This window comes from Camelus dromedarius, chromosome 19, assembly GCF_036321535.1.
Source record: "Camelus dromedarius isolate mCamDro1 chromosome 19, mCamDro1.pat, whole genome shotgun sequence".
In the NCBI taxonomy this organism is placed as follows: Eukaryota; Metazoa; Chordata; class Mammalia; order Artiodactyla; family Camelidae; genus Camelus; species Camelus dromedarius.
In genome coordinates, this window is record NC_087454.1 from 4,547,840 (window position 1) to 4,784,746 (window position 236,907).

General features: G+C 47.6%; 2 protein-coding genes and 1 long non-coding RNA gene across 4 annotated transcripts; 1 reads left to right on the forward strand and 2 right to left on the reverse strand.

Moving 5' to 3' along the window:
- Nucleotides 1–7,147: 7,147 nt before the first annotated feature.
- LOC105100453 (uncharacterized) lies at nt 7,148–13,239 on the reverse strand. The gene is made up of 2 exons (XR_838186.3): nt 12,684–13,239; nt 7,148–7,302 (listed from the first exon to the last, which is right to left on the reverse strand). It is a non-coding gene; the product is annotated as an uncharacterized LOC105100453 (long non-coding RNA).
- Nucleotides 13,240–52,491: 39,252 nt separating this feature from the next.
- Nucleotides 52,492–184,596, forward strand: BMP6 (bone morphogenetic protein 6). Its single transcript, XM_031435223.2, has 7 exons — nt 52,492–54,020; nt 158,235–158,427; nt 172,137–172,285; nt 173,298–173,495; nt 182,023–182,099; nt 182,906–183,016; nt 183,105–184,596. The coding sequence occupies exons 1-7, from the start codon at nt 53,399–53,401 to the stop codon at nt 183,252–183,254; spliced, it is 1,500 nt and encodes a 499-aa protein (XP_031291083.2). The 5' UTR covers nt 52,492–53,398; the 3' UTR covers nt 183,255–184,596.
- A 1,048-nt stretch (nt 184,597–185,644) lies between these two features.
- Nucleotides 185,645–208,117, reverse strand: TXNDC5 (thioredoxin domain containing 5). Of its 2 annotated transcripts, XM_031435224.2 has the most exons (10): nt 207,819–208,112; nt 204,102–204,251; nt 199,846–199,951; nt 195,990–196,098; nt 193,501–193,616; nt 191,967–192,053; nt 191,209–191,352; nt 188,792–188,874; nt 187,215–187,344; nt 185,645–186,059 (listed from the first exon to the last, which is right to left on the reverse strand). In XM_031435224.2, the coding sequence occupies exons 1-10, from the start codon at nt 208,076–208,078 to the stop codon at nt 185,937–185,939; spliced, it is 1,308 nt and encodes a 435-aa protein (XP_031291084.2). In that variant the 5' UTR covers nt 208,079–208,112; the 3' UTR covers nt 185,645–185,936. The 2 variants fall into 2 exon arrangements, with proteins under 2 accessions (XP_031291084.2, XP_064332245.1); XM_064476175.1 differs by lacking the exons at nt 185,645–186,059; nt 187,215–187,344 and adding an exon at nt 187,351–187,918 and having other exon boundaries at nt 207,819–208,117.
- Between the last annotated feature and the right edge of the window lie 28,790 nt (nt 208,118–236,907).

Below are 236,907 nucleotides of genomic sequence, written 5' to 3' on the forward strand. Positions count from 1 at the left end.
GACAGATTCAGAGAAGGTGAGTGTGCAGGATGTTTATTAGGGGTGCTCTTAGGATCAGTAACCTGGAAGGCAGGGAATCAGGGCTGGGCACAGGGAGAAGCTGAGCCGTGATGCAGTCTCCGTGGGGCCTCAGACGGCTCTGCCGGTTGCTCTGGAGTTGAGGTGAGCCTTCAGGATTGCTCCACGGTGGGGTGAGGCTGCCAGGCCTTTTTGCGCCCACAACAGCCAGGCACTGGGTCCCGGCCACCCTGTGAAGTGGGTGTGGTCTCGAGTGAGGCACCCCTCTTCAGCCAAGGGAATCCCTGCCGGGGCCAAGGGGGATCTGGGCAGCACATCGCAGCATCCATCGCAGTCCACCCCTGCGCTGCTTAAATCCACTTCCTCGTATAAGGCCTGGGAGCAGTTCCTACAGGATTCCAAAGGCCTTTTTTCCCAGGGACATTCAGAAGAGGAAAATGAGTGGGATAAATCACAGCTCTTGCCACTGGAGCTGGTCTGATGTTCAGCACCACCCTCCTCTATTATCCATACTCAGTTCTTTTCACCCTCCTCTGGCACATTTGCTAGTTTCGGTGGCTTAGTTGGGGCCACAACCCAGATCCTGAGGACCAGAACTTCTGGTCACCATGCCTCCTCGGGCCATGGCTGCTGCGTGTGTTCATTTACTTTCAGACAAGACAAGGGAGGACCCAGGTGCTCAAGCGGATCACCCAAATGCCAAATATACCACCTCCTGATCCTGCTGAACTGCGGCTGCACCTCCTTCCAAATCAGGGTCAATTTCCCTGCCAGGATGGTGACTCCGCCCTGCGCCTGGCGGTCTTTTGGCAAGAGGAGTCTGAAGTGCCCGGTGGCAGTCCTAACCGAAACTTCAGTGGGACTCTTGCTGCGTCCCCTGACAGAAGGTTCCCCTTCCGAAGCCTCTAATCTTGCAGAGCCCGGTGGTGCAGGGAGAGGAAGACAAATTCTCCAGGTGGGTTTTGGAAGTGATGGTAAGTAGGGACACTCCTGCTTCTGTGCTTTGCGTCCTGGACCCGTGTTATCTTTCAAGTGGATGCCACATAAAAGCCATTTATGCCCCATGAAAGTCATTTATTCAAAGGGTGCACTGCAACCCGGAGGGTGCCACCCATTCACATAAGATATTGTGTCTGAGCTGGCACTTCAGTTTTGCCTTCCATCACTCTCTCAGGCCAGCAGCTTCCAGGTTGGGCAGTTTGTGATGTGGCCACTGGATCCCATGGCCATGACCTCACTCTCACACCTCCTCTGCTAGAAAATGGGCCTCCTTTTCTGATGTGGTGTTATGTGGACTCCTGTGCTGGTGGGTCCATCCGTCAGCTCTTGGAGAGTGGTGATGGTTGAGGGCTTATGAGTAGAAAAAAATCATCTCATATCCATCGTATGTGTCTATTCCTGTCAGAAGGAATCCCTGCCCCTTCTTAGGTGGAGGAGATCCAATGGAGTCAACTACCCACCAAGAAGCTAGTTGGTGTCCGCAGGGGACAGTGCCTCACCAGAGGCTCAGCGTTGGTCTCTGTTGCTGGCAGATCTGACGTTCAGCAGTTGTGGTAGCTCAGTCTCCCTTGGTATGTGGAAGCCTATGCCTTTGGGTGCATTTTAGCCTCCATTGCTGCCATTTTGGGTTCTCTGTTCACATGTGCCTTTTCACCAGCCCTGGGTGGCTGATAATAGAGGCTACCAGGTGCTAACTGGCTGGATCATCTTCTATGTGGTTTTTTAGCCTCTTCCATGGTAGCTGCTCTCTGGTGATCATTCACGTGTGATGCAAAAACTTCATACTTCTGCTCATTCCCATGTATCTTTCTGGTGATCGTTCACGTGTGATGCAAAAACTTCATACTTCTGCTCATTCCCATGTATCTTTCTGGTGATCGTTCACGTGTGATGCAAAAACTTCATACTTCTGCTCATTCCCATGTATCTTTCTGGTGATCGTTCACGTGTGATGCAAAAACTTCATACTTCTGCTCATTCCCATGTATCTTTCTGGTGATCGTTCACGTGTGATGCAAAAACTTCATACTTCTGCTCATTCCCATGTACCCTTCCACATGCCTCTTCTTCCCAGACCTCCTTGTCTCTGATCTTCCAATTTTGCTCCATCTAGGCAACTGGCAAACCATTGGCATCATTTAGGAAAGACACCACATCAGGCACAGTGGCTGCACTTGGGCTGCTCCTTGGGTCTACAGTTATCTTCCAGGATCTGTCTGGTATTTGCAGGGGCCAGACTGAAGTTATGACGGGGATCACCACCCTTTCCCCCTTTAGGGCTTGAAGATTGGCCATAATCTCAGCCATTTTCCCTGAGATACAATATTGTTGGCCAGGGTGGGGGGGACAGATTCAGAAGCTTCTAAGAAACTGATGGAAGGGACTGCCAAGCACATCTATTGCACTTGTACAGTCAGAGACTGGGGAAGTGACCACTGGGTGGGTCTGTGGAACCGGTAGAGCTACAGTGACCTGGACCATGGCCAGGACTCCTGTCCCCCATTTGCGTCCCCTTCTAGTAGGGGGCAAGGCATGATGCCACTTTGAGTCATCAGGTATCAATGCCAACTTGGACCCTGTAGCCAAGAGCCTTGAAATGTTTGAACATTTCCCTTTCTCTAGTGTCCAGTTACCAGAGTTAATGGCTGTGGTTCCTTCTAGGGAAGAGCTGAGCGACTCATGACCATGAACACTGCCTGTGGTATTTCCAGGCTCTTCTTCCTGGGGCCCAGGCTCCCCTTTAATCAGTGAGTTCTGGGTCTAAACATTGCTTTAGGTCTAGAAACAAAGAACAGCGTGGTGATGAGTGTTTACTGGGGCAGCTGCTCGCAGCCTCCAGCTCACCATCCTTGGCTTTTTGGTTGCACAGCTGGGATGCTCTCCTTACTGTCTGTCCATCTCTTTTGCTCCTAGGGGCTCTGTGTTCTATTGACTATTTCCCTAACTCCCTGTGGGTCAGGTCCCCTGGCTGCCCCTCTGACCTAGACTCTCACATGATCATTGCCTCCACCTGGCTTCTGACAGTGAGGTGCCACCACATGGCCTCTATCCCTTTTGAGTTAATTTTTGTGTATGATGTGGGGTAGGAGTTCAGTTTCATTCTTTTGCATGTAGATTTTCGGTTGTTCTAGGACCAATTTTTTTTTTTTTAAGAAATTGGGGTAATTGTTTCTAGAGTTTCCCTTCCACTTGAGCCTAGCTGAATGACCGCTTCTACACATGTTCCATTCTGGGATCCGAATGTCTGTGGAAGCAGTCCTTCATCTACCTGGTTGGGAACACAGAACTTCTTTGTTTGGGAGGCAGTCCTACCTAGAGATACAGGGAGGCCTTCGCCCCAACTCGGTTTTACAAGGCAGATTGATTTTACCTTGAAACCGGCTCTATGAAACAGCCTGAGAAGTGGGGTAAGTGTTTCTAGAAATTCCCTTTTACTTGAGCCTAGCTGAATGACCGCTTCTACACATGTTCCACTCTGGGATCCGAATGTGTGTAGAAGCTGGCCTTTATCTACCTTGTTAGGAAGAGTGAATTTCTGTGTTTGGGAAACAATCCTACCTAGACATACTGAGAGGCCTTCACGCAAACTCGCTTTTTTTTTTTTTTTTTAACATTTTTTTATTGAGTTATAGTCATTTTACAATGTTGTGTCAGTTTCCAGTGTAGAGCACAATTTTTCAGTTATACATGAACATGCATATATTCATTGTCACATTTTTTTCCCACTGTGAGCTACCACAAGATCTTGTATATATTTCCCTGTGCTATACAGTATAATCTTGTTTATCTATTCTGCATATGCCTGTCAGTATCTACAAATTTTGAAATCCCAGTCTGTCCCTTCCCACTCCCCTTCCCCTTGGCAACAAGTTTGTCTTCTGTGTCTATGAGTCTGTTTCTGTTTTGTATTTATTTATTTATTTATTGTTTTAGATTCCACATATGAGCGATCTCATATGGTATTTTTCTTTCTCTTCCTGGCTTACTTCACTTAGAATGACATTCTCCAGGAACATCCATTTTACTGCAAATGGTGTTATGTTGTCATTTTTATGGCTGAATAGTATTCCATTGTATAAATATACCACCTCTTCTTTATCCAGTCATCTGTTGATGGACATTTAGGCCGTTTCGATGTCTTGGCTATTGTAAATAGTGCTGCTGTGAACATTGGGGTGCAGGTGTCATTTTGAAGTAGGGTTCCTTCTGGATATATGCCCAGGAGCAGGGATTCCTGGGTCATATGGTAAGTCTATTCCTAGTCTTTTGAGGAATCTCCACACTGTTTTCCACAGTGGCTGCACCAAACTGCATTCCCACCAGCAGTGTAGGAGGGTTCCCCTTTCTCCACAGCCTCTCCAGCGTTTGTCACTTGTGGACTTTTGAGTGAGGGCCTAGAACCAATTGTTGAAAAGACTGTTCTTTCCCCACTCATTTGTCCTGGTCACACTTAGCTTTTGTCAGTTTTAATCCTTCTCAGCTTTTAACTTTTTCCCCTAGAGGTCAGTTAAACTTGGCAATAATCATCCAACTTCATTGTCCCTCTAGTCACTGTTTTCTCTACATTTCACAAACAATGTCAATGCAAAAATCTAAAATATTACCAAAAGGAAACCAGTGGCATATTAAAGTGAATATATTATAATCAATTTGTCATACAGAATTAAATTTTTTGTGTTTTTTTAAAAAAGAAATCTGATATTTTTTCCAAAATTGTAGTAAATTTATAGATTAATTTGGGGAGAATTTATATTTAATACTATTGAAGTTTCCCATCTAAAAACAGCATATATTTTATCATTTATTTAAATAATACTTTATACAAAAGTTTTTATAAAGAAGTTTTACATTTACAATTCAGATATAAAACTACAAATCTCTTAGAAGAAAAGAAAATGGTAAATCTTTGAGAACTTGAGTTAGGCGATGATGTTTTCTGTATGTCATGTTACTTTTATAAATATACTTTTTCATCTTTTTCTGGCTGGCTGCTGTTTATATGTATCTAGTCACATTATACTGCATTTCTTGTTGTATAATACTTTTCAGGCGATCTGCTCACGTTTTGCAGTGATAGCATGTGTGATTTATGTTACTGGATTTCCCAGTGTCCATCTTTTCTCTGACATTCCTAAGGGTGATGATCTGGTGTTCTCTTCAGTTATTATCTTCGGCACGCTTTGGTATGAAGGCGTGGAAGCTTCATAAAAAGAATGGGATATTTTCTTTTTCATCTGAGCTCCAGAAAAGTTTAAACAGATTTGGGGGTCATTTAGCCCTTAAGGACTAAGCTTTCTCGGTGTGAGCGTGTGTGTACGTGTGTGTGTGTGTGCGTGCGTGTGCGTGGCGGAGGCTGTTAATTCCTTCTATGATAGTTAGACTGTTACCCTTCCACACCCCCTTTTGGGGTTGGTTTTGCAGTGTATGTTATCCTAGAAAAAGCATCTGTTTAAAATATGCGTCCATAGGGCTGAGCACACACCTGATACGTCCTGAGAGCTGATGCGTTTGGCTTCACTGGTGCCCCATCAAGTCCGCCTCAGATGGGAGTCCCAGTCGTTCAGCTGCTCCCTCGTCCCAGGGGCAATCTGGGCGCCACACCCCGCCCATGATGAGATCCCCATTGGCAGCTGGGCAGCAGGTCATCTCGCTCCAAATTCCCCTCCCCGCTTCAATGTCTTTGCTTACCAGACTCTCCTCAGGAATCATGGAAATCTTAAGAACAATGCTGGCTGGTGCCCTCCCCCGCAGTCGGCCCCTTCAGGGTTTGCAGCCCGGGAGGGAGAGGCTTAAGGGCAGGAACCAGCCCCCTGGGTCAGCACAGCTGGGAGCCGTCACAGGCTCTCCTCGGGTTTGGATCCGGGTGGTGGTGGTGGGGTGGGGCCGGGCTGATGCCTTCTCCACTCTGGACACACTCAGGAGGTGCAAATCCTGGTCAGACTAAACTACTCACAGCAGGCACACCCTCCTTCCCGCCAGCTGGTGTAAGGGAGGAAGTGCAGCCCGAGTCTGGTCCGTGGGGCTTGGCAGGCTGTCCCGGGGGGCGCTTGTGTGAAGAGCTTTGCCGCCTCCGCCTGGGCCCTGGGCGACGTCCGTGCTCACCGCTGTCCTGCTACCTGCCAGTCTGAGGGTGAAGCCAGCACGTGGAGGAGGGCAGAGCCACGGGAACCACAGAGAAGCGAGCTGGCGTCCTGATGGGCCTGGACACCCCTCTTATGTGGAAAACTCAGGCCCTTATCATCGACAGCCACGTGCACTAGTTTTCCGTCACTCGCAGCTGAAGACCTCCCGGCCCGAATGCAGGCCTAAGAGGGCGCTGACGTGGAGCTCTGCTTGTTGCACGGTCAGCGAAGGCGCCACGGCCATCCATGCCAGCTACCCCCACCAGCCAAAGCCGGATCGCTTAGGCAGGGCTTGGAAAAGAGATGCCAAAAATCAATTTTGCAACCTTTGGCCACTTGTATGTCCAAGAGTATTAAAAAAAAAAACTGCAGCAAGTATGCAGGAGGCTTGAGAGTCCAGAAGGTTTCTGGGGAGAGTGGTTAGTGTTCTGATTTCTGCTCTCGCCCCATGAGGAGGTGGGGTTTGCCTTTCTCACTTTCCTTCACTTCCAGCCCAAGGAAAGGGGGCTTTAATGGGCTCCCTCAAGGAGCTCAATATTTAATTCCTGGAGCTTAAGGGACCTGGTGGATGTGTGACTCATGCCTAAAAAATCTAGAGGACGTGAGCCCGTGGCTGGGAGCGGCCTGGACTCTCCGGGGTAAAGGGTGCCGTGGAGCAGATGTGCACCTTCCCTCGTGCTAGTTCCTGTGGGTTACCTTTAGTATTGCCTGTTGGGGGCTGAATTGTGTCCCCCCAAATCCATATGCTGACGTACTAACCCCTAGAACCTCAGAATCGGACTGCAATTGGAGATGGTTTTTAAAGAGGTAATTAAGTTAAAATGATGTCATTAGGGTGGGCCCTAACCTGATCTAACTGGTGTCCTTTTAAGAGGAGGGGCTGGCGCGCAGATCTGTGTCCGCAGAGGGAAGGCCACGTGAAGTCCCACGGCGAAGATGGCCGCCTGCAGGCAAGCGTGTGTTAGTCTGTGTGGGATGCTGTGATAAATACAACACTGCGGACCGGGTGGCTTAAACAGCAGACCTTTATTTCGGCACAATCCTGGAGACTAGAAGCCCACGATTAGGGTGCCAGCAGTGCTGGCTTCTGGTAAGAGCTCGCTTCGTGGCTTGCAGGGTCTGCCTTTTCTCTGAGTCCTCGCGTGGACTTCCCATCATGTGCCTGCAGAGAGAGAGAGAGAGAGAGAGAGAACGTGGGCACACTGATGTCCCTTTCTCTTCTTACAAAGACACCAGTCCTATGAGATAAGGGCCCCACTCTTATAACCTCATTTAACGTTTACCTCCCCAAAGGCCCCATCTCCAAACACAGTCGCCTTGGAGGCTGAGGCTTCAGCCTGTGGATTTTAATGGGGACCCTCCTTAGTCCATAACACAAGAAAAGAATCCTCAGAAGAACCCAGCTCTGCTGGCGTCGTGGGCTGGGACTTCCAGCCTTCAGAATCATGACAATAAACGTCTACTGTTTCAGCCTCCTCCCCGTCCATGGCACTTGGTACCACAGCCCGGGGCCACTAACACGCCGCCTGGCCGTGCAGATGCACTTCTGGGCTGCTCCCGGGGCAGGCGTTCTCGACCCCGGCGCTGTTGGTACTTGGGGCCGGATCACCCGCTGGGGTGGGAGCTGCCCTGTGCACTGCAGGGCGGGTGGCAGCATCCCTGGCGCCTGCCCACCAAGGGCCAGCAGTGTGTCCACTGCCCTCCCGCCCCAGTTCTGAGACCCCACAATATCGCCAGACTTTGATGTCCCCTGGGAATAAACTCGCCCCTGACTGAGCGCCGCTGTTTTAAGGAGGCTGAGGCTGCCATGTAGGGGTGGGTCTTTACTTTGAACCCCGTATGCTTTGTAGGGTATACAGTTTTCACAGAAAGCAAGTATTCCTTCTGTTAAAAAAATTAAGGGGAGAAGTTGGGGGGTGATGATAATGTCAACCGCTACAGTGACAAAGATGGTCATTGGGGAAGCACTTAGCAGCGGCCTGGAGGTGCTGCTGGTGACCTGTGGGCACGTTCAGTGGTGCGGTTGGGGGATGAAGCCAAGTGAGCGAGGATTCAAAAGGACCTGGGAGAGAGGTGTTTGATAATGAACGGAGTGAGGAGAATAGAAATAGATTAGGGACTGTGGTGGTACACACTTCTCAGAGGCTACTACTTTTCCTAATTTTAAAATCCCAAAGAAGGCGGGGAGGGGATAGCTCAGTGGTAGCGTGCATGCCTAGCATGCATGAGGTCCTGGGTTCAATTCCTGGTACCTCTATTAAATTAAATCAAACAACAAAAACCCCTGAAAACCTAATTACCTTCCCCCTATTAAAAAAAAAAAAAAAGCAATACAAAAAAAAATCCTGAAGAAAGGCTTTTCGGAATTTGCCTAATTGGAGAAACTTTTGGGACCCTGTGAAGTTTAGCAGCAATTCCAGAATAACTTGACCTTGCCCGTCCGAGGAGATGGCTGTGCTTGTTTGCTAGGGCTGCTGTCCTCTCTGGAACACGGTACCAGGCTGTGGGCGTCAGCTGCAGGCACGGGTTGTCTCAGCTCTGGGGGCTGGAGGTCCACGCTGGAGCTGGGAGCAGGGTTGGCTCTTTCTGGGGGCTGTGAGGGAGGGGTCTGGTCCAGCCTCTCTCCTTGGCTGGTCGATGACCATCTCCTCCCTGTGTCCTCACATGGCCTCTCCTCTGCCCTTGCCTGTGTCCTAGTCTCTTTTTATAAGGACACCTATCAGATTAGATTGGGGCCCACCCCAGTGACCTCATTTTACCTTAATTACCTCTTTAAAGTCCCACCTCCAAACACAGCCCCATTCTAAATTAATGGGTGTTAAAACTTCAATATATGAATTTTTTTGTGGGGGCAGGAAGGGACAGAGTTCAGGTTGTAACCAGTGACCATCTCGGAGGGACTGTGGTGCCAGATGGTTCCGTGCCAGCAGTGTTCCCCACCTCCATCGCAAGAGCAGTCAGAGTGGCCACCACTGACCACGGCCTGCAGCCGCTCCCCCTCCCTCCTCAGGCCCAACGTCATCCCCATAGTGACACACACATTACGTTCCTGGATCCTGAATGAGAACTGGCCGCTGCTCATTCATCCTGGGGGTACCCCACCTATTTGAATCATCTCAGGGCCCCTCCTGTTTCTTTCCTTACTCGTTGGTCACTTGAACTTAAAGACTTTAAATAAACTGAGAGTTCAAAGCCACAGTGTACATAATCATGTTTGGGGTTTAGGAGGTAGACAGGGAACCTCCCTAAAGTGTCACCATCTTCTTGGCCCTTTGGGGGAACTGAGGCAGGCCTGCGATGGAAAATGCAGGCCAGAGGAAGCTTTCCCCTGGGAGAGCCGCGCTCCTAGAGAGACATCCTGTTTACTCTGAGTCATTTCTGAGCGAGTGTGTCAGCTCCTGTTTTGGGGTAATTTGCTAATGACACGGTATCTCTATTAAAGATGTCTATAGAAAGGTAAAAACAGGTCGAGCATTTTCTAAATAGCTCTGGCGCACGGCGGAGTGGTGAAAGGGACGTCAGTTCGTTTTAAGGCAAAATAAAGCTACCCTTTGTCACCCCCAACCACCCTTTACTTCATCCCATGGCAAACAAGACAGCCCTCAACGAAAGAAAATGAAAACGCTGTTCTTGACTGGATTGCTTCAGAAATATGCTTGGATCGGAGAGTTCCAGCTTTTCCGGGATTCATTCTTACAGCGTCTAACCCTTGTGGTTTTTTGGTAGGAGGTAATTTCTGTGCTGGTTATGATTTGAAGGAGCTGGCTCCCAGCTCAACCTTGCTTAAATTGGAACAAGATGTCACCAGTGGTCTTACTTCCATGGTAGACACTTGAAAATAGACTCTTGTCAGACAGACGGGGTCAGGCCATTCCCGGGACTCGTGTGAGTTTCCACGGCTAGAAATGACACCGGCCTCCCGTCACTGCATCTCAAGTGCCTCGTACCATGTAGGAAGTGTGAGCTGTTGTGGGCGGGTTTTCCTTTTTTTCTTTTTTTTTAACGCAATGAAGGCAAGGGCAAAGAATTTTTCATAAAAACAAGTGACAAATTTCACTCAAGTTACTGACACATACAAGGAAAAAATTAGTTTCTGCTTTGAAGTTAAGCAGACACAAATGGGACTGGTTCTCCAAAGGAAAAGTTGGAGTTTAGTTATGATACATCCCCTCCCAGAAATCTAGGAAATTATACATACTGTACCCTCTGTTTATAAGAATATGAATAACATGATTGTGTGCACAGGGTCAGCTGCAGTTCAGATGGGAATTTACCGCTGTGAGTAGCAACGGCAGGAAGGCAGAGAGCCGCTGTTAACCCCTTGTTCACATCGTCCACATCTTCCTTCTAAGCAACACTTAGATCGGAAGCTCCTTGAAGCCAGGAACTATGTCTTTGAGGTCTTTAGATGCCTCCCCCATCTAGTGTGGGGCACACAGTAGGTCTTCCAGGGGATGAGTGAATCCCATTTGATCAAGGAGAGAAGCAGTGTTTACTTCTCACATGGAGAAATGCGAGGGGTTGTATTTTAGCTGCACTGTTCAGAGTCCCCCATGGGCTGAGCACCTGAGTGCTACCGTGGACTTGTTCCAAGTCCAGCCACTTCCTTCCACCTCTCCCAGTAGGACAGTGCCATTGGCAGCCACCACAATGCCCCCACAACTGCACCTGCTGTGAGCCAGGCTCTGCGCTCAGTGTTTCCCATGCCTCCATCCCAGGTGTCCTCCCCACCACCCAACGGTGGGCTCTCTCTTCATTTTGGGAATGAGGAAAGGCTGGCCCAGACAGCTTAAAAGTAGCTTGCTTGAAATCATGTAGTAAGAAACATGACCAAGACTCACACTCGGGCTGGTCTCAGTCCCAAGGCCACCTTACCACGCTGCCCTCCATGATTTTCCCAAAGGGATCATGCGTTGTTCGCAAAGCCAAGCATTTTGAAACAACGTGTATTCAGGGTGGGAGAGCTTGGGAGTAGAATCAGGCCACTTGTGGGATGTTGAGGATTTCACGTAAATCCCAGCCTATGACCCAGTCCCTCACATTACCATCACTGGAGGGTTCTATTTTAAACAAGATTATCCAGGGCGATCCTCAGCAGTAGAGCCACCAAGAATACCAGCCGTAGGAAAAGACGTGGGAGGAAGGAAGAAGCTGATGGGTAGGGGAGGCCGGCTGGGGCCAGAGCAGCCCCAGGGGCTGGAGGACAGGGTGGGGGAGGAGGGAGGTGGTGTTTTGAACTGCAGCCTCCGTCCAGCCCTCACTGCCCAGCCTCTGCGGGAGGAGGGTGGGGCCAGTTCAGGGAGGACTGTTTATCAGCATCTCGGGACTTTTTTCAGCACCAGCTTATGGCACCGCATCTTTCCCTTCCAGTTTAAGGCCCCTCTGAGTCACCAGGCCATTCCGGCCACCTGCGGTCCCCACACTGGGGCTGGGGAGGAAACTCAGGCAGCACAACAAGCCTGCATTTGGAGTCGGACAGATCCACTTGTGATCCGCACCAGTTGTGGGCAGACTGCTTACCAGCCCTGTATCCTCCTTGGGGGTAAAATGTCCACCTTCCAGAACTCCAGTCAAAATGAGTCCTAGCATGAGATGTTCAGAGCAATGTCTGTTACCTAAGAAAGGTTCAGGGACTGTTACGTCCTATTCTAAACTCACCCATCCTCAGTCCCCCAGGTAGGGGGCAGCTCCACATTGTGACCCTCTTGGGGCAGCCCAGCATGGGGTACACCTGCCTTTGGGCCGGAGCGCTAGAGAGAAGAGAGCTTCCACTGCTCTTCTCCTGCGTTTCTAACCATGCTCCTAGTTTGCATACAGTACATGTGGTATATATTTTATATATATAAAATGGAATCTTACTCAGCCATAAAAAGAAAGAAATAATGCCATCTGCAGCAACATGGGTGGACCTAGATTATCATACTAAGTGAGGTGAATCAGACAGAGAAAGACAAATATTACATGATATCACTTATATGTGGAATCTAAAAAATAGTACAAATGAACTTACTTACAAAACAGAATCAATCACAGACACAGAAAGTAAACTTATGATTACTAAAAGGGAAAGGGGGCAGGTGGGAGGAATAAATTAGGAGTATGGGATTAACAGATACACACTACTGTATATAAAAGAAATAAACAACAAGGATCTACTGCACAGCATAGGCAATTATATTCAGTATCTTGTCATAACCTATAATGGAAAAGAATCTGAAAAAAAATGTGTGTGTGTGTATAGTATAACTGAATCGCTTTGCTGTACACCTGAAACTAACACAATGTTGTAAATCAACTATATTTCAATTTAAAAAAAAGAATAGAAGTTTGCCCACATGGTGAATTCAGACTGGTCAACTTGACCAAGCTGAAGCTACATTCCCCAGAATCCCCTTTTCTGTGCGGCTCTGGGTTAGCACAGGCCATGCGGGACACTGGTATGAGGCCCGGGAGACGGAGGAGAGGCAGCAGCCCTGTGTGTCTCCAGGACGTCAGTGCAGGACTGGCTGTGGCCCCCCTGCGGTTGCAGATCTGTAGACTTACCTTGTTGGGATGAGGCAGCAACCAGGCCTGCAAGGACGTCCATTCCCGCTGGACTTTCTCGTTCAACTTCTTAGACTCCTGGGCCAGGGTGTGTTCAGCTCTGTGGTGACAGATGCCCGCCTCCCCAGCAGCATCACCGAAGGTAGGGGTGTGAGAGGCCGCCCTGGGCTCCGCTCAGTCTTCCGGGCTCCCAGCGGCTTCTGGGCTGCCTTTCACGAGCACCTTCCTTCCCTGCTGCCTGCCCTGTGGGCTTTTTCAGCTTCAGCACCAGATGCAGAAGCAACAGCCATGCACCCACCATTTAACCAGCTCCCACTGGTTGTTTGGGGAGCAGACCCCTCGTTCTGTGTCACGCCAGTGGTTCCACTTCTCTGGTGGAAACGTGCCCGGTGGACCAGTTAAAGATGGCTGGGAAGCGTGGTCCTGGCAAGAGGCAAAGAAAGAGCAGAGTCGTGAAATGGCAGCGTATCTGCAGGGAACCACGGGCGGCTGGCTTGGTATTTCCAGAAATCAGATAAGAAGCAAGGAGAAGAAGATGACGCTAGCGAGACAGGAAATGGCCAGGCCGTGGAGGGAATCAAACGCCAGGCCGGAAGCTTGGCCGATACGGGAAGTAGCTGAACGAAGGAGCCTTCTACATGTGAGATAAACAGGCTTCGAGCAGTTTATACAATCCTTCATGTTACTTTTTGTTCTCTGAGTCATGTTCCATATGACAAATCTCCTTTAGTCTACACTACTTGCTTTAAGAAATGTTTTCTAGTGTCAGATAACAAGACTTAGGGAACATCCTATCGGGACCGGATAGGTCATGCTGTCTAGTAAATAAACCGCAGATTTCAGTGGCTTTAACACCACAAAGGGTTTTTTCCTGCTCATGTTGTGCTGGTCAGATGGCTTTCTTTGGTGGCTCCTTATCAAGCAATGTCTCAGGGGCTCAGGATCCTTTTATCTTGTGACACTGCTACCTTGAATGTGTGGTGTGTGAGATTGTCAAAAGAGGGGCTGAGACTGTGGACAGTCCTGCCAGTGGGGGCAGGGGGGTCATTGGCCGAGCATGACTTTCCGACAGCTCAGCCTGGTCCCTAACTGCTGGGAGGCCAGGAAACGTGGGCCAGGAGGAGGAGGAGGAAATTAACATGGGAGCCGTTCAATGCATAGCATTGTATCTGCCGCCCTTATCGGCTTGGGAGCTTTTATTTACACCTCAATCCCACTAACAGAGTAACTGAAATGTTAGCACATCACTGGGATTTGTGAGCTGCTTTTTTTAATACACAATTTAGATTCTCTATTCTTATTTCCATGCCTTTGTATATTCACGGACAAAAAAAAAGTTAACTCCAGTTTTCATATCCCAACTGAATGCTGTCATTCTAGCACTTAAAACAACTCCTCTGCTTTTATCTAAATAGGTGGGACCTGTCTTAATAAATAACCTTTTTATGGAAACAGGTATAAAAGGGAATCTCTCAAGACCACATTTTCTTTGTTCTCTGGAATAAACACCTGGGTACCAGGGATTGTTTGGGTTAGAGAAACTCAGCAAGTAAAAATATAGAGTGATGGCTTTTTATGATTATGCAAATGTAGAGAAAAAAATAAGTTCCTGGTAGCCAAGAACGTAACTTCTCTTCTGGTTTCTGCTCATCAGCACAAGCAGGATACCATGGGTGTTTTGACTGATGGGTTTGAATGTATTTCCCCATCAACACGGTGTTACAAATGGTGATGAGGTGTACCCAAAAGAGAACCACCAGTCTTACACTTTTCAGGCATAGGATGGATTAAGTAGGTCCCTCTTCAGACTTCCCCTATTTTCTGTAAATCCTTTATGATGAGTCCCACTTTGACATTCCCTGTTTGAAGTCAGAGTGGCCAAAACACTCTTAGGCAGGAGAACCCATAATCCAGTGATAAATCCAAGACTGTTCACTCTTAAGTCTGCAGAGAAGATTGTTCATACTTCCTGCAAACTCTTCTTTCAATTCTGATAAGGGATTAAATTCATGTTGGGTACACATCGGATACGTTCCCAGAAGGAAAGGAAATTGGCACTAACTACTGTTAAATAGCATTTAGGGCACAAGCCAATGGAAGAAATGAAAATTTAAAATATGACTGAGTCTGCCTCTGACCTACCCCTCCTCCGCCCAGGCTTGGCTGGAGTTCTGACGCTCTGTGCAATGCTCCATGCTTGGAAAATGGTTGGGTATTTGAACAAGAAGTCCCATGCAAAGGATAAAATGTCAGCTTTCTGAAGGTGATTTGTATTGCGTGAGGTATTAGCTCCTAAATAATGCGCACAGAAGGAACGCGGTCCCATAAAGCAGTAAGGCTGCTCAGGGAGCAGTCCCTGTGACATGTCCCAAAGCATTCATGTCTGTTGGCAGAATTAAAAAGAAACAGAAGTGAGAAGCCATGAAGAAGTTCACATAACAGAGGCTGATTTACAGATGTCTCATCTAGGATATGTCTTAAGAATCACCTCATTCTTTTCCATATTCTGTTAGATAACAGTTTGAAAAAATTAAAAAGGAAAGGGAAGATTAAAAGGGGAGGGGGAGGACAAGGGCCAAGTTAGGAATTAAAATCGTTCGAACTGTTCAATGTATCCTCTTTTCCTTTCCTTCTTTTGGAAGCTGGGGAGGTGGTGTGTATCTCCTAGGTTAAACCTCACAATCTCAGAAATTTGAGTCTCATCCGTCACCTGTCTTAAAGACAGAAGCGACAGCGTATACAGCTGCTGCCAGGAGTGATTATAGAGGAGCTAAAAGTGAAAGCAGACAGCAGTACGGGCATGGATTTAAAACTAAGGCTTTTCTTTTGGAGGGCACAGCTGAGAACAAACGAGAAGACAGAAGTGAAATTTGCATGTACTGAGGCAACATGGTGAGTTAAAAACACTGCGGGATTTGAGGTCTCCCTGGTTCCACGCGGCCATGCTGTGTGCAGTCTGGGTGGAATGACAGTCTACTTTCTGCCTTTCTAAAAACAATAATAACTATTTTATTATTATTTTAAATTTATTTTTTATTAAAGTGTAGTTGATTTTCAATGTTTCAGATGTATGGCAAAGTGATTCAGTTATATGTGTATATGTCTATTCTTTTTCAGGTTCTTTTCCATTGTAGGTTATTGCAAGATATCAAGTATAGTTCCCTGTGCTCTGCAGTCTGTCTGTGTTGCTTATCTCTTTTATATACAGTAGTGTGTATCTGTTAATCCCAAATTCCTAATTTATCCCTCCTCATAATCATAACTATTTTCATTTACACATTTGTAAGGTTGTGGTCCCCTCCCCTAAACATTTTAGCTCAGTGCCTGGGATACTGCAGGCTCTCTGCAGGTGGCTAAGAAATCAGACACTTTTCTCAAGAGATGTTTTAAAATTAACATGTCAATATTGTGCCTTACTTTGCCACATGATTGTCAGAATTAAGTCCAGGGGAGCTTGTTCTCTGTCTCAGATTTTGTTTCTGACTGAGTATCCTTGGGCAAATGAAAAATTTCCCAAGGTTTCAGTTGCCCCATCTGTAGGGGGAAACTAGATGGTCTTTAAGTTCTTTCTGGTACTAAAATTCTATGACTCTATGAAACTAGCTTCAGGGCATCGCAAGTTAAACCACATAAACCTCATTATACAATTCAATCCAGTTCAACCACAAATATTCAAACGAATTTTTTTTTAATTGAAGTATAGTCAGTTTACAGTGTTGCATTATTTTCTGGTGTATAGCACAGATTCGTTATTTATATAGCTGCATATTATTCCTTTTCATATACTTTTTCATTATAGGCTATTACAAGGTATAGAATATTGTTCCCTGTGCTATACCGTAGGACCTTGCTGTTTATCTGTTTTATATATAGTAATTAGTACCTGCAAATCCCAAACTCCCTTCCCCACCCTCTTTCCTTCCTGGTAACCATAAGTTTGTTTTCTATGTCTGTGAGTCTGTTTCTGTTTTGTAAATAAGTTAATTTGTGTCAAATTTTTAGATTCCACATGTAAGTGATATCGTGCGGCATTTTTCTTTCTCTTTCTGACTTACTTCATTTACTCTGACGATCTCCAGGCCCAACCATGTTGCTGCAAATGGCAATGCTTCATTCTGTTTTATGGTGGAATTATATTCCGCTGCATATCCGCACCACAGCTTCTTCATCCAGTCACCTGTTGATGGACGTTTAGGCTGCTTCCATGTCTTGCCTGTTGTGAAAAGTGCTGCTGTGAACATTGGGGTGCAGGTGTCTTTTTGAATTAGAGTTCCCTCTGGATATATGCGCAGGGGCGGGATTGCTGGATTATAGGGTAAATCCACTTTTAGTTATTTTAAGGAATCTCCACACTGTTCTCCGCAGTGGCTGCACCAAACTGCATTCCCACCAGCAGTGTAGGAGGGTTCCGTTTTCTTTACACCCTCTCCAGCATTTACTGTTTGTGGACTTTTTAACGAGGGCCAATCTGACTGGTGTGAGGTGATACCTTATGGTAGTTTTGATTTGTATTCCTCTGATAGTTAGTGATACTGAGCATTTTTTCACGTGCCTATTGGCCAAATATTTATTAAGTATCCCGTACGGGCAAGACGTCACATTAGCTGCTGGAGGCATGTGAGTCTGGGAATGTGAAGGCCTGCCTTTGACGTCAGGAGCAGACCCTCAGAAAGTGTGGAAGTAAGTACCAGAAAGTTCCAGAACTTTTGAGGGGAAGCCTTACACCCTTCTTCTCGGGACAGTGACATTTTAGAACTAGGGGAGCAGTGGTGTGTTGAAAGGAGGAAAGTGGGATGGAGGCTCAAAGAGTAGTGAATTCACCCACCACCAGAGATGGAGGAGAGCTTCACCAGGGAGGGAAGCTCAGAGAGTGTTCGAGAAAGAGCAAGCAAGCATTCCTCTTGAGCAGGATTGCAGGGTGTGCACGGAGAGACGGGGCAGCCAGATGAAATGGCAAGTGGAGGCGATTTGCAGAGGGCCTCGCATGCAGAACTCAGAGACGGTACTGAAGTGACGCTAAACATTTCTGAGGAAGGATGGGAGAGGATGTTATGTGACAGATAAAGCAGAAACCAGAGCAGAGAGGTGGAGGGACGCAGACACTCGGGGGGAAGACGGTGGGGAGAGCGGTGGTAACATAGCTTCCTTCCTCTTGACCCTAAGTCGTCAGGACGTGCTGTGAAAACGGCTAACGGAGAATCAGTGTGGCTGCAGGACGTCTGTGGTACCCAGACGCGGTGTTTCTGAAGCCGCTTGCTTGTCTTGCTGGGGTCTCCCCTGGAAGTAGCTTTCCAGGCCTGCTCTTGGCGCAGCCCACGGTGGGGGAGCTCAGCTATCCTCCTGGCTGACTTCCCGGTGCCGTTTTTTGGGGACGGTTCAGCCGTGGTTTGGTTCGTGTCCGGATGAAATGGCTCTGAAGGGAGGGGCTGTGGATGCACCACATCACAGGGCGATGCTGGAAATGGGAGATCCAGGAGTCTCTCTGGCTTCCATTGTTGACTTAATTGCTTTCTGGCAAAAAAAATGAGGGCGAAATATACATCTTTAGCTATTCATCCTAATCATAATAATGAAATGATCATTGTTACAGCAGGAAGATGACCCTACAAGGCACGCCAGCTCTTGTTTTCCTTACTTCTTCTCGCCATGTTTCTTTGGGAGTGGCTCTGCTGGGGCACTGGGGGAGGACCATGTCCCTCTTGCGAGCACCCCTCCTTCCCGCCGCAGCCACGAAACTGGCCCCTCCTCCTTTCCAGTTTTATTTCAGGCCCCTGAGCCCCTGAACCGCCTTCTCTCACTTTGCTTCTTTCTTCCCTCAGGATCTTTGTTCTCTTGTCCGTCTTTGGCAAAGTTTCTGTGCACGCGTTTGCGTTTTTATTAGAAGGTTTCTATTGGAATCTTTCTTTTTAGTACCTTTTTTTCCAATGGTATCTTCACTTACACAGTCTTACCCTTTTGCAGACTAAACAATGGACCATTCACACTCTAATTTTAGATGTTTGGATCTCTTGACACACATGTGAGAACAGCTGTTTTCATGCAAGTATGACTGTCAAAGGTAATTCAGTTTGTTGGCAACTGTTACGTTAATGAAATTTGGATTTTTTTTTTTTTTTTCAGCTCTCTCTCTTTCCCACTTGCGGCCTTTGTCTTATTTGGAAATAGCACAATCCCTTACACGTCCCCCGTCGTGGCTGGTATCCGTGCCTCTGCAGCCGGCTGTCTGAGGTTTCCGCGTGCTCGAATGTGACGCGTCTACAGTGGGCAGGCGAGCTCGGGCTATGGTGTTTCCCCTCTTCTAATTGGTCACCCTAGACGTGAGAAACCCGGAGTTTTCAGTCAGGTTAACACCGTGCTTTATCTGATGGACAACTCAAATACGCACACACACCACAACACAAATCTTGTGCTCAACAAAGAAAACATTACGGGCACAAGGGGTAAAAAAAACCCAAAACAAAGATAAAGGGCAGAGCAAAAACCTCCTCAAAGCAGGGCATTTGTTTAAAGTTGCTAAATTACACATTTTGGGCCCTAAAAACGTTTGTGAAAAGTGCTCTGAAACTTAGACCGCAGTCCTCCTTTTGCATCTGAAAAAGCATTCTGAGATTCTGTGACCTGGAGTGCAGAGCCTGGGCTGGTGGAGGAAGGCAGCACGGGGTAGCGGGGAGCGCTGGTGACAGGCTGGGCGACAAGGGAGGGACAGAGAGCTGTGTCTCCCTGGGTGGGGTGGAAGCAGGGGGGTGACAGAACTAACAAGACGGAGCTTCGGTCGGAGAACTATGTTGGCGGTTTCACGCCTCAAAGGAATTCCGAGGTTCTGCCCGGGACATGTGGGGGAGCAGCGTGAAGGCGGCTGGAGCTGAGGTGGGCGGGCACCCAAGGGAGGCGTGGGCGGCCAGGTGGTCTCCACGGATGTGAATGTCACCCAGCGAGCCAGCACCTCAGGATAAAGGGCTAAACCGTGAGCCAGAAAAAGACGGTGCCTCTTCTCATGACCTTCGATAGTGAAATGTCAATGCGTTCAACTCATTCAAAAATTCATGTGCTTTAAGTAGCAATCATAGCCTAGACCCTGGTCTGGGGCTTCAAAAATACATCAGGCATGGACCTGGAGCGTGGGGAGCACGTAGCAGTTAGGAACCCAGGGGCTCAAAGCTCACCTAAAGGAGGCAGCATGATTCTGTGTTAGCAAATCTGATCTGTTTTTTTAAGTCAGAAATGCAGGCTTATGGGGTAATATTTCCTGACTTAAAAAACTTAGCAAACAATTAAAAAGTTAAAAGCACAGTACAGGCCAATGATTTGTGGTCTCTGATTTAAAGAATTGGAGCTGCAGGCAACTTTGGGTTCTTCTGGTTCTGCCTCAAACTTGCTAGTGATCGTCAACAAAACACCTCACTTCCCTGGACCCCGTGGCCGCATCGATAACGGGGCAGTAAGCTGTGCTGGATGAGCTCTGGGATCTTTCCCAATTCTACAATTCTATGATTTCAATGTCTAGGTAGACTTCTTAAGTTTAAGTCTTTGATCCATTTTGAGTTTATTTTTGTGTATGGTGTAAGGGAGTGTACTAGCTTCATTGATTTACATGCTGCTGTCCAGTTTTCCCAACACCATTTGCTGAAGAGACTGTCTTTATTCCATTGTATATTCTTGCCTCCTTTGTCAAAGATTAGTTGACCAAAGGTTTGTGGGTTCATTTCTGGGCTCTCTATTCTGTTCCATTGGTCCTTATGTCTGTTTTTGTACCAATACCATGCTGTCTTGATGACTGTAGCTCTGTAGTACTGTCTGAAGTCTGGGAGAGTTAGATAGATTTCTAATTAATTTCCACCTGCAAAGAAGAGTGGGAAACACAGGGGCCACATCTTTTATGCTCCTTCCTCTGAAGTGTGTGGTGTCAACAGAGGGCTGCCTCTCTAGGGGAATTCATTATGGCGACTGAAGTTGGTTAACTGGACTCTGAGAAGGAGCCAGGTTTGGAAGCTACCATGATGACCTTTTGCTTTCTCTCCTCTCCCGTGCTGTGGTCAACAAGGGAGGCACTGTGGTGTAATGGAGTTGTTTAGATGGACATATGTGGGGATCTCAGATCTGTTTCTTAACAATCCCTGGGGCTTGGAGAATCATTTCCCCTGAGTCCCAGACGTCACCAGCTGTAGAACCAGAAGAGAGAATGTCCTCCCAATGAGAACTTGTTGTCTTCCCTCTGCCCAAGGAGGACGTATCATTTCCTGTATGTATGTCAGTTTGTTTTTCCATTTTGTCTAGAGGGCCACAAAGTTTACCAGAAAGCAAAATACTTGGACCAGACTAGTTTAATTCTCTAAAGAAGTGCTTCAACAAAATTATAATGTCACCGCCTCAGCTTTAAAAACTTTTTTTGGTCTCCAAAATTGCTGTTAAAGGCATTATTCAAAATGGTGGTTCAGTATTTCCTTCGAGGCAAGATAAAGGGAAATATCCCGGAAGCAGGCTGGAGGCATTTCCATGGGGCACCATTTGGGTCCTCCCTGAGCTTTTGCTTTGCTGAGTGAGGTGGGCATGGAAAGGCATGAGCTGAATTGCTTGGGCCAATAAAGAGAATTTTTAGAGGCTGGTGAGGAGTTGGTGAATGGGGGAAGAGGCGGAAAAGAAAACTTAGCTGAAGGGGGACTGGAGAAGAGTCCTCGGGAACAAGGACAGAGAGAGCTAAGGCAAAACTGGATAAGGGTTGGCCACATGCTGGCTGATATAATTCTTTCCTCCATCTCTTTGAAAAACCTTCAGGAAAATCGACGCCACTTACTAAGGATTTTTGCTACATTTTTGATGTGATGAGTCAACTGCAAGGTGTGTGGGGTGAGCAGAGGCCACCTAAATAGTCCAGCCACTGATATAAGGTTCCCCATAATATTTTGTCTCCAAATATTATTGCCAGGAAATAGGAACTCTTGCCAAATAAAAGTATATGTTTCCTTCTGCCTAATGAGAACTATATGATTCATGGAATGTTTTGTTTCTTTGTTCAACTTTGGCTAAACAAGGCTAGAAGGTTTAGTACCCAATTGTATAATATCACCTGTTCCTAGGACATTTCTTTTTCTCTCTCTGTAATCTCTGACCTCTATTTCCTATGTTTATCTTAACTGTATATCTTGGCTATTTTAAAGACAACCCAGATTAGTGTTTTAAGATATTCCAGATCATTTGTGGAAGCCAAGGAGGGTCTGTCTCAACCAGAGCCGACCAGCAGAACATTCTGTGATGATGAGAATGTTCTGTATCTGTGCTGAGCACCTGGGGGTGGCCACCAGCCACATGTGGCACTTGAGCCTTTGAAATGTGGCTAGTGCACCTGAGGAACTGAATTTTAAAATTTTTATTTAATTTTAATTAACTTTAAATAGCTATCTCTGGCTGGTAGCTGCCACGTTGGACAGTGTAGACCTAACTGTTTATAAATTAACGAATGCTTCTGAACATCTGAAAAGGGGTCGAGGTTAAATGTTCTTCTTTACAAGATTGATTTACTTAGAGAAATCTTTTTATGCAATAAGGAAAAAATCTTGTGTTGTACAATATGGAATTATAAGGTGGTTCAAACTCCATTTATTTATAAAAAATACCAAAATTAACCAAGTGCTTTTTATTTACTGGAGCTTTGGGAGTTCCACAATCAATTTACATCCAAATTTTTACTCAATGACTGAAATGTGATTGCCCAACCATCAGAACTAGCTGATAATTTTTGTTTTAAATAGGAACTTTGTGGGAGGCAATGTGAAAAAACAAATTTTAGTCCTGATTCTTGACCTGGGGGGTGTTTACCAGGTGTTCCCTTTATAACTATTTATTTAAATGCTTTTATATATTTTATGCATTTTTCTGTATCTGTTGATTTTCACAATAAAATACAAACAGATGCAGGTCAGTCTCTTTCATGTTTAGAGACATAACGTGATGAAACTGTGAAAGTGTCCATTTCATAGACTGACTGAGAAAAAATCATGGAGGATCGAGAAACAAACCCAAGAACAAATGGGAATTTATTATATAATAGAAGTGGCACCTCAAGTCAGTGGAGGGGAAATACGAATTGCTTAACAGATATTAAATAGGGAATATTCTCACCTATTTAGGATAACACGATACATTTGAATTTACATTTACTGGGATCAAACTATTGCCATTTGAATTTACATTTTTCCCAATGGAGTTTTTTAAAATAAATGGTGTTAGGTGGGGAGGGTATAGCTCAAGTGGTAGACCGCATGCTTAGCGTGCATGAGGTCCCGGGTTTCAATCTCCAGCACCTCCTCTAAAAATAAATAATAAAACCTAATTACCTCCCCTCTGCCAAAAAAATAATTAAAATAATTTAAAAATAAAATAAATGGTGTTGGGTACCTTGTTTAGCTACTCAAGATCAAGTTATGTCATTTAAATTTACATTTACATTCTGAATATTTCAGTTAAGAGCAGACCTTGATACCACATTTCCCCAAGAAGTCTCTATTGCATTCAGTTTTAATTAAAGCTGAAAAAGAGTAAAAGTCTCAAAAGGTTATAACGCTGGAGCGTAGCATCAAACAACAGTGACTAAAGAAACAAATTAAAATAAAAAAAGACTTCTGGATAGAAGCTTATTAATCTTAAGAAAATTTTTTTCCATCTTTTACCTGCAGATTTAATTTCTTTTACTTAGTTGACATCCTTTCCTTAGTTGTCACCCTCAAATTAATTCTAGGTAGATCAGTGTTTACACAGAAGAAAAAATGAAGTTAAAAAACAATAGAAAACATTGGTGAGGATTTTAAAATAATCTTTGGGTGGAAGAGAGCCTTCTATAAATTTGACTCTAAACTGAAGAAAATCTCTTTGTGGCAACAAACTTCATAAACAAAGTAAAAGTGCAAACTTATTTACAAAATAATGACAGTGACAGTCTGATTTCCATAAAATACAGAGTTCTCAGATTAGCTTTTAAACTACTAATACAAAAGTGAGCACATTGTCTCAACAGGCAGTTCACGTGAAAGAAATACAAATAGCCAGTAAATATAAGATACTCTATATCAAATAGTAAAGAAATTCAGATTGAAAAGGTGGTTCATTATTTTTAAGGGAGGAGAGCCTCAGAATTGTATTAATGTATGCTATCTTTTTCTTTACTTTAAACTTACTATGTGTACTATTAGCACAATCTTGGGCAAATATTTTCTTTGAAAATGGCCTTGTCACCCATTAGAATAACTTTCAAAAGAAAGACAATGTTAAATGCTTGAAGGATGCAGAATCATTGGAATTCTCATTCATTGCTGGTGGGAATGTGAATGGTACAGCCACTTTGGAAAAAAATTGGGCAGCTTTTAAAATAAAATTAAACATACATTTATCATATAATCCAGTAATCCCACTCCTGGGTATCTATCCAAGAGAACTGGAAACTTTTGTTGATGTAAAAACTTGGACATGAATGCCCCAAACTGGAAACAACCCAAGTGTCCTTTGACTGGTGAATGGATAAAGGATGGTATATCCAAATACTGGAATACTATTCAGAATAGAGCAATAAGGAGCAAATTACTGGTTCACGTGGGTGAATGTCAAGTGCCTGTTGCTAAGTGAAAGAAGCCAGACTCAAAAGACTACATTTCCTGTGGTTCTAATTCTATGACCTGCTGGGAAATGCAAAATCGTAGGAACAGATCAGTGGTTGCCAGGGGTTGAAAGTGGGGGGAGGGGTCCACTACAAAGGGGCAGCTTGAGGCATTCTTTGGGGATGAGGGAACTGTTCCATATCTTGATAAAGGGGGTCTGACTTCGTGCATTTGTCCCAGTCATAGAAGTGTACACCAAAACAGTGAATTGGACTGTGCATAAATTTAAAAAGGGAGCAAAAAGCTAATGTGTTTCTAAATTAAATGTTGGATCAAAATGAAAATGACATCTTTCTGTTTGTTTGCTTCTTGACTTAGATTTGATTACCCAGATCCTTTTTTTAGAAATAAACTCCTTCTAGGTTGATGCATAACATACAGGTAAAAATACACAAATTGGGGGAGGTTATAGCTCAGTGGTGGAGTGCATGCCTAGCACGCATGAGGTCCTGGGTTCTATCCCCTTCTACCTCCATTAGATAAACAGATAAACCTAATTACCTCCCCACCACCGCTAAACAGATTTTTTTAAATGCACAAATTATAAACATACAGCTTGATTATACATGTCATAACTCTCATGTGCTTAACTAACCACCATCCAGATCAAGAGAAGGAACATCACCAGAGCCCCCTGCCACCACCTGCTTTCCTCTTCCCAGAAGGAACCAATATTCCAACCTCTAACACCATAGATTAGTCTTGCCTGGTTTTGAGCTTCACGTAAACAAAATCATCCTTTATTGAATATTGCACCCTTAATAGGCTTAGTCATATTTCAAACTAGTTTTCTATATAAGTATAGATGTGGAGACTGGATGGGTAATCACTATAATTTCTTATAGTCCTCAAATTTGGAGACTGTGAGTTGAGAAAGTTGTGAAATATTTTTGGCCAACCAAACTGACCATCTTTTTTTACCTTTCTTTTTTTTAAGCTAATCTAAAGGCACTTGGGAAATGCACGCTGTACTATTTTTTAATGCTCTCTAGAATTATATTTTCCTGCAGTATTATTTTCCCTCGTGTGAGTAGACATCGGTCTGAAAATTGGCCTGATAGACTGAGCCTGTCATACGATACCTCCCTGGTACTTTACCAAATGGTGATCTGTGAACTCTTCTTGCTTTGTTCTTTTGAGATCATGCTTGACTTTTGCTCAGCTATACTTAAAGTTGTGGGGAGAAGGAACTTCTTGAAAAATACAGTACCAAAGTCTGCTCTAAAATTGAATATTTGGACGCCTCCAGGAAAAGTAAATCCATATGGCAGGTCTGTGATTCCTGCACAATTGGGTCCAAGATTCTTTATGAATTTGTGTGTGTGTGTGTGTGTGTGTGTGTGTACATGTGCAATCTTGCATGTGCCCTTTGTGGTGGAAGGCAATTATGCTGGTTTTGTTTTTGTTATTCTTTCCAGTGAGAGAAACTGGAGTATCAGTTCTGAGTTTCTGGGTTGGGGCAGGTTTTATTTTCTTAGCAGTAACCACGCCACGAAAGGGAAAAACAAAACAATCTCTGACAAAAAACGTCTTGAAAAATAATATCGGTAACCAATACTAACTTTTAGGAGTTCAGTGTGTTCTCCAACTAGTTCAAAGCCTAAATTAAATATTATGCCTTTAGATCTTTCTTACAAAGCCTGATGGGCCAGCTGCTCTTTCCATTGTTGGCGTCGCCCACAACCACACAGCTCAAGTGAAGGATGTCACTCGGCTGGGTGTGACCAGCAGGCCCACCCAACCCTGGATTCCTTGGTTATTATAACTCAGAAATGCCCCGAGGACTGGCCTTTGTGAACAGAGCTCAGCCGGAAGACTCTTCAATTGTATTTGCTCCTTTCCTCTCTCTACCTCTCCATGTTAGAATTCGAACCCTGGGTTTCTTGCCTTGTGGTGAGAGTTTTAATGCAAATCAGACGTTTTGCTGTTGTTGTTAGTTCCTGAGTTTGAGAGCATAGGCCAGTTCACATATGTAATGATAAACTACCCCGTAGGACTCAATTAAATTTGGAGCTAAGGGTCTACAATTCAAATCACAGAACGTTAGCAAATGAGTTACTGGGCTCAAAGAAGGTCCATGACTTGCCTAAGGTTCCATTGGTAATTAGTGACAGAAAAGGGACAGTATCTTGGAAACCTCTGATTTGTCAGTCAAGCACTCTTTTCTTATTTTCCTTTTTATTCTCCCAGAATACATTGAGGTAGTTTGGGGTTACTGCAGTGGAAGCCGGTACATTTGAGGAGTGTCTCGGGCATTTCGGTTAAGCTGCTTAGTTAAAGGGGTCTATTGGACCATGTCAGTGGATAGCCTGAGAGAGGGTGGGTGCTGGGAATGGTTTGATTTGGCAGCCCAGTGATGTCTTCTGAAACAAGGCTTCTTTTCCATCTTTCCACTTAGCCTCCTGTGGTGTCCTCTTTGTGGTTATAACACAGATGTCAGCAACTCCCTGGTCTGCCCACATCTTATCAGGACCACTGAAGTGAGTGAGGGGTCATTCTGGAAGCCCCCAGAAGACCACTCTTCACATCTCCTTGGCCTCCACGGCTGATGGATTGATTCACTTAAGCCTGAGTCATACGCATTGTTCCAAAATCACATTCCCTTACAGCACGTATGTGGCACTGAGGAAATGCGGGTAACAGGAAGAAAATCCAGGTAGTCGCCAAGAAATGGGAAGTGCCTTGTAAGGAGGCAACTCTGATGTCTACTGTAGTTGCAAATATCAGAAATCAACCTGAACAAGCTGAGATAAAGTGTGGGAGTTAATTACACAGATACAGGTGTGGAATCTGAGGACAGGGAAGCTGATGGGTATGGGGGCCGGGGGTAGGGGCAGGAGTCAGGAATCAGGAGCCATCAGACATCCAGACTGGCCTTTCTCCCCTACCCCCCCTCCCCTCCCATCCTCTCTCTCTCTTTCTTTCTCTCTCTCTCTCTCTCTCTCTGGCTCATCTCCCAGGGCTCTGTTATCTGTCTGTGGACCGTCAGGTCTTGTGCGTCGGTGCAGACGGCAGAAGATGGCTCTCTCTCAACTCCTGTACATTCATAGTCCCCCACCTTCAGTCAGTTTCAGCCTGACTTCTGTTCAGTCATAAACAGAAACTGACTAGCAGTCTCCGATTTCCAATTCCTCGTTCTGGGGAGCATCTACCTTGGCGAGCGAGGAACGCGCCTCTGCCCTGAGGTAAGCATAGTGTTCTAGTCCAGGTAAGGCCCCTGGGCCCACTTGTGTGGTGTGAGGTGAGGTGGGGCACCCAGCAGGGCTGATGGTTCTTAGAGAAGCCAGGCCAAGGGGGCAACCCCGAAGGGCCCCCTCGAGGAGGGATTTTAAGCTCTGGGTGACGTCTGTCCTCTAGACAATGACACGTCTGGCATGGGGGTAGAGTTGATGCGGAAATGCTCATACGAAGGAGCGTTAACCCACTTCCACTCAGGTCTGGAGTGCCAGGGAAGAGGTGTCGGGAGGGGAAGATGCAGATGGCACGGGGAAGAAAGGAGAATCCTTCCAAGTAACTTCAGAAATTTGAGGAAATTACACTTTATGGCCGTACAATCAAAAGGAGACATTTGCTGAATCACAGGCGGACTTTTCTAGCGTTTCAGCTCAAAGTTGGCGCTGTTATGGAGAGCTGGTCCTCAGTGATCTCCAGCAAGCCCAAATCTCCATCCTAATGATCCGTGGGGCCGGGCGGCTTCCTCCCCAGAGAGTTTCCCAAGGTTCTCAGACTTAGGTGTCCTGCTCACTGTTTACTCTCAGCAGCCCCACCCTTTCCTCTGGGAGGGTGAGTCACTGGCTGGGGTGGTAATGCCTGAGGTCTGAGAGCAAAGTCAGGCCTGACTCTTTTGGGGGCTTAATGCAAGGCAGTGAGGGTCATTTTGACCTTACCTTTGAGGATAAACCTATCAGAGAGCTTTTTTTTTTCTTTCTATTTTATTGTTTTACAACTTCCTCCTAAACCTAGAACAATAGCCTTATAATCGGGCAGGAAATCCTCCTGTGTCTGTTGGGGGTTGGGGCGGAGGAGGGAAGGGAATAGAGTAGCTGGTGACTTTGATGTTCTCTCATTCAACACAGACCAGGGTGGTTCCATTTGAGAAGTAAGATATTTCCAGAGGGTTTCTTTCACCTCAAGTGATTTTCAACTTTCCACAGGAACGAATCATTTGAGGGACCTTGAAGTAGCAATGGGTATTAGCCAAAGTTTAATGGGTTGAGAACATGCATAAACTCCAAGGCCCATCTCATCAGGGAAACAACGTGAAAACCCAAAGGAATCTGAAAGCAGAGGAGGGGGAAAGAAGGGAGACTGGAAAGAATTAAGAGGAACGAGGCTGAGAGCAGTGATGGCCACTGTTGAAAGAATTAAGAGGAGCGAGGCTAAGAGCAGTGATGGCCACTGTTGAACCTAAACTGTAGGTTTGCTGGTTTGAATACTTGTCATGAGAGGTTGGCAGGAACTTTTTTTAATAGCACCGTGGACTTTACAAAGCTTTTTATCTTTCACATTCTTGGTATCATTTTATCTCCAACGCCACATTCTGAGGTAGGCATTACCCCCATTTTGTGGGTGAATAAAGTAAGGTGCTGTAACGGAAACACTTTGCTGAAGGCCTTGTAGGAGTTGGAGCTGCAATACAGATTCCGGTCTCTGCGTGCTTTCTGCTGTCTTAATACCTTCTCACTGCGATGCAAGTAAGAAAGCCCTCCAGCCTTTCTTATGTCACTTCATTTTCACAGTGCCCCTGGAACACAGATGTATTGATTTCTGTTTTGCAGATGAAGAGATTCAGGCTAAATGACAATTTTTAACGTGCACTGGTTCTTTTTATTTATTTAATTATATTTGTTTATTTTTATTGATGTGTAGTTGATTTACAATATTGTGTTAGTTTCGGGTGTACAGCAAAGTGATTCAGTTATACATACACATATATGTGTATCTATTCTTTTTCAGATTCTTTTCCATTATAGGTTATTACAAGATGTTGACTATAGTCCTCTGTGCTATACAGTGAGATCTTGTTGTTTATCTATTTTATATATAGTAGTTTGTGTGTGTTAATCCCAAACTCCTAATTTATCCCTCCCCATCACTCCCCTTTGGTAAGCATAGTTTATTTTCTGAGTCTGTGAGTCTATCTCTGTTTTGTAAATAAGTTCATTTGTGTCACTTTTTTTAGATTCCACATGTAAGTGATATCATATGATATTTGTCTTTTCTGTCTGACTTATTCACTTAATACAGTAATCTCTAGGTCCATCCATGTTGCTGCAAATGGCATTATTTCATTGGCTGAGTAGTATTCCAGTGTGTGTGTTTGTGTGTGTGTGTGTGTGTACCACCTTTATCCATTTATCTGTTGATGGACATTTAGGTTGCTTCCAGTGGCTATTGTAAATAGGGCTGCTAAAAACATTGGGGAGCGTGTGTCTTTTTGAATTAGAGTTTTCTCCAGATTATGCCCAGGAGTGGGGCTGCTGGATCATATGGTAACTCAATATTTTAATTTTGTATGGAACCTCCATACCGTTCTCCACAGTGGCTGCACCATTTAACACGGACTGGTTCTTCCTAAGGTCAGGCTCTGTGCTGAGTTCCCCACACCATTATCTCCTAATTCCATGATCCTCCAGTTTAATGGTGGAGAAATGGAGTCTTGGAGATGCTTGGCAACGTGCCCTAAGCTGCCGGGCTGTGAAGTTTCAGCCTGAGCTCGCACTCAGAGGTCTAACCCGGAGCCTGCGTTCTCCAGCAATCCGCCAAACGGGTCATCGCAGGGCCTTGAGACCAGGCTCACCCGTCTTCCAACCACAAGCAGACATGACTGGGTTTATCTTCTCAGCCAAGCCTCAACCAACTCCTGCTCAATACATTTACTCACTTAACAGGTGTTCATCTGGTCGCTACGAAATGCTGGGCACTTTGCTAAGTGAGAAGGAAGGCTCGCACAGGGTACATTTCTGCCCTCAAAGAGCTCCAGGACTCACGGGGATGTGAGAGCGATCATCACACTGTTAGGGTGAGGGCTGTGACAGAGGAGCGTGGAGGAGGGTTCTGTGTGCCCGGGGCCACCTGCACACTGAGCACTGGAAGCATCAGGGTGTGTAAATGGGTCTCCGCGGGGCAGTTATCACAGTCAGGGCCAGCCTGGCCCTTGGACACAGGGGACTCAGAGCTGAGCCCCCACCATATTTGTAGGGATCCAAGAATAATTTCTCATTTCCTCTAAAGGCAGAAGAAAAAAGATTCACTTTGGAAGAATCTGTCTTAATATGTAGTATTAATATATTTGTCTTTATACCAAGGGACCAGGAAGGCCAAAACGCCTAAGGCTCACAGGAGTCCCGGGGTCCCTCATCATACTAGTCTGCTGTGAGGTGGAGCCCTTGCTGGAGCCTCCGACCTGGTTCCCCCACCGATGTGTGGCCTGCGCTCCTTCAGCCCACCTCCAGCGCTGCCAGTCACCGTCCCTGTCGGTCGAGGGTCTGCTCCATCCCCTGTGTTTGCATCGTTTCCCCGGCTGCACTGGGCTGCTCTGCAGGGACAGCTCGTGCAGGGAGGCTGCGGGGAGAGCGGGCCTTGCCTCCCCGTCATCATCTCCCCCTCCTCGTTCTTGGAAACATTCTTAAAAAAAAAATCTTCAAAAACACTTTTTCCCTGGGGAGAACTTTGCATACGTTTTTGGTTTTTTTCCCCTCGATGTTGATGTCTTGAGGCTGTGACTCTGGGCGGGCCTTAGCCAGTTGGAAACAGGCCGCGACTTCCAAGGGGTGGACTCACCTTCTTCGTCCCCCAGCAGCAGGTAGATTCTTTATGTTCAAGACGGCAAATTCAGATACAAAAGCCCACCGCCATCATGCCTCCTGCCCCCTCTGTCTGGGGCTGGGCTGAGGGGGACAGATAGAGCAGGGGCGGGAGATGGGGTGTTGACAGACTCATGTATCCCGTGCGGAGGTAACGGACTCCCCAGTGAGGGGGCTCCCCTAGGGGCAAGGGGGTGGCAGAGGGGGAGGGTATTATTGCGTTTGCTGAGGGCGGACACCCTGCTTCTGTATCCCCTGCATCAGGAAACTAGGGAGGTGACGCACGACCTGTACACCCAACCCGAGGTGCCAGGAAGACAGAGGGACCAGTTTGGCAGCTGATGTGGAATGTGTTGGGGGCGGGGGTGGCCGCCCGATCTGGCTGGTGCCTCCCTGCACCTGACCCAGCTGAGGCAGGTGGGGAATAGGGCTGGGGGCGGGGTTGCCTGGGGACCCCAGCCAGGCTGGGAACTGGCGAGGGGCTGGTAGCCACTGGAGTAGGGCAGGATAATGGGACCCCCAGTGGGCTGGATGTGGAGCATCCTGCACATCTCTGCTTAGGGAGGCAGAACCCGGAAGTTTAGCGTGGCAGGGCGGTGTCAGGGAGTCTGAGGGCACTTTCACACAAAACACACCCAGACACCAGAGTGCCTTCTGGCAGGATAGCTCCATTTAGACTCTCCCATCCTGACAGGCAGTCGCTGCTCCGGCTCTTGGGATTTGCCTCTGGCCCTTGCCTTTTCCTCCCCATGTCCGTCTGGAGATGCCCCAGGATTGAGGCTACCTGGATTGACTGGCCTGTTGAGGGCATCGGACCTGTCTTGCCCGAGCACCTCCCCGATGTTTTGGAACTAGGTGAGTTGGGATTGGCCAAAACGGACATGACGAATGGCAAAGGTTACTGGAGTTTGGGTCAACTTTCTATGACGGTGAAGAGAAGAATCATTGTCTGTCATTGCTAGGAATTGGCATGGACCAAGTTTATTCTTAATATTGTGTTGCTAGGGATGTTCCTAGCAATAATTAATAATTAAGGCAATGATTCATTTTTGGATTGCTTGGAGTTTTTTTTTTAAGTCAATTATTCATTTGTACGACAAACACAAAACTGAAATCTGTTTAAGTCACCCACTGCTTACTCGTTATTATACCTTAATGGCTTCCTACTGTTCTTAGGAGAAAGACTGAAATGTTTATTAGTGGCTCCTAGTCCCGGCGTGGTCCCTGCCCTCAGCAGCTCTCCAGCCCCATCCCCTGATCCCCACCCTCTCTGGGGCTCTGCTCAGCACCCCCCCCCCCCCGGCCACCCAGCCCTGCTTCCAGTTCCCCAGATGCACCACGGGCTCTCCCGCAGGGACTTTGCTCCGGGAAGCAGCGGTCCTCAGCTGGACCTGGACCGCTCTTTGCTCCCTCCACTCCCAGTGAGCTGCCCCACCCTTTCCGTCTCTGCTCCACTAGTGCTGAGCTGAGCGATGCCTTTCTTGACTTCCTTGATTAGGTTCAACTCGCGTGCTCTGAAGTGCGACGTTCTCCCATAGCGCCCTGTTCGCAGTCGTTCTGCCAGACTTATTTTGTGATCCTCTGATTCTGATCGGTCTTTCCCACTAGATTGATTGCCTGATGCCCCTCACCTCAGTGTCTCAGAGCCTGGAGGATGCTGGGTGTTTCATAAATATGTGTTGTGTGAATAATGCAATGAGTGAGAGGAAATTCAGGGCAAAGCAACCCCTTGTTGAGAGATTACGAGTCATGCCTTGAATATACCAGTCGTTTCTTAGAGCCAGATAGTCTTATCACCCTCAGACCTAAATTATTTACATAACACAGTTGTTTTTTGAGAATCCTGTAACTAAGCCCCACATACAAAATGATAGATGGCTATTATGTATTTTTCCCTTCTCTGTATTTTTCTTAATGGAAGCAAATGGAACTTTCCAAATATCACTGTATGATTGGAAAAACTGAAGCAGTGCCATTTTGGGGGGAGGAAGGGAAGGAAGGGGAAAGATTCTGAAAAGGGTTTATGTTTTCTAATCAAAGTCAGATGTCGAACTGATTTTGTGTTGCTTAAGGAACGTGTGAAGTTTTCTCCATCAGGGGTCTTGTCCAGCCTTGGAGGTTCAGAGAAGGTCCCTCGAAGATAACTGTGTCCTTTAAATTCTGTGTTTAGCTGCCTGCTTTCAGCAGAGCAGAAACAACCCTCTGGGCAGACCTGAGACAAGTTTGAATAAGAACCTGCTTGAGAAAGATTTCCCTTACAAGCTACATGTTACATTTCCACTCCACAGAAAGGCGCTGCTGTGTGGCCATAAAAAGCTGGCCCCAACCACGTAACCTTTGCAGCTCGTCGTGTTATTTTTGGTTCTTGCCAACACGGATCACCGCTGTGACTCAACAGAGCCGCTGAAGCAAGAATTCAAAGAGTTTAAAGAACAGCGAACCCAGAAGTGACTTTTTTTCCCTTATGGTGTCATTATGCAACATTTCTCGTAGTTTACCTTTGCAAATTTACCAACTGCATACAGATGAGCTCAGCTGTTGTTTGGCACCTGAACCTCCGAGCTGCGTCAGCGCGCCTCCCCAGACCCCACTGCAGCCTGGGGACGGCGGACTTTCCTTTCTGGGGTGTTTGCTTTACGTCAGTCGTGACTTACTTTTCAGAGGTAAAAAAAAATATCTGTGTTGATATATCTCTCACTCAAACAAACCAAAAATAGGATTGGGGTTGGATTTAAATGTTTGTAATTTCCCACTCGGAGGTGTCAGAGAGCCCGTATCATTTGGTTCTGTTTTGGGTTTTGCTTTTTCCTCCGTCTGCTCATGACATGAGGCCATCGGCCTTCGGGCTGACCGGCTGGAAAGCAGGCATGGACTTCAGTGGACAATCTATTAGTCTATTGATCAACATTCTTTAGATGTTTGGCTCCAAGTTATTAATCACCACTGAAAATTGAAGAACATCCCAGTTCTGCCCTCTGGGGACGCAGTAGACACGGTGGAACTTGTCCCTTATCTCCTCAGTTACTGTGTTTTTAAGCTTTGTTGTTAGACTAGTTCTAAGGACTAACATGTTTGGGTGTTTTTCGTGAGATACCTCATTAAGCAAATGTTTCACAGAACCACGGGAGAAGGCCACACATCTGATGACTTTTCTCTTTGGGAAGTAGATCCAGATTTTATGTTCTGTTGTTGCCATCGCTCAGGCTTGAGGATGCTCCCTGGCAAGAGCTGGGCTATCCAATGCACGCCGCCACTGGGGCCAGACTCAGTGCTGTATTTTGGGTATTGGAAGTTCAGTTTAAAATGTGGAAATATAATTTTGGAGCTTTTCTTCCAGGAGCAAGTGTGTTAGCCAAAAAAACAATTCTATTTCTATAATACTCCTTGGGTGTGGTCAGGAACTCTCTATCCAAGGCAAGTAGATGATCCTTCTTTATGCACTGTGTTCAGGCATCTACTCTACAGAAAATGGGGGACACTACTGAGCCAGTGGGCCATCTGAGATTGGTCTATAGAACACAGAGGCACCGACTCCTTTTTAATTTAAAGAGATGGAGCTTTTGCTTTCTGTAGCCGGCTTCCCTTACTAGTTTTGTGTGTGCTTACACATACTTGAAAACTAGGAAAATTAAAGTGATTTGAAAATAGTTTTGCGCTAGGAGGTTTATTGTATCATTGTAATGGAAGAAAGAGCAGGAAACTCTTTTTAAAGCTGAGATATAATTTGTTTTTGTTTTTGTTTTTTAGATTCCACATATGAGTGATCTCACATGGTATTTTTCTTTCTCTTTCTGGCTTACTTCACTTAGAATGACATTCTCCAGGAGCATCCATGTTGCTGCAAATGGCATTATGTTGTCGGTTTTTATGGCTGAGTAGTATTCCATTGTATAAATATACCACATCTTCTTTATCCAGTCACCTGTTGATGGACATTTAGGCCGTTTCCATGTTTTGGCTATTGTAAATAGTGCTGCTATGAACATTGGGGTGCAGGTGTCATCCTGAAGTAGATTTCCTTCTGGATACAAGCCCAGGAGTGGGATTCCTGGGTCATATGGTAAGTCTATTCCTAGTCTTTTGAGGAATCTCCACACTGTTTTCCATAGTGGCTGCACCAAACTGCATTCCCACCAGCAGTGTAGGAGGGTTCCCCTTTCTCCACAGCCTCTCCAGCATTTGTCATTTGTGGATTTTTGAATGACAGAAATAGACTCACAGACAGAGAATACAGACTTGTGGTTACCAGGGGGGTGGAGGGTGGGAAGGGATAGACTGGGATTTCAAAATTGTAGAATAGACTACACTGTATAGCACAGGGAAATATACACAAAATGTTATGATAACTCACAGAGAAAAAAATGTGACAATGAGTGTGTATATGTCCATGAATAACTGAAAAATTGTGCTGAACACTGGAATTTGACACAACATTGTAAAATGATTATAAATCAATAAAAAATGTTAAAAAAAAGCTGAGATATAATTGACGTATAACATTGTATTAGTTTTAGGTGTACAATATAATGATTTGATACGTTATATACTGCAAAATGATCACTACAATAAGATTATTTAACATCCATCATCACACAGAGTTACAAAGTTCTTTTCTTGTGGTGAGGCCTCTTAAGATCTTCTCTCTTAACAATACTGTGTTGTATATGTGAAAGTTAACTACAGGCACCATGCTGTACCTCACACCCCCAGGACTTATCTGATAACTGAACGTTTGTACCTTTTGACCCCCTTCATCCATTTCCCGCCGTCCCCACCCTGCCTCTGGCAACCACCAGTGTGTTCTCTGTATTCTGTATCTGAGTTTGTTTTTTTGTTTGTTTGTTTGTTTTAGATTCTATGTATACATGAGATCCATATACTCACTTGTCAAAGAGCATTGTCTTTCTCAGTCTGACATTTCACTTTGCAAAATGTCTTCAGGGTCCATCCGTGTTGTCGCAAATGGCAGGATTTCCTTCTTTTCTTGTGGCTAAATAATACAGCACTGTATAATTAGTTCTTATTTTAAGAAAGACTAATGGAATTTTTGAACTTGGAGATTCTGTAGAGATCATGTAGGTTTATCATTTTATTTGTAGATGCAGAAAGTAGCTCAGAGAGGTTGAAGAACTTGCCTAAAGTTACACAGCTAATTTGTGGTAAGATTGGGATTCACAGCTAGGTTCAGTATGTCCCTGGACTCACACCACCTGCTTTGGAACAAAGTGTCCCAAAGAACTAACTGCTCCCAAGAATTCAGATTCACAAATCTTAAAAAAAAAATTGTTTTGATCACAAAATGTCATGAGAGAAAACACAGGATACTGAGTAAACACTGAGAATGTGAATAGAAATGGAAGTTGTGCCTATTGAAAGAAAAACAAAATGTTGCCTGTATCCTTATGTGTATCATGATTTTGCGATTATTTTTTAAGTTGTTGAAATTCAATTTGGCAAAGCAATCCGCTTTGAAAGACGCGTTCAGAAACTAGTTTTCTGTACTGACTTTCTGTCAACAGGGGGGCACTGAAATGTCATCTATAGGAACGAAGATTCACTCGCTCCTGGCACACACGGGGAGCTTGACAAACAGCTGTTGAATGGCTGACTGAGAACTACAGTGCTGTAGAGGCTCACCTTCGACTACAGACACATTAAAAAGGCGTTGAAACTGCAGCGTGGAGCCGAGTAAGCCAGACACAAGTCGGCATCCTGCGTGACTCCGTTTACATGGAGTCCCAAACCGGGCACAGTGACTTTGATGATTTGAAGTCAGGACTGTGGTTTCTCTGGGATGAGCAGTTGCTGGAAGCGGGTCTGAAGGCTGGTCATGTTGTTTCTTGATCTGGATACTGGTTATACATGTGGGCCCAGTGTGGGAAAACTCACCGAATCGTGCATGAAGACATACATGCACTTTCTTGAAAGTATATTATACTTCAGTAAAAAGTAAAAAAAAATATGTATAGCATTTCATCTTAGGAACAGAGCAACTTGATAAATGCTTAGCACTTGGAAAGAAATCCCCCATAGCATAAAATAAAAGAAAATAAAAAGGAAGTTGGGGTGAGGGTTTTACTTTCCATATGCTGTAAAAGTCGCAAGTCTTACACTGTCATAGAGTAAACAGAGCTTTGACTTTGGGTTCAAGATTCAACCAGCTGCCTCCACAGACTTTTGACAGTTTTATCATATATTTGGCAGTTACAAAGGATGTTTTAGACACCAGGATGATACACACAGGTGTTGGCAGGTCTTATCTGTCTGCAGTCTTATAAAACTGAAAAAAGAAACTTAGCAAAAATAAACCATCAGGCTTGTCTATTGAATTATTTTTCTAGTTTTATGAAAAGCCCTTTCAGTGGAACTGGCTAGATATATAGTGGTGAAGAACAATTTTTCTAAATTAGAAAACTGATTTTGGTTTTGAAAAGTCAGATCTAAGTAAACACCCTTTTAAAGAAAGAATATGTTAGTATTAATGTGTATAGAACGTACTTGTAAATTTTTTTATTTTAAAAACTTATTTATTTTTATTTTTTAATATATCTCCTTTTCTAAATTTTATTTTTCACTTTTTATTTTGGGAGGAGGCAATTAGGCTTATTTATTTATTTTAGTGGAGATACTGGGGGTTGAACCCAGGACCTTGTGCCTGCTAGGCACACACTCTACCACTGAGCTATCCCCTCTCGCTAGAGTGTATTTTTTTTTAAAGAGGCAGTTGATGCCCTTTAAAGTTGACATGAGAATAGAAATCACAGTCTGACTTCTTTTTCTTTTCTTTTCTTTTCTTTTTATTTTACTTTGAAGTATAGGTGGAGAGAAGGCTCGATAGGCAGGGTCCTCGGGAAACTGATGGGTATGATTTGATGTCAGTTTCCGCACGGGCAGTGTTTGGGGTTCATCTAGGCTTGGGGGGCATACTGGAAGAGTTACTGGTTGATTCAGATGATTAATAATTTACAGTTAGGCGTGCTTTCGAAGATACTTATAGACTTTATCAAAATGCTAGATGTGGCTATTATGCTGCAAGAGGAACTGATTGAATTCACGGGTGTTCAGTGGAGCCCACACGGGACTCCTGGCTTCTTTATTTCCTTTCTTGGGATTAAGAGCAGAGATTTAGGCAAAGAATTAGAAGTTGGAAATTTAAGTTTCTGGCTCCTAAATCCTACTGGAGTATCACATACTTCATGAGGCTGGTAAATAGAGGTTAGTAAGTTCCATGCTTAGTTTAGAAGCGTGCGTCTCTGTGACTGGGACAGTGTGCTGTACACAAGAAATCGACACATTGTAACTGACTGTACTGCAATTATAAATAAATAAATATGATTTTAAAAAAAAGAAGTGCGCATCTCTAGAATCCACGGTCATCTCAGAGGGCAGAACTGCAGTCCGCCCTCAAAGGCTTTCTCTCCCCCCTTCTCTGCTTTGCAGTAGACCCATCAGCAAGCACACTCTCTTGCCCCCACACACATCCTTTCTTGACCTGCAGCCCCTCCAGCTTTTCCTGTCTTGTCTTTCCTTCACAGGAGACCTTCTTCTCCTCCTGTCCTGTCGACTTCTTCACTTTCCATTGACTTGCCTTCTGCACCAGCTGCTGCTCTCTCTGCAGTTCACTCTCTTGAGGTCTCAGATGCTGTTCTGATGCTTATGTCCAGGGGAAATTCTTCTGACGTGTCTTACTTGGCACGTCCTGTAGCATTTTCACCGTGGAATCTCCTCTTTAACCCACAGCATGGCACTAGTCTCTCCTCGTTTCCCACCTACCTCAGTGGTAAATTCTTAGTGTCTCTTCCTCTTCCTACTGCTAAACTGTCAGTGGTCCCTAGAACTCTGTCTTGAGTGCTCTTACCCCTCTCTGCTTACCCCACTCCCCACTCATGCTTCCAACGTCCAAATCAGCATCTTCAGCCAGGTGATGCTGAGGGATACTCCTGGGTGTCCAAGCAGGTAGATGTCCACGTAGATGTCCTCTGAGGGCCTCAGACTCAGTCCGCCCAGAGCGGAACCCATCATCCTCTTCTGCTGAACGCTGTCTTTGCAAATATCACTGCTAGCCACATGGTTCCTCAAGTCAGAAACCAGCGGATTAACCACAGGGACCTGTCTGGTCCACGCCCTACATCCCTTCACCTCTGTTCCCTTCTCACTTCACAGCTGCCCTCACTATCGTTCGAGTCCTTCTCCTCTCTCGCCTGAATGGCAACAGCCTGCCTTCCTTTCCTCCTGTTTCTAGACGCATGGACATAATTTGCCTGCCAGCTGCCAGCGCTCACCCTTCTAACGTGCAAACTCGGTCTTGTCACTCCTTTGCAAAGAATTCCCCAGTGACTGTGCATCACCTGTTGTGTTTGATTTTTACTCCTTAGAAGGGCGTGTAGGGCTTTCCACAGCTAGGTCTCTTTTTGTGCCTTTAGCCCCAGCTTTTGACTCAGATTTCAGAGCCGTTGAAAATCAAGCATATGGATCACCTGGTCAGGAATCAAGGTCTTTCTTGCTCCTTGGCCTTTGCATATGCCATCCCCTCTCCCTGGAGTGTCCTCCAGTGACTCTTCGTCACACAAAATGAGACATTTACCGTTTTCCTGGCTGAGAAACTGGGGGTCCAAAATAAAGGACAGAGAAGTGATAAGTCCCAGCAACTGCCCACGTTTAGGGGCAGACACGCTACCAAGGGTTATTAAAGAGGCCGCAGGGGGTTCCCTGCGGCCCTCCGCCGTGACTCCCGCCTTTCCCCCGTTCTCCCAGGGAGAGCAGACGGGGGGTCCGACAGAGTCAGGAGTCAGCAGCCTGGTGGGGGCATGCATGGCCTTTTCACTCCCTCACCAGGGAGGCGGGGGCCTCTCTCCCCCAAAGCCAAGTGCACATGGGGAGCATCGAGAGAATCGCTTGTAGAGATGAGCGAATCCCAAGAAGGGAAGGCTGGGCTCTCACTTCTTGGCTTCGTGGTCATGAAGCTGGAAACCTGTTATCTGCTCTGGTGTTGCCACAGGAGGAGGGTGCTGCAGGGGTTGGGGGGGGGGGCTTGACATGTGCCCCCTGGTGTTTAGGAGCCCATGTAGCCATAGAAACTGGTGCCTCCTCTGTCTGAAATTTCTAATGGGATAGGCTTTCTGACTCTTGCCAGCAGGGTGAGTGAGGTCCGTGGTTTAACATGATTTGGATGAAGAAGGTAGACGTTGGGGGCTTCACTGTAGTTCTCTTTGGCCTTCAGGGAACATGGAAAAGGACTTCAGTTGTTTCCGTGGCTCAAAATTAAGGAGCATGGATATTAGATGAGAGGCCGGAAGGAGGGCTTCCCAGGAGGCATCTGAGCAAGTCAGGGGATGCCGAACTTGGGGAGATGATTGAGGGCATGGACCACTGTCGGTGCCAAAGAGATACGTGGTACCCTTTCTGGGGGGATTCTCAGCCATGGAGAAGGCAGGAGTAAACCTGAACACCAACGCTAACCTCCCCCCCAAAAAAACACACGTGTACTGGGTATACAGAAGCCACCATATCAGCAGAGGGCAGCAGCATCTGATGAACCAGAGTGAATCAAATGTGGTCCCCAGCACCACCACCAGGAGGACATCCGTTGTTTAGGATAACCTCTGCTTCCTTGTTTGTTTCTTCTAGTCCTTGTATCTGGAGGAAGTAGGCCCAGGAGAGAGAGGGGAAGAGGTGTCTCTGAACCAGAGTACATGGTCAGCCATTTCCCCTTCTTTCCCCTTGTCGCGGACAGTCCCTCCTCATCCTGCCCTCCTGTGTCTCCAACAAAATGACCGCTAGGCTGCTTGTCCTCTGCAGGTGACCACCGCCTTCCTCCACTCTCCTTTGCAAAGGACTTCTGAACAAGTTGGCTTCCCACAGTCCCTCCACGCCTCGGTTCCCATTCACGCATGGGCTCCCATCCATCAGCCTCCTGCCCATCTCACTCCATTGAAATTATCTGAGTCAAAGTCACCAGTGATGTCCACATTGCCACATCCAGGGGGCGTTCTCTGTCCTTGATCACCTGTGACATGGTGGCTCGCCTCCCTCCTCCTTTCCTGATTTCCGTGACACTCCTGTTCACAGTGACGTGTTTTCTCTAACCCCTCTGGTCGCTCCCCTTTGGCCTCCTTGTTGGCTTGTCTTCTGTTTGTGCTCCAACCTCGGTGTTTCCCAGGCTGCCTCTGTCTTCCTTCCCTCCCTCTTTCCATAAGTGACCCCACCCATTTCCAGGGTTTTAAATACCACGTATATACAGATGAACCGGAAATTCATTTATTCGGCCAGTGCCTCCTCTGAATGATGGAGTGTTTTCTCTAACCGTGTGCTTGGTAACTCCTTTCGGAAATCTTGAAGGGACTTCAAACATAATGCCTGTAATAGAACTTATCTTTTCCAACTGCTCTCTCCCTAACTTATTTTTTTCCCCCAAATTCCCATTTCAATAATGGGCCATGAGCCACTTTGTTTGCTCAAGTGTAAATCCTGGATCTCTTTTCTTCCCTAATTCCCCATGCCAATCTATCACCAAGTTCTATAATTTTCCCACCTCCACGTATATGTCCAATCCATCCACTGTCTCCACCGTCATCTAAGCCACCGTCTTCTGTCACCTGGCGTACTACAATGTTGCCCTCCTGGCCTTCTGGCTTTTATGCTCTGCAAAGCAGCCAGTTAAATAGTTTCAGGTACTTTATCAGACTGTTTCTCTTGGTTAAAACCCTTTGGTGCTGTCCTTTTATCCTTTGAAAGTCTAAATATCTCAAGATCCTGTCTGATATGTCTCTTGCTTAATTTTCAACCTCATGTCACTTTAAAAGTCGGCTTTATTGAAGTATAATTGATATCCAGAAAGCTGTATGTATTTAGTGAAGCAATCTGATGAGCTTGGACGTACGCAGACACCTGTGGAACCATCACCACAATCAAGGTCAAAGACAATTCCATTACCTCCAGAAGTTTCCTTATGTTTCCTCCACCTTCTTTTCTTTTTTCTTTTGGTAAGAACACTTAACATGAGATCTCCCTTCAACAAAATTTGAAGTGCACGATATGGTCCAGTTAACTAGAGGCAGTCTAGAACTTTCATAACTAGAACATAGAAGTCTCAGAAAGGATGTTCCTTGAGTTCTTCTGCTAAAAAGTAAGAGAAAATGACATCCAACAAGGGTAATTATGGTAAAACGCTTAACTTGAAACACACACTTTTGTAAACCTGTAAGTGATGATAATATCATTTTATTAATTTAACCTAAGTGGCATTTCAATCATCCCCCTTTTAGCTCACTTCTCATGGCGGGGGCAGGTCCCTTTCTGTCCTTAGCAGGAGCCCCCAGCTTGCTGATGCTGCCTGGAAGAGCTTGTTTTTACGGGTTCTGGGGAGTCTGAATTTAAAACAGGTGTATGTATGCATTTGAAAGAATCTGTTCCAGATGCCAGAAGATTCAGTTCTGGTGAGGGACATGAAGGAAAATTAGGAGAACAAGTGTCCTATTCACATGCTTGGAAAATAAATGTTTTACTAATCCTTAAATAACATTTTACTCTGAGGTGTATTGGCAAATTTTAGTTTTATTTCTGTATGAAAGTCTCGTTTTTAGGAGTGTGATTTATACACATTTAAGGAGTAGAGGGGAGTGCTAAAATTGGTTTCTGTGATCCCAGGCTGATGTCTGTTTAGGAAGAGAATAATGTAGTTTTAGGGCCCTGCCATTTTGGTTATATTTAGTGAATAAGTTAGTATTTCTTATCATCGGCTACAGTTTAGTTTAACTGTTACGAAGGCACCTAGTCTTCTGTGTGTTGGCATCTTCTCCTGGTAAAGTATGCGATAGGGGAAGGTCCTGTGCGTTCTCTGTCTCCACCCAAGCCCTTAACCAATAGAATTCTGTTATTCAACAAATGTTTGTTTAGCACCTTCGCATGTGCCAGTTGCTGTGCTAAGTACTGGGATACAAAAGAGCTTACAGTCTAGATTTCTGGCTGGGGAAAAGCGAGGTCTGCTGGATTGTTACCTGCACTCATCAGACTGCCAATCTGGAGCGTGACTTAAAATTAGCTTTTTGCTACCTGCTCTGCCCTCCGCCCTAGTTTGCTCGTTAACAGGGTAAATTCGCTTGCCTCCACATGAAATCTGGGAAAAGAATGCCACACGAAAGCCCAAACTGCAGTGTCTACTTATTTCTGGAATATACTGTATGAATTTTATTGGCATGGATTTGACTTATTTGGTGAAAGGAAAAATAAACATGTAGTCATTAACAGGGAGAAGGAGTTATTTATCAAAGAAAAGACATTAGAAGCTTCTCCTAAGATTCAAGGCAAGAAAAATTTCTCCAGGAGGGTAGGGTGGAGGGAGGGATAAATTGGGAGTTTGCAATTAGCAGATTCAAACTACTATATACAGAATATACCACTATGTACAAAATAGATAAACAACCAGATCCTACTGTACAGCACAGGGAACTCTATTCAATAGCCTGTAAAAACCCATAATAAAAAAGAATATGAAAAAGAATATATATACATATAACTGAATCACTATGCTGTACACCAGAAACTAACACAACATTGTAAATCAACTATACTTCAATTAAAAAAATTTCTCCAGATAAAATTGCATTCTTCATAGTAAACTATGAGAACTGTATAATCCACTATTTCCATTTTTGTCTGTCCTCTCAGGAATCTCAGAGCTAAATACAGTGCTTAATTTGCTGTGATTTTAGGTACCAACACAATTATTTGGTTCCAACCTAATAATTTCTGATTTCTCTATTTATCTTTAATGGGGTTTTGATACCAGAAGTCACCTCTATTTGTGTTCGTGACACCGTGGAATTTAAGTTAAAATCAGTTAAATCATGGACTCCATATCGTAACAACAACAAATGACTCTTATGCAGTCACTGGAGGAAGCCATCCTGGAACCAGCGTTTTACTGTAGATCATTAATACGTGAGTGCTGAAAAGCTGACTCCAAGGGAGCCTCCTTACCCTGAAGGACCCCTGCTCCTGGGAGGGACAGCTGGTGGTCTGTATGGGGAAGACCCTCCTGGCAGCCCTAGCAGAGATGATGCGAACCCCAGCAGTACCCGATAAATCACACAGACCAGAGTAACACCACGGAGCCTCAGAAAGTTAAGTTGCCGTTGAAACCGCAGCCTACGGAAGGAGGCCAGGACCTCTGCCAGACCTAGGGGACTGCCTGGTAGAAGATTTAAGTGGGACCCAGAGACTCCTAACATAATAGAGAGAATGCCAGGATGCAAACAAACAGAACAAAACAAAAAACCAAAAACAAAACCCACAAGAAACTAAAAAGCCAAACCCAAACCAAACCCCAAACCACCTGTCATACCAAGAACCACGAAAATCCCAACTTGAGTGAGAGAAGACAATCAACTGACACGGCCACAGAGATCTATCAGATGTCACGTTTTCCCATCTCATCCAAATCATCAAGGATGTAAAAGCAGCTGTCATAAAAATGCTTCGTCAGTCAGTTACGGTGGGGGAGGGGATAGCTCAGCATGCGTGAGGTCCCGGGTTTAGCCCCCAGTCCCTCCATTAAAAATAAATAGAGAAAAACCTAATTCCCTCCCCCTCAAAACAAAATAGAAAAAAAAAAAAAGTGAAATTGTTTAAAAAAAAAAAGCTCAGAAAAAAACCAAGAAGAAAAACCTAGTCAATTACAAATTTTCTCTGGAAACAAACGAAAAAGCAGAAACTCTCAGCACAGAAACGGTAGGTATCTTTAAAAAAAGAATCGAATGGAAAGAATACAATTACAGAAATAAAAAAACTCGCCAGATGGCCTCTAGTAGATTGGAGATGACCAAAGACAGTCAGTGAGCTTCACCCTCTCTGAAAAACCGAGAAAAGAGATGGATCAAAGTGAATAGAACCATCGCCATTATAAATCTATTTGGAGTCAAGACACGTGGTGGTACTTTCTTCCACAGAGGAGGTGGCCAGGCTTTAATTATTAAGTTTTAAGATTAAAGCTGTAAGAATATTATTCTTTCAGATAAACCTTTCATTTTAGCATAATCTAAAGTTGACAGAAAGTTGCAAGGATAGCACAAAGAGTTCCTGTATATCCCATACACAGTGTCTCCAGTTATTAACATCTTGCATTATTACGGTACATTTGTCTCAATTAGTGAACCAACATTGATACTGTTATTCACTAAATTCTACCTTTTGATCAGATTCCATTATCTTTTCCTTAAAAGCCTTTTTTCCCGCTCCAATATTCCATCCAGGATACCGCATGTATAGAAATCCTTTTAAAATTAATTCTTAATGGTCAAACTTCATACCTTGGAAGAGGCTGGTATTCAGAGAGAGCTGCTTTATTACTACCTGGAATGGTCAGTGGAGCAGATGGAGCTATGATAATACATTCGACCTACCTGTATTCCTGCCTACTGCCTACCAGTCTTGTTGGAATAGCTGTCAGGACCCTTGTCTTACAGCTCTCCCTGTGTAGCAAGCGTGCTTTTTTCTTTGATTGATTTTTGTGGCATGGGTGCTGATGGAGATTACGGGTTGGCTAAAAACCCTCGGGCCACCCCTTGTCACTGTAATCACATTAACCCACAATTTCGAGGGCATGAGCCCTGTTTTCCTCAGGCCACAGCTGCTGCCCCAGGCCTTGCGCAGTGGTGGGCGGAGGAGGGGGGGACTGTGCTTCGCTGGCTCTGTAACAGGGGGAGAAGTTGTGGGCATGGTTGTTTTTAACGTGTGGTTAGTGCATCGTCTTGGCATTGGGGTCTGCCTTCAAAACGTGTCCAGAATCCAACCAGTTCCCTCTCCACTGCTTCCATCTGAGGTTCCCCATGAGCCATTGTCATCTCCCACCTGAGTGTTAGCAAGAGGTTCTCACCTGATCTCCCTGATTCTGCCCTGGCAACGCTCTAGTCTGTTCTCAACATGGAGGCCTGAGGGAATCTGTTAAAATTGAAGTCAGCTCCTGTCACTCTGCTCAAAACCATCCAATGACCCTCCCATCTCACACTTTTTGTAGTTGTTGCTGGCAGTGTTTCATGTAATTGTTTTTGTAATCAAATTTTTTATTGTAATGTAACATACATGAAAAAAGTACAAATGATATGTGTACCACTCAATGAATTACTCAAACTGACCGCTTCTGTGTAACCACCGCCCAAGTAATGGGGAAGACCAACTCTGAGCAACACGCCTCTTGGTTTCATCCGATCAATTAGTCCTACTCTTCTCTCCAAAGGTAACCACTAACCTGACGTCTAGAGTAGTCTGTTTTTCAATTTTATATAAATGGAGTTACAACATGTGCTCTTTTTTTATTGGAGTACGGTCAATTTACGATGTTGTGTTGAGTTCTGGTGTACAGCGTAGTGGTTCATGTATACTTACATATATTCTTTTTCATTATAGGCCATTCTGAGGTATTGAATATAGTTCCCCGTGCTATACGATAGGACCTTGTTTATCTATTTTACACATAGTAGTTAGTATCTACAAATCCTGAACCCCCAATTTGTCCCTCCCCTATCCCTTTCCCACCCCTCATAACTGGTAACCATAAGTTTGTATTCTATGTCTGTGAGTTTGTCTCTGTTCTGTAATTAAGTTCATTTGTGTCTTTTTTTTTTTTTGATTCCACATATAAGTGATATCTTATGGTATTTTTCTTTCTCTTTCTGGCTTACTTCACAGAGTCTGATGATCTCCAGTCCATCCATGTTGCTGCAAATGGCATTATTTTATTCTTTTTATGGCTGAGTGGTTTTCCATTGTATGGATACATACCTGATATATGTTCTGTGTCTGGTGTCTTTTCTTCAACATTGTGTTTGTGAGATTATCCATGTTATTGTGCCATCTTATGCTTTTTAAAAGCCGAATTCCTGACAAGAACACTCAGGGTCCTTGCTTGGCCCCAGTTCCCACCCTCCTTGGGGTTCTGATGTGATTTTTCTCCTGTTATCCCCTCTCGCCTCGGTCTCATTGGCTTCCCTGCTCTTCCTCAAACTCACCAGGCATGCATCTGCCTCAGGGCCTTTACACTTACTCTTTTCCACTGCCCAGAAATCTCTTTCCCCAGCTAACCTTGTGGCTGGTTCGCTTTCCTCTGTTGGGTCTGGATTCAAATGTTGCGTTCTCAGTGAGCCTTTGCCGATCATCCACACACTCCATGCCCCTCTTCCTTGTTTGATTTTTCTCCACGGCCCTTATTACCATACTATACACATACTAGTTTCCTGTTCTTATGAAACAAAATTCCACACATTTAGTGGCTTAAAACAACACCAGCTTATTATCTCACAGTTCCGGAGGTGGGAAGCTGGTAGGCATGTCTTCTCTGCCTCTGGCCCCACCAGGCTGAAATGCAGGAGTCAGCTGCGCAGGGCTCCTACCTGGAGTTTATGGATGAGAATTGCTCCCAGGCTTATTCAGGTTGTGGACAGAACTCAGAATTAAGACTGTTTCCTTTCTGGCTGATGGCTGAGGTTTGCTGGCATCTGCATCTAGATGGAGCTATTCCCCTTCCCCACCCTACAACCCCCACTGGCTCATGGCCCCTTCACCTTCGAAGCCAGCAAAGGCAGGTCCAGTTCCTCCTGCGTCTCAACCACCTCCCACTTCTGCATTTAAGGACCCCCATGGTTACAGCGGGCTCACTTGGTTATTCCAGGATAGTCTTCATATTAATTTATTTATTTTTCCATTTTTTAAAAACTGAAATATAGTCAGTTTACAATGTTGTGTTGAATTCTGGTGCACAGCATAATGTTTCAGTCACCCATATACATACATATATTCCTTTTCATATTCTTTTTCATTCTTGGTTACTGTAAGATACTGAATATAGTTCCCTGTGCTCTACACCTGTTTAGCAAACTGAATTCCATCTGTAAGTCCCCTTTGTAACGTGCAGTAACATATTCATAGGTGGAACAAGAGGAGGAGGGAGGGGCAAAAATCATGGGGACCACATCCCACCTACCACAATATATTTTTCTTAGTTCTTTTGTTCTCTGTCAATCTTCCCCCTCTAAAATCTGACTCGGTGGTATCCCCATGCCTAGAACAGTGCCTGGCACACTGTAGGAATTCAAATATTTGTTGAATGAATGAATGCAGGTGGGATAATTAGCATGGACACCTGCCTTCCTCCTGGCACACATCAGAACTTTCTCATCCTCATTAACAGATGGCCTTGGTTTTCTCTTTAACCTGAATTTATCCAGCCAGTGTGGTTTTCCCTGGCTCTCACACACCGCTGGTTACAGCTCTGCTCATGAAGGGGGATGGCAGCACAATGACGGCAGATTTTCACGGGACCTCCTAGTTGACACACAAGAGACACATCCTGGACATGGGGCGCTGAGGTAACCACAGGCTGGGGCAGAGCTTGGAGGCCAGCACAAGCCATGGCGCCTCTGTGGAGCTCTACCCCGTGGAGCTAAATATCCAATGATTTCTTGGAACAGAACTCTTCTGGGACAGTAGAGCTAGTCATGGGAATGCGTTAAGCATTGTTTTGCTCAGAAAAAAAAAATTAATGCTTAATCTGCACATGTCAGCTATCCAGTGACAGTTTCCGAAAACGAATCATCTGGATGTTTCTAAAGATTCCATTGCTCAGTGTTATGCAGCCAGCCTAAATCCCCAAGTGACAAAGATCCGAGCTGGTGCGCAAAGTCTGAAGCATACACAAGTAACAGATTTGCCATTTGGGTTACAGTGTGGAAAAAAAGTCTCTGGAAACAGATTTATGTATTAGTTTTTCACTTTGCCACCAGATGTCCTTCATGGGTAGGAAAATATGATGGCTCGAATGATATTTTGAAGTGTGAATGCCCTGCATTTTTGAATAGTTGACAGTAAAAGGAAAGTGTGAGTGAATGTAAGTGTTACCACAGACTTTTGGATGAGACATGTATTTTGAAGGCTGTCTTACAGGTGTAGCATTCAGAAGCAATATTTATTTAACTCTCGAATGTTCATTTCTCATACTCTGCAGACATTTACTTACCATATTTCCTTTTCACTCAACTCCAAATGGATATTTTTCAAGTTTGAGCAAATTATTCTATTTAGAAATGAGTATTAAGAAATACTCAAGTCCTTACATTAATGTCGAAGATAAAAATGCAGTATGTGAAGTGGAGTTTCCCAAGGATTCTGGGTGATCAGACCTCAGGCTTTTTCACACAAAAGCCGCATAGCTTAGAACACTTTTACGTTACATGAATTCTAAAAGCAGCTACTTACATCTCGAGGAAAGTCAGTAGAAAGGGGCCAAGGTATGATTTAGCATAAAAACCAAAGACAGCAATGGCAGTGCCTTGCTTTTAGTACAATTCAAAGGAAAGCACAGAGTATAGAATATTTAACATATCAAATTAATATACCACCTCTTTTAAACGTAGAAACTATTTGGTCATGTGTGTTATAAATGTATCATAGAAACCCTCGTAATATGAAAGGAAAACGGGTAGAACGGCTCTTTTAAAGACTTTGTTGCGTAAATTTCCCTGCATGTTAACACACACCTGGGTACAGGCTGCTCACCCCATCCCGGTAGCACCAAAGGCACAGGGTAGACCTTCTCTTTAAGGGGAGGGCTCCTCACTCCCTTCAGTAGGCGGGAGTGGGATGGGCAACCCATTTCCAGAAAACTGAAGGCCATCTGCATGACACGTTAGCCAAGCAAGCAGATGTTTGATACGGATTGCCGTCCACATCCGGCTTCTTGACCGAATTCCTCCTCTTTCCACCCAGATGTTCTGGAGACAAGTACAGAGAACTTGGTGGAGCTGGTTCAGGCACACAGAGGAAGGGGCGGGTGATGTTTTGGTGTCCTGCAGGGGGCGTAGTTACCTCTGCTTTTTCTCTGATCACACATCCCAGCCGACTCCAGAGCCAGACCGCTTCCTCACCCTCACTCTCTCCCTCCTGAATCATCTGGACTGTGCCCAGCCTCCTGTTCTTCGACTTCTGGGGGCATGTTGGGGACGGTGATGGGGAGGGGCCAGAGAAGCAGCGGGTAGGGGCTGTGGTGGTCAGGGGCCTCTTACCCACCTGGAGTTCCGATTGGCTTGGAGAAGCGGTGGTCCCCATTTTGAGGTTATTAAAATTTCTCTTTATGTGCTTTGCCCTTAATGGATCTTAGGTCGTGTCCAAGTGCTTTCTGACACACATGTGCACACGCTGGGAGTGGTGGGGACGGGAGGAGAGCACACCCTCTTCTGGGTCCTCGGATGAATGTCACTGTCTTTATGGTTGTTGTCATAACTCACGCCACGTTTTCCCCTCCAGCTCTTAGGAGAGTCGTGTGCTCTTGTGTTTGTCATCTGGAGACCCCTCGTTTTCTAACACTAAATAACAGGACCCGAGAGGCCATCTTGGAGGAGACGGGAGTCAGGGTGGCTGCCCAGATGTTAATGGATAATGAATCACTAAGTGACATTTTAGACCCCTGTCATGAGTCCATCTGTCTCTCACCAAGTATCTAAGGAAAGGGGAAGGGGGGGGGGTGTTGGTGTGTGTTCTCTGCTGGGTCACACATGCATATGTAATACGTACATATACAGTAGATGGGTCATAACCTTCTCTGTGTTTTAAAGGGCACCGCCCTCCCAGGTGCCCTATGCTCAGGGTTTCACAGTCTTCCAGAGTTTCACCCACGGCCCTGACGGGTTGGAGCTACCTTTCCTCTGCTTGTGTCTCACTAGAAGTCTCAAGAAGGTGTGACTAGGCTTGAGAGAGGAGGAGGCCCTCGGCAGGAGGCCTGTCTCCACTTGTGATTTCACATCTTCTGATCAGAGCTCCTGCCTGCTGTGATTTTACGGACTGCAGTGATTTCATGCTTGTAACAAGTCCCAGACAGAAGAAAGAAGTGATGGAGGCTCTTGAAATCTAAGGGGCCTGGCATCCCAGGCCACGGAGGGATGTATCTCCTCCTCAGATGAGAGGAATCCCTGCAGACCGTCAGAGAAGGGCTTTCAGTGCCACTGATGTCGCCCTGCCTGAGCTCAACGGCTATGGGGCACTTGGAGAGTGAAAGTCTGTCCTAAAGACTACTGTGCCTGGACCAAGACAGAACAACAGCTGGGAGCAATCCAGAGGATGGTGGGATGGTGGGACCCTTACTCATTTGAAAAAGATTCTTTGAAATAAGATAAAAATGCTGATAAGCTCTGGATTAGCAGAAACCTCATGATCTTATAATCTCACAAACCCCATAGTCTTTATGTATTTGGTTGGTCTGGCTCCCAAATGCCTCGTACTATGTGAGGCAAGGCTGCCAGGTCAGCATTGCAGTTTTTTATTTCTATTGTGCACGCTTTCACCAGGTAAAAGATCAGAACGTTTTAAGAGAACTTCCTTCTAGGATCCATCGCTTGCGGGACATTCTTGGATGGGGTGAGGGCCAATGAATCTGCATCTTGAATGGCAGATAGTGGTAGTGTCGTTGGGGTGGAGGGGGCAGTGCCTAACTGAGAAGTGAGCCTGCCATGAAATTATAACATGTTTTATTTTACATGCTTGATCTTGTCTAATGTTCCCAGCAACCCGAGTTTCAGTGCCCTGTCTATGACCCTGAATGGGAGCATGCCAAGCCCCTACCCTTACAGAAATCACCTTTACCACCTCTCCTCAAGTTTTATTGATCTCACGTCATGTAAATTCTATTGCAGTTTTGATACATTATAATGCAACATTAACCAACAAACTGGACAAGCACTGAAACATTTCTAAAAAGCTGGAGTGAGGGTGGGGCTCTTCTATTATACTGTCTGATTACACCCTTCTTCTTTTGGGTGCTGGTTTAAGAAGCCAAGCCGAAGCCCAAATGAGGAGATAAATCAAAGCTCTCTGTCCTCGCGATGCCAGGTCTGGCTTATATTTGGCCCTGTCTGTGGAGTATGGGGTCAACTTCTCCAAGGGTATTGTCTCAACTTCCAGCAGCTGCCTTTGGAAGCCACGTGCCCGCTAAATGCCTATATTACATCAGTTAGAGAAACTAAGGAAGGAATGGGAAAACCGTCACTTTTCTGTTTTTCCTCATTTGATTCAGGTGCCATTGATTTAACAGCTGATTTTGCTTTTATTTAGTTAAAGCATCAATTTAGGCCTTTTATGTGATCATAAAAGAGGAAGGTTCCAACTGGGGTGTTGATCAGATCACTCTTCCTAGCGATGACCCCTTTGCCTTTGCTGCCTCGCCGCACCTTGGGTGCCTCCAAGAATTCTCAGTGCTTGAAACCTACGCGCGACAGAGGCGACGCCTCCGGGAGAGGGAGGGTGAAAGAAGGGGGCGGGTCTATTTAAATACAGACGAGACGCGCCTCTCCATTGGCCATCAGCCTGTCTGTTAACCAGAGGGGCGGGGAGTCCCGAGGGCTGGAGTGCGGTACCTGAGTGAGACTCGCACTAGAAAGCCCACGTTGGCCGCTGCGGGGAGCGCGGCGCGGAGAGTGGCGCGGAGAGGCGGGAGACTGCGAATTCCGGCGCCGACGCCGCTGCCGCTGTTCGGCGCACGGGTCTCCTTTCTTCCCATCCCTTCTGCGAGCGGGTGTGCAGGGCAGCTGGGCGAGCACTCAACGGAAAGCAGGATCCTCACCGCCTCTGCTTGGGGAGTCGAGCGGCGCGCGGAGATTTTGAGGGGGAGCGACAGTGCCCGAGGGCGGAGGGGCGCGGAGTTTGTGAGCAAGAAGGAAGTTTAAGCCTCGCGGAGAGGGTTGGCATCTTGAGACGCCTTGCCGCCACGGCCTGGGCCCTACGGCGGGGTAAACTTCACAGCGGCCGTGCGAGCCAGGGAGAGGCGTGCGCGGGGGTGATGCCGGGCATCCCACCAAGCTGGTGAGCGGCCCCGCTCCCCCGCCGCCCCGAGTCCCACCCAGCCGCTCCCGAGGGCGCAAGGCAGCGCACGTGCGCAGGCAGCCAGACCCGAGAGTGACCGGGTCGTGACCCGCCCAGGGGCGAGGGCGCTGGCTGCGGCTCAGCCTCGGCTTGGACGCACCTGGCTTGGACCTTGTGCCTCTCGAGACCTGAGCCGGAGTGTGGTTCTCCCGGGAAGCGCCCCCTTCACCTCCCCGCCAGCCTGGGCAACTGGGGGCGCCTCAGAAGACCATGAGAGATAAGGACTGAGGGCCAGGAAGGGGAAGCGCGCCCGCCGAGAGGTGGCGGGGGCTGTTCACACCAAGGGCCACAGCGGCCGCGCTCCGGCCTCGCTCCGCCGCTCCACGCCTCCCGGGGCCCGCGGGGCCAGCCCGGCCGGGTGGGGATGCCGGGGCTGGGGCGGAGGGCGCAGTGGCTGTGCTGGTGGTGGGGGCTGCTGTGCAGCTGTTGCGGGCCCCCGCCCCTGCCCGCCGCCGCCGCCGCCGCCGGGGGGGCGCTGCTGGGGGACGGTGGGAGCCTGGGCCACGCGGAGCCGCCGCCGCCGCCACAGACCTCCTCCTCAGGCTTCCTCTACCGGCGGCTCAAGACGCACGAGAAGCGGGAGATGCAGAAGGAGATCCTGTCCGTGTTGGGGCTCCCGCACCGGCCCCGGCCCCTGCACGGCCTCCAGCAGCCGCAGCCCCCTGCGCTCCCGCAACAGCAGCAGCCGCGCGGGGAGCCTCCGCCCGGGACGCTGAAGTCTGCTCCCCTCTTCATGCTGGACCTTTACAACGCCCTGTCCGCCGCCGACGACGAGGACCCGGCGTCGGACGAGAAGCGGCAGCCCGGGCCGCGCGGAGGGGCCGGCTCGTCCCAGCTCCGGCAGCCGCCCCCCGGCGCCGCGCATCCCCTGGGCAGTAGGAGCCTCCTGGCCGCCGGACCTGGCGGTGGCGCGTCCCCACTGACCAGCGCACAGGACAGCGCCTTCCTCAACGACGCTGATATGGTCATGAGCTTTGTAAACCTGGGTAAGGATCTGGGGTAGCGTAACAACCAGAACATTCCTCCCTTTCCAGTCTCCAGGGCCGGGTGAGAGGGTGGAGGAGCCCCTGGAACCCGGGTCCGGGCTGGCGCAGAGGGGATTCGAGGACAGGCCGGCTGCCCTCCCGCTACCTGCGCGGCCGGGGGCGGCACGTGCGCTCCCCGCGCCCGGCCCCGGACAAGGCTGCGCACCGCGGCGGCGGGCGGGCTGGGGCGCGGGTTCCCGGAGTGCTGTGTCCGCGGGCGCGTCTCCATGAGCGGCCGGAGCACAGCCGCGCTTTTCCCTTTGGTGCCCGGCTCAGGCCACGTTAACTCGACTGTGGCAGGAAGGTCCAGCCCGAGCGGAGCCAGCTGGGAAGGAGAAGGTTCTTCAGTACTTTCCCCTCCCTATTTTGTTCTGCATCCTTAATGCTCCGAGTGCGTTTTCCCACCGGGACTTCTAGGGACTCCGACAGCAGCTGAGAACTTTGGAAACTTGACATGATTGTGTTAAGTGGTATCCACGGAACTGGGGGAGGAGGGTTGCTGAAGGAGGTCCCGAAAGGATCGCGGAAGGCGCGCCAGTCCCGGCGAGGCGGGGCTTTCGCGGGTTTGGGGCGGGATCCCGAGCCCAGTTGGGGTTACCCACCCTGTACCCTCGCTCCCATGCCTTTGGCAGTGACCCCAAAAGCTGGACTTTTGATCAGTGTTGCTGAAGCTGCAAGAGCAGAGAAAGGGTGCGAGTTGGGGGCCGGGGTTGGGCCCTGAGCTGGTCTGAACCGGTTGCCAGGCAACGGAATGGAAATTCAAGGGCGGCTAAATTGGGCTCAGCCACAAATGTTCTGTGGCAAACCCGAACGGAGTCACAGAGCCTTTTCCCCCTTGAGTTTTCTCATCTGTAAATGAGAACGGTGTAAGGAAGACTTTTTTCCAGAATCAGTGCCTCTGATTTGTGCTACTCTTGATTCAGAAGTTGGTTCAGCTTAGCGTAGACAAAGCTATGTTGGGGACGCATTCTGGGAGGGGAGAAGTGCGGGTGCGGTAGCCACGCCCGGGGTGGGGTGCAGCAGCGCCGTGGGCTGAGTCTCTGCGGACTGCCTTTCCCGTTCGAGGCGCGTGGCTCTGCCCAGGCCCCAAAGTGGGTTAGCAGACATTTGCCACAGTAGCACCCACGTCTCCAAGCCACGTCGAAGACTTCTGTCTTCTAAGGACATGATTTCCTTGAATGAATCCCATGTGAAATACTCCGGCGAGTTCTTTACAAGTCTGAGAGATGATTCTGAACTCCTCTGAGCTTTGGGGGAAGAGAGGAGGGGTGAGGGCCGAGGTTGGTGGGGGGGGGAGGTCCAGGAGGATGTGGAGCAGGACGAATGGCATCCAAGTGGTGCAGAAATCCTCCTGGGAAACTCATGAAACAGAATCTTACCGGGAGTGGAGGCTCCAGGCCTGCCGGTGCACTGCCAGGGGTTCTGATTGGACACGAGTTTTCACCATTTATTGGGACCAAATCCAAGGTTGAGCCACCTCCAGGAAGCATTCTAAGGAAATTCTCATGCCACTCAGTAAAGTGTGTGTGGGAGGGTGGGGGAAGAGAGGGAGGGACCAGTGCTTCTTCTTATTCTACCTTTTGTGCTGCTTCTGGTTTAGTAAATTCCACCCCTTTCCCTCTCCCCCACTGCCCCTCTCCCCCTCTGCCCTCCTCCCCCACTGCCCCCTCTCACCCTCTATCAGTTTCCTGACAGCCTTAGGGGAATGTTTCGTTGCCTCTTGGGGGTGGTCCCAACCTGAAAAAAAGTGGGGAGAATGACACATTCGGCTCCTTCAGAGACAGCCATATTACAGTGTCTAGAAAACAGTTCCCAGTCTTCGGACCGTGGTTCGCAGCCTTGGCTGTCCATTAGCGTCTCCCAGGGCCCGGGAAGAAGAGATGCTGGGTTGAGCTGCTTCCCAGAGCAGTTAAGGTGGATTCTTAGTAGATATGTTCTGCCTTTTTTTTTTTTTTTTTTGAGTGCCTTAGGTTTCCCTAAGGTGCTGCCATGGTCCAGAAGCACTGGCACAGGACACCATGCCATCTGAAGGAAGTCACATCATCCTAGAAAGCACTTAAGAGCAATGCTTCCTTATGTTAGTGGCTCTCAAACACTGCTGCCCATGAGAATCACCTGGGGGCTTTTAAAGCCTAAATGCCCAGGTGATACTCAGTATCAGTGAAGTCAGTGTATGGGCTGGAAGCCAGGCATCAGTGTGTTTAAGGATCCCCAGGTGATTCCAGTGTTTTGGAACCACTGCCTTAGAAGGTATTTGAAATGGTGAGAGTTGGCTTGAGGCAAGTTTGTCAAGTACAGTGACATTTCCTGTGTTGAGTGACCTCCCAGTTCTCCCTGCTCCTTGCTTTTCTGACCTTCCCTGGTCTGCAGGTCCACACTGCTTCTGAGTCACTGCTTGAAGCCAGTTGTCATCTAATTCTGCTACAGTGATGATTTAACATAGTATCTCCCCAGGGCTATTTTCATTTTCCATAAAGGATCTTTAAAGATGCAATAAATAGCACGGAAAAATTCCAAAAGCACTCAACAATAGTGTAATTTCAGGCCCAGGACAGGCTGATGTGGAACGGAAAGAGACTGCTGTGTAGGGAGCTGTGTCCCAGGCTCCTCCTGTCCTAACTGCTGGGCTCTGACTGCAAGTTGTAACTATCTGTTGGTCCAATCCTGGACTCCACATGGGTGTTTAGAAAAGAAAACCTTTTCCAGGTAAGTAGAATCTGAGTCGCAAGCCATGCCACCTGCCAGTCAAGCAATTCTGATTAATCTTAACTCAATTCAGGAGGAGAAGAAGATTGCATGACAGGCTAAAATGTGATAAAATCTAATGATCATAGTTCTGAGCATAAGGACAGTTCACCCGAAGACAGGAATTGCTCTCTAAGGATGTTGGGAGAATTCCACAGGCTTCTTAATCGGTGTTGATGGCATGTTAGTTACTGCCTTACATGACTAAACCTACAGAAAGATACACCTTATAGCATGGATTTTAAAGTGCTCTCATACGACTGAATTGGACAAATTACAGAGTATAAGGGAATGTGTGAACTAGTTGTAAACATCCTTCTTCCCTGGAACAGCGAGTAACTTGCTCATGAAATACATTTGAAACACTATGAGCCTTTCAGCGTGGCTATCAGGAGGTATGAATCAACAGGATAAGCTTTTCTTGTGTATCCCAAAGGCTGGTCATTTGACTGGCCCACTGTTGTTGATGTTGACGGTTTTAAACTCTCTCTGGGTGAGAAGCCTGGGGATGTGTAGCCTCCGTAGTGCTAACCAGCTGGTGTGCAGTGTGCCCGGCCAACCTGGGTGCGCTCGTGGACCTGCATTCAATCAGGGCCACAGATGGCAGTTTCTGCTTGTTTTCTAATGCTAAAAATGTCTTGGCAGCCGAATAAGCAAGCCTGCCAATCTGGTGACCTTGGAGAAGTACCCTGAAATATCTCAGGTCTTAGCTTAAAATTTCCCTTAGAGAAGAAGCCTTTTCTAACCACTCCATAGAAGCTGGTGCCGCCTCCACCCCCACCTGCGTTTTATCATCACAGCACCCTGTTTATTTCCTTGGTTGCACTTTTTACAAAGAGTGTTTTTTTTTTTTCTTTTAAAATTTGCTTACTCATTTGTTTGTCATCCCTCTAGGATATCAGCCTCCCAAAGCAACTAGGCTTATACACCGCTGTAACCTAAGTTCCTAACATGACACTGAGCACATAAGAAGGTGCTTAAACAAGGTTGAATTCATGAAGATAGACAATTTCCTCATTTAAAATTCTCATTTCACTAATCGAGAAGGGTACACCTGATTTTATTTAGATCATTTAGAAATGGTATATCTGCTTTTTACTAAGTAAAACATTTGAAGTAAGTGAAGATAGGACATTGAGATTCATGGTTTCTGATGTAGATCATAATGTTTTAATATACCTCCTTTTTATTAGTTACATCTCTATATTAATTTGTAATATGCATTACATTTGATAAGATTTCTTTATCTCTGAGTTTCAGACTTCATTTATTTGAATTAGCGAGGTGTTGATCTACAGATGCTAGGATAAAATGAAATAAAAAAACTCAAATTATGGTCAGAAAAGGGAATCAGTATATATTAGTGCAAGTAACAAGAAACTTAATTGTGCTAAAAATACTGACAGTCTTCTGAACAAAACTACTCTTGGGAAACAAATTAGAAGAAAAAATGGAATACTCCCTACTTGGATTTGTCACCAGATACACTGTACTGTCTTTTTCTCACAGGTCAGTGGGCCTATTTTTTATGTAAGCTGTCTATACTTATGAAGATTTTTTGTTAGCAGAAAATAAATCCATGCCCCAAGCTATTCACAGCAAAAAGAGTCAGGAGAATTTGACTGCAAGAGTAGGGTTCAAAGAAAGCAGTAGATGGTCTCCTAAAGAGATTTCAAATAGTGAATGTGAAATTCAATGGTGTTTCAACTAGAATGTTGTACAAAGTGTTCTCAAACTCGGATCAAAGGGCAAGCAGATACCATTGTTTAGATCTCAAATGGTGTTTCCTCTGGTTGTCCTTCTAAGAATGGGTATAAATCCTTTCTAAATGTGCTGACTCATGCCTTGTTCCTCCACTGAAGGGCTTGCCTCTGATTAGCATGGAGGAAGGATTCCTAGTGATATAAACACCCGTGTAAGTGAAACCCCACGTTCAGCACTTCCTTCAGAGCGTAACGATTGTGTTTCATCACTCAGGGTCTTCAGAGTTTAGCTACTCAAAATGTGGGGTTTCACATCAATATTTTCCTTGGATCTGGGGGTGGGAAGGGGAACACTGAACATTGAAGGTAGGACAGCACACTCTCAGATCATCAGCCACTGTTATCTCTGCCTCTTGTTCATTTGTGTCTGAAGCTGAGTTAGGAAAGGGAAGAGGACAATTTCTTGAGTAATTAACCAGTGTTTGGTCAATTTTTCACAAGTCAGTTTTCCCACTGTGTCCATCCTATATTTAAAAATGAATTCTTCTGTGGAATGCTCTTTGTTGTTGTTTTTTCCTCAGTATAAAGCCATTGCAACTTTTTTCTTAATTTTTCCATTTGGAGCCTTACTCTGTTTTCTCACCCTCTTGTCTTGAATTTATCACATCCCCACCTTTGGTGCCTCCAGCTGTGGGAAGGAAAATAGGCAATATTTAATCAGATTGTTGTGTTCCTGACTAGAAGCTTCCAGAAGTGTCTTGAGTAAAAAGGGTAGAAATCGATACGGAAACTCCCTAAGATAGCAACACTTGTCAGAGTCCCCAAGTAGGTAACAGCGGTTATATATTAACCGCCGCCCCGCCCTCCCCAGTAGCAGGCAACAGAGCTGCCCTGGCCGCAGGGTGTCACCCGGGGGGCTGGGCTGGGGGACAGCTGGCCTGTTCTCCCTGTTGGTGGTCCCCGCAGAGAGCTGGTGTGTCCCATTATCTTTGCTTCTGTTTCCCTCGTGACAGTTGAGTTGCTTTTATTTTCAGCACATTTTCTCACAGTACCCCTCCCTCCTCTTCGACACCCTGGCCCCCTCCTCTTTCATCGCTTGCCCTCCAGAAACTGGTGACCAAAACACGGTCCCAGTCTTACCTGGAATAATATGACAGTTGTGACAGTTGTGTCAAAGAGAGGGAAAGCCATTCCTGTGTTGATGAAGAAGAGAGTTACTAAAGAATCAGGCCGTGTCAACCTGCGGTTTTTGTGCGTGCCGGAAATTCTCAGCCTCTTGAGTTACACCTGCTCATCTTCCCCCACAAGCTTTGGAAATAAGACACAGTAGTTCACTGAAGTTAGATTTTTCCCCCTCTCAATTACAAGTGTTCTGAGGGTAGAGCTCAGTGGTAGAGCGCATGCTCAGCATGTGTGAATGAGGTCCTGGGTTTAATCCCCAGCACCTCCATTTAAATAAATTAAAGAGATAAACCTAATTCCACCTGTCTGCCAAAAAGTATTTTGAAAATGTTCTCTGCAATTATTTTTTTCCTCTGTAAATAGCATTTCAGCCCCCTTATGCATAAAGTTAGACTCCGGAGCTGGCTGGGGACTTAGCTGCCTTCCATAACATTGTTTTTCTGCAGAAACAGGCACAGCAGCAGATAGCTTGTTTGTTGTGTTTGTTTTTAATTTTAGAATTGAAGTGTAGTTGATTTTCAGTGTCGTGTTAGTTTCAGGTGTACAGCAAAGCAAATCAGCTATGCATACTTTTTCAGATTCTTTTCTATTATAGGTTGTTACAAGATATTGAATATAGTGCTATCCAGTGGGCCCTTGTTGGTTATCTGTTTTGTATACAGTAGTGTGTATCTGCTAATCCCGAAGTCCTAATTTATCCCTGCCCCCCTTTTCCCCTCTGGTAACCATAAGTTTGTTTTCTATGTCTATGAGTCTATTTCTGTTTCAGACAACCTGTTTTTAAACTGGGTTTTCTCTATCCATAGGAAGTTTGGGAGTTTTTGGTCAAATTGTGTTATTCACACATCCTAGAAGTTACAGCTTGAAAAGGTCCTTGCACATCATGTCCTCTCTTCTGTTTGCAGTTACATTTGTTCGATTTACTCAGGACCTTCTCCTCCTCACTGCTGTTACGTCTTACAGCTGAGGGACGACCCACAGAACCGCAGAGAGATCCTAGTGTATCAGAGGAATGGGGTTGTGGGTCAGGTGTGAGTGGATAATTCAGGAGAAATGATAAAAACACACAAGAGCACAGCCCTGGGCAAGAGGTCGGGAGCCCCAATCTGGAATTGTGGGTTTTCTTTTAGTGGAGAGCATTCTCTCCTAGAACACTTGCTTTTAGAAGAGAAAAAAAGTCTGTAAATGCACATCTATAAATATCCTCCTGTTTGGTATGTTGAAGGACTGTTGAGCTGAAAGGATTGTTTTCTGCTCCAAAAGTGAGTTGAAAACCAGGTTGTCCTGGGCGGCATTGTTCCCCATGTCTGCAGGCACCCGTCCTCTTCCTGCCCTTCCCGCGTCCATTATTAAGGAGATTGAGTCCATAATAGAGATGCTATCTAAATTGCATCAGGTAATTCCCTGATGGGTCCCCACGGTCTTGTTATCTCTAACCCAGCCCCAGATGACTGGGTTGAAGACTCCGCTTCAAACATTTTTGCAGAGTGAGGTTCTGGTTCCGAGTGGGAGAGCTTCCTGACTCTCCGGTTCATGGGCACACGCCCTTGATTACTGGTCCTGCCAGAGAGGTTGGGATTGTCCTCTGCCTGAAGAGTGCTCGCTGTGTAGTGCTGATCATGTGTTCAGATTGTTTTCTCATCATCCGGAGCTCCGAGGGGGGGAGGAGCGGGGTGGCTTCACGTCAGGCAGAAGGCACTGCCTGGTGGGCGGCCCTCTGCACGCTGAACTTTGACATCCACCCAGAGCCTTTCTTTGACTCTCCAGCCACTTACCCTTTTCACCTTGTCCAGAATGTGACCTCCAGCCTTCAACATCTGCGTTTGTTGATTATTGTTCCTGTGTTTACCGTCTTGTTGGTTTCCTGTCCATGAACATGGGCTGGCAGAGAACTCTGACTTGCATCTCAGCGGAGCATGAACTAACCCTGTCATCAGTGTGAGCTGTTTTATGCGCTGATGATTGGGCTGGGAGATTTTTAGAATTGGCCTTTCTTAATCTCTGAGACCACTTACTTTTCTCTTCCCCCTTTTAAATCTGTGAATTACACTGGAATATTCTAAAGACACAGCTTTGTAAAGTACACAGTTTAGGACTGAAAGTTTTATTTTGTTTTTTTCCAGGCTTTATTGAACAGTCCTATGTCAGAATAAATTAACAGAGAAGCTGTGCATTTAAAGAAAATGCACCTTTTAGAGCAGTTTTAAGTCTACAGCAAAATTGAGGGGAAGGTGCAGATTTCCCATAGGCTCCTGCCCCTGTATGACTAGCCTCCCTCACCGTCACCACCCACCACCTGACTGGTAAATTTGTGACAACTGATGAACCTGTCTGGATGCATCATTATCTCCCAAAGTCCATAGTTTACATTACAGTTTACTCTTGGGGATGTGGGTTTGGATGAATGTCTAATGACATAAATCCATCATTATGGTATCATACAGTAGTTTCACTGCCCTAAAAATCTTCTGTGGAGAAGCTGTACATTTAGCCAGAAAAACAAATCAATAAGAATCCAAAAATTCAAAACAGGCAGAGTTGGAGGTGAGGAGAAATCAAATACCTTTGTTGAACAATATTTTGTCTCTGGTGCTCTACCTCATTGGTGTATATAAGTAAGTTTGATAGACTATGTGGATTTTATTTTGTGGTTCTGTGTGTTGACACCAAATCCTTTGGAAGTCTTTTTTTTTTTTTTTTTTTTTTTGTCTAGGAGTTTAAAAATCTTTCTTCCTCCACATACTTGCAGTGAGGTGTCTGTCACCATAGTACCTAGACAATCCCTCAGGCAGAGATATGAGCGATTAAATTTCTCGTGGGCTTGTGCCCTGTTTAATCCGTGCTCGGCAGGATTTGGGGGAGTCAAATAAGCCTGAAGAAAGAACAGTTACAGGAATTCTGTGCTTGTAAATTTATTGAAATTTGGGGGGGTGTTTAAGGGAGGGGTTAAAACGTTTTCAGAAAGGAAGGAAAAATGTTAAAACTTAGTGTGACTTTTGGGTGAAGAAACTCACAAACAGCTTTTACTGGCCTTTGTGGCAGGATGGAGGGGGCTTTAAAAGATTTTCTCAGGAAAGACTGTTGAGATTAAAATTAAATTGAGACTCCATAAATCCAGAGGCCTTTGTCAGTTAGGCCTGTTTGCTTTGAGCTGGTTTCTATGGGAAAGGACTGCACAGATTCATGGTAAATGAGAAAATGCAATGATACAAACAAGTAACATGGAAACCCTCAGGAGTGCTTTGAACAAACAGTTGGCAACTCATTTGAGATAGTTTGGGAATTTGTGAGCATTTCTTTACAAATACTGTACAGGTGAGACGTTTCTTGAACTCCCCCCCATTCTCCTTGTATCAGCTGTCCATGTTATGGGGGCATTTTTCTCCCTGAATTGTAGCTAAATTACTCATCATCTCCCCACAACATCCCTGCAGGGATGAAGCCTCTCAGGAAAGAAGAGCTTGGGGCCAGAGTGGTCTCAGTGGCTTTTGAGAAATTCAGCTTTGTTCTGTCTAACACCTGACTTGGTATGTGCTGTGGTTGAACCACCTCTTTGTCTGGTGGAATAGACGTTTCATTGAGCCCAAAGTGAAATGGTGCCAAAGGGCAGGACCAAGATGATGGAGGGTGATAGTGAGGGGGATATAGGTGTCTTCAGCTGAAGGTATTCAGAGAGTTGACTTTCTCCTGAGGGCCGTGGAACAGCCTGGCATTTTAATGGGGTCTGTTTAGGGCAAAGTCCCTTAATACCAGTATGGGAAACTCCTCCCACAAGCCTGGCACCTTGCTTCTTTCATGTATTTAATTGATGTGGTTTGACCCTGTTATACATGCACAGATATGCCATCACTGTGAGATGCAGAAACCAACATAGCAGCAGGGATGCAGGTGGTACCCAGTGGAGGCGAGTTCCCCCGTCTCCTCTGGCTTGCCCCTTTCTTCTCTTCCTCCCATTAGTACATTTGGCAACTGCACTGCATTTATTTCCTTTTTTATGTCTGTTCTTCTGCTGTAGTGTGGTGGCCTTTGGTGGTCACTGACCTAACAGAGCAGACAGTGCACATGTCCACGGAGTCTGGTAGTTTAATACCTCGAAAATGCCGCCTCGCTCACTGGAACAGCTAAGTAGCTGGCTTTCTTGATGGCGCTAGAAGGTGCTTAAGGCCTCTTCAGTATACAGTTAAGGAGCAAGCACTTGATTCAGGAAGCTTGAGCTTCTACTCTTAGTGTTACTCCTTTTTGCAGTATCATGTTCAAGTCACTTAACCCGATCTCTGGGTCTTTCCTTGCCTGTAAACGTGACTGCTGGGCGAGATCAGCATTTTCCAAATAGCATTGTCACGGAGCACCACTTCTCCCAAATGTTCTGCAGGGGAAGCTCACGGACGCCCTGCATGTCCTAGTCCTCTCTCTGAGGTTTCCTTGTCTGTGAGCATATTAAAGCCCTGACAAGCCCAGCAGTAACGAAGTCTGCTAACTTGCTTTAATAGAGGTTTTTGCACTGACTTTTGCTCTGTGGCCCACTTTTTCCTGAAACTTGTCAGACCCGGGCCTCTCTGCCCCAAGAGCCACTCCTGACCTTCCCTTGGTCTTCTCTGTAGAGCGGGGTGGGACCCAAGGAAGCTGCCTTTCTGGTGGTTCTAGCTCTCTCTGGAAGGGCCACTTTGTGTCACCTTTGACTGGTGGCCCTGACTCTACTTTTTCCTGCAGGTGGAAGTGGCTTCTGGCTGTCATTGGTGGGTGTGTCACCACAACTTGCTTGTCCCATGGTGATGCCTTCAGCCCCCTGTGTTCAATTCCCTCTGTTGTAAACACTTGAAAGGGTTTCTCTTTCCCTGGCTGGGCCCTGATTGCTGCAGCCTGTTAATTCTCTGGAACACAGCAGAGAAACCCCAGGCTGGACAAGGCTCAGAAATGAATTCTAGGAGTGTTCCCTATTGTGTTCCTATTGTGTATCTCTGAGTGCTTATTTTTTAAAACAGCTTTCTTGAGATATAATTGACAGACAATGAGCTGCATTTAAAGTGTACCATTTGATAAGCTTTGACAAGTACAAGCACCTCTGAAACCATCAGTGCCATCAAGATAGTGAGCACATCCAGAGATATTCTTATAAACAGTTGCCTATGCTGGGAAACGCAGTATCAGAACACACAGAAAGTGTAGTGAAAATTCTTACCTTTCATTGATGCCGTTGCTGTTCATGCTTTTAGTTTACACGCTTTGAACATCCTTAAGAATGGAACTTGCTGAAGATGTTTGTGAATGGTTTTCTCGGATGGGAGAACTCTGGAGTCAAGCCTGCTCTTTGCAGTGGTGGCCGCCTTCATCCTTTGTCTCACCTCCTGTATTTATTTTAGGAAATCATAATACAAGTGAGCAGATCTCTTCTGACTTTGAGATCAAGCATCTGGGGGCACTTTGGGGGTGGTTAGTGATCCTGTTGGCATCCCGTTTCTCAATACTCAAGTTGAAAAGATTGGCTCCTTCTGGAAAACATCACCAAGATGCTTCGCTGTGTTTCTGTTTTAAATTCTGGCAGTTTAGGTAGGGCACAAGTCCAAGAAATTGAGGAAAGTAGACCCCAATTTACTCCTAACATCCTCCCACCCCCGCTCCGCACTCATCCTTTCCCAATATTCTGTAATCTTAAATAGAAACTGCATTTTTGGGAGGTAAGAAAAGTATTTTTTATGGCCTTTTGCCCTAAAGAATGTCTGATGTCACTTATCCTATTCGCTCAGCAAGGCAAAAAGAGACTTTTGCAGCTGCAAATTTACGTTAACCATTAGTAGATAGATGGGGAGAACTTGGAGATTTTTGAAGGAAATTACTATCTAGAGTAGCATTAATGTTCCACGTAGCGCCCAGTCCCGTGATAGAGCAGTTTTGTGAAGTTACTTAACTCCCTCCCGTGCCTCCCTGCCATTCGGGGAAGCTGTTCCTTCTGGTCTGCCCACCTTCTCCTGTCCCCTGACCGCCTGGTTTCTGTCCCCATCACTTGGCGGACTTTCTTCTATCGGCCGCAACTCACCACTCTGCCCAGCACCTTCACCCTCCTCTCTTGTAAGCCTTTATCCCGCTGACACTCCTTACCCTGCTGCTATACGGTCCTAAGAAAGTCTCTCCTTAGCTTCTCTGATGCTGCTTGCTCACTCTTGGTTCTTTTTCCTTCCCACAGATTGCTCCTGAAACGTAGTAAAAGACACAGAAGGGTTGGCATATGGCACCAGACCTATACAGAGGGCTGAGACGGCCGTGGGTTTGGGGTGGGGTACCACCTGCATCCCTGCAGCGATGTTGGCTTCCACATCTTACAGTGATGACGTATGTGGACTGTAGGAGTTAGGAGATGACATGCACCCAAGTGCCAGCTTTCGGGTGACCCGTGTGGAGGCTGAGCGGACTGTGGTGATGGGGAACCCAGCAGCTGGTGGATTCAGGCGGCCAGATGTCAGACACAGGGAGACCTCTCAGCCCTGAGCACCTCCTCACATGCCCCCCTCTTACCCAGGCATCTGTTCAGAGTGTGGTCCTGCCCTGGAGTTAACCTAGTGCAGTACTTCTCGAACTGTCTTTGTGCAAGACTCAATTTGGTTTTTTAAAGTTTTTTTAATTTCTGGGGACCCATACTTTTGTAAAATTAATTAAAAATGAATTATTAGGTGAAATGGATAAAAACAAATATGTATAGAATCGAGCCTCAATTTTTAATTATTCAGTTCCACTGACATAAAATGATCAGCCAGGATGCTCTCAAACTGTCTGGACAGCCTCGGTTTCTGTGCCGATCTCACTGCAGGACAGGAACACAGAGGTGGTGGGTCTGCACAGATCTCTCGTTTTTCTTGACATGCGGTAAAAGCCTTCTTGGACCTGGCCTAGACTCGGGGGATTTGCTCTGGGAATAGATATTTTAACAAGTATGTTTGGATGTGAGGTGGTGACTAAGGGTCGAGAAACAGGGTGCTAGTTACTCGGGCTCAGCCCTCACTCCCACACCCGAGCAGGGGCCAGACCTACTGTTTCTGCTTCTGAAATCTCTCACTCCCATCTTCCCATCTTTTCCCTCCACTCTCTCCCCATGTTCCTCAGATGAGGTCTTTATGAGCTTGGCCTTGACTTCTGTGCCAGCCTCCTCTGTTGCTAACCCACCCTTGCCTCCACGCCAGCTCGGTGTTTCTGTGGCACAGATGTGATCTGCCGTTATTCCTCCTCCAGCACCTTCACTGGATCCTTACGGCCGCCAGAGGAAAGCTGGCCTGCCATCCGGACGCCCTGCCCTTTCCATTTCAGCCCCTCCCCTCCTCTTGTATCCTCTCTCCTTCAGCCTGTGAACTCCGTGCTGAGATTTCCTTCCCCTGGCCTTTCCTCCTGATTTCTTGCATAACTGCCCGTTTGATGTTCTCAGCTCTACGTGTTCTTTAAACCCCAGCTCAAATGCCATCTTAGCAAGGAAGCCTTTCTGAAATTTGCTTACCATGTGTCATGACTCTTGGGAGGAACATCTGGGACTGAGTGACCTTCCCCGGTGCAGAACAGCTCGCATTCGATGTTCAGATGTGCATTTGCAGACGAGCTCTGTGTGGCTTAGAGGAAAGGGTAGACAGCCTTGGGTTCCAGTCTGGGCACTGCCACCCACCTGTTGGGTGGATGTGGGCAAATCACCTTCAACCCTGACTTCTCTGATTCTTTTTCTGTTTTTTTTGTTTTTGTCTTTTTTTAAATTGAAGTTTATTTAGTCAGTTACAATGCATCAGTCTCTGGTGTACAGCACAATGTCCCAGTCATGCATATACATACATAGATTCATTTTCATATTTTTTTCTGGTTCTTGATCCTACAATGTGTTATTCATCTTCCTACCCCTTCTCCCGCCAAATACTGAGCACGATGCCTCACTTGAGATGGTACTCGAGAGGCTCATGACACGGATGAGGGTCGGTTTCTCCAAAACAAAATTAGTGTGTATGGTCTTCTTTCTCCCTCTCATTGCTGATAACATCAGACCTTTGAATGAGAGGATTCTAAACTGAAATGCTGTGCAGATGTGAGGGATGCTTATTAACCTCCACTCGCACCCGTGGTTCTAAGGAGAGAGGCGTTGCCGCCTTCTCCTTTTACGTTCTGTGACTTTCTGGATGGTGGTAGAGGGAAAAAAAGACCTCAGGAAGAAGAAATGTCATTTTCCCTTTATCTGATGTCATTGTGACTTTAATAAGTATTACTAGGAGTCAGAAAGAAATGCTGCCGAATCTAAATTTAAGTTTCCTGCTTGCGCCACGACCCCGCCTGCAGGTGCCGACGCCAAACGCTTATCTTGTCAGCTTCCACTGGAGGCGGCTGGCTTGGCTTCCATGTGAAGGTGTTAGACGTTCTGTTTACACAAGGGCTGAGGGGTGACATAATGTCTATTGAAGCAAAATCACTTAACTCCCCACTAGGCAACAGGGAGCGTTTAAAAACCAAACCCAGATCAAAGTCGTGGGCAGGGTTGAGATACCCCTACCCAGGGGCCTCAAGGTCTGGCCAGGGAGAGGGTGGTCTCTTGGTTGGGTGCCCGGAACAGACCTTCATTATTGCCTCGGTGTATTTCCAGACCATTGGTGAAATGGATCAGGCAGAACTCAACTCTGAGCAGCCAATCCAGAGAGACTGCATAAGTGAGCACAAATGCTTCCAAATAGGTTGGAAAGCATGTCAAATCAGAGTAAGCACATACAAGATGTGATGTCTCTCGTTTTATAGGCTGTTATAAAAGTTGTTTAAGATTAAACAGCTCTTCAGGACTTAAATTATGTTTAATGAGGCAGGTAGGTCCTGTGACAGAAGTTGGTCTTTTTCCTTCGTTATCCCACTTAACATCTTGCCGTCCCCACCACAGCATGCCAGACGTGAACACCTTCATTTCTGGGATGAATATTAGCCTTAGTGTGGAGGAAGGGGGCAGAGATGGAGTTGCTAGAGGCCACAGAAGTAGTAAACCTGGTCCTGTTTCACCTTTTACTTGATGAACCACAAGGATGTTGCCATGGGAACTATGAAAATAATTGGACTCATATTGTAAGTCCCATCAAGTGATAACCTTACGTATTTTATACCTTACATATAGATGTAGAGGAGAGTGTATTACACAGTATACACTCCCTTAACAGCCTCCCCCCAGGCCCAAGTAAGTCGCTCATTGATAGACTTCCCAGCTTTGTGGCAGTGTAACTGACAAATAGCAATTGTCTATATTTAAGGCGTGTACCTATTGTGAAATATGACAGTCAAGCGAATTAACATGTCCACTGCACATAATTACCATTTTCTTTCCTTTTTTTGTGGTGAGAATACTTAAGATCTACCCTTTTAGCAAATTTCAAGCATACAACACAGTATTGTTAATGGTATCCATGTTGCTGTGCAGATCTCCGGAACCCATTGGTCTTACATAACTGAAACTTTGTCCCCTTTGATGAACATTTTCCCATTTCTTCTCCCCAAGCCTCTTGCAACCACCGTCCTCCTCTTTGCTTCTACGAGTTTGACTGTTTTCGGGTCTAGAGACAAGCAAGATCACGCAGCACTGACTGGCTTTTTTTCACTTAGGACACGTCCTCCGGCGTCATCCGCATTGTGGAAAACGGCAGGGTTTCCTTCCTTTTTAAGGCTGAATACTATTCCCTCGTGCGTGTGTATAGCCCACATTTTCTTTTTCCATCCATCAGCAGATGCTTAGGTTGTCTCCACACCTCGGCCAGTGCACTGCTGTTTATGTTTTGGCCGTCTTTAGGAACCAGTAATTAATTGTGTGTAATGTTGCATTATTCCGGACTTACAAGGTAAGGGTGTCTTGGCTGTTGTAATGCCTCATTTGTTGCCTGTTTGGCTCTAGCAAGGAGTACAGTTTATCTTACACCTGGAGAGCATCCTCCAGCCACGTCAGGTCCACTGTCCCCTCGGGGCTGGATACACGAGACCCTCTTTTCTGAAGGCAGCATGTCTTCCCTTTGGCTTCTCTTTACCTAGAAGCATTTGTTTTCAGGACAGGAGAAGCGCTCGCTCATTCCCGTTTCCTGATCTCCCTCTGTGTCCCTTGTTTCCGTGGCTCTTCTGGTGCTCGGGGCCCTGGCTCACGGGAAGCTGAACTCTGAATCAAGACTTCCCCTGCGGCGCCACCTTGCATCACCGAAACCCCAAGGACGGCCAGGAGAGCCCCGTTCCACACTATGAAAATAAAATGTGTCACCAGAACGTTTCACCAGACTGAGGAATTTATTTCCGTGACTCTAAGGTCAACGACAGCACGTGCTTTTTCCGCCTGGGCCGCAAGCAGGTTTCACCAACCTCTTAGCTAAGTGCTTTTTGTTTACAGTCCCACAAAGAATTCCTGGCTTCCTCCAGGCTGATTCCTGCAAGTTGTGATCAACCACACCCTTCTGAGGAAGCAAATTCCAAGTTGCCATCCATCGTTTAATTCTTGCCAACATTTTATTGTGAACATTTTCAAACATGCCGGGAAATGGGAAGATGGCTGGGTACCTCCACAGAACGCACAAAATAACCTTTATGAAAGGGTTACAATGCAGCACATGAAGACAAGAGGATGTAGCTTCCACCATCGTCCTGTTTTACTTCCTGGAAGACACAGTGGTCGATAGCATGCCTCTAACCAGGTGGCATCTGAGCATCCTGGGTGATGCACGCCCTTAAACCCAGGGACTGTCTTCAGTGTTGGAAGTGACATGTTATTTGGTGCTATGGTGCTGATGGAGTCCCTCTGAGGCACTGGGCTCAGTGCTGGCTGCAGTAGAGATGGGGAGAGGTGGAATTGCTAAGTCAAGAGAAGGAGACAGTTGCTTGGACCCCTGACCCTGACCCCAAACGTTGTACGGTGGTGCCTGAGGTAGAGGGAGAAACAGGATAGTGTAGGGGTGCCCATGAAGGTGGATTCATTCACGGAGGGACATGACCTTCAGGCTGAGTGTAGACAGAAGTGGCTGTCTGCTGGTGGATGTGGAAGGCACAGGTGTCCTGACTGAGGACCACAGGAGGGAACTGAGGAGGGGGCTTTGGGCGAGGCCAGAGGTCTGAGGAGCTGGACCCCAGGGTGAGTGGAGCCTGGTGGGACTCAGGTAGGGAGAAGTCTAGAAAGGGAGGCCGAGGCCAGCTTGTGAGGGATGGGGGAGCATTTCTCTGGAGCTTACTTGTTACTGGTTTTGTAGGTGGCGAGGACCTATTTACAACTTCTCAGTGAGGCTGTGGAGTGACTGGTGTGTGCTTTACGAAGATATTTCTGGTCTCTGTGTGGAGCAGCCCAGTGTGGGGAGACCCGGTAGGAGGCTTTCCATCGTGGTAGCTGTCTAGGTAAAACCCCCACGTACCCTGGACTTGCAGCCTTTGAGGGTCTTTCTGAAATCTTTAAAGTATTTTGCATTTTCTTCTTTTCCTTCAGTTAAGTTCAGAATGCTTAATCAAGAGGGGGTGACAAATGCGTGAATAGCGCCTACAGGATGGTAATTGTGGAAAACGTACTCCTTCTAGTAACTGAAATCTGAAAGGTTAGGATTTAAATAGACATTTGACTAGACTGAACCTGGTCTCCCTGGAACTCTTTCCCTCATTTCTCCTTACAGCTAAAGACACCCATTTGTGAGCTTAGAATTGTGGTCGAGGGGCAGAGAACGCCTTTGAAACTTAATTGGCTCGAGAGGAGACTTAGCAGTGACCCGAGCCTGGCTCACAGGCTGCTCGGCCCAGCAGAACTGACCAGGTGGAAATTCGCCTTCGTTTGCCACCTGGTTTGTCTCCACTCTGTTGGCCGACCCACACCTGTGACAGGTGGCGTGGGAGAGAGAGGGGCCGGCTCCTGGGGCTGGGGATTAGCCAGTCCCGACTCAAGCAGGTGACATACTCTTCTTTCTACCTCCCCAATTCATCACACGAGGAAAGTTTTGTTTACAGCGTACAGTTTGCATAATGTCACTACTTCCATGCACACAAACCAGGACAACCCTGTGTGTGCGATCTGGCTCAGACCCGACAGTCAGTGGTGGGAGCATTTGCGGCGGCAGGATTCTGGCCCTCCTGGGGCCCGCCCCCTGCGGTTAGCCTGTGAATATGTTACCTTAAGTGGCAAAGGGGAGCTGAGATTGCTAGACAGTGGACCCTCAAATAGGGAGACTTTCCTGCATGCTGAACCACGTGGGCCCTTAAAAGCAGAAGTGGAGGTGGAGGAGGAGAGATTCCGAGGGCGAGAGGGACTGTCTCTGAAGACGGAGGAAGAAGCCTCTAGCCCAGGACTGTGGTGGCCTCTAGAAGCCGGGACCGGCCCTCGGCTCACAGGCAGCAAGGAAACGGGGACGCCAGTCCTTCAACCACCAGGAGCTGAAATCGACTAACAGCTGGAACGAGCAAAGAACCAGACCCTCCCTTCCAGCCCCAGAAAGCAGAGCAGCTCGACTGGCAACTTGACTTGAGCCGGGCGAGGCGGGAGTCAGACCTCTGACCTGCAGAACTGGGAGAGAATAGAAGTGAGTCGTTTTAAGCTGCTGGGTTTGTGGTGCTGTGTTACAGCAGCAGTGAAAAATGGATACAGTGGTATTTACACAGAGCCTTGGTCCTCTTCTCGGTCCGTTGTTTGGATGTGAAGGCCAACTCTGTAGGCCTTCCCCTCTAGTCATCGGTGCTTCAGTTTTACCACCTCTAGAAACAGGAACCAGCAAATCCACGTAGTTCTCAGGTGCTTGTGAGGACTGGCGGAGGTACGCCCTGTGGCAGCTTAGCACCGTGCCGGCGACATCTTCAGTGCTCGGAAGCTAGACGCTACTGTGGGATGTGCTTGCAGCTCGAGGCCCTCTGAAAAAGAACTTTACATTCCTTTCCTGTCATACAATTTAACACATCGTCTGCTGCCGCTGAGGGGTCGGAAGCCGTCAAAAAAGAAGACTGGAAAACATCGGACAGTTCACATTTAGTCTCAACTCCTTCTGGGAAGCACTGAGGCATCATGCATGCTCTGGAACTCGAAGAGATGATGTTTACGAGAGAAATTATAAAGCCGAAGCACTATGTCACCGCAAGGTAAAATAAAGTTCGGGGACCACAGACGCCCTGTGACTAAGATCGTTGCCCACGGGCAGCTCCTGCCTGGGTGGAGAAGCGGGCCCTTACTGAGCCTGCCCAAGCAGGAGGATCCAAGCTTCACTGGCGATGTCTGAGCAGTCGTCATGTCCTGAGACACATTCCAACTCTGTAGGCCTATAATTTTGGAATTCCAGAGTCCCCAGATTTCCATAGGCCTGTAATTTTCTCGCATCCCATGACGGCCTTGGTCTCTAGGATTGCAAGTGCGCTGCTGTGTTATGATGTCCTATTCCTGGAATCAATAGAGGATGAACCTGTGGAAAAAACTGGAAATCTCTACCTCATTTAGCCAAATCAGTTATCCTCGTGAAGCAGGAAGAATCTCTAGGACTGCCATTTTGAACTCCCACATTGATGCCACTGGTGTTCCACCCTTCAGTATAAGTGCTTAGAACTTTCCAGCAGATAGGCGTTGTCTAATGTGTGTTGCATCCACAAAGGGCAGCCACTGATGAACCACCGCACCTCCACTGGGGAGGGGGAGGGATCGGCATTCCACGCTGTTGACATGCTTTTTGGGATACGAAGCTCCGCTTGGCTCAAATTGCCAATATTAGGGAAACGCAGGATTTTTTTCTAACCAACTTTGGTTTTGTGCAGTGCCTGTTGGGAATGTTGTAAACGGGCCCGTTTCCGTTTTTGCTGGTCACTAGGAAACTCGGAACCACTTCTACTTCCTGGATGGTATTTATTTTTCTATATTAACCTGTCTTACTTTGCTGCCCTATTTTCCTTTTGTTCCTATTTCCACCTCTATTTAATGTCTGTTTTCTAAAATTGTATTTCCATAAGTTGTCTCAGCTTTACTTTCAGGATGAGGCGAGGGAGAAAGAAATTACTGCTCCAGATCAACAATAAATTGTCAAAGAAACCATTGCCTTTTTCATGGGAGCCAGTAGGGCCACACCTGTCTCCACGGCCGTGCCAGTGGGACAGTTCTTTATAGAAACAGCCTACACCCCCTGCTACATCACCACACATGTCTGGCTGGAGTCTTTTGCCAAATGGTTATGTGTCAGACTCAGTCCCCAGTGCAGAAGGGACCGTGTGACATCGCCTGCTTGATTAACAGTGAAGGCAGGTTTTTGTTTTTTTTTAAGTATTTTTATTTTAGAGTTCTTTTTTAAAAAGTCTTTTTCTTTTAAAACAAAATTGTTGGAGGGGGAATTAGATGGTTTTATTTATTTACTGATTATTTTTAGTGGCAGTACTGGTGACTGAACCCAGGACCTCGTGCATGCTAAGCACACACTCTACCACTGAGCTATACCCTCCCTTCCTGAGGCAGGTTTGATTTGACATTAAATGTGCTTTGTTTGTGGATAATGGATGTCAGAATAATTGGAAGAGCTTGTTAAAAATGTACAATCTTGGGCTTCTGTTCCATTGGCGTTGCACCAATATGTCTGCTATGGAACCAAGGATTCTGCATTTTAGGAAGCATCCAGAATGGTTTTTAATCCAGGAGTTCATGGGAGCAGACTGAGAAACACTGCCTGGAAGGGTGGGTGGATGGGATGTGAAGAGGCAGGTGGGGTGCACACCAGACGGTTAAACTCTCAGAAGAAAAGGCACAAATGGTGATAATGGGCAAGAAGGGGTCCCCGACCCGGGGGCTAAAGTGGGGACACCGTGTGTGTTGAGGGCACTTATCCTACTGTCAATACCGTTGGTAAATCCATCCACTTAAACACTGGAGGTGCCTATTGGCTGCCAGCTACTTGGCCAGGCACCAAGGATGCTAAAATACATGGACCACCTACTTCCAGCAGCAGGGTTTTCAGAGGGGGGAGGCTGAAGTGTAGGTACACAGGATTTGTGCAATGTAGCAGGCTCTGTGATGGAAATACATTCAGGAATGGTTAAGGGCAGGACGAGGAAGCGGAAGGGTTCCGAAACTGGCCGCTGAGCAGGCATTTTCCTTCTTCTGAGGTTCTGAACTTGCACCATGGCCGTGATTTAGCTTGAGATGCCCCGGAGTGACTTTCACAATAACTTTTTGTTTTTGTTGGCTGCATTTCACGTGCTTTACCTGTCTTTTTGCTACCTCATTAAATGAGCTCCGTAAATATAGGGACCTCCGCTGGGTATATCTTGAGATTTTTTTCCAGCTGGTTCTGGAATTTGAAATTTAAAAAGAAAAATCAAAGTCCCTTTGATTTTTTTTTTAAATTCCCTATTCTTTAAACACAAAGTGAACATTCTTTATTTGAAAGAGAGACTTAATAAGTGGTAAGATTTTTAATAACTTGGCTACTACTTACTTCTTTTTAAGTCTGGTTTCCATGGTCCTCAAAAGCTTTGAGGTTAAACATCAGGTAACCTCCTCACTCCACTCGGTGTCTGCCCAGCTTCTGCGACGTTGGGGCTCTAATCCCGTCCTCCCTGTGTCTCTCTCTGAACCGTGCTGGCTGTGGTGGTGGATGGCCCATCTCAACATGCTGCATAGGCTACTCTTATTCCAGAGCCAGAACTCAAAATTCTCAACCTACTTGTCCTTGGCTACAACCCAAAGCTTCGCATGTTGTTGGATTAGTCTGTACTCAGCCACATTAAGCTCAGTGCCTTTGATGTAGCTCGAAGGCCGACTTGACCAAGTGGTATTGCCCCCCGCTGATATTTAGCTGAAAGCCAACACCATAAAAATGAACGTTTTACTGAGAGCGCTCCCCTCTCACTGCTACCTGCCAGCCCAGCCAATTGCACTGCCAAATTGGTCAAAGAAAGAGTTGGCTTGAGGAGTGCAAAGTGTGTTCCCCTGGCAGAGAGCCAGAGCCCGGCTCAGTCTCACGGGGCTCCCTAACGAAAATGGAGTCAGCATGTCAAACTCTTTAATTGGAAACGTCAACCCCCACCCCCCAAAACCCACTCTCTGAATTTGCTGCATTATAAAAGCAATTTGGTGAAGAAATGGAAAACAGCGATGAATCTTTTGACTTGTTAGGCCTAACTTCTCCACGAGCCCACCCACCTGGATTTCTAGAAGACAGTGCTTACTCTTGTCATGAGAGATCCTAACAGCGTGGCAGATGTTTCGGAGGATGTAGCTGGGTTGACACGTATGTTCTCTGCCCGAGAGCGAGCCTGCGGGAAGATTTGGCGACCTGGATTACACAGAGGCATCATTACATTATATTTACAAACCTCTGCGGAGCAGTCACAGCGCGTTAAGAGCTCTAATGGCCACGGAGTTAGGCACGGCCCCTGGCCAGCGGAGTCACCGCTGTGGGCCAGCTGCAGACGGACTGGCCACCAGAAGATACCAGGGCGCCCCTTTCCAAGGTGCGTGTTTTCTTGTTTTCTTTAGCTTCTCTTAGCTGTAGCGCCAGATGTTTTTCTTTGTGAGTCAAGTGAGACAGTTTTTGAAGACATCTGATGCGGACCTCTGTGCTGTTGATGGCCTGAAATGACGCAGAATGCACAGGTGTGCCTCGGGAAACCCTTCCAGTGGTGACTTCACGCCCCTTAACCACCGTTCTAAGACGGTGCTCATTCAGGAGCTGCTTCAGCCTTTCGTGTGACGGGAAACTCACTACTGCACAAAGATGCTTCATTTAATTTGAAAATTTTTTATTTTTTTAAATTAAATTAATGTTTTTAAGAGGGGAAGTAATTAGGTTTACTTATTTTTGGAGGAGGTACTGGGGATTGAACCCAGGACTGTGTGCATGCTAAGCGTGCGTTCTGCCCCTTGAGCGCTGCCCTCCCCCCTAGTTTTCTCTTTTTTAAATTGAAGGATAGGCGTTTTACAGTGTTGTGTCTATTGCTGACGTACAGCATAGTGTTTCAGTCATGTATACATACACATTGCAAATGTGTCTTGTGATACTCCATGGCTTTCCGCTCAGTGTAATGATTTCCCACCTCCTTAAAACCTCCTGGTCCTTGCTTGTTCTTCTAGAGCAGGGCTGGCACCTTTTTTCTTAAAGGGCCAGATGGCAGATCTTTCTGGCTTTGCAGGCACAGGCTTTATCACGGCTACCCAGCTCTGCTGCGGTCATGCAGAAGCAGTCCTTCTGAAAGGGGGAGTGGCTGGATTCCAGTTAAACCTTATTTATAAAACTGGGTGGCTGGCTCATGGGCTGCAGTTCTCTGGCTTCTGTTCTGAAGCTGTATAATCGAGGTCCTGAATATGAATTATTCAAACTTTTCACTCCAGGCTGGTTCCATGATGTATTGTGGGGCCCTTACTCTCCACTGGTTCTTGATGAATTAAGAAAGTCTATCTAAAGTCATTCAGTCCATCTTACGAGAGCCTTGAAGTCCTCATAGAAATGAATTTATAACTGGAATTAAAATTTTCTCTGTTTTTAAAAAAGGGGGACAATTTTAATACTGCATAGTTTTTTATGCCAGGAAGCTGTAACTTCAAGAAGGAGCTTTTAGTGTTCCATCATTGAGCTCTCTTGACTGGGAGTTGGCAAACTGGAGATGAGGAAGGTGCAGGTGAACAAAAATGTTTGCCTGTGAAGAGCAGAATATTTTTATGGCTCTGAACACAACCATCCTTTCAGTGCCTAGACTGTAATTTAGAGGGATGCAGAGAATAAGCCACATGACACGCCACTCACGTAGCTTTCCCCCTTCCCTCTTGCCCTACGTATTTCCCTCTTTACTGATCAGCCCCGCGTACAGGGCCGTGGTGTGCCAGAGGACTATCTCGTGGGCGTAATAAACACCTACCCCTAGCGCGGGGAATCAAGGCACAGGTTCAGCCAAGAGTCAGGGTCTGTCATGCTGCAGAAGCAGGTAACGTTAAGCACAGAACCAGCCTCATTTTTAAGATTTCTCATTATATGTGGTAAGAGCACTGCTGTTGTTAAAAAGAAAAAAATACTGGCCTGAGTCCAAAGTAATTTAAGGCATCCAAAAAGCTTTCAGAACATTTCAAGTAAGGGTTATGAAAGCCAGTCCTGATCTCAGTCAAGTACCTGCTACTTAAACTTATCAACTGGTCACTGGCCAGCCCTGTCTCTTCCATCTTTAGTAACTTTTCTCCAATCACTCACCTTTTCTGGGCATTTTCTCCAGAGAAGGGAGAGGACACAGGAAAAGTGAAGAACTAGACTGGGAGGGAGAAATTGTTCCTGGTTAAAAATGAGGCTTGTGTGTCGTTTGGAGGAGAGGGTTCTTGGTCTACCCACTGAAAGCGTGGTCTGCCCTACTAGGGAGCTGGTTAGAAATGCATCAGGTCAGGCCTAACCCCATGTCTGTGGATTCAGAATCTCATTTTCACAAGACCTCATGGTGATTGATAGGCACAGTAAAGTTTGAGGGGCACTGAGCTAGTTCAACACCTGCCACCTTCACAGAGGTGATGTGAGAAAGCTATCTTTGTTTCAGAAATGCCCACATTTAAAAAGAGCTTGAGTTGTTTTCTTGGGAGATAATTGGAGGGGAGAAGTCAGACTTCCCATGGCATTGGGATTTTGCCCGGATATCTACAAAATAAAATTATTCTAAGGGCCCAATTATAAGTATTCTAGTCACTCTGGTGCAGGGACCTTTCCTTTTTCCGAAATAAGCATTAAATGGTAGAGATTTCCCTCTAACCATCAGTTTTTCCTCTTGTGTTTTCATTTGCATTCAATTCAAAATATTTTAAAAATTTCCCTGGTGATTTCTTCTTTGAACGGTTCATTATTTAGAAGTATGTTGTTTAATTTTGAAGTATTTGGGGTTTACTGATTTCTCCTTGAATTCCACTGTAATCAGAACACTATGTGATTTCATTCATTTTGAATTTGAGTCTTTTTTTGGAGCCATATCTTGGTGAATGTTTGTTGTGCACTTAAAAAGAAGATGTAGTCTGCTGCTGTTGGGCAGAGGGCTCAATAAATGGCAATTAGATTAAGTTGATTGATTGTGTTGTTCAAGTCTTCTATATCTTTACTGGATTTCTGACTACTTGTTCGACTGATTACTGAATGTTGAAATCTCCAACTATAATTAAGGATTTGCCCACTTCTTCCAGTTCTATTTTTTTCTTTATTATGTTTTGAGACTTGGTTATAGGGGAATGCTCACTTAGGATTGTTATGTGTCTTGATGAACTGGACTCTTTTAGCATTATGAACAGTATCCCTTATATCCCTGGTAATATTCTTTGTTTTGAAGCCATCTTCTCTCTGAAATTAATATGGCCACTCCAGCTTTCTTTTGCGCACAGCATAATTTTCCAGCCTTTTACTTTTAGTGTATCTGTGTCTTTAGTCTTTATATATAAAGTGGATTTCTTGTAGATAACATGTAATTAGATCTTGTTTGGTTTTTTAAATGATCTAGTGGTCTCTGCCTTTTAACTGGAGTATTTAGACCATTTACATTTAATGTAATTATTAACATGGTTGAGTTTAAAAATACCATCTTGCTATTTGTTTTCTATTTGCCCTGTCTGTTCTTTGTTCCTTTTCCCCCTCTTTCTTTGCCTTCTTTTGGATTAATTATGTATTTTTTATGATTTTATTTTATCTCCATTACTATGAATTTATCATAGTCTACCTTTAAATGTTTTACCATTTCACATATAAAGTAAGAACTTTACAAAGCTTGTTTCAATTTCCCTCTCTTGTCTTTTGTAAAATTGTCATATATTTTACTTCTACATACATTACATACCCTTATACTGTTATTTTTAAAAGCAGTCAATTATGTTTTAAAGAAATTAAAAATGAGTAAAGTCTTTTATATTTATCTACATATTTACCATTTCTTGTGCTCTTTATTCTTTTGTGTAGATCTAAATTTTCATCTTCCTTTTGCTTGAAGAACTTTTTTTAACTTTTCATGTAATACAGGTCTACTGGTGATAAATTCTCTCAACTTTCATTTGTCTGAAAAAGTCTCTTTCTCCATTTTTGAAAGATTTTCACTTTCAACTTCTAATTCTTTCAAATTATGATTTTAGGTTGACAGTATCTTTTTTCTTTCTTCACTTTAAAGATATCATTCTATTGACTTCTACTCTGAATGGCTTGATGAGAAGTCTGCTATCATGTTTATCTTTGTTCCTCTCTTTGTAATGTGTCTTCTATTATCTGGCTGATTTTTAAGATTTTTAAACTTTTATCAAAACTTTTTTTTAAATCATTTTTAAATCGTGTGCCTTAGTGTTATTTTATGTTTCTTCTATTTGGAGATCTGTGAGTTTATAGTTGTTTTCAAATTTGGCCATTACTTCTTGAAATCACTTTTCAGTTTTCCCCTCTTTCTGGGACTGAAATTACTGAAATGCTAGACTGCTTTTTATTATTCCACAGTTCACCAAACCCTGTTCATTTATTTTCAGCTTTTGGGTTTTTTGTTTTGTTTTGTTTTGGTTTTTTGTCTCTGTGCTATATTATTTTGTTATGATTTCAACTTCACTAATATTTCCTTCTTCATTATCTAAACTGCTGTTAATCTCATACAGTGTATTTTTCACTTGACTTCTGGAAATTTTATTTGCATATTTTATATATTCCATTTATTTCCTCCATGTACTAATATTTTCCTTTGCATTCTTGAACACGTTTATAATAGCTACTTAAGACAAGTCTTCACAGGTGGAAGGGAGATTCCCATTGTGTGGTATAAAGAAGGTAAAGACTGTACTAGTTATATTATTTGCAAAATGCATAGTATGGTGTATTAATTTCCTGGGGCTTCCATAACAAAGTACCACAAATTGGGTGGCTTTAACTAGCAGGAATTTATTCTTGCACAGTTCTGGAGGCTGAAAGTCTGAAATCCGGGTGTTGGCAGAGCTGTGCTCTTTCTCAAGGCTCTAGGAGAGAATCTGTTCCATGCCTTTCTCTTTGCTTCTGGTGTTACTGGCTGTCCTTGATGTTCCTTGACTTGCAGAAGCATCACTCCATTCTCTGCCTCTGTCTTCACATGGCATTCTTTCTCTCTCTGCTGATTTTGTGTCTCTTCACATCTTATAAGGACATTAGTCTTATTGGATTAAGGGTGCACCCTATTCCAGTTATGACCTCATCTTAAATAATTATATCTGCAAGGACCCTATTTCCAAATAAAGTCACATTCTGAGATTCAGGGAAGGAGATGAATTTGGGGGGGAATACTGTCCAATCCAATCCATATGGCAACTGTGATCCCCAAAGTTCCTTTGATCCCTTGAAGCTATGATTTCTTCAGTCTCTAATTTCTTCATTCTCTCTCAGAAAAAAAGGAACATCAGCCATTTCTCTTTTTTTTTTTAACAGAATTTTAAAATAATATCACTTTTATTTTTTTATTTTTGGTGGGAGGGGATTAAGTCTATTTATTTATTAGTTTTTTAATGGCAGTACCAGGACCTTGTGCATGCTAGGCACACACTCTTCCACAGAGCTATACCCTCCGCCTCAACTATTACTCTTGTCAGGGAAATTTTTTATACTGAAATAAGACTAGTTTCAGAGATGCTGTCAGTTTCATTTCCAGACCTCTGCCCTTAAGTCTCCCCACCCTACCAGCAAACCACTGGTGTTCTCTTATGGTTATACCCAGGGCTTCATTTTCATAGATTTTCCTGCATTCTCTCCCTTTGAAGACTCACTGCGCTGCAGAGCAGGGTTGAAGCCCCATCTAGTATTCCTCTTCATTCTTTCCACAGTCCTCAGTCATAACTGCTGGTCACTATTCCTTAACCTGCTAAAATGGCCCGTCTTTAAAAGTTCAGATGTTTTGGAATCCTGCCTCAAATTATCCTCACAGGTTCTCTAGCAGTGGCTCCTTTTCTAGGTCAGAGCTCTGTAGATGAGAAACAGAATCGCCACAAACTAGTCTTTGTGGTTAGAGCAGAATGCTCATGCATGGGAACAACAGTAAGTAAACGTATAATGTTTTTTGCAAACATTTCACACACAACCCTACAAAGTGATAGCTCAGCTTCGTTCTGGAAAGATGGCGATCTGTGCAGATCCCGGCATCTCTGAGCTCACTTTGAGACTGTGAATGCAGGTTGAGTAGCCGCACGCTTACATAGGTGACATCCCTGCTTTCCAGGCAAGGAGCTGCGTAAAGGAACAAAGATTCTCACTCAAGGCTAGACATTATGGGCGGGATCAGGAATGGATTTAGAAAATGTTGGCCGAACACTCACCACCAGGCTTTTTTTTTTTTTTAAGACCAAGAAATTCATCTGGATTTCTATTAGGTCCTTGTGAGACCTTACCAGGTTTGTGTTTTGGAAAATGGCCATACTGACAGCTATGGTTTGCTACAAAGCCTATTTAAAACAGGATCAACAAAACCCCTGTCTTCCCTTCAGTGCTTTGTGGTCTTCATGTGTTAATTTTGACTTCTTTTGAATAGCTGTGGTGCTAGTGGCTAAAAGGTGAAGCTTTGGGATGCTTCAGAGGGGCTGGTCACAGGAGGCCAGCTGCAAATCTGACACATTAGGGAAGTGCAGCCTTTGGGTCTGGCTGTGCCTAGTAATTTTGGTGTCCAGTCCTTGACCCAACCACAAACCACCCCCACTCTCCACCCTCCTTCCACATGCTCACATGCACCACAGGAGGTGGGGCCGGCTTTCCCTTCTCTGTTTGCTCACCTTGTCCACAGGTGCATCTGTGGTTTGAGGAGAGGCTGTGGGCAGTGGTGGAGCAGACGTGTCTTGGGTCAGACCAGTGTGATGGTCTGTTTACTTATCAGCACTTCCCGCTAGACCAAGAGCTTCTAAGAGCAGAGCCTGGCTCATCCCTGTGTATCTTTGAGCGCAGAGCCTGGCACATGTTAGCTATGGAATTATCTTCCGAATGGTAACGTGGTACAAGGAAGGCTTGCCTTTGCGAAAGATCATCCTCACTAATGATATGGGGATTCAGTGATTCAGGAGATGCTCTTACACATTCTTTAAGTCCCTTGTGACCATGTAAGTATCCTCAATGGTAGTAATAGCTTTGGTCTTACCAAAAACTTGTGTCCCTAGGAAGGTCATATGGCACCACTGAAGAATTCCAGCAGATGTGAATTTCGCCAGACGGTTTCTTGGGCAGCTCAAGGTAGAAGACACCTTGAAGAGAGCATGGGTGAAAAAAGTGCAAGCCATGTGCCATAGGCAGCTGGAAATCAGCTTTTTCAGAGGTCCTCAGCCACCAACTCCACATGCGGAAATCCAGGACGCTCTGGTCCTGGTCCTGGCCCTGGTCCTGGTCTGCCACTAACTGGCTGGCGACCTTAGAGTCACGTAACCTTTGTAGATCCTGGTTGCCTCGTGCGTGAAACACGTGCTTTTGAAGGCTTTTGGCTTGGACTTGCTTTGACTTTTAGATGAGGGACACGTTATGTGGGATCGGGGAAGTCAGATTTTAAAAGCTCCAGCTGGCGTGAGAGAGCAACGTAAGCACTTGCTGATCCCGTTCTTGTTTTGCCGACGTGAGACCTTCAGACTTTCAGCTTTTTGAGCTGCTGTGATCACCTGAGTAGTGAAGTTAAAACTGACAGCGCAGAATTATAACATATTTGGCCCTTTCCCGGAGTGTCTTTGTCCGTCTGCGTGTGGATTAAAGGGCATGAGTCATCCTCCCACCCTGACTTTACTCCTGGGCTACACTGGGCAAGTCACTTAACTCTCCTGGGCCATTGTGAGTTTTTAAAATTTATCTTTTAGTTTTTAGTTGAGGTATAGTTGATTTACAATGTTGTGATAGTTTCTGGTGTACAGCACAGTGATTCAGTTATACACACACACACACACATATATTTACACACATATATACATTTTTTCCCCGTAATAGGTTATTATAGGCTATTCAGTACAGTTCCCTGTACCGTACAGTAGGGCCCTGTTCTTCATTTATTCTGGACCACAGTGGGGTTTTTTTTTGTTGTTGTTTTTTTAATGATGATTTTTTTTTTATTGAAGTATAGTTTACAATGTTGGGTCAATGTCTGGTGTACAGCATGTTTCAGTCATACATATACAGACATATATTCGTTTTCATATTCTTTTTCATCATAGGTTACTACAAGAGACTGAATGTAGTTCCCGGTGCTAGACAGTAGAACCTTGTTGTTTAGGACCATAATGTTTTAGCACATGAAAAACAGATGCCTGGAGAATGAAATGTAACAATCACAGTAAAAGTCTTGAATGGATCAAAAAGTTCTCTGTGAAATAAGCATTATCTTATGAGACCTCCCAAGCGAGTTTTCTTTGCCTAGTGCTGTAATTAGCGGGTGGAAAGTCTCCAGTTAATTTTCTAAAATAATATAAGCCTATCTGTGTGTTCTTTTCTCCTGGATCGGCAGTGCGTGGCTTTGACACACTTTGTTCGCACGGTCGACTTGGCCCTCGCCTTGGCCTGAGCGTTAAAGTTGCACTGCAAACTGATACCCTCTTCAAGATTCAGACTTTCTCCTCTTATTTTCTGCTTTTCTCTGTAACATTTCTCAGGGACCATCTTTGGATTACTTACACACACAGCTGTTTTATGAGACGACGTTGGAGCTTATGAGTCAGATTACTGTTAGCAAAATGTTTGTGAAATCACTTCTTAAGTCATATATTTGCATCATGTACAACCTGTCTGACAATCCAAACATTATGCCCTGCAGCACTTGGCTGGTCATTATCGTGAGTTTTCCAGCAGAGTGTTCCAACACAGTATAATTGGGCAGTAGACAGGAGGAACACAGTGTATTATTTGAACATAGAATTCCAAGAGCATTTCTCTCTTTGTAAGATGGAGAAGGACCTGGGATATTCTGTCATGGACTCGGTGCAGTCAGTTAACAGCAGAGAAAATTCCAGTCCTGCTGAAGGATGGCCCAGCCCAGCAGCCATGGTCGGTTTTTAGCGGAGGCAACAGGAGAGGAAGGATGGAGTGGGCCAGGGCGCAGGACCCAGACACAGCCAGAGTGGGCGCTGTCTCTCATCCTTCAGCATCTTCCACTCCCCTTTACTTGCTCTTAGCCAACCTTCAGGGCCCACCCCTCCTTAAGTCTTTACTGACCTCTTTGGCATAGACGCAAACTCCCTTTCCTTGAAGTCTTCACTGCATCTTGTTTGCTTTTCCCGGATGGCTCAGTTGTCACCTGTTGACTTTTTACTGCCCCCACCTGTTTCGTCCTCCTTGAGGACACAGGTGGAGTCTTACCTTGCAGTCGGTGTAGGGAAAAGGTTGTGTCTTCAGTAAGACAGGATTATCCACGTTTGGCTTATTATTTTTCTCCCGTTCTTTTTAAAATTGAAGTATAGTCAGTTTACAACGTGGAGTCACTTTTTGGTGCACAGCATCCTGTTTCAGTCGTATGTGTACTTATATACATGTTCCTTTTCATATTCCTTTTCATTGTAGGTTACGCAAGGTCCTGAATATAGTTCCCCGGGCTATTCAGTATACACTCGTTGTTTTTCGTCCTGCTGTGGTTCCCTCTTTGTTTCCAGTTGAAGATCTTTTTCTTGCTAGGTTCCAGTCTTTATCTTTCCGATGGAGCTTTAGCAGTCAGCTGTGGTTTTGTTGTAATCGTGAGAGTAGGCGAGCTCGTGGTCCTACTACTGCACCATCTGGACCAGAGCTTCCCTGTTTTATTTATTTATTTGAATGGCGGTACTGGGGCTTGAACCCAGGACCTCATGCATGCTAAGCACACACTCCAGCACTGAGCTGTGCCCTTTGCCTCAAGGGAGTAGCACCGTTTTAATGAAATGCCATGTCTTATTTTTCAAAGACTATGTCTGGGCCTAGCCAGTGACTTCCTGGGCTGACATTTTATTTGGACTTTGAGGTTTGCTTGAATATTTCTCTGTACTGCTGGGCACCTCCTATTGCTAGGGTCCTGTGTGTAGGATTCAGAGCCTGATGCAGTAGTGCTTGGCCCCTTGGAGCTTGCAGCCTATCGGGAGATAAGAGGAAAGTATGACATGCATATCTCCTGAAAGCCAGCTGAATAAAGCGTCACTATGTCTGATTAGAAACGTGAGCCTGATCTCAATCCGTGATGAATGGAATGTGCTTTCCGGTTCTAAACATGACAGCATCTATCACAATACTTATGTTCCGATTTAATAAAAAGGTGCAACTTGCTGTGTGTGTCCTGCGTGTGCATCCACACATTTTAAGTGCTTTTCCGGCGGCCACAGTGTCCTACCAGGACACTGTGCACTCGGAGTCTCACGTTTATCCTTGAGGGGATCAGCTGTAAGATGCCAGGGACGCTTGATGGTTGGCTTGATGTTGGAGCTGCTGGGTGACACCCGTGTGCAGCCAGCAGAAGTCTGTTTTGCAGTCACGGTGTCCTGGGAGTCTACAGGGGGCCTTCGAACACCTAGGATGTAGCCCTTAAAACGTGACTGTGAACCTCAGGCCCAGCTTCCCACCAGCGCTCTGCTCTGCAGATACTCCTGTGGGTTCCATGACTCTTAGATAAATAGGTGAGCTTTTAGGAGCCTGTGTTTTGAAGTACAAATTGATTTGAGAACTTGGAAGAAGTTCCGCAGTATCTTCAGCCTCCGCTCGGCAGCCAACTCCAGGGGGAGGAATAATCCAAAAAAGATCACAGAGAAATGCAAGCACAGGCATCCCTTTCCTTTGAAACAAGAGGATGGGAAGGATTCATTTCAAAAAAAGAAAAAATGTAATGATAAAGTTTGGTATTTTTACAGAGGATAAGGATTCTCTTCTAGATTATTTTAAAAAGTTTGGTGGTAGGGGAGCCCTCTTATGGGAATTTAAAAAAACCCACCAAAAACAAAAAGTTTCTTTCTGGACAGAAAGAGTTTCAAGAAAACATCTGCCTTTTCTTTTATGTCGGAGACCTTTACCCTCGTCGTGTTAAGACACCATGAAGGAGGCTTGTGAGTTTCATGCAGCGAGCTCCTTGCTCCAGGGGACAGGCTGCCAGATATGGAAGTGTGGTTTGTGGCCTGTGACAGTCAGGCTGGCTCTCATGTGCCTAGGCAGGACCTCTGATGCACTCACAGAGCTGTCCATTCCCTTGTGTCCAAAAAGTGGGGACCCCGTCCATCTGCTGTAAGGAAATGTTAGGTTCAGATGGACACGCAGGTGTGGCCTGTTGGCCCTGCTTAGAGGAAAAATCTATGTCTATAGAGCAAGTGATTCAAGGTTCCCCTCCGCGGCGACGTTCTCTCCGCCCACCCTCTTGGCTTACGACGGTGGCCAATTATAACTGGACTACGAGGTCGAATATATTGTGTAGTCTGGAGAAGGAGATGCCAGAAGAAAAGCTCTGCTTGGATCGAGCGTGTGTGTCCTGCGTTCATTTCAAGTCCTGTAAACAAACACAGCTGTGGAGTGGAGGCTCTGTCCTCAGAAATGGTGCAAAAACACGGCGGTGCCCTGCCAGAGGGACCGCTGCGGGGGAGAGGAGTTCCATGACCCGGCTCCACAGGAGCACGCTGGGCCCTGGCGTCTGCTGCGCGCGCGGGAGGCGCGGGCGGGCGCAGGGGCCAGGCTGTGTTTGCAGCTGAGGCCGTTGGAGCGTTTAGAAGGACTAGTGTGGGGAGGCTGTCGGGGGACGGGAGTCTGACAGTTCATCTGCTTTCCTTGAATTAAGCCTCCGTTTAATGTTCAGGCCATGGTCTGTGCTTCTCTGGAGGCGATGAAAGGGAATCTTCCTCTTTCTCCACTTCCTCTTGTTTTAAAACAACCTGCAACTTGGAGAAAAAGGCCCTAGAAATTCGTGGGCCCAGGGGCCTATCTTTTATACATATGGCCTCAGGACTAGTGTTCTTGTTTGTTAATTTTATTTTTTATTGAAGTGTGGTTGGTTTACAATATTAGTTTCAGACATACAGCAAAGCAATTCAGTTATACATATACACACACATATATATTTTTCAGATTCTTTTCCATTGTAGCATATTATAAGAAATTGAACATAGTTCCCTGTGCTCTACAGTAGGTCCTTGTTGTTTACCTATTTTATATATAATAGTTTGTATCTGCTAATCCCTAATTTGTCCCTTCTCCCTCCCCCCTTTGGAAACCATAGTTTGTTTTCTATGTCCATGAGTCTATCTTTGGTTTGTAAGTAAAATTTGTATCATTTTTAGATTCCACATATATGTGGTATCACATGATATTTGTCTTTCTCTGTCTGACTTACCTCACTTAGTATGATAATCTCTAGGTCCATCCATGTTGCTGCAGATGGCATTATTTCATTCTTTTTTATGGCCGAGTAGTATTCCACTGTGTATACATATACCACAACTTCTTTATTCACTCATCTCTTGATGGACATTTAGGTTGCTTCCATGTCTTGGCTATTGTAAATAGTGCTGCTATGAACATTGGGGTGCATGTATCTTTTTGAATTATAGTTTTCTCTGGATATATGCCCAGGTGTGGGACTGGTGGATCATATGATAACTTTATTTTTAGTTTTTTAAGGAACCTCCATACTGTCCTCCATATTGGCTGCACCAAACTACATTCCCACCAACAGTGTAGGAAGGCTCCTTTTTTCATGGAACCTATCTGTTAAAGCTGTTCCCACTAAGACTAAATCTTGGACCACACTCCTGTTTTTCCCCTTTACTGCATACACTTAGGTTTATGGTATGACAGGTGAGATACTGTAACACAGACCAGGCTGTCATGAGTCTCGTTATGATCTGAACCGATGACATTACATGGAGGTCAGATTTCTGTGGTCTGGTTGCCACCACATTCTTATTGCTGGAATTGGAGGGCCCCCAGCTCTAGGGAGGCCCAAGGCAGACTAGGAGAGTGAAGCCAAGAAGGGATTTATTTTGTGCCTGGAGGTCTTGTCACCTTGGCCATTGACAGCCGAGGGGTTCTATTCCTGCCTTCGTTGAAGAGACTTGTGTTAAATACTTCCTGTGTGCAGGTGAGAAGTTGACTTTGAGACCAGATCTTCTCTCCACAGCGGGAGACTTGTAACACATTTGGATTTCGTCTCATCCCCAGTCGCCTTCCTCTCCTCTTCCTCCTTGCAATATCATTCTCAGTGAGTCACTGTCCTTGGCTCCTGGTTCCTTTAAAAAGGGATCATAGCTTGAACTGTTAAAATGGTTTGACTTGGATAATTGGCGTCCCTCCAGAGTCCAAATCCAGCCTTATTCCTTAGCGGTTCCTTGGGGTTAAGACCGATCACCCACTGTTTTGTGGATGGTTTTGCAGAGACCAGTGTTGGGCACACCCTGCAGTGGTCAGCTGGACAAGCAGAAAGGAAATGCTCCAAGTGTTAGGGATGACTGTCACCTGGAGCTCCAGCTGCAGGATGAAGTTTTGGTCAAAGCCACACAGTGTCCTGTTTCAGTCTCCCTGGGATGCGTCTCACTCCCTTTTGTTATAAGGCTGTGTTCCCCTGACAGATGGCGCCCTGCAGGATGTCCCTGGAGCAGGCCCGTCTTGAGACCTGAAACCCTGGAATTTCCCAGTGATTAGTCTCTGCCCCTCCCTCCTGGTTGGGTGAGTTAGCTGCTTGGCACAGGGATGCCTGGGGTTGTGGGTTTATTTCTCGTAGAGGCCAAGCTAGTTTCTCAGAAGGGGGAAACCTGAATTCATTCCAACGTGGTCATTTTACCTGCGTCTCAGGCTTATAGGAAGGACGGGGGTAATGACATCAACTGCAACTCTTCCAGGTTGAGAGAAGAATCACCCCCTCCCCTCCCCAAAACAAACAATGTGGGTGGTCAGTCCTTGCTTGGTTCTGTTGGTTCAAGTAGGTTAGCTATTCCACGGTCCCACCTCACGTCAGCAAGAACACGTGAGTTCATCGGAAGCACCCTTTAACCCAAGTCCATTCCTCACTTTGTCAGCATCAGCACCTCCCAAGGCGAGGGACCCAGGTTCCCGTTCTCACGTGAGCTCGCCGGCCTGACCCCCTTCAGCACGTGCCGGTGGGTGGCAGGTGCGCTTCCCGTTGCTGCTGTGACAAACCACCAGCAGATGAGGGACTGAACGCCTGCTTGTCCCCCGCCAGTCCTGCCCACCAGCGCCCTGGCCAGGGGCTGGTTCATCCTGGGTGTCGGCCAGGAGGCTCTTGGGGATGTATATTTCCTTGCTTTGTCCGGCAAAGGGGCCCCTTGTGGCCCCTCCCTCCATCTTCATCTCTCTCTCTCTCTCTCACCCCTCCTCATCACCTCTCCTCCACTCCTTGGTGACTTTAGAGCCTGTCCCATAGTGGTAAAGGCCCCAGCCCGTGCTCTCAGTGATGGATGTATTGATCGATGATGAGACCCACGCAGGGGACCAAACAAACGTAGTCAGAGAGCGGAACTTTCTCTCCCTGTGGGCGGGGGCGTGGCAAGCCAAGGCCCAGACGTGCCGCGGTTTATTGATTGACAGCGAGGATGATAACTGCCAACCGGACCAAGCCCTGGTGTCCCCCCGCTGGTCTGTGTTCTCCTGGGGGGCTGCTGCCCCGGGAGTCACGCTATAACCCAGTGGCCAGGCAGACCCGGAGCTAGAATGCAGGAGCCAATTAGATTTCTTAAATCGAGGTTCTGCCGGCAATCCCCGGGGCCAGAGCTCCTCTAACTCTGGGCATGCCTGGGTAGAACCTGTCTGTCTGGCTCTCTGGGCCCCTCCTTTTAAGATCGCGTGGCCAACAGGTGACAGGCGCCCCCTCAGCTTGCTGCTGATTAGCTCATTCTTAATTTTTTCTCTAGGTGTTTTATAGAACATTGATCTGATTACTCTCATGCCTTGCAAGCCTGGGAGCCAAACTTTCTCTTAACTGGATTCATTATGGGCTGATTTAAAAATTTCATTTTCCAAGGGCAATGTTCTCTTATTTCAGATTCCCAGAGGGGTTTCTCACTGTAGCCCTGGTGTGCTGGTCACAGTGAGGAAAATGACAAAAGAAAGATACTTGGAAGAACCTAGATTCTTAGTTTGCGTCGAATTTTGCTCAACGGATGCTGTTTCTGTAGTTCCCACGTGTGCACCGCCTTTCACACTTGCACAGTTTCCTGTTTCTGGGGGTGGGGGAGGGGAGCTGAGATGGTGGTGGTCCTGGGGCCAGTGTGGGGCGGTGGCTTCCTGACTGCCCTGCTGACAGCTCGGCAGGCAGGTGGTCCTGGGGTGTGGTTCCTTCCAGAGCCTGCATCTCCAGCTCTTCTGCTAAGTTTACAAGCATCTCATTGCCTGAATTCAGATCCTTTTTGCTTCAAGTTGCTCAGTCGGCTCTGTTATCTGCAGTCGCACCCTGACTTTGCAGAGGAGTCCCTGCCTGGTGGTACCTGAACACCCTCCCTGCCTGGATTGCAGAGGAAGCAAGCTTTGTGCTCATGTGACTATTTCCACTTTCCCTTCTCCTTTTCTCCCTCCTTTCTTCCTGCCTTCTTCCATTTTTTTTTTAATTTTAAATTTTTTTTTGGGGGGGGATTTATTGATTAATTGATTGGAAGAACTGGGGATTGAATCCAGGACTTCATGTGTGCTAAACACCAGCTCTATCACTGAGCTATATTCTCACCCCCCATTCCATTCTTTTTTTTTTTTTTTTCTTTTTTTGATTAAACTTTTTACTTTGAAGTAAGTTGAGGCTTTTCGGAAAGCTGTGATGCCATGTCTGTTAAATGGTTTGAACGAATTGGATGAAAAAATTTATAGCCGTGTGCATGTTTTGCAAGAGCAAAACCTGAAACCTACATCTTCCTCTCCAGAAGAAAAGCATTTCCAAAATCCTGGGGAGAGAAAGGAAATCTGCTGAAGGAGCCCCAGATCGGGGTGCTGCTCAGTTTACGGACACGCTGTGTGAGGAGCACACGGCCTGGGTAGCGAGGATGTGCTCCCGGGGTGGGGCTCCTGCTGCCCGGCTCCCCTGGGCCCCGGTACTGAGACTGCACTTTGAACAGCATGTTTTTGTCATAGTTTTCTGTGTGGGTGCTGATGGCATCATTTAGCTCCGTGGATCCGACGTCCTGACGGAGATGAGTAATTACAGCGGGGCGTGAAAACAGTCAGTAACCTTGCGCGTCATGGTCCAGTGGACTGCACGTGGGTGCTGCTGTGGTTCTGTTCTGGAGACGCTGACTACTTGAAAGGATGTCAGCAGATGTTTCCAAGAATGTGAATGTCTTCAAACAATTTCAAAACATTTGTGTTAAAAGCTTCCGTGGCAGGTTTAAGGCCTGGGCCAGGCCTGGGTGGAGGGGTGTTGTAGGAAACAGACTGGACTTGGAGCCAGGAGTGTTGGGTGTAAATCCTGAAATCTTAAGCTTCAGCTGAGTTATTTAGCAACTCTTGACCTCCGTTTTCTCTCTTGAGGGATGATAGGGGTTGAATAGATCCCTGTGGTGTCCTTTCTGGCTTTAAATGTCTCCATCTGTAAGTTATTCCTGGTCCCTGTGGCTGCCACCCTAATAGTGTTGGTTGCCTAATTTATCCTTGGGTGGCTCCACTGCACACAGTAGGTGGGCTGTGCCCCGTGGCTGCTGAGTTCGGAGTGTTCTGATGTCTACCCACCCTGATGAGTCTGAGCTCAAGCAGTAGCTTACAGGTGTTTAAATTGGCCCCGATCCACTGTGTTGCCCTCACAGAATACGGCGCAGTATATCCTCCATGCATTCCCCAGATCCTGGGAGGCTGTTTCTTCCTTGTTATTGTCGTGAACCAAGAGCCTGAGGCCCACGGAGAGGAGTACTCTGTAGTGGGCTCTCACCGTCATTGCCAGAAGGCTGTCAGCATTAGGTTCAGACTGTGGAAAGTTCCAGTGTTTTAGGTGCCACGTTGCACTTTTATTCATTCACTTATGTATTCGACAGATATTTATCAGGTGCTTTTTAGGTACCGGACAGGATGCCAGGGGATACAGGATGGACAGAGCTCTTGGTTCCTGGGCCAGAGGACAAAGATGGAAGATAAATATCAGCCTTGACCAGAAGGCACATCCTTGGGGGTGGGGTGGGGCCAAGGATAAATTATCCTGGATCCTACAGGTGAACACAGACTCAACTTGAAACCAAAGACAGCTGGAGGGCATTGAAGTAAGACGGGTAATTCCACTGCTGTCACTGCCTCGGTAGGTACCAGGGGTAAATATAAGATGGGAAGTCCACAACACCCTTCTCAGTGAGAGTCAGCCACCAGGGTGAATCACCACTCCATTCCCTGGTGTCCCTGTCACTAGGGGGCAGGTGGGGAGGAAGAGGCCCTTGTGTGGGGCCTGAGCAGTGATTCTGTTTTGCCCGTTTTCGAAACACGTGCTGAACCTCTGTGGTCGCGGCGTTAACACACATTGTATTTTCTTTTTTTAAGAAAGGATTCCAAACACTTTAAAAGATTTATTTCCGCAAGACTTAAAGTCTTTTCACATTAAGCGACATTGTGAAATTCTAAGAAATGTTGTTGTATTTTTCTTGAAAAGAAATGGGAGTTCTTCCCGCCCCCGCTGACCCCAGTAATACTAGCTCAAGTGCTATAAAAACTACGAGAAGGAAGGAGCAAAGGGTGTCCGGTGAGTAAGTGCCAACGATTATTAGAATCGGGGTGGCGGAGCCGGGCAGGGAAAAGCATTGAGTGTGCAATTCCAATGATAATACTTCGGAGGTGGTGGAGATTGAGAGCATGTATTAGTCAGTGTTCCTCAGAGAGACAGAACCAATCGACTGTGTGTATGTGCGTGTATATAGAGAGAGAGCGAGAAAGAGATTTGTTGTAAGAAGTTGGTTCACGTGAATATGGAGGCCGGCCTTTCCAGAATCTGCCGACACGATGTTCCAATTCAAGACCGAAGACTGGAAGCTGCTGTAGAACCAGGAGGAGCCAATGTCCCAGCTCATCAGGCAGGAAGAGCTGGTGTTCTCGTTGCTAGACATCAGGCAGGGTTGGGGGTCTAGGGGAGAGTTGGCCTTTTGTTCCATTCACATCTTCAACTGGTTGGACATGGCCCACCCACATTAGGGAGGACAGTCTGCTTTACTCATGCTACTGATTTAAGTATTAAGCTCATCTCCAAACACCCAGAACCTCACAGAAACCCAGAATGTTTGACTAAAATCTCGGGACCCCAGAGTCCAGTCAAGTTGATATATCAAATTCATCATCAAAGAGCTTATCTAGTTCAAAGAGGTGGTGCATGGCCTAGGGTCCCACTGCTGTCAAGTGTCAGGAACTGGAATAGAATCCAGATCTCCTATCTAGGGTTCTTTCTACCTCCTGCTTCCACAGGAGAATGTATCTGAAGGATTCCAAAGGTACAGAGGATCCCACAGCACATCTTCCCAGACCCTCAGTTTTCCTCAGTGACAAAGACCTTAAGACATTTCTTTATTAAACCAAGCATGGATAGATTGTGAAACACATTGGAAATTCCAATGAATGTTTAAGATAAGGCATGAAATGTTCATTTCTGGACCTCTAGCTAAGCTGGAGATATCTGGGTCATAAAACTTCTTTTTTCTCTACTCCAAGGAACACTGTGGTGGAAAATTTTGAGAGTCACTGGCCTGCTGAAGTGACCTAGTGGCTGTGGAGAGCCAGTTTGTATTCTGGAAAGGCATGGAGCATCCACAGCCGCCACCAAAGGCCTAAGATTTTTTTTTCCCCAAATGTCTTGGATTTTCTCAAAAAATCATGCAACTTTTGCTTTTTGTCCAGAATATACCTTGTTTATTTGTAATGTAAGGTAATGTTTTAAGTTATCTCTTAATGAGTAAAATGGACTCCCGAGGAAGTAGATGCACCTTTAGCCTATAAAGCTGACGACTCATTGGCAGAGAGTCTAGGGCTCATGTCCCACCGTGGGAGGAATGTGGGAGGTCAGCTCTGCTATTGTCACCTTCCCATTACCTTGCTTCCCCAATCAAAAATGATCTTTGCCTGGCATTCCAGACCAGATTAGCTCTTCTTCATTATTGGAAATGAACTTGATAATGTTCCACATCAACTCTAATGACTTAGTACAGTATAATCTCTCCTCCATACTTCTAAATTTGAGGTAAATGTTTGGGGCAACAAAAAAGGCATCACCATTCATCATCTCTTAAGAAGAACTTATATGCATCTTAGTAACTTTCAAACCCATTCTCCTCACATTAGGATGAAATAGCACTTCAAATAGAAGACTTTTATGTTTTCCTTTAATTTAAAAGATAGCAGTTAAAACATTAGACAATGCCCTAATTTGTTACATTAGCCAAGGGGGGAAACCAAAGTCAAGTTTTACAGTGCTTGGAAATGAAATGGCTTCCTTTTGAGGGGTGGTTACCCAAGTTGGTTAAGCAAAATTCAGAGCTGAAATAAGCAGTTGAGTCATTGTGATAGTTGCCTAAGTTATACATGAAGATGTTGACATAACTTCTCACACTGCCTCCTCCGTCTTTTCACTTCAGTCCAGAGCTTTAGCTAGTTGGGACTTGACTGGGGTATTTTAAAAATTGAAATAAAGTTGATTTACAATGTGTTAATTTCTGTGTACAGCATAGTGATTCATTTATACATATATATTCCTTTTCATATTCTTTTTTGTTACAGGCTATTATAAGGTATTGAATATAGATCCTTGTGCTATACAGAAGGACCTTGTTGTTTGTCTGTTTTATATATAACACTTAGTATGTGCAAATCCCAAACTCTCAATTTATCCCTCCCCTCACCCACCCCCCACCCCAGTAACCATAAGTTTGTTTTCTATGTCTGTGAGTCTGTCTCTGGTAAATAAGTTCATTTGTGTCATTTTCTCTAAATTCCACATATAAGTTATATTGTATGGTATTTTTCTTTCTCTTCCTGGCTTCGCTTAGTATGATAAGCTCCAGGTTTATCTGTTGCTGCAAATGGTATTGTTTCATTCTTTTTTATGGCTGAGTAGTATTCCATTGTGTGTGGTGTATGTGTGTATATATATACACACTCATATACATACATCCATACATACACACACACACACAAAACAACTTCCTTATCCATGGACTGGAACATTTAAGAGACTCTCATAGAGACATTGATATAATAGAAGATATATTAACAGAAAGTAACATAACACTAGATTTTCTTCTTTACATATATGCCTTGTTTTCTTGGGTCCCCAGAAAAAAGGATGGTGCCCAAGGAACGCCTCCTTTTTATTTCATCAACAAGTCCCCTGCCCACTTCCAGTCTTTCTGGAGGAAGAACCTCACAGCGTCGGGTTAGTCACTAGGGCTGTTTCTTCAGAGTGATTTTCTCCTCCAGATTTGTTCTTATGACTCATTCCCCAACTCTACAATTGATTCTTGTCAAATTAAAAGAGTGCTAAGTGCAGTATGTTTAGATGCTGTGCTTCACGTTAACGTGTTTATTGATACGGGCGGCTGCTTAGGCCTGTACTCTGATTTCCTTATGATAGTGGAAGTGGAGAGAAAGGGAGAAGGCAGATGGACAGACAGACAGACAGTAGGGTGAGAATCAAGTCCTCATGGATAGTATGGTCACAGCTCAAAACAGTCCCAGACCTTTTCTTAGAAGGTCAGGCTCCCCCGGGACCACAAGCTGGGAGGTCATAATCAGAAACTGTGGACGCTGCATAGCTCGGGACGGCCCCTCAGCTCTCTGAGTGACAGCCTGGCCCGTGTGTTCAGCAGGATGTGGGGCATTTCCAGTGCCCCATCAAGGAAGGGTATCTTCCAGCTGAGGAGGTCATCCTCGGAACTGACGGGTGTCTCCTAGGTCAGGGTACACGGCGAGGTGAAGGCGGGCGGAGTGCTGGCAGGTGGCCCCCGAGTGCACCTCAGCCGTCAGACCATTAGTGCTTACCCTGTGTGTGCACCGCACATGCACGCACACACACACACACGCACACATACTTCACACAGGCAGACATCAGGCTAAGAGAGAGTGGACTGTATACGTTTTTACACATCGTGGTCTTAAAAAATGACACAAGTGATCTGTGAATGCCTGCCTTTATCAGGGCACGCTCTTCAGAGCCTTCTCCAGCGCCCCTCTCGCTCGGGTCCCTGCCCTGGAACACGGGAGTGCAGGCAGCTCCCTGAGGTCACTTCAGACACAGCGAGAGCCTTGTTTCTTCGAAGACCTCTGGCATCTGCCGGCTTGGGCAGGGAGGCGGAGGGAGGAGCCGGGCTTAGAAGGAGGAACTCGGGCCAGTATTAAAATATAACAAAACAAACACATGGACCTAATGAAGACCTGTATCGTTCTGCCATCATTATGTTTTGAATAAACAGGGGAGAAAAAGCTGAAAGTAAAGCGTCAAACCCGAGCAAACACATCAGAACTACCGAATTAGTGCCCTGTGCAAACACGCCTTTCTATTTAGAGCTGGACCAGCTCGGGTGACCGTCCTCGGAGGTGGATCGCCCAGGCAGCAGTGACTTCCAGCCCCGCATCCCTCCCGGGGCCCCCTCCCATCTGGGATGTGCCTGTATACGTTGGTGTTTTCTTTGGCTTCTAGGACGTTAAGGAGCGATGACTTTGCACTTCTGTTTTTCCTCCTTTCCCAAAATGAGTGCTAATAACTTCTATATAAGGAACATTACCTGTTCGTTCAGAAGTCTGGTTACCTGCTCACATGCAGAGGGGCAGCTCCTCAGCCAACAGTGCTGTTTGGAAAGTACTTTAAATAACAGTTTGCTGACGGCAGCCGACCTTCAGAGAATGAGACTGTGGGGAGAGGTGTGTCATACAAGACGTGACCTACATTTCAGGGACCCTTATCTCAAAGCAGTGGGAGTTCACGGAGGATAAAAGTACATTGTAGGGAGACAGACGTGTGTGTGTGTGTAACTTTCAAACACAAGCATTATTAACAGCTAACATGTATTGAATACAGTGCAGTGAACATTGTACTGAGTTCTTTTTTTCTCGTCTTTTATGTTTTAATTATTTATCTCCTTTTTTTATTGAAGTATAATCGATTTACAGTGTTGTGTTAGTTTCTGGTATACAGTGTAGTGATTCAGTTTTACGTATATATTCCTTTTCATGTTCTTTTTTGTTGTAAATTATTACAAGATATTGAATATAGTTCCCAGTGCTCTACAGTAGGAACTTGTTGTTTATCTATTCTGTATGTAGTAGTTTGTATCTGCTAATCCCACACTCCCAATTTATCTCCCAGCTCTTCCCCTTTGGTAATCACAAGTTTGTTTTCTATGTCTGTGAGTCTGTTTCTATTTTGTAAATAAGTTAATTTGTATCATTTTTTTTTAGATTCCACATATAAGTGGTATCATATGATATTTGTCTTTCTCTGACTTACTTAGTATGATTATTTCTAGGTCCATCCATGTTGCTGCAAATGGTATTACTTCTTTTTTATGGCTGAGTAGTATTCCAGTATGTGTGTGTGTTTACGTGTGTATATATATGTATGTGTATATATACCACAACTACTCTATCCAGTCATCTGTCAATGGACATTTAGGTTGCTCTGTGTAAAATAAACAAGGTCCTTCTGTACAACACAGGGAACTACATTCAGTATCTTGTAATAACCTATAATGAAAAAGAATATGAAAAGAATGTATGTATAACTGAATCCCTACGCTGTACACCAGAAACTGACACGACATTGTAAATAAACGGTACTTCAATTTAAAAAAAAAAACCACATTATTAACAGCTAGCCTTGTGCTGAGTACGATGCAGTGAACATTGTACTCCATTCTTTAAATGTGCAGTCTGACTTTACTTCCATGACAACCCTGGAGATGTTGGTCACCCCCATTTTAGAGATATGGAGCCTGAGGCCTTGGAGAAGCTCAGGGCCTTGTCCGAGTCTCACAGCAACAGCGGAGTCCAGGCGTGTCTGACTCCAAATCCCCTCCCTTGACCACGAGCGGATTCTGTCCCTCTGTGAACGAGTAAACAGGGAGCTGTTTCCTAGACTTCGCTGCCGTGGCTGCATGTTTGTAGGTTTCTCAAAACGACGGACAGGAAAAACTTGAAAGAAGGAGAGAAATTGGAACTGATGTTAGTGCCAGGATTTTGGACCTAGAAGAGAGTTTGAGATCATCTTGTTCTCACCCTGCTCTGTTTTACTGGTTCTGTGAAGTGCCTTCCTAGATTCCATGAGTGAGTCAGGGCCAGACCTAGTCTTGAGTCTGGGATGCCAGACTCTTGCCTCTGATCTGTTATTTCTGTCCTTCACTTGGTATTTGTCACCTTCTTGCCTTGCTGATGATCCTCTCTATTCATGTCTTATGTCTTCAACGGGATTAGAAAGGTTCTGACAGCAGGTCCTGCCCAACTTCTCCCCAGGCTCATGGTTCAGCACCTCAAACATGTAGGTATTCAGATACTTGTGGCTTTAATGTAACATTACGCACGCCGGACCACTTGGGGAGTATTTCCTGGCTCTGGTGCTGGTGGGTGGATTATCTTGGAGATTTCTGGATCCCTGTGGGTCTCCCTAAGGAACTGAGCAAGAGGAACCCGAGTGCTTGCTTTACCAGGCAGGTTACAGCCCAGCAGGTGACTGATGGGCGCGAAGTGGCAGACACTGCTTTCCAGTGCCATGTCCGAAGCACCAAGTTACTGGGGCGCCTCCTGGGGGAGGCTCAGCTCATCACCTCCACTCCTCACCTGAGTGGATTTCATCGCTAATGAGATTTTTTTTTAAATTGAAGTTTAGTCAGTAACGATGTGTCAGTTTCCAGTGCACAGCGTGATGTTCCAGTCATGCATATACACACATATGTTCATTTTCATATTCTTTTTCATTAAAGGTTATTACAAGATATTGAATATAGTTCCCTGTGTATACAGAAGAAACTTGTTTTTTAAAATCTATTTTTGTATATAGTGGCTAACATTTGCAAATCTCAAACTCCTAAATTTATCCCTTCCCACCCCCTTTCCCCCTGTTAACGTGCAAATAGTATACTTCTTAAGAGTGGTAATAAGACATTGTTAGCCTTCCATAGAGCTCTGTTTTGTCCAGCGTGTTCTCAGGTGCATGACTTCACTTCACCTGCAGTGTGTCTTGGTGAGGGCGTCAGCCCCATTTGAGAGATGGGGACGCCGAAGCGGAGAGGAACCTTTAAATGGCAGAGATGCCGTCTGAGGTCAGGAAGGGATTGATGAGAAACAGCCTTTTCCTGGTGCCGCCTCGGTGCTCACTGTGTCGTCTTGTGGTGTCTGGGGAGAGTGTTTGGGCCCTCTGGTCTTTCCTCCCTGAAACCACAGGCTGCCTTTGGGAACCCACTTGCAGCCGTGGTTCACCTCAGCCTACCTCCCTTCACGGGCTGTGTGCGGCTGGGTGAGTGTTTGAGTTAGGCGGAGTCTAGATAGCGCACACACCCAGGCGTTTATTTCTGTGCTGTTTCTACTTGAGTGGGGATGAGTAGTCATGACCTATTCCAGGGGAACCGAGACGCCCCTGCCTTTGTGATGTGTCTCTGTGACCAGTTTAATTCCGCGTCTCCTGGTGTGTGTGTTGCTGGTACCAGGCTGTCCACCCACCACAACAGCACTTTTGATTCTTTTTGAAGAACTAAGGAAGACCCTTCAGACTCTTTTATTAGTGTTCCTGAATCCTTGAATTAATCGGAATCCGCCTTCTATGTCCCGAACAGCACTTAGTCGGGAGTCAGTAAGTATTTGTTACATGTGAGTGAGACGTTTGTATTTTTAACCTGTACCCTTAGCAGCTTTCTTATCCAAAGAGTACACAGCAGTCCCCTCTTATCCATGAGTTCGCTTTTGAAGGGTTCAGTTGCCAAGGTCAGCTGCCATTAGAAAATTATAGATGGAACATTCCATAAGTAAACAGTCCACAGGTTTCCTGTTGTGCTCCGTGCTCAGCAGTGTGGTGACACCTTGTTCCATCGCACCCGAGATGTGAATCTTCGCGTTGTGTTCCGTGTGTTCTGCCTGACGGTGGAGTATCAGGTTGACGGTGGCGTCATCTTGGTGCTTGAGTTCAAGCCATCCTCCTTTTACTTAAGAACGGCCTCAACGTGCACAAGGAGGGACGCTGGCCGTTTGGATGTTCTCTTGCGGTGCCTCACGTGTAAACTGAGCTTCATCGTAGGTGTGTCTGTGCAGGAAAGAGCGTAGTATATGTAGGGTTCCGTACTCGCCATGTTTTAGGCGTCCACGGGGGAGCTTGGAACGTAACCACCACAGATGGGGGGTGGGGCTGACTATGACACATTAGGTGACTGTCTTATTTGCCGCAAAGTTGTCATTAAAGCTACTTCCACTGCTGTTTCAGCCCCTTCTCTTGAATGCTTAGTACTCAATAGTCAGGAGACAGTTTGCATTCTATTTAATCCTCACCAGATTTCTATAACATGAGTACAGTCCCCCTGCGGGATCCATGGGGGCTTGGTCCCAGGATCCCCCAGGGGTATCAGCATCCATGGATGCTCAAGTCCCTTTTATAAAATGACAGCATTAGCGTGTAACCTCCCTAGGGGACTTATAACACCCAATACGATGTAAATACTATGTAAAGAGTTGTAAACAGAATGGAAATGCTACGTAAACAGTTGCCAGTGTGCAGCAAATACAAGCTTTGCTGTTTGGAACTTCCTGGAGCTTCCCCCCACCCCAGTATTTTCTATCCGTGGTTGGTTAGGTCTGTGGATGTGGAACCTGCAGATGTGGAGGGGCCGGCTGTACTGTTGTTACTCTCATTCCCACTCTGCCGTGAAGGAACCGAGGCTCAGAAAGATTAAGTCACGTGGCCAGTACGTGGTGAGCCCCTCGCTCCTTTGTCAGCACCACGCCGCGCTGTCTGCCGGCCACCAGGCCTGCGTGGTGTGGGCTGAGACTGTGAGCTGGTCCACTGTTACACTGTATTTGTACAGATTCAGACTTGGTGAGCACACGCGTGGCGCGTCGGCGGGGGTCGGGGTGGGGTTGGGGGCGTGCGTACAGCGGACAAAGCACAGTCTTGTCATCTCACAGGCCTGGCTCAGAATCCTAGTTCTGTCACCTACGGATGTAGCACGTTATTTCCCCCAGTCGCATCTCATTGATTCATTTGTTCATTTAGCAAATGCTTACTGAGTGCCTGTCAAGTGCTAGGGACTGTGTGGGAGGATGCAGTTAAATAAAAAACAGGCATGGTGTCAGCCAAGGAGCTTCAGTGCTGACAATGATGGGCCGAGGTAAGTGACTGGAAGGAGAGAAGCTGTGAACCGGAACCAGGAGTTAATTCTGGGACAACCAGTGTCTGATCAAAGGCATGGCGGCGGCAAGTGAGGAACTTTTGAAGAACTGAAGGATGGGGCGTAGATGCAAAGTCTTAAGCAGCATTTGGGATTTTAACCTTCATCCCAGGAGCAGTGGGAGGCCCCTGAAAGGTTGAAAGTGACTGGTGGCGGGGGTGGGGGGAGGGCAGCTGACGTGATCAAGTACATATTTGAAAAAAAACGCACCATGGGACTGGACAGAAGGGAGCGGGTGGAGTGGATGGGGAGCTGGTTCAGGGAGTGACTGTGGCAGGTGAGAAATGGTGGCTTGAATGGCTGAGAGGAGATGGAGAGAAGGGTGAACTTGAGAGCGATTTCAGAGGTGCACCGACAGGACCTGGTGATGGAGGAGACACGAGGGAGGTGGGGGGGGGGGCGTGTAGATGAGGACGCACTGGTTTCCAGCTTGCAGACCTGACAGAGGGAGAGTCACTCATTGAGGTAGAGAACGCTGGAAGCCCAAGACACTGGGTGGGTGGGAGATAGATTATTGTTTGGGTTGTGATCGTGTTGAGTTTGTGGTGTCTTGGAGCCATGCAGGGGAAATTGCTGAGCACGCCTTGGTGCTGGAGTTCTGGAGTGTGAAGGAGAGAGGTGGGGTAGGGACAGAACCTGGTGCCAGCAGTGTGTGCAGGTAACCGAAGCAGTGGGTGTCCATGAGCGTGCCCAGGGGATGAGTCCAGAGAGAGGGAGAGAAGGCGACAGAGCATGGAGGCTGCAGAAGAAACCGAGGAGCAGCCTGGAGGTCAGGGGAAAACCAAGGGCACTGAGAAGAGGGTGTGCCGAGAAGGAGGCAGTGGTGAATGGCTTCAAATGCTGCTGAGAGATCACAGGACGAGAACTTAAAATTGTCCATTGAGGTTTGCCACGTGGAGGTCCTTGATTCCTGAGATTCATTTGATGGATGGATGCGGGCAAAAGTCAAACTGGGGTGAGTGAGCGTGAAAAGAAGAATCAAGAAAATGTAGACATGGTCCAGACAACTTTCATGAAATCTGGGTTGAAGTGGAGGAGAGGGGTAGGTCTGCACAGGAGAGGGGGGAACGCAGAGGGGAGTTTGTGTGGTTGCACTGTGGAGAGAGGCGTGTGTTTAAGTTGTCCCTGGGGAGGACCTAGGTGAGGGGGAGTGGCTGACTCTACAAGGGAAAGATTAGGTGATGGAGAGGATACAGTGGAAATGTCTCTCTCGTAAGATAACTATGAAAATTAAATGGGATCGCATGTTAGTTCTCAAAACAATTGTTGTTCTCACCCCTTGTGCTGTTACACATTTTTATTGGGTTCTAAGCTTCCATCTTTCTGGTCTGAAAAGTTCTATTTTTATTTGATTCCTCTTTGCCACTTACTTCCTTTAGGTAGAAAAATGGTTTCTTTCAATGTTCATTCTTTCTAATCTTTTTTCTTCCTCCTAAATTCAGAATTTTTTATTGTCCAGTAAGTGGATATAAACATTATTTAGCAAGGTGGGTAAGCCATCTAGTATGTCATATGAAATTTTTAGTTGCCTTTATTTCTAACCTTCACACGCAGCAATGCATGTCACGTGATAAAATGTTCTTTCCTCCGTCCCAACTTCCTTTTGTGATTGTTGACATTTTTTGCGTTTCATCACTAGATGTGTGACTCATCTTCCTGTATCTCCTCCTGTTTATTATCTAAGTCAGTCTCTTTTTTAAAAAGGAAATATGAGCGTTAGTAATCTTCAGTGCCAATTTCTTTTAAAATGAATTGGCCATCTTCAAGTATAGCGCTGTGGGTCTGGTGTATGTGTCTGGAGTGTGTGTTCGGATCATGTGCTAGTAACATGTTTAAACTGTTGTCACAAGGATTTATTGCATAATAGAGCTTTTCTGTGCCAGGATACATTTTTTAAAATTTATGCCTCAACGCAGATATTTTCCCCAGGGTTCTTGTTCCCCCTTCTCATGGACACATTTGGTGAAATTCGCTTTTTCTGGGAAGGTCCTTTGAACTTTAGATGACAGCGTTTGCTGCGGGCGTGGGGGAAGATCAAACAGAAGAGAAGGAAGCGGAGTGAGTTGATCTTGGAAGAAGTGGGAGAAATCTTCTTACTGCACAGTAGGACGCTAGCCCTGAGCTTACAGGAACAGCAGAGGGAAGGAGGGACCCGCTGTCCCCACAGGGACGGGTGGCTTCCTACCTCGGATCTCCAGTCCCATGGCCACTTCCTCCTTCCCGGGCTCCAAAATGTGCTGAGGAAGTGGAGGAGGGTTTCGTTTTTTATTACGGTTGGAGCTGGACTTTTCAGCGTAGGAAGGGGAGGCCCCTAGTACCATCTACCACCTACTCAGCGAAGGAATCACTGATACTTTCCTGCCAAACCAAGAGAGGTAGTCATGGAGACGAGAGAGTTTAGGTGAATTCTGGAGGAAACAGATTTCCCCCCTGGACACCTGTTCCGGGCAGCTGGAGGAGGGCCGTTGAGGGTTAAGACCGTGGTGGTATACCAGATAGCCTTCTGTGATGATCTGTTTTCCGTATTTTCTGTTTAATGTTTTTGAAAACATTTTATTTATTTAAAAAATTGTTTATTTTGTTTGGGGGAGGAGGTAATTAGGTTTATTCAATTGCTTACTTATTTTAATGGAGGAGCTGGGATTTGAACTCAGGACCTTGTAGGTGCTAAGCACACACTCTACCACTGAGCTATGCTCCCCCTCCTTCAGTATTTATATAAAAACAGTGCTTGTCTCCTACCCCTGATGCTGCAGAGGGAGAGAGGCTAACAGGCTTACTGGGCTTGGCACCCTTCAAATAAATGTTTAAACAAATGCAAGGCATTATTGCTGTAGTTGACACAACAATGGCGCTTCAAGAGTGATGCTCAATTGGCTTGTCTCTCTTCATTTCTCTTCATGGGTCGCAGCCCTGAGTCCTTGTTAGGAGCCTCCTTGGTAAATGAGAGAAGGGGTCTTTGTGTCTGAAATTCAGAATTGCCACTTCGTAAAATTGGTGTGTTTATTATGATTTTATAGCGCGATTGTCTCTTTGAGAGGCGGTGAGTGGGGAAAGTCCTCTGTAGCTGATGGGGGCGGGGTGGAGGTGGGACGAGGGCGCCTCTTTTGCGTTCAACCCCAGTTGCATCTCAAGCTATGAAAGGAATAAACAGGGGGTGCAACGCAGCAATCTTCTTCGACTCCTCCCCTGCCTGCTGCTGGCAGAGGCGTGAGGAACAGCCTCATACTTTGCTGTGTCTTGCAGGCTGCTCTTGCCTGAAAACATAGTCTGTTTGTGGAGGGGAAGGACGTGGCTGAAGAAACACTTGTACATAAAACAGCTGTTAAATGAATCTCCACACACTGAGATCAAGAGAACGTGAAGAACTATGTCCTTCCAAGGACCCTTTTGCCAACTTGGAGCCTCCTTCAGAAAATAAATACAGCCACGCTACAAGTTTCTGGTAACTTAGTTACTGAAAAATAAATCAAGCTACTCAGACCCCGAACCTTGATTTAAAAAAAAAAAAATCTCTGCAATTGAAGCCAAGGGAACTATGCAGAAAGCTTCTTTACCCTGTTGTTCGTGAAGGGGCCCCAAGGAGTCCCGGAAGGGCACAGAGCAGAAGCCCCGGCTTCCCAGCGGAGGGAGAGCAGGTCCACGTGGGTCTGGCTCTTTAAACTCCACCCACGATGAGATGGTGTTACCAGGTTGTCAAGTGTTCTCTGCATTTTTCCTTCTCTGGGGCTTGATGCTCGGTGGCTGCCGGGAAAACTGGACGGTCCCCCTGTCTTAGCACCTCTGGGCACGCCTTTCCTCTGCCTGGCTGGGAACATCGCAGAGGGCTGATTGCCTTGGGTGCCGGCAACGCAGTCGGAGTGCTGTTTCTGAAAGACGAGGTCCCTTTAAAACTTCAGGCTCAGGCTTAGAGAATTCTGGTCGTGTGCTACAGATGTTTTACAGTTTATTTCCAAACAGCTGCTTTTCCCTTCTTTAGTCTGTTTTTCTCTTTTTTTTTCCCCTCAAATAAAATCCCTCCGGAAACCTTTCAGCTCACATCCTTGGCAACGCTTCCTTAGAAAAGGCCCTCTCGCTGCGCGGGGCGGCACGCACCTGAGCAGCACCTGCTGCTGCAGGCCGGCCGTCGGCTCAGCAGGTCGCCATTCCCTGAGTGAGGGGTGAATGTGTGCCTGTCTCACAAACCTCTGGGGATTCAATCAGCCTGGGACACACAGTCCCCCCAGGGACAAGGGAGCCCTCCAGTGCACTTCAGGAGGCAATCCCCAGAGGAAAAGGAAAAGCAGTGATTTATAATGCATAACACTCACGCAGAGCGTCAGGCAGAAGAGCCCTGTGCAGGCGACCCAGTTCAGGGGTCAAAGGAAGGATTTCCTTGAGGGGCCACCAATTTGACAGGCTGTCCCTCTTCGAAGTCTACCAGCTGTTAAGCATCCCCAACCCTTCCAGGTAGGAAGAACAGGAATAATTAAGAACCACAGACAATTCCCAAATCTTGGTGATGGCTCTCACAGCCGCCTTTCCTGGTCCCTTTCCCCGGAGCTGCCACATGGAGCTTTAGTGGGCTAATCTGAGTTTGCCTCCTTCCGTTCCCTTTTCACTGATCCCCTGAGGATAATGAGAGAAGGAAAAGTCCAGTGGAAGAGGGAGGCGCTGGGGAGTCAGGAGTCAGGAGTTTGGGAAATCGGTCCTTGAATAGCTCGCGAAGTGTGGATCAGCTCTTAGTCCAAGGGAGTTGTGTTGCCTTGTCCTCTTGCCAGCTGTGCATATGCAGAGACACCATCTGTGTTGAAAACCGTGCATGGATCTCTGAAAAGAGTCCACACTGAGTCCATGTCTGAGATGGAGTTACACCTCAAAAACAGTTATCAAGTGTTTAAGGATGAGGTGCTGCAAAGCCAAGAGAGTAAAAACAATCCATGAAGGCGTGTTTGGCCAGCTCTCAAAAATCTTAGACACTTGCAACACAGTCCTTGGCTCGGATGCTGAATTTTTCCCATTCATGCGCTTTTTTGACAGATGAATTGTTGCAGGCTGCGAAAAAGCTCTGAGAGGAATCTGCCAGACTCCTCACTCACTCAGAGCCGGGGATCTCTTTCCTCGCAGCCCCGTGGACAAAGCAAGGGCCTGTCTGCCTTGTGCAGTGAGCCGTGTGGCCACTTTCTGGCTCTGTCTGAAAGGGTCAAGGCCTCATTCAACTCTGGCATATTTGTGTGTTGGGTTGGAATGAAGACTCTCAATTTAGTAAATATTCGACACTGATAGAACTTTTCTGGAATTCGTGTTTCTTAACTCCTATGGAATGTTTATTACTTTCATTATGGTAATAATGAGATGGCTTACCCACCATCCCATTAATCACTTGAGCTTGGCATTTCCCTTCTAGAGTTTGCCTTGCTTTTCTCCGACGGGTGGGCTCACGTTTCTGTCTGGCGTGTTTTATCCACCTTCTGGGTTGCTGACTATGATGGACTGATTCTTTTTCTTCAAAAAAGTCATTTTGATAAAACTACATTGAGCTGTTTCACACGTAGCTTCCTTCACCCCACATGCAGTAAGTGTGACATGGTGGCAATAATAGAAACGGATGCTTCATGTTCAGCCACAAGAGTGGGCAGCCCCTCATGCATGGGGAGTTCTTGCCCAAGCCTAGAGTACGTTTCTGGGATCAGTGGAGAAGGATTCAATCAGTTGAATTTAGACCTTCAGGTATTCTTGGCTGGAGCAGCTCAGAGGCAGTAAGTTGAGGGCATGGGAAAAAGAAGAGTCATCATTTGCACCTAATATAGAAAGGACTGGGGGTCACGTGTAGTCCTCCCAGCTGGACCCTACATATACTAGGAGTGACTTCAACTTCAAAGAAGAAACATGGCATATCCTACTGTATGTACATATTGTACATGGTACAAAATGGGGGAATGATTAGTCACATGCTCCAGATACTGGCCTCCGTGTATACGTAAAGAAACTATAAACCCCTTCCCACATTTTTAAGCCAACAATGAAAATTCCTAATCAATTTGAACAGTTTTAAAGGTCCATTGTGACAATGTATATCTGCTTTAAATATATTTTCATCACAACGTGGAAGTTGGGGATTTTCACACTGGGAAACCGTCCACCATTATAAAACAAACAGTGGCAAAACCAGTCCTCATGATAAAACAGATCCAGCGAATCAGAAGTGGTCACTGTGGTTTGGTTTTTTTTTCCCCAATTTAAGTCAACATATGTCTTCAAACCACTATCTGACTTCTGAATTTAAAGTCTAAAATATATAGATCAGAAAGGCAGGGACCTTGCAATGAATCTGTCACCTAGGGAAATAAGATCCCCCCACCATTATTATATCCTCTCTCTCTGTTTTATTTTTTAAAAAAATGTTTTTTATTGAGTTATAGTCAGTTTACAATGTTATGTCAATTTCTGGTGTACAGTACAGTTTTTCATTCATACGTGAATATACATACCTCTCTTGGTTTTAAAGGGAAGTTTTCTGTACTTTTCTCTCCAGGTCTCTCCCTCAGGAGTACATTCTTGAATGACTCTTGTTCGTTGGCACCCCAGACGTTTCTACACCCTTGTCAATGTGCTTCAAGATTCTGGAGGGGAGAGAAGGCAGGGGAGGTAGGAAAGGAGAACCAGCATAATCTCAGGCTCATTGGGTTTAGAAAAGAATTCATATGGAAACTTGAGGTTCTGGAAATGTAATCTACTTTTAAAAACCATCCATGCTTATGCCCTCTCCAGAAAATCTCTGTCACACCCCCTCCACCCAGGGGTTTGCGGACCCCAGTTGGGAGATGACCGATTTAGAGCACGTGACTCTTAGTAGCCATCTGTGTAGAGAGAAAGGTCAAGGAAAAGGGCCTTCATGAACACTGTGGAAAATAAAGTAACCGGAGCATAGATGGAAGTTTAAAAATAGGTAGTAAAGTGCAAAGAAGATGAGATACACGAGGTTGTAGTTCACACGGTCCCTTGAATGGAAAATGCAGGGATATGAAGTTACGGGGGAGATGGACGGACAGACAGGCTGGCAGATACTCCTGTCTCAGAGGGTAGCTTGCTCCTTGGCGGCCAGTTCCAAAGTGTCTTAACAGCTTCCCTTCTGGAAGTGCTCTGGGCTGGTCATCACTTCCCAGCTTGTAGGATTTCTTCAGAGACTCTCCCTGCTGGACTTTTGACAATGACCCTCTATCTTTTCAAGTTACAGGAGGTTCTTGAGGGCCTCTTCTAACCCTGGCCAGTCTTCAGGGGCCTCACCGGACCTGGGGGTGTTGCTCTCACACCCTCCGACTGGCCCGGGTGGGGGCTGCCGGGCTGGCCTGTGTCCTGTATCCTTTGCTTTCTCAGTGTCGCCAGTGCTGGAGGCTTTGCTCCGTGTTTGTCAGCTTGTCACGTGGGGTCATTCCTTCTGTCTGTGCTTCTGAGCAATGCTCTGAGTTCCAGAGGCTGCAAGTATTTTACCAGTCGCCTCACTCAGCCGGGGTTCTGAACCTGGCCCACTTGCGGTGACGCTGGCTGAGGACCACGCAGGCACAGCTGTTCCTACTGGGGTGTGCGCATGTGTTGATGTGTGTGTGTGTGTGTGTCTGTTCACGTTTGTTTTCAAGCGTTTTCTTCCCATGGTCCCCTCCTCCTGCCCCTTCGATGTTGGGGGAACTTTCCTAGCATCTGGCAGCGAGCATCAAGTCGATGCTGTTTGCATCGGTCAGTGTTCATCATGGTCCTTGAGGCCTTTGCTGTAAAAACAGAACAAAAGCCACCCAGTTCCTTTCTCAATGCCTGTAAGATGCCACTGCTTCTCCAAATACTTCTTCCTGCAGGTTTTCCTGCCTCCACATGTTTAAGCTTCTCTGAGGAACGGCTCTTCCTTTTTACCTTCTGTCACATGGAAAAGCTCTAATGCCTTCTGTGCCCCGTTCCAGCTCTACCCGGATCCTCAGATTCATTGATCTTCCTCCCTCTTCCCAGGTTCAGATCCACTTTTCTGCAGGCTCCTTCCCTGGGGCTTGAAACATGCCTATGGGCATCTGCCCTTCCCAGAAAACCTCCTGGCCTGCCCTCCCCTCCACCAGCGCACCGTCTCCTCTCACCTTCCCATCCCTCCCTCCCTCCACTGACACCCCTGTCTGGCTGCTTCCCATCAGAGGAGGGGGGCCTTAGACACATCACCCCTCTGTGTGCACAGCCACTCCCGCCACCCAGCGAGGCTGCTCCGCCGCGTCCTCTTGGCTGTCACTCCTCCCCTCTGGGAGGCATCGGCTTCCCCTGGCTTCTGTGCTGCGTGCTCTTGGTCGTTCCTCTGCTCTTTCTGCCTCCCCGCCTCCCTCTGTCCATCCTTACAGACGGCTTACATATTAGTTCTTTGGGCCCCGCCCTTGGCCCTCTTCACCACTTCTCGCTCTTTGTGGCAACTTCACCTTCTCCCAGGGCTTCACGTTGTCACTGAGCTGATGTCTGTTAAGTCTGCATTTCTAACCCAGAGCTAACTCACTCACTCTCTCTCCAGACCCTCCTAACTGCCCTCCAAAGATCACCCCTTGAAAGTCCCAGGAGCCCCTCAAATTCGACATGCCAGTTCCGTTCTTAAGCACATGGGGGAAATATCACCATTGTCTCCCTCTGGGACTTCCAGGAAATTCTCCTTGTTTCTTCCAGCCACCCATGGGACCATATCCGCTCTGCTACGCACACCACCAGGGGGCGCTCCGTGGGGGTTGTTGCCTCCTAGGGCTCCAGAGGGAAACAAACGCCTGGATCTCCAGGCCCAGCTGCAAGCCCTAGCATCCTCAGCCCCGCGCTCTGCCCCAGGCAAAGGCCTGTCCTCGGAGGCTCATGTCAGAGTCCATCCTTTGGCTCTTTTCTCTCGCTCTTTGTGTCCCATGACTTGGAAATTTCCTTTCGGGCATCCAGGAGAGAGCAGAGGGAGCCTGGCTCAGCCCCTGTTCATTCTATCAAAACTCTTTACAGAAGGATTTTGACTTTTGAAATTGAAAGACCAAGAGGTGGGCTGTCTTGTCCTCATGCTCTGCTATAATGATTTTTCTGAAATACTGGACTGACTTATGTCAACAGTGGCTCTAGTGTCCCAGGTGGAAAAAGGTCACAGGGCAAAAAGAAGTCTGGGAAGGGGCATGGGGGGCAGGAACACTTTAGCTGAAACCTCACAGTGAATTCCGCCACGTCAGCCTGCAGTCCCAGGCTGACGGCGTGGAAATGAGAGCAGAGTCAAGGACCTGTCCTCTGCTCATGGCCCTGAGCCGTAGGGCAGGGGCGTGGACACAGGTTGCTCTCGCTGTGCCTGCCGTTCATAAGAGGAGACCAGGAGGAAGCATGCTTTTCCAGGGACACCTGCCACAGGGTGAAAGGGCCATTTGCAGGAGGCTCTCCTTCCTCACAGAGAACAGCTTCTAGCCTCAGATGCCAGCACTGTCTGGGGAAACAGAGTCCTTTTCAGGGAGCAGTTATGTCTTCTCAGTGTGTATTAAACTGCAAAATAGCTTAACAACGGCCCAGTTAAAGAAAAGAACCCACCGTGTTGAACATCTCTTTGCTGGGTGCTCCTGGCGAGCTGCCCCTCGGTGCGGGGGTGGTGGGCACGGTGGGGGTGAGCACGGCTGCTGGGCCAGAGCCTCTCACGGGCAGAAACAGGCGGGAGACTCACGTGCACGCAGCCTGGGATGTTGAAAGAGGTTGGCTCCAGGGGCAGCAGAAACCCCACGGAAGGGCCCTGGAGCAGTCCGATGTGGTTGGTGCAGGTTCCCTGAGGACAGAGTCAGGTCCGAAGGAAGGAGGAGTTGGCCCAGGAGACGGGCTGGGGGATGTGACGGGCGGCGAGGGGGATTCCGGATGGAGGAGGTGGAGGAGCGGGGCTGCGGTTGGGGGTGAGGTAGCCCAGCTGTCTCAGGAATCTCCAACACGTGGCTCAACAGGGAGGCAGGGTCCTGGCCACTAAGGGCCAATTGGTCCTGAAGCCACTTAGATCCAGTCCTATAGGGGATGACAAGCCACTGAGAGAATTTAATCAGGAGTGATGTGACCAGGTGCACCGCGGGGCGGCAGTGAGGAGGATGCATGGGAGAGAACTTCACGATGAGAAGCAGAGGCGAGGTGTGACAGGGTGGAGAACAGGAGACAAATGCAGAGGACACCAGGGGAGTCACACTGGTGGGACTTGGCACTGACTGGGAGGGGGAGGGGGAGGGGAGCAAGCAGGGTGTTGACGCTGACCCCAGAAGCCTGTCTTGGGTGTGTGGATGGAGGTGGTGCCTCTGAATGAGGCAGGCGATGAGGACTGCCGTCCAGGTTCTCCAGAGAAACAGAACCAACAGGATATATCCTGGGTTTGTATGTTTATATAAATTCATATATTATATATTTACTTATTAACATTATGAGTCATAAATACATTTTAAACTTAGACAATTTGTTATGAGGAATTGGCTTGAGCAATTATGAGATGGAAAAGTCCCAGGGTCTATAAGCTGGAGACCCAGGCAAGCTGATGGAATAACTCAGTCTGAGTCTGAAGGTCTGAGAACCAGAGGAACCAATGGTGTAAACCCCAGCTGAGGGTAGAGGAAGATGAGATATCCCAGCTCAAGCAATGACGCAGGGAAAAAAGGGGCGGATTCCTCCTTCCTCCTCCTTTTGTCTGTTCAGACCCTCAGCAGGCTGGTGTCGCCCGCTCACACCGGCAGGACCATCTCCCTCACTGAGTCTGCTGGGTTCAGGTGCTGTCTCATCCAGAAACAGCTTCATAGATAAAGCCAGAAACAGTGTTGAATCTGGAGACTCCGTGGCTCGTCAAGTTGACACACAAAATTAGCCACCACAAGGAGGAACAGGGGGTTGAGGCAGGGGAAGATGGTGAGGTCATTTGGAAACAGATTGAGTTGGGAGTACCCTTGGGATGTACTGAGCAGGCAGTGGGAATCAAGTCAGTCACTTGTCTGAAAGGGCAAGTCTCGAAGCGCAGGACGCGGAGCCTGCGGCACAGAGTGATGGCTGACACCACAGAATGGAAGTGATTGCCCAGGGAGAGGGCGGAGGGTGAAGACAGAGCGCTTCCTGGGGGAGATGGAGATGCAGATGGGAGAGGAGGGTCCTGGGAAGGAGGCGAAAAGAATCGGGAGTGCATGGGATCTAAAAGCCAAGGAGACCTTATTCAGGAAGGAGAGCAGGCAGGGTCTGCAGAGAGGCCTTGAAGGAGGAAGACAGAAGAGGGCCATCTGGGTGGCCAGTAGGGAGCTGAGTGGTGACCAGAGGGAGGAATACTTGGCCGACTTACCACGGATGCAGCCAGACCACAGCCATCGTGGTGGCCTTGGTTCTGCGGCAGGAAGGTTCCTTCTGCCTTGGTGGAAAAATAATGTTATTTTCACCCTGTTCCCCGCATTGTTGCTTTAGGGCATGTTAAGTAACATCTCTCCCTCCCTTATATGTAGGAAGATTAGTTCTGGGCTTTGTCTTGATGCCAGAGCATCTTAACTAATTTTTCCTAAATTCACTTCAGTTATATTGCAGACAATCCGTTTAGAGAAAAAAAAATTACCCGTATGTGTCAAATGTCTTCACTTTTATGGGGCCTAGAAGTCATAGTGAGAAAGTCATACGTACAGAACAGTGTTTCCTCTTTCATTGCTTTACTCTTAGTTTAATCAATACCTAATGGAATTTTAGTTCCGTTTCATACAATATTTACTCCATAAGGAAATGAATAGCAAAGGTTTTTTTTTTTTTAAACAAAAGAAGGTTGCTAGATTCTCAGTTGAATCAAAACTTGAAATTTTGTAAATGAGTGAAATAATTCAGTGACATAATCTTCTGATTCTCAGTTCATAGCCACCCACGCCTTTCTGGATAACTGGTTCTGCTTCCCACGTATCAGCACGGTCTGAGGTGCGTGAGCAGAACTCTGGGCGGTGGTTTATCATGTGGGGCTGGGGTTTATTTTTTTACTGTTTGTCAGTTTAAGTTATCAGATTCGGAGCCTAGATGTCTTCTTCCAGGACTGCGTCATTAAGTACTACCTGTTCCTAATAAGGTTCAGCGTGGGCTAGCAAATCCAATAATGAGGCGAATTTGGTAAAGCAGTAGGAAATTTCGCAGTAACTACAACAAATATACATCATCATACTCTTTGTGGAGATGACACACTGGAAATTTCAGGTGGTGCTTATTTTTAAATGTATGCTCTATTTAATGTGTCCCTAAGTTCTCAGTCTCCAAAATAAATCTAGCACAGACAGTACCCCCCCCTCCTTCATCTACCACACAAAACATGGGCTGTTACTTGTCCCGGGCCGTGCAGTGTATAGTGGCCTCGGCTTTCTCTTGGCATCTAAAGCCAAGGAACTAATATTCTGCGAGGTGATGTATTTTAATCCCAATAAGCACCTAGGAATTCATCGAGTGAAAAGTCAAGGTTAGCAATCGACCTTGGCAAATCGATGCTTGTAAATTATTTCAATGTGAAATTGTGTTTCAGGTGAGAGACACGCGTGGGTGTTGAGAGGAAGCAATAAACCATCCAACTTCAAACGGCGACCTGTCATCGCACCACTGTTCTCACTGGCCATTATTCACAAGCGTCCCTTTGATTTATTTTTCTCCCTGGGTCTGTAAATCTCTTTCTTGGAGTACACATTGCATGAGTAGTAAGTTCCACGGGCCAGGAGATCGCCAGGTTCATCTCTTAGACTTCAGCTTTATTAGTAACAGCAACAAAAAAGCGGATTGACGCAAGCTTTCCAGAGCCCCAGGTGAAAACGCAATGATTTTAGACTCCACTTTTTTGTTTCATGTGTATTTGTGGTTTTTTTTTTTTTCTTTTCACTAAATGAACTTCTCTGTGATGGTTTGTTCCATGATGCTTTGAGAAGTGCAGAAACCAGCAGCTGAAGAGATGAGACGTGTCAGCTGGTCCCTCCGTCTCCCGGGATAGGGTGGCTTTACCTGGAATTACGTCGTGGACCCTGTTTCTCTGTCGTTCTCTCACTTTTCCAGCTGAAACTCCCCAGCAGGCTGATGTTCGTCTCTTAATTAGTTGCCTTGTTCAGTTGAGTCAAGTGCTAAGGAGATCAAGTCTTGCATTTAAGAATGACAGTCACCCTGCAATTGACACAGGGACGTAACTGTTCAGAGTACATTGATCTCTGTGGAGTCCATCAGCCTTCTTATAATTTTAGGCCAAATCAGCTAAGTTCTTGCCATGAGTCATTAGGTAGACCTGGATGCAAGACCAGAGGGCTGTGGACTCTGGGCTCACAAGGAGCCGCAGAGATTGTCTTGGTTGGTAGGTCTGCTTGAACAGGATACCACTTTGGGGTGGCTTATAGACAGCAGAAGTTCGCTTCTCACAGTTCTGGAGGCTGGGAAGTCCATGATCCAGGCACTGGCAGATTTGGTGTCGGGTGAGCGCCTGCCTCCTGGCTGGGCTTGGACAGCCGTCTGTCCTCACGCGGTGGAAGGAGTGAGGAAGTTCTCCCGGGTCTCTGTTCTCAGGGCACTGACCCCACTCAAGAGGGCCCCACCCTCCTGACCTGAGCACCTCCCAAAGGCCCACCTCCTAATCCCACTGGGGGTTAGGAATTCAACATAGGAACTTTGGCGGGGGAGACACAGACATTCAGTCTGTAGCAGAGATGGTCCTGGTCATCATCCTACAGGTGCAGACCTGAGACAGAGGAAGTCAGAGCCTGTTCACAGTCACACAGGCCCTTGGAGCTGGTACTGGCCGACCACTGCCCAGTCCAGCTCTCTCCTGGTGTCTCCTCAGATGGCCCAGATCACTGTTGGAAGCAGGCAAACGCACCGATGCAGTGTTCATGTCCCACGTTTTCCCAGGTGTTTCCTCCTCCCCGAGGCAGTGACAAATGGCAGTCTTGTTCATCTCGAGGGTGAGGACTCAGACATCCCTTCCACCCCCTTGCGGGGAAGTCTGCTCTGTGCCGCACCCTGGGCTGAGGGTAGGGGTACGAGGACCCCTCGTGCACCTGCTAATGTGAGAGACTTCTACATCGTCCTTGAGATCTGCACCACGTGGAGCTGAAGGGAGACAATCTGCAAAGTAACCCCCCTGGATTCAGGCTTTATAACGACCAGCCTCAGCTCAGGGACCAGAGGAACCCCTGCAAGGATTAGCGGGGCTTGATTTCACAGATTCCACAGTCCGATGCCAGTGATACAGGCAGAGCAGCATCATGGGCACCGACGGGCCTCCTGGCCAGCCTGGGGAGATTGGATCATCTCATTACATCATTTTTAATTATTACCTCTTGACCTCACTCGCTGACTTTCTCTCACCACATCAGGCCCTGATTTTAATTGGTCAGTAGCCCGAGACTAACAAGCTTACTCGAACTTTCCAACACAGAGCGAGAAAACGCCGCTGCTGCGAATTCCAAGGTTCGGACGGTAAAATCTGTCCAGGGCTCCAAGGGAGGCGGAGAGGAGAGAGCCCCTTGCTCAACAGAATAGCCTCATTTCGGGGCCTGCGTGCCAAGCTTAATTTGTTAAAATGACCACACTTAGTTCTCAATTATCCGTTTCAAGGGTTATTTACGCTGTGGATTTGCAATGGTCACCAGGTCGCAGCCAATCGAAGCCGGTGGGGCAGGGTCGGACGCTGCACCAGGGATTGCGGATCAAGTCAGAAAACGACCAGAAACGTGGATTAGCTCGGGGACGGCCTGTGGAGATTAGTGATGAGATTAGCGTTGTAATTTTTTCCTCCCGCAAAGAAAGGCGGTTTGATGCCAGCTGAAGGTCATTGTGCAAGTTACTTAGCTCTTCTGGGCCTCGGGTTTTCCCTGTGAATAAAGAGTAAGTTCTCTTTTCCCTTCCAGTGCCAACACCCCATAAGCACAGGACCGTGACTGCAAACACCTGCAGGAGCTGATAGCGAGCTAGCCCAGCGTCCTGACCCGCCAGCTCGCTTCAGTAAATAAACAGTGAGGATTTATAGCTGACAACAGCAGCGGCCGAAACCTGCTTTCCCTGGCTTACGGTGTTTGTAAAAAATAAAATAAAATAATGTCTACAAGGCTTAAGAGCATATCATCTTAGACTCCTTGAAACTTTAGCAGCTTTGATTTTAACCCCCACCCTCCTTAGTAGTTGCCCCTTTGTCAGCGTCATTTCCGTGTGCTTCGAGAGCCCGTTGCTGATGGCTACGTGTGAAAGCAGACATTCCAAAGTGACGACGTCTTGAATTGATGGGCTTCTGGTGATGCTTTTTGAGTCTCCTGCTGTTTATAGTATCTTTATCAGCATCTCCTCTCGCATTCAAAAGAGGCAAACGCTATTGCGGGAAAGGGAGGCGCGTGAGTGTGTGTGTGTGTGTGTGTGTGTGAGAGTGTGTGATCTAACAGCCGCCTCCCGTCCACGCGAGGTCCGCCCTCCTCTCACGACCGCCCCCAAACACGTCACGGCTCCCCCTCATCTCAGGTAAAGGCCGTGAAGTGGGAGGCAAATGAGATAATAAATGCAAAAAGCCCTGAAACTCTTAAGGAGCTTTTAAACGTAGGCTTACAGAGTTGTCTCGTGGAGTCCGGTAATCCCAGTGGGAAACATAAATGTCCGTAAAATGTCCCATCGAAGCCCTCGTTTTCCCGCATACTGGCCTTTGCCCCGTCGCCCCAGTGTCTCACAGCATCTCTGTCTACATTTATGCCCTGAAGTCGCTCTTCCTTTGCCTCTCTCCCTGGCCCCGCAGTCCTGGGAAGCCAGGTCTTGGAACCGTATCTGAGTGGTGGGAGCCCTTGGCTCTGTCCTCACTTAGCTCAGGGGTTGCAGGGGTAGCTCTCCTAACTAAAGTTTTCTTTTCCTTGGTGGGAGGGTGAGTTTATATATTTAGTGATTCTGGGGTTCCTTTTACTGTCCGTTTTATGTCCAGGTTCAGGAACACAGTGGAAGTATTTATTGGAATGGCTCTATTTTTCAAACCAACTGATTCAATCAATTCAATAATATTTCATTACTTTAAAAAATTACATTCAACGCCTGTTTCCTAGTGCCCCCTCAACCTTCGCCTGAATTGGTCAAGGGGAGGTATTCAGGCTTCTGCTACAAAATAAAGCAGAGCAAAAGGGGGCCGCACATCCTTGCCTGTGGCCGGGGCTCCAGTCAGTCGAGCTGGTCCGTCCACCATGTCCGTCTCAGTTTTAGGGGAAAGCGCCCGCTCGCTGCCTGTCGCGGGGAGCTGTTAGGTTTCAGAACTGAGACTGCTCTCCAAGGGCCACTTAATGGGGAAGAAGAAGAAGTATGTCTCCCTTCCAGAACGTAGTAATGAAGGCGAAGATGACGAAGCAAAGTATTTCTACATGGACGATCCCTCCTGTGGAAATGAACAGAGTCCCTTCATTCCGGCGGCTTGGCATCCACTTCTTAATAGAGCCTTCATTAACTCAAGCCGTATCCTCTGAAGAACTTTCTTGCCGAATCCCCAGGCTGCTTTGTTTCTTGTTTGCTGAAAGACCAGTCCTCTTCTTTTTGGCCCTGCCTGATGCCACTGGACTTCAACCCAGCTCTTCATCGTGGGGCGGTGACGCACCGAGAAATCCGAGAGAGAGGCACCTGCGGCGCCTGACGTTCGGGCCGGGCTCTGCCAGGCCGGGTCTGAATGCGTCCTTGAGAGCAAACCCAGGTGAACAGGAAATCATTTCCTTCTGGCCGACATGGAGCTCTGAGGTCCACTGCGATCAGCTGCCGCGGCCGGGACAATGGGACCCTGCCAAGTCATGCTTCGCCCCCAGGCTTGGCATCCCCGTGATCTCAGGTGGTTTCACGAAATAGCTCCGGGACTAAAAAGGTCTGTGCAGATAATAGAGCAGTGTCGGAGGAAATATTTTCCCTCCATGCTTGCCTCCCAGTTTGGGAGAGGTGTGCCAAACTGGGGTGGGTGGGAAGCCCAGTGTTCCCAGAATGCAGCGCGAGGACAGATGCCTTCTGTGTCTCCACGGGGCTGATGCAGAGTTTGGCCTGGGGGCGCCTCTCGTGAGAGTGGTTCTCGGTTGGCGGAAGCAGCAGCCTGCCTGACGTTTAGCAAGGTGGGGTGCATGGTTGGATGGCAGGACTGATGTGCAAGGTCAGCTTGATCCAGGGCGGGGAGACACGTGCACCCCCTGAAGTCTGTAGGAAGCCCTTTCTGTCCAGGAGAGACAGGGTTCCCTGAACCAGACAGATCCAGAGGGCAAATTCCAAAATCAGCTTCCTGAACACACAGAACTTGGCCAGCTGGCCATTTAGAGAGCTCTGCTCGAGAGGTCTTCAGCTCGAATGAGAGCCTTATGCAAGCCAGCTAATTTAATACCGGCCCCATTGTTTAATGATGTTTTGGGTTTAAAAGAAGAGTATGACTAAGTCCCGTGGGAAGAGGGTCTGAAGGTTTTCATTCACTCGGTCACCCCCGAGGACCTCTCTGTTCCTGCCGCCAGCTGTGCAAAGGGGCTTTAAACGGGTGTGTCCCTGTCCTCTGCACCTATGGTGTCATACAGTGGAGTGTCATTCAGAGACTAAGGGTAGCCCTGAGAGTTGATCTTTCTCGAACCCTGGTTTCCAGAGGGCTTTTCACGTGGCAGTCAGAACTCAGATGGCTCGGTCGCCATGTTCAGCGTGAGCCTGGATTTTGAAGCACAGCTGAGGGAGGTTGCTGGCATCTGATAAGCAGGTGTTAGACCTCCCATCAGGGAGGAGGAAGGGCAGGTGGTCAGCGGACCTGCAGAGAAGGTGCGGCCCTCCCCTCCGTGCGCTGCTTCTGAGCAGGTTGCCCACAAGGAGAGGGCGGCAGCGGTGCCCTCGAATGGACTGACACGTCTCCTCTGGATTCTCAGTGGACCGTGGAGCATCACCATGGTTCCTTCATCCCAGGGAGATGCTCTTAGGCAATGCCCGCTTGCCAGATGCTGGAAGTGAGGAGATCTGGGTCCCACGCGGCAGTCTGGCTCAGGGTGCACACGCTGGAGCAGGGACTGGGTTGGGCACTCGGTGAGCAGGTCCTTGCTGGCTGCCTGCTTCATGCTGGACACTGCCGGAGGCTGGGATACGACAGGAGAGAAGAGAGACAGGGTCCCTCCACTGATGACCCTCTCATTCTAAGGAGGGAAACATGAACCTGAGTAAACAGAACGTAAATAGCATCACCTCAGGCTTTGACGGCTGCTAGGAAAGAAGCACAGAAAGGGCTGAGTGGATGGGGTTGGCCGGGGTTGGCCAGGGCTGGTCCCTCCATCTGAGGAGGGGAGGAAGGAACTGAAGCATGGGAAGGACCTGCTTTGTGAGGAGTCAAGGGACAGCATCACAGGCAGAGGGAGCAACAGGTACAAACGCCCCGAGGCAGGTGACCTGGGCTGGTGCCAGTGTGGCCGGAGGAGTGGGAGAGGTGGGTCAGGCCGAGGAGGGAGACAGCGGCCACATCACTGAGGGCTTTGGATTCCTTGAAAAAGAGCTGGATTTGTTCTAACTGGACTCCACTGAAGCGTTTGAATGCAGTTGTGACGTAATCCAAGAAGCTGCTACGAGATGAGGGTCTGTGTTGGGTGTCTCCATCACACGAAAGCCTCAGGGACTCCCCAGTGCTTCCAACTGGCTTTCAGTGTCCTTCAGCCTGGCTTTCATTGCTTCCCTTCATGCAAACTAAGCTCCAGCTACTGTCCACCTCTCCTCCCTGCACTTTCCTGCCTCGAGGCCTTGGCCACACCATGGTCTCCATCTCCAGAGAACTCGCCCCATCAAGGCTCTGTCCCATGGCGCCCCCTTCACCTCACCTTTCTTTCAGAGTTTTCCCAGCTCAGCTGTGATCTTCTTTCTCCACCAACCATTGAATACCACTACGTTTCACCAATTTCAAGACACACATCTTTTTGCCACATTTAACTTCTGAGGCTAAGTTGTACCTGACACTTGATAGCGTACCACAGCTTAGTCGGTAGTGCTTCCAATGTTCTTAGCAGATGTATAAAGGGATGCTGTGTTTTACAGTGAGTGGCGTCTTAGATTGGATAAAATATGGTTATCAGTCTACCGTGTACTACTGTAATCCATGTAATTGCATTTATCCTCCTGAAATGAGAGTTCTGTGCTCAAGGAGAACGTGGTACCCCCTTTTTGTATCCCAAGGTGGGCACACTTGCTGACGTGCAAAGGTGGTGCTCTGCAGTGAATCTAAAATGCTAAATAAGAGGAAAATGTGCAGGAAACAATAAGGGGCTTACTCCGGCTAGATCTGATGGACCTACTTGGAGGACTATGTGAGGTGGAAATGTCTAGGATGGGGTGGGTGACCGGTTTAGCGGAGAGCCCCAATGCTAATCCAGTAATCACTAGGATTATCTGAGACTACAAGTTAGATGCAAAGTCATGGCTACAGACCAAAAGCTTGGGTCCCCCGCCAAATCCATGCAATGAAATGTTACCCCCAAATACATTGGGGGTGGGGTCTTGGGAGGTGGAGTTGAATGAGGTCATATGGGTGGGGCCCTCATGAGTGAGATTAGTGCCCTTGTGAAAGTCATGAGAGTGTTGACTTCTCCTGCTACGTGAGGACACGGTGTAAAGGTGGCCTCTGTGAACCAGGAAGCAGGCTCGCACCAGACTCCAGGTTGCGGGCATCTTGACCTTGGATTTCCCAGCCCCCAGAACCATGAGAAATAAGTTTCTGTTGTCCATAAGCCATTGAATCTATGGTATTTTTGTTACAGCATCCAGAACTAAGACAGCCATGGAGGTAGGAAATTAAAGCAGAGGTTTAAGTAAGAAGTGATTAATGTCCTTTTGGTTTTACCCCTCACTTCTGATCATTCTTCTTTTCCTGATTCTCCTCACTTCAAACATTGTAGATTTTCTTTTTTTTTTAAGACTACCTTCTTTTGCCTCCAGGCATCCTGCCATGTAAACTGGTTTTCCACACTCCTTTTTTCCCTTTGCTTTTCTCTCTGTCGTTCAGTAGAGATCATGGTCGTATACACAGTGAATGTCAGGGCAGAGTTTTCAGGCAGCTTGATGACTATCAGGACCAGTCAGCCAAGGCCTTTATTTAAACTGCTAGTTTCACATTCAACTTGAACTTCAGTGAGGATAAAGATTTTAGATCCCAAAGACACATGGGCAGTGCTAGACATCTCCTCTTTTCCCATTCCTGGAAAATTCACTCATTCGTTTATTCATTCAGCAAACATCTAGTGTTTTCTGCATGCCCATTACTCTACTGGGTTCAGAAAATACACAAATAAAGATGTTCCCCTCCTTCAAGCAGCTTCTATTTTAAACACAAAGGGAGCTGGGCAGCGGATTTAATATAGTGTCAGAGAGCATACTGAGGACTCCTGTTAGACATGCAGAAACAACCTTCTGTACTGGGGTGATTTAAATTAAGGGACTGACATTTCACTAAGGGGAGTGAGTGATTTGAAAAACAACTTCCATCTTTTTCTGTGACTGATTTTTGGTATATAAAAACCAGCCATTACCCAGAAATACCATCCCTCTTCTCCACCAACCTGCTGCTTGTAAACATACTTACGGGTCACACCAGAGTGACAAAATCTTCCGTAGAAAACAAAGTATTATTTCGAAGCACTTTTGGTGTTCAAAATGTAACCCTGTTTACATAATAACGCTGTTGATCTGCCGTAAATCTTCCTTGCCTGTTTCAATTTTTCGTCCCTAGTCTGGAGAGTCGATTAGATCTAGTAGACGGAGTGACACAGAGGCTCAGAGAGTCCCGGCCTGAGTCTTTCCCATGTCAAAGAGCTGCACTGGTCATTTCATCTGTCACCCTCTCCGTGGAGCCAGAGTAGGCCCCGAGCTCAGTGCCCACACTGCGTGTGATGTGAAGTTCATAAAAATGTTATCTTTTTTGGCTTACAAAACCACACACTGACATACAGGTATGTGAAGGGGCCTCCATCTACTCAACACACGCACACTTTTCATCTTGGCTGTAGTCCTCTTCAGAAGCGGCATGAGATTTGTATCTTTTCAGCTCGAGACACTGAGATGCTCCTTTTCTTCCTGCTTCTCTGCTCGGGTCATTTAAAGAACCGAGTCTGTCCTGCTGTCTTATTTTAATGGTTTAGGAGGGATGGGATTTTAACTGTATAGATGCATCAGATCCTCTGGAAGGAAACCAGATCTAACCCCACGAGAGGTCTGTGGAGGTTTCAAGTAACAGGAATGAATGTGAACCAATGAGCACATATTTCATTACGACCGGGGAAAACAAACAGTGTCAATATTTGGTTCAAGGGCTTTTCAGTTTTACAAGAGCTCTCGGAGGACCATGTAAGGCAAAATAAAACCCCACAAAGAGCATTTTGAGGGTCAGTAGAGATCATAAAATATTCTAGCACAGAAGTCACAAGGCCATTAAAATCTTAAATGCTCCGCGATGTGAAAAATGTCCCAGTGAGACTTCCCACACTGAGCGGGGTCATCACGGACAGCACATTTGGGTCTGTTTATCTCTGGTTGGAATGACACGTGACTGCAGCCGCATTTAGTCTCATTACTGCTCAAGTGTGAAGTGTGCACTTGGAAAGAATGCAGTCTCCCCCACGTAAGGATTGCTGCATTCTGAGATGTGGGGTCAGCAGTGTGGTTGGAAGCTTTTTAGGAGATTAACATCCAACACATTTTCTGCAAAGCCTGCTCAACACATCCAGTTAACCGCTTGGTGCCAGCCTCCCAGGGGCCCTGGGACCCAGAGGCAGGTGCCGCGCTCTGAATTCCCAGCCCCTCCCCCCACCTGGGGGAGCAGGATCTTCAAATGACGGTGACATGTGCATTGTTATCCAACCCAGCTGGATAACACCGATTTCTTTTACAGTGATCACTTCTAAGCAAGAGTAGGCAACCTGTAAGTTATACTCCTGACATCCCATTTCTAAGATTGCCCACCAGCTGACTTCCTTGTGTACAAACATCTTTATAATCCTTTACATCCTCATCCTGAAGTGTACATATCTCTTCTCATATGTAAATTGCAACTTCTTCCCCCGGGTTTTTTTTTAATTCTTATTTTTTATTGAAGTGTAGTTGATTTACAACAGGTGTACAGCAAAGCAATTCAGTTATTCTTGTATGTATATACATACATATGTATTTTCAGATTCTTTTCCATTACAGCTCATTATAAGAAATTGAATATAGTTCCCTGTGCTATACAGTGGGTCCTTGTTTATTTTATATATAGTAATGTGTATCTGTTAATCCCAAACTCCTAATCTATCCCTTCCCCCACCCTGCCCCGGTAACAAGTTTGTTTTCTGTCTGTGAGTCTATTTCTCATTCGTAAATAAGATTTGTATCTTTTTTGTTTTGAGATTCCACATGTAAGTGACATCATATGCTATTTGTCTCTGTCTGACTTACTTCACTTAGTGTGATAATCTCTGGGTTCATCCATGTTGCTGCAAATGGCATTATGTCATTCTTTTTAATGGCTGAGTAATATTCCATTGTATAAATATACCACATCTTCTTTATCCAGTCATTTGTTGAGGGACAGTTAGGTTGTTAACCATGTCTTGGCTGTTGTAAATAGCCCACCCAGATTTTTGACTCAAAACTGTATAGCTTTCGGTGTTGTACAAATGTATCCCATTGGCTCTTAATAGCTGTATTCTCTGGTTGTTTTCTCTCTGGTTCCAAGGAACCCATACTTCTACTGAGCCTGACAAGTGAAAAAGAAAGTGATTTAAATAAAGGGAGTATATTGAAGCAGTTGATAAAGCATTTTTAGTACAGTCAGCCCTCTGTATCCTCTGGTTTCACATCCATGGAGTCAGCCAACCATGGCTTGAAAATATTCAGGGAAAAAAATTCCAGAAAGTTCCATAAAGCAAAACTTGAATTTGCCATGCCAGCAACTATTTAGATAGCATTTTCATTGTATTTACAACTCTTACATACCATTTACATTGCATTAGGTATAAGTAATCTAGAGATGACTTAAAGTATCCGGGAGGGTGTGTGTAGGTTATATGCAAATACTACACTATTTTATGTGAAGGACTTGGGCGTCAGAGAACTTCGGTGCTCAAGCTGGGTCCTGGAACCAGTATCCTCGGGAGGGCTGTATGTATGGCTTTTCCTTAGGTATCTTTTTCTTTCTTTGAGTTGGACAACTCTCAATATTTCACATCCTAATGAAATTACTTTCCACTTAGTAGTCCGCGTGTGATTGGGTTACTCAGTACTTTCTCAAGACAAAAATGTAGTTTAGAATTGGCGTTTCATGCTTTATCAAGAGGCCATGAATCTAGGTAGCTAGGCAGGTAGGAAGGAAAAGCTTCAAGAACTATTATGAGCTGGGAATGGATCGGTTAACACCCCCGTCTCCAGTTTCAAGCATAGCATTGAACCAAAAATTGCCCCTAAGTGGAATAACTTCCTGACAAGAGGGTCCCGCTGTTTCCCTGCCCTGCCATTTCAACATTAAGAAGTCTATAAATGTCTAATTACAACATCTCGTGCTGCAGATTGTCAAGTCTCCTTTTACTCTTATGAGTGGAAAGCAGTGGGTCGTCCTCTTACATGATGCTGTCCTTAGCTGAGGGAGAGAGCAGTGCCCCACAGCAGCCTTCTCTCCTGTCCCATCTCCACCCTTCGCATACACATAGAGCAGAGGTTCTCAAAGTGTGTTCAGCAAGCCAGCAACATTGACATCTTCTAGGGGATGATTAGATGTGCATTTTGGGGGGTCGCTCCGCAGACCTACTAAACCAGAAACTCTAGAGAGGAGCCCATCAACTTGCGTTTTAACTGCCCGCTCCAGGCAATTCTGATGCGTGTTCAGTTTGAGAACCCCAGCTAGAGAGGACGTTGCGGGGAGGCAGTCCCAAAGGGGAGAGGGCCACGCAGACCATCTAAGAAGGGCAGACTGCCCTGTCTCTCCATCACACTTCAAGTGCATCTTAAAGACAAGCATGGAGCGTAGCCAGACTGTACGCCCATGTCTGCGAATGATCCCAGTTCTTTTTCATGTTACTAAAGTATTTAGATGTTCAAAGAAAGTCAAGTAGGCGTATAAAGGATTGCATTCATAATTAAAGTCAGCTCATGCTCCTGGTTGGTAGAAGACAAACTTTTGTAAAATCTGAACATTTATTGATCGGTGGATGGAGAAGTATTTTGCAAGTAGACCAATGAACCATGCACATTTCATTGACCAGAAACTGCTCAGCACTCTTGGGGGAAGTGGGGGACCATCGCAAACATGCTCAAATCAATTGCCTGGAATTTCTGTGCTGCAGTTAACATCTCCAGACTGCAAGGTCTGAGTTGTCTGTTTGAGACTTTGCATGTATTCTTAGGACACAGGAGGTCAAAAGAAGATTTGGCTGGTCTCTGAATCCCCTTCCCTCTTCCTTCCAACAGGCACCAAACTTGTCAGATTCTGTTTACCCTGAAAGAGTGAACTGGGCAAATGTTCCACTGCTGTGATCAGAAGCATCCACTCGCCGTGAGCACTTCTGTGCCTCGAGACTCCAGAGCACTTGTGATCACAGGAAAATTTAGAACTAATTTTTTAAAATACAGAATTAAAAATTGCTTTGGCAAGGGCCCTGTTTCTTGTTGTGGGGGTGTAGGACAGAAAGCTACCCCCTTTTAATATCTACAGTGATAAAGACATAACGATTTTAAAGCAATGGCTTCAACATTCATCCTTGAAAAACTTCTGGCTTGAGTTTATTTAAAAGGGAGCCCTCTGGTAGCTTTTTTGCAACCTGTAATAAACTCATTGGAATGAGTGGGAAATAGATATCGTATGTTTCCTGAACCTTCCTGGGTCCGTGGCCAGGAGAGAACTGCTTGTTGTTCATGGGGTTAATGGTGTCCGAACCTTACTTGCGTGTGTGATTAAGGATGTGCCTCTTGCATTCAGTCCAGGTTTGGGGAAGATTAGCTGTTCTAAACAGAAGTGGAAGAACAGCCCAGAAGAATTGGGAAAAGAATGCGTAGCAGGAGCAACAGGATTCTTTTTTCCTGTGTGTGGCTCTGTCGGGGCGGAAAGGGATGAAACGCCGTTTAAAAATTAAACGCAGACTAACTGCTGTCATCCTCTGAGAGATGCCAGGAAACATTTAATCCAGGAGATACCCCCGACCGTTGACCACATCCCACCCACCCCCATTCAGGGGAAATCTTCAGACTCTGTCACTTAGACGGACACGGTGATTGCTGCAAATGCTGGTGGTTGTTTTTTAGGGTTTACAGCGCAATGGGCAAAGAGTGTGTGACCGTGTTTGAGTTTATACTACATTCAGCTCCGGAAAAAGACTGTGTCCAAACTGGCCAAACTGGTTTCAATGCTTAAGAAGTCTTCTAGGGAATAAAACATGGTCAGAGACAGCAAAAGGAAGGGAAATTGAATCTGATCATGAAAATGGATCACTCCTGCCAAATCTCTTACGTGGTGAGATCACTTATTTGCACGTTTGTTCACTGAACAGATGTTGGGTGGCTGCTTATGATGTACAAAGCTAGAAATTGTTAGCCCAGTTTTTTAAAATTTATTTTTATTTTATTAAAATTTTTGTATGGGGGGAAGTTAGGTTTATTTATTTATTTTTTATGGAGGGACTGGGGATTGAACCCAGCACCTCATGCATGCTAGGCACGCGCTCTACCACTGAGCTACACCCTTCCAGCCCACAGTTTTTAAAACATTAAAAAAAAAAAAAGACATATTTACATCTCCTACTCTACAGATTCTCAGTTGGATCGAAATTTCTTGGTTAATTGTATGTATTGATAGAAAAAAATATAAATATGAAAGTATACATCTCCTTGACTCACTGAAGAGGAAGAAACATTTCCTCCATGTAAAGTTGCCCATCTTATCCAGAAAATCCACAGATGAAAACAGCCCCAGAGCGTCCTGGGGTTCTGAAAGCTCCAAGGGGCGTCCGAGAGCCCCCACGCTGGTGTCCTAGACATGCAGATGCGAACACTGAGCCGAGCCGAGCGCGCGGTGGTCCCGGGGCTGCGGAGGCGGCTGGGGGACTCGCCGAGCACAGGGGCTGGCTGCCTCCTTCGGGGCAGATGCTCGACACGCACTAACGCTTCTTGGGGCACTTGACTGGGTTCCAGCTGCTCTGCTGAATTCAGTGACTAAAACGAGAACTAGAAGTGGAAAGTCGCCACCCTGCAGTAGCTCACAGTGCTTCTGTCTTAGATCTTCTTCCTCCAAAGCTGCCAAGTAGCAGCTTGCAAAGTGAGGGAATTAAGCAGAGGATCGCTTAGGAAGGATTCATTCTATAGGATAGTGGCACTTGGTAGATTTCACTCCAAGTGTTGAAACCCATGTATTCTTTTTTTTTTTAAAGGTTTTTTGGGGGGTAGATAATTAGGTTTATTATTACTGTTATTTTTAATGGAGGGACTGGGGCTTGAACCCAGGACCTCGTGCATGCTAAGCACGGGTTCTACCACTGAGTCACACCCTCCTCCTAAAACCCATGTATTCTTGAGAGAAGAGAAATCTCAGTGTGTCTGAGAGGCCACTCCTGGGCCAGCACTGACTCTCGGGGACAGGGGACGGGGCGTTTGAGATGAAACAGGCTTCCGATGTGTTCCTGTGGGGGTAACAACAGTGTGGAGTCTGACTGTGGGGCTGGGGGATTGTCACCCAGCTGTGGCCATCTTTTGAAACCTTGGGTCTGAAGCAGAGCCCCCCCCACCCCACTTCCCGCAACTAACCATGTATCTTTCCCCCCGATTGGGAATTGTGACATCGAGGGTCTGAAAAATGCCCTGTCAGTTCAGTTCAGCTCACATTGGTGACGAGCGAGTCCCGCTAGTAAGTTATGAAGCTCGTGCTAAATGATGTCAAAGGGCAGGGGGTCAACGTGACGGCTGTCCTCTTGCAAAGGCTCCCACCTCTCCTTGCATCACGGGCCCGTCTCACCCCCCACCAGGCCGCCGTCCTCAGTGACTGCACAGTGATTCCTGGGTGGACAGATCTACCCCCCCAACTCCCACCCCACTGGCTCCTGAACCCAGAAATCCAAGACACCCCCTTCCAGATGCCCCGCATTCCTGGCTCCTCTGGGGCCATGACCTGGGGCTCTTGGGGGGAGGTCCTAGAGCAAGAGTCAGACGGGTGTGAAGGCCCACGGGTCCAAAGTTCAGGGAATGTGGCAGGTTGTGGGGTGGGGAATGCTTGCTTGAGAGACAAGACGGCAGGAGGGAGAAACCGATGGCGGAAGAGGAAATGGGAGAAGAATATTTGGAAGACGGTTCTGCTTTGTTGGGATGACTCCTGCTGGCCTGGTCACTGTTGCTACGGGGATGGGCTCCCTGTTGAGGCAAATGTCCATCTCCTAAGAGAAGCTTTTTAGGGATCCTTTCTGATCCACTGTCTACCTGAGAAAACTTGATTTAGGAGACACTGTTTATAAAGTGCTCAGTGTTTTGGAATAGGGTTGAAGTTCAGGGTCATTCTTTTCAGCTCCTCCACTTGATGCTAACACAGGGTGTCATTTGACCTCATTGATTCCAGGCTTCATCATTGTCTCGCCCACACGCTCCCACCCCACCCCCTTTATTAAATTCACGTGGGTGGTCTCTGCCCTCAGTTAAACTTTTCCAGTTAAACTCTCGCAGAGGTGAGAACTCCTTTACAGATAACTTCTATCGTGGAAGCATCCAGTTTTCTCTTGGGCTGTAAAAGCCTCTGATGATGAAAATGCTTAGGTTTTTGCTTTTAAATTGGGATTCTGAACTAAGTGGGGAAAATGTGTGTATGAACATTTCTGCCCTGCAAATGGTTATAAGAGAACAGGGTAGTGGCTCTGCTTAGAGCTTTGAGTAAACATGGGCAGGTGTTCGGTGGGGGGGTGGGGGGGAGCATACTGAGGCCTGAGGTTCCAAATTCAGCATCGATTTGGTTGCTTGGGGTTCGGGTGGAGTTTGATCGAGGCTCGGTACATTTCCTATACTTTTGATAGAGCTGTGTTATAATTGGATCGAGAAAGTGGAAGGACTTTGGGGAGAAGAAATAAGGGAAGCTCTGGGCTCGTTCTGAGGACTGATGGTGCATGAAGTCCAGATAACAAGGGTCTAAACTTTCAATCTTAGGAAAAGATTCTGCTTAAGGACCACTGTCCATTCTGTTCTTATGAACATTGGCTTGAATCTCAGACGCATTTTGAAATTCAGTGGTAGTCTTTGGGCAATAGAAATTTTAAAAATGAAGCCATTACAAACTGCAAGAAAATAAAGGTCATTATTATTAACTGGACTCTAGACAGGAAGATGCATTCCAGCTATAAAGTAGTAGAAGATTGTAGAATCTGTATGTATGTTATGTATACATATTCCTTACACATGTATGTGAGGAAACATATACCTATATATTAGGCTACATAAAAATTTAAACTTACTTGTGTCAAAATATAAACAAAAATAAATACATTTGTGATATTAACTCTGGTGTATTTGTGGCAAATGTAGACGACAAATATGACAAAAAGCTGTCCTTACTGTATAACAAACTCATGCACGTCATGAAGAAAATACTAAAACTGAACTTAAAATATGCAAAATACACACAAACAAAACATCAAGAAAGAAAGAGAAATGTCTCCGGTGCATTTTGAACAACTCTTCCCCGATGCGATGAGGCGGTGTCCTGTCTGTAAGGCCCCACGCGAGGGCTCTCTCCCAGCTCTGCACTTTCCCTGAGCACTTTCCTCTGTGAGTGGCGTAACTGCCCTTGCATCCTTGTTTTTGGTGATTACTGGGAAGGTCAAAACACCATCCTTAGCATGGGTGAGTAATCTTCATACCGTCAGTTGGTATATGCCTGGTTTTCTTTACTTTCCCCCAATTTTCTCACTAATTGTCACCTTGATGTCTGATTTTATTTTGTAAGCTACCTTGAATATATTTGGAATGCCACAGGTTTTAAGTAAATCATTACATATTGTACAACTTCTGCAGACATTCCATAGCATCTCTCTGCAATTTACCTTGGGAATCCCATTGGTTCTGTGCACTGAGTGGTACACAGCCCTGGGGATAAAGAGCTGGTCAGATGTTCAAAACGCGTCTCTCCCATTGTCCTGTCCAATGTTCCCCACTCCGTGTCCAGCCAGGGATTCAGGGATTCAGTGATTCGGAATGAAAACCCAGCTGTTCTTGTTTGGTGGCGCCACCTGGTGGCCAGCTTGGGGACTCGGCTCTTCCGGTTCTTCCTCCAGCCCCGCCACCACCTTTCTGGGCTTTGCATCATCTTCTCCAGTTACAGATGGGGAAACAGAGAGAGAGGGTAACTTGTCCAAGATCACAAATGGAAGAAAGGACAGAGCTAAGGTGTGGATCCAAGTTAGCCAGTGTATGGGTTTTCTACTGCTGCATAACAGGTTATCACAAATGTAGGAGCTTAAAGCAACATCCACTTGTTAGCTCGCCATCCTGGAGACTGTAAATCTGGGGCTGGGGGCATTGACTGAGTGCTCCGCTTAGGGTCTCACAAGGTGGGAATCAAGATATCAGCCAAGCTGGTCTCAAAAACTCTTGGAAAGGCATCTGCCTTGAAGCTTGTCCATGTTTCTGGAAGAAGTCATTTCCTTGTGGTCGTAGCAGTCGACTGAGGTCCCCATTTTCTTGGTTACTCTCAGCCAGGGCTGCCCTCGGGTTTGAGAAGCTGTCCGTATTCCTCAACAGACCGTCAGCCCCTCTGCCTTTTGAGCCGGCGATGGCATCATCCCAGGAACTCCTCTGATGTCCTCGTCCCTGCTGGTCGGAGAAAACTCTGCTTTTAAAGGGCCCCTGGGATTAGATTAGGTGCACGTGAATAACCTCTCCCCTGGTTAACTTTAAATCAGTTGGTTAGTAGCCTTAATTACCCCTGCAAATCCCCTTTGCCAATCGGGGTGTGATTTCTCATCGTATTTACAGTTCTGGGGATTAGGGCAAGAAGTCTTAGGGGTTCATTTTAGGAACTGACCAGCCACAGCCAAATGCCAAAAACTCTTAACTTTTTCTTCATCCTTAAGATGGTATTTATTGTGTTTCCCATTTCTATTGTTCTGTTGTTCAACACCTCCTGCTGTTTTTTTATTTTATTTTTTATGGAGGGACTGGGGATCGAACCCAGGACCTTGTGCATGCTAATCATGTGCTCTACCACTGAGCTGGTTCCCTCCCTGCAACCTTCTGCTGTTCAGTTTTATTTCAGGATTTCTTTTACTCTTCCACATAAAGCACCCGTATTCTCTTAACCTTCTCCTTTCCCATCATCTCTGAATTCTTCACTAGCATTCACAAGGAGCAGCTCTCTGCCCCTGTCTCTTTTCTCTCATTACATCTCACTCCCCAGGCCAGTGGGTGGAGTGGTCTGCGAGTCAGGAGGTCCAGTCTGTCCCTAAAGCAAGGATGTGGCTTGTTCCCTTAGTTCCTTAGTGTCCTCAGCTGGCGGGAGCGAACGTGACTCTGTTAACTCGTTTGGGCTATAAAATGAGCTCATGTAAATGTTGCTTAAAATATTCAAATGATGTGATGCCACGCTTGCTCCTAAGTTACCTGTTGTGAGACCTTTATTCTTCTCTTTCTGGGGCCTTTTCTTTCATGGCAAGACCAAGAATTCCTGGGTTTTCATCAATGGATCAGCCTTGGGTTCTCTCACCAAGCTGTGAGAGCCTTTACTTGAAGTGCTTCCGAGCGGCTGTGATGCCAAAACATTGATGAGCGGATGGAGGTGGAGATGATGTTGGACGTGGGCCAACTACCTCTGTGCACGCAGAGTAGCAGAGTGGCCAAGAGCACAGACTGTGCAAAAAAAAAAAAAAAAAAAATCTGGACCGAAGTCCTGGCTTTGACACTGATAAGCTTTGGGAGTTTGGGCAAGTGTCTCATCAGTAAATTAGAATAATATTGGAGTTGCAAAAAAAATGAATTAGATGTTTGTAGAGAGCCCATCACTGCTTGGCACATGAAAAGTGTTCAGTAAATAGTTGCAATGGTTACTTTCGCTGCTGAGACTTAATAGCATAGCCTTGGTTGAAATTACATTATAATGAAGCATCTCAAAGGGTCACATGATCATTGATGGATCATGAAGTTGAAGCATAAATTGATATTAAATTTTAAAAAATAATAAATACCATAATGAGGTCTTTAAGAGTAGAGGGAAATGGTTAAATTCATCCCCATTATAATTACTAATGAGCACCCCCCATATAATTACTAATGTGCTCACGGTTAACATTTTCCTTTGTCCCAGTGGCTGGACTTTCTAATACAACCCATTTATCCAAAGATAGAACAAGAGGACATAGGACATAGTAGTGTAGAAATAGTCGTTCTGGTTGGAAACCAAACGGTTGGCAGGGCATTTACCGATCACTTGTGTTCTGATGGGGGTTACCCCGTGCTCGCTGGCCCAGGGGCTGCATTTGGAATCTGTGACGCAGGGGGCAGGAGGATGGAACATTTCCCACAGTGAGGACCTATGGAAGTCCTGTCTTCTGGGTTGCAAAGCCATCAATTAGGATGGAAAATTGCAGGAAAGGCTTGTGTGTCTGTGTTCCTGACAAAATGTAAGAAAGGAAAAGAAAAGAATGGAGGAGAGGTGGGGGAGGCGGGTGGCGCTTATGTTCCTATAACACCTGTGTCCTTTATTTTAATCCTCCCAACAATCCGCAGAATGGATGTCCTCCCATTTTAAAGGTAAGGAAGAGGCTCAGAGGTCAAATAACTCTTCAAGGCCATGCTAATTGGTAAGGGATAGGTCTGGAATTTCAACCCAGATCTGTCTGACCACAAAAACCTGTACATTTTCCACTGGTGTATGACTTAGGATTCTGGCCCAAAGTAAAATCCGTAATTAGGAAAGATGGTATTTTCTGTGCATGCTGATCTTTATTTTAGACCAACTAATTAAACTGGGAGGGCTGGTTCTACTTATTAAAGTGCATTAGCACATCAGAGTATAGTTTGTCTGCCTTGGTGGTGGTTATTTTTGGTTTTACTTTTTCCCCTTAATGTCCACTTTCCCTAGAGGGGTTATATATTTGGTTAAAAAAGGAAACCCACTATGGTATTGGGGGAAAATGCTGTAGAAGGCAAAAATTTATTACTCTACCATGTCTAATGCTGGTTATTAGCTGACTGGTCTTTCCGTTACAATAATACTTCAGCGACTGAGATCAGAGCCTTCAGATCATCAGGATGATCTATAATTCTGAACTCTACTTAGGACAGAAAGTGACAAATTCAAAGACAAAGGCAAGCAAAGATTTAGGCTCCCACCATTATCAGTCTGGGGAAACCAACTCCTAGGTAGGTCCTTGGCCAAGCATGTATTCAGCCTAATTTAAAGTGATACTTGGCCTGTGAACTTTCCAGGCTGCAAAGTGCTTTTGCACGTGTTAATGAGCTCATTTAATTCTTAGATTCTTGTGTGTGTGTGTATGTGTGTGAGAGGCGTGTGCTGTGACTTCAGGATTCTTGCAACCAGACAGCATCAGTTTCTTTTTTTTTTTTTAATTTTATTTTGCTTTCCTTAATTTATTTGATGGAGGTACTGGGACCTCGTGCATGCCAAGCACACACTGTACCACTGAGCTGTACCCTCCCCCCCACCACATTGGTTTCTATCTTCCTTTCTTGGTGGAAGCTAACGCAGACATGCTGCCGGAGACTCTGTCGTTAAAGAACGATGCGGTTGTTTGCTTATTGAAGCAGAAAACGGCCTTATGTTTTAGAGCTGAATGAACAATGTTTCTTAGAATTGTGTTTAACCTTCAGCTGACCCAAATATTAGATTATCCCCACCACCTCCTGTAGCGACAGAAATGCAGCGTTGGACTGAACGGGCTTCGAGTCCCTGTACCATCATCTTGTACCATCACGTGACATTGAAAAAGCACAGAAACCGAGGTCGGGAACGCCAGGCTGGCCGACATGACTCAGCCAGCCTGTCCCCGGCTGTTGTGGGTAATCACGGTGTGGGTCCGACAGGTGAATGAGTTTCCATCAGGTCTCCATGCCCACACATTGTTGTTTTTTTTAAACACATTTATAATTGGACTCTTTCCTTGAAAAATGTTTTAAAAGCATGAAATAGACCAAATCCGTGGCTTAGACTGTTTCGTTCTGCTGATTTTTCTCAGTATTTACAACATACGAAGAATTGCAGTAGATCAAAAATAAGCAAATACCTACAAATTAGAGCCGGGGAAGCAGCCCCGTGTTTCTCATCTCACTGCCATGGAAGCTTGGAAAAGCATTCCTGAACGTTCTCTTCTCCGTAAGAGTGGTACCATGATGCTTGCTTCAGACTTTTAGGATGTTTTATATTCAGCTAAAGGGGACTTGGGGAGGGTAGGGAACAGGAAGAATTTTTGGAATATTTAATCCTCCCTGTAGGATGTTCTTTAACTCACTGCCACCACATGTGGATACTTCAGGCACTTCTAATTCTGATTCGGGGAGTTTTTCCCCCAAACTTGCTGGCAGCTGCCGGCGGTAACTGACATCTTCATGGGAGTTGTGCGTTGTCGATAAACACAGCTGAAGGAATTCTTCATCGTGGCCTGCTGCTTTTAGAGGTCCCCTTTCTTGTGGATAAACACTGGCTATGATTCAATACTAGTCACAAACCAGCCCCAAAGGGACGTGCTTGTAGCCGGCATGGTCATGGTCACACAGAGCCAGAGCCCAGGCTGTCCTCAAACCAGGATGCCTCGTCCAGGCCTCGGGGGCCGGGACTCCGGCTCCACGGCCCTTGTTTTCAAAGTGAACAGGGATGGGGCTGCTTGTGACCTTCAGGATCACGTCAGCTGTCAGGGTCCACCTGGGCCAGGGGTCACATGTGACACCTTGATGACATCAAAAAAGGGAGAGGCCATCATGATTGGGGAGAGGAGATCCTTCTAATGAGCTGATGCTTCATTTTATAAAAACATAAACCCATGAAGTTGGCAAGATGTTCTTTCTGGATTTCAGAACGGGCTATCCCCTGTCCAACCAGGGAAAGACTTGAGAACATGAGTAATTAGAGGGAGAGACATTTATGATGACAAGATGAATGGTGAGAATTGGCTGGAGCAGAGCACGAGGGAAGGAAAGGGACCAGCTGTGGTGTGAGACACACACAGAGGCACAACCACACAGGCACGCGGGTGTGTGAGTACACGTGTGACTGGGTGCGCCCACGTGCGGACACGCGTGATCTCTGGTCCAGATTACGTCTAGAGAACGAGGCTTTAGCGGAGTCGATGTCCTGTGGCAGTTTGGTGACCAGCTCATCCCGGTTTGCCTGGGACTGTCCTGGTTTTAGCACAAAAAGACCTGTGTCCTAAAATATCCTTGAGTCTTGGGCAGACCAAGACCACTCTGTACCTCTTACTTATAGATCATCTTTAAGACCCAGCTGGTGAAAATGATCCAGATGAAATTCAAACCCGGGTGGACAGGGCACAACTGCATGCCTGTTCCATTGTCTGTCTTGTCGCTCGCGGTTGGCTGGCTGGGGTCCATCCAGGTCAGTTTATGTGCTCGTGTCTTAGGGGTTGCATGCCTACAACAGCATATTTTACTGTCAGATCTAGAGATCTAGCAATTGTTTGAAATCGGCAAACTTAAGCAAATAAATAGGCAGAGAGAGCAGTGACAAGGGGAAGCAGGATGGGAGAAGGGAGGATGGGAGGGACTAGGGAACGGGCACGGCCCCTGGTCCTACTGAGAAGGTCTGCATCACGTGACTGGACCAGGATGCGCCCCGCCATGGGGACCAAGAATCCCTTCTGGAAATCCTTCTTAGGTGCATTTAACTTTTTTCCCAATTACAATTTTCTTCTAAAACTCAGCCTGTTAATGGAGATGGTCTTTCCATCCTAAATGTTATATTTCCATCTTCCAACTGGAGTTAATACTGTGATTTTTCAACCAGAAACAGATGCTACATTTTTTTTTGTAATAGAGTTATCATAAATTGGACTACAGTGAATAACTTTTTTAATCAGAGGAAAAGAGGCATCCCAACTGTGTTTCTAGATGTCTGAGAATATTTAGCACTTTCTTCAAGAAATAAAGTTAAGACTTGGTGAAACTGGGGGCGTTTGTGGTCCACTTAAGTGATGGACTCAAAGTTCTAAAATTTTAAATAATGCAATGGATTTTTATTATAAATAGAATACATTGTGAATAATTTATAGAGATAACCAAAAATAAAGAAATAGAAATTACCCATAATTTTTCTACCATCCCAGCTAACTAGAATTTTGTCATACGTCCTTTTAGTCTTTTTAAAAGTATATGTATGTAAGGGGGGGGAAGGTACAGCTCAGTGGTACAGTGTGTACTTAGCATGCATGAGGTCCTGGGCTCAATCCCCAGTACTTATGTTAGAATAAATAAGTAAATAAACCTAATTACCCCCCAAAATAAAAAAAAATTAATATATGTATATACATTTTAATATACGTCTGAGTTACAAATGGTATCACCTGTACATACCATTTTAAAAATAGATACTTCATAAAGGCTTGCTCTTTTTAAGAACTTTAAAAAATGAGATATGATTGATATAGCACACTAGTTTCAGGCATATAGCGTGATGATGCGATATTTGTATGTACAGCAAAGTCTAGTCCCCAGTAAGTTTAGTTAACATCCAGCATCACACACAGTTACAGTTTTTTTTTCTTACAATGAGAACCTGAAGATATACACTCTTAGCAGCTTTCAAATATGCGATAGCAACATATGCAAATATGTTCTTTTTTGTTATAAGATTGCTCTGGCTGTTGCAGCATCTCTAAAGAGGATTAAAGCTCTCCTCTCTAGACAATAAATTCAAACCTGTGTGGGTGTGGGTAGGAAGCTCAGATTCTCTCTGAAAAGGGTTTCCTTTGGGGCTCAGGCCTCACCGACGACTGTAGGCTTCTGTGTTGCTTCACGTGGCCCCTTCCCCTCTCCCCACCGGAAGGAGCTGTATGTAGGAGCTTTTCTGGCTCTGAGTTCTTTGTGGCGTGGTCACCGTGAGCACCTTTAATACCTGCGTCCCCAGACATGGGTGAGCGGAGGGCGGTCGGCTCGTCTGCTGAGGCAAGTGAGCGTGGCTGGGGGAGTGCGCAGCCACTGAATCCCTCCTGCTTCATCGTCTGCTCGCCTCAGGCCCCCTTCTCCCGCTGACCGTCGTCCTGCCCGTTGTGGGCTGTTCCTCCAGCTGTGCCTTTCTTCCGGGGGACCGCAACCTTCTTGAGCTGAGTAGGACACCCAGGCATCTTGGAACACTCTGCCTTGCCATCCGGCGCGGTCTGGCTGTTGGAGCCAAGATTTGCGTGGAGAGGGGCCGGTGCTCCGGCTTTCCTGGCCCCGCGCAGGGGCTGGCAGCTCCCAGTCTCAGGGGGGGACTCAAGGTGACGGCTAGGGTTCTCGCACGTGCCCTCCAGACGGCCGCGCCTCTGGCCAGCCCTTCTGCTGTCGGTCCTCCCCGAATCTCTCCCACAGGACCCATGACTCTGCGGGGCAAGGGGACAGCATGGTTCTGAGGGGTCAGGTCCCAGTTCCGCCCTTATCAGTCACGTGGCCTTGAGCAGGTGGTCTGCGTCTTTGAGAGCCCATTGCCCCAGATGGGCGACGGGTTGGGAACGGCGACTCCCGTGCGTGGGCATCCTGACGCTGAGGTAAGACAATGTGCGTGCACCACTTAGCAAACTGGCCCGCGGCCAATAGTCCATATGTTCTTATGTCAGCACAACATTCTCCACTTTCTAAGAATATTCGACACCTGGCACATGACAAAGGAATCTGAGGGGACTTTGGCCATTTGGAATCTGAGGATGGAGAGGTGCTGGGAATGAGATTTGACCTGACACCAGGCCTAAGGTTCAGAGCGTTGTCTCCACACGTCTTCCTCCCTGTGCTGCTGAGGACGGACTGCGTGCTGTTCTGACCCTGGAAAGTACTTTCTCAGGGGACCCTGGCTTTTGACGGGGGAGATGCTTGCCTCTCTCTGCCTTCTCTGTGCAGTTTGCTGGGTCTGTTTGACCTCTTTCTCCCCCATCACCTCCTGACACCTGAAGCCAGTCTCCGAGCCTCATCTCACGCCAGATCACAGCCTGGAGCCGCGCCACCTGGCTGACCTATTTCTGTGGGTCTTCTCTTCACCCTGGGAGTAGGGGTGGAGACAGCCTCCTGCCACCCCTCAGGCTCTCCGCCTTCTAAGGTCCCCAGTCCACTCCTCCCTCTTCCTACCATGCCCTCAACCCCTGCGCTCTCCCTTTTTCTCAGTGTTTGTGAGATTCTCCCTCCTAATTATCACCATTCCTCTGGGAGCCGCGGGACAAAATGAAGCAAAACCGTACAAATTACCAAGAGTTCTGCGACTTTCCAAAGTGCGAGTCACAGAAGTCGTCGAGGCTGCCTTCGGGCTTTTGATGTGCTGGGATCTGAAACCATAGCAACTGCGTCCCCCGGACATTTCGTTGTGCAAACCCCAGCCCCCCGGCACCACGCTGGGGTCCCTGCCCTGCGTATCTGGTCCAGGGAATGTTCTTCCTCCTTTTTTCTGGTGTTGATTCATTTTAAAATTTGTCAATACAGAATCTGTGGATTCCAGCAGAGCTGCTGCGCATTTTCTGTAATATTCAGTACCCAATGTTTCTTTATTCTCCCTGATTTAAAAAAATTTTTTTTTGCATGAAAGACAATTTTCAGTTGAGAGATTGCAATTACCACCACCAGGTGTCAAAAACTGTTTTCTGGAATATGCACACAGCTCACTTGTAGGAGTGATGCTGGTTGACTTGCTGGCTCTGCTTCGTTCCCAGGCCAGTGGGCAGATAGAAATGAGTCATATCTTTCACTTAGAGAATTTTGCACTTTATAATTTCCAAAATGCCCCCACATGTATTATCTCATTTAAGTACTGAGCAAGCTCTATGAGGCAAATGAGTTATTGTTACCTCCCTTCGGCCAATGGAGAAAATAAAATCAGGGAGGTTACTCATCCATTCGAAAGAAGTGTTGGCCACCAGCCGCATGTTGTGCCTGGTTCTGGGCACCTGGGGTATGAAAGTGCATGACACAGACCTCTTGTGCTCATGGAATGTGCATTCTAGGGAAGGAGACAGATGATACATGAATAAATTCAGTGTAACGCCAGGTGATGACAGGTGCCATGGAGATCTGGCCAGCAGGCTTGTAAGGGGATGGGGAGTAACCAGATATGCTGTTAGGTGGTTAGGGAAGCCTTTCTAAGAAGATATTTGAGCTGGCAGATGTGGGAAGTGAGAGAGAGAGCGCTCTAGTTCTGTAGAGTAAGAGCATCTTACTGCTGAAGAAGTAGCAGGTGCAAAGGTCCTGTGGCAGGTGCGTGCTCAGCATGTTCACAGAATTACCCTATTGAAAAATGTCTTCAAAGGTATGAAATGAAGTCAGAGTAAGCCAGGGCCAGATCAGGGTGGACTTTGTGTACCACCCTAAGGATTCTGAACTACATTCTGGAAAGGCTTTAGCTCCTAGAGAGAGGGCCTTAGAGGGTTATGTACTAGGGATGGCATCATCTGATTTGTGTTTTAAAAGCATCACTGTGGCTGCTGTGTAGAAAACAGGCTGAAGGGGCAAAGTAGAACCAGAAAGACACATTGGGTGCTTACTGCAGTAGTTCACATAACAGGTGGCAGCTTGGATTCTGATCGATTTTGAAAATGCAGCAAACAGGATGGCCTGGTGTCTTGGAGGAGGGTGTGAGAGTAAAAGGGGTGACAAGGAGGGCTCTAAGCTCAGAGGAAGAAGTCAAGAAGTGATGCAATATGATGTTGTCAGCTAAAGGCAGGTCCAGACCTCCTGATTGACCCGGCCCTCCCAGCGTTCTTTCCAGAACATTCTGAGCAAGGGTCAGTGAATAGCAGGGCTCTTCCTCTGGCTGGGCACTTATCCCTGTTGCCGTTGTGAATCTTCTAAGAAGTGATACAGCTGCTCCAAGACTCCCTCTCTCCCTCCTATCAAAGCCACTTTTGACCGTAGATACTTACTGCTCCTTTCTGACTGGAGAACTATAGATGGGAGAAATTAGCACGTTATTGCTGTGTAAGCTTTTAATTAATCTCAAGGACATGTAGGGGGCTGGGGGAAGCTTTAACTGAACATTCAATTAAATATAACATTTAGTATTTGTAATATCCTTATAAGCCCTTTAATGAACTTTAAAATTGTTTGTGTGCAATGAAAAGATGCTCAGTATTGCTAATTATCAGAGAAATGCAAATCAAAACTACAGTGAAGTATCAGCTCACACCCATCAGAATGGCCATCATTAAAAAATCTACAAATAATAAATCCTGGAGAGGGTGTAGAGAAAAGGGAACCCTCCTACATTGTTGGTGGGAATGTAATTTGGTGCAGCCACTATGGAAAACAGTATGGAGATTCCTTAAAAAACTAAAAATATCATTACCATATGATCCAGCAACCCCACTCCTGGGCATATATCTGGAGGAAACTCTAATTTGAAAAGATACACGCACCCCAATGTTCACAGCAGTGCTATTTACAATAGCCAAGTCATGCAAGCAACCTAAATGTCCATTGACAGATGATTAGATAAAGAAATTGAGGTGTACGTATATAACGGAATATTACTCAGCTGTAACAACATGCATGGATCTAGAGATTATCATACTAAGTGAAGTTAAGTCAGAGGAAGAGTAAATACCGTATGATTATCACTTATATGAGGGATCTAAAATATGATGCAAATGCATTTATTTACAAAACAAAAACAGACTCACAGGCATAGAAATCAAACTTACAGTTACCAAATGGGAAAGTGGTGGTAGGGGGGATAAATTAGGAGTTTGGGATTAGCAGATACAAACTACTATATACAGAATAAATAAACAACAAGGACCTACTGTATAGCACAGGGAACTACATTCAATATCTTGTAATAGCCTATCATGAAAAAGAATGGATATGTATGTATAACTGAATCACTGTGCTGTACACCAGAAACTAACACATTGCAAATCAACTCTACTTCAGTAAAGTAAATAAATAAGCAAAGACATGAGGGTGAGGTTAATGGGGGGAAAATGATCCGTGTGTAAATGTGACCTGTATAGAGAGTGCTCTGATCATCCCAAAGGCTTATTAACATACCTTGTAGATAATGGACGTTCGGTAAATATTATTGATTTTTTTTAGGTGGATATCGAGTTTTGGCTTTTTCTGGAACATACGTATTTCCATTCTTTTCCTAGTACTCACACCTCACTTTCAGATGGCATTAGTGTTGGTGTTTCCAGTACTTTGCCAATAAGGAAATGGAGATGGGAAAAGTGGAAAATGGAGGCGCTTCCTGGCTGACACCACTGGCTCCCTGCTGATGGAGCTGGGAGGCTGCTGGCACGTCTCCGGGCTGAATCCCAGGCATTTGCTCTCAGGAGTCTCACCCCTGCTGCACTGTTGAAAATGTGCAGACCTTCAGCCCACGCTCACTGTCTAAGATCTTCTTTGGCCGGATTTGTCGACACTGTCGGGTCAGGATAAAATCTGGCCATATCTGGTAACTTTTGAAACTTTCATGGTTTTTAGAGACAAAGGGTTTTCCCAAGCTGTCATCTGAAGTAGGCAGAGTTGCTTTTCCAATCACATGGATATCAGAGGCTCCACCTGCTGCAGCCTGGTGGCAGCCTGTCCAAGCCATCATCTCTTCTTCCCTAATGGCATTTTGTTTGAGGCAGGACCACAAAAAAGAAATGCCATTCCCTCTTAGATGGCTCTCCCACCCACAGTTAACGGTGCCTTTGTCCCTTTTCGGCCCTGCCTGGTCCCACTCAGCAGGCTCTCCATCCGGGAAAAGGAAGAAGAGGGACCCCTGAGATGGAGGGGACTCTGATATCTGTGAGTTGAGCCCCCGTCACAGTGGCTGCACATCCTTCCAGAACGCTCAGGGAGGCTTGGTGCAGGCTGGCTACCTGTTTCCAAGCTTGGTTGGGTGGACTTTCTTCTCGGTTCAAAAGGGCTATAAAGCAACACCTTCCCTTTTTCTTACATGACAGTCACTTCCAGCCTTTCCCTTGTAGGTTTCACGTTCGATGCGCTGGGCTTCCAGGGGGTGTCCTAATCTCAGAATACAGTGGAGTTCCGAGAGCGAGTGGTTCCACACCTGGAGGGACTAGGGAAGTGCCTCCATCAGCCTGGGTTTGCATTATCTGAGGGCTAGTTATTTCATTAGCGGTTTATTTTGTGCTGGACTCCTTCCTTGAGAGCGTTTGAAGGCTACAAAAAGAGAAAGAAGAAAGTTCAGCCCACAAATTGCACTGATTCCTCATGGCTTTGGTGGAAGGTTTTGTGGGGAAGGCGCTGATGTTCTTAGGTAGTTTGAATAATTATTCATGACTTTCTCTCATTCTTATTCTCCTTTAGACTTGGTTTGTCTGATTTTTGGCAATGCCAGACAGGAAGAGAGAAAGGAAGGGGAAGACCGATGTGGGTGAACTGGGATACGGCACCTGGTGGTACTCACCGTGCACAGGCCACAGCCCCCGGAACTGAGTGCACAGTGAGGTCCAGCGCAATCACCCATCGAATTGGGACCAGACTTGTCCCTCCACGGCTGCGTGGTGGATTCTTTTATTATTGTCGTGTTTCCTCACCTCTTTTCTACTCACTTCCTCTCACCTGTCTTTTTCGGTCCTCTGAGCCATGACTTTGTGTCATTTCCGTGCCCGGAAGAGGCTGGACTTGATCCAAATAAACCACATACCCCGTGTCAATCTGAAGTCCAAGGGCAAGTGCCCTCGGTGATTTCCTGTTCTCCCTCTAGCCCTCCTCACCTCTTTCCCGAGCCCGCTGCTCCCGAGCCTGTTTGCTGGTCTCATCAGTCTGTGGTTGGGGATCCCGAAAGAACCGAGATCTTGTGACTTGGACGTGAGGACTCACCCCCCATGTGGACCTGCTGTGCTTCAGGGAAAACAAAATGTTAAGTGAGCAGTTTAGCTTGGACTTAATCGGGAGGCAAATCAGTAACTCTACACTGGGAGCCTCTCTCCATTGTGTTCTCAGGAAAACAAAGTGAATCACCGGAGCAAAGAATGTCCCCTCTGGTGCTGCACCAATAATGAAGCATCGTGTTTTGAATTAGGAGAGGGAGGGCGGGAGAGGGCCTGAGAAACCTCTGGCTGTCACTTTGTTCATTCCTCTGCCTCCCCCTTCCTCCCCTCAGATGGATGCTGGGATAAGAAGCTTCTCCTCCAGCCCGTTTTTCCCCCTAAACTCAGCCCCGCAGCAAAATGACAGGGCAGCGGTGTTTGACATGGAAATAATTGCAGAATGAATCCAAGATGGCTTTTTCTCGGGGAATAGTCGATGAGGGCTTGTGAGAGCCCGAGCGTCCAACTCGGCCCAAATATGTTCTCCTTGCTGCACTTGTTAATGAGTAAATCAGAACCAAATGAAAAATACGAATGAGTGCGTCCCACCCATCTGTCACGCTGGAATGGCTCCCAGTGCCCTTCTGCCTTTCTAACTTTGTATTATCCATTGTCACCGTCACCCGTGAGGACCCAAGAGCACTTTGGTGGGTTGGAGTCCATTTTACTCTTATATATAAAACTACCTGGGAAATTACATTGTTCAGGTAAGGATTATCCATCTGGTTAACTCAGAACCCACATGATTTTTTTTTTTTTTTTAGGAATGGGAAGATGGGAACCATAAAGCACAATATTTCCCGCTCTTTTCAGCCTCATTTAGGTGTTTCCTGCTGTGATTTCTTTTCCCCTTTTTCCTTCCACATCGTACATTCAAATGCTTAACCTGGGTGGGTCTGTGGTTGTTGTTTTAGCTGAGGCTTTAACTTTGCCAGTGAGCGCTGGAGTCCAGGAGGGCTGAACACGTCGGCACCGCTAAACTCAACAGGGACCAGGAGGGCTTGGTGCCCCAGAAAGGGAAAGAGCTTCTCCGAGAACAGCCCCGGGTGAAGCCTTCTGTTGTGTTTCTGCAAGGATGTGGGGATCCAGGTTTTGTCTCTGAAAGGATACCCTTTCCTGTGTTCGGGTGCTCACATGACACGGCTGTGCTGCGGGGACCATCTTGCACTGCGTGGGGGACTTTTCCATCTTGTTTAGAACACGGCAGCCGTGATCACGTGTTGGGTTAGAACCCCAGGTCTTAGGCTGACTGGGAAAGACTCAAGTGTCTGGCCCTCGCTGTGGTCAGGCCAGGCCGGCCGGTGCCCAGGGAAGCGCAGCCCCATGGCCTCCAGGTGGCCGGTTCCCCCGTTCAGGGAATACGCAGCAGCCACCTGCTGTGGGCAGGTGCTATTCCAGGCACTCGAGACACAGACGGGGACAAAACAAGATGCCCTGCCCTCGTGGGCACACGTCGGAGGGGCCCTCAGTACCAATACGCCTGTGTTTTCTTTCTCTGTGGCCTCGGGTTTGAGGGCCGTTCAGATGAAGAGGGAGGCTGGTGTGCAGCTCCCCCCACCAGGCTCCCCGCAGCCAGGCCACCCCAGGCTTGGACAGGAGCATGAGAACGGCCTCGTCCCACATCCCGTGTTCGGCAGGCTCAACGCCGCGCCACGAATAATAGCAGGTCGTCTGATGCAGTGTAACTGAAGGGCAACATGGAGCCCCTGTCACCCTGGGAACCGGGGCGAGGAACCAGCCCGCCAGTTACTTTCCACTCTTAAACCCTGAGCGTTTCGTTAGAACCGAGCAGCTCCATTGTCACGGTCAAAAGTCCACTGTGGAAAAAGGCAGGATTTAGTGTTGATTTAAGCTGCCACCCAAAGAGAGAAAGCTGCCTGACAGAGCTCAGTTCTCAGTCATTTAAGGGCTGCTTTTTCCTTTCTGTGGCTTTTTTACGCTCTTGCTCTGTCTCTGCAGAAGCTGCGATGGAAGCGGTAGGATTTATTGGCCAGGGAAGGGTGTGTGGAAGGGAAGCCCCGATGGGCGTGATTTTGATTAGGGAGTGCTCTCTCTTTTTTTCTTTTTTTGTATGCATGTATTTTTACTGAAGTCTAGTCAGTTTACAATGTTGTGTCAGTTTCTGGAGTACAGCACTATGCTTCATCATACATGAACATACATATATTCATTTTCATATTCTTTTTCACCATAAGTTACTACAAGATACTGAATATAGTTCCCTGTGCTGTACAGTGTAAACTTGTCTCTCTATTTTGTGTATTATTAGTTAGTATCTGCAAATCTCAAAGTTAGGGAGTGCTCTTAATAAAAAGAGTGCATTGTCTAGAACCTTCTAGCCCTGCCGGGCGTTGTCCTAGAGTTTTGGTGCACCAGGTCTGATTTTTCTCTGCCTCATGGTTGGAAGTGACTTCCCCACCTATTACGGGTGGTCATCAAATCTGTAAACAGGCATAGCAACCTCTAATAAGTGGGTTATTGATAGTACATTCTAGTCCTTGATAAAAGGACATCATCTTCATTTCCAGATTTCAGGCCACCCTGCAGGTGCCGCAGGAGACTGAGAACAGTTCAGTCCGTTGACAGACTGAAAAGCAGCCGTGTCAGGACCTCCCAGCCTGCGCCAGGGTTCTTGCCTGCGTACTAGATGCCTGATTTTCAAAAAAGGAAACAATAGCCGTTGGATTAGAGTCCTTCCCTTTCTGCCTTTCCCAGGATCCCTTCCGGCGAGCAGCTTGCTCTCTCATCAGTGGTTGGTTTTCAGTCTCTCCTGCCGCCCTCCCCACTTTGTTGACCTGCGAGGTACCCTTTTCTTCTCCTGACTCTTGGTCTACAATATCTACTTGTCCTTCTCCTGGTCTCTCTTGTGACTCCCCTGATTTAACCTCCTTTATAATCAGACTCAGCAAAATGTCTGTTGCGAACCTTCTGTGCATCAGAGATGGTGCTGGGTATGTTCACGCAACACTCAGTGATGCTCCAGCCTCTGAGATACCTTGCAGAGCTTGATCCTGAGGAGGGTGTTGAGCTAATCGCCCTAGTTTGGGGAATGGGCTGTGTTTAAACTCTGATAGATGGTTATTAATGCCTCCAGCATTGGCCTTGGGGAATCTGTGGCTGAGGAGACAGAGAGGAAAAACAGAAGGGAATGAAAGAAAAATGTAGAATAGATAAACAAGATTATACTGTATAGCACAGGGAAACATATAAAAGATCTTGTGGTAGCTCACAGAGAAAAAAAAATGTGACAATGAATATATGTATGTTCATGTGTAACTAAAAAATTGTGCTTCACACTGGAATTTGACACATTGTAAAATGACTATATGTTAAAAAAAAAAAAAAGAGAGAGAGAATGAAGGTGGAAACAGTCCAGATGTCCACCAATGGATAAACAGATAAACAAAATGTGGCATGGACAGACAGTGGACTATTATATAGCCAGAAAAAAGTACGAAGTCCCGATACTACTGATGAACATTGAAGACATCATGCTAAGTGAAAGAAATAAGTCTCAAAGCATTGTCTGATTCCATTCATATGAAGTATCTTTAATATGCAAATCCATGCGGGTAGGACACAGATTGGTTGTTGCCAGCACCTGGGGGGAGGGGTGAATGAGGAGCTACTGCTTAATGGGCAAGGGTTTTCTTTTGGGGGGCTGAAAGTATTTTGGAAGCAGGGGTGGTAGTTGTACAACATCGTGAATGTACTGAATGCCATTGAGTTATTCACCTTAAAATGGTTAATTTTGTTATGTAAATTTCATTTTAAAAAAAAGAATGAAAGAGAGAAAATGTCAGAGGTCCGTTTCTCTGAATTAAGAATGAGATTAAAAATCCATTCTGCCTTTCCTGTGCATGGTGACCTTGTGATATGGCTTGAGTGTAACTGAAGTAATTTGAGCCGATTAATTTCTCTCCTCTGCTTTTTAAAATGTAACATGCTTGGAGTTTGCATCCCGAATGCTGAGAGCAGAGCAACGTGAACATTGGTATTCTGGGCACACAGTGCTGCTGCTTCAGAAAACTCACCTGGACAGAGGGGTCAAGTCCGGCCCCTAGTTTTGCTGTTTGTGTTCCGGAAGATGCCCCTGGGTCTGGAGGAAAGATTGCCGGAGCTAGAGTCCTAAGTCTGAGTTCTGTTCTGGCCCCTTTTGCCCATTGGGGATACACAGTCCTGGCTCCTGCATTCATTCAACAAACATTCTTGAGCTCTCTTGGGGATGTGAAGGTGACCGTGGCATTGACCCTACTTTTGAGAGGCTTACAGTCCAGCAGGTGAGGTAGGCGGCCCCATGAACAGCTGGTCATCTTAGTATAAGGTCTGGGCATAATTTCCACTGGACGTTGTGGGAACCTAGAGCGAGGGTTCCTGAACCAGTGATGGGGTGGGGCGGGTGGAGAAGGAAGGCAATTGAGGAAGGCTTCCTGGAACTCAAACTTAAAGGAAGATTTAAAATGCTGCTGACTATGCACTAGGTGTTGTAAGTCATGGTTAGAGTTCTAGCAAAAGAGGGACACTTAACACTGCATAGAAACACGTTTTATAAATAAAAGAGTTTCAATTTGGTATTTTCGCCCAAAGCATTGATACTTAGAGCAGAAATCGGAACGCTGGTGTACCTCCCCTTATTGTATGGCTTCACTAAATTGTTTTTATTTAGCATTACGTAGGAACACCAAAGCACTTGCAAAATTTCAGGCCTATAGAGTCTTCATCCCAGAGGGGAGGGAGAGAAGGGTTTTTTTTTTTAATTGAAGTGTAATTGATTTACAATTTTGTATTAGTTTCAGGTGTACGGTATAGCGATTCAATATTTTTGCAGATCGTACTCCATTTAAAGTCATAAACTCTTGGCTGTGTTCCCTGGGCTGCACAGTATCTCCTTGTAGCTTATTTATTTTATACCCAGTAGTTTCCACCTCTTAATCCCCTTCCCCTATCTTGCTCCTCCCTCCACCCCCTCCCCACTGTTAACCATTAGTTTGTTCTCTGTATCAATGAGTCTGTTTCCATTTTGTTATATTCATTCGTTTCATTTTTCAGAGTCCACATATAAGTGAAAACATACAGTATTTGTCTTTTTCTGTCTGACTTTATTTCTGAGCATAATACCTCCCAAGTCCATCCATATTGTTGCAAATGGCAAAATTTCATTCTTTCTTATGGCTGAGTAATATTCCATTGTGTGTGTGTGTGTGTGTGTGTGTCTGTGTCTGTGTGTCTCTCTGTCTGTCTATCTATCTAATTAACTATCTATCTATCTATCTATCTATCTATCTATCTATCTATCTACACCACATCTTCTTTATCATTCATCCGAAAGATCTTTTAAAGGGCAAGGTAATTATATAGGTAAGGCAAAGGCATGAGGTCCAGGGGAGTGTAGTAGAGTGATTTAATGTCTCCCAAGAGTAGAGTTTGAGGTGGGGGAAGGTGAGGGCTGAGGCTGGAGGGCGGCTGAGGGGATGGGATGGAAGGCTCCAAGCAGGCAGGTCATGAGGTCAGACCTGTGACTGTGGTCCTGGCTGCAGCGTGGAGAACAGATGGACGAGGAGCAAAACTGGAGGCAGTGGGACCAGGCTCTGTGCAGGGCGGTGGCTGTGGAGGGAGCAGGACAGGAGGGTGCTGTCCAGATGGGAGTGTTCCCTGATGTGCTCTCTAACACAGTATCCACCAGCCACACGTGGCCCTTGCACACTTTTAATGTGGCTGGTGTGACTGAGGAACCAAATTCTTCATTTGCATCAATTTAGATTGAATAGCTGCAGACGGATGGCAGCTGCTGTACTGGACAGCGCCACCCTGGAAGGTGAGGTCAGCAGGAGCCGGCAGCGAACTGGCCAGTTGGGCCGGATGGGGTGGACCGAGGCAGGGCTGCAGGGCGGCTCTGCTGGGGCGATGAAGAGTTTCATTTTGGGCTTGTCGGGGCACAAGTGCACAAGGGCATCTGGATGAAGATGACCCGGCGGTAAGATAAACACATTCCTTAAGGGAGAGCAGCAGGCTAGAGGTGGCCATTTGGGAGGCATCAGCATAAAATAATAGTTCAGATTGTAAAAGTGAGTGGCACAGGGAAAGCCCTGAGCCGCCTGTGGCCTGAGAGCCCAGCTGATCCTGTGGTGATAATGTTTACTCTGCCCACCTACTGAGAAATGCATGAGAGCATGTGTGTGACAGTCCCTGTAAACACTTCAGCCATGAGGCAGGTTTTATAATATCTTTAGGAGTTGAGAGGAATGTGTCCCAAATGGTATTTTCCAAACACAACAGATAAAGCCTTCAAATTCTGGAAGTGTTGCAAGCTAGATAATCCACACAGCCCTCTGGCTACAATTCGGCCAGATCCAGGATAAACAGAGGCGAGGATGTCCACTGCCCAGATGTCAGCGACTCAGAGACATCGCTGAGGCTCCCCTGGCGTTGTTACTGTGAGCAAACACAAAAGCCGGTTTCTGGGAACGCACATACCGACACCAGCGCACATCCCGAGACCAGCGCAGGTCCGGGCCAACGCGGGAGAGCAGTCTTAGAGGTTCCCACATGAAGCCAGGGCCCTCCGAGTCTCCAGGAGAGACAAATAATTCCAAGTTGGTCGTGTTCCTCACAGAAGCAGTTTTTTGTTTTTTTTTTTTAAGGAAAGCAACAGAAATTTAAACACTTGGGATGAATTTCAGTCGAAGATGACCTTAAAATTTCCAAACACCCAAAGAAGTAAAACCTCCCAAATGAAAGTCATCAGAGGAATGAGAGGGCCATGCAGGTGAAGTTCCCCAAGGATCTCACGTATAAGAAGATGGGCACCAAGTTAGAAAAGACAAGACAATTATGTAGAAACACAGAGAATGGAGAATGGTATAAATAATACATAATAGTAACACAGGACAAGGGAACATGGAAGATGACAAAGCAGACCACAACAGCAGCAACTGTTGGAAAATTTTTAAGAAGTCATTAAATGATGAAATAATGTATGATTTAAACTATATGTTAAATACTAAAGCGAGAACTGGTGAACTTGTAGTTCTCTCTTTAGTATTTAACGTAGATGGGTCTAAAGAGAGTGTCCAACCTGGAGATGAAGAGGTAGGTGATAAAAATGTGCAGCTGAGAGATGTTGAAGTTTGGGGAGAAAGTACACCTCAGTGGTAGAATGCATGCTTACCATGCACAGGGTCCTAGGTTCGATCCCCAGTACCTCCATTTAATTAATAAATAGACATAATCACCTCTCCCCAAAACATTTTTTAAAAAAACAGATGTGGAAGTTAGAATGAGAAAGTCTAATATAACATGCATCTAACTGTCATTGTCAGAGGAAACGGAAGTTAATGCAGGAGAGACCATCTTTGATGAGCTAATGGCTAAGACTTTTGTCAGAACTGATGGGAGGTAGAGAACCACAGACACACAAAGGCCACTGTAATCCGAGTGGAATAAACAAAAGGAAACACACAGCTCGGTGTGTTGTCGTGAAGCTGCAGCACACCAAGGATGAGGACGCAGAAGCAACCAGAGAAACCAAGTCATCAAAAAAGACATGATTAGTCTGACACAATGAATACAGACTTTGATTTCTCCTCTCAGTCACGGTACATTTCACCCAATATTTCTGTGCAGTCAAAATCAGAGGTGTGACATGAACCCTAGTGTTCACAGCAGCCCTGTTTACAATAGCTAAGACATGGAAACAATCTAAATGTCCACCAACAGATGACTGGATAAAGATGTGGTATATATAGACAATAGAATACTACTCAGCCATAAAAATGAATGAAATAATGCCATTTGCAGCAACATGGATGGACCTAGAGATTATCATATTAAGTGAAGAAAGTCTGACAAAGAAAAACAAATATCATATGTTATCACTTATATGTGGAATCTTAAAAAAATGATACAAATTTTACTTCAAATCAAAGATAGACTCACAGACATAGAAAACAAATTTATAGTTACCAAAGGGAAAAGGGCAGGGAAGGGATAAATTAGGAATTTGGGATTAACAGACACGCTACTATATATAAAATCAGTAAACAATGAGGACCTACTGTACAGCACAGAGAACTCTATTCAATTCCTTATAATATATAATGGAAAAGAATCTGAAAAAATGTATGTATATGTATAACTGAATTGCCTTGCTGTACACATGAAACTAATATTGTAAATCAACTACATTTCAACTTAAAAAAAAGGGTGTGGGAGAGTCTTGAATTTTCTCTTTAGGCATTTTTGACTGAAGAACCTGTTCAACTTTTCTTATTTGCAGAAAAAATGTATGTTGTGTATGTTGATATTACTGAACGTAGTCTGATCGCTTCTTTATAGCAGTCCTTGGAAGCAGGCAAAAATGGGGTTCTTTGATATCAGCGAGACTCCGTCCAGGCAGCCCTGGTTCGGTTGAAGCCTCTCCTCGTGGCGCGCGCTTGCTGGCTTCAGCACTGAGTGCGTGCTCGTGTTGGCTGAGGTCCACGCCCCATCCCACTCTAGCTCGGTCCCTTAGCGGTAAGGCCCGTGTGGTGGTGGCTACTGAGCCGACGGTGATATCAATACCTGTATGGGGCTATGAACAAAGGTTCTAAGGTGAGGTTTTCACAACAGCAATAATGGTGTGGTTAACCCTTATGACTAATGACAACACGTAAGCACTTATTATTGGTCCCAAAGCTCTTTATAGGATCCAGGCTGAGTCTGGTCTTTAAACGTCATTGGGAATAGAAGGGGAGCCTGAGGGAGTTCCTTTGTGCTGACTGGACAGTTCTGTACCTGGATTGTGGTGGTGGTTATAGGAATCTTCACATGTGATCAAATACCGTAGAATCATATACATACATACCCAAAGGAGTGCACGTAAAAACTGCCAGGATCAGAGGAGAGCCTGTCATCTTAATTAAGGTACTAATGCCAGTGTCAGTTTCCTGGTTTTGCTGCTGCCCTGCAGTTATATAAGATGTTGCACAGGACCAATCTGCTTTAAAAAAAAAAAAATTGGGTGGGGGAGGTAATTAGGTTTACTTGTTTATTATTATTATTTTTTTATTTAATGGAGGTACTGTGGCATGAACCCATGACCTCATGCATGTTAAGCATGTGCTCTACCACTGAGCTGTACCCTCCCCCCTACTTTTTTTTAATCTATCCTATTTTTGCAACCACATGTGGATCTATAATTATTTAAAATAAAAAGTAAAGTTTGGGGGAAAAAAGTCATTTAGAGCATGGCAGCCAGGAAAATAGATTCTTCCTGATATTTGTGGCTCTCACAGAACATTAATGTGAACATTTAGAAATATTTGGTGAACCCTGGCAGGTAAAGAGTCATCTGACGGTGGTTAAAAAGTGAGTTGGGGAGTTCAGCTCAGAGTCTCTATTACTATTTAAGGTTGTACCCTTGCAACACAAAAGTCAAAAGGCCACCATTGTTACAACACTTGGAAAACTAGCCAGAACTTTCTGTGTTGCCTAAAATTAAATGAACTTGTACCATTGCATGAAAAAATGTTTACACTTGTCAGTGGAATGGTAACTTTTTTAAGAAAGGGTTTCAGGCTTTTCAAGTTTGGTCTCTAAGTGGAAGCATTAAGCATTTGGAAAATGTAGAATTTATTGTGGACTGAATATACAGTTGATCCTTGAACAACGTGGGTCCACTTCTTGGGGAATATTTTTTCAATATTAGATACTACAGTACCACATGGTCCATGGGTGGTTGAATCCACGGATTTGGAGAAACTGAGGATGTGAAGAATTGACCCCCAAGTTGTTCAAGGGTCAACTGTAATCCCCTTCACTGAGCTGCACTGAATGAACCATTGAGTGAGTCCAGTTATTGAGAAAATAATGAATATGTGACTAACTCTTTAATATATTAAGAGATTGTTCTATTCTTTTCCCTCCTTCTTTCTTCTCTCTTTTATATTTGCAGTTGAAGTAGGCGGTGTCTTTATTTTTCTCTAGACAACTGTAATTGATATAATTCATACTTTATGGGATGATAGAAAATGCCTATATTAAAATATCTTATTACAATCACATTAAGCAGTAGTGAGAAATAAAAAGAAAACGACCTTCAGCACGACGAATCAAGAAAAAGGGAATCACAAGTAAACAGAATTAGAATGAGAAAAACCCTCTGTGACTTAGCGATAACACATACGGAGTAGAACTCTTGTTTCTAAAAAGCAGGGGAGTACCAGACACCTCATCACAGGAGGCCGCTTTTGGGTGGAGGCGGGGAACGCTCCGTGGAGCTATGGGTCACATTCCAGTTTTTAAGTTTGGTGCTGGCCCCTTGGTGCTTTATTATTATGCTTCATTTCCTCCATAAATCACCTATATCTTTTTGTACGTATACTATTACATAATTTACACTTATGATCTTAACCCAGTAACATTTATTCCTTAGGGCTGTGGCTCCTGCCTGTTGGCCAGAGGTCTGGTGCTGGTCTGAAATTTCCACTGGTAAAGTCTGAGGCAGAGAGAGAGAACAGAGTGAGTTTTATAAGACTAAACGGATTCAACCTCAAGGATTTGTGTCTATCCTTCAGTTATGTCCTTCCTACTTGATTTGCTGTTCAAAGGACCTTTAAAAATAAAACCACTGAGTTCAAAGGGCGCAGTCTGTTGCCTTATTTGTTTTATTGTCCTTACAAGTGGCAAACGGACACAGTCAATGCCCTTGGGTGAGGTCATTACCGTTAAAAAAATGTTTTCACTGGTCCTTGAAATAAAAAATTCTAGGAATTCCTGCCTCAGAGAACACAGCACTGTATCCAGGAGCCAAGCCCCAGGGCTGGTGACATGACAGTGGTGTCACTCGCTGCCCTTTCTGCAGAATGCGTCGCTCCCATTTAAAGAGCTTTTATAGAGGAGGCGTTCAGCAGCTGTCTCTAAAGACTCATGAGTAAATCTGAAAAACTCAGCAAACACACTCTCCACCCAGAGAAGCTAGATTCTCAAATATCAGCTAATGATACTTACAACTAACGTGCACTGCACACTCACTCTACCGTGGACTGTTCTGTACAGATGGTCTCACTTAATCTTCACAAATGTTGTTATTCCCACCTAACAGATAACTGAAACTGACTAATACCTTGCACAGCATCACCTAAATAAGAGAAGGTGGAGCTGGAATTCAAAACCATTTTGGCAGCTTTAAGCACGTCGTCCGCGCTCCTGGCTGCTACTTACGTGTATTGCACACGTGGCACCAGCTTTGAGAAGCCAAGTGCAGGGGCTGCAGGATTGGTACTGAGCACTGGATTCAGAACTCAGTCCTCTCTCGTATTTCTTGAACTGCCTGATGTTTAAGGAGCCCAGTTCACAGAGCTTGCAAGGGGACTGCTAAGCTCACTGGAAACACGACTATTTTACTGTTGTGGTCTTCCAGTGCACACATTCCTGCCTCCCTAGAGACATCATGAGAGGTTCAGGAGATGATAAAGGCTTTAGGTGGGAGAGCTTAAAATGAGGTGGGTAGCAATCCGAGACTCATGGGGGCTGAGGAGACCGTGAATCTTCCCCCGGAAGGATGAAGGCAAAGCAGAAGACAGGTTAGCGTGCTCTGAGATTCGGTGGGGGAGAATGGGGGAAAGTCACAAATAAGGCACTGAGTTCTAATTCACACTGTAGTAAAATGCGGGCTCTGAACTACACTGCTAGTTTCCCATTTTTAGGTTCTTTCTCTCTCTCTTCACATCTGTCTGTGAGCTTTTGCCAGGATTCTTCCTTAGTCATACATGTCGCCTCCCAGGATTTCAAAATCCCTTATCCTTAAGAACTGTATGTTTCTCCCCTTCCCGGCAAGGTCAGACTCCCCTTCTCTCTTCCTCTCCCTCTCTTATCCTCTCTGGCCCTCCCTCCTCTTCTTGGGTGAGTTGCCGGTTACCGGGTAACAAATCACCCAACACATAGTGGCTTCAAACAGCCGCGTACTGTTACTCCCTCTCGCAGTCTTGGGAATGGCTAGGTTCAGCCGAGTCTCGGTTCCCACGCAAGGGCTCTCACGCGACTGCCCTCAGCTGGGAACTGAGGTCGGTGTCATCGCCCTGGGCGGGACATCCCCGCTGGCGTCTTCATCGCATGTCTAGTGCCTCGGCTGAGGTGGCTGGAGACTGACCGGACATTCCCCTCCGTCCCTCCCTCCTTCCTTCCCCATCTGTGTGCTCAGGCACCACAGAGCCTCTCTACGTGGTCAGCATGGACTTTTTCACAGCACAGAGGTTCCGGGGTAGCTGGATTCTTACATGGCAGCCGTCTTTCCCCCAGACACGCAACCCAAGAAGCAATGGAAGGCAGCTGAAAGCTTACGGCCCAGCCTCGCAGGGCACTCGGCGCCGCTGCTGCCTCCTCTTATTCCAGAGGTCACAGGGCCAGCCCAAGGCAGAGGGACCACCCTAGGGTGCGAGCACGGGAGCTGTGGCTTACTGGGGGGCGCACCCCTCCAGAGACTAGTGAACATACTTCTCACTTATTGAAATGTCTGCCCCTTTCTTATTCCTTATAATTGAAAAGTCTTATGTCACTGTTTTATATCTTGCTTTGCATCCATATTTTTTCTTCCTAACGGTGGCTCCTGTTGAGGACAATGGCAAGGCTTCTCTGAGGAATTCTTAGGCATTCTTTCAAAAGAATCTTGAGGCTATGCTTTCATTTATGATTAAAATTTCAGCACCCAAAAGGCCCTCTAGGGAAGCTTTGTGACTATTTTTCAGAAAGTCTCTTTGGGAAATCAGATTTGATTCACTTTTTAACCACTGATGATAACATATCAAAATTAAAGGCAGATCAGTTTTAGAGAAAAGCAATCCACCCTCATGTGTGGGTGTCCTTGGGTGAACTCCCCAACAATCTTGCTTTTCATGCTTGGCCACTAATTAAAAAACCTGTTCTCTTGTTGGGACTGAACCATAGTTTACTTTCTGGCTGGACTTTCTTTTTTTTTTTTTCACTTACATTCAAGCTCTTCCACAAGCCAAAGCTTATTCTCCCCGCCCCCTCCCAGCAACTCCCCCACAAAAGGGATAACTGGAATCTAAAAGATTTGTTGCCTGGTCACATGGCAGTTTCAGAAATTCTTTGTTTAAAACCTCAGACGGATGGAGGGCTTAACTCTCCTGAGCTTCCGCAATGCCATTGAGGTCTCAAGTTCTTATAAAGAGTTATTGGCTTTTTTTTTTCTTTTTCAAAAGAAGCTAAATCTGCAAAGCTTTTCTCTGGTGATCATGGAAAACAGCACATGGGGGAGAAAGTGGGCAGTTGGAGGTGGCAAATAACTTGATTTTTTTTTTTTTCTCTGCCCACAAGTCCCGGAAAAACTCTGCATCAAGGATTCATTTGCTCATGAGATTTCACTGTGGTTGCCACTAAGGAAAAAAACTCCTAGGAACCGTAGGGCAGACGGGTTTCTGAGCTCTGGGGAGAGAGGACCTGTGGTGGGAAGCCAGGCGCTCCTTTTCCCGTTTACAAGGATGAGAGTTAAGCATCCGAGGTTGATAGCGTCTCTCTCACACTGAGCTGGATCCAGCCCTCTGATAAATGACTGAAGCATGATCAGCAGTAGTTGGGGTTTTCCATAATTTGCCTTTAAGAAAGGAAAAGGTTTCATTTAAAAAGAAAAACACCTTTTAGATGCAGTCCTTTCCCAGTTTTTAAAAAAGCATTCAAAAATAGCAAATTATCCTGTTGGCGAATTCTTTCTGCATCTCTGGCCTCAGACTTGGGTTCCACATGCAGATTAAATGGAAGCTTCACAGCAACCGAGGGTCCTCTGCTCAGAGTCATTCAGCCCTCAGTTTCTTCCAGTGGACTTTAGAGCAAGATTTTCTACGAAGCTTTCCACTGAACCCCTGAGCAAAAATTTCCACTGGACATGAGGCAAAGCATGTGGGCCCTTGGGGCCTGAGGCCCAGGCAGAATGCACTGCCCACCCCTCTCTGCCACCACCAGGACCCCCATGAAGGTCAGCTCAGGGCTCCCCTTGGTCTTGCCAATCTCTTGAAGACAAGAGAATGAACCAGCCTGGGGGCAGAGCCTCAGGAAGGAAGGGGGGCTGGGCAGGGACCACGGGGCCAGGACAGGCGTTCTCAGTCACCGTTTCCTGAATTCTGACAGCTTCCCCATGAAGCCCTCTTCATCCCATCCGTGCAGGTGGGGAGACCTGAAGCCAAGAGTTTCAATAACTTGCTTTCATGCACCTTGGTTAAACTCAGTATTTAAAGTCTTTCCGTGGAATCTAAGAATTTTATTTAAGCCTTGGGTAAAATGAAGGATTTTCATCTCAGCCCGTCTGACAGCCTCGCCAGTGGTCCTTTCCATCACCCTCCCCACCCTGGTCCCTCGAACAAGCCCTCGGTAACCGGTAATCCGCTTCTGAAGTAAAACGGGGGAGCTTTCTGGAGGTGAGCCTGTGGCACTTGGCCGAGTAACGACAGCTGTCACTCTCTCTTGTTTGATCCTATAGTGGAGTACGACAAGGAGTTCTCCCCTCGCCAGCGGCACCACAAAGAGTTCAAGTTCAACCTATCCCAGATTCCTGAGGGTGAGGCGGTGACGGCGGCAGAGTTCCGAGTCTTCAAGGACTGTGTTGTGGGCAGTTTTAAAAACCAAACTTTTCTTATCAGCATTTATCAAGTCTTACAGGAGCATCAGCACAGGTATGAAGGCTCGAGGCACCCCAGAGGGTGGGGCTGGCCCCCGTTTCCCTCCCTGTGGTCCCATCACCCCGAGTATGTCTGTGGAAGGTGGCGTGGAGTTCAGCGGCAGCGCCCCAGCGCGAGCAGGGATGTGTCACCGGTGGTCGCACGGAGCCAGCAAGCAGACTTTTTTTTTGCTAGTCAGTTGAAGATTTTCCAAACAGCATTCTTTTCCGAAGCAAGCCAGTGAGTGGGATTTACTAAGCCCCCTTTGTGATCAGAGAACACATGACTTACTGGGGTTAGTATGTGTCCCACTAACGTTTAGTCTCTGCTTTGAATGTTGGGTGAGAGAGACTAACATAAACTCATGTCTGAAAATTATATGAGGATGGTTCTAAATGCTACTGATTCAAGTCAATAGATGGCTCTGTGTTTGTGTGCATAACACACACACATATGATACGTCTTTGAGTGAGTGTGTTTGTATATGTGTGTGTCTCAAAGGTATTCTTTTTTTTTAATATATATTTGAAAAGGCAGCATGATTTCTTTTTTTGTGCTCTTTTTTAACACCTTTAATGTGGTATGATTCCTGTACAGTAAACTACACATATTTCACGTGTACACTTTGATGAATTTTGATAGATGTCTACACCCATGAAACCGCCACCACAATCAGGATAGCAAACATCTCCATCACTCCCCTAGGGGTGCAAATTTCGAGTTCCCAGTTTATCCCCTACCACCCCCTTTCTTCCCTGGTAACCGTAAGTTTGCTCTCTATGTCTGTGAGTCTGTTCTGTTCCGTAGATAAGTTCAAAGGTATTCTTTATCACGTGGACACGAGGAAACCATGGACTTTTTTCTCTGTGTCTGTATTCTTCTCGTTTCCTGAAATGAGGCCACACCATTTTAAAAAAGAACAGCGGCGAAGTGTGTCCCTGGGGCCGCCTAGCAAAGAAAGAGAAACTTCCACGGAGTGACCGTTAGAGGCCTGGAAAGGCTGAGGGGTGAAGTATCGCAGCGGTGGGTTCCGTCCTGCCGCACACAGAAAACAAGCTCAGGGCCTTGAACTTGCTGAGTGTCAGGGGGCAGGTGAGCGGCTCAGCCAGGCCGGAGCACCTGCGGCCAAGGCTGGTTAGCGCGGCCCGTGGTCCTCCTGGGCCAGAGATGGGGACTCGGCCCGGAGACGACAGCCTGCCGACCGTACGGTAAATATGAAGATACAGTTAAAGGAAGAGGATGCAGGGGGCAGGAAGCCCCGCATTTGTGGATTCTATTAGCTTTGGTCTTATACACCAAGTTCAGATTCTTGCTTTTGGTCCTGGAAATCTATGGACTTCCCAAGAAGGTCCAAAAGTTTGGAGCAAGAAGGTCCAAAGGAATGAGTTTGGTTTCTCCTCCGCCGACAGATCTGTTTACAGGTCTGTCACAAACACATGCGCTAAAATAACAACCCACATTGACTTGCCCCGTCAAAGGCTTGTTTTGAGCACACTGCCAACATCGGGCTCCGAGGCACACTCATGTCTGTAATGAGGGAAAGAGAGAAGGAGGGCCAGGCCGGGCTCTGGGGACACTCCTTGGACTGGGACACTCACACGGATGATTGTACGTGAATGCTTATTAGCTGGGGCAGTTAAATAATCAGTGAAATCCAGCCGCTGTGGTATCTTTCTAACAGACCCAGCTCTCAGAATGGCAGGGAAGTATCCTGCTGTCTGGCTTTCACTCCTCAATCAAAGCATGTTCAGCGACTTAACTGTTAAGGGCCTGTTTCGAACAATAAATTATTGGTTGCTGGATCTTCATTGCTTTCGCTGTTTCAGAGAGCGCTGGTGTTCAGTGGTTCCTTGGAACCGCTTCGGCTGCTGACTTTCAATCTGCCTAATGACACCCCACCTTCCTCCGGCAGGAATCACCTCCCGCTGGAGGGTATTTGTCTGGAATACATGGTTTTCTCTGTGGTGCAGGAAAAGTGTTACAGTGAAAACACTGGATTGGAGGTTTTGTGACTATGGAATTGTTTTCAAAATTATTATTATTTAGAGAGAGAGAGGAGAGCTAGCAGACGTTTGTAAGGTTTATATTGAACTCCAGCCAAAAATGCACAGCTGCCTTGGGCTCAAGATGGTGGCGTCATGCCTTCTCCAGGCCAGCAGCGCGCTTGGAAAGCAAACTCCCAAACGATCCCAACCTTTGATGACTCTGTCGAAGCAGAGCTGTGGTCGCCCTGCCTTCTAGGCTGGGAGTATTTGGCGATTGGATGTGTTTCCTTTCTGTGTGGAGGGAAGCAGAAATACTGGGAGAACTGAGAGACTGTCGTGCTTTTGAAGAGTTCCAGGTTGGCCAGGAGGAGATTTTCTTCGCTTATCGGTGGCCCGGCGCCCAGGCCGCCTGCGGTCTGCTCACATGCTGCCAGGGGCCTCTATGTCGGGCTGCGGGACCCCTTCTGGGGAAGGTTCCATCTCCCCGTCTGTATTGTGTCGGGGTGTCTTGGCTGAGAAGGATCCCCCAATGCATGTGAAGAATTGTATTTGTCTAACCCGAGTGTAAGTGAAATTTGTGGTATTTGATGGATTAACTTAACAAATGTGGGTCTTGCAAAAGAGTTGGCCTCCTTGAAAAAGAAAAAAAAAAAAAGGCTGGTTTTCCCATGCTGAGTCATGCACTCAGCTGAGGCAGAAGAAATTCTGTGCTGGGCCTCTTTGTGTAAAAGGCGGCCAGGAAGCCCGACCCGGGGAGGGTCAGAAAAGATTCTTGGAAGATAGGCCATTGCTGTGAACTTTGCAGACACCAATTCCTCTGAGTAATAAGAAATCATTGGACCAGGTAAGTTCAAAAAAGTGATGGCTTGAACAGATTGTGCTTTGGGTAAGAACAGGGGAAATATTTGGTACATTAGTCAAAACCTGAGAAAAAGCTCTGGGATAGAATCTATGTCCTGAAAAGATCTGAACCAGCTCGTAGAGGGAGGAATGGGACCAGCAACCCCTCCTTGTGCACGACCCCAGCAGATCAGCACAGGTGCCCTTTGCAGTCGAGTTTTAAATTTACTCTATAGTACGCTGTAGTGTTGATCTTTTAAGATGAGTTTGGTGTTAATAGCTGGTGTTATAAATTGTGATGTTTTGATGATGACGCTGGTGGAAACTGGCATTTCTGTAGAGCTTAGAGTTTGGAAAACACCTTCCCACGTGTTCCCTCATGAGGATTCAGCCCTGACCCCATCAGATGGTTGCGCGGGCAGGTTGCCTCTTAGAGGATGAAATGGGGCACAAATGGGTTTTGCCGACTCTGTATTATGCCTAAACTATTGTCTGCTGTGTTTCCCAAAAGTCGCCCTGATGACATGGGGACAGTCCCAAGATGAAGGTCAACTGCCAGGAAGAGACCCACCTTCCATCTCCCTCTCCTTAGCGTGGATGCGGACAGCTTGAGGATGCTTCTGTTTGGATAGCATACGAGAGATCTCTGTTGGGGGTGAAAATGTATCCACTGGAATTCAGGCCCTGCTACTTTGGCTTTCGAGGCCTTTCAGTGGAAAACCTCTGCAAACCTTCATTGATCCGCTGGCCCACCACTGCTCTGTTAGCAGCTTTTCTAGGGGAGAGGTGTGGAGGAGAAGAAAGACTAGAAACAAATGACGCAAAAGGACTTATACTTAGTCACGTGTGGTGTCTTTGTCTGCGTACTTGGCCATTTTCTCCTGTGTCTCGTGCACACTAAGCTGTCCTCATACTTGGAGGGTTAAGGCCGCCCTGAATAACTGTCAACCTTCGGTTGTCATGTGTAGCCGTGTGGTGGTAGCATGTCGCTCTTCATAACCTGAACTCATGCTCTTTGCTTTCATAGCACCTTTCTATTAACAGTGCAGCTTGGGGGCCTTTAGAGAATATTATTTGCACCTACATTTCCTATTTGGTTAAAGACATTCTTTGACTCTTCTTAATTCAGTTTTGTATACCTAGAAGTCAAAGTCAAAGAGCATCTCCTGAAAGCTAGCCAGAGGTTTTCTTCAGTGTCTGGAAGATGGTTTTGTTGGGTACGTGAGTTGGCCACACCTGCCCCTGCCAGTTTCGAAATTCCATGTTCTCCTCTGTATGTTTTGGCAGTTGTATTGCTTGGCAGTGAAAGTCTGTCTTCCGAGTATGTGACAATTTACACTCACGGTGCAGTCTTTTAGAAGACATTGAAAGTGAGAATTACCAGATTTCAAATTCAGTTCCTCCTGGGATAAGCAATGTCACAACTGACTCCTCTGTTTGCACACAAAGTGGCTTTTTTGTGATTTTTTTTTTAAGTTTGTCATATATCTCATCTTAAGTTCAGAATCCTTAGGGTGTGAAGACATGCATCTCTGAGTCAGTGGAGCAGGGCAGTGCTGCCCGAGAGCTGGTTTTTAAAACTTAGAAAGATTTCCTTGACGCCAACCAGAGGCCATGGCTGTAGAGTACCCAGGGACAATCCCAGACTGAATTATCGTTTAAACTAAATGTGTGACGAAGTTCATCAATTCTGACCTAAAGATAGAATATAATTGTCCCAGGAGAGAAAAATAACTGTTGAACAAAAACAGAGTTTTCAGAACCTTTACTTTGATGCACTGCTCTGCACCATTCACAGAGATGGGGAACACAGGGTTAAGTCAGGGCAGGGGGCGGGGACAAATCCAAGTCTGGACACGTCTGAGTCACGGTTGGATGCCCAAGAGGCAGTGGCATAGGGGAGTGTTTAGGTCAATGGAATGAGCTGAACTATAGAGTTCTGGATACTGTGGCTATTTCAGATCATAGCTGAGCTACAGAAGTAAATGAGACAGCTTAGCTGTGTAAGAATAGAAAAACCTAATTAACCCAGCACCGTTTATTGAAAATACTATCCTTTTTCCGTGCACATCAGTGGCATTTTTGTCATAATTCAGGTGACCACATATGCGTGGGTCTGTGTCTGAGATCTTTATTTTGTTCCATGGGTTGGTTTTTCTCTTCTTGCACCACCTTATACTCTTAATTCTTTTAGCTTTGTAAGAAGTCTTGATCTCTGGTGTGTGAGTTCTCCAGATTTGTTCTTCAAGATTTTCTTGGCTATTTATGGCCCTTTGCATTCCCAAATATATTGTAAAATCAGCATTTCAATTTCCACAAAAGAAACTTGTTGGGCTTCTGATTGGAATGTCATTAAAATTTAGAGCTCAATTTGGGAAGAATTGCCGCTTAGTAATACTGAGTGTTCCAGTCCAAGAATATGTTTATCTAGGCTTTCTTTAATTTCTCTCAATAATATTTTACATTTTTTGGTATCCTGAATATTTTTCTTAGAATTATTCCAGGTATTGAGGTTTTTGGTATTATTAGCTTTTACAAATTCCAGTGTCTAATTGCTTTTTGCCCACATATAGAAATACAGTTGATTTTTATATATTGATCTTATGTCTAGCAACCTTGCAAATTTACATATGAGTTCTAATCATTTTTCTGTGAAGGATTTTGGAATTTCCATGAATATAATCATGTCATTGGTAAATATCATTTTAATTTTTTTCCTTTGTAATTCTTATGTTTTTGCTTGTCTTTTTCTTGCTTTATTGTGCTGGCAGAACATCCAGTACAATGTTGAATTCCATTCAAATTTCTGTTAGATTTCTAATCTCAGATTGGAAATCCCTGACAGATTACTCATTTAAGGGGGGAAACATTTAACATTTCACCATTAAGGATAATGTTTGCTATAAATGTTTTTGTAGAGTGTTTCTTAGATTAAGGGGATCCTCCACCATTTTTAGTTTGCTATAAGTATTTTTTTTAATTAGAAATTGATGTGAATTTTATCAATTTTTTTCTTAGTTTTGGGGTTAATTACAGTTGGCCCCTTAGATCTTCATGTTCTGCATCTGGGGAGTCAACCAACCACAGATCAAAATATTTGAAGAAAAAAATTCCAGAAAGTCCCAAAAACTTGAATTTGCTGTGTGCTAACAACTATTTACATACCATTTACATTGCATTAGGTATGATAAGTAATCTAGGGGTGATTTTGAATATACAAGAAGCTATGGGTAGGTTATATGCAAATACTACATGAGTTTATATAAGGGACTTGAACATATGCAAGTTTTGGTATCCACACAGGGTCCTGGAGCTGATCCCCCGTGGATACTGAGGGGTGTCTATAAGTGATTTTTCCTCTTTCACAGTGTTAATGTGAGACACCACATTAAATGATTTTCAAGTGTTAAACCAACCTCACATCTCTGGAACAAACCTCGCTTGTGACTTACTATCCTTTTTCTGTAAGGCTGGAGTCTAAGATCATGTCTGAAAACTATTATCTGGATCACCTGTGGGTCTATTTCCACTATCTGTTCGTCCCCTTGATCCTTCCTCATTTGGGTTTATTTCCTGGCCTGCCTGATCATTTTTTGTAACCAGATTCTAGACACTATCTTTGAAGAACAGTTCTAGGTGCCGTGATCCTCCTTCTGGACTGGATTTCATTTTCTTCCAGGAAGCAGACAAAATACAGGTCGTCTGGCTCTTTTGTTCCAAATGGGGCTGGCTTTCAGGGTGTGTGCAGGTTTCCCTGCTTCTGGCTTTCCCTTCCTCCTGCAGTGTAGCTCTCAGGGGTCTCGGCTGAAGGTCCAGGTTGCTCGCCGCAAGTCCTCTTCCCTGGTGGGCTCTGAACTGCGACTCTTACCTCCCCAGCGCTGAGAGGCTGCCAGAAACTCCGCTTTGCTTTCATCCTCTACGTGGTTTCCTTCTGTTTGTTTTCTCAGCTTCTTATTCCATGCAAACACAGCCTAATATCTGGCAAATATCTCAGATGGAAATATTTGAGTCCATGGCAGCCAGGACTTGAAGAGCCAAGGTCCTAGAGGAAGTGGCCCCAGACTTCTCTGAGATCACTTTCGTGAGCTCACTTCTAGGCAGTCCCTTTCCTCTGGGACCTCAGCCCTTCCAGTCGTAACGTCCCGAAGCCCCAGTTTTTGTTCCCCACCGGCACTATTGCTCCAGGATCTAGGCTGCTTCTCCTTTCTGTTTGACAGCCTTACATCAGGCTAGGAGTTAACAAATGCCCTGAAATAAACAGGTAACAGCCAATACAGGGCTCACCACAATGCATTTCTCTTCGCTCTGAGATCTTGACCCACCAAGTGTCGCCTTTCCTGGTTGCTCTGAGATGGCTTCAGACAGGTTTGCCTTCAGTTGCTCTTAGTAGGGGTGTTAGTTTGACAGATAACATCATAGCCAGAAGCATATGTTTCCGAAGTGTCATACTTGTATTATTTCTATTTGGAAATCTTTATCATGAACCCCCACAACGTCTGATGTTTGATTCATTAACCAAAAGGCATAGTTCTGGAAACAAGACCTGAACGCAGTAGTTGAGCCAGCTTCAGGATCTAGGAGAGCAGTTTTCTTAGAAAAACATTGTCCGTAGGCTGATTCTCATAGACTGACGGCTCCATGAAATCTGTTGGATTTTCAGTGCTGCCGACTGAAGCGAAGTGACGTGAACTCTTATCTGCCCTGACTTGAGAGTGAGATACCTGAGACTGTGTTCTTTTATGAAGAGAAGGGCAAATTTGAGAAAGCCAGGAGGGGAGAGCCCTACTGCAGGTTAGACAGAGGAAAAATCAAAGCCTTTTATCACTGTGCCCGGCCACACCTGTTTCTCTTTCTGCCTCTAGCTTTCACAGGTCCGATCCTCAGGGACTCCTGAAATCTTACTGCTGACTTGATAATCTCTGGCACGCTCAGAGCGGGCCTCAGGCAAGCACTGAACTTTTCAGCATTTGTACCTTTGCCCCTGGAAAGGGGATCATGTAACGGACCCACAGCTCTGGTTATGTAACTAGTTAGTTTCATCTTCTTCCTCAAGACCATACTCCGTATACTTAAAATGATCTACTGGAAGTTAAAAAAAAAAATTCGGGAATCTCCCAAACCTTCTTCCTCAACCTACCTACCTTCTGTTCTTTGCAAAGGCACAGTGTAGATGAGCACGTTAGAAATTAACGTTACCATGAAGAATGGCTCACACTTGAATGCTGAATTTTGGAGAGGGGTGGTCAGGGTGTCGGGGGACGGGGAAACGTTGGGGAACTGTTTGTGCATGTGGTGAACAGGGGAGAGAAAAGAAAGTCAATTTTTATTTCCGGACACGATGCCTTCTGTAACATTCGTTCTCAGGAAGGGGCTGCTTCGGCTGCCTGCATGTCTGACCTGGTAGGGGGCAAGCTGTGATAATGGTTCAGATTATCTTGCTATTTTTTTTTTTTTTTACAATCACAAATTAACAGTATTTTTACTGCTTTTATTTGGACAAGGACATGGAAGTAGAAGGTTGGTGATAAGAACTAAAACTTAGAAGATTTGCATAGGACATGTTTAAAAGGTGGCAGAACCCTCATCCGGTCTGTGCTGCCTCCCCCAGTGCGTGGGAAGGGGGGTTGCTGTGTTTCTGTGGTCAAAGAAGACCGGTTATGTAGCCATGGATTTGTATTAAGTCGTCCTCCTCCTTCCTCCTCTCTCCCTGTCTTGGGCGCACAGAAGCAGCACACAGAAGCAGTCCTAATAATGCTGCTGCTTTGGACTTGATCTTGCCTGGAATTCTGATTATTGGTCTAACTCAGTAACTCCTTGAGGGTAAGGCCACTCCCTAAGACAATCAAATGTTTCCTTCAGCAGCCTTCGTGACTTTGTACTATTTTAAGGAGAGGAGCAAGATATCTTGAGAGCAGACAGCTTTGAACCTTAAGCCTAAAAAGCCAGCTGGGGTCATTCTCCTCATCCTTAAAGAGTGCAGGCGAGTGCCAGAGGTCAGCGGCTCTCTGTGTGGTCCCCAGACCAGAGTCACCTGGGAATCCATCAGAAATGCAAATGCTCAGGCCCCACTCCTGCAACTCCGGGGTGGGCCTGGCAGTCTGTGGTTAACAAGTCCTCCCGGGGGTTCTGATGCAGGCTGACCTCTGCTGCGATTGCAGAGCATGTGCGTGGGCCACGTTGGAGCCAAGCCGCCCGGGTTGCAATCCCCGCTCTGCACACGCTGGCTGAATGAATGAGAGCAAGTTGCTTAACCCGCCTGTGCCTCCGTGTCCTTCTCTGTAAACCAGTGGTGGTGGTGGTGACAGTGTTTGGCTCTTCTGGAGGTTGCGAGCGACTCACAGGTGGAAAAGCAGGCACGGGGTGAGCACCGGTGTAAGGGCAGAGCTGTGTTGCGATCCTGACAGCACAGTCATGTGTATTGTTTGGTTGAAGGTGAGCCGTCCCTTGCGGAGTTAAGATGCCTTTGAGATTTGAAACTTCTCTTGATGCCAGGCTGGCCCATGAGGTGCAAACTGGGTAAATTCCCGTGGCAGGAGCTCAGCGGGAGCTTGGCTAATTACATGGTGACAGTGCTCATTTGCCCTCGTCACTCAAATCCATGTGTCTGTGTGTGTAGCAGTTTACTCTGATTTGTAGTGCTCGGTTTTCAAATACCCTGTTTCTTCCCTGTCTTTTTAGTTGCTGAATGTCTAGACGTCATCCTGCACACACAGTACGTTGCATAAGAGAGATGTAATGTCCTTGCCTTACTCTCGAATTTTCTAAAATGATTGCCTTCAACTTTCATTCTATTTGAAAACTTGGTTCCTCAGCAGATGAAAGTTATCTTGTGCCTCCATTTACTGTTAAGTCCAGACACAGAAATGGCAAAGGAGTCTGTGAGGAGGAAATAAAGAAACAGGATCATGGATTCACCTTATCAAATATCTCACAAATCTGCTTGCTTCAGACTTAAAAAGGCCACTTTATCAAGAGCACTTCCCTAGTGAAATCGTCAGTGGTCAGCTCACTTGGGAGCCACTTGTCAGGAAAGGTGACTCCGGGCCAGCGGGAGCTCAGATGCTTCTCCGGGGCGAAGAAGAGAAAGGCCCATTGCCTTTGCTTCTGGTCCTGCCTCTCAGCCGGATGGAGCACCGCCGCTGCGGGGGCACGGGCGGGTGCCTTGGGGGCTGTGTGACGGGGAGGGACCGCACAGGGTGGCCTCGCCCCCGAGAACCAGTTCTCCCCGTCTTGGAGCAGCTTGCTGGTCCGCCAACTCTAGCCTCAGGGTGAACTTTTGAAAATTTTCTAGAAATCTCCCTTGGCTCAGGAATTATTAAGAGCTTTGTTTGCCTGGGACGCCCACAGTGTGAGGAAACTCAAGCCCTCGAGTGGGATGATGCTGAGCATAGCATCCTTGTATCCTTCAAGGCAGAACCCAGATCTGTCGTGAAACGTGGGGTCCCTGACTTGGTGGAGAACAAAACCGACAATAAAGTCATTTGGACTGTCTCTGTCTCTCCTGTTTCAGGATTTACGCTCAGGACATATTAACTTGAGTGTGTCAGTCTCTCAGTAGGAAGGTCCAAATAGTCCCATCGGGGAAAGTCATGTCGGCCAGACCCCTGGGAGCCTGATTCCAGCAGCGACAGGTGCTGAGGACGGGAGCAGCAGACCTGACGCTGACGGAGGGGATTGAGGAAGGAACCCCTGTTTTCACGTAGCAAACTCAGGGGCATCTTGTTTGAGACGACACGTCTACAGAGTCAGCCGACCAAGGCTGTGTGTCACTGAAGAAAAGTAAACAAATGTGGGTCACACCAGACCCACGCCTCAGTGACTTGCTCTGAGGAGTGTCTCTTAAATCCCTGAGTTACTGGAAGCATGGGGCCAGCGAAGTCCTTCCTTTGAGGCTGTCATTCTTCCTGAAAGCTCCTCACCCCGGCTGTGTGGCTGGGGGTCAGTGGTGGTCCAGACAGATGGCGTTCTGCTTGGGAGGAGGGGCTTGGTGGGGCTGGGGAGGGGCAGGCGCTGCGCATCTTGGAAGGATGTCTCCTGCGTGACCTTTCACCCCTTCCGCCCCTGACCCTGAGACAAGGGGTCGTTCATGATTGCTGATCCTGTGCAGCCCTGAGTGGCCCAGTGTGATTCCCGGATCCAGCCGCCGGTGGCCTTGACCAGTGGGAGGTTTTGACCCCGACCTTGTTCTGAGCCCTCGCTACCTCTGTCCTGTACTTTCCTTGACTCTGCTTTGTGGCTGTGCGTGGCTGAGAGCCTGGGCTCTGGTCACCCCACGTAGTACCTGTGTGACCTTGCCACACCTGCCCTCTCCAGGATGCACGCCCTCAGTTGTTGAAGGGACACTGTAGTAGGACCTGCCTCCCCGGGCTCCCCGAGGACCAGACGAGGCTCCTGGCAAGTGCTCACTTGGTGAGAGGTCACAGGAAATACCTATTGTTCCCCCAGCCAACATGTCCAGTTATTTTAAGCCCAAGCTCCCCCTCATCTCCCCTCCCCTCCAGGGGGCCTGAGCACCCTAGGTGTAAGCGGCTAAACCTGAGACGGCCTCACTGCCCGTGAGCCCCAGAGCTCTTTCCGCTCCGGGCGGGGCTGTGACACCGCGTGGGTGGACCCCACAGATCTCTTAAGCAGTGAGGACCAGTATGTCCTCTGTGTACAGTCAGCGGGTGTGGCCGAGAAGCACCACACAGCCCGGGGGCCCCATCAGGACTCAGTCAGGAACTCGGCTCCGGTGTCCACCCGTCCCCGCGCCTCTGTGGCTCCTCTTCTTCCCCACCGTGGTCGTGAGTCCCTCCCGTCAGCCTTGCTCCACCTGCGCCCCGGGTTTCGCTTGGGATTCCCGTTGCCCCTTGAATCCACGCATTTCTCCTCTTTTTCCTCTTCTCCGCTCTCTCCCACTTTTGGATGACGACCTTCTGTCCCAGCCCCCACTTCTCTAGTAACATCCTTGATCATAAATTTCACTTTTTGAAAATGCAAGCTCATTCTTGCTCATTCTTTCTCTTTCTACCACGTATGCCACACTGGTATCTTGGGCTGTATTTCTCTGCATCTTTGTTACAAGTCCTGAAAAATGATGTGCTGGCTGCCCCATAGGAGCTCCGAGCCACCAGTGACGCCCACACCCTGACCCTCTTCACCTCAGGGGCAGCCTTCTGCCCCGCCGGTCCCCCTGTGTCTTCGTTTGGAAGCTGCCCCTCTGATGGGAACGTGACTTGTACTTCCTTCAGGACTACTTTTCCCACATTGCTGTTCAGCGTCTGTGTTGTTTCTGGATGAGGGTCTCCTCCGACCTCCCGGAAGAGAACTGATGCCTTTTTACATCTTCACTTCAAAGCTTTGGACATGCCGTCCTCTCTTGCTGGTTTCCATGAATAGCCCCCTGTCTCCCTGCTCACGGTCACCTCAGGAATGGGGGGGTGGGTAATTTGTCAACAGAGGGTGGGACAGACGTGGCAGAGAGCACTTTAAAGAGGCAGGGCTGGATGCCGCCCCCCGCAGACGCTGTCCAGCAGCTGAGTAAACGACTTGCAGCCCGACCTCCTGCGCGAAGCGTGGAAACGATGACAATAGCGTTTCCTTCTGACCCCGAGCCACGTCAACAGGAGAAATGGTCTCCCCTCTGAGAGGTTTTTAACTCAGATGTTCCCCTGGCCTCAGAACTATTTGGCGGGATGGAGACACACCTTGTTCATTTGTCACAGGCTGTCTTCCATAGTCATCTCAAAAGGCAGTAAGTTGTCAGGGGGGTCTCTCAGTCCACTCGCTTCCTTTCTGCGAGATTGTTCTTTCACCGACTAGCTTTCGACCTCGGCCACGTGTCTGTAAACACGTCCGCGTCTGTTTCCCCAGCTGTTTTCAAGGTTGTTAAAGCGAAGGGGGTGAAAGCACGTTATAACTGGTTTAAATGTGTGATGCTGGTACTGCAATGCTCGTCCTAGATTTAGTATTGAATTTAGGATTGAAATCTAGTAAGTTCTCTATCCTGTGAGCTATCGCAGCAGAATATTTCCAGCAACAAGGGATTTGAATCTTTCCATGGCCAAAACATCCCCCTTCCCTGACACGGGAATTCCAGGCCACTTCATGCCGGTGACCCTGCGATGTCAGCTCAGGTTGAGTGACCTTGAGACACACCTAGGTGACCATCCCTAACCAGCTTGTCACGGCATGTAGGTCCCTCTCTCTGTCTTCCCACAACCCCTAGAGTGATGTTAGTTGGAAACTGTCAAAAATATAAAAGTAGTCCCCGTGGGGCCCGAGGAGAGGCGTTTTGCTTCAAAGAGCCCCAGCTGTGGTTCACAGAAGCACCGGGACAAACTTAAAAGTCACTCAATGCACACCCACGGTCCCCACGAGAAAGGACTGGGCCCTCCAGGGAGACCCTTCAGAGGCCTTAATTAAAAGCAAAGAACTGGTGGTTGCTCAGAGCGAGGATGTGAACTCTGGTTTCTCCTTCTTTCACAGGAACTAACATTGGGGATAGTCAGGTCCTAATTTTAAGAAAAAAATGAACAAAGGACAACGTAGCAGATGTCCATATATATTGATCCTGATTTTAATATTCTCTTAATCCTTTTCCTCACTGCCCCGCCCCCACTTCCTCTCTTTTTAGAGTTCCTTAGCCATAAAGTAAGCCACGGTATGACCACTGATTGATTTATTTTTAATATACCTTAATTCTAGAAAAGATTTGGTGGGAGCCGGCTTTTGGTGGCACTATGGTGTCCCAGCACATGCTCAGTTCTCTCCAGATTGCGTCGGGCATGTGTCCTGTGTGATGTCACACCAGCCAGAGCCCAGCAGGTCCCCGTCCCTGATCTGACCCCAAGGCAGGACCGAGCGGGGATGGGCTGGGGGCCGGGCCCTCTTCACCCCGCTGTCTTCTCTTTCTTTCAGAGACTCTGACCTGTTTCTGTTGGACACCCGCATCGTGTGGGCCTCGGAAGAAGGCTGGCTGGAATTCGACATCACGGCCACGAGCAATCTGTGGGTCCTGACCCCGCAGTACAACATGGGGCTTCAGCTGAGTGTGGTGACGCAGGACGGTGAGTTTGCCCCGGTCAGGCCAGCAGTCCTTTTGGGTTCATTTCCCTTACGGAGGCAGGCATGGTTGCCCCGTGGATTATAGGCGACCCCCCTGGAATGGCTTCGTTTACTGTCCCGTCATGACTTCTCTTGGCAAGTAAAGCCTTAACCTGAGGTCTCCTGGGAAGGACTGAGAGGTGGCTAGGTGGTCCAGGTTCCCAGAGTAACCACGGGAGGGCAGCTCTCGGAGGCTGAGACTGGGGCGGGAGGAGAAAGGGGGTGCGGGGAGAAGGTGCGTTGAGATAAAGAGAAAGGGAGAAACAGAGTCTGAGTTCTGACCTTGAAATAATGTCATTGGCAGCAACACGGACAGACCTAGAGATTCTCACACTAAGTGAAGTAAGTCAGACAGAGAAAGACAGATACCATATGATATCACTTATATGTGGGATCTAAAAAAAGTGATGCAAATGTACTTATTTACAAAACAGAAACAGACTCACAGACATAGAAAACCAACTTACGGTTACCAAAGAGGGGAAAGGGGGGATAAATTAGGAGTTCGGGATTAGCGGATACAAACCACGAGATATAAAATAAACAACAGGGTCCTACTGTACAGCGCAGGGAGCTCTATTCAATGTCTTGTAATAACCCATAGTGGGAAAGAAAATATGTGTAACTGATCACTCTGCTGTACACCAGAAACTGAGACAACGCTGTACATCAACTGTACTTCAGTAAAATGTTTAAAAAAGAAACAACCATTTTCAAGAGAAAAAGAGAACGCTGAACACAAAGGAAGACAACTAGCAGAAGTTGGGGGGGGGGGCTCGCTCCTTGCCGGCCTCCCAGCACTCTGGAAGGAGTGGTGGCTTGGGCCATCCAGGGGGCCCGGGGGATGCGAGGATGTGCCGGTCCTCACACTCCTCCTTGACGATCAGCGCCTGGGAGGCTAGGTGGGCTCTGGGGTGGGGCTGCAGCCAGACGTTTCCGGGCGTACCGAGAACCTTGCTCCGCTTTGCCCCCCAGGGCTCCACATCAACCCCCGTGCCGCCGGCCTGGTGGGCAGGGATGGCCCCTATGACAAGCAGCCCTTCATGGTGGCCTTCTTCAAGGTGAGCGAGGTCCACGTGCGCACCACCAGGTCGACCTCCGGCCGGCGCCGCCAGCAGAGCCGCAACCGCTCCACCCAGGCCCAGGACGTGTCGCGGGCCTCCGGCGCCTCAGGTGGGTCGGGCGGCCCGCCTTTCCGGGAGGCCTGGTTGGGGGACCCGGCAGTGGTTCCAGATGCTGCAAAGCCTGCAGGTGCCTGGTCAGTCACCGGTGATCTCGCCGGGTTCCCAGGGCCTTCGGGGGGAACGCTCCTTATCCAAAGATCGTCTGCAGGTTGCAGATGGCCTCAGTGTCTGTTTTCCCAGGAAAGCATCCTTCTGTTTGGTCAGCTTTCTCCAACTCTTTTTTTTTGTTCCCATTCTCATAAAGATCCTGAGAGCACCTAGATTTTCTTCTGGTTACATTACCCCTGGGAGGTTGTGATGTGCAAAAACTCTGTACATTTCTATACGATGGGCTTGTATTTGTCAATGCTCTTGGCTGGGGGTGATGAAGAGTCAGTTCACACGACCCTCCAGGGTGGATTTCACTGGTTCATTTGACTGGGAAGTTCAGGGTTCTGCCTTTGACGCACTGAGATCCATGAGTTCGGATGATATTAGGAATCTCTTGTTCTCTGTTTTTTTTGGCGGCATTGTCAGAAAGACTCTCTTGCCATGGTGGTCAGGAAGGCAACCTCAACTTCAGAAAGAGAGCATCGCTTTCATGGTAGCTGCAGTAGACAGCCGGGCAGGGGCCCCGAGCTCACCCCTGGAGCTAGGAAGTGTGGTCAGCCCCCTCCTGCCCTGAACAGACAGGTTCAAAGGGCAAAAGATAGGAAACAGCTCCCACTGCCCAAGTGTCAGATTCAGCGGTCTGTCAGAAGTACCCCGTCCCATGCTGCGCCTTTTTGGGAAGAGGCGCGAAGTCCACTCATCAGAGCAAGAAGGATGGCGGAACGGGTGTTCCCACCTGATACCCAGCTCACATAGTTAGTATTGAATTCAAACCGAGGGGCCTAATACTCTAAAGCTGGTGCCTGCAAGTTCTGGGTTTCCTTTGGCCATTTAAATAGCCTGGAAATCAAGCATGAAGTTGAAGGTTTGCTGTGGGGTTTGCAGTCCAAGATCTTGCTTCCCTCGTTCCTACTCTGTGACTTTGGACAGACCTAATCCGGTTTACCCAGCTGTCCAGTGGGGATGATTGGTCCTTGGTGGATTTGCTGGGATTGAATGAGAAGCATTGATTTGGCTCAAAGATTAGTTACATCCAATCATAGGAAGTTCTCAGGGTATGTGTTAGGGTCCTCGGAAAGGATGTAAAATATTTCTGGAAGATGCATAAATTCTTCCAGGCGACTGTTGGAAAATGTCACTTTCATTGGCCAGAAGGAGTGCATGGAACTTCCCCAGGTGCCCAACTATCCTTTGGGAAGAAGTATCTTCGTTTGGGGTTCTGACTTAATCAGCCGTTTCTTTTACCAGTAACTTGGACGTGGACCCTGAAGATCTACCACCCAGTGTGATGTGACATTTTGCTTCTTGTCATCCTGGTGTTTCTTGGAAGCATTGCACAGCATGGGTGTTCCTGTGTTTACCACTAGAAACAGTCAGGGCTGGGGTTTAAAGAAAAAGAAGAGGAAGAAGAAATAACTGCCTTCCTTTATTTGCTTCGGAGGAAGCCTGCCTAACAGAGTTAATCATCTCGGCACTGTCCTTCGGGGCTTGGCGGCGGAGCGGCCCTTCTTTAACGAACTGTGGTCATTAGCGTACTGAGACCTCAGACTTGAAGGCAGCTCTGGAAATGTTGATTGCTTTTTAAAATGAAAATTTGACTTGATTTATTCAATATCCCCTCCCCCACCAGCACACATATCAAGTTGTTCTTGTTTTTTTGTTTGTTTTTAATTGGGAAAACATGTCCTCTCTGATTTTGGGTTTAGTGGTATCACTGCATAAATCTCTTCCCAGTCCCTTTCAACATTTTTTTTTCAATTTGATGAGTTCAAACTAAATATGAGTATTGAAGTTGATCTAATTTGCAGTAAGAGGCAAGCCTGTCTGCTTTGTCTGGGTCTTGCCACCCTCCCATCCGCCACCTCCCAAGCCTGAACTTTCAAACGCATTTTGCTCCTTTCAGCGGCACTAAAGCAAAGGGTTCGTACCAAATGCCCCTGGACCACCTATTTGAAGTCCGAGACCCCCAGGAAAGTATTACTACGGAGGGCCTCCTTCCCTCTCACCGTCTGCAAAGACGCTCTCAAGCTGGTCCGAGAAATTGCTCGTGTGAGGCCCGCTGAAGTCCTACTCTATGTATTTGGCTCTTTCCTCCTTGCTTATCTGCGCCATTGATGGGAACAGACGTGCCAAGGAGATTGTTCTTGGATCAGGGATTTCCAGAAAGACGGCCGGCTACCCAGAGGCCCTGACCGACCGCTTTGTGCTTTCTCTGTGGGCTGTCGTGGGGCCCGATGCTGCTGAGACAGAAAGCTGTGGCCTCCGGTGTGACGCCAGGCAGGACTTGCCCCTTGGAAATCTTTCGGGAGGTTGCAGGAAGAGATTGCTTGGCCTCTGCTGCCCTCCTTCTGCCACAGAGCGCTCCCGGGGAGTTCATGTTTCTCCACAGAAACAACACCCTGCAGGAGAAGCCCACCAGAGACTGTCCTGCATCTGGGTTAAGAATTTCATGTAATCCATCAAATTGCCTGTCATCAGGGTGACAGGTGGCAGGGAACTATGTGGCTATTTTGAGAACTGAGCTGCAGATGCGGGAGACGGCAGGACCAGTCCACAGCGAGGGAAAGGCCAAGAGCCCGTCCGCCTCCTCCCCATTGCCCACTAAAATCCACTCTTCTGTCTGCCCGTGGCCTTCAAGCTGGACTTTCCAAACACATGCACCAAACAATGGGTTTAATCCAAAGTCTCCCTGGATGGGTTTCGCTTGTCCTTGCTTCTCTGCCACTGTCTGCTCCAAGGCCGTGATGGATGTGGGCTGCGTGGTACTTCTCCAGGGAGCTAGCATACCGACGGACAGCATCGTTCATCGTTTTCACACACGTTGTATTAGTCCTGGTCCAAGCCGTGCTACGCAGCCCACGGGGATTCCTGGGACCCTGGCAGTTCATCTCGGCCTCCACGGCGGCCAGCCCGCTGCTCCCAGAGCACTCACTGGGTGGTCTCTTTCCACCTGCTACGTCCCATCCTCTTTCCTAGCATCTTTCTCTTGAGGGCCACGATTTTGTCCCCAGGGAAACTCTGATACCGCCTGGCCAGCCCATTGCACGGGTTATGAACAGAGGGCCTTGAGGGATGGTTCCCTGTGGCGATGCTAGGTAATTGACGCGGCTAATTTTCCAGGGTCTTTCCAAGACATCTCTGGGGTAGCGGCAGCTAACGTGACTTCAGTTCAGCTGGTGAGTCAGCTTTTCTGCCATGTCCACCAGCTGGCTGCCAACACTGTGACTTAGAATTGCTCTTTGTTTTGACAGGTGGATAGTTTTGAAACATGTCCTGCCACCTTTAACAATTCACATAAAATTGGATTATTACGTGACCTGGGCCCCTTCCACCCCTGACGCTTCTGTTGCCATCGCTCAGCTCTGCCGACTGTCAGCGAACCAGCACCTTCTCAAGGCCCCCTCTGTCCTTTGCAATGAGATCTTTGATTCAGTTGCTACCTGTGAGCATCTCTTTGAGTAAATGCTCCTTCCATCTCTCTCCGACACACCCAAATCTTGAAGGATCCCGGGAGAAGGTGTGGCTCTGGCTCATGGAAACACTCTTGACCGTCTTGTTCATAGTGCACACCTTCTTTTCCTTGAATTCTCCAGTCGGGACCATTCAGTACGTTTCCAGAGTAAGAAACGTAACCAGAATTCATCAGTTTAAAAACAATGGTGTAGGTACCTTATTAAGACCCTGACATCTTTTGCTGTAGATTTCAGGGAATGTCAGTCCACAGACGAGGGGGTCTCATCCTTACAGGTCCGTGTTTGCTTGGCCTGTTAACTCCTGGCAGGTGTCCCCTCTAGTTCGTCATCTGCTTCCGTGGGTTAGAGTGTCCAAGATGAGAGGGGCAGACCCCCGCCATGGACATCCAATGCTTGGGAAGAATGGACGTGGGTCAGGGCTGTGAATTAGCTGTTTGTAGGCCTTCAAAGGCTTTGGGAATTTTAATTTGTCACTTTGATCTTGAATTAAAATTTTAGGGCTGGCAGCTTGGCTTCCAGATGTCTCAGTCAAGAGGTAGAGGCTTGTCCAAGGCTCCCTAAGTGAAATCAGGACTTTACTCTCCATCTGGGGAGGACAGACAATGGCATTAGCGATTTGAAAGTTAGCATCCTTTCCGACTCCATATTCATAACACTTGATGCTCTCTTGCCATCAAGCTCCGTCAGGATCAAGGAGTGAAGCCAAGTGGAACTTTCTGCCCCATCCCTAGGTTCACCCTTATGAATGTGCTAATGGCCAGTAATGCTGAGTAACAAAGAGGCAAAAGAAGACCGCTGAATAATTCACCAGCTACTGCCAACTCCCGATGGGGCGCTGGGGGCCGGGGGATAGAGCTGCAGGGAGACAGAGAGGCACAGGGAGTCATAGGGCTCAGTCTTTAAGGGAAGCCTCCATCAGTTTTCAAGATACTCAGCTCCATATTCTTTTATAATCAAGACAAAGGCCGAGAAGAGATGAGAGCCCCACCCAGATTCAATGGCGCCTTAGGAGATCTTGAAATCCTGGAGTGACAGAACAGTTGTCAACAAAATCGAGACTCTGAAAACCAAGCTCTTGCCCCCTGCCCCCTCAGCACTCTGAGATTACTGGCACCAGAAATCACAATCCCAGTGTGGTCCCCTGGGGGCCCCAGCATCAGCGGCATGAGGAGCAGGAGCCTCCAGCCAGTGATCGATGGCCGAGATGATTCTGCGGGGTAACTGGGAACCAGAGGTAGTTTTGGGTGAGACACAGGCGGAGCAGGCTGGAGATACGGGAAGAGTGGCCGGACCAGTGCGGACAGAGGTGCCATTTTCACAGCTGCTCTTTGAACTTGCCCTTGTCATCCTAGGAGGGAAGGGAAATGAGAGCTATGAACTGTTCCCTCTCAAAAACAAGTTCCCTCTGGGCAGACACTGTAGCCTGAGCTGAGAAGAGCTGGGCCAGGCGGACGGCATGCTCTGTTCCCAGCTCCCGCTGCTCTAGTGTTTTCCTGGCCGAGCTTGGGGCCTGCAGCTGGTGCGGCCTGCGGAGTGGGGTCAGCCCCTCTGCGGAAGCCCTGGCCGGGGGCAGCCACCTGCCTGCTCCTCTCACTCCTCCTCTGTCACCTGGTCTCTAGGATGCCCTGACTCTCTTTTCTGCCTCTTCCTCTGCCCACATCTTCCCTCTGTTTCTCCCTTCTCCTCTACTGGGGCTGGAAAGGGCCCCAGGCGGGCTGTCCTGACCCCTGGGACCTGGCTGGGCTGGGCTGGGCTAGGCTGCTGGGACTCAGGTGCGGTGCCTCCCTGGTGCTCCCAGGGGGCTGCCTGGCCTGACTCCAGCGTGATGGGGACCCTCCCTGTGCATGGCCTGCTCTGCAAGTCAGGATCCCTGCTACGCCTTCTCTTTCCACCTAGGCCCCACTCCCCTGAGAAGCTCCCGGCCTTGGCAAAGCATTGAAGAGCACAGGCGAATAAAGAACACGCTCTGGGCCCGGCAGCCTGGCCCTCCTTCCCCAGATCTCTGCTCGTCTCTTCCAGGACAGAGCAGTGGATGATCTTGCCGAGGGACCTTCATTTAGGGAGCAAACGGGCAGGTCTGTCTTTACAGTTGCTTGGATCTTTAAAAAATTCTCCCCTTCCCCCGAGTGGCCTCTGATCTTCTGGAGTGATGGCCCCTGGGGGACCGCACACCCTGAGATGAAACCAACTTAAATCTCCATTCAAAACCCGTGTTCAAATGTTTATGATACTCATTTGGAAAAGAGAGGCAGGATTGGGTTTTTTTTTTTTTTTTAAAAACCAAGCGTACCTGAAGGTTTCTTTACCGAAGGAGGTTATAAAAGTGGGGGGTGGAGAGCGGTGCTGAAAAGGCGATTCACATCCTTGTGACGTATTTGCAGCTTGAAAATCTATGGTGAGGGGATGTTCTCTCCTGTCGAGGAGCAGAGTAGGGAGCTACCTCCTTTTGATTGTGGAAGAAATTAGTCCTGGGGGCTTTTCTGATTGTTCGATTTTGTTACCTGGTGACTTAACAGTTTTTTTGCCCAAACCCAGCTGGTCTGGCTGGGCCAGAATCCCAGCCAGGTTGCTGGGCACTTGCCTGCCTTCCACTCTTAGGCCAGAGAATTGTTTGGAATGATTGGAGAGCCAGATGTCACTTTCTGTGTTCAGCTTTGAAAAAGCCAGATCCCTTGAAAATGCCTCTCGGGACCAAGACTATGAGCCGTCATCACATCTGCGTCCCAAGTGATGCCCAGGGAGTCCTCGTGTCCTGAGACAGGCTCTGTGTGGCTGGGGGAGGTGCTGTCCCCTGCGTGTGAGCCTCATTCTAAAGGGTGGTGCCATGAGTCTTAGTGTCTGCAGATCCAGCTGGGCCACAGTGGACCCGGCCCAGCGATTCTGATTTGTGAGTCTGGGGTGGGCCTCAGACTCCCCGGTGATGCTCGTGATCCAGGCATGGGCAGCCTGTGCAGCAGCCCGAGGACCTTGCCCCTTGGGGATGGTTTGTCAGCCTTGAGTCTGTTGCTCCGGTTGGTGTGCGTGTGTGCGTGGGTGTGTGTGCATGTGTATGCGTGTCTCCAGCTCTTGGACTGCTTTTCTCTGCCCTGCCCTTGACTGGTGAACCCGCGTGGGCAAAGCTATGTTGCTTTCCTTTATCCCACTTAAGTAGATAGGGTCCCATCAAATTTATTTTTATTAGAATTAACTGGATTTTGCATTTGCAAATGATACTGACCAAATTTGCATCATTTAACTTTTGTGAAGTTCTTTTTCTGCGCATGGAGCCAACATGCTGACAGTTACTGCTTCACTTTTTGAATATGCATCAAACAACTCAGAAATGAAAATAAGCAGTTAATTCAACAAAGCATTGAATGGTCTAAGTGAAACGTCATGGTACGTGGACTGGTAATATAATCTCACCTTTCACAGCTGCATGTGTTAAATTGTCAATTTTAGGTCCCATTACATTTAACTGCATAGGTTTTCACTGGCACCATGCAAACCATTCATCTAAACAGATATCAAAGGATGGGGCGGGGGGGATGCTTTTCTGCAATATGTCAATCCCCCAAAACCAGATCAAACCACATGTGGCCCTGTCAGTCCACTGCAGAGCCCTGGGTCCCAACAGCCACTGAGCAGCAGACCCAGTGTTCAGAGGACAACTGACCTTTGCAAATACTTGCCCATCCTTTGCCAGCACTCCACGTGGACTTATAAGGAGACTTAAGTGCGGCCTGAAGTGTCTGTAGGAAGAAAAACAGGAGAGCCAGTTCCTCCCTTTCCTCGCTTTAGCCCCGATCTTGACTCAGCGACAGGTGTGCCCGTGTCTAGCTCTGAAAGCAATAGCTGTCCCTGCAGAGTGAGTTCCCTGTGGAGCAGAGGGAGGGTCCTATCGGCAGGTTCACAGACACGTGGACTGTTGGTGGAGGTGGCCACGGCGGCTTGGCTCCATCAGCAGAAAGAGGAACTGTCCCTGCCTGCGCTCCGACACCAACCAGGGGGCCCCCCAGTCTGCTTCAGTCCCGACACTCACCGCCTGGGGTTAGCATGGACGCCACAAGGTCAAGGGCCCAGCCCCCAACAGGGCTGCCACGGCCCTCCCTTCAGATGCCACCTGCGGTTCTGACTTGGTTACACTTTCAGGGGTTCCCACAGCTCCCCCTCCTCTGGTCTGACAGTTCACTGAAACAACTGGTAGAATGCAGGAAAGCAGTGTGATGATAGAGGATGCAGGGGAGGGAGGTGTGGGACACACAGCTTCCGCATCCTCTCCTCCTAGATTCTGGCAGGCATTCTCCTGGCGTGAGGATGTGCCCACCAACCCCCAGTTAATTCAGCCAGGCTAGGGGGTCCTGGGTCACACAGAGTGGGTGTGTGCCCATCAGCAGGTGCTCGCGGGGCACTGCTGTCCCAGGTCGCGGCTTTAGTGCAGGTCACAGGGCAGGGAGCAGCACTGGGGAGCAGGGCCTGCTCCCCTGTGCTCCCTTCAGGATGCCTTTCCAGCCTGGCAGCTGCCTTAAAAGCCCCTGCAGCCTCAGGACACTCCCTGTTTGAAACAGAGCAGGTCCTGCCTGGTGCAGTCGTCTTTAATGTGAATACGGTGTCTTCCAAGTCAGGGCCCAGGGGTGCTTGGGGCATCTTGGGCCACACCTACCCCCGTAGGCCTCACACACGACTCGGGATCACAACATCTGTTGCTGAAAAGGAGTCCCTTCAAGTCAGCCATTCCGTGTCATGGGCCAGTGTGCCCGGCAGTGGCCCCAGAGAGGACAAGACAGGGTGTGTCAAACACCCAGGCAGTTGGGAGTCCGCAGAGCTGTCAGGGACCCAGGCTGTGCCTAGCAGGGGCCCAGTGCCGGGCTCCCCTGAGCCTGGTACTGGGCCTGGCCCGTGGCAAACAGTCCAGGGAAGCTTGTAAATGAAGGGATGAAGGAGTTAATGGGTGCCTCTTCCGATCTCCCACAGATTACAACAGCAGCGAACTCAAAACAGCCTGCCGGAAGCATGAGCTCTATGTGAGCTTCCAGGACCTAGGATGGCAGGTGAGTTCTCTGACAGCAAGGGGGACGAAGGCCCTTCTTCTGCGGTCTCTTCTCTTCTTAATGGCAGCAGCCGCCATCAAAGACCTTGAGCTTTAGGACCGAGAAGGTTCCTTCTGTGAAGGTATTAGGAGCCCTCCTGGATGCCTGGCTCTGGGAGGGAGGTGGTGGAAGGCCCGCCCACGAGTGCCAGAACCCCCGCCCCTTCCCCCGGCACCTTCCCGGGGAGCCCAGGCTGGGCTCCAAGCGCTGCATCTCTGCAGATCACGAGCCCATTTCCCAGTATGCTTCCCTCGCTCGTTCAAGGTCCACAGGGCATTTAAACAGATGCCCACTGTGTTTTGAGAAAGGGCTGGAAATACTGATCTAATAGTTAACTTCTCCAAGGGCCAGACTTCAGCTCACCCGACCTGGAAGAGCACAGATATTTTGTCCTAACACCTGAGAGCCTTCACGAGTTTAGAAGAGGCCAAATCCAGGTGCCAAGTGGTAGAAGAGTTCCCTGTGCAGGTGGCATTGGGATGACAGAGGTGCCTGGAGAGGCTCCTTTGGTCCAAGCACATGGAGCCAGCCTCCTGCGGGCCCCCAGGCCTCGGCAGGCGAGGAGCAGATCAGGACCACAAGGGCTCCTGAGTCAGACTGACTGGGTTCACACCCTAGCTTTGCCCTTGAATGTGCCCTTGACCTCCTGGGTCTGTCCCCTTCCCTGTCCACTGTGAGCGATGCCTGCTCCCAGGGTTACTGAAAGCAGGATGATGCGAAGAGTTTATGTGAACCACCCTTTTCTGTTGCTTCCTTTTGCTTTAAAGGACTGGATCATTGCGCCCAAGGGCTACGCTGCCAATTACTGTGATGGAGAATGTTCCTTCCCCCTCAACGCGCACATGAACGCAACCAACCACGCCATCGTGCAGACCTTGGTGAGCACTGTTTTCACGGCACAGGGAGCAGTGAGCCCAGACGAGGTTTAGTTTCTAATGACGCCCTTCCCTCCTGTTTTCGGAACAGGTTCACCTTATGAATCCTGAGTATGTCCCCAAACCGTGCTGTGCACCAACAAAACTGAACGCCATCTCGGTTCTTTACTTTGATGACAACTCCAATGTCATCCTGAAAAAATACAGGAATATGGTCGTGAGGGCTTGTGGATGCCACTAACTTGAAGCTAGTTGCTGGGGACACGCAGACGGCCTTGGACTCCTGGATGACATCTGCCTTAAAAATCACACGGGGCAAGACTCTGAAACCAGCTGGTGCTGGCTGGCGCCTTCCTGCCCCAGGAAGGTCTTACAGGACCTTGTTCAGAATTTGCTCACATAGGAAAATATCGTGGGTCGTGGTGGTTCTGTAGGAAGCTGAGCTTAAAGGTCTGAAGGATGAAATTGGGTCATGGCAGAAACAGAACTTTGAAGGGTTCCCCTCCGCCCCTCAAAACCCACCAAAATTAGTGTTCGCTTTAGATCAAGCTCCTTGTGGTGTTAGTGAGTAAACAGGGAAAACCATCTTAAAAAAGCAAAAGGATTCTTGGCTCAAGTATCAGCGGGTTCGGTTGTTCGTCAGCTCACGGGACTGGGGAAGATGCCCGTCTTCAGACCTCATTCCCGGGGAGGTGGGGCTCACGCGGGCTCGGGGCCGAGGTGGGAGCCGGGCCACGTACAAGTGCCTTTAGTCTCGGTCGTGCTGTTACGTGTTTGTCGGTGTGAAAAGATACTTCTTTCAGTCCAACCACGTTATTTCCACAGCCCTGTCCGCCCCTGCCCCCCACCCCCACCCCCCGTGCTGATTTCTTTCACTAGGACCAAAAAGAGAGACTAGAGTGATCACTCTGAGTGGAGGCTCCGGGCACAAGAAGCCGTGTTAAAGCCATCGCTGTAACCGTGTCGCACACGAGCGCCACTCTGCACCTCCGCCCTTGGGGTCGGCTCTTTGAAAAGCACCTTTACTTCGGGATTGTCCGCTCTCGTCTGTCCGTGAAATGGTTCTTGGCCCTTGTACGGCGTCCTGGGTCGCAGGCGTCGCCCGACAGAGGGCACCCAGCCCCCAGGAACAGCTTTGGACAGGCGAGCTGTTTAGGACCCGAAATCACAGTTTTCTCCCGTAGAAAGTCAGACTCAGATCTCACTTTGGGAGATTTTTCAAACGTCTCTTTCACGATCATGTACTGGGAAACCAATTTCATACTAAACTGATTAAACCTTACATGTATGCTCTATAGCTACCTTTACAGCTTTTCTGTAAATATCAACTATAATTTATTGTCTGTTTGATAACTGTTTGCTGTAACATTTAAGGAAAGGGCAGACCATTTTTTTTAAAAAAAATTTTATTTAGAAAGTATCATAGTGTAAACAAATTGTACCACTTTGATTTTCTTTGAAAACAGGATTTATGATGCAAGCGGAAGCCACTCAGATTGTGCTTCTCCAGAAAGTTGGGTTTTTTTTCCTTTAAAAGAACATCTGTGAACCATACATGATTAATAAAGATTTCCTTTAAGGCAGAGGCTGGCCGAGGTCCTGCTGTGCTCGTCTGCCACAGACAGCAGACATGGTCTGTCTCCTAAGGGTCGCACCACCAGTTATTTTGTGCTGGTGACCACATCCCCTGAGCACGGCCGCTGGGCATGGTGGGGTGTTACGAGAAGTAACTTGATGGCAAAGGACGGACAGGTACAGACCTTAAGGGAGCCTAGTTCTGTAGCTGCGGACTTCCAAGGGTGATGATAAAAATGCTTCCTAACCAGGGTAGCGTGAACCACTGGGACGCTAGCATCAGTGGTGATGTGGCCTGCTTCACCCTGACATGGCCTTCCCTCCGTTTGTCTTTGGTCCTGGGGTCAAGTTAATCCCACTCTTCATACGGCAGGAGGCTGACCTCGAAGGCAGAGTACAGGCCACTGCCTCTAAAGGGACCACTGAGGGCCGAACCGGAAACCCCTCCTAGCTAGGGCCAAGGAGCGGGGCTGCGGGCTTTCCTTAGACCCTGACACCCAGGACCTGGGGAAGCTCGTCTGGTCCTCATGCCCCAGGCGGCAAATACAACCAGAATCTTCCCAGGAGCTAACGGGAGAGGCCGTGTGGAAACTTCTAAACTTCCAGGGGAAGACATCAAATCTGAAAGTTCGCATGGACTGGCTTCATGTTAACTAACGAAGCCTTTCACTCCTGAGAGACAGCAGTATCCCTTGAGCAGGAGTGAGTGGTCAAGTATCCACACACGCCTGGGACCGTGGCGTCGGCACGGTCTTACTCGGGCACGTGGCCCGAGGACCACTGCTTTCCCGACGGCGAACCTCTCTCCATAAGAGAGCTTTCCCCGTAAGCGAGCAGCCACAGAAACAAAGCCCAGGCGGGGCTGCGAAGGCGGCTCTCCTGGGGGTGGGGCTGGTTTTTCACCTCTGCTCCAAGCTGCGGACCAACCTCGTGACTGACCAGTCGCCTGACCTTCGGATCAGAGCGACATCAGTGCTGCCCCAAGGCCACCTTTCCAGAATTCAAAAACTACGCTCTGGATGATGCTGCCACCAAATCACTCTGGAGCCAAAAACAGTCGATTTTCCTCGACTCTATTTTAGTCTCAAAGGAAACTACTGAGAGTTCACCAAGGGAAGGGTCAAGGGATGACAGGTCACCACTAAAAATATTTAATCTGCGAAGGGATCATGACTTACGTTTACTTAGAGAAACTTAAGAAAGGCCCTGCAGCGTGTGTTGGCTGAAGCACACACGCACGCAGGGAGGAGCTCTGAGTCACTGCCGCTTGAACGTGGGCAGGTCTGCGAGGCTGGGCTCCCGCACGCCGGGGCCCGGGGCCGGGCGGGGAGGCGGCTTCCAGCCGGGCTCACAGTTCGTCCTTCGCTTGGCGCAGAACAAAATGGTGCAAGGATTCCAGGTCTCTGCCCCCACTGTGCTCGCTGACTTTTTTCCCTCCGCGGAAAAGCAACAGTGTGGGATAGCCTCGTACCTTTAAAAAAAAAAAAAAAAAAGTTTGCAAACCAGTGGTCCGAATCACACAGAGTGCTTCTTAAATAAAATCAGAAAAGACCCTAGAGTGGTTGGTGGCCATGAAAGGCTATGGCTAAGATTTTAAAATGTGGAGACCCTCCAGAAAGCACCCGGGAGCTCAGAAGGCGGAGCCCTGGGGCTCTTCTCCACTTCCCAAGCCCAAACTACTTTCGAGATTAGCGTAGAGGGGCGATTTCAGCCCAAAGCGGAGCTTCCCAGCCTTTCATGCACATGCGGTGCTGGGGGAGCGGGGGCAGATGCCGGTGGGGCCTGAGACTCCGCATCTCCGGCCAGCTCCCAGGCGACACCCAGGTGCTCTGCAGAGCGCAGGGAGCAGCCCCGAGATCCCCAAGGATACTCATTTGTCAGCTGTAACTCACCTCTTTCCAAAATATTTTAAAGCACCCCCCTCGTGCCTGGCATCCTCTATAAGTAGATAAGCCTCTGTGCTCGTCTATTCTGATCAACCCCAGCAGCCTCAGAAGTGTTTTAGGAAAACAACACAAAAGGAAAAATATAAACCGCAAATCTCTTAGGCTATCAGACAGCGCGATCAGCTTGGAAAGAAGGCGACGGGTGAGTAACCGACCCAGGCCAGAAGCCCGGCCTGGCCGTAAGGCCCTCTCAGGAAGCGTGTGTCCAAATGCCCTGCACTCAGCACCGTGCTTCAGAAGCCACGCAGGTGCTTACGATGAAGGCGACAAGCCAGCTGGTGGTTTAGCCGGTGAGAATGGCTGCAGAGGGGTGCCGGTTCCCAACCTCCGAGTCCCAGCTCCTACCCAGCCTGATGCCCAGATGGCAAGGACTGACCCCCACCGCACCCGACTCCCAGCTCCTGCCCAGCCTGACACCCGGATGGCAAGGACTGACCCCCACCCCACCCGAGTCGTGCAAACTCACAGAAAACAAAGAAAGGCTTTCCTTTGGGAGAGCAGCTTTTTTGCTTTTCAAAATGTGGTGGACAGGGACCTCAAAAGGACACCAAAAATGCTTTGTCAAGAGGGTACAGGCAATGAGTTATCTGGTTGAGTCCATGACACCAAATCACAATTCCACTTGGGAACTGCCCCCGACTCGCAGCCTCCCCCGAGCGCCTCCGTCCACCTGGACCCACCGAGTACTTGCTGCAGATGCTGCGCTCCGTGGTGCAGTCCACTTTGGCGATCCTGACCTCCGCCAAGCCAGGGAATTCCTTTCTAGAGAGTTCTTCCCAAGTGGGGGCCAGGTTCTTGCAGTGACCACACCTAGGGACAGAAGAGCCACAGCCGTGGTGAGGTCGGGGGCGGGCTCGCTCACCTACACTGCGCTGCCAAGCCTGGTCTCTTCTGTAGGAGGCGGTCAGCAATCAGCACTGCCTAGAAGTTTACAAACCGCCAGGTTCTCCCAGCAGGTGCGCAGTGCTTCCTCCCCGATCCCCAACAGGAAGCTCTAACTCCTTCCAAAGTAGGTTTTCAGATAACCTGATGGAGACAAGCTGTTCTGAAAACAAGTTTAGATTTTGAAAGCATTACCATGATACGGTAAACTGGGCTGACTGGTTTATGGAGGCATCATGGGCAGGAGAGGAACCAGGAGACAAAAGAGACGCCAGTTTAAAAAAAAAAGCCCTCCGATTGCCAACAACATTTTAGATTAGATTTCTTATGGTCTCAAATGTTCAAAACAACTTCAAAGCTCCCCTGAAGCTTCGGTGACTTGTTGTGAGCACTGAGGCCACGGCTTGGTTTTGTCAAACCCTCCTTCGGCCCGTCTCCCGCTCTAGGAACTGCTCGCCTTCAGTGACAGGGGCTCCTCTGTCCTCAGACTCGCTCTACAGAGCTTTAGGTTTAAAAAAAAAAAAAAAACAGAAAATACACAGTAGTGTTAAAGGCATCACTTACTAGTGTTTCTGCTCTAAAAACTGCAACTCACCCAAGTCACATGCTCATTCACTGCTGTTTTTCATGAACACGTGGAGTGAAACAAACAGAAGAGCAAAAATGTTTTTGTTTAGAAACAGGACCTAACACTCTGACACTGTTTTTCCAAATGGGCTGTTTCATTTGTGAACACAAAAGGGTGTTCCCATTTTACAGCTGAGGAAACTGAGTTCAGAGGCTGTGAAGCACCCGGCAGGTGTAGTTGTTCACGGTACCTCTGGGAACCCATCGCCCTCCCGGCACTTCGGGTTGCCCCGCCTCGCGCTCTGTGCAGCCGGTCTCTGCTCCGGTCCCCGCGGGCCGTGGGGCAGGAAGGTCAGGTAGCTGACGTCCTGTGTGGCTCTAACGCAAAGCTCAGCTCTACCAGATTCTTCTCTACCATCCAGAGAGACTGGGGGCAAAGCTGCATCGTGATGTTCATGGTGCACGTAACCAAAAAAGCAATCTATTTAGAAAAGTACCCAGATACCACAAAACTTAAGTTTTATATGGCCAGGACAACTCTCCTCCATTTTATGTTTTCCCCAGAGCAGGTTGAACCTTAAGTTCACCTCATTCTCCATAACTGTTTATGAAAACCACCAAACTTTAACAGATCCGAACAGAGGAGCATGAGGGTAACATCCTTGTCCCTGTAACACAACCATATGTAAATATTAAGTGCAGATGTAGTACTGGCCCAGCGTTGAGTCTGGAGGGTTGGCTTAAGACCCGAAAAATAGGATGTGACTTAAGTGCCCTAGGACAAAGGAGTTTCTCATTCAGCACTTACCAGGGAGCATAAAACTTGATGAAAGTTATGCCTTCTGCAATGGTGTCATCGAAGTTATTTTCTGTCAGTGCCAACACAGTGCCCTACAAGGGAAGGAAAAGCCACAATTCAAATACACTGTTTAGAGTAGAGCGGGGTCATGCTTTGGGACTGCAGAAATACAAATCTGTCATCTTCTAAAATGCTGTTACGCATGCCCCAAGGCCACGCAAACATACCCACAGAGCTTGCTTTTCTCAAAAGCTCCACAAAAGGGCCAGGCAGCAACTCCTCACAGGTCCCATGGTCCTGAGCCCAGGAGATGCTGCGAGGAGCTGGCGGGGCACAGCCAGTGTCCCACCACCGGCCAGCCCAGGTGGGTTCAGGTGCGGCTTCTGTCCCCAGGGCACCTCTGGGTGGGCTGGGCCCCAGGCTGCATGCATGCCCTGGGCTGGGAGCCTCGAACTGACCGGAGTCCAGACACCCACTGACTGGCCTCCCTCAAGTCTGCACAGATACCACTGCTCACCGCCCTTGCCACTCGCACAGCGTGGAGCCATAAAAATGATCTTCTCTGAGTAACAGAAGGCCCTGAGTTACAAGAGCACAGGCAGTGGCATGTGCTTTACACGTAACACGCTTCTTTCCATTTTTAAATTCAAAGTCAAGGTGAAAACTGCTCTTTTAAACTAGTTGGAAAATTTAGGGGAAAGATGCCACAGGGCAGTCCGCTCTTATGCGATTCTATCCTGATGGTTCACTGCAGAATTACGTCCCTGTGTTTCTCCAAAAATGGCCCTGTGATCCTCTCATGAGAGGAAAAGCACGGATGATTTACCACGTGGCTCATGCCCCACTCGAGTCCAGCCTCAAGTAACATGTGTCAGTGACTGGGAGGCAAATCGGGTGAATCGGGCCAAGGGGCCGTCAGAGACCACCACCATCCTTCTTTATGACCAGAAACATGGTGCCACACTCACCGAAAAACCCGCTTCCCGGTGGAAAAAGTTATTATAAACAGAAACCATTCTGTGGTTGATGGAAACATCCCCAGTATATGATGATACTCATCTGGGGTGACCTTTACGACCACCGTGACACACACTCCCCCGACACATGTAGTCATGACAACTACAAAACCATTTGTTTATTTCTTAAACCGAAACTTCGACTAACACGCAGGCAGCCTTCGACCTACGCGGGTCCCACTGAGGGCTGGGGGGTCAGGGGGAGGCTGTGGGTTTTTACAATTCAAAACAGCTAGGCCTCAGAGCCTCATGGCTCCAGTGAGTCACGATCTCTCACGGAGATGCTGAGGGCCGGAGAGTGACCGGGGAGGCCGCCTCCCTCGGAACCAGAGACCGGGGGAGAACCTGACTCTGGAGTGCAACCATGTGAACTGAGGCAGCAACGGGAGGATTTTGCTTTGGGAAGAAACTGACACAGAGGCCTCTGGCTCATGGCTGGGAAACCCGAGCATCGGTTTCCTGGGAAAACACTATTTGACTCCCCCCGAATCACCTCATTTTCACCCCTGGCTTCGGCATCAGCTTGTACCTAAAGCTGCGGACACGTGACCCCATCCACCTAGCGTGGACAGCCTGCCTTAGCTCCAGACTCATACACTTAACTCTTGCCAACTGCATGCCCCCCAGAGCCTCACCAAAATTGGCTTGAAAACAGGGCTCATCCCCTTCCTTACACTCTACCCCGAGTCTCGTGCTTGGTGCCCGGCCTGCGGATGTGCCGGAACTCCATCCCTCCCCGCCAGGCTCTCCAGCACACACGTCATCCTTCAGCCGTGCGGTGACACTTCTCGCCTCTCGCCCCTCACTTGTGTTCCAGCCCCTGCAACACCTGCACGTGTGTGTTCTCGTCTGCGTCCCCCTCCGGACCCACCCCTCTTCACAAACTGCTCCGGGTTTTGCTTCCCGGTGGCCTAGGACTGCTGGAAACACCAAGGCTTGATACATGCCGAACAAATGAATGGAAAACCTGACCATCTGCAAAGATGCCAGGGGTGGCCTGAACAAATTAAACACCCCTTTGAAATTCCGAGGCATACATCCTTCCTGCTGGAGGTCTTTCCGGGCCCCTACCACCTTGACTGCGGCCAGTCATGGAAATGAACAAAGCGGACCCAAGAGGCAGCAGCCAAGCTCTCACAGCGAATGCCTTCACGTCTAGTGATGACAGCCAGGGGGAGGAACCTTCCAGAAGTGCTGCCACCTAATACTTCCAGGGCCCTGTCTCCCATCTACTCCGGTTTCTCAGAGGGAAGCTGTTTACATGTGCCCCTAGGAGCATATGTACAAGGAGCTGAGGAAGATGTTTTGTGTTGGGAAGTCCACCGCCGCCAACCGCCCGAATTCCACGCACCGTCCCCACGCCGCCCTCCATGGCCCGCTCTGGCCTCGCTGACCGAGGCCAGCACCCACCTTGTCCGCCGCGGGCTCGGCCGCCAGCACGGGGGCCTCTGAGGGCCGGGTGGTCTCCGGGGCGCCCTCCTCAGTGCCCTGCAGCTGCGAGTCCACGTACTCCCTCAGCGACTCCAAATCCCGCTTGCCCTTGTACTGATCGATCTGTGGGAGACACAGGCAGGCCGCTGGGCCAGCACTCCTCAGGGCTGGGTCACCTTGCCCGCCGCCACCCACACAAGACCCCCCCCCCCCACCAGAGATGTCCTCACAGGGCGCGCCAGCTCTGCAGGGGCTGCTGCTCAAATGTCGATGCAAAGTATAGACGAGCAGCCAAGTTTTGGTTCTGGTGAGAGAACTGTATACTGCCTGCCTTCGGTGCAGCCAAGGCTCACAGGAGTCTGGGTGTCCTGAGAAACTGACCATCGGCTGGGGAGGAGTCAGGGAGTGAGTCTCAACAAAAGCGAGTGTTAATCCCTCTCCAAGGTCATGATCAGAGCAGTTCCCCTAGGACCGTCGATTCGGGTTATTCTAGAGAAGTTTCAGAGGAGTTCCGAAATGCTTCAGGAGAGTGTAACAGGTTTTTGGGTTTTTCTCAACTATCTGAATCTTACCAATTAAGGGAAAGACATTCTTGTTCCAGGGTGTGTGTTCCTTTAAACCAGCGCCCAGACAGCACATACTGGGAATGCGCCACCCCTGTTAAGTCACTTGACCGCTCAGCCCACCGTGGCGAAGACAGACTTCTTCTGTATCAACACGGAGCCCTGCAGACGTACCTTTTTGCCGTCGCGGAACCAGAGGAGAGTAGGGTAACCTCGGACCTGGTGTCCGGAGCAGAGCTCATGGTGCTGCGTGCAGTCAACCTGAAGGCAAAGACCGCGTGCCCAGTCAGTGTCTCGCGCGCCTGCCTGACGAATGGACCGTGGCGCACTCGGTGATCTGCTACGGGAATAGGATTTCTAACAGTCCGCGTCGGCAGCATCTCCAACAGCAAGCTGCGGCTTTTGGAGAGCACATCCTAAAAGCTGCCCCCTAGCACACCCGAGCTGTGGTGCAGGGCGACGGTGTGCGCTCCAGGGTACACTCTGCTCACATGAAAACACCAATGTTCAGGGAGCAGTATTTTACCCTGCGCGGGTGAGGAACTGGACATCTGGTGAGGGGGACGCCTGGCCATCTGGGACGGAGAGCCACACCAGTCACAAAGCCAGCTGAGAAATGTGTTCTCAGGTTCAAACTTACAGAGTTTTAAAACCATAGAGGAGCAAAGAGTCAATTTTAAAGAGGAGAGTGTGTGTGTGTGTGTATGCGCGCGCGTGTGTGTGCGTGCGCGCGCACACACATACATATTTGGTACACACGTAATAGAGATAAAACTGAAAAGATTGTGAAGTTAAGCATTTAACAAGCAACAGTGGGAACTGCTTTGACGACGATTACAGCCCACCAGGCACCTGCTCCTCGCCAGGCACTGCGCCCAGCATTTCACTTCCGTCCCCGCCAGCCCCCCTCACGCCGTTAGATCTCCTTGCGGTTTTGCCGTGGGGGAGACCGAGGTGGGGAGAGCTGCTCAAAGGGGGCCAGCCAGGCCTGCCCAAGTCCCAGGTGTCTGCTCTGGACCCTCTCACTGTGCTGGGTGGGCCATCTTATTAATAACTACAGTTCCTGGATATATAGCATCATTTCTCTACTGAAATCAGTCCCCCGGCAAAGCAGAAAATGAGATTTTTATGAAAGGAATCCAGGCAGGGGTGTCCAGTGGGTGCCAGAGGGTGGATGAGATTCCAAGCACTCGAAGGCCCAGAGCTGCGCGGGGTGTTACCAGGATATCCGCTGTGAGGCCTCACTCCGGCCGCCCGAGGTAAAGCAGGAAGCACGGGAAGGCATTCCAGGCAGCTGGGCAAGCCGGGCCACCCGCGAGGGTCTCCCGCACACCTGTGTGAGCACGGAGCCCAGGGTCCTTGAGGAAAGAGCTCTTGGGTGCAGTCCAATGTGGATGGTCTCCAAGTACGCCCAGGGAACGCTCTCCAAGGCTTGGCCCCAAATCTTTGCAGAAAGGGCTCTGGGGCTGCCAGCTCAGGACTGGCCACAGCTTCCTAACCCACAAAGGAGCCAAAGCCGTAATTTCTCTCTAGGCCATGGAAGAGCCAGGCCACCATCTGGGAAGGTGACATGAATTATCAGGTGGCACACTAGATGGAATTAATAAATCAGGTTTGCGACTCCGCGCACAGAATGAATAATGGGCCACTCTGCTAATTCATCCAGCCAAAGGTGGCCTGTTTCCAGTTTAATAAGGGCTTTCCTTACCTTGCCAATCTTGACAGTTTCGGAATGTTCGAGGCCCAGAGCCAGCTGCTCCCAGGTCGGAGCCAGAGCTTTGCAGTGACCACACCACGGGGCGAAGAACTTGATGAAGTGGTCTCCTTCAGTGGTGAGAGAGGTGGGGTGAGAGGGGAGAGGAGTGTGATTTCCACCCACCAGCTAGAGGTCGGCGGGAAGCACCTCATCTTTGTCCTCCTGCAAAGCTCAGTTCAGGGGGAGCCCTTACACTGGGAAAAAGTGACTCCCCACCAACTATCACAAGGACCCTTAGAACAAAAACTTACTTGCCGTCTTTGAAGAACAATAGGGGGCCAACTCATTATTTGGGAAAATGGCAAAAAAGGGAAAGAACCAGGCACCTGGCCTGTCTTTCCTGTGTGAACTGCACCCCCAGATAACCCAGTGGTAAATGAGTGCAGGTGTCTCTTGCTAAAAAGATGACACAGAGGGGCTAGAATTACAACAGCAGCATTTGGCGTCCCCAGTGAATGAGTGACGTGGCTGCTGACATCACAGAGAGACTTTCCAGCCAGGAAGTACCTCCCACAGACATCAAACAAAGTGATAATGTTGCCAGACCCACCAACTCACAGGGAGCAGAGACATCAGGGAGCCATGGGCAGGGACACTGTACGCCACCCCGTGGGAATACAGTCGGCCAGGTCCCCGCTGTGGGGAACTGTCCAGGTCGGACAGTCTATGTGCTCAGCGAACAGAGGGCAAGGAAGAAAAGGACTCTGGGAGGACACGTGGGTTAAGAGAGACTTAAAAGAGATACATTAAAAAAATAAAAGACCAAACTAAACTACTGTACTGAAAAACACACCTGGGTGAGGAAACCATAAAGGAAGGCCAGGGGTGGTTTCCCTAAAGTCAGGGCAGCCCCCCGGGGGGCCGTGGGGGCAGGGCTGGGCCTGGGCTGGGCCTGGGATGGGCACGGGGAGCTGGCAGTTTAATTTCTTGGGCTGGACAGTGGTTACAGGGTGAGCGCTTCATAACAACGCACTACCCCCTACGTTTGTTTTCTGTATCTGTGTTTTATTTCACAATAAAACAGAAGGTTTCAAAACCTGAGTGTCACTCCCTTGGCTAGGAAGAACCCACACCTCATGACACGGTGATTTAGACGCTGGAGACTTGTCTAGGCTGTTCCACCTGGACCAGCCTGGGGCCAAAGAGGTGTCAGGCTGAGATCAGACCGCAGGCAGGCTGTGGCCGGGGAGAGGACTAACCCACGGATGTTGACTCGGGACTCAGGCTCAGAGTCAGACTTGGCCGTGGCAGCGCTCACGGCGGCATCCTGTCACCGTGGCAATGGCACATTTGAGAAAAATGGTGAAAAATTCGCTTCGAAATATTAGCAGCTGATTGGCAAGGCTGAAAGGATCTCTCCAGACAGGTATGTCGCTACTGTGTGCTGTGAGCTGGAGACGGGAGGTCCAGGCCTCCGGGAGTCCCGAGGGGGAGCCGTGGGGCAGGGGAGAGACCCTGCTGCATCAGGCCCCTCTGGTGACTTGCTTAGGGAGGGACTGGGCGGGGCTTCCAGGAAACGGTCTACAATGGGTGGTTCTGGCAGTGCATCCTGCAGGGAGCCCAGGCCCGTCTCAGGTTAAAGTGGATCCCTGTTGGGTAGAAACCCTGCAGGTTCACTGCCAGCACATCGGTACCAATTAAATAACAGCCTTTAATTAAAAACAGAAAACAGTTGAAGGCGTCACATCAAATGATTTCAGACCTTGAGTGGGGTGGGTTTCAGCTCCCAGCAGGCATGAAGTTACAAGGCCAGATACCATTTTAAGCCTTTTTAATCGCATTTCCGACTCCGTCTTAGGGGAGGATTTCTCTCCATGGCAGCATTTGAGAATGGAGGTCAGCAAGGAAGCTGAGTTCACATTCACTGCTGAGTCAACGCTTCTCAACGTGTGCGGAAAGGACTTATATATTATTAACATTAGAAATTGTACACAGATCATTTTGATATTGAGAAGACTATTTCCAAATAACGAGACGCAGTATCAAGAAATATTTTATGTGTAAGGAACACCTACTCTGATGCACGGGCTATCAGGGTCCCACTAAATTCTGGGTGAAATGGGTAAGAGAGACCTCCGTTTCTGCCTCAGGTCAGTGAGCACGTGGTTAACACTGACATGAATAAACACTTTCTTACCCAAGGATGCGCTGGCCAGCCAGGGTACAAGTTACGTGTACCACTCATGCTGGGGGAGTCGTCCACTCCCAAGGCCTTCACTTAGGGTTAAAGCTGGCGTTTCCATCAGGACTGAGGCCAAAGGAGAGAGGATTTCCCAGAGGACGAGCATCACGCTCTGATGTGACCGGGGCTTCGCGACTTAACCCTTGACAAGCGGCACCTCAGGAGGCGAGAAGGGGCTCCCAGCCGACCCAGGAGAAGGAAAGGACGGCGGTGCCGAGACGCGGCCCCGCCCTGCACGCCCCCGAGACGCGCCACCTACCTTGCGCCACGTGCTGCGCGAAGCTGCCGGCCGAGAGCTCGTACAGGCCCTGCTTGGGCTCGGGGACCACGGGCGGTGCCACCTCCGGCTCGGCCTCCCGCTCCGGCGTCTGGTGAGGAGGAACCGAACAAGGGTCGCTGAGTCCAGCCGTGAAGACCCGGGGGAGCCCATCAGGGCTGCTGTCTGCCCCCGTCTGCGGCTCTCCTCCCTCACCTGGCCACCTGCAGCCGCTGTGGGGCGCTGCTGGGCGGAGGGGGGCTCCGGGCAGGAGGCAACTTTGTCAGGGGGGCTGGGGGGAGGCAGCCCCTCGCCGGCCTCACCCTCGGTAGATGCTTTCAGACCAACACTCCGGGGCAGCTGGGCGATGGCTGTCCCTGCGCCAGCCTGTCCTTTGCTGCCCCCAAACCCAACCAAACAGAGCAGACACCCTGGGGGATGCCCACCCCCAAGGCTGTTCCTTGGAACGTGACCTGAGACCTCACATCAGATACAGAAGGAAGGAGCAGCAAAAGACACGGGGGGTGGGGGTGGGGGGAAGTGGGCAAAACAGACAACGGGAACAGCAGAGAGCAGGAGGCCTGGCCACCCCTGTCGCTGAGTCTGGGACAGGCACATGCAGTGAAGGGACAGGAACTGGGTTTTTAAAAGGCACGCCTGCCAGAGCAGACACCAGGTGGTAACTAGTCACCACACCACACCAATCAAAGTGTCTCACTTTTTAAGGCCAACACGGCTGCGGCCTCCAACCAGAGCAAGCAGAGGTGAAGAAAAGATCGCTGAACCTACGGCTCGCGGCTGTACGTGGCTGGGTTTTTATCGAGCAGTTCACGCTCCTACGAAAGAGGACGTCCTGGCTAAGTCATTAAAAGCGCTCAGGGCTGACCACTCAGAGTTATAATCCTGAGGCACCAGGAGCTTTTCCTTCCTGCTGCTGGCCTGACAAAGCCTTCCAAGTGCTAAGGCCCCGCACAAAACAATGCCCGAGTGAGTGAGGGCTGGGTGAGCAGTCGGTGAGTCCCAGCAAAGTGAGACCCCACACTGCGTGTAAAGCCCACACCGCGTGCAAAGCCCACACTGCGTGCCACTCCAGGAGATGGTCAAAGGGCCGGCGGTCTTAAAAGGTACCTGGGGAGCCAATGCCCGTGCCCTGTGACAGGGACAGGCGGCCAGATTATCACAGAATGGGGACCCTCTCGCCCTGCTGGTGACCATGTGAGCGACAGAGGCTTAAGAAAGCAATCTGGAATACTCACCACCATCCATAAAAATGGTCTTGCTTTTTGTTTGTTTGCTTTGCAATTTTATGTTTGGGAATACAGTCTAAAAACACCACTCAGAAGTAGAAAAACTCTCCTTCGCAAAGCTAAAAATGTTCCTGAGAGCATTTCCGATGACAGAAAAGTCACAAATACCCTAAATACCCACGGACAGAGAAGAGGTCGGTCATGGCAGGTCCACGGGATAAAGCATCAGCATGGAAGCAACACAGCTGTATAGAAAGGCCGTTAAGGAAACGGACCCCGTTTGTACGACTGTAACTCCTCAAGAAAAAAATGCAGAAGGAAACACGGAAATAAAAATTGGAGTAGAACGTAAGAGACGGCAGGTATTCTCTTCCTGGACTTTATACCACTGCCATGACGCTGGGAGGGGGAAATCTAAACTCACCCTATTTACATACGCAAATGTGTACGTTAAGTCACTTAGGTACAAATACAGAGGAAGTTTTTAGAACGCTTTCGCTTACGATATAAAAAGCAAAGTTCAGAGGTTTGCAGGATGAAGTCTGAGTATCTGAATTTTTCTGTAATAAGGCACACTGTCACTGTTTCTGGCAATCATGGGAGATCCCTGCTGCTCTGAGACCTGGGGACATGGCGGGTGGGCCGCTGTGGTCCTAGGCTGGCGATGGGGAGGTTCCAAGTGGCCATGCCCTCCCCGGAGCCTCAGCCTGGCCTCACCGTCCCCAGCCTGTACTTCCAGCTGCCACTCCCCAGAGGGCTGTCTGGCTCCTGAGATGAAGTCTCACTGACGTCCTGACACTGGTTGATGGTTCCCTGGGTAAAGCCACCATGGAAGACTGGCTTTTTTTGATGAAAAGTTTACTTTCAATGTCTTTTTGGAGACTATTAACTACCCTTTAAAACTGGCTTCCTCCCCTCAGAGAACATCTTCACAAAGGAAACAACCTGAAGTTTACATGAAAGTTACACCTGCTTCTCCAGCCTTCTTGCTGTGACAAAGATGCAAATGTACCCTCTGCGAGGTTTGTGGTTTCCCCTGTGACCCAAAATTAGGTAAGTCTCTGGTCAACACATTCAGTTCCGCTCACCAACATTCTTCACTGAGCGGTTCCAGATTTTTAAAAGCGTGAGGCAGAGCAGCACCACGGCAGCAGCCGGGCTTCCGATTAGCTGGGCCCTCGGCACAGAACCCAGGGGAGAGGTGAGGGCCAGGCAGACACCCTGGGAAATGACGCCAAGCAGCAGCAGAGCCCCAGAAAGGGCCCTGGAACTGCCCACGAGCAGACAACCGTCAAGCCACCGAACGCCTGCCTGCTACAACACGGCAGCCTTAGTCAAGTGATGACACTGAAATCACAGTGAAAGACTTCAGACGCTCTTAGGGTTTCACTGGGAACGCACAGCACGAAACACTGGGCATCTTCCCAGCTAAGCTCAGCTCAGCCTCCGCGGGCCTGAGCTCAGCACGAATCCGCACGCACCAAGCATGACGGGCCCACGATCATGGTGATTTCTAACAAAGTCAAGGCTCCCGGCGTCCCCTGGGGAAGGGGACGGTTATCAACTTTCCTTAGTAACACTCTACACATAGCCACGTCTTTAAAAAGTACTTTCTGTATCATCCTTAGAGAAGGGAGGGACACCCAGAGTATCAAGGGCACTGAATGACACCATCAGCAAAGCCAGCCTGGGCCGCGGGCACTGAGGGAGGAGAAGAAAAGCAAAGGTCTGCACTAGGGGCGCAGCTGGCGGGAGCGAGGATGAGCGGCAGGTGGAGGCTGAGGTCCTCGGGGAGGGAGGGCCGCGCCGGCCTGGCCTGGATGCTCGGGGAGGCCTGGCCCTGACCCCAGGTGGCCACGTGTCCGTCCCTGGTGCTGAGGAGTTCGTGTGAATTGTATTACACGTGAGGAGGCTTAGAGGTTATGTTAAAAAGTAGTAAGTGCTTATCAGTGAGATGCATTCTGAAATATTTACAAAGGACACTCCCTGGGGATGGACTCCGCCGCCAAACAAGGGGGAGGCACGGAAGACAAAATGAGAAAACACCTCGGACGTCTCTGCTGAAGCTGAGGGACAGGCACCGGGCACCACCTTCCCTGGACCCCACCACTCACCACTCATCAGACCCTCCTCTCTGCCTCTGGGCATGTTTGAACATTTCCATAATAAAAAAGGTTGTAAAAGTTAATCTTTTGTCACTTACATAAAGTACTTAGAGTGTCAAATACATAGAGACAGAAAATCAAGCGGGGGTGGCCAGGGGCTGGGGACGGGGCTGGGGTGTTTGGGTTTAATGGGGACACGGTTTTGGTTTGGGAAGGAAGAAAACTTCTATGGCTGGATGGTGGGGATGGTCGCACAACATTATGAATGTATGTAATACCACTGAATTGTACACTTAAAAATATGAGGGTAAATTTTACAGTGTGTGTTTTTTAACCACAATTTAAACTGAGAAGAAAGAAAAGTGAATCTCTGCTTATGCTATCCGAATTCTAAAAGAGAAAAAAAGTGGCTTTAAGACAGAAGTCTTCCTTTCTCACCTGAAGGGGCCTCTGCTCTTACCCCAAACACATGGGCAGGAAGAGAGGAGGGGGCTTCTGTGTACTCACGGGGGGCTCCTCGTTCAGAGTCTGCAGCATCCAGTTTTCCAGTGTCTGGAAGTCCCGGGGACCCTGGTACTTCACAGCTTCTTGGCCAGGCTTGAAAAACTTCAAGCTGAAGAGGAACAAAGGATTAGACAGAGCGGATTTTAAAGCACTTCAGACCAGAGGCAAAGGTTGACAGAAACAAAGATAAAAACGAGATGTCGGGTGGGCGGCAGCCAGCACGTCCCTGCCACTCTCTGATAAAACCTTGAAAAGAAAGGAAAGTAATGTTCTAGGAGATAACACGTTCACTTAATCCCAAACTTTTAAGTTTCTTATGTTATTCAAGAGAAACAGACGTCCGGCCCTAAGGCTGTGAGTTTACGCCCAGGCTACGAGCATTGAGGTGCAGGCTTCCCCGGTTTCTCCGGGCCCGGGTCTGCTACCCTCCCCCGGCTTCAGTAGTTTTTAGGCTCTGCATTAAAAAAACAAACAAACAAAAAAAAACTGTAACTGCAGTAAATGTATCTCCAGGCTACCTTATCGGCCATTCAACTCTTACAAAGCACAAATATCCATGTGTTGTCAGAGTTCAAGTTTCCAACTATCATAAGAACAACCTTGACACTGGCTACTATGCTCCATTCACTTTTTCCTTTTGTTTTTCCTACGCACATTCGCCTCTGAAGGTGTCTGCAATAGAGCACGGAGCACTGCCTTCTGAGGGGAGCGGGAGACATCACCAGAGGCCGAAATGAACACTTCGGACCCTGTGTGAGTCATTCCACAGGTGATGGGAAAACCTGCCCTTGATAAAACTTAATAGAAGGTGTCAAGGATGGAGGGGGAAGTATGGCTGCCGACAAAACAAAGAAACCCAGCCTCGCATCTGGGGCAGGCGTGCTCATCTGAAACACTCCCTGCTCCCACCGCCCCGCTCCTCAGCACACAGGTGGATTCTGTTCGGAGATGCCCAAGGTGCAGCATCACCCTGGGAAGTCGAGATCCATGGAAATCAGAACCATGGGTTTGAACAGCTAACCCCACAAAGGTCTTAAGATGAAGTTTCACATGAGACAAGGAAACCAGCACGTGGGCTGTAGGAGGCGCTGGGATGAAAACGGGCTTACGGGCCTGACCCAGAAGCCAAGTCCTTGGATGGGCGAGGTGCCGCCCCGACGTGCTTCCTGTGAGGAGTCCACGGCCACCTCCGTGGCAGCTTATACACTTGTCACCGTGACAGAAAGCCACAGTCCAACTCGATTCGGCCAGTGTGCCTGTTCTTTCACGGTGTCACGTTTTAAGCCACTCCCAAGCATGCACGCACAACTGTGAACCCACACCCACCACCCTGACAGCTCTGGAAGCGTGTGCTGTGCCCACGTCTGAGATTCCTGCTCAGTTCCCAGAGCCCAGGGCGAGAACAGGCGCCCTCACAGGAGCCTTCGTGTGCCTGGGGCCTCGGACGTCAGCGCTCACTGGAGACAGACGAAGGGGGCCGTGGAGAGTCGGCCTCGGAGTTCCAGCCCCGAGTACAGCCCCAAGCCACCACGTGGGCACTTGCTTTCCTGGCGGTCTGTTTCTCTTTTAGGGAGACCGCAGGGCAGAAAATCCCCACTGATGGAAAACAGTGTGCTAAAAAAGTTCCACCACTAGAGATGAGAGGGTGTTATGGGTTGAATGGTGTCCCCTAAAAAGATCTGCAGAAGTCCTAACTCACACTACCACGGAATGTGACTAACCTTGGTTAGAAACAGGATTTTTATAGAAGCAACCAAGTTAAAATAAGGTCCTTAGAATGGGTCCTAATCCAACATGACTGGTGTCTGTACAAAAGGGGGAAATTCAGACAGAGACACACACAGAGGAGAAGGCCTTGCTAAGGAGCGGGACTGGGCCGATGCACCTGCGAGGCAAGGAACACCAAAGGCAGACCGCAGACCCCCAGGATCCAGGAAGAGGCAAGGAAGGCCGTCCCAACAGGCTGCAGAGGGAGCCTGGCCCTGCTGACGCCTTGATTTGGGGCTTTTGGTCTCCAGAACTGTGAGAGGGTGACTTTCTGCGCTTTTCAGTGGCAGTCACAGCCCTGGGAGCATCCTTCAGCCATGCCCCTACCAGCATCTTCCCAGATGATAAGGATTCTTTACTGGCTCAACAGCAAGACCTCAAGACATCTTCCTGAGTACAGGCGGACTTCCCTAAGGGCCTGGGAACCCAAACTCCCTCCCTCTCCAAACCTTTACTCCAGTTCAAGGTGCCAGGGGAGGGGTGACATACAGGATAATGTGCTGACACCCACAACCCACCCCCTCCATGCTCAGCATTCACGTCATCATTGGATTTGGGCCTCAAAACATCTCCGTGAGATGGATACTGTTTCACAGGAAGTAAAAGCTCACACAGGGTAAATCTGTGAACACCCTAAGGCCACTACACTTTTTGCAGTGCCCTGCCTCCCGCATTCTGCGAAAAAAATCTCTCTTATTGGACCGTGATGGTCACGGAAGTGCCTTCCCAAATCACGTTCGGTGAAGGAAGCTCACTTTAGTTCTTTTTAACAACACAAAACCAGTGCATGGTTTTCTTGGGGAGATCATAGCTCCTAAATAATAATCAGGACACCTGCTCCAACATGGAGTTTTTAGAGCTTTGTAAATAGCACCTGTGCTGTGACTGATGCAGCCGGAGCTGCAGGACCAGGTCCGGGGAGCCCTTGACTCCCTCTCCGACACCCCCTAGCACGTGCCTTCTCAGCCCTGTTACTGGTCCCGCTTCACCCTCCCTGTGGCGTGGTCTGAGGGCCACACGCAGCCAGCTGATTAGCAGTGAACACCACGGCCAACCATCTCTGTTGTTCCTGCACTTTGAAAGTAACAGGCTCTCAACGGTAACATCTGTCCCCTCACTGGTCCCGCTGCTCACTGACTGCTTCTTTGGGATGCTCTTCATCCAAGCAGAGCTCACTGTAAAAGCAGTGCAGTCAAGCACAGGCCAGTGATGCCGCCAGGCAGGTACACACAGCAGGAAATTTTATCTCTACGGATGTGGTTTGATGTAGACTCGAATTCCACACTCAGGTTAGCAAGCAGCCACCAAAGGCCAAGAGTTCCAGAGCCCTTTATGGCAACGTCAAATTTCCAAATGTTAGGGGAAACCTTAACGTTTCCTGGCTTTGCACACCCGATATTTCATACGACGGTGTTACTGGGGAGGCGAGGGGGGTGGGTATCAGCATCCTACTTCAGACTGAGGTTATGAAACACGGCCAGAGCTGCATGGTAAGTAAACGGTGGAGCTGGGATCCAAACCGCGGTGTCTAGGTTCCAGCCCAGACTGCCCCCAGCTTTGCCATACAGCACTTTTCCATGCCGCCTCTCAGATCTGAAGATAAGCCCTGGCTTTATATAGAACTGACTTCATTCATCAATTTGAACAAGTATTTTGGGACCTGCAGAGCCCAATCCCTCCCACATCCTTCTGGAAAAGCATCTTCCCTTTTCTGGAGACACGCTCTTCACTCCAACACTTGCCACATGGTCTGAATGGGCTGCCATCTTCCCACGAGATCCCGCCTCTCTGGCCACAGGACTCTTCCTGGAATGAGCACTCTACGCAGGCTGGGCCCATCAGCGGTGGGCCCGACGCCACCAAGGCAACAGAGATGCAGGGATGGGAAGTTAAGTCACCTTAAGGAGGAACACACACAAAAAGGCCTCCCCACCCTGAGAGCTGAGTCTCAGAGTTTCCCCCACCACCTTCAAAGTAACCCCCTTTTCTTTATTAAGCCAGTTTCAATTTCTGGTCTTAAAACCAAAAACCTATTTTAACTGTCAGGGAAGTAGGTAGTGTCGCTGGTCAGACTGCGGTTCTTTCTTTCCAACAGAAATAGCCCTTGTGCTAGTCATGTGGGGAATTACTCTAGAAAGGAGGCTTAAGAAGCAGAGTGACCAAAAATTCCGACCAAAATTCAGGACAAACTCTGTGCTCATAGTGTAAATGTACTTGTGAACATTGGATGTGACCGGATCTCACGGAGAATGCCATTTTTGTCTCGCAGACACACTCTTTTATAAACAGGAAAACCCAACTGATTAATTAAAGGCTTTTCTGAAAGAATACAAAGGCATCTAACACAGACATGGTATTCAACGTGACCTTTCTCCCAGCCAGAAATCAGCATCTCCTTGCTCCTCAGAACTACAAGGGAATTGCCAGAAGTGTAAGTTGGGCTTTCTCTGGCCAGTGCGGCTGGCAAGAAGCCGAGGAAGATGAGGACTCACGTGGGGTACCCGCGCACGCCCTGGGCGGAGCACACGTCCGAGTTGGCCGTGCAGTCGACCTTGGCCACGTAGACCTTGGCATCCTCCATGCTGTTGTACTTGTCACCCAGGTCATTCCAGGTCGGCTGCAGCCGTTGGCAGTGTCCACACCTGTAACACAGTGACAGTAACAAGCCTGCTGAGGACCAGGTGGAGGATGCCCGACCCACCTCCTCGGCCATCTCCCTAGGGCAGCGGGGATCTCTGATCCGACCCCTTCTTTACAGGACAGCAGAGGCGGACAGCTCACAGCCACTGCAGAACCTTGCTGCCCAGCTTAAACCCTCCGGAGAATCCCTGCATTGTTCTCAGCATGAAATCACAACTCGGCAAGGGGCTGTGCTGGATCCCCCTCGATCTGGCCCCTGCTGAGCTCCCATCTGACCTCTATTCCTGGCTGCCCTCCTTCCCTTATGGTCACCGCTGGGCCACACTGCAGCGTTTCCAGGTGCCCGAAAGGGCCACGGCATGGTGGGGCCCATGAATCAGCATTCCTCTCCTGACACATCCTCTCTAAACCCAGCTGGCTGATTCCTATCTGCCCTGCAGGTTCAGTTTGGGTGTCGCTTCCTCCAAGAAGTCCGCCCTGACTCCCAGGTTGTTTAATGTCCACCCTCTCCTCCTCTTCTGGAAAGTTCCCTCGCTCCCCCCAGGGATGGAACCAGCTCAGCATTTCCCGCTGCCATCAGCCCTTTGTAGTCAGGTCTCCTGTCACAGAACTGAGACCCTCCAAATGCGAGGCAATCTCGAAAGGAAATCAGTTGTGTTCTCTCCAGGGAGAAGCTTGAAAAAAAAAGCTTGCAGCCACCCAAAACTTCTACATTAGATTTGCTCAAACGTATACTTATAATAGTCATTGTATGAATTTAACTGCACACCAGTATCTTAAAGTCACCAGCATTTAAAGTGAAAAGTTAACTTAGAATTGTTGCCTCTGCTCTTCACACTGCTTGACAGCACCATCCTCTTTCCCGTCGCTAAGCCTACTTTTTCAGTCGTATAGCTGGTCACCTTCAGTAACTGTCAGCTGCCCGCGGTGCCATCGCAACACTGCAGACTTTCTCTCACGCCTCGAGGGCAGTCACACGGCATCACCGCCCATGGCTTTGTTTCCTTCTTCCAGTCACCTCGTAAGCGTGCACTTGTGATGCTCACGATGTGATGACTTATTTGCTGTACTGCTTTTTAAGGTGTTGTAAACAACACCCCACACTTACAACTGAGTTCGTCCTTAAAGTAATTTCTCAATAAAACCAGCGTGGAATCTCGCCTCACCGGGAAGCATGTAAAGGCGGCACGGGGAAAGCTGGCTTCAAGCTGACCTGTCTTCCCTAAGCAGCACTTAATCGAGCAGCGAAGGGAACCCTGCTTTCTCAGAGACTCAAATAAGGTATGATTCCCTCCTTCCTGGAAGGTAACTGTGAGGGGAGACCTGCGTCCTGTGTACGTATTTATGGTACAAGTGCCAAGAAGACGAGCTCTGTCCTTTCCACGACTCCGTCCCCATGTCTGGCACGTGGGTGGCATGCACCATCCGCCTGGCCATGTCTCAGTGGTGAATCCACAGGCACCATGCAGTCGGCACTTCTGGTTTGGGGCCCTTGGAGCCACAGCACAAACCCCTGAGACCGCCACTGCATTCAGAGGCTCTTCGTGGCCACATAACAGAGCAAAGCCACCTGGTCCTTTCAAGAAGGCGGCCCCAACCTTGACCTCACTGTCACCAAATTCAATGTCCGAAAACTGACCAGAGAGAAGCTGTGACCTGATGTTGGCACAAAATCTACAGCAGTAGGACAACCCTGCATCTGCCAAGTTCAGAGCAAAAGTACACAGACCAGTGTTTTCATGACTTGGAGCTCCTGTCCCCCAAAATCACGTGTGGGCTCCCAACATTTCCCAGAGACTGAAATGGAAAGAGATGAGGGGTGGCCCGTGGCGTGTTCTACCAGAGCTCCACTCTGCTCTTAAAGTCTAACTTTTAAATGTCATCATTGAACCTCTCACACCTCTATTTCATAGTAGACTATTAAGAAGCAAGCAAAAAAAGAAGCAAACAAATAAAAACTTTAAAAGTTACTTTTTCTGGGAGCATCTGCCTAAAAGTCTATAAGCCGCTTACAATGAAACAGGAATGTACCAAGTCCCAAGTGCCCAGTCTTCTCCCCGACTCAGTCCAGGACTAGCTGGTGAGAATCAGAGAGACTCCAAAATTAAACTCCACTGGCACTGCATGGCCTTACTATGTCTACATGTCAGCTACTCTTTAAAAAATAAAGAAAAAAAAATCCCTGGACAGATTTATTCCACTGAAATTGGCTCCAATTAACTAGTGTATTTAACTGGAAGAGCTGTTCTGAGAATACTCCTTCACAAAGGAACTGTCCATATCAGTTATTTTGTGCCACAAAAGATCTTCTTCACCACCAGCAGGTCTAAAACTTCAAGTCGGTTGGTTCTTGCAAACTTGAAACACAACATATCCCTTAGATACATCATTAATAAATGACAGCTGTGGCCCAGACCAAAAAGTGTTGGTTTAACTCCAAATGAACTGAAATACAGTAATAACTGGAATATGGGGAGAAAGAGGAAAAGTTTCCTCCGACTTCCACCAGCACATGTTCTGAACAGGCCGCTTTTCTTGGGCACCTTCTCTCCATTCCTTCCTGCATCCCTTCCACACATCTCAAGGGGCCTCCTCCCGCTCTGGGAAAAGCTGCCAAATTCTGCATAAGCATGCAAACAGCCTTGGGCCCTAAGACTGGCTGTCTGCTTGGCCCACAAGGACCCTCCTTCAGCTCGGGCATCTAGGCCCTGAGAGTGTGAATGACAGGAAGTCCTTCTGCTGGACAATTCCCAGGACAGGGTCTCTGGGGTTGGCACCCAGCACACACTAAAGCCCCCACCTAAGAACCACGCTATGAGGGGCCGTCTTCTCGAGGTGGTGGCCTTTCCCATCTCACACTTTGTAGATGACGAGGCCACAAGAGAGCAGAGGGGAGCAGGTGCCAGAGGACAGCCTTGGGTCCAGGGCCAGTGGTTCCTGTTACCAAGAGCACAGCTCCCCTCCTACCCGGAGCTGTGCAGGAGCCCCCAGGACTCGGGGAAACGCAGGCACCCTCTTCCCACCTCAGGAACGCACAGAGTGGAATCACGCCTCCGCGAGTTCCTAGTTTGCAGTTAAACCCTCAGGCTAGGGATCTGCCCGGCTGCGAGCTAACAGGATCGAAAGTCCAGGTGTCCAGGCTGAACCCCAGGCTGCACGTGGCCCCCGGGTCCCGGCCGCACCGCAGGCCACTGCCTCCGGCAGGCGCCAAAGTTTGAGGCTGGGGCACGGGGGACAGGTGGGCTCTGGGCTCCTGGCTACCGCGAGAGGCGACGACCCCCTCCCCATATCTCGGTGCGGGTATCCGGGGGAAAAGTGGGGGGATCAGGAGCCGGAGGGACGGCCTTTTCCGGTTCGGCCCTCGGGGACCGCCCCCTCCCGCTCCGCCCCGGCCGCCTTGCGCCACGTCAACCGTGAGCGCCCGGCCCGCTCCCCTCCGACCCCGTGCCTCCACGCGCCCCGCTCCCGGCGCCCGCAGGCCGCGGCCCTGCGCCCCCCGCGTGCGCAGCGCGGGGCCCCGGCCCGACCCGCGCCCGTTGGAGCCCCAGGCGGGCGGCGCGGCCAGTTACCAGGGCGCGAAGAACATGACGAAGTGCGCGGCGCTCTGGATGCCGTGCGTGAACATGTCGGCCGTGTACAGGTGCTTGGCGTGCGGGTCCTGCCCGTCCCCGCCGTCGGCGGCGGGGGGCCCGTCGGCCGCTGCCCCCGGCTCCTGTGCCCGGGCGCCCCGGCGCCCGCCGCCGCTCAGCAGCAGCAGTAGTAGCAGCGGGGCGGCCGGGGCCAGGGCCCGGGGCCGTGGCGAGAGGAGGCGTCCGAGGCACGCGGGCATCACGGCGGGCTGGGCGCGCACTCGCCGCGGCGGCAGGTCCCCTCCGCGCTGCCCGCCGCCGCCGCCGCCGCCGCCCGCCCCGCACCCCGCGCCCCGCCTCCGAGAGGCCCCGCCCCCGAGAGGCCCCGCCCCGCCCCGCCCCGCCCGGTCCGCGCGCCGGGAGCGCCAGGCTGGGAACCCGAGGAAAGAATGGGTCCAGGCCCGGGAGAGCCTTCTGTGCGGGGCCTCCAGCACTTCCCAAGACGGCGCGGGTGAATCCCGCAGGGCCCCTGCGCCTCCTCATACCCAGGCAGTGCCCTCTCTGCCCGGAGCAGCGCTGAGTTTCGGAGGATCGGAGAGGCCGGGCCCAGAGGCCGCAGAGAGGGACGTCAGCCTCAGTTAATCTCAATTTACACAAAGACCCCGGGATTCCAGGCAAAAGGAAGAAAACAGCTGCTGTCAGAATTCAGGAAATTGAGCAAAAGCGGGAGGGGCTACCACCTGAATGAGTCAAATTCTTGGCCAGACCTCAACTGTAATTCTGGGCCAGAACTCAGAGGTGTGATGAAACCCGCTTTCCAAGCGAAACCCTTGCTAGTTATCCCTGCCCCGCCTCACCCTGGGGGTGAGGAGAGGAGGTCAAAGCACCCTCTTAGACACAAATCCTGCAGGCTTCCTCCTTCAATAAACGACTGGCTGCCGTCCTACAGCGCCCTAATTCCTCCCCTTCCCGCCGCACATCAGGGTTATAAAGACACCTCTACGCTGCCCAGGTGGAAGGGCTGAGAGGTATCCCTAGGTGTAAATTGGGTGACTCACCATTCACACCTGCACACACACCTTATTACCTGTAGTAATGGAAGGTTAGGCCCTGCCCTGGGGATCTGAAGCTAAATCAGGGACTCACTGGGTTGCTTCAAGGGCTCCTGCTTGTCCTTGATTATCCCCAATCTGGGAACCCCACCCCACCCCACCCCCACCCCGGGCAGTTACTCCTGGCCGCAGCAAGGAATGAGCCCAGTGATTCACCTGTCATTACACCGCTCCAGCCTTTGCTTTGGTCACTACTCAGCCTTTAGCTGTGGTTTGCCAAATACCAAACCATCAATCTCCTCTCCAAACCTATCCTCCCAGCCACACTCGAAACAGGGGAATCACCTGCCACTCACACCCTCCTTTCCCTTATCTCCTGTAATTCAGATGAACCAAGTTTCTTGCCAACTACCTCTTCTTCCCACCATTCTCAGTATTCATACCCTGATTAGACCTTAACCCTGGCCCGTGCAGTAGTGTTCTAAGGGCCTCTTCCATACGCAAGCCTGGAAAGTTAACTTTCCCAAAGCCTGCCTTTCACCATGATGGTCTGCTGCTCAACATCCCCCCCCCCACCTCCCACCTCCAGGGCAAAGGTTCCTCATTCTGTCACTCAAGGCCCTTTGAGATGTGGTTCCTTGTGCTTTGCATCCTATGAAATTCACCACTAGAAGCCCAGGGATCCTCTCCCAAAATCTCATATTTGCCAGACTCCTGTCCCAATGCTCCTCAAAACCTCATCCCTCCCAAACTCTTCCACTGTGCTATGAGGAAATTCCACCCAAGGACTAGCACACATTCTTAGAGCATCAGCACCTTTCCTTACCTTCAGAGGCATGGAGACACAGGAGCCCGCTGAGCGGTGGCTGTTTGTCTTCCACATCTTCGCTCCCTTAGAGCCAGGAAGGAAAGCAGGGCTTCTTTGCTCCTCTGGCTCCCTCCAAACCATCTCTCCTTCTTCCTCCTGCAAACCCCTAGCGCCCTTTCCATGGAAGCCATTCAGTGTGGCACCCACGGCTCCTCCAGTCCCCGTCACCCACCCACTCTATCACCTAACTTCTTCCAGGTTGCTCCCACCCTGTTCACTGAAGATTTTGGTTCCCGTCTCACAGTATTCCCGGCCACCTCTTTCTCTTTCCTGCCTCCATTCCCAATATCTTCAGCATCCAAGTGGAAGACCCAACTCCCTGTCCCTCAGTGACTCCCTCCCAAAGGGAAACCCTAGAACTTATCTCGGAAACTGCGCCGTCTCCAAAATCTGAACCAAGGGCATCCCACTCTGCCCAACATCTCTTGCCCCTCCAGTTCACTTGCTCAGTGTCCTCTGAGCCCCCGATTCCCCACTCTGTGCAGTCTCCTCACAAGCCACCAGGGTGCCATACTTTCCCCAGCCTCCTGATTAGGTCCCTTGGAGTCTCATACTTAAAGCCTCGCTGCGCTCTCACAGCAACACTGGCCAGCCTGAGGGGTAGACTGGCGTCCCACTCAGCGCGATGCTTCCGCATCTCCACCCTCCTTCAGTCACCAGCCCTCTCAGCTGTCAACGTGACCTCATACTTCCCCCAGAAAACTGAACCCCAAGCAGGAACTCCCTCATCTTTGCGTCACCAAATCTACACGGCTGCGTGGATCCCTTTCCTCTCTCCCCTCTCGTTCCCAGAAGGAAGGACGTCTCCCCCTCCTGGCAAAGGCCAGTCCTCCACAGCTTCTGGAGCCCATCTGTGGTGGCTGAATAATGCCCCCAGCGATGTCCAGGTCCTGATCCCTGGAACCTCCAAGTGTTACCTTACAGGACAAAAGAGACTCTGCCGGTGTGATTAAATGAAGGCTCTTGAGGTTATTCTGGAATATCTAGGTAGGTCCTGTCACAGGAGAGAGGCAGAGGGAAACGACTCCAGAGGAGTAATGATGTGACCAGAGCAGGCGGCAATTTGAAGATGTTCCACTGGCAGCTTTGAAGATGGGGGCGGGGGGACGATGAGCCAAGGAGGCAGCTCTAGACGCCAGAAACAGCAAGAAATAGATTGTCCCCTGGAGCCTCCAGAGGGGCAATCTGACTTTTGTCCCATGAAACTGATTTGGATTCTGACCTCCAGACCGTCGGAGGAGACACCTGTGTTGTTTTCTGGCCCCAGGTTCATGGTAGTTTGTTAGAGCAGCGGGGGGAACCCAGACACCATCCCAGGCTTTGAGCCTTCAGCTGTCTCCTGCCCTGCGTTAACTACTGACTTCTCCCTCTCGGCTGGGTCATTCCCAGCCACAGACAAACCTCCTTAGGAGCTCCTAAGTTAAAAATAGGAAACACCCCTTGAGCTCACAACCCCCCAGCTACTGTCCCAATTCCTTAGTTTTCCTTCATTGCAAAATCTTTCCGTAACTGTCCACACGTCACTGTTGGTTCATTCTTCAGCCGATGCCTCCCTGGGCTCCCACATCCACTGACACCAAAGTCAGCGAGGACGTCCACGCAGCTCGCTCATCGTACTCGGCTTCCCGGCAGCTCAGCTCGGGTCCGGCCAGCACTGGCCGGATCCGGATCCACTTCGGGGTCAGCTCTGGCAGCGGCTTCTCTGAGGCTCCTCCCACCCTGTGCATCTCCCCTCAGGCCCCTCAGGCCCCTCAGCCCGACCCCCAGGTGCTGGCTTCTACCCACGCGTCCTGTCCTGCTGCACACTCACTTCCCAGCCGAGCTGCTTCACAGGGTGCCTTTAGAGCCGTCCGCAGGCGGATGACTCCAACGTTTACGTTACCGGCCAAGACCTTTTTTCTGAGCTCCCGCTGCCTATTCCATCTCACCACCTGCCAGCCTTCCCGGCTGAGCCTAAATCCTGCAATCCGCCTGGCCTTCAGTGTCTCCAGCTGGGAACACAGTGCTTCCCTGCTGTCGGCTCAGACCAGAAAGCCAGCTCGCACCCTTTCTCCCCTTTTCCTATTGTTGGTCTCAGTCACTGCCATTTCTGAAACATAGCTGAGGTCGGCCTCGCACTACCAGCGTTAGGTTCCAGAGTCCCTCCAACCTGATCTTCCCACAGCTGCTGTGTGCGGAATCGTAACACTCTCACTGAATTCCCTTCAGTGGCTTCCTTTACTCTTCGCATGAAATCCCAACTCTTTGCCTCCACTTTCAGGGGACTTCAGGAAAGATGCCCTCTCAACCCATCCCCTGTGCCCTCTGCACCCCTCCCCACCCCGTACTAGCCGCTGGATTGTTCTCATTACTCTCCAGCATCTCCTGCCTCCACACTTGCGGTGCCTGGGTTGGCTCCCTCTCTTCCCTGGAATGGCCTCGTGGGGCCCTCAGGTCTCTCCCCCCACATCACCTCCTCGGGGACCTTCCCCAAGCATCCGTCGGAGCTGCCGCCCTCTGCTCACCACGCTCTCCCCACCGCTGCACAGTTTCATCTCCACGTGGCCCTTTGCACAATTTGATGTCATTTTGTTGCAGAAGTATGTGTTCACTTAGTTAACTGGCCCTCTTCTCCATCAGAAAGCCCCACAAAGCCCCAAACTCCCCCTAGAACCCGCTTGCCCAGCACGTAGCAGACACTTAAGTGCTGGGTGAGAGACACATCTTTCTCCCCATCTCTCTCTGCCAGGCTCTGCGAAGACTAAATGACTTACTCTTTTCCAAATACACTTTGCCTAGAAGGTCTCCCCTCCTCTGGGCCAATCACAGGCCTGCCTTTCTTCCGAGACCCACCAACACCCCTCCCCAGAGCCACTCAGCATGGCCAGCTGGTTGTGCTCAGCCCTGCCTCTGAATTCCCAGAATATCTGTCCTTTCTCTCCAGATCCCCGAACAGAACAGTAATTATGTGTTTTTGTAATTTTTGGTGTGCCAGGCCTCCCTCCTAGTCTCTGTGGGGTAAGAGATGTTGCCATGATGCCTGGTGCAGACACTGAATGCACGTTTGTTGAATGAATGCGTGAAAGTCACATGTGTTTTCCCTCAGATGATGGCTTCCTGGAGGAAGAAACTTCACCATCACAGCCTCGTCCCAAACAAAGGAGGCAATGGCACAGGGGTCAGTGTCACCACCAGGAACAAACAGCATTGCTATGTTGCCCTCTTCTTGTGAATCTGCAGTCTTCTGAGAGCTGTACCCGGGCCCCCACAGCAGCCTGAAAGGTGTGGGGGCAAAGCTGTCCTCATCCCAGTGAGCGTGGGAGGGACTTCCACTGACCGGGGGAAACTACTGCTTTGGTTTTGCACCTCTCGAGAGTGAAAGAAACCCCCAGCGTGCTGCTGCTTTGGGAGGAGGACCCCACGGAATGTTCTGCTCCTATAGAAACTGAAATGCCACCATCTGAACCCCCTTCACAGGTGCATCCTGAGTTATTATTAGGCTAAAAATGCTACTTTTAGGCAGGTGCTGAAAGCATTCACATCCTCTTCTACCTGTTGCTTAGAACATTCTAGAAGGGGCAGCTATAGAACAAAAGAAACCTTATCTTTTTCAATGAGATGTTGGGACGTTCAAATGTGATGGTTGGGACAGAGGGCAAAGTTGGAGGGTCGGCCTCAACACAGAAAGTCCAAAGACAAAGCCTGGGGCAGCTTCCCAGGCTCGAGTCGCTCAGAGCAGCGGGGCTCCCTTCAGTGTTTCAGGGGTTAGTGGAAGTGCATATTTACTCACTACCCTGTAACCTCCTTGGCCAACACCGCCCACCTTCTCCTAAACAATTAATAAGCCCCGGAAGAGGCATTCTAATGTAAGAGATTCAGTTGTTTGGGAGCTCGGTCTTCCCAAATCCAGGTGGGATCCATGCCAGGGAAGAAAGACAAAGAGTTCCTCTTTTGAATGGATTGTGACCACAAAGCTGAAAGAACCATGCTGGTTCTCAAGGTCCGTGGACTTCCGGGTCCAGCTCTCCTCGGGGCTCATTTCGTCCTTGTACCTGCTGGCCTTCTCTACTTCTCTCCCCAGCATCCTCTCGGCTCATTTGCTGGATGCTCTTAGGGCAGCTCTTCCCCCTGCTCCCTGGGTCCAGGGCCATCAGACTGATACAGAAGCTTGCCTGTCTGCACCTGGGTTTGGGGACAGGGGAGCAGTCACCTCATGGAGGATGAAGGCCACTCCCTAAGCAGCTGCTCTTCTCTTGGAGGTACTGGCTGGTGCTGATGGCCTTGGCCATGGTCTGTGATGTTCTATGTGAACACGGGGACACGCTCCCAGTGGCTGCCCAAATCCCTTTTCTAAATTTGGAACGAAGGGAAATGGTGGCCCTAACCCAGCAGTTCTCAACGCCGGCTGCACACTGTAACCAGCTGCGTCCTGAGCACAGCGCTGATGCCCCGGCCTGGCCCCCGGAGTCAAGAAGCAGTAAGACCAGGTGATGCACAGTCAGGATCTCCGCCTCCGGTGCCCTGGAGAGGGGAGTTGCAGGGCCCTTCGGCACAGACGTGGAGCAGACCACCAAAGGATGCTGCTGTTCTCTGAAAGTTAGGTGTTTTCTTAAGAAAAGGATTCTGACTCAAATGTGTTTGCAGAACACTGGATTTCAACAGAGACAGAACAGCAGCCAGGAACAGGGACCAAATTACACCACAGTACTGCCCAGATGGAGCTGCATTGCTACCCCTCAGGGTGCATACTCTGCCTGTCCAACCCCTGGTCCAGGACACAGGACATGGCGCCTGCAACTTCCCGCCCACCAGCATCCTTGCGGGCATGGATTTTGCATGACACCTGCTTCTCCACAAAACTAGCTTCCAGTGGAAGACTCACCACTTGAGGGCTGAGTGGTCTGCACTTTAGTTCTAACCTGGAGATGTGAGGTGGGTGCCCCACCAGCCCAGGGAAGGTGTTCCAGGAAGCTGGACAGCCTAACGGAAGGGCCAGATGAAGTGGGAACGGGGGAAGGCAGAGAAAGATACAAGCTTATTTACGGAAGGATTTCTCAGAGAGTTTCATATGTTAATGCACCCTGTGAATCTCTCCTTGTCTCCTGTGCGATGTATCCCAAACTTCTTTGATCACAGATCCCTTTTTGTTTGTGGTTTATTTTGCATCATTAATGTTCTGAAGGACTTGTTGCAAGAAACTTTATCACGGTTACGTAATATTTCACGTGAAAAGATAAACGTCTGGTTTCATTTACTGGCTGTAGCTGTGACATCTCCTCCTTCATTTCTTGTCCTTTGCAGGAAGGAAATTCACTCAAATATGTATCAGTGCCTAGTCTGTGTCAGACACAGTTCTAGGTGCTGGGGTCTGTTTTTTGTAAAGCACTTTGTTTTAATTTTTATTTCCTATATGATAAAAATAATACATGCTTACTATAAGTCCTACATTACAGAAAATTGGAAAACTGAAAATTTCTCTAGAATCCTACCCTCAGAGATGACAACTACTCTTTTTGGTAAATGTTCTGCCAGATCTGGGGCTTTGGGGAGTATACAGTAGTCAAGTCAAGAAACAGGATCAAGTGGAATTCGACGACGACTAGATACATGCTATTCTGCTCTTGTGCAAGTTTGCAAATAGTTCTGACAAAAACCTCAACTGACCAGTTTCTCCAGAGAGCTGCATGCATTAGTTTCAGAGAAAATTCGACCACACAGTGGGTAGGAAAACCTCTAAGATTTCCTTACCATTCAATATGAAATATTGCTCAAAGTATTAAAGGTGAAATAAAGTTCAAAATAGGAAATAAAGACTAATGAATTTGGTACAGAGGAGAAAACAATCCAGAAAGTCATGGCAGTTCATTACCAAAATAAAATCTCCTAGATTTCACTTCCAGCAAGTATCGTGACTTTAACATTGGAATTTGGAAACAATCATCCCTTGACCATCCAATACAGCTGGAAAAGGCATTCTACAATTCTTCTCATTGGATCAGTGCAAAAGAATACAATGTACACGGCCATCCAGACCATCCAGCAAGGACTGAAATAGACCAGAAATCACGCAGTAATGGAACTTCACTTCCAGCTGCAGAAACAGCCAATAAATAAGATTAAGAGATAAAAACTGTCAGTCAGTGGTTGATGCTAAAGAGAAAACACAGGCAGGGAGGGGATGTGAAGTGTCAGGGCTCTGGTGGGACTGGTTTTAAGAAGGACTCAGTGAGCAGGTGGTTTTTGAGTGAAGATGTAAGGGAAGTGAGGGAGGAACAGAGGTGAATAGTTGGAGGACAAGCATCTCGGCTGACGGAACAGCAGCTGCAAAGGCCTCAGAGCAGAACGGGCGAAGGGGTGAGGACCAAGGGAGGCAGTCGGAGAGGACGTGGTCACAGAGTGAGGCAAGTGAGGGCAAGAATGTGTGGCTTTTATAAATGAGAAGGGAGGTTACAGAGGGTTTTTAGCAGGAACACGACACTCTCTGACTTTCTTTGCAACGCTGTCGCTCCTACTGAGGAGTGAGGATGGGGCGAGGGCAGACGTAAGGCGATTAGTTAGGGAGCTGTTACCAGAGTCCCAGCTGGAGATGCTGGTGCCTCCCACCAGGGTGGAGGCAGGAGGATACTGAGAAGCAGTCAAGTCCTGGATCTGTTTGGGTGTAAATGTCCACAGGGTTTGCTGGTTGAGCAGATCAGGGCTGTGAGAGAAAGATGGGAGTTAAGGATGACTTTGAGGGTTTTAGCCAAAGCAGCTGGGAGGGTTGTGATACCACTGACTTTGATGGGAAACAGGATTGGGAGGGAAAAGGAACTCAATGGGGAATGTATTCCGTTGGAGACACCAGCAGATATACAGAGTAGGCAGCTGGATATTTGGGTTCACAGGAGAGATGGGGCCAGATATAAATCTGAGTCATCAGCATGGAGAGGGTATTTAAAGCCCTGAGCTAGGATGCAACCACTGAGGGAGCGAGTGTAGGGAGGAGAAGACTGTCAAGGCTGAGCCCTGGAGCACCTCCCTGTTTAGAATACCAGCAGATGAGGAAGCACCGGAAAAAGAGACAGTCAAGGAGCAGCCAGGGAGGTGGGAGGACAGCCTGCTAACTGTTGCCCTGAAGGCCAAGAGCAGGAAGGTGTCAAAGAGAAGAAAGTGAGCGGCTGCTTGGAATCTGCTGACTTGTCTTGGTTTGCCTTGGTCTGACCGCCCCAGCTCCCACCTATGGACTAGGTTTAATCACTGTTCACTCTCAAATGCATCCCAGTTCGGACAAGTGACAGGTCCTCCTACTGACGGGTCAGGTGTGATGAGCATTCACACTGGCCTCTGGATTTGGCCATGCGTAGGTCACCAGTGACCTTGATCATGCAGTCTGAGTGAGAGGTGGCTGCAACGTCTGAAAGGAGTGGCTTCAGGAGGGGCAGGAAGGAAGGAATTGGAGACAGTGAGTACAAACAACATGTTCAAAAACTTCTCTTGCTAAAAAAAATAAAAGGAGGGGGTCCGCCCTCGCGCGCCCGCTGGGTCAGCGGGGCTCAGGGCTTGGGCCTCGGCGGGGGGGTGGGGGGGTCGCAGCGGGCACGCGGCTCCGATGGCGGCGCCACCCGCTCCGCGAGCTTTGGACCGCGGAACCTGGGAGCCGCCGCCTCGCCCTTCCCCTGCCTGGCCCTCGCGGCGCCCACCCCGCAGCCCGGCTTTGTTACGGGTTGACCCGCTCGCCCCGGTTCTCACGTTAACGCAGAGCGTCGGCGTCCAGGAGAGGCCCCAGACCCCCGCCAGCCTCGTAGCTGGGGCCCCGGGCCCACCGCCCGCCTCTGCCCGCTCCCCTCTCCGCAGCCGGCCCCGCCGCCCTGCCGCCGCCGCTGCCCTCGCCCCGGAGCACGGCGGGCAGCTCCCGGCCTCCTGGCCCCAGGAGTTCCAGAATCCAAACCAGATCTCATCTCCCAGCTGGAGCAAGGAAAGGAGCCCTGGGGCTTGGAGCTGCTGGAAACCAAGGAGGGAGAGACCCCAGGAGACCCTGGCACAGATTCCAAATGGGGGTCTCTGTGTAAGCAGGCGACTGCCAGGGTGAAAATTACTCAAGGTGCAGAGCCTGAAGGAGGAGGATCTGAAAGCTGCTCAGGGGGTGAGCCTCCAACACGGGTCTACAAAGAGACCCTCTGGCACAAGGGCAGGTTAGGGAGCCTTGGGACCTTCCTCTCCCAGGAGAGACAACTGCACCGAACGTGCTGGACAGTCTCCACAGGAGAAAGTTCCCAGAAAGGCGGTAAATGGGGACCCAGCCTTTCCCTTAGTCCCCGCCTTGGGGCCCGCGAGAGAAGCATGAAAACGCAGACAGCCCACACGTGCAAAACGTGCGACAAGAGCTTCAAATACCTCTCGCGCCTGGTGCGACATCGGGCCACGCACAGCGGCGGGAAGCCGCACGCGTGCGGGGAGTGTGGCCGCGCATCCAGCCAGCGCTCGTGCCTGGCGCAGCACCGCAGCGTGCACGCGGGCGAGGAGCCGCACATCTGCGGGCAGTGCGGCCGCGCCTTCACGCGGCTCTCCACGCCGCACCGCCACCAGCGTGTCCACAGCGGCGAGAAGCCCTTCGTGTGCGAGTGGTGCGGGAAGACCTTCAACTACAGCACCTTCCTCGCCCAGCACCAGCGCATCCGCAGCCGAGAGAGGCCGTCCCAGTGTGCCAGGTGCGGCAAGGGTGTCATCTGGAAGCCCAGCTTTCGGAATCATCCGAAGTCCCACTCGTGCAGCGATGCGGCTTGGACCTCTGCTAGCTAAGCTCTGGAAGCAGCGGCTGGAGGGGAGAAGCTGGGGCTTCTAGGGAAATGAGGGGCTGATGCTCCAGGTTGGGCCCCACGGAAGGGTGTCTCCGGGCCAGGGGAGCGGCGCCAGAGTGAGCCCGACAGGACGCACCGGGTTGTTCCCCACTCGTGATCGGTGTGTGCATTTCAGGTCCAACAACAGGAGGGGCCCAAGCCTGCAGTCCGGGACCAACAGCACCTGGTCGCCTGCTGGATTTGGCATGGCTGTGGCACCTCCCTGGACAAAGTGATGCTTTGAAAGTTACTATTTTCAAGTGCGTCCAGATTTTATTTTTGAAACGGAAAATGTAGGTCTTTGTCTTTATTTGCAACATAGGTGGATTCTAAACGCCTCTGGGATCCAGACAGGCTGTAGGTCTGTCCTCACCCCGCAGCCCCGAGCACCTGGTCAAGGGCAAGGGCAGGTCACATAACCCTCGTCACCTTTCGTTCTGTCTGGTTACTTTCCGATGCCAGTTGGTTGCAACAGGATGTGACTGTTCATCTTGGGCAGCCCAGCCCTGGCGCTGCTCTGCTTGACTGGCTCAGCTTCACGGTCCTGTGCTGACCTTCTGCGTCAGGCAGGCAATATGAAACAGTAAGAGTGTGCCTTTCATTTGAACTGTTCTGTTTTTCATCCATTTCTTCCATACAGAGTAAGTTTGCGTGGTATGAATGTTCTCTATACAATAATCACGTTCCAAAAACTATTCAAACGTGGCAGAACTAAGATAAAATGTATAAAATAAACCAGTGGTTGTGAAACACGTAAGATCGATGTGAAAGCTAGTTGGCAAACGATGCCCAGGCATCAGGGTCAGGGGGACAGCTGTGTCTTTGTGCAGTGTGATCACCCTCTGAACTCCCGGAGTTCCTGGTAGATCCCACCAGCACTTTGAGGCTCCTGTCACCATGCTGAGTGATATTCTGAACATGCTCAGCTATTTTCTTACAGACATTAAATAACTGAATTACAGAAGCAATACATGGTCATTTGAAGAAATATAAATATATATAAAATAAAATACAATATGAAATAAATAAATAAATAAATAAATAAATAAATAAATAAATAAATAAAAGGAAAGGAAAGGAACATGACAGTAATTGGGAGGGAAGAATGTGGCCGAGTTTTGGTTTTTTAACCTGAAAGAAAAATCAGCCTGTTTCTAAGCTGATGGGGATGACCCAGAGAAGGAAACACTGATGCTATAGGAGAGGGAAGGCAGAATTTCTGGGGCAATGTCCCTGGTGAGTGGAGGGTGATGGGGAGATGTCACTGGGTGCACAGGAGGAGAGGCTGGCTGCCCAAGGAGCACGGACAGTTGTCTGTAACAAGAGAAGGGCAGGCACAGGGGTGAGCCCTGGTCCAGAGAGGATGGATGTGGAAGGTGGTGGGCGCTTGCATGGGTCCTCTTCTGCTTGTCTCCATTTTGTCACCATAATGGGCAGCAATATGACAAGATGAGACTGAAGGTGGGGGAAGAAGTGCTGGAGTTTGGGGAGGGAAGAGAAAACATGAAGTAAAGGTCTAGAAAGGTGTGGGAGAGTGATGGACCACTCTGATGCACCAGGGTGGTGGGCGTGACCGTCTGGTGGCCTTGAGGACTCACCTGAAGTCGATGGGACAAACCAGGACTTCCTCCTGTGTCCCCAGCCACACAGTGGACAAGGAGTTGGGTTTAGTCAGCCTTGTGATTTAAGCAAGGGAAGTAGCAAAGAAGGAGAGAGGCAACAGAACGTGAGCATACGTTGGGAAGAAATTATCATACTGGACTATGGAATTTAAACTGGGAAAGTTAATAAAACAATTATCTCAGGAAGTTGTAATACTCAGCCATATACAAGTTCATCACATCTCTGATAAGATCATACATTCCAGTAGGTCACCTGCCAATTTGTTTATTGAGAAGTCACATTCCACACCTCCTTCTCCAGTTCTACCACCACTGTTCAGCAACTATTTGGGCCAAGATCACCTTGGGACAAAAGGTCTATCCTGTCACCACTTTGACCCCAAATAAAGATGAGTTCTTTCTTACTACATCTCAACGTGAAACCTCTACACGGCTTTCACAGCTCCCTCTACTTTTGCAAACTTGTTTCTTGCACTGGGTGACTTTGCTCCAGAAAGGCTGGTTTCCTTATTGCCCCTACCAGGCTATGCTTTCTGCATGAATAGTTCTCTCTGCTTTTCAAAATTCTACCTGTTGAACATACTACACTGCAATCGTGGCAGACACAGGAGAGGAGGGGGTCAGAGTAGTGAGGTGGGAAGCCCCATGAAAAAGACCGGCAGGACCCCCAGGCAGGGCTCCTACTCTCCTGCCAGCACCATCCGGTTCCCTGGCCTGGCGGCATTATCTCATTTTTTGCCTCTAAAACTGCTTACTTCTAGGAAAGTGGAACTTACACCTAAAGATTCTATTGGTTCCCTGAGCTAACTCCTGATTGGCCCATTGGTAGTGCCTCATTTGCATGAAGTTCACTCCTGGTTGGTCCATTTCTATCACTCCTGACTGGTCCGTTTCTACAAAGCTTGTTCCTAATTAGTCAACTTTGTTACACCTTATTTACATATGATTTTGCAAAGTATAGACTGGCAGCCTATAAAAGCCTATGTAAACTTACAGATGGAGTCCAGAACTTAAAGTGTTAACTCTTCTGGGCCCGCTGGCGTAATTAACCTGAGTTCTCCAACCCTCCTAGTGCTGCTTGGATCCAGGTTGCTGTCACAACTGAGCTGTAACACACTTAGCTGCAAAATTTCAACTGGAGTGCATCGTGTGTGTGTGTCCGCGTGCAGATGTGGATACCCACATACATATCTATAAATCTTAAATATATAATATGTCACCTCAATTTTTGCAATAATTATGTTTTTGTTTCACTTGTATAATTCTGCAATTGAATAAAGTTTCAATTTAATTTTAAAGAATGCCTCTGCATTGCAACTTGGCAATAGGTATTTTATTTTATTTATTAAAATTTTTTTCCTTCCAGTTTTATTGAGATATAATTGACATTAGCACTGTATACTTTTGGGGGGTGGTAAAGGGGAGGCAATTAGGTTGCATTTATTTATTTATTTGAACGGAGGTACTAGGGATTGAACCCAGCACCTCGTACTTGCTGGGCATGCTCTCTACCACTGAGTCATACCCTTCCCCTGGCAGCAAGTGTTTTAAATTTAAATAAGCATAAGTATACTTCTTGACCCAGCCAAAGGTTGAGAACCTTATCATTGGGAGATAACTTCACAAGGTCATTGCAGCCTTGTTTGTAATAGCAAACCATTGGAAACAACACAATATCCCTTAGGGGAGGATTGGGTTAAAACAAAAAAAGGGTATATTCAGACTGTTCACAATGCGCATGGCAGTGCATTTTAGTGGTTATTGGTGCCACCTCTGTATCAGACTACTTAAGTCTGGGGCTTTAAGCTCTAGCCATTCTGGCTGTGTGACTTTGGGTAATTAAAATGTTCTGTCATTAAGTTTCTTCAGCTGTTCAGTGGGGACTAGCACAGAATCTACCTTACAGATTTGTTGTAAGGAAGCCATGAGTTATTATTTATTTACTCAGGTAAAGCATTTCCACCCATGCTTGGTTCCACCCAGACGTGGGAAGCAGGAAAAACTATCACTCTAACAACAGAAAGAAAAAACAAAACAAAACAGAAAAGCTGCACTTGAACTTTCATGAACTTAGCAGAATGCTGAGGCCACAGGGCAAACAAATATCCTTAAATCCAAGGAAAGTCAGGCCCTTCCAAGGAAAGATGAGTCACCACGCTGCCTCATCCACGGCAGAGCACGGGAGGAAGAGATGCGGGGACCATACGCATGGGTGAGAAGAACTCACCTAGATTTTAAAGTAATTGCAAAGGGCCAAGTTGGGCTGGCGTTAGAGAACAGAGCTCCAGAGAGCACAGCCAAGAGAGTTTGCACTCACACTCAGGAGCTTTTACGTGGACCTCCCGGGATGCTCACAAGAAAGACTGAGAGCAGAGCAGGAGATCAAGAGAACCTCCTTTGATGGTGTAGACCTGGAAAACGGGAGTGGCTGTTGTTACAGGAAAGGCACAAAACCTTGACTGGTTCCTTCTTCCCTATTAAAAAAAAAAAGAGTTTTCGCTTACTGGGACACTGGTAAGCTGGAGCAGCTGAGGGAAAAGGAGGGGCGGGAAAACCAACGCCCTTTACCCCTGGAGAGGGAGCAGGAAATGATTCCAGATCATTATCTTTCTGTATCACAGATAAAACAGACTGTAAATTAGATATTGCCTTCATGATTGAAGAGAATCTATTCATGAATTTGTTTGTTTTGAATTGCAAAGTTCAAGTGAAATTTACCGCCCTTACTCTCCAATGAGATTCCTCAGCCTCTACTGTATTTTATCTTACAAACAGCTGATTCAGGTCTTGACTATCTAGCATTTAGTCAGTTGTGCCTTCTTACTCAATGTTTTACTAAACATGGAAGAATCTACAGCCCCACACCCATAAGTCAGACATAATATAAAATAAACCAAATGCATTTAATGATGGGCAAAGCCCAGTGATGTAACCGTAACTTTTCTGCTCCATTAAAACTCCCTTTGCACTTTTCATCAACGTAGTGGTGTTATTCCCGTTCTTCCAGCCAAATCCCAGCACCCACACTGGCATCCTCCCTTTCGTATCAAGGAAGAAACCCGGGGCATCTAAGGGGTGGGGTGCTGCTACGTGCAGTCAGGCAGCTCCCGCCGGCAGGGGAGCCACTCACATCTGTGTCACGGAGGCTCAAGGGCCTGGAAATTCTGAGTTACGGGGCCGTGTCTGCCAAAGACTTCCTGGCAGAGTGTTTTGTCTGCAAAACAGACACAATAAGGAGGATCTCATATGGATTTTAAGAGATGCCCTACACCCTGGAAACTTCCTTTGGAAGACCCGAAGGAAGAAATCCATTCTTTCCCGAGAAGAACATGTTTCCACAGCAGCTGTTAACTTGGTCTTTGTACAAGACCTCGAGGGCCGTTTTCTAAATGCAGAAAAGGCCTGGTGACAAGACTTCACACTAGGTCTCTAAAGCCACCTCTAAAGGGGATGGTCTTTGAGGTTCTCGAGGGGTCCTTCTTAGTGACACCACTGCAGCCCCGTCCAGTCTGGCCGGTAAGTGTGCCCGTGTCTAGCTGGCCAGAGACACAGACTCTAGGGTGCTGTTTGTTACCTGTGGGGCTGAAGGGTCTCCCCAACCCCCCACTTCATATGTCCTAACCCTCAGTAGCTTGGAATGTGACTGTATTTAAGTTAATGAGAACTTTAAAGAGGTAATTAAGTTAAATGAAGTCATATGGGTGGGCCCTGATCTAATGTAACTGGTGTTCTTTTAAGAAGAGATTAGGACAGACGCTCACAGAGGGAAGACGGTGTGGGGACACAGGGAGAAGACTGCCATCTGCAAGCCAGGGAGAGACCTCAGAAGCCACCCACCTTGCTGGCGCCTTGATCTTGGACTTCCAGCCTCCAGAGAAAAACAAATTGCTGTTACTTAAGGCCCCCGAGTGTGGTACTTCATTGTGGCAGCCCCAGCAAAGTAGAACACCATTCAAGTCTTCCCTTCACTCAGTGAGGCTGAGTCAGAATATCCTTCCATTTCAGAAGGAGACCTGCATCCTGGGAACGGATGACAGCTGCCCAGGTGGCTTCTGCCCATTGGTCACAGCTCTTTGAAGGAGGCACCTCTTCTCCGATATCACACTGAACTTCCTTTTCTTATTTCCCTCTCTGTGCTTTTTAGCACAGCAATACACAAGACCAGTGAGAGGCAAAAAAAAACAAAACAAAACCCGTAGTTGCTTAGAAAGCTCCAGCCACAGTCCCTACTGTCTGGAAGGGGGCAGCCTGCAGCCCCACGCTGCCCACAGCCCACCCGCTCTGTGACTGTGCCAGGAGTGTCCTGGAGTTCTCAGGAGGGGCCCTTTTCACACAAAGCATTGTAATAGAGAAGAACAAATCTGAATCCATATTGGATCTGTTTCTTTTACTTTAACCTTTGCATTCTATTGCTTTTGCTACAAGTTAATCCCTAAAGGGATCTTGCCTACAGCTTAAGTACACATAATGGCCCATCTCCAGGAACCCTGCCTCCCATGCCTGAGCGATAAGCTAAAATACCTTTGTTTAGTTCACAGGAAACATCCTGACCAGGCCCGCCTATGAACGGCTGCAGGAAAGAAGAAATTGACACATCCCCTCCAGAGAACTGGGAAATATTTGCAACAACTTATCATCTTTTTTACTGTACCCCCCTCACCTCCCCACTCCTTTGGCTAGAAAAGAAACACATCCAAACCAGGCAATATGGTTCTTTGGGACACTGATCCATCTTCTTGGTCCTCTGGCTTTCCAATTAAAGTTGCTGTTCCTTGCCCCAACAACTCGCTTCTCAATTTATTGACCTGTCGTATAGTGAGCAATATGAGCTTGGACTTGGTAACAGTATGGGTGATGTCACCGCTAGTAACCACTAAGTAGGCATGGTCTGTGAGTTAGTTTTTGCCATTTGTAGCGTAAAGGACATGAACCTTCCTTTGGTTCCCATTTTGATTCACATTCAGTCATTTCTAATCCTCTCCCATCTATCAACATAACATCTTGTCAGCTGAAGCTTAATTGCAACACCAGGAAACTTGTTACTTTGCACTGCTAGGGAACAATGTCCAATTGTAGTGGGGGAGAACAAATCTGAATCCATAATTGATCTGTTCCTTTGGCTCTAACCCTGGGCTCAGTTTCCTGGGCTTAGTCATGCTGGTTCTGCACCTTTTGTAAAAGAATGTTGCCTAGAGCCTGATATGTACAGGAGAGCCCATTCTCAAGGCTCTGACCTTTAAGGGGATAACACTTTCCCATTCATATGAAGATAGTCATATAAGATTTAAAAAGTTGCAGAACAAAGCATCTTTTATCTTACTGGAGATTTACAGGAACATCATGACCTGACCTACACGGACAGTTGCAAGAGCAAAGGATTCCAAAGAACAGAATACAAAGGTTAAGTAAAGTAAAAACACCAAGAAGTTTTCCAACCAACCAAGCACACACTCTTCTCTTTTTAGTAAATGGAGCCTGAATTCTGACTTGGGGAAGATGGTTCTCCAGGACATTAGTCCCTCATCTTCTCAGTCTGCTGGCTTTCCAAATAAAGTTGCTATTCCTTGCCGTACACCTCATCTCCCAATTTAGTGGCCTGTCGTGTGACAAGCAGAATGAGTTTGGACTCCGTAACATGATTATTGCACATTTGTTCTATTTATTTGTTGATGTGTCTCCAGATTTGGGATCACTAGTTGCAAAGGGTACTCACTCAGCCTTTGAGATTTCAATAACAATACAGTAAATCTTTTCTCTGCAGTTTGAAATAATCAGTGATTCCCCCTTGTGGGTGATACCCAGCTGACATAAGCTCCCTCCCACCTTGTGGTCTGTGTGAATTAGCAGGGCGGCAGGTAGTTTCTAAAGGGCTGTTCGGGACCACTTCTCCCCAGCTGGCAGTGGAACGCTCACTTCCATGCGGGATCAAGACCCACACGGGAACACCACCCACGGGGCCCGGCCACTGCGCCCAGGCTGGTCTCCTGGGCCTTCTGATCTCCTGAGCCATGCCTCTTACATTACACTTTTGATACTACTTTAAAAAGGCAAACTAATTAATATGGATTTACAAAGTGCCCGGTAAAACATGTTTTCACAGCTGTGCTCACATGCTTAGATGAGACCATTTCAAGGGAGATGGCCTGATGCAATGCTGGTGACAGCACAATTGTCATCCTGCTACAGAGAAGAGTATTGCGATCTCAATGGAAAAGAAAAGTGAAGCTTTCATCTGCGGGCTCGGATCCCATTTACTGCAATAATCTCAACCTCTGAGCAGGGCCAGGAGTGGAAATCACTCCAAGCCGCTCCAAGCAGATGTCATCTGGCCACGCACAAATCTTAGGAGTCTGACAGCCCAAAAGATGGCCTAGATGCGAAGGAAGACAATTCCAGCTAAGCTGACCGTTTGGCCAGGTTGACAGGAAATCCTTTCATAAACAGTTATTGTCTTCATCTTCTTTTTTTTTGGTTTGGCAACTGTCACTACAATGACAACAAGCCATTAGCTTCCCCCAGAGCCATGATCAGCAGCGCCCTCTGCGAGGAGTTAGGTGAGTTTTAGAGCCCTTTCCCACTGCAGCTTTCGCAACTTGGGGGTGGGAGGCTGGGATTTGAACGAGAACATTTGCAAATGTGTTGTTAGTTCTTAGGCAACATTTCCTGCTAGGATGCTAACCCCAGGGACCCTTCAGGGAGGCTCCCCGAGCTCATACCTGCCACGGATAGACCGAAGTTGTCAAAGCTCGGAAAGCGAGTGCGTCCTGCCTGCTAACTCTGGAGCTGCTCTCCTGTGTGTGGCAGAGAGCTGGACACATTTTTTCTCTGCTCAAATTCTCTTCCATGAGAGGACACGCACCTTCCTTCCATGACCTGGAGCTGCTTCTATCCTGAGCTCCGGTGTCCTTGTGACTCTGGATATGCTATTATATCTGTATTATGGAACTGTATATGCTGTAATCATAGAAGTGGGAAGAGATGAAAAAGATACCATTTCAAAGGAACAAACAGCACCAGAACCATAAGGCACTTGGACACAGATGAGATTTGGGAGGAAAAAAAATTCCTTTGACTCACTTGACTCACTCTCGCGGCTTGGTCTAAAGCATCTTAGGATTTAGTTGGAAAGCGGGTTTTAATTATGTTTTATTCATCAGTTTCTTCACTATCCACTGCTTTTTTTGTGTGGCTTTACATCAATATGTTGGGGTTGTTTTTTTGTTAATTGAAGTATAGTCAGTTTACAATGTTGTGTTAATTTCTGGTGTATGGTACAGTGGTTCAGTTATATATCTATATATTCCTTTTCATATAATTTCTCATTACAGGCCATTACAAGGTATTGAATATAGTTCCCTGTGCTACACCGTAGGACCTTGTGTTTATCTACTTTATATACAGTAGTTTGTATTTGCAAATCCATGGAGACAGCCCCTCTGCAACAGCGCCCCTCTGGTTAGGATGATTTTGGAAGTCCTAGTTTTAATACAGTCAGGTAAGGGCATCTTTTAAGGAGAGAGCCTGAGAGGAAATCCCTCAGAGAAGGACGAACCATCATAAAGACGGATTTTGCGACACCTCTGTGTGTATCCAAAGATCCTAATTTCCCAGAATCCAGCTACACAGTGGGAACTTGGGGGTGGAAATGTAGGCACTCAAGGAAAGACAAACACTCATGCACACACACACAGGCAAAATAACAAGAGGGCATTGTTAAGAATTAGGAGATCCTATATTAAGCATTTTCGTGTATCCTGAAAACCGTTAGTAAACATGTCTTTAAAAATGGAAGCTTCCACAAATAACTAAAGCAGCTATAAGCTATAAGTACAACTGAATGTTTAACTGCCATGAAAAAAGACACAATGAAGACTTTTTTTCACAGTTACTATCACCTCTGACAACAGCCACCACCTCACCTCTAACAACAAAAAATTATTGTAAGGACTTGACACATAATACGTGTTTGATACATGATTAATAAATGTCTTGTTGAAAATGTAACAATCATGCTTTGTTTTTAAAATACTGGTCCCAATTTTAAAAAGTGTGTGTGTGTACACATACACACACACAAACATACATGCTATAAGCAACAGTAATAATAAGTTTAAGGCTACCGCATATAGTAAAAGATATTGTCAAATACTGTATGTAACCACTCAGACTGCATCACATTTTGATACGTTTCACACCAACCAAGTCATATCTCATTTATTGGGTAGAGCTCTTTTTTGAAAATTGGTGAGAAGGTAAGTTTATGCTTATTTTATCGTCATTAACTCTTCCTCATAAAATGAAAGGTACAGTTCAACATGGGACTAAAGGAATACAGATCATAGTAAAGAAGTGTGCAAGTTTGAGGTAGAGCACTTGCAGTGGGAAATCTGCTTGGAAAGCAACATCAATATTTATAACTCAATGTTGTAATATAGTATATATAATATAATATAATCTCAATAATACTGAGACTTAAAATATTATACCAAGAATTATATTCTTTTGGGCTTAACTAAATCTACAGAAGCCAGAAAAGTATTCTACTTTAAATTAAATTCATGATTTTATTTCTACCTCAAAGAAAAAAATTCATTGTTTAACCCACAAGCTTATCAAAGGACATTTATTGAACGTACCATTGATGGTATAAGAAGTTTTTTTAGCCCTAAAAATACTGTTACCTAAGAAATAATTCTGGGCTGACTTTAAGTGCTCCTCTGAAATGTGTAGCTAGAGTATGAATTCAGGAAGACCATTATACACGACTCAGGAATAACATAGTGCAGAACAAAACGGAACTCTCAACCAGCACCCACGACCAACCAAAGTAAATACACCACTACTTCCCCACCTTCTAAACTAACACAGGAAGTAGTGTAGGATTGACTATTTCAAAGTACTGATAAGCCCCCCCCAGGGCACGATGATATTTAACTACTTTTTATAATTAGTTTCTGCAGAGAAAAAAGGACTGCTATTACCTATCATGTACCAGTGAATTCCTTTTCTGAAGAACCCACACTTGAGTCTAATTGTTTATTTGGAGGGAGAGAGACTCATAATTAGTTAGGGTTTTGTTTGTTTTGTTTTTTAACTTTTGTGCTTAGAATTTTTGTGAGAAAAAAATTTTTTAAGAGTTCTGATTACATTACACCATTTTCTCTAAAGGGACAAAATGAAGTCAACAAATATAGTACCGCATGATGCCAGAGAGAAAGTTTCAGAATAAAATCCAAACCAATGAGGAATTTGGAAAGTGTATGAGTGGGGGAGAGGTTTGAGGTCAAATTTACCTTGACCACTATTATTCTTTTTGTTTCCCAAAGTGGAATTTTTACAGTTCTCTGAATATTTCACCAATAGAAGCATCCTCTTTGGTCTTAAAAGGCAGATATAAAGTTCTTTTAACGTCTCCACTATTTGATGTGAACATTACATATGATCTTTACATTTATTTTATCAATTGTTGCAGGACACTGGTGAGGTCATACAGAGGTTCTAAGTGATCTCCTTGGTGCCAACATTGAGAACATCCAGAACCTCCTGGGGATTTTTCAGGGCTGACAGTAGACACTGCATGTCTTAAGATGCCCAGAGCCCACAAGGGTGTAGGATCCTCAGATGTGATCTTCAAGTTCAAGTATCCACATTGCTGGGCTAGACTTCTACCTCCTCCTAACCTTTCTTGATAATTCCTCAGTCACATGTCTCAGAAATTGGGTGTTACAGTGATAGGAAGGACTATGGGGAAAAAGTTGCAGTGTAGGATTTGTCTTTAATTTTTTTGGGGGGGAGGTAATTAAGTATATGTATTTATTTATTTTTCTTTTAATGGAGGTATACTGAATATTGAACCCAGGACTTTGTGCATACTAAGCATGTACTCTACCACTAAGTAAACCCTCCCCTCCTTGCAATGTAGGTTTTAACCTATAAAAACTTTCATTAGGTATTTGAATTTATGTAAACTTATATGAAGTCTTTTTTTTTTTTTTGGATTGAAAGAAAGGCAATTGCATTGCCTTCTCCAGTTTTATAAGTGGATAACAGGAGCCAAATAAAATGTCCATGATTTTTTTTAATAAAAAATATTTAAAAATTTTTAAAATAATTTTTAAATGTTACTTTCCATTTACAGTTACAGGGAATATTGGCTATATCCCCAGTGTTGTACAATACGTCCTTAAGCCTGTCTTATACCCAATAGTTTGTATCTCCCACTCTCCCACCCCTAAACTGCCCCTCCCTGCCCCACTGATAACCATTAGTTTGTTCTCTAGATCTTTGAGTCTGCTTCTTTTTTGTTATATTCACTCGTTTGTTGTATTTTTCAGATTTCACATATAAATCATATCATACAATATTTGTCTTTCTCTGACTTATTTCACTTAGCATAATGCCCTCCAAGTCCATCCATGTTGCTGCAAATGGCAATGTTTCATTTTTATGACTGAGTAGTATTCCATTGTATATATATACACCCCATCTTCTTTATCCAGTCATCTGTTGATGGACACTTAGGTTGTTTCCATGTGTTGGCAATTGTAAATTATGCTACTGGGAACATGGGGGCACATGTATCTTTTCACATTAGTGTTTTTGGATGTATACCGAGGGATGGAACTGCCGGGTCATATGGTAGTTCTATTTTGGTTTTTTGAGAAACCTCATACTGTTTTCCACAGTGGCTGCCCCAATTTATATTCCCACAAACTGGGTACCAGGGTTCCCTTCTCTCCATATCTTTGCCAACATTTGTCATTTGTGATGATAGCCAAAAAGTCCATGATTTTGCCAGTCAGGTGAGATCCTGGCAGCAGCTTCAGCTGCTGAAGGGACAGGCCAAGAGGAGTAACACAGTTCATTCTATGTCCTAATGAACAGGTTGTTTACACGATGGAAAAACATCAGCCCACCACTGTGTTCTGGAAATACAGACACTGAATGCAAAAAAGGACATTCTCTTGGCAATATCTATTAAAAGGCTTAAATTTGTTCAAGTGCTTCTTTTCAGAACTATTTCTAAGAATTTATCTTAAGGAAATAATCTTGGAGCTTACAAAATATTTCCTTGCTTGTTGGCTTTGGTTTGGTTTGCTATGATCAACAGCATGCTCCTCAGTAGCATTTATTATAATAGCAAAAAGTTCAAAACATTTAAACATTTGATGAAATACATCTATGTTAAATATATCGTATGTTAAAACACTATGCAGCCAGTTTAAATGATGCCTTAGAATATTTAGTGAAAACATGCTAAGATGTTGATTACTATTATACATACAATAAATGTTCGCTATTATTATATATAAAGTAAAGGACTGGAATGCATCTTCTGAAACATAGCTGAGTGGTATGTGGTTATATCTCAGTGATAGAATGGATAATTTTGATTTTCTTCTTTTTGGTTTTTGTATTCTAAATTTTCTATAATGAATATATAAGAAAGAAAAAACTAACAAAAATTACTACTCCTCAGAACTATATTCTTAAATAGGATACTCAATTTAGATTCCTTTTAAAAAGTACTTGGAATTAATTTTTATATAATATATATAAAATATATATTTACATATTATTATGTTTATCAGAAATAAAGTTTCAGAGTAGTTATGTACTATTTATTTTGCAACAGCAAGAGAAATAGGTTTGATATTTTTAATGAGAAGAAAAAAGTTTAAAAGTTTACCTTTAGAACTGTGTGAAAATATTTGAATTTCATGTAACCTCATATTACTGTCTTCCTCCCCCAAGGTTTTCCTCCTCCCCCCTTGCAAATAACTCAGATTGGGTATTAATTACATTGTAAGTTTTCTGATGGCAGAAATACTTTCTTCCTAGCTTTCGTATTCTTAGAACATGGCTCCAAACACATTCTCTGTATGCATTAAATAAATAGGCTAACAAATCTTTAAATGTCTTACACAACCTGTACAATTTTCCCATTATGTAGCCTTCATTCACGTGAAGAAACATTTCTCTCTAGACATAAATCTGGAACTTGGACAAACCAATAAGGTAGCATTTACAAAGTGACTTCTACAGGCTGTGGACCATTATCGCCTTCTGTGGAACCAAGAATGCAATTGTGTAACAGAATTCTGAGTGGTTAGGCGTAGGCGAATAGCCATGGATAATGCTTGTAGCCTTGGATTAGATGCTCTTCCCCTTGGTTTGATCCAAGCAGACTGACTTGAGAGGACTCAGGGCATCCTTGGGTCCTGTGAGCCTCGTGCTAGAACCAATCAAATCAAGGGAGCAAGCTTGCCCGTGCCTCTCAGCCTGGTGTGTGCCAAGCCAACGAGATACCCTGTGACTTGTGTGCAATGGAAGGGCTACCTTTTGCTCCCTTTTGAATTGAGAAAGATCTGGGGACTACAGGTTCTTTGAATGAAACTCTTCTTTATAACCAGCCTACACCGTTCATGTCACTACACCACGTGGGTCTGGTTCCCAGCATCCTCCCACATTTACAGCCCACTCCCTGCCTCCAGGAATATGTACCTGAGTGGAATCCACCCAGGTACAATCCTAGTAAGACTCAAACGCTCCTCTCAAAGCAGGAAACTATTAACTGCTGAATTTCCCAGGCTGATTTGACAGACCAACCAAAAAGAGGAAACCCTTAATGTTGACAGGTATCCATGCTGTTTTCTCACTGAAAACCCAAGTGTCTAGTAAATAATTACAACTATAAAGTCAAGAAGAAAAGTGGCCCTTTAAAATAAATTCAGATGATTCAAAAGTTTAACTATTGCTTTGGGGAGTTAATCACTCAATGACACATTTCCTCTCCCAAATAAACGCTGACTTTTTGACATCTGGTGTTGGAGTTCATACACTGATGGATACGGCTCGGTTCCTGGATAGAGAGGAGTTAGTTACACAGAATGAGTCATCAGGCCACACCTCAGTGTACCCACCACAAGGATGCTAACAAGGACTCACGATAATTTCCCAGATGTGGTCTCTGCCAGGAATGCCATGAGAGGAAAAATGGTTCTTAAACAGAAAAACGGCAGGGAAAAGTTGGAAAGTGTGCTCATATTAAATACAGGTTCGGTTTGGTTACTCTCTGGGAATAATTCCACGCTGAGTAAATGCAGTGACAGCACGAAGGATAGATTATCACGTGCTGAAGAGCCTAACTTTACAGCCCAGGCTTCCACAGCTCTTACCTCCTGCAGCTTATTAGAGTTCAGTTTCCTTCCTGATCTTAAGGTCTCCCACTTTAGAAACTGAAATTCTTCACAGTTTCCTGTGATTTTTATACAAAGTTGAGAGCATCGATTTCATACGGCAAATGTGCATCTCGGTGACTCAGGAGCAAACCAGGGGCTGACAGTGGCTGTGCTTCCACTATAATGTCAGTGCCAACGTTTGTCGACACTGAAATGTACAATAATAAAGCTGTATGAAGTGAAAATACTAAAAGAAAACGTGCAGGTCAGGGCTTCTTATCTCCTCCGCTGCGTTACTCGCTCTCTCCTTCATTGCCCCCCGCTTCACCAGGTACCACCCGTCATCTCTTTCTCTCTCCTCCATCTTCTCTCCAACATGGCAACTGTGCAGGAAACTCTTACTACTCACTAAAGGGACAAACACCAAAAATAAACGAATAAGCAGGGCTAAAACTAAAAGAACAGACGCTTCCTCCCAAAACGGTACAAATGACAAAAAATAACATGAAGACAAACCCGTTATCTTTAGTTATCTGGGAAATGCAACGTAAAACCATGAAGAGATATTACTCACCCCCTAGGAAAGCTGAAAATAAAAAAATCCACCAATGCCAAGTGTTGGCAAAGATGTGGAAGAACCGAGTGAAAGAAGCCAGATAGCAAAGATTCCACTCTTGTTGGTATGATTCCACTTACGCGATGCCCAGTGCTAGAAATCAGGCCTGGCGATGAAATTAGATGACAATTGCCCTTGGGTGGGGTTAGAGGTGACCAACTGCAAAAAGGGACCCAAGGCAGCTTTCCAGGGTAACGGACATCTGTGGCTTGTGATGGGGGTGGCATTGCATGAGTCTACATACCTGTCTATACTTGTCAAACTGTTAAGTGTACATGTTTTATTGTATGTAAATTATACTTCAATAAATTAGGGCACACTAAAATGGAATGCAACCAGAAGGAGTCCCCAGAAATGAAAACCTAACATTTAGATGTCAGATGTGTATTCTCTAGGAAGGGAAAAGGGCGTTACAGAAAGTTTAGAGCAATGGGGACACAGTGGCGGGGGAGGGGGTGGAAGGGGGAACCAGGAGTCCTGCAGAGGTCCCACTGGGGCCAGGTACTCAAGTGACCCATCAGAGCAAAGGAAAAACAGCCCCGGGATCGTGAATTAAGATAGCGAATGGACAAGAACACGAAGGCAAGAAGTAACGCAATGTCTCACTCCAGGCTGCCGTGGAGGCTGGCCTGTGGAATAACCACCCCACTGCCCTCCCACTCTCTCTTGCTCCCTAGCATCCTTAGGGGAGGGCGGGGGCTAGGCAGGACAAACGAGTTTACTTCTATAGTCTGGTGCACTGAGACAGACTAATAGCAAAGCTAATTATTTTAAACAGTGAGACGCTTAAATATACACCTTCAGCTAAAATGTCTATTAATGGTATTGCATTAGTCATTCTGCAAATATTTATTAAGGATCTTCTAGGCATTTATTCATTTCAAGATGGAAGAGGCAAATAAAGAATGAACAGACAACTTAGCCATAAAAAGAATGAAATTTTGCCATTTGCAGCAACATAGATGGACTCAGGGGCATTATGCTTAGCGAAATAGGTCAGATAGAGAAAGACAAACACTGTATGGTATCGCTTATATGTGGAATCTAAAAATAAAATAGAATAAATTAGTGAATATAACAAAAAGAAATAGACTCATAGAGACAGAGAACAGACTAGCAGTGGTCGGTCACCAGAGCTTCTCTAGTCACAAAAATTAATTTAAGATGATTCTTTGACCTGAGTGTACAAGTTAAAAATACAAAACATCTAGAAGAAAAAACAGAAATGTTGCTCTTAAGCAAACGTTTTCAAAGCTCTCCAAAGAAGAACATAAAACCACTTACCATTAAATGAAAACGTTGATCCACTGAACTTCAAAATTAAAATTTTTTGTTCTTCAAAATAAGCAGCTTAGCAAGAAAGACATTTACACAGTTTTGATGTGTTTGTGACAGTTACAGTGCAAACCTTGTTAGGAGGACAAGCACGGAAGGAAGGCACGTGTCCGATGGAGCCAAATGCTCGGATCCTTATCCAGGGAAGTGACTGCAAATATGCTTTAAGCGTTTGTTTAAAACTATTCAGAAGAACTCTCAAAATGGGCAAAGCCGGGTTAGCTTTGATTAGTTGGATGATGAGTAAGTCAACAAGCACTATTGGCCACCCTGGTGAAGACCACAGCGGTGGCTGCGGGACAGCACAGCGGTTGTGACAGTGGGCGGAAGCCTGGCTCTGTCAGCCTGGCTGTGCGGCTTGGGCGAGCTGTGTGATCTTGCTAAGCCTCCGTCCGTTTCATCTACCTTCTAAGCTTGTGAGAGGTAAATTACAAGAGAAAAACCCAGGAAAGCTTTTTGAATTCTGGCTGTTATCAAATAAGCACTGGATATAAATACGTGGTGCTGTTACTGGTGTCCCAGGACCTCTGAACGAGCTGTCTCGACAACAGAGTCTCCTATGGCCCGGCTTTCCCAGGTTGTACAAATACAGAGAGAAATGCATGTGAGTTACCAATCACACCAAGAGTGTACGTTCGCATTCATACACACACACACAGAGAATATCAGTGTTTTTAGGCATATAAGTGGTTGTTTTTATAAAAAGAGTACGGCCAAAACACCAAATGTAAAAGGTGGGGGTAACATCTGGTGGCTACCACCCCAGTGTTTCATGAGGGGAAGGGTTCACGACAGGAGGGAAGAGGGCACCAAAAGACGGGGTTTAGAACAAGATGGTGTGAGAGAGATGGAGACAAACTAGAAAGGATTCAGAAGGACACGCTGCTGAGGGGACTTCGAAAAACTGCTTCTGTAAGTGATTCCCTTAAATCGATGTGTTTAACCCAGAGATAAGACAGGATGGCGTTTTCAACCAAAGGAAAAACTGGGCCTTTCCTGTCCGCCCTTCCCCCTTCTCCCCCAGGCGCGGGGCTATTTCCAGCGGGAAGAGAGAGACTGCAGTTCAGTAAAAGAAAGCCGTCTAACGGGGAAGGCCGTCCAGCCCTGGAGCAGAGCTTCCGGGGCTCCTGAACCCCACAGGCACTGAGTGCTCGGCGGCTGAAGGCGCTGGTGACGGAGAGGTGTTGGGACCTGCTGGCTTGCTCGTTTCCACGTGCAGCCCCGTTACCACTACTCCCTTGGGTGTGACATGGTCTCTTGGGGCAGCTTTCAATTTAATTATCCATGAGCAGGCTTTCCCTGACACTGAGCGAAGTCTTCACAAAATCGGCTGCAGTGTGGCTGGGCGTGCACTAGTGTGCTGGTGTGCGGCCGGCTCCTCTGCTGACTTGCTCTCTCTGCGGATTCACACGCGCTGCAGACACCAGCTCAGCGGGTGCAAGAAGGGGGAACACACGAAAAGCCCCCCAGCGCGCCCCTGGGAAGCACCAGTGAGAAGGCTCTTCTAATTTCTATTTCCTTCCACTTCGATTTGCTCGGAGAACAGAATGAGAAAGAGAGAAAGCGAGACGGCCCCCAGGCCTCGCAGAGAGATGGCCCAGTGGGATGCCAGTGCACACT

Bases quoted from the DNA above. Each gene is read 5' to 3' on its own strand.
- BMP6 (XM_031435223.2), top strand. From the start codon at position 53,399: ATGCCGGGGCTGGGGCGGAGGGCGCAGTGGCTGTGCTGGTGGTGGGGG. The intron at 54,021-158,234 runs GTAAGGATCTGG...TTGATCCTATAG, and splicing joins CATGAGCTTTGTAAACCTGG to TGGAGTACGACAAGGAGTTC. The intron at 172,286-173,297 runs GTGAGTTTGCCC...TTTGCCCCCCAG, and splicing joins GAGTGTGGTGACGCAGGACG to GGCTCCACATCAACCCCCGT.
- TXNDC5 (XM_031435224.2), bottom strand. From the start codon at position 208,078: ATGCCCGCGTGCCTCGGACGCCTCCTCTCGCCACGGCCCCGGGCCCTG. The intron at 191,353-191,966 runs GTACGTCTGCAG...TGTCTCCCACAG, and splicing joins GGTTCCGCGACGGCAAAAAG to ATCGATCAGTACAAGGGCAA. The intron at 188,875-191,208 runs GTGGGTGCTGGC...CTTCCCTTGTAG, and splicing joins CCGAGCCCGCGGCGGACAAG to GGCACTGTGTTGGCACTGAC.